At 48.2% G+C, this 273,337-nt stretch overlaps 18 protein-coding genes, 1 non-coding gene and 1 pseudogene across 32 annotated transcripts; 8 read left to right on the forward strand and 12 right to left on the reverse strand.

Moving 5' to 3' along the window:
* Positions 1 to 3,103: 3,103 nt before the first annotated feature.
* On the reverse strand, positions 3,104 to 10,795 carry MMP9 (matrix metallopeptidase 9). Its single transcript, XM_061207936.1, has 13 exons — positions 10,575 to 10,795; positions 9,836 to 10,068; positions 9,323 to 9,471; positions 8,898 to 9,026; positions 8,636 to 8,809; positions 8,258 to 8,431; positions 7,302 to 7,478; positions 7,025 to 7,180; positions 5,770 to 6,055; positions 5,510 to 5,649; positions 4,983 to 5,133; positions 4,788 to 4,891; positions 3,104 to 3,379 (listed from the first exon to the last, which is right to left on the reverse strand). The coding sequence occupies exons 1-13, from the start codon at positions 10,710 to 10,712 to the stop codon at positions 3,261 to 3,263; spliced, it is 2,130 nt and encodes a 709-aa protein (XP_061063919.1). The 5' UTR covers positions 10,713 to 10,795; the 3' UTR covers positions 3,104 to 3,260.
* A 25,475-nt stretch (positions 10,796 to 36,270) lies between these two features.
* Positions 36,271 to 54,910, forward strand: ZNF335 (zinc finger protein 335). Of its 3 annotated transcripts, none has more exons than XM_061209604.1 (28): positions 36,271 to 36,357; positions 37,028 to 37,278; positions 38,620 to 38,860; positions 39,570 to 39,647; positions 39,896 to 40,201; positions 40,289 to 40,423; positions 41,304 to 41,450; positions 42,776 to 43,028; positions 43,121 to 43,298; positions 43,939 to 44,051; positions 44,966 to 44,984; positions 45,119 to 45,235; positions 45,314 to 45,390; positions 45,473 to 45,633; positions 46,368 to 46,600; positions 47,505 to 47,598; positions 47,724 to 47,818; positions 50,306 to 50,565; positions 51,513 to 51,624; positions 51,771 to 52,145; positions 52,935 to 53,077; positions 53,158 to 53,312; positions 53,451 to 53,554; positions 53,648 to 53,725; positions 53,945 to 54,028; positions 54,117 to 54,182; positions 54,265 to 54,346; positions 54,439 to 54,910. In XM_061209604.1, exons 2-28 carry the CDS (start codon positions 37,078 to 37,080, stop codon positions 54,564 to 54,566), a joined length of 4,035 nt encoding a protein of 1,344 aa, XP_061065587.1. In that variant the 5' UTR covers positions 36,271 to 36,357; positions 37,028 to 37,077; the 3' UTR covers positions 54,567 to 54,910. The 3 variants fall into 3 exon arrangements, with proteins under 3 accessions (XP_061065587.1, XP_061065589.1, XP_061065588.1); XM_061209606.1 differs by having other exon boundaries at positions 40,292 to 40,423; XM_061209605.1 differs by lacking the exon at positions 36,271 to 36,357 and having other exon boundaries at positions 36,638 to 37,278.
* Positions 54,911 to 55,602: 692 nt separating this feature from the next.
* Positions 55,603 to 67,262, reverse strand: PCIF1 (phosphorylated CTD interacting factor 1). Of its 4 annotated transcripts, none has more exons than XM_061209607.1 (18): positions 66,835 to 67,261; positions 64,845 to 65,111; positions 63,690 to 63,918; positions 63,441 to 63,583; positions 63,226 to 63,350; positions 61,818 to 61,955; positions 61,510 to 61,640; positions 61,241 to 61,395; positions 60,420 to 60,567; positions 60,242 to 60,325; positions 59,885 to 59,984; positions 58,643 to 58,805; positions 57,787 to 57,959; positions 57,557 to 57,643; positions 57,284 to 57,468; positions 56,517 to 56,610; positions 56,249 to 56,424; positions 55,603 to 56,147 (listed from the first exon to the last, which is right to left on the reverse strand). In XM_061209607.1, the coding sequence occupies exons 3-18, from the start codon at positions 63,695 to 63,697 to the stop codon at positions 55,916 to 55,918; spliced, it is 2,142 nt and encodes a 713-aa protein (XP_061065590.1). In that variant the 5' UTR covers positions 63,698 to 63,918; positions 64,845 to 65,111; positions 66,835 to 67,261; the 3' UTR covers positions 55,603 to 55,915. The 4 variants fall into 4 exon arrangements, with proteins under 4 accessions (XP_061065590.1, XP_061065592.1, XP_061065591.1 ...); XM_061209610.1 differs by having other exon boundaries at positions 55,954 to 56,095; positions 66,835 to 67,262; XM_061209609.1 differs by lacking the exon at positions 63,690 to 63,918 and having other exon boundaries at positions 64,944 to 65,111.
* Positions 67,263 to 82,112: 14,850 nt separating this feature from the next.
* On the forward strand, positions 82,113 to 92,266 carry PLTP (phospholipid transfer protein). Its single transcript, XM_061210059.1, has 16 exons — positions 82,113 to 82,245; positions 82,865 to 82,975; positions 83,063 to 83,162; positions 83,840 to 83,968; positions 84,541 to 84,696; positions 85,694 to 85,757; positions 85,858 to 85,921; positions 86,815 to 86,906; positions 88,037 to 88,213; positions 88,295 to 88,354; positions 89,664 to 89,828; positions 89,925 to 89,992; positions 91,138 to 91,180; positions 91,286 to 91,349; positions 91,435 to 91,511; positions 91,949 to 92,266. The coding sequence occupies exons 2-16, from the start codon at positions 82,876 to 82,878 to the stop codon at positions 92,078 to 92,080; spliced, it is 1,491 nt and encodes a 496-aa protein (XP_061066042.1). The 5' UTR covers positions 82,113 to 82,245; positions 82,865 to 82,875; the 3' UTR covers positions 92,081 to 92,266.
* On the reverse strand, positions 89,282 to 89,354 carry TRNAE-UUC (transfer RNA glutamic acid (anticodon UUC)). The gene has a single exon. It is a non-coding gene; the product is annotated as a tRNA-Glu (tRNA).
* CTSA (cathepsin A) lies at positions 92,197 to 99,114 on the reverse strand. Of its 2 annotated transcripts, XM_061210061.1 has the most exons (15): positions 99,036 to 99,114; positions 98,636 to 98,820; positions 97,958 to 98,069; positions 97,642 to 97,692; positions 97,465 to 97,551; positions 97,080 to 97,235; positions 96,651 to 96,742; positions 96,196 to 96,280; positions 95,531 to 95,622; positions 95,371 to 95,449; positions 95,144 to 95,283; positions 93,968 to 94,043; positions 93,176 to 93,265; positions 92,911 to 93,015; positions 92,197 to 92,653 (listed from the first exon to the last, which is right to left on the reverse strand). In XM_061210061.1, the coding sequence occupies exons 2-15, from the start codon at positions 98,818 to 98,820 to the stop codon at positions 92,570 to 92,572; spliced, it is 1,434 nt and encodes a 477-aa protein (XP_061066044.1). In that variant the 5' UTR covers positions 99,036 to 99,114; the 3' UTR covers positions 92,197 to 92,569. The 2 variants fall into 2 exon arrangements, with proteins under 2 accessions (XP_061066044.1, XP_061066043.1); XM_061210060.1 differs by lacking the exon at positions 99,036 to 99,114 and having other exon boundaries at positions 98,636 to 98,842.
* A 54-nt stretch (positions 99,115 to 99,168) lies between these two features.
* On the forward strand, positions 99,169 to 101,258 carry NEURL2 (neuralized E3 ubiquitin protein ligase 2). The gene is made up of 2 exons (XM_061208915.1): positions 99,169 to 100,214; positions 101,019 to 101,258. The coding sequence occupies exons 1-2, from the start codon at positions 99,473 to 99,475 to the stop codon at positions 101,132 to 101,134; spliced, it is 858 nt and encodes a 285-aa protein (XP_061064898.1). The 5' UTR covers positions 99,169 to 99,472; the 3' UTR covers positions 101,135 to 101,258.
* Positions 101,259 to 102,152: 894 nt separating this feature from the next.
* Positions 102,153 to 103,334, forward strand: SPATA25 (spermatogenesis associated 25). The gene is made up of 2 exons (XM_061209594.1): positions 102,153 to 102,263; positions 102,654 to 103,334. Exons 1-2 carry the CDS (start codon positions 102,209 to 102,211, stop codon positions 103,181 to 103,183), a joined length of 585 nt encoding a protein of 194 aa, XP_061065577.1. The 5' UTR covers positions 102,153 to 102,208; the 3' UTR covers positions 103,184 to 103,334.
* An 833-nt stretch (positions 103,335 to 104,167) lies between these two features.
* On the reverse strand, positions 104,168 to 106,997 carry ZSWIM1 (zinc finger SWIM-type containing 1). Its single transcript, XM_061208731.1, has 2 exons — positions 106,959 to 106,997; positions 104,168 to 105,981 (listed from the first exon to the last, which is right to left on the reverse strand). Exon 2 carries the CDS (start codon positions 105,832 to 105,834, stop codon positions 104,464 to 104,466), a length of 1,371 nt encoding a protein of 456 aa, XP_061064714.1. The 5' UTR covers positions 105,835 to 105,981; positions 106,959 to 106,997; the 3' UTR covers positions 104,168 to 104,463.
* Positions 106,998 to 107,948: 951 nt separating this feature from the next.
* On the reverse strand, positions 107,949 to 123,981 carry ZSWIM3 (zinc finger SWIM-type containing 3). Of its 2 annotated transcripts, none has more exons than XM_061208781.1 (2): positions 123,690 to 123,981; positions 107,949 to 110,467 (listed from the first exon to the last, which is right to left on the reverse strand). In XM_061208781.1, the coding sequence occupies exons 1-2, from the start codon at positions 123,761 to 123,763 to the stop codon at positions 108,544 to 108,546; spliced, it is 1,998 nt and encodes a 665-aa protein (XP_061064764.1). In that variant the 5' UTR covers positions 123,764 to 123,981; the 3' UTR covers positions 107,949 to 108,543. The 2 variants fall into 2 exon arrangements, with proteins under 2 accessions (XP_061064764.1, XP_061064763.1); XM_061208780.1 differs by having other exon boundaries at positions 123,609 to 123,981.
* Positions 123,982 to 124,179: 198 nt separating this feature from the next.
* On the forward strand, positions 124,180 to 137,498 carry ACOT8 (acyl-CoA thioesterase 8). Of its 2 annotated transcripts, XR_009703538.1 has the most exons (7): positions 124,180 to 124,385; positions 125,658 to 125,794; positions 131,235 to 131,460; positions 134,328 to 134,485; positions 135,011 to 135,205; positions 136,083 to 136,181; positions 137,257 to 137,333. XR_009703538.1 is itself a non-coding variant. In XM_061210050.1 (6 exons), the coding sequence occupies exons 1-6, from the start codon at positions 124,267 to 124,269 to the stop codon at positions 137,373 to 137,375; spliced, it is 954 nt and encodes a 317-aa protein (XP_061066033.1). In that variant the 5' UTR covers positions 124,180 to 124,266; the 3' UTR covers positions 137,376 to 137,498. The 2 variants fall into 2 exon arrangements, 1 of the variants encoding a protein (XP_061066033.1); XM_061210050.1 differs by lacking the exon at positions 136,083 to 136,181 and having other exon boundaries at positions 137,257 to 137,498.
* On the forward strand, positions 135,563 to 135,958 carry LOC133104351 (cytochrome c oxidase subunit 7C, mitochondrial). The gene has a single exon (XM_061210051.1). It carries the CDS (start codon positions 135,661 to 135,663, stop codon positions 135,850 to 135,852), a length of 192 nt encoding a protein of 63 aa, XP_061066034.1. The 5' UTR covers positions 135,563 to 135,660; the 3' UTR covers positions 135,853 to 135,958.
* Positions 135,931 to 142,807, reverse strand: SNX21 (sorting nexin family member 21). Its single transcript, XM_061210049.1, has 3 exons — positions 142,245 to 142,807; positions 141,626 to 141,804; positions 135,931 to 138,583 (listed from the first exon to the last, which is right to left on the reverse strand). The coding sequence occupies exons 1-3, from the start codon at positions 142,504 to 142,506 to the stop codon at positions 137,909 to 137,911; spliced, it is 1,116 nt and encodes a 371-aa protein (XP_061066032.1). The 5' UTR covers positions 142,507 to 142,807; the 3' UTR covers positions 135,931 to 137,908.
* Positions 142,808 to 146,740: 3,933 nt separating this feature from the next.
* Positions 146,741 to 149,374, forward strand: TNNC2 (troponin C2, fast skeletal type). The gene is made up of 6 exons (XM_061209798.1): positions 146,741 to 146,746; positions 148,125 to 148,176; positions 148,317 to 148,460; positions 148,548 to 148,662; positions 148,825 to 148,961; positions 149,213 to 149,374. Exons 1-6 carry the CDS (start codon positions 146,741 to 146,743, stop codon positions 149,242 to 149,244), a joined length of 486 nt encoding a protein of 161 aa, XP_061065781.1. The 3' UTR covers positions 149,245 to 149,374.
* A 4,995-nt stretch (positions 149,375 to 154,369) lies between these two features.
* Positions 154,370 to 157,477, reverse strand: UBE2C (ubiquitin conjugating enzyme E2 C). Of its 2 annotated transcripts, none has more exons than XM_061208946.1 (6): positions 157,329 to 157,477; positions 156,737 to 156,764; positions 155,881 to 155,967; positions 155,229 to 155,433; positions 155,062 to 155,121; positions 154,370 to 154,609 (listed from the first exon to the last, which is right to left on the reverse strand). In XM_061208946.1, the coding sequence occupies exons 1-6, from the start codon at positions 157,427 to 157,429 to the stop codon at positions 154,551 to 154,553; spliced, it is 540 nt and encodes a 179-aa protein (XP_061064929.1). In that variant the 5' UTR covers positions 157,430 to 157,477; the 3' UTR covers positions 154,370 to 154,550. The 2 variants fall into 2 exon arrangements, with proteins under 2 accessions (XP_061064929.1, XP_061064930.1); XM_061208947.1 differs by having other exon boundaries at positions 157,314 to 157,361.
* A 939-nt stretch (positions 157,478 to 158,416) lies between these two features.
* Positions 158,417 to 186,835, reverse strand: DNTTIP1 (deoxynucleotidyltransferase terminal interacting protein 1). Of its 2 annotated transcripts, XM_061208558.1 has the most exons (13): positions 186,686 to 186,835; positions 186,045 to 186,115; positions 185,294 to 185,390; positions 179,454 to 179,552; positions 173,031 to 173,099; positions 172,722 to 172,778; positions 172,414 to 172,472; positions 171,314 to 171,359; positions 169,271 to 169,329; positions 169,110 to 169,170; positions 160,806 to 160,877; positions 158,873 to 158,928; positions 158,417 to 158,787 (listed from the first exon to the last, which is right to left on the reverse strand). In XM_061208558.1, the coding sequence occupies exons 1-13, from the start codon at positions 186,788 to 186,790 to the stop codon at positions 158,649 to 158,651; spliced, it is 990 nt and encodes a 329-aa protein (XP_061064541.1). In that variant the 5' UTR covers positions 186,791 to 186,835; the 3' UTR covers positions 158,417 to 158,648. The 2 variants fall into 2 exon arrangements, with proteins under 2 accessions (XP_061064541.1, XP_061064542.1); XM_061208559.1 differs by lacking the exon at positions 173,031 to 173,099.
* A 45-nt stretch (positions 186,836 to 186,880) lies between these two features.
* On the forward strand, positions 186,881 to 198,427 carry WFDC3 (WAP four-disulfide core domain 3). 4 transcript variants are annotated; one of them, XM_061208828.1, is made up of 6 exons: positions 186,881 to 186,969; positions 187,373 to 187,455; positions 188,839 to 188,927; positions 196,695 to 196,826; positions 197,386 to 197,571; positions 198,191 to 198,427. In XM_061208828.1, the coding sequence occupies exons 3-6, from the start codon at positions 188,849 to 188,851 to the stop codon at positions 198,205 to 198,207; spliced, it is 414 nt and encodes a 137-aa protein (XP_061064811.1). In that variant the 5' UTR covers positions 186,881 to 186,969; positions 187,373 to 187,455; positions 188,839 to 188,848; the 3' UTR covers positions 198,208 to 198,427. The 4 variants fall into 4 exon arrangements, with proteins under 4 accessions (XP_061064811.1, XP_061064810.1, XP_061064809.1 ...); XM_061208827.1 differs by having other exon boundaries at positions 186,909 to 187,020; positions 187,292 to 187,455; XM_061208826.1 differs by having other exon boundaries at positions 186,909 to 187,020.
* A 20,436-nt stretch (positions 198,428 to 218,863) lies between these two features.
* Positions 218,864 to 219,882, reverse strand: LOC133103329 (GTP-binding nuclear protein Ran-like; annotated as a pseudogene).
* A 9,759-nt stretch (positions 219,883 to 229,641) lies between these two features.
* Positions 229,642 to 231,308, reverse strand: SPINT4 (serine peptidase inhibitor, Kunitz type 4). The gene is made up of 2 exons (XM_061209799.1): positions 231,194 to 231,308; positions 229,642 to 229,844 (listed from the first exon to the last, which is right to left on the reverse strand). Exons 1-2 carry the CDS (start codon positions 231,306 to 231,308, stop codon positions 229,642 to 229,644), a joined length of 318 nt encoding a protein of 105 aa, XP_061065782.1.
* Positions 231,309 to 263,951: 32,643 nt separating this feature from the next.
* On the reverse strand, positions 263,952 to 266,752 carry WFDC13 (WAP four-disulfide core domain 13). The gene is made up of 2 exons (XM_061209800.1): positions 266,665 to 266,752; positions 263,952 to 264,106 (listed from the first exon to the last, which is right to left on the reverse strand). Exons 1-2 carry the CDS (start codon positions 266,750 to 266,752, stop codon positions 263,952 to 263,954), a joined length of 243 nt encoding a protein of 80 aa, XP_061065783.1.
* Positions 266,753 to 273,337: the final 6,585 nt, after the last annotated feature.

Raw genomic sequence — 273,337 nt, forward strand, 5'->3', positions numbered from 1 at the left:
GTGCTCTAGAGCCTGCGAGCCACAACTACTGAGCCCACGTGCCACTACGGCAGCCCGCGGGCCTAGAGCCTGTGCTCCGCAACAAGAGAAGCCACCGCCATGAGAAGCCCGCGCACCACAACAAGCTAGCCCCCGCTCACCGCAACTAGAGAAAGCCCGCGCGCAGCAACAAAGACCCAACACAGCCAAAAATAAATAAATAAAATAAATTAATTTTTTTAAAAAAGCCAGACACAGAAGAGTATATACTGTAAAATACTATTTAAATAAAGTAAAAAATAGTCAAAATCTATCTTTAAGCTGTTAGAAGTAATGGTGGTAACTCTTGGGATGAAGGGGTAGTGATTAAAAAGGGGCATGAGGGGGCTTTTAGGGTGCTAAGAATGTTTTGTTTCTTGATCTGGTTGCTGGTTAGACAGTCGTGTTCAGTTTGTTGAAATGTACACTTATGACGGGTCAAGCTGTATGAATGTTTGTTACATTAGAGCAATGGTTCTCAACTCGGGGCAGTTTTGCCCACCAGGGAACGTTTGGCAACGTTTTTGTTGTCTGGAGGAGGGTGGCACTGCATCTAGTTGGTAGAGGCCACCTGTGCCATCTAGTCCTACACCAAGACTGCCAGCCATGAGCCACAGATTCACCATCGCCTCCCTGCACTCTGTCTCCATGTTAGGGCCCGTGATAGAGGGAGGGAGACTGACCCTGAATGGGTCTAGCATCTGTCCATGGATCCCATTACCTCCTGGAGGAAGACATCAAACATCCTACAATGTATGGACAGTCCCCCGCAACAAAGAATAATTTGATCCAAATTGTCAATAGTGCCGAGGTTGAGAAACCCTGTGCCAGAATAAGGAGTTTAACAGATCCCTAGATTTTAGGACTGATCAGGTTTTAAGCTCGATTGAGGGCAGATGACGTCGTCTTTTATTAAGGTGGGGACAACCAATGGAGGAGTATATTTGGAAGGTGGAGCCCAAGAGCTCAGGTGGACCCGGTGTACTGAGATATCTCTTCGGCACCTAAGGATCATGCGGAGGTGGCAGTCGAACATCTGATTCTGGAGCTCAGGGGAGAGGATAAGGCTGGGGATGTAAATTTCGGAGTCTTTAGCAGAGAGATGCTGTGTAAAGCTGCGGGGCTAGACGAGATCACAGGGAATGCGCGTACACAGCGAAGACGTCCAAGGATAGAGCACAAGGGCACACCATCATTTAAAGGTTGGAAAGAGGGAGATCCAGCTAGCGAGAGGGGAGGAGAACCAGGAGGAAGGGGTGACCCAGAGACCAAGTGAAGAAAAATTTCAGGAAGAAGGGCATTATCCACTGGGTCAAAAAAGCCGAGAGATGGTATGGAATGAGCCCAGAGAAGTACCCACTGTATCGGGCTACAGGAAGATCACAGGTGGCTTTGAAGAGAGTCATTTCAGTGGAGGAGTGGAGTGGGAGCCAGGTTGCAAATGACTGAGAAGAGAATGGGAGACAGTGAGTAGAAACCGTACTTTGGGGAAGTTTTCCTGTGGATGGGGGTGGGGAGTAGAGAAATGGAACAGAACTGAGAGACAGGGGTCTAGAGGGATTTTAAACAAGCCATATTAAGGAATATTTGTACGCCAGTGGGAGTGGGTCATTCCTGAGTGAGAAATGGGTGAGTTAAGAGAGAGGGGCCCCACCCACAGGAAGCTTAGGAGGAAGTTCCCTGAACACCTCCTTACACTCCCACCTGGGCCCGGGGTGTGGAAGATGATCAAAGCTGACCAAGCCCATCACCTCCACTCACCTGCCCCGACCCTTCAGTCAAGTCCCTCTGCCATCCTGGAGGGTCAAATCCATCCTCCTCAGCCTGTCAGTTCGACCTTCTCTCATCTAGCCCACACCACCATTCCTATCTCAACCATTCCAGAATCCTCTCTGCTCAAACCACATAGTAGAGTTCTGAGCCGTTTCTAGTTCCCCCAAACACCCCGTTGCTTTTTCTCTCCTCCCAGCATTTACCCCAAGAGCTCACATTCCAATCCCAAGGTCACCACTCACCAGCTAGGAGACTGCAGGTCAGCTGTGTAATTCTGTGCCACAGTTACCTCATTTATAAAGCAGGGGGAGGGAGTGATAGCAATAGTAATAGTACCTCTAAGGTAAGAGTAGTACCTGTCTCATAGGGTTGTTTTAAGGATTGGCTGTGTTAACGCACCTAAAGCACGTGCAACGGTGCCCGGCACATAGCCAGTGCTGTGCTAGGGGTAGTTCCTATCATCACGTATATGATCCATATTTTATTTATCCACTGCCTTTCTTCTGCGCATTTAGGTTGTTGCCAGTTTCTCATTCTATGAACAATGCTGCAATTCACATCCTTCTAGGTGTTGTTTTGTGCACACGTGGGTGAGGGTTAGAGAGTGGGAACATTTTTAGGTTTAATGGTTCTTGGTAAATTATCCTCGAAGAAGATAGTCTTCCTTGTGCAAGAAGAAACTCTTGCTCACCCTTCCAGATTCAGTTCAAGTTCACATGTCATCTTGGCTGGGAAATGTTTCCTGACTTCAACCACAACATGCAGACTCACACACACAAACACACACACGCGCACGCACGTGCGCCGTTATTCTAGAAAAAGGGTCACAGGCTGCACACTCTCCAGAGGTGCGACCCCACCTCTACCAGCCACAGAATCATCACCCTTGTAACTAAGCTGGACCCTCTGGGGCTGGAGCCCGGAGCCTGCATTTTAAGCAAGTTTTGAGGGTTCTCTCATGCACCCGAAAACTTGAGGACCACTGAGAGGTCGTTGAGGATAGAAACATAGTCTAACTCATTTCTCTATCCCCAGTGCCCGGCACAGGGCCCGGCTCCGTGTAAGGGCTCAATAAATGTTTGATGAATGAATAATAGGTTGGCCATTTCCTCGGCTATAAAATAGGAGTAATTACATTATACCTTCCTAATAGGAAGGATTGAACGTTAATATTTATGAAGTGCTTAGAACATTGCCTGGCGCATAGTAAGCCCTCTGTTGGTTACATACATACATGCGTGCATGCATACAATACATACATAAATCTGCTCCTAAAGGTTAAAGAATCCACGTTTATTAAAAACATTCCAACAAAAAAAGAAGGTGGGAAGAGAGGGCCCAGCCCACCTCCCCTTCTCCTTGTCCTTCAGAACAGACCCACCAGTTTGGATCCGGCAGACTGGCTCATTCCCTATCGGGATGGTCCCTGTGGGGGCTCCCACTGCAGTGCTGAAGCAGGCTGGGGAGCCCTAGTCCTCGGGGCACTGCAGGAGGTCAAAGGTCATGTAGCCCACATAGTCCACCTGATTCACCTCATTCCGGGAACTCACGCGCCAGTAGAAGCGATCCTGGCAGAAGTAAGCTTTCTCTGCAAGGGAAAGGCAGGACCAAGAGGGGTGATTCCAACCTTCCCACATACACATACAGAAACAGGAGTGAGATCTTTACAATCATCCCTCCTGCCCTTTCGAGATCTTTCCAAGGTTTTCATAGGGCACCTGTATCCCCCCCCCGCCCCCCCACAGAGATGCTGGAGGGCACAGACCTCCTTGTCCAAAGCACTGACACAGAGCCTGGCACACAGTTGATACTCAGAACAATTCATTCAACAAATCCCATTCATTCATCCAACAATATTTATCGTGCCAAGCACTGTTAGAGGCACTGGGGATACAGCAGAGGAAAAATGCAGGCATGACATCAGTTCTTTTGGTGCTTACACCCTAGTGGGGTAAGACTGACGATTAACAAGCAAATGCATAAATAAATGAGATTGGTTTTGACAATGGAGAAAGCGATGGAGGACATATTAAAAGCGAGCGAGCAAGTGAATAGATAATGAGGGTCAGAGAAGGCCTCTCCAAAGAGGTGGCCTTAGTGCTGAGACCTAAAGGATGAGAGGGAGGCAGCCCAGTGACAATCTGGGGAGAAAACCTTCCAGACAGAGGGAACAACTGGCACAAAGGCCCTAAGCTGGGAATGACCTTGATGTGTTCAGAGAACAGCCAGAGGCTGGTGTGAGTGGAGCAGAGCAAAGGGAATGACAGGAGTAGTGGGAGGGGATGAGGAGGGGGGAGAGGGTCAGATCAGGTCATGTTAATTTGTTTGACCTTGGAATGGGCCTAGAGTCACCCACAAAACCATTGCCCTCCACTCCTAGCCCCTCCCTACTCTCACGGAATATATTAAAGGTATTGGACAACCAGTATGGCTTGGACTAGGGTGTTTGCAGAGGAGCTTGTGAATATTTTGGCGGCTGAGTCAACAGAACTTGTCAGCTGATTGGAGGTGAGCAGTGAGAAAGAGAAAGCAAGTGTAACTCCAGCTACCACCCCCATTTTACAGATGGGGAAACTGAGGCTCTGTGAGTAGCAGTGACTTGCCCAAAGACACACAGCTATGAACTGTCTTATTTATCACTGTATCCCCAGTGGCAGCACAGTGCCTGGCACATTATAGGCACTTGATAAATGTTGTCTAATAAAGGAATGAGCCTCCATGCAAACCAGGTGTCCTGTACTTGTAGGGGAAAGGGCTTTCAGCTGGGGAGACAGGAAATCTGGGTCCTAGTTCTGGTTGTGCCCCTGTGTCCCTGAATGATCTGGTAAGATCCCTGCCTCTATAGGGAACTCACCTGTGCTGGGGCATTTGCCTCAGTCTCCACGGGCTTTTTCTTTCTCTCTCTCAGAATTTGACCAATCACTAAGGCAGGGGAACCTACCGTGGGAGGTGTCTCAGGGAGGGATCCTCCCCCGACCCTCGTCCTCATCCCTCACCTTGGTACTGAAAGATGTCGTGAGTACTCATGGGCACCCCGGGGAACATCTGGTCCACTGGGGTGGCGCTCCGGGGATCCACCTTCTGTGTCTTCACGTCGAACCTGCAGGACGGCAGCGAGGAGACAGTTGCTGAGCCGGCGGGCAGTCGGATGGCGCCTGGGCTCCCCCTGCCGGCGGTCCCGGGACTCTCACCTCCAGAAGCTCTGCCTGCTGAACAGCAGCACCTTACCGCCGGCGCGCGGCAGGGCCCCCGTGACTTGGGCCACTTCCGGGCCCAGGCCCAGCTTGTCCAGACGCCTTGGGCCTAGCACCGACGCGCCTGTGTACACCCACACTTGGCGCCCTGCAGGAGAGAAGGGTCACATCGGTCTGGGGGCGGGGCACATACTCTCCTTGAATATCAAGAGGGAGAACGCAGCGAGGCCTTTCCGCGCCCGGCGTGCCCGCAGTCTGTGTGCCCAAGGAGCAGAGCCTCTCGGTACGATTGTGCAAGGGTGCGGTGAGGAGGGCTGAAATTCAGCCCCTGCTAAATTTGCTAAATTGTATCCGCCAGAAGGGGGCGTCTTTTTCTAATGCACACAAGACGTTTTATGAATTGTCCTCGGTCTCTTGGTCCTTCTAGGTTGGTGTGTGTGTGTGTGTGTGTGTGTGTGTGTGTGTGTGTGTGTGTGTGTGTTTTGGGGGGGGCGGATAGGGAAGGAAGAAAGGAGGAAACTAACCAGAGAAGAAGAAAATCTTCTTCGTGAGCGGATCCTCAAAAGCGGAGTCCAGCTTGCGGGGCAGCGCAGGCCACGTGTTCTTGATAAGGAAGGGACCCTGCAACCGGCGTCCCCCGCTCTCAGAGCGTCGCCAGTACCTCCTGGACGAGAAAAGGGAACGGCTGGCACTGAACCTTGAACACAAGGTCAGTGGGCGGGGAGACACAGGCAGGTCCCGCCTCCAAGCCCCTTCCCGAAACCTCACAGCCCCTGCCCCTCACCCATCCTTGAAGAGATACAGGCGATTCCCGATCTCCGCGATGGCGTCGAAGATGTTCACGTTGCAGACATCGTCCGCTGGATCCAGGGACCTTGTAGGGATCGCAGAAGGGCCAGCAGTGGGAGGACCCGTGGGGCCAGCTGCAGGGGGGCCTGTGGAGCCAGCAGTGGGGCGTTCTGAGGTGGGGGCAATGGGAGGCCCCGTGGCGCAGACCGTGGGAGGGGCGGTGGGCTGCGGTTCAGCTGTGGCAGTGGTTGGAGGCCGTGGTTCAGGTTCGGGGCGAGGACCTAAAAAGAGACACCGCATGAAACAGCCCCTGTTCCTACGGAGCGCTGTGCCCATGGACTGTCTGCTCCCCCAAAGCCTACCAGTGAGGCCCCTGGCGCTCACTCTCCGCACTCTAGACGCTGGACCCTGCCTTCCCCCAACCCTGGGCAGGCCGCTTCCTTTCACATACTCACCCCCATCCCCAGGCTGCTGAGAGAGAAGTGTTTTTTGAGCTCTCAACCTGAGTGCCAAACTTAGTGCTAGGAGCTTTATAAACTCACATTAGGGACTTCCCTGGTGGCGCAGTGGTAAGAATTCGCCTGCCAGTGCAAGGGACACGGGTTTGAGCCCTGGTCCGGGAAGATCCCACATACCGCGGAGCAACTAAGCACGTGTGACACAACTACTGAGCCCACGTGCTACAACTACTGAAGCCCGCGCACGGCAACAAAGACCCAACGCAGTCAAAAATAAATAAATTTATATTTTTAAAAATTCACATTAGCTTGTTTGATCTTCAGAAAAAAAAACTATGAAGTAGATTCTTTAATATCCCCATTTTTTAATGAGGAAATATACTAATGATAGTAAGTGGTGATAATAATAAAAATGTCAAACACTTATATGGTGCTTACTATATGCCAGGCATTATTCTAGCTCACTTAAGCCTCCTAACAACCCCATGAGGCAGGTGTTAGCCTCACTTTACAGATGAGGAAGTTGAGGGGTGAAGTAACATATCCAAAGTCATCTAGCCAGGACGTGGCTGGACTGGCTTTTGAACCTATGTCTGTCTCACTCTAGAGTCTGGGCTCTTTATCACCATCTCCAAGCACTGACCTGGCAACAATTGTACCCATTGGCCAGGGTCTCCAGAAGATAGATGTTGGGGGTCCTAACTCTCCTCTCCTCCGCATTCTCGGGGTACTCGTGGCCGGCAGAGCCCAGCCTTTCCCTCTCCTCCCTCCATCCCTGCCCCACACCCTCACCATACAGATGCTGGATGCCCTGCACATCGTCCTTATGCAGGGGGTGCTTCTCAGTGAAGCTGTACATGGGGTACATGAGCGCCTCTGGCACGGACGAGTGATCTAAGCCCAGCGCGTGGCCAAACTCGTGCGCCGCCACAAGGAACAGGCTGTATCCTGGACGAAAGAGGGAGCCTGAGACGTGAGCCCTGAGCCGAGTTCCCAGCCCCGGCCATCCCTCCCGGACACCACTGCCCTGGCTGAGGTCCCAGCCTGGGAATCTCAGAACCATGCCCACCTTGATCCGGGCAGAAGCCCCACTTCTTGTCTCTGTCGAAGTTGGAGGTGGTGGCGCACCAGAGCTGCCCATCACGGCGGCCCTCTCTGGTGCAGGCCGAGTACTCCTCGCCCAGGAAGATGAAGGGGAAGACGCACAGCTCCCCCGCCGAGTTGCCCTCGGTCACCGTCGCGTCAACTGGAGAGACCCAGGGCCTCCGGTGAGCCAAGTGGGTGGGTCCAATAAAGACCCAGGGGCGAGCCAATCATGGAGCGAGAGACACTTGGAGGCCTATTTTAAAAGCTTGTGGGGGGGGGGGGGGGGGGGGGGGCTTCCCTGGTGGCACAGTGGTTAAGAATCCGCCTGCCAAGGCAGGGGACACGGGTTCGAGTCCTGGTCCGGGAAGATCCCACATGCCGCGGAGCAACTAAGCCCGTGCGCCACAACTACGGAGCCTGCGCTCTAGAGCCGCGAGCCACAACTACTGAGCCCGCGTACTGCAACTACTGAAGCCCCCGGCACCTAGAGCCGGTGCTCCGCAACAAGAGAAGCCACCGCAATGAGAAACCCGCGCACCACAAGGAAGAGTAGCCCCCGCTCGCCGCAAATAGAGAAAAGCCCGCGCACAGCAACAAAGACCCAACGTAGCCAAAAATAAAATAAATTAAAAAAAAAAAAAAAAGCTTAGGGGGCGTGGTGCCGCACACAGCCGAGACCAGGCTAGACTGGTGGGCGGGGCCTGAGGATCAGAGGCCCAGGGAGAGGCTGCAAGCAGGGCTAAAAGGCGAGGCCTCCGCGAATGCGGCGGCAGCAATAGGAAGGCAGGGGGAGGAGCCGTGGTGATGGCGGCCAGAGTCACGGCTGTCCTGAGGACCGACTAGGAGTAGAAGGACAAACTGATGGGTGGAAGAGCCACGCTCGGGGACCGACGCGGAATTAGGGGGCGAGGCTGAATCAGGTAGGTGGGGCAGAGGTACCTCGGGTCGGGCAGAAGCCATAGAGCTTGTCCTGGTCATAGCTGGCGGTGGTGGCGCACCAGCGGTAGCCGTCCGAGCGACCGTCGGTGGTACAGGCGGAGTAGGAGCGGCCCTCAAAGGTGAACGGAAAAACGCAGGGCTTGCCGTCCGCATTGCCGTCCTGGGTGTAGAGTCCTGGGAGGCCCACGCGATTACCCGAAGGCGCCACTAGTTTATTGACCCACAAGCCACCTGTGTCCTCCACCCCTCCTCGCCTCGTTTCACAACGGGGAAACGGACCCAGAGAACAGGACAGTGATTTGCAGGCCACACAGCACTAGCGGCAAGGCTGGGATAAAAACCCAGCGTTCTGGACCCTCGAGGAGGGTGGGTACTCACTCTCGCTGGGGCAGAAGCCGAACTGGCGGTCGGTGTCGTAGTCGGCCGTGGTGCTGCACCAGAGCATGTCGTCGGAGCGGCCGTCCGTGGTGCAGGCGGAGTAGGAGCGGCCCTCGAAGGTGAAGGGGAAGTGGCAGGTGGCGCCCTTTGCGTTTCCGAAGTAGGTCGGAACCACTGCAGGAAAGGGAGACGGGGTCAGGGCGGCTGGTGATGCGCGTGAGAGGAGAAGGGAATGGGGACCGGGGCGGTTCGGGAATCTCACCGACGCCTTTGCCCAGAGACCACAACTCTTCATCGTCGAAGTGGGCGTCTCCCTGAATGCCTGGGCCAGGAGGAAAGGCGTGTGCCAGGAGCCCGTTCTTTCCATCGAAGGGATACCCATCTCCGTGCTCTGAAGAAGCAGGTGGAGAAGAGAGTTAGCCGCGTACGGTTGCGCAGGTTGTGCACTGCACAAGGGCGCTGGACTGAGTGCGGGCTGAAATCCAGCCTAGGAGCTGCTGTCCAAGATTTGCGTCCCCGCACTGTGAGGTGTCGGTCAGCAGGGGGCGCCATAAGGGCGAGCGGCAGCCAGGGCTGCGGGGACAGGCAAGAGAAATCCGGGTCCAGGGCCCCCTCTACTCTCTCCGAGGTCCTCCCTCCTCTGTCCCCTCTCAGATTCTCCTGGCTTTCCCCTTCTCGCGTTCTCACCCCTAACACCAAACTGGATGACTATGTCGGCTTCACGGCCATACACGCGAGTGAAGGTGAGCGGCGTCACCGCGCTCCAGAGCGCGAAGGCGCGGGCAAAGGCGTCGTCGATCACGGAGCGCGGCAAGTCTTCCGAGTAGTTTTGGATCCTGCAGGGGAAAGGCAGGAGGCTAGAGGTCGGAAGTGAGAGGCGGGATCCGGAGCAGCAGCGACACCCCGTGTCTCAGCAACTTCAGATACACAACGCTGTCTGCGCTCCACGCTTTCAGCTATAAAGCACTTTCAGACGCATTTTTCTCTTTGGACACTCACAACGGCCCTGACAGGAGGACTCAGACTGCGAGGTCGTTTCCCATGGGGAAACGAAGGCTCAGAGGTGGAGCCGCTTGCCCTGGGCTCACTAAATCCCTGGTTTAGTGAAACCCAGGGATGGGCCTAAGACGGGACGTGTTGACCACCGGGTGGCCTCTCCCCATCACACCCCACTCGCCCCCGGGGGGCCCAGCCTCGCACCAGTAGGTGATGTTGTGATGGTGCCACTTGAGGTCGCCCTCAAAGGTCTTGAATCTGCCCAGGTCTGGGACGCCACAGCGCGGGGCACGCATGGCATTCAGGGTGGTGCTGTCCAGCTCGCCAGTCTCCGGCAGGGCCAGGCGCTGCTGGAGACGCTGCAGAGGCCGACGCAGGGACTGATCATCCTTGTTCATCTCTGCCACATGAGTGTAGCCATAGCGGTACAGATATTCCTGTGGAAGGAGGGGCAGAGACATCCCAGAACCCTGACTTCCTTTCTCTGACCTGCTGGGTGAGGATTCCATCCCTCCAGGCTCTCAGGGACTAGCAACAAGGTGTTGTATCCAGGACTGGGTACCCTGCATACCAGTGCCTGTGCCCACCCAAGAATCTCCCCTCCCTGTAGACATCCTCAGCTCCTTTCCACCCCTGGATGCCCCTGGCCCATGCCTACCTCAGGGCCTCCTAGGGTTTACCCCTGTTCATCCCCAGCCCATCCCCACTCCAGAACCCTCCAATGCCCCTTCACCACTTCCCATTGCCCATCTAGGAAACCCTCATTAGCCCATTCCTGGCAATCACTGTCCAGAGCATCCCAGTGCCCAAGCCTGGACACCTCTGTTCTCCAGAGGTGCCCATCACCCCCCAACATGCCCCTAAGTATCTCCTCTGAGAGCCCATGTCCTTCCTGGGACTCCTAGCCAGCCCTTCCCAACTCTAGGCTGGAGTGTGTGCCTACCTCTGCCAGCTGCCTGTCGGTGAGATTGCTTCGTAGTTCTCCCGGGAAGACCACAAAGGTGGGCTGGCGTGGTCTGGGGGCAGCAGAGCAGCAGCCCAGCACCAGGAGCGCCAGGACCAAGGGCTGCCAGGGGTTCATGGTGAGGGTAGCAGTGTCTGGCTGCAGCTGCCCTTGTGGGGGCTTTAAAGAGGCGCTGTCAAATGAATCAGTGACCCCGCCCCTCCCCGACAGGCCGGGGCGAGGGCTGACTCAGGGAATGGGGTGTGTGTGTGTGTGTGTGTGTGTTGGGCAGTCCCAGCATGAGAAGGCAAAGAAAGGGCTTACACCACCTCCCCCTCTCCCTCCTGCCCACAGTCCCCATTGCCGAGTCAGGCAGGACCCCAGACCCACAGGAAACCACAGGCCCATAGGGGAAGGATTGGGTTTTGCAAACTGCAGAGCTTGTGAGAACTGTGTGAGAGCGAGGGAGGGAGGCACAGCTGGAGCACTCCCTGAGCCCTCCATCTGAAGGCCCCAAGTGGTCAGCCTAAGAGAAAAGGATGGAAAACTCCCTGAGGCTTCTTTCTGAACCTAATGATCCCCCTTCCCGGTCAGACCCCCTCGTGGGCCCCTCCTACACTCCCAGGCTCTGTCCTCTTCTTCCTGGAAGCCTTCTTTGATTCAGCTTCCTCCTCTGCTCCACCTGAGAGCAGAAGGCATGGGCTCTGCTTGGCAGGAATCGGGGGATTCCACGGGGACAACCCCCTGTCTTCGACAGGCTGGATAGTTCAGGGTAGTAAAAGGGGGAGTTTGTGGCATCTGGAAGCCAGCAGACATGGCTTCATTCCTTCGGTGCCTTGGGCAAATGTCTTCACCACTGTGAGTTTGTTTCCTCAGCTGTAAAAAAAGCCCTTCTGAGCTTTACCCCTTTCCCGTGGCCGGCTGGGTCCAGCCATCCAGGGCCAGCAGCCCCCTAAGCGGTCTGCTATGTCCCAGGCCCTGGGATATTTACTGTAGCTAAAGGCAATGAGGTTGGGGTGGGAGAGGAGGGTCTGGAGAGGTGGGGGTGTGGTGGACCAGGGCGCATCCTGTGGCAGGGGTCCTATAATTATGTGCAAATATCTGGACAGCGGGCTGCTATCTGCGTTCTCTGTCCACTGGGTGTGCGTTGATTTAGACTTCCCTACTTGGGGAAACTGTGAAATTGTCTTCCGGTTTGTGTGGAAGAAAAGAAAAACCTGTCTCCCCCCACTCCCCACTGGTGTCAATTGAATAAATGTACGTGAACTCCAAAAAATAAATAACTAAACAATAAAAATAAATTTAAAAGGGCCCTTTGTCCCTAAATTGATGTGAGGGTAAAATGAGATCCAACACATAAAATACTTAGGACAGTGTATGTTGCAAGTATTCAAGAGATGGCTGTGATCGCTTTAATTATCTGAGCCAAGACCATGATTCTGACCTGGAATCAGGAGACGGGGTCTTGGACTCTAATCTGCTGTGTGAACTAGAGTAAATGCCTTCCCCTCTCTGGGCTTTGGACTCTTCGGCTGCAAAATAGCAGGAGCGGGGTGGGGATGATCTCCGGAAGCCCTTTCACGTCTCCAGAACTGCTCAACCCAGCACAAGCACCAGCCCCAATTATCACCCCTTATGCCAATAACAAGCATCTTCCCTCCCTCCCTTCTTCCCAACCAGCCAGTGTGAGGCAGGATCTATATTTGCCTTCTTCAAAGCATTATTTGGGAAGGACTACAGCAACAATTTGACAAGCTGTATTTAAAGGGCTTACTATGTGCCAGGCACTTTATATGCTTATCTAATAAATCAGTCTATGAGATGGAGACAGTTAACTTCCTTTTTGGGAAAATTGAAGCCCTAGAGTTCACGAATTAATGAACATCTGTTTTGGAGTCGCACAGTTCTGGTTTTCATTCCCAGCTCTGCCATCTCCTGGCTGTGTGACCCTGGGCAAGTCACTTCACCTCTGAACCATAATAATAATGCATTCTTTGAGATTTACTGTGTTGAGTACTGTGTTAAGTTCCCTATAAGCAACTCATTTCATCCCCACCACTCTGTGAGGTAGGTTTAAGTACCCTTCCCATTTTTAGAAGAGGAAACGGAGATTCAGAGTGGTTAAGGCGCTTGGCTATGATCACACAGTGAGTTAATACAACAGAATCAGGACTCAAGCCTAGGGCTATCTCGTTCTGAAGCTTTTCACCTTTAGTACCGTTTACAGGAAATGAGATGACCAGGGGTTGGCGGGGGCGGGGGGGGGGAGACTTAAAACTGGAACCCTTCTCTCCTAATCCTCTGCACCAACTTCAGATCAGAGAGGAGGCTCCGGTCTTTGGGGAATCAGAGGTTAGGACAGGGGACTTGGGAACTGTATTCCAGACTTGAGAGTATGGGATCATAGAGCAATATGATTTTAGAGATGGAAACAAAGAGACCCTCCAATCGAGGGGATCTTCATCTGGTAGCAGACATGGGCTCTAGGAGAATCCATGAACCACCCCCAATTTGCCATAAATTGTACAAAATGCCATATCTATGTACATATGTCACATTTCTCAAATTTAATGGTATTGATGTTTGGGGCCAGATAGTTCTTTGTTTTGAGAGGCTATCCTATCATTGTGGGATGTTGGGTAGAATCCCCAGCCTCTACCCCACACCGGTAGCACCTCCCCCTGCCAGTTATGACAACCAGAAATGTTGCCAAACATTACCAAATGTCCCCTGGGTGGGTGGGAGGGTCACTATCACCCCCAGCTGAGAACCACTGATATATGTTGATTTTTCTATGTAAAGGGTCCAAAACTTTTATCATATACTCAAGCCATTGATAATGATCCTCAAACCCTTAAAGGCCATTTACTCAAGAAATATTTATTGAGTTTTTATGGGCCAGGCATTGTGCTAAGAATTGGGAATATAGTAGTGGCCAAAATAGGCTTTGTCCCCAAGCTCATGGAGCTGAAAGTCCAGTAGGGGAGAAATAGAATGAGTAATTAGTAATGGAGAGACAAACATCACAAGAAGGAGGTGAACTTATCTACTCCAATTACCACCACCATGCAGATGAGGAAACTGAGGCCCGGAGTGGAGAAGTTACCTCTCTTAGGTCACAGAGCAAGCCAGAGACAGAGTGAGGGGGGCAGAAAGGAGTGGTAGCTAAGAGCCTGTGCTCTGGAAATCAGCTGAGAAGTTCAAGTCTCCACCCTGGTACCGACTTACTGTGTGATCGGAGTCATTGACATAACCTGTCAGTGCCCCAGTTTTCCCATCTGTAAAATGGGGCAATAATAGTGCTTACCTTATGGGGCTGTGAGAATCAAATGAGTTCACAGATATAGAGTGCCTGGCACATGATAATAAGTGCTTGCTGCTACCCTAATTGTGATTGCCTCTGGGCCAGCTGGCTGTTTTTACCAACTGTGGAGCAGGGAGAGGGCACCCCGCCAGGAACCCCAGAGCTTGATTCCTGGAGTCAATTCACCCCTCCTTTCCTCACCACCTCCCAACTTCCTCCTTTACCTCTGGGCTCCCCAACCCCCCATGAAGGGGAACTTGGGGGAGCTTGGCTTTCAACACAGCAATGGCAGGAAGTGGTTCTGTCACCACATCCCTTCCCCACTTCCCCCAGCCCCTCCTTCCAACACCACAAGAGAGTTTAGCCAAGGCACTGGGAAAGCAGGGTATACCCCCAGGTGCGCACCCCCTAAACCTGTCTAGAGTCAGAACTTGGACTCTAAGCCCCTCATCCAGGTGGAGACCCCATCAGGATGGGGAGGGGGCTGATCCTGGAGCCCTGAGTCACCAGCTGGATGACACAGCTCTGCAGGCTGCTATTAGTAACTCCAGGCCCCCAGACAGAGGTCAGCCTCATGGGATGAGGATTCTCTCCCCCTCTCTAGACTGGGGGAACTCCAGCCTGTTTCTCCCAAACTTGCTCAAGAGGGGAGGTGCAGCCGGGCCTGAGAGGCCCCGGCAGGATGTGAGGAAGACACTGGTGTCTGGGACAAAGCAGGATGGCGGCGTGTGCGCTGCAAGACACTGCCGGAGGGGAGAGTATAATCAAGCTCCCTCCCCGCCACCCACAAACACACCTACTATCCTAGCCCCAGGGTGTTGGCAATTCCCATGCTGACTCGGAAGAAGCCCTAATAATAATAATACCATCATGCCTGCCACTATCTGTGTTGAGCTCCTTCTATAGGAAGTCATAGAATTATAGACTTTGGAATCAGACCTCCTGGGTTCAAGTTCCAGCTCCTACTCCTTCTGGCTGTGTGACCTTAAGCAAGTTACTTTGCCTCTCTCTGCCTCCATTTCCTCATCTGTAAAATGGGAAAGAGAACAGTCCTTACTTCATAGGGCTGTGGAGGGATTCAATGAGATTAGACACTGCAAGTTTTTAGCACATAGTAGGTACAGGGGTGGGGATGGGGCAGAATGTTAGCTATTATGATTCTGTTACTCTAGTGCTTTCACCCGTACAAAGTAGAAATCATGATCTCACTTAACTTTACAAATTAGGATTCATGAGCCCGTTTTACAGGTGAGGAATCTGTGAGGCTCAGGGAGTTGCCCACAGTTAGCAAGGAGGAGACCTGGGATTGCGCATGTGCCCCCAGCCATCTCAGTCAGTGATCATTCTAATAGTCAATGCCGGGGTCGGGGTTGGGGGGGCACTTGACAGCTTATCCAGCGCTGTCATGTACCTCATCACCTCTGATTTGTACCTAATGGCGGATCTTCTTAATATCCTATTGGAATCTGAGCTTTCAGAATCCCTTGGCATTCATGGGAGGCAGAGATTGGAAGCCATTTTCAAGGTGACGGACCCGAGGCCCAGAGAAGTGCTTCAAGTTGCTCACTGTCACACAGCTGATGAGTGACAGAACTCCTGCCTAGGCCTTCTGACACCACATCTCGTGCTAAGATCAGGTCACTGGATCTGGCAAGAAGGAAGTCGATGGGGGAAGCAGCCTCGGGGGTGGAGGATGCCCAGAAGTCAGGCTAGAGGGGGTTAAAGCCCAGGAACCAACAGAGAGAACAGGTGTGGGGTATTTGACGGGGCTCCATAGGAAAAAAAAAATGGAGGGGGGTGAATAAAAGAGGGAAAAGGAACGATCAAGGTAGCTAGAAGAGGCAGAGGAACAGTCAAGTGGAGTTTCCTTTAAGGAAAGAGGTGATGATGCTGTGGAGGGAGAGGTGTGCAAATTGAGAGGGTAAGAGGATGCACCTGGGACCAGTTCCTCTGGCATCGGATTGCCCACTGGCAGGTAAGGCTATGCTTGGGGTCCCAGCAAAGCAGGTGTAGCCCCCAAATACACATTTAAAAGTTTGTATGTCTGTATTTTTTAAATTAAGGCTTTATTTTTTTTAGAGCAGTATGAAGTTCACAGGAAAATTGAAGGGGAAGCACAGAGATTTCCCATCTACCCCTACCCCGACCTGTGCATAGCCTCCCCCATTATCAACATAACCACCAGAGTGGTACCTTTGTTACAACTGATGAAACTTCACTGACCCATCACCATCACCCAAAGTCCATAGTTTCCAGCTCACTCGTGGTGGTACCTATTCCATGGGTTTGGTCAAATGTGTAATGACATGCATCCATCATTATGCTATCATACAGAGTAGTTTCACTACCCTAAAAATCCTCTGTGCTCCACTTATTCATCCCTTCCTGCCACAAAGATTGTTTTTGATATTTGAAAAAAAAATATCCTTAAAGTAGCCAGCATGGGAAAAGTCAGATCTTTGGTGAACTTCCTTATATAGTCATTTTGGGGTTTAGTGTTGTTTTACTTTGGGTGACATAAGGGGAGGGGAGCCATATTCTCAGTGCTTGCAGCCTCTAAAGGTCTAAACCTGGTGCTGTTCACAATGTGGGGTGGGGGGGGGGATGGGGGGAGGCCCTAGCCCTCAGGAAATCCCACGTTAAACATTCAGTGGTCACTTGGAGTGGTCACTCCAGATACATGGAGAAAGAACCCTGGGGAACAGAGCAGGAGAGAAGAATCCACACAGCACACAGGGCAACTGGCAGCTTCTTTGCCCCTTTTACACACCCGAGTTGCACCCCTGCTCTTGGCCGGGCACACTTTCTCATGCATTTTCTAGTTCTGCGGTTCTCCGAGTGTGGTCCCAGGACCAGCAGCAGCAAGCACCTGGGAACTGGTTAGAAATGCAGACCCTCAGCTGCCCACACCCCCGGCCCAGAACTATCGAATCAGCACCTCTGGGTGGGGCGCAGCAACCTCTGTTTTAACAAGTCTGCCAGGTGATTCCGCGGCTTCAAGTTTGAGACCTCTGCTTCAGAGGGAGAGTTTTTGACCCCGTTTACAGATGAGGAAACTGAAGCTCAGAGAGATGAGGCCACTTGCCCAAGGTCACACAGCTAGTACCAAAATTAGGTGGGAATCTAGGCCTTTTGACTGTAAAGCTGATAATATAATCCTAACCCCAGTATTATAACAAGGATTGATGTTCAAATATTTAACAACTAGGCCCCCCCTCTCCACCGGTCAGAAGTGATTCTATCCAAAGAACTCCAGGAGGTCCCTTGGGGAGTGGGGTGGGGTGGGGTGTATGAGACCATTATTAACCATTTCATTCCTGGATCTGCAGTCCTAGGGGTCTGGAGGAAGGGACTAGGGCTCTGGGGCACTTAAAAGTTTCAAAGCAGCATCTGTTTCCAATGGGTAGGGAACTATTTCAATATATTTTTTTTTTAAATAATTCTGTATTTTATTTATTTATTTTTGGCTGTGTTGGGTCTTCGTTTCTGTGCGAGGGCTTTCTCCAGTTGCAGCGAGCGGGGGCCACTCTTCATCGCGGTGCGTGGGCCTCTCACTATCGTGGCCTCTCTTGTTGCGAAGCACAGGCTCCAGACGCGCAGGCTCAGTAGCTGTGGCTCACGGGCCTAGTTGCTCCGTGGCATGTGGGATCTTCCCAGACCAGGGCTCGAACCCGTGTCCCCTGCATTGGCAGGCAGATTCTCAACCACTGCGCCACCAGGGAAGCCCTATTTCAATATTTTAACTACTGATGCTTACCAGCTGAACCTCAGCCCTGACTACAGTCCCCTTCCTAGAAGGAGATGCTCCTTCTTGTACCACCGGTGGAGGTCCTGGAGCTAAATTTAGCCCCAAAAGAGCACAGGTATAACAAATGTCTTATGAGAATACCGTTCAGCAGCGCTTCTCAAATTTGGCTGCACACTGGAGTCTCTTGGGATTTTCTTTTGAATAGCGATGCTTGGGTTTCACCCCCAGAGATTCTGACTTAATTGGTCTGGGGTATGGCCTGAGCATTGGGTTTATTTTTTAAAGCCCCCATGATTCTCATATGCAGCTGGGGATGAGAGCAATGCTCTACAGAGCCCGTGAAACCTGTGAGAGACTCCAGATTAAGAGCTCCTCGTTTGCAACAGTATTTCCCAAGGCTGGGGACTTAAAAAAAAAAAAAAAAAAATATATATATATATATACAGGTTCTCAAGAGACTCTGATTCAGTAATCAGTGGGGCCCGGAATTGGATGTTAGCAAGCTCCCCTGGTTTCTAAATCGGTGACCCCCGCAGGCTGTGGTAACTGAGAGAGGCTCAGAGATTCCACCCCCCTCTTCCCCAAACCACCCCCAACATAGTTGAAGCAATTGAGAACATTTTGCCAGGAAGTATCCAGAACCAATTTCCGCAGTTCTTCCTTCCCCTGTGCTGCGGAGACATTGCTTCAAAGAACATGCTCTGAAACCCAGCCCAAGACACCCTCCCAGGAGAGCCGTTTTCTGGATGCTCCACTGCAGAGCCCCAGGCCTACGGATTGCCTTCTCTCCCCATTAATCCTGGGACACCCTCATTTAGATGTGATCTGCATACATTTGCATATTGAGCTCCAGCGACCCCCCTCCTTCCCCCGCCCCACAGCCCCGTGGCATGTTAGAGGAAAATAAAATTAATGTATTCAAAAAGCCCGCTGAGATGTGTTCGAACCTCACGCAGCGCTGGGACTTTGATACACTTGAAGCCAGGGCGATGGGATAAAGGGAAGATGGCACAGGCTTGCCGTGGATGCAGCAGGATGGCCGGCGGAGAGGACGCAAGTTAGAAGCCTCCTGAGGTCTGGAACCACAGCCTAGCCCCTGATGACAGGCAATGCGGGATTTCTCCAGCGGGAAAAGACAGGGAGCACCAGTAGACAGGGTGAAGGAGCTCCCCCTTTCAGAGGGGTGGGTGAGATTCCTTCCCAGCCTAGAAGGGGCCTGGCTTGGGGACCACCACAAAGGCCCATCTATATCCAACCACAGCCTCCATGAAGAGCCTGCCATGTGACAGCTGGTGCCGTGGAAGGGGCCGGAATCTGACAGTCCTGGATTTGAACTGGGGTAAATGACTTTCCCTCCCTGAGCCTCAGTTTCCTCATCTTTAGAATGGGAGTAATAAGCTCATTACATGGTGATGGGAGTCATGTCTTTATTTGGTTACCCGGTGATGGACTAAAGGGACTAGGTCCCTTCTGAGGCCGGTAAGGAATCTGTTAGTGTGTGCAAGTGGCATTGCCAGCCCAGCAGCCCTGAGAATTCTCTAAGGCTGTCCCTGCTCACAGCTGACCAGCTCCCCTACCTCCAGCTCACTTTCCTAGTCTGACCTCACATTACTGCTGGGAGGCTCCAGAAACCTTTTCTATACCTTCCTTTTTGCTTAAGTTAGCCTGAACCAGTTTTGGTTGCTTGCAGCTAAGGGCCCCCATTGACACAAAGACCATTCTCTTCCTTCTCTTCAATCTCCTGAGTGTCTTTGATTGTAAGCACCACTAGCCTCATTTCCAAAAGCCTCTTCCAGTGCAACATGGCCCAAATCCACTTCTCTCCAGCCCCGCTCCTCCCTTTTGGCTCCCCCCTCCTGCTTCTATTCACGGCAGTCTCTCCTCTCCAAGCCTCCCAATTTCCAAACCATCTGCATGTAATCCTATAGCGCTGCCCTCCCACTCTCATGTCATCCAGAGAGTTGACAATCTAGATAATTCTCTTAGATCCATCCCCTCTGTATCAGTCTGCTAGGGCTGCCATAACAAAGTACCACAGACTAAGGGGGCTTAAACAACAGAAATTTATTTTCTTATAGCCCTGGAGGCTGGAAGTTCAAGATCAGGAGTCGACAGGGTTGGTTTCTTTTGAGGCCTCTCTCCTTGGCTTGTAGATGGCTGTCTTCTCCCTGTGTCTTCACATGGTCTTCCCTCTGTGCATCTGTATGTCCTAATTTCTTCTTCTTATAAGGATACCAGTTATACTGGATTGGTATCCTCCCTAATGACCTTGTTTTAACGTAATCACCTCTTTAAAGACCCTCTCTCCAAACACAGTCACAATCTGAGGTGCTGTGGGTTAGAACTTCAACATATGAATGGGCGGGGGCACAGTTCAGCCCATGACAATCTCCATCCTCTGTATCCTCACTGCCACTGCTCCATTTGCAGCCCTGCCACTTCTCACCTGGTAGTACAATAGCTCAGCCCCTCTTGTACCCAAGCACCGACACTCCAGATTCATCTCATTGATCAGCTGTCCCTGACCATGCTCAGAAATCTTCCATAGCTTCCTAACGTCTCCAGAATAAAGACTGAACTCCTCAGCCTGGCATCCAAGGCCCTTCAGAACCAGGCTCCAACCCGCTCTTACAATCATCATTGCAATTAAGGCCAGGAAAAATGGCAACGTCGTCTAGCGCTTTGCTATTCAAAGTATAATTCATGGACCTACAGCATCAGCATCACCTGGGAGCTTGTCAGAAATGCAGAATCTCAGGCCAGGCCAGGCCCCAAACCTACTGAATCAGAATCTGTATCACCTGCACAGACCCCAGGCCATCTGTATTCACACTGAGCTTGATAGCTTACAGACACCAAAGGCATCCAGACAGGGACTCATAGGAGTGGGACCTGTGGTCACCTTGTTGGGTCAGAAACTTGACTTTGTCCCGTCAAAACCATCCAACTCACAGGAGTCTGGGATGCACAGCAGATGACAATTCTGAACACACAAATGAACTTGACTCTGCAAGGCTATTAACAATGCCTAACTCACAAGTATAAACAAAGGAAAAGGTTGCCGGAGATTGCTTCCTGATGGGAAAGGCAAGTTTCTCATCTCTCATTTCCATTTGGCAAACATTTATTGAGGCCCTGCTGAGTGCCAGGCTGGGCGTTGGTTGGGCAGATGGAATGAAAGGGGACTTGAGCTTTGTTCTGTAGGGGCTCACAAACCAGGAGGGAGACAGACCACAAAGACCTGCATTCAATAACCAGTGTACATGCCAAGGGCGTCCACCCACACACTCTATTCCCCTATTCCTCCAACCTCATGCTCTGGCCTCTGGGCCTTTGCACTCTCCATTCTTCCCCCCCGCCCCTGCTCCATCTCAAGCCCTTCCCACATCTCCCCTCTCTGCCCTCCCCCCCATGCTGGCTAAATCTTATTCATCCTTTAGATTTCAGCTGAGATGTCATTTCTTCCAGAAAAATGCTGCTGACCCCCCCCACCCCAGGCTGGGAAGGGGGGCTCTTCCGTACTCTCATGATTCCCCTCAACCCACCACTTCCCTTATTGTGGCATTTTTCATAATTCAGAGTGAATTTCCTGTTTATTCATCTATCTCTCCCCACAGGTTGAGATCATTATGAGGGCAGGACCCTTATCTGTTGTGTTCACTGTATTCGCAGGTATTTCGTAAACATAGAAAAAAATAATAGTAATAGTGGTCAGCTTTTTTTTGAGCTCAGGCACTGTCCTAAATACTTCTATGTATTAATTCATTTAATCCTATGACTACACAGTTCAGTGGGTGCTGTTATTTTTCCCATTTTACAGATGAAGAAATAGAGACACAGAGAAGTTAAGTAAGGTACCTTACTTAAGGTAAGGTAAGGTAAGGTTATGTAGGTTCTTAAGATACCTTGCCTAAGGTATCACAGCTATTAAGTGGAAGAGTAGGGATTCAAAGCCAGGCAGTCTGGCTCCAGAGTGTGTATATTGGAAAAGAGGGTGATTAACTCTATGGGAGAGAGGTCAGAGGTCAGGGAAGGCTTCAGCAGGAACAACACCCCAGCTGGGTTTTGAGGAGTGAATAGGAGTTTGCCATGTGGAAAAGGAGCAGGGCTTTGCAGCTTCAACAACCTCCAATCTGGGCTCCACCTGTCAGTGCAGCAGCATTTTCCTGAAGGGCAAGTGGAAGGCAATTAACTCTCTAGATACTGTCCAAGGAGGCTTAGACAGAGTGAGTGCCTTGGACAGCATCCAGTTTCAGCCTGAGTCACCCACGGGTGGGCAAGGCAAGTTATACAAACACTGGGGCTCCAGTCCTTCAGTCCCTGGGTGGGTGAGAAGTACACTCCCCTCCCCTCTTGCCCGCAGATTTGAGGCTCATTTCCCAAACCACATCCCCATTCCTTGCAGGGATTGGACCATCATCTCAGAGGGAAGTTCCCGGCAAGCACACCTTCGGGCAGGTGCAGGCCCAGAGCAGACCTGGAGAGCCAGGGAGTTTCCCCAAAACCCCATTCAGACTGTCCTGAGTGTGACCTTACAAACTCTGGGAGCCTCTTCTGGCTCAGGAGTCCCCCAACTTTTAAAACCCCTGAACCCTTTTAAGGAACCGGATCTCAAGGGAATCACAGCATATAAGATAGTTTAAGAGGAAGTGCTGTGCGGCTCCCCGTCTCTACTGACCCCAACCCTGAGAGGAGCCCTGAGCCCTGATGTTAGCCCAGCCACCTCTTTTTACTGCTGGAAAAACTGAGACCTGGAGGAGGGAAGAGATTTGCCAAGAATACAGAGCAAATCAGGGCCAGCATCTGGATAGGAAGTCCCGTCTCCTGAGCTGAACCAGCCTCTTCTCCTGTCCTTCCTGTCCTGGCCTCTTGAATGCAATCTGGAAGATTCTACCCCCCACCTTCATTCATCCCATTCATTCATTCAGCAAACCGTTACTAGGCACCCAGCCGGGCCCCTGACCTCAGGGGGTAGCAAACGGGTGTGTAAGACAGACACATTCACAGACATTTACAATCCCTTCTGACAAAGCCACATCAGAGATCGTTCATCCCTTATTCTCAGGGCCTAGGACTTAGTAGGTGCTCAATAAATACGTGTGGAGCACTGAGGAAGAAGTGACATGGGGATGATGGGCTGGCAAGGTGGAAGGGCCACCTTAGACCTCAGAGCCCCTCCCTCTCCCTTCTCCCATCACTCAGCACCGTCGTGGGGATGGACAAGAGAACTCAGACCCAGGCTCTGCCTGAGCTTTGTGCTCTGGTTGGTCTACACCCTGGGCTGTCTGAACTGATAGCCATGGGGCCCAAGTGGCTGTTTTAATTAAAATTAAATAAAATTTGAAAATCCATTCCCCGGTTTCATTAGCCACATTTCTAGTGCACAAAAGCCACACGTGGCTGGTGGCGACCATGCTGAACAGCACATGTTACAGAGCATCGGCATCACCACAAAAGTTCTTTGGACTGTGCTGCTGGTCTAGAGCAGGGACTCCAGGACCAGTACATTTTCCAAGGTACTTGGGAACTGATGTAAGGTTGTCAACTCTTCATTTTGCCAGAAAATTTTAAAAGCAGTAACAATAATTTTTTTAAAAAGAACATGGACACTAAGAGGGATATGAAATTCTTGATCGGGTTCTCAGTTTTAAAAACCCACATTAAGGGGCTTCCCTGGTGGCGCAGTGGTTGAGAATCTGCCTGCCAATGCAGGGGACACGGGTTCGAGCCCTGATCTGGGAAGATCCCACATGCCACGGAGCAACTAGGCCCGTAAGCCACAACTACTGAGCCTGCGCGTCTGGAGCCTGTGCTCTGCAACAAGAGAGGCTGCGACAGTGAGAGGCCTGCACACCGCGATGAAGAGTGGCCCCTGCTCGCCACAACTAGAGAAAGCCCTCGCACAGAAACGAAGACCCAACACAGCCAAAAATAAATAAATAATAAATAAATTTAAAAAAAAAAAAGAAAAAAAAACCCACATTAAGGGATATTCATGGGACAGCTGGAAAATTTTGAATATAGATTGCATATTGGATAATTGTATGTGGTTATGTAGGAGACTACCCTTGTTCTTTGGAGATTAGGGGTGGAGTTTTAGGGGTGAAATATGAGGATGTCTGCAACCAACTTCCTTGTGGTTCAGAAAAAGAGGTATTATATATATGTGTGTGTGTGTGTGTGTGTGTATATATATATATATAGAGAGAGAGAGAGAGAGAGAGAGAGAGAGAGACAAAGGGAAAGCAAGTGCGTCGATGTGTTAACAACTGAATGTCTGAATCTAGCTGAAGCTTAGAGGATTGTTCATTGTACTATTCCTGTAACTTTTCTGAAAGTTTGAGAATTTTTCAAAATAAAAGTTGAGAGAAAAAGAAGATAATGGTTACCCCACTGCCAGGCAGAGTATGATGGGTATTGGAGGGCTGTGCTGATGCTCTAGTTCTTGATACAGGATGTTGGTTACATGATGGTATAGTGGGTTGAATTGTTCCTCACCCCTCTCCGCCCCCCCCCAAAAGATATATCCACCTGGAATCTGTAAATGTAACCTTATTTGGAAAAAGGGTCTTTGCAGATTAATTAAGTGAGGGATTTTGAGATGAGATCATTCTGGATTAGAGCAGGCCCTAAATCCAATGACTACTGTTCTTGTAAGAGAAAGGCAGAGGGAAATTTGGGACCCAGAGACACAGGGAAGAAGCCCACGTGAAGATGGAGGCAGAGAGATTGGAGTGATGCTGCCACAAGCCAAGGAACTCCTGGAACCACCATAGGCTGGAAGAGGCAAGGAAGGATTCTCCCTTAGAGCCTTCAGAGCTAAGTGCATCCCTGCCAACACCTTGATTTCAGACTGAGAAACTCCAAAACTAAGAGAATACATTTCTGTTGTTTTAAGCCACTAGGTTTGTGGTTATCTGTTACAGCAGCCCTAGGGCACGAACACCGGTGTGTTCACTTAAAGAAAATTCATCAAGCTGTACACTTAAGATCTGCGCATGTTTCTCTACATAGAGACATGTACTTAAAAATAAATCAGAATGACTCTCTACTATCGGCATTCATTTATTTTAAAAATTTTAAAGAGGAAGTTTCGTAAAGACATAATCTCAAAATAAAAGATGGGCCCTGGGGCTTCCCTGGTGGCACAGTGGTTGAGAATCTGCCTGCCAATGCAGGGGACACGGGTTCAAGCCCTGGTCTGGGAAGATCCCACATGCCACGGAGCGACTAGGCCCATGAGCCACAATTGCTGAGCCTGCGCGTCTGGAGCCTGTGCTCTGCAACAAGAGAGGCCACGATAGTGAGAGGCCCACGCACCGTGATGAAGAGTGGCCCCCACTTGCTGCGACTAGAGAAAGCCCTCGCACAGAAACGAAGACCCAACACAGCCATAAATAAATAAATAAATAAATAAATAAAAAAGATGGGCCCATCAGATGACATTTATTTAACTTTATGACAATTTTTTCCTTCATTTTACTAAGCATCTGAAAACATATCTCATGGTAGATAAGCACCAGCTGCAGATGGGCTGTACCAGAACCACCTGGGGAGCTTTAAAAGATACAGAATCCCAGACAGAGAGGTCACCGGGACAGATGAGAGTCCAGAAATAGAGCTGAAGACATGTGGGAATGTACTATCTGCTAAAGGTGGCATTTCACATTAGTGGAGGAAGACAGATTATTCAATATGGTGTTGGTCCAACTGGCTAGCCACTCAGAAAAAAATAAAGCTGTATCTCTACATCCAATCACCAAAATAAATTCCAGATGGATAAAAAATTTAATTAAGAAAAAAAAAAAAAACACCCTGAAAGGACTACAAGAGAATGTGAGACATTTTTTTTTCATAATCTTGAGGTAGGAATTGCCTTCAACAAACATTCACTGAATATTTATTCTCTAACTTTGTGCTTGGTGCTAGAGATGGGGGCCAGTGGAGAGCCTTGTTCTCTGGGAACTCACACTAATGAGGGTTGTCTAGAACAGTGGTTCCCAGGTTCTAAGATTTCACTAACCATTCATAATAATTTTTAAATTATTTGCTTTTTAATAATCTTCGAGTGGGGAAAGCATTTCTATGCAAGATACAAAATTGCAAAGCTATTATGAAAAAGATTAATAAATTTTGGGAATTCCCTGGAGGTCCATTGGTTAGGACTCCATGCTTCCACTACAGGGGGCACGGGTTCGACCCCTGTTTGGGGAACTAAGATCCCACAAGCAGTGCAGTGCGGCCAAAAAAAGAAAAAAGAAAAAAAGATTAATAAATTTTAATACAGAAAAATAAATGGCCAAACCCAAAATGGCCCTAAGTGGAGGGGAGGATGGAGCTAGATTGCTTAATGAATATGAGGTTTTCTTTTGAGGTGATAAAAAAATGTTTTGAAACTTGATAGAGGTGGTGGTTGCACAATATTATGAATGTATGAAACACTATTGAATTGTAAACTTTAAAATGATTCATTTTATGTGAATTTTACTTCAATAAAGATAAATAAAAAAGAATACAATTTTTTTTAAAGTTAACTAAAAAAAAACACACCCAAATGCTCCAATGGGAAAAAAAAATTGCAACACAAAGGGGAGACAAAGAATTCATATACAAAGAGTGCTTACAAATCAATAAGGGCATGGAGCAACAGACAACCTCATATATCATTGCTAAGAATGTAAATAGGTGCGAACTTTTGAGAATGTAATTTGGAAATAATTTAAATGGACATACCTTTTGACACAGCAATTTCACTGCTAAGATTTTTTTTCTTACAAGTATACTTACATACACTTTAATTGTACTATTCTTGCAACTCAAGCAAATATAGGTTCAAAGATGTTTATTGCCACACTGTTTATGATAGCAAACAATGAACCTAAGTGCCCACTAGTAGGGAACGGATTATATATGGTACATCAAGAAAGTGGAATCCTACCCAGTCATTAAAAAGAATGAGAAATAGGGCTTCCCTGGTGGTGCAGTGGTTAAGAATCCACCTGCCAATGCAGGGGACATGGGTTCGAGCCGTGGTCCGGGAAGATCCCACATGCCGCGGAGCAACTAAGCCCGCGAGCCACAACTACTGAGCCTGCGAGCCACAACTACTGAAGCCCGCGTGCCTAGAGTCCGTGCTCCACAACAAGAGAAGCCACCGCAACGTGAAGACCACGCACCGCAACGAAGAGTGGCGCCTGCTCGCTGCAACTAGAGGAAGCCCGAGAGCAGCAATGAAGACCCAATGCAGCCAAAAATAAATAAAATAAATAAATTTTAAAAAGAAAAGAATGAGAAATATCTCTACGTGCTTATGGAAAACTATCCAAGACAAGAACTATTGTGTGTGTTGGGGTGGGGTTGGGGGGTAATGTCTGCAACAGTGAGTATTATATATCCAGTGTGTGCAGATTCTTAAACATTTCTGGATGGTACACAAGGACCCGACAACAGTGGTTACCTCTAGGAAGTCACTGAGATTGGCGGACAGGGAGAGAGATTTTTGCCTGAACTTCATACCTTTTGTACTTCTCAAATTTTTTTTAACCATGAACATAGACTAGTTTTTGGATATATTACTTTTTTTCAAGCAGGTTTTTTCAAAATTAATTTTATTTATTTTTGGTTGCATTGGGTCTTCGCTGCTGCGTGCAGGCTTTCTCTAGTTACAGCAAGCGGGGGCTGCTCTTCATGGTGGTGCACGGGCTTCTCATTGCGGTGGCTTCTCTTGTTGTGGAACACGGGCTCTAGGCACGCAGGCTTCAGTAGTTGCGGCACGTGGGCTCAGTAGTTGCAGCGTGCTGGCCCTAGGGCGCGCGGGCTTCAATAGTTGCGGCACGTGGGCTCAGTAGTTGTGGCTCGCGGGCTCTAGGCATGCGGGCTCAGTAGTTGTGGCACACGGGGTCAGTAGTTGTGGCTCGCGGGCTCTAGGCACGCGGGCTCAGTAGTTGTGGCGCATGGGCTTAGTTGCTCCGTGGCATGTGGGATCTTCCCAGACCAGGGATCGAACCTGTGTCCCCTGCACTGGCAGGCTGATTCCTAACCACTGAGTCACCAGGGAAGTCCCTGGATATATTACTTTTTAAGGTTAATTTTAAAATTATGAAATAGTTGAGGCATAGGCAAAGTATAGATAATAATGAAACAAACTGAGGTTCCCAGCGCCCAGATTAAGTAATTTAACGTGACATACAATTTGAAGACTCCTGCGCACTTTTCTATGATCCCACTCCCCTCCTCCCTCCCTAGAGGTAACATTGTTCTAAATTTGATAATATCAGACATACATGTTTTTATTCCCATGTATATAAAAAATCTTTTATAACTTCCATATCTATCAATAAACAATATATTGTTTTGCATGTTTTTCCTTTATACAAATAGTGTTAATTTATGTAGTATGGTTCTTAGACCCAGGCAAATCTGGCCTTGGTCCTCAAGTTTTAGAGGGGTCTCCTTTTTTTTTTTTAATTTTTATTTATTTATTTATTTTTGGCTGTGTTGGGTCTTCGTTTCTGTGCGAGGGCTTTCTCTAGTTGCGGCGAGCGGGGGCCACTCTTCATCGCGGTGCGCGGGCCTCTCACTATCGCGGCCTCTCTTGTTGCGGAGCACAGGCTCCAGATGCGCAGGCTCAGTAGTTGTGGCTCACGGGCCCAGTTGCTCCATAGCATGTGGGATCTTCCCAGACCAGGGCTCGAACCCGTGTCCCCTGCATTGGCAGGCAGATTCTCAACCACTGCGCCAGCAGGGAAGCCCTGAGGGGTCTCCTTCTGGCCCTTCTCTGTCTGTGCCCCACTCCATGGGGCAAGGCGTTCAAGGGAATGTGCACACCTGGGGCCTGTGAGCCTCTTCGAGACCACACTCAGGGTACCCAGGACCCCAGGACTTCAAGCCCAAATGGCACCAAGCCTGCCTCCAGCTTCTGCGCAGGACTCTTTCCAGGGTCCAGCCTCCTGAGGTGGGCCATCTACCTAAGTGTGCACCCCTAGGCCAGAGGGCTGGCCAAGAACCGACTGCTGGGGAGGGGGGGGAGTAAATGGGGTGAACCTGGGCTAGTGTGCCCTCACACGAAAGCAGGGGTGGGATGCAGATGGGGGCTTGGCCTTGGTTGGTATTCTTGCCTTGGACACCCCCCACATTAAATTTCTGTGCCTTTGGATGCACAGAAACATTACATTTTTTGAGCACTATCTACATTAATAGCTATAGCTCCTTTATTGATTTTCACTCCCACACAGTATTTCTTTAAAGTTTTAAAAGTTTCGGATCCCTGGCCCCTCACGCAGAAGATTCTGATGGAGGTGAAGGGCTCCATGGGCTAAAGCATCTGCCCCTTTTGGAAGCTCTGCGTGCTGCATCTAGGCGGCCCGGTTTGGGGACCAAGGGGAGGTAAGTCCCTCCTGTTGTGTCCATGGCTTTGCACAGGCTAACACTGTCACTTGCTGCTGCCCCTCCTTGCGGTCCCCAAGGTTTGCCTGGACTGGCCGCTGCACAGGCCACCAGCCCAGCTGCCTGGTTCCGGTCTGGGAGACGTGATGGAGGCAGCGGGCGCCCCCTGCTGGAGACAAACGCAAGCTGAACGGATGGGTTCCCCGATCCCTCCACCCCCCCCCTACGCCCCACCCCACCCCCGACCGCGCCCCCATCCCCTACCTTTCCCTCCAACCTCTAGCGCTCATTTAAGGCCAACTCCGCTGGGATGCAAATAACTGCCATCTCTTCTGCTTTCAAAAACCTTCACACATAAAATAGACATTCTAATAGCTCCCTTTCATGGAGCCTTTATTAGGGATAAAGGAGTGCCTTTGAGAATCTACGGGGCTCAAGTCCCGATCAATCTTCTGATCGCTGTGTGACCTCTGGCAAGTCATTGGACCTCTGAATAACTCTGAGGTTCCTCAAGAATAAAACAGGACAGTAATGTCACCTACCTCATAGGACTGCTTTGAGGATTAAAGTGGTGCCTGGCATGCAGCAAGGACTCATTACTATTAGATGCCAGACCCAGGGCTAATGCTTTCTCACCGAGACAGAGAGATTACTTGTGCCAGCTGCTGCTCTGTTCTTTCTGTTGATTATATCATTTAACCATCACAACTTCATGTGGTGAGTGCACTTATATTCACCCCCACCTTACAGAGGAGGAAACTGAGGCACAGAGAGATCAAGCAACTTGCCCAAAGGCTCACAGCTTGTCGGTGGTGGAGTATTATTTGAACCCAGGCAATTGTACTCCAGAGCCCATATCTTATTGCTACATCCTCATGGCAATCTGGGGAGGCATGTACTATGCCCATTATACAGCTGGGGACACTGAGGCTCAGAGAGGTGAAGCGACTTGCCTCAGATCACACAACTAATTAGTACTGGAGCCCTGGCCTGGACTTGCCCCAGTTCTGTCTCTCTGCATTGTCTTGTGTAGTTCCATGACAACCCAGCAGGCATGGTGACCCTGTGTGACAAACGAGGATGCTGAACTAAGATGGCTGAGTGACTTGCTCAAGGTCACAGAGTCAGTTAGTAGGGAGCTTTTTCTGTTGGGGGTGGGACCAAGGACATTCTATTCAGGGGCCCAGCACCTCTGCAGCGCCCTGCTGCAGCCCCTGGACATCTCTTGTCTTTATAATCACAGCTCCTGTTCCCAGGCACCCAAGTTTAGCACTACTTGCTTCCAGGCCAGCCTCAGCACAGCTGTCAAAGTTGTGCTCTTAAGCTGTCAGCCTGAGCCTGGCCTCAGCATTGGCTCCTGGGGCTTCCTGTAGGGCTGCAGGCTCAGATTCCATCCCCCTGCCCTCTGGGAGGCAGATGGTACCATGGAAGGAACAGGAGTTTGGTGCCAGGTAGTCCAGAGTTCTAATCCAGCCGCGCCCCTTCATTTCTGCATGACCTTGGGTGAGTTTCATCACCTCCCTGCACTCCTATTTCATCACCTCTGAGATGGGGGTAATGATCAGTGCTTTGCAGGCTCCTGTGAGGATGAAATACAATAAAGTGTGTACAGCATCTGGTACACAGTAGGTGCTCAATAAATGTTAGATTCCTTTGCTCCAGACCTATGTCCCCTGCTATTTATGTCCTTTCCTCACAGGCCCAGAAGTCCTAACCTTCCCTTCCAAGATAGTCCCGCAACCTGTATAAGATGTCTCCGAGCCAGGCTTGGGCTGGTGTAGAAGCCACATCCCTTGTGTTTCCTGGGGCAGAGGGGACCGGCATACAGGCACTGGCTCACAGGCAGAATAACATTACCGTATGTAACTCAGCCATTGTTCAGTGGCCCATCAGAGACTGATTGAGCACCTACTATGTGCCAGGAACTGTTCTTGGTAATGGGGCAACAGTGGTAAACAAGACAAGATCCCTGTTTGATGTATATCATTGAGAACTTACCTATTCAATGTTCAGCCCTGGGGCTAAGCACCATCCGTGATGCTACTAGGCCCACTTCCTGAGCACTCACACTGTTTCCCATTCATGGTTTCATAAATTCCTCACAGATTCCATCTGAAGTATTAATATCATCTCTAATTTATAGGTGAGGAAACAGACGTGGAGAGTTAAGTAACACAAAGAGGGGCTGGGGGCTGACTGCAGACAGTCTGATCCCAGAGGCTGAGCTTCACTGCACTGCCATAGAGTCTCCCTCTTACCCTCAAAGTTTCTATTGTTCCCATTTTACAGATGAGGGAACTGAGACTCAGAGGGAATGAAGGCTGTCCAAGGTCACACAACATATAAATGTAGGTGCTGGGATATTTGGAGCCAAGATTTGGCCTGACTCCAGACCCCACGTCACCCCTACCAAGAGCTGACTCATTCTACAACCATTTTCTTCCCGGCAGAGAAACAAATCAGACTCAGGTCTGGCCTTGAGAGGCTCAATCTATTGAGGAAGCCAGTGGGTAACTGGCAGCCTCGCACTGTGGTATATGTTATGACAGTGACACATACAGTATACTAGGGGAACTCACACTAGGGAGATAGTAACCACTGGGAAGGAGTCCTGGAAGGCTTCCTGGAGGAGGTGATGCTTAAGGTGGACGTGGAAAGGCGAAGAGCCTAGAAGAATCATATGGAGTTGTGGAGAGGGGGGTTGCCTGACAACACATACATGACGTGGCCTCTTCCTAGGTATGGGACTATTTAGGCCAATTTTTCTGTTTAATCTCAAATCCATTCTCTGCCCTTCTCCTCCACTTCATATGGCAAACCATGTTTCCTGGGCTCCCTTGCCAACTAACTTCTGGCTCCGTTCAGCCAGTGGGAAGCTTTGGTGAGAGATCAGAGAGTAAGAAGAAGGGAAAAGCTGAGGTATTTCTCCCCAACTCTCTCAGTCTTGGGGAGGGCAGGGGGAGAGAGCTGTGGTTTCAGTAGCTACAGTGTCTCCTCCGTGGTTTCAGATCCTGCTAGAAAGGCCCATTGTGGTTCCTGCTGTTCTCTGGGTGGCCCCAGTTCCTGGTCTAGGTAGTACCATCTCCCCTCTTTATAGTGCTAGCCCTCCGGGAGGGCATGCCTTTCCTGAGTTGCTAATCTCAGGTTTGCTTGCCTCAATTTCCCTTAGTCACTCTTTCAGCCCTTCCAACAACTTTGTTTCTAATTCTCTAAATTAGATTTCCTCTTTAGAATCATCTGGCCCTCCTCTTGTTTTCCCGGCCAGACCGCTGATATTGTGTCTCTGTTTCCTTGTCTATAAACTGGAGGTTCAGGACTTCCCTGGTGGTCCAGTGGCTAAGATTCCGTGCTCCCAATGCAGGGGGCCTGGGTTTGATCCCTGGTCTGGGAACTAGATCCCACATGCCGCAACTAAGAGCCTACATGCTGCAACTAAGACCTGGCACAGCCAAAAAACTAAATAAATAAATATTTTTTTTAAAAAAGGAGATTCATCCAGTCATTCAACAAATAGGTATCTAGTAGGTTCCTTGTGACTGCAAAACTGTGCTAAGTAGGCTCCTTGTGACTGCAAAACTGTGCTAAGTGTTGGGAATATCACAGGAAATAAGGCAGATTAAAAGACATGAAAATCCAGGCGCTGCCTACCCCTCATGTCTCTGTAATGATCAGATGAGATGTTTGCATAAATGTCACCTGCTGCCTGGGTCTCAGGAATTGCCAGCGTTAGGCAAACACTATTTGAACTAGAGCCTGTTTTCTGAATCTAAGTGTTCTGGTCCTAGGGCCTTTACCCACTTCCCCTTTCTCCCTCCAATCCTGACAGAGAAAGATTTAGGACGAATAAAACGAAGACTTAATTTACACCATGGGGAGTCAACTTAAGGCACTCATTATCCCGAGTGGTGGTACAGTGTTAAGCTATAAATAGGTCTTTTAAGAACAGGTTTAGCTAAACCCATAGATGGCAGTGACACGGAAAGAGAAGGTAGAGATGCGCCCCAGAGCACCCACCTGCTGACTGCCTGCTCTGAGCTCTGCTGCCCTCCTGGGGCACCTAGCACAGTGGAAGGAGCACTGGACTGGGCCGGGAGTCAGGAAACGAGGGTTTCAATCCCAGCTCTACTGACCATCAAGCGCATGACCTTGGACTAGTCATTTCACTGCTCCTGAGCCTCCGTTTCCTCATCTGTAACCTGGGACTATTGAGAGTACCTAGGATCTCTGGTTGTTGTGATGAATACAGTTTAAAAATGCATATGAAGCACCTGGTACTTGGTAAGTGCTCAGTAAGCATTTGCTAGTATGATTATTCTTTGCTGCAGGAGATCTGGCCTAGAATCCCAGCCCTTTCCATTAGAACCAGGAAACTTGCTGTGTGCTTTTGAGCAAGTAATTTTTTCTCTCTGGGCTTCAGTTTCTTCATCTGTAAAACGGGAAAAAATAGTAACCAAACTGCCTGGCTCAGGAAAAGAGAGTTAAAGGATCAACTAAGAACCAGGTAGGGAATTCCCTGGCGGTCCAGTGGTTAGGACTCCACGCTTCCACGGCAGGGGGCATGGGTTCAATCCCTGGTCGGGGATCTAAGATCTTGCAAGCTATGTGGTGAGGCCAAAAAAACCCAAAAAACCAAAAAAACACAAAAAGCCCCAAATATATATATATACATGAACCAGGTAGTATTATTATAACTACATGAGAAATACTACAGAAATAGTACAGCAATCAAAAAGTGTGGAGGTTATGGGAATTCCCTGGTGGTCCAGTAGATAGGACTCAGCACTTTCACTCCTGGGCCCCAGGTTGGATCCCCTAACTGGGGAACTGAGATCCCAAAAGCTGCTCGGTGCTGCAAAAAAAAAAAAAGTGCAGAGGTTAGAGCCAGATTGCCTGATTTTCAATCCCAGCTCCACCCTTACTTAGATTCGTTTACTATCCTATGCCTGTTTTCTCATATTTAAAATGGAAATAATAATGGCAACTACCTCATAGAGTAGTTGTGAGGATAAAACAATGTAGGTAAAGTGCCTAGTACAGTCACAGGCACAGAATATCCTTTTTTTTTTTGAATTTTTGAATTTTACTTATTTTTTATACAGCAGGTTCTTATTAGTTATCCATTTTATACATATTAGTGTATACATGTCAATCCCAATCTCCCAATTCATCCCACCACCACCCCCACCACCACCCTCCCCGCCACTTTCCCCCCTTGGTGTCCATACGTTTGTTCTCTACATCTGTATCTCTATTTCTGGCACAGAATATCTTAAGTATTATTATTACTATGCATACTTCACATGGTACCTAAATTGCTTGAGGCTTTAGAATCAGAGACCTGCCTCCATATGCCAGCTCTATTCTTTAGGCTGTGTGACCTTGGACAAGTCACTTCCCCTCTCTGAGTTTCAGCTTCCTCCTCTCTACATTGGAAGACTATAACAACCCCTGATTCCTTAAGCAACCCCTTTGCTTTCCCTGATGCAGCAAAGCACATGTGCAGTGCCTGGCACGTGGTACATGTGGTAGGTGCTCATGGAAAATGCCTTCCCTCTTCTTTTCCTCTTGGCTCCTCTCCTCAGCATTTCTCTCAATGGTCTACTTGAACGTCCTTCTGACCCAGAGCCCCTTCACTGCTTCTAGAAATCTCCCCATCAAAGCTGAGGCCAGAACTACACACGGCATGTTCTGGTGGGAAGAACCCTTGATTGGCAGTCAGAAAACCAGGTTGGCTTCCTTCTCTTTGTAATGGAAGAATTCTGATATATTGTTTCAAGGAGTCATGACCTTGGGCCATGAGCTTTCCCTCTCTGGTCTTGAGCTCCATGACGAGGCTATTACCTTCTGTATCATGATATTTTGCAATCTTGTGCAAAGGTGGTGGCAAAGGCCAAGGTTAGGATTAAGCCTTAGTTGGGCTGGGGATGGGATTGGGTGGTGTGCAGCTACTCCTGAGTACCCTGACATCCTTGAGGGAGGTGACTTGTTTGGAGGCAGGATACATCCTACTCCCATGGAATGGGGGTTGAAGGTGGCTCTGTAGGGCTGAAGAATCAAGTTCACGTTGGAAAACTGCCTGGTGGGTACAAAACCAACCTGCTGTCATGCCCTTGTTCACCCAGCTTTCCAGGGCTGCTCGGCGGCCTGGTCCTGCTGAATGGGGGTGAGGGGGAACGAGGGGGCATAGCCAATCCAGAGACCTCATGCTCTATTCCCCCTAACAAAACCTGCTCCTAGGAAAGGAGCAGGGAAACCGCCTCATACTCAGGTACAACAAATCATAACAGCTCAAAGCACCCTATCTTTTAAAATAGGTTTTCTTTGCAGGATTTTTTTTAGATTCTCCCCGCCCTCCCCACCCCACCCCCCGCCAAATTTGTATTTTTCAATCGACGAAAACAACTTATGCAACGCAGAGACTTCAGGACAAACCGGGGCGCCAGGTTCCTGCGCAAAATGCTAAAAAGGCTTAAGCAGAGGGTGTTGCCAAAAGTGGCATTTCGGGCATCAGAAGGACGGTCATACCTTTCTGAAAGGCTGCAGACCTTTAAATACATCTACACTGAGCAGAGGAAGGCTATGGAGAATGCCTTGACTTTCCAGCTCTATTATGTAACAAATACGTGTACAGAGCTCAGTAAGGGCCCTGCACTGACTCTTCTCCATTTCCCCAACTCCAGCCATCGGGGCTTGCATTCCAAGTCCCTTTACTAGATGTGACGTTGGACCAGCCACTTCCCATCTCGGGGGCTCAGTTTCCCCACCGGTAAAACAAGGATTATATGCTCCCCTCCTCCCAGGACACGTCAAACCTAATCGGGAAGGATGTGATTGGGTTCGATGAGAGCGTAAAATAATCGGCTGAAAGCCAGGCGAAAAGACCGATAACATTTACTCCTCTCCCACCAAGCCAAAACATCCCAGTCTCACGCTTTTCTGAGCTATTCCGGGAAGGGCGTGGTCAGGCCACTGGGAGCCACGCCCCCGGACGTGGGGCCAGGCTGAGCCGCGCCCAGCCCTGCGGCCCAGGGAAGGGACCCAACAGTGACGTCACGTAGCCACTCCTATGTATTCCTCCGCCGGAGAGAAAGTAGCTCCCAACCAATAGAGGACTCCGTCACCCATACTAGGAGACATGTAAAATCCTATATTCTCTGAGAACTCTAGTATGGTTTTGAGACCTCGGGTCCACCTTCCGGCACACTGGAAGCCTGTCTTTCTCCGGCCCAGCGTAGGAAGTAGTCCCGGCCTACGGAAGGCCGATGGGTCCCTCCGCAGCGGGGGAAAGAGGATGGCGACTTCGTCGATGCCGGAGTCGGAGAGGAACGCGGCTACGAAAGCGTCAGGTGAGCGTCGGGTGGAGTCAGGTCGCCCCACTGCACCCTGCCGTGAAGTGGGGCCACACTGCGGGGATACCCGGCGGCGAGGTCCCGGGCCGGCGGGGCTGTCCGAACAGGGCCCCGGGGTCCCAGGCCCTTTAGTCGCTCTCGCACTTGCCTGAGCGGAAACCCGGAGCCGCCACAAGATGGCGTCGGGCCTGGAGCTCAGGCAGCGCCGGGGACAGCCCCGAGTCTCCAGGCCCCGGGACCGTCGCTGTCAGCCCCCTCCGCACGGGAACCAGGGGAGGGGGGAGCGAGCCGCTGACCCAGGGGGCTTGCGGGCTGTACCACAGCCTCTGCACCCGGGGGGACTCGGGGGACCGAAGGGCTGAACCACTGAGCCCGGACGGGGCCCGTAGAGTGAACCACTCTGCGGGAATCATGGAGGGGAGGAGCAAAGGGTCAAGATTACCCGCCACTGACCACCCTCCGGGGATGGGGGAAGGACCCGAGACTGGGAGGCAAGGCTTCCTGGTCCTGTTTTCCCGAAGCTCCCCTCGCAATACACTAGAAAGCCCCGCCCCGTTGGCGACTCAGTGTTTGCATCTGCGAAATGGGCATATGGGTGCAGCTGGGTGCGCCGCGGAGACCCGGGATGAAGCCCACCTGTTCCAGCCCCCGTCACCTCTTCTCGCAGAGTAAAGGCCCCGGACCCTGGGCCCCCCTGTCAGGCCGCCCCCCGAGCCGATGGAGGAGAACGAGGTGGAGAGCAGTAGCGACGCGGCCCCTGGTCCTGGCCGGCCCGAGGAGCCCTCTGAGAGCGGCTTGGGTGTGGGCACCTCGGAAGCCGTGTCGGCCGACAGCAGCGACGCCGCGGCCGCTCCGGGGCCAGCCGAGGCCGACGACTCTGGCGTGGGGCAGAGTTCGGACCGCGGCACCAGCTCTCTGGTATGGACATTGCTGGCCGGCGTGGGTGGTGGCAGGGACCGCAGGCAGCAGTGCCTGGCGGCCAAGGGGAAGAAGCCAGCAAGGCTTGCTTATAGCTAATATTTGTTTATGGTTTACTGTGAGCCGGGCACCATGCCAGGCCCTTAGCGTGGATTTTCTCATTTAAGTCTCATACCTTGTAAGGCACATACCACTGTTTTCCACGTCTTACAGAGGAGCAAACTGAGACACAGCGCCAGGATTCAAATCTAGGCTGTGGGCTGACCCACTGCACTACCCACTGTCCTCACTCTTTGGGATGCAGGTGACCTGGTTCAAGTCTTGGCTGTACCACTGATTCACTGGGACACCTCTTTGAACCTCGGTCTTCCATCTTTAAAGCGGAGCAGAAATACCTACTCCTGAGGGTGCTCTGTTGTGAGCAACCACCAGACATTTTCTTGGAAACGCTTTGTAAAATAGTCTCCTGGCTCTGCCACCTCCTGGCTCTGTGATCTTACATAAGCTACCCAAACTTTTAGCTGTCAGTTTTCTCATCTGTAGAGTGGGAATAATAAATATACTTGCCTCAATAGGTTTTTTTTTTTTTTGAGAACTAAATGAATTAATATATGCAAAGCAATTAACACAGGGCTCAGCACATGGTAAGCAGCCAATAAGTATCAGCCATTACCGTTGTCATTGTCTGCAAGATAGTGATCATTTTCAGGACATCACATTATAGAGGTGCACAACAGTAGCCCCCACTTTGGGGTCCAGGGGTTTTATTAATTCCGCAGAGATGGACTTAGCATGTGCCCAGCTTGTGCTGGACCCAGGGGATACAGCAGGAGACAAGAGAGATGTGGTCCTGGCCCTTATGGAGTCTGATCTGGCAGACGTAACATTGCAGAGTGAACCATAATGTGATGGCAGGACACAGGCGACTGTAACACTGAGGATGGAGAGGTCCTAACTTGGCTTTGGGGGTCAGGGTCAGCTTCCCAGGAGAGGTACCAGCTGAATGGCAGTGAGAAGGCTGAGTAGGAGTTAGCCACGGTGTGATGCTAGGAAGCGTTTCAGGCAGAGGGAACAGCTTATTTGAAAGCCTGACGAGAATAACCTCACCTGGCTGTTGTGTGAGGTGTGGGAAATGTGGGGCCTTGTACCTGGCCGGAGCCAGGGACCCTGGCGCTTGTTCTTGGGGTGTCTGTGACTAGAGGGTTTCTCTCACTGGTCCTCAATGAGGGTGAGGGCGTGGGTGGCTCCACCCACCACGTCCTTGGGCCAGGGTGGGGGGCAGCCTGCCCTGCCCCATTACTGGCTCCTAAACTCCCCCTTTGCCTGTTTCCTATCCCCCAGGAGGAGGTATCCGAGAGCAGCTCCAGCACAGACCCCCTGCCCCATGGCTACCTCCCTGATTCATCTTCTGTTTCCCACGGGCCAGTGGCAGGGGTGACAGGTGGCCCCCCAGCCCTGGTGCACTCCAGCGCACTCCCAGACCCCAACATGCTGGTGTCCGACTGCACGGCTTCTTCCTCAGACCTGGGCTCGGCCATTGACAAGATCATCGAGTCCACCATCGGGCCCGACCTCATCCAGAGTGAGTCAGGCCACAGGGGGCAAGAGTTGCCCCATAAGGGTTTCCCTGCAGAACCAGCTGTGCAGACTCAGGCAGATAACCTTACCACTCTGAGTTTGTAACATGGAAACAGTAACCCCGTCTCATAGTGGTAAACGATGTGGGGATTTAATGAGATAGTACGGTATAGTTCCTGGCATATGAAAGCACTCAATAAATATAGAAACAGTGATACCTAACTTTGTACCGGAGTCTCCTCTAAATACTTTACCTGCAGTAGTTCATTAATTCTCTTGGTAACTCCAAAAGGTAGATGCTGTTATTGTTCTCACAGTCTGGATGAGAAAGCCAAGGCACAGAGGATATAAACTAACGTACCCGCTGTCATCAGCAAGTGTTGGGGCATGAGCTCAGACAGTGACTCCAGAGCGGGTGCTCATGATTTACCAAACTACTTTCTATTATTAATGATCCGTGTAAGGGTTGTAGCACCTGGAAAAGCCCTGGGATGGCCTGAAAAGCCAGTCCTCCTTTAATGGTTAAAGGTGGGCAGCTGTGGACTGGCTACTGGGCTAGCATGTCACACACAGCAGACCTCTCAACAGCCCTGCCCTGGACGGGAAGTGGGCAATGGGGCAGCGGACTTAGTCGCACGGGTGAGTCAGAATGAGTGTGGGCAGTGACAGTTGTCCTTATCAGCTGTGCATCCCCTCCTCACATCTCTGCCCAGGCTGCATCACCGTGACCAGTGCTGAGGGGAGTGGGTCCGAGACCACACGGTACCTGATCCTGCAGGGACCAGACGATGGTAAGAATCCAGGCGCCAGACCCAGGGAACCCTGCCGTGGGCGGGGGAGTAGGACAGGGAGGCTCTGCCATAGACTCACTGTGTGATCTTGGCAGCTTCTCCACTGCCTTGGGCCTCTCAGTTCCTCCACTGTTACTCTGGTGGGGAGTGGGGTTCTAGGATCCCTGGGCCTGCCTGGGAAGGGCAGCTGTAGCTCGTGGCCGGCCTCCCCCTCCACTTCCTTCCCTCTGATTCCCTCACCTTCCCAGGGGCCCCCATGGTATCACCGATGTCCAGTTCCACCCTGGCCCACAGCCTGGCAGCCATCGAGGCTCTAGCCGATGGCCCCACGTCCACATCCACGTGCCTGGAGCCACCTGAGGAGGTGCAGGGTGGGCCCAGCTCCCCAGCGCAGCCACGCCTGGGTTCTGGCGCCGAGGAGCCAGACCTGCAGAGCCTGGAGGCCATGATGGAGGTGGTGGTGGTGCAGCAGTTCAAGTGCAAGATGTGCCAGTACCGGAGCAGCGCCAAGGCCACACTGTTGCGCCACATGCGGGAGCGGCACTTCTGCCCAGGTGCGTTGACGGTGGCCTGCCTGGCCGCCTGCACAGGTGGGGCTGGGGTGCCAAGAGTCAGACGCGGCAAGCTTGTTGTACCACCAGCAGCCGCCGCCGCCGCCGGAAAAAAGGGACGTCTGCGGAAGTGGGGCGCCTCCGCCAGGACCCAGGAGGAAGAGGGCCCAGAGGAGGAAGACGATGATGACATCATAGACGCCGGCGCCATCGATGACCTGGAAGGTAGGCTACCGTGGCTCTCGGGCCTGTCACCCACACCCACCTCTGCAAATACCGAGCTCCCTGTGGCCTGTAGGGAGGGCCAGGGAAGAGGAACTGGCGCACACGCAGCCACGAGTGCCTCCAGCATAAGATAGAGGAGTTGGAGCTCTGGGACCAGGAGCTTTGTGTGCAGCTGTACGGGCCATGCGCTGAAAAATAGTACTGTGTCTAAGAGGGTCACGTTCACATTTGTCTAGCAGAAATAGAATGGAAACCACGTGTGTTTTTTGTTGTCATATTAAAAGTAAAAAGAAAAACATGAATTTAAGTTCAGTCATATATTTTATTTACACATTATGTCTAAAATATTATCATTTCAATATGCAATGATTATGAAAAGTTATTAGTAAGTTTTACGTTCTTTTTTTCATACTAATTGTTGGAAATCTGATGTGTATTTTTTACTTAATTATGGCTCCATTTAGACTAGGCGTATTTCAACTGCTTAGTAGCCACATATGGCTAGTCAGGGAGCTAGTGGCTCCCTCAATGGATAGCATAGTCCTACTTTGTATACTGGAGTGACTAGACAACTGTTTTCTAACAATGGCTGTAAAGTGTATTGAGGAAGGAGTGTTTTTTTCTGATTCACATAAACGTGCCATCTGAGCTAGTGGTAAGTGTTAGGGAAGGTACAGAGAAAGTACTGCAGGGACCAGAGAGTGGCGCTCACAGTTAGCCAGGGGGACATCAGGAGGGCTTCCCGGAGGAGGCATCACTGGTGGGTTTGAAGGGAGGAGCAGGCAGGGAAAGGGAAGTGGGCCTCTTTCCAGGGAAGCTGGCAAGGGGTCAGGGCTGAAAGGTCAAGGCTGATGCCCCTCTTCTCTTGTTGTCTCCACAGAGGACAGCGACTATAACCCTGCTGAGGATGAGCCCCGGGGGCGGCAGCTACGGCCCCAGCGCCCCACTCCCAGTACACCGAGACCCCGCAGGAGACCTGGCCGGCCCCGGAAGCTGCCTCGCCTGGAGACCTCGGATCTCCTGGACGGTGAGACTTACTTGTGGGAGGGGCTGTGCAGTGGGGCCCAGGGGTGGCCTTGTTCCCCGCTTGCTTCCATGGAGCCCTTGCAGACGTGCTTGCAGAGCAGCACGTCTCAGACCCACCGGGGTGACCTGCAGGCCTCCTCGCAAAGGGGAAAGCTCTCCCATACCAAGCTTGAGAGTTAGGAGATAGCAGCTTTCTGAAAAGGCTTTTCGGTGGTAAGTTGTCACAGCACGGAAGTTTGAGTATTTATAACTGAACTAATAAGATAAGTTTTAAGAATTATTACTAAAATGAGAATAAGTCTGAGGTCTGAGACTATGTTGGAGGAACACGGACTTGGAGCGTTACAAGCCGGGGACAGGAAAGACCCGCCGTGGGCATGAATGCCAGCTCTGCCACCTACCAGCTGTGTGCCCTGGAGCATGTTACTTTGCCTCTTGAATCTCCCATTCCCTTATTATGAATGGAGGTGATAGCACCCGCCTCTTAGGATTGTTTTTTAAGGCTTAAATAGACACGGAAAAAATACACGGTAGCTGTTTTTGTACATGCGGTTGTGGGTGTTGTATTTTTTAGTCTTCTTTTTCAAATAACTTTTTACTGAGGTGTATGTGTGGAAAAGCACATGCATGCTAAGTGAATCAGCTTAGTGAATTCACAGCTCAGTGAATTTTCACAAGGTGAACACACCTGAATAACCTGGCACCCCATTAAGAAACAAAATGTTACCCGCGTTGCTTGTAGCATATAATTTTGAATTTTTTAAGCATTACATTGAAATGCTGTTAGTGTTTTTGAATAGGTAACGCATTCGGATGTTCAGACATCAGAGGCTTTGCGAGTGTGTGCGGTGATGTCTCTTCCCTTCCTCCCGTCTGCCCTCCAACTACCCAGCCTCCGTTGGGAAAACCAGTGTTTAAGTGTTGCTGTTGCTCCCCAGACCTTAGAACGTTCCCATGAGGTCACTAGAGCAACAATTATATCCATTTGACAGATGGGGAAAATGAGACTCAGAGAGGGGAGTGGCTTTGCCTGAGAACACACAGCAAGTCGATGACAGAGCTTAGCCTACCCGCAGGTCTCCTGGCTGCGAGGTCCCAGCTCTCCCAGTGCTGCTCCAGACTGTCCCATTTAAGTCATGCTGTGCTAACAGCCCGTCAGCTGCAGGAGAGGGCGTATGTCCACGCTGCCCTCTAACCACGGGCTGCCTGCGTCTGTCCCGTGACCTGACGGGCCCATCAGTGGTCTGTGACAGTGTGTGGGGGGGAGGATATTTTGGCTGGCCTCTGGCACAGCTGTCCACATCTGTCCTGGTGTGTCCATGGCAGGTGTGGAAGGAGAGCCTCTGGTCAGCTCCCAGACTGGACAGAGCCCTGCGGAGGCACAAGACCCCGAGGCACCCAGCTCCTCAGGCCCGGGACGCCTGGTGGCCCTGGGCAAGGCCAACCGGCCCCCCGTGGAACCCAGCGTGAGCCAGTCAGATGTGGAGAACGCAGCACCGTCCTGCCAGGACGAGCCCGACGCCCCGCCCCGCCGCCGTGGGCGACCCTCTAGGCGCTTCCTCGGCAAGAAATACCGCAAGTACGGCGGCGAGCAGAGATGAGGGCTGGGGGCAGGGGGAAGTGGCCAGGTCCCTGGCCCAGCCAGACCTCTCCCCAACGCCCTCCTGGCAGGTACTATTACAAGTCGCCCAAACCCCTCCTGCGGCCCTTCTTGTGCCGCATCTGCGGTTCCCGCTTCCTGTCCCACGAGGACCTGCGCTTCCACGTCAACTCCCACGAGGCTGGCAACCCCCAGCTCTTCAAGTGCCTGCAGTGCAGCTACCGCTCCCGCCGCTGGTCCTCGCTCAAGGTGCGACCGAGGGAAGCGGAGGCGCGGGAGGGCAGGGGGAGAAGGGACGCTGGATGGGAGAAGGCCCCGAGGGGGAGTGGAGGTCACGGGCACCCGCGGTCACCCTCCTGCCCCGTGTCAGGGTGCGCGTCTGGGCCGAGGGCGCACTTTGGTAGGCCTCACGCTGCATAGTGGCATCACATCGGCTTAGACTTGCTTCACTACCACCGCACCTGGCAGATGGCAGTGCAACTGCTTTAATCGAATTCAGTGTGTTAGAAAGTCTCCCAGCAGGTGGCGGTAATGTGTCTCAAGAAAGGGGTTCCCTTTTATGATCTCACGTAGCCCGATAAGGTCATAGGTGTTGAGAGCCCCATTTTACTGACGCAGGAAACTGCAGCTTGGCTTGGCCAGCGTGAGGCAGAGCTGGCCTCGGGTGGAGGTCGGGGGTGGCCAGAGCCCCTGTGCTTTCTGCGCGCAGCGCTTCCTCCCTCAGACCCGGACCTAGAAGTTGTCCTCTGGACTCCTGCAGTAGGGGTGGGGAGCGGGGGTTGTTCCGGGGTGCAGTGGGGAGGGGGCAACTCTACGGCTGTAGGCACAGGGCGGGTGGGCAGGAAGGGAGGCTGTACCCCAGCCCCCTGTCCTTCTGCCTCTCTCCCAGGAGCACATGTTCAACCACATGGGCAGTAAGCCCTACAAGTGTGACGAATGCAGCTACACCAGTGTTTACCGGAAGGACGTCATCCGGCACGCAGCCGTGCATAGCCGGGACCGGTCAGTGGGGGTGGGGAAGTGGAGGCCCAGGGTGACCACGGATTCCCCCTTACTGAGCCCCTGCTCGGGGCCAGCCCGCTTCGCAGCACAGTACAGATGTGGGAAAGGCAGGGCGATTCATCCCAGATCACTTGGCTCAGAACAGGGCAGTGTCAGGGTCTAGAGGTCCCTTATTCAGTCTCTCCTGCTTCGAGCTTTGTAAATTGGGGACAGTCATTATTGAGGTGATTAAAGGAAATTGTGTACCTAAAGGGTCTCAGAAAATGATTTGAAGGTCTTCCAGGCTCCACGTCCATACTCCATCTCTCACGGCACTGATAGGGCAGATGTAGGACAAGTGGGTGGAAAAACAAAAATCCTCAAGGGCCTAGTGATTGTTCACTGAATTATCACTGTGTGGCTTGCAGGATCTTACTTCCCTGACCAGAGATTGAACCCCGGGCCCCGGCAGTGGAAGCGCTGAGTCCTAACCACTGGACAGCCAGGGAATTCCCGCTTTTAGGTGTTTCTTTAAAAAAAATAAAAAGGGAGGGGGAGTTCTATGTCCACGTAAGATTAGGGACACCAGGTCGAAAACCTGGTTCAACAGCTCTCTTCCCTGCAGGACTTCTCAGAGCCTTTAAAATGCAAATGCACTTTGTGACAGAGAGAGAGAGAGAGAGAGAGAGAGAGAGAGAGAGAGAGAGAGAGAGAATGCACTGTTCCTAAAGTTAGTTGACTTTGAAACTTTATTTACAGCACACCTCTTGGCATTTTCCCCAGCGAACTCCAGTTGGGGGAATACTGTTCTAAGGGAAAGGGGCTTGGGTCGGGGCTGAGGACAGTCAGGGCTGAGGCTGGGTCTGGTCAGTGGGAGAGGGTCTGGGGTGGGCTTGGGGACAAGATGGTCTGACTCCTGTGCCTTTCTCCCCCAGGAAGAAGAGGCCAGACCCGGTGAGTCTGGGGCCCCAGGCAGGGAAGGGAGCCTGCTTGAGGGTGGCTGGGCCATTGTGGGGTGGGGGGGAGGCACGGTCTCACCCTCTCTCCTCCCCTTTTCTCTCCGCCCGGCCCCTTCTGTCCCTTCCCAGACCCCGAAGCTGAGCTCCTTCCCTTGCCCTGTGTGTGGCCGTGTCTACCCCATGCAGAAGAGACTCACGCAACACATGAAGACGCACAGCACCGAGAAGCCCCACATGTGTGACAAGGTGGGTGGGGCTGGGGGCTGGGGGCAGGGGGCCCGCCTGGAGGCTCCCTCGTCTGACCCGCCTCGCCACCCCCCACAGTGTGGAAAGTCCTTTAAGAAGCGCTACACCTTCAAGATGCACCTGCTCACGCACATCCAGGCCGTCGCCAACCGCAGGTACATCCCCGAGGAGGCCCCTGGGGCTGCGGTGCCCCACCGCGCCCTGTCGCTGAGCTCTCCCCGCTCCGACCACCTCCAGGTTCAAGTGCGAGTTCTGCGAGTTCGTTTGTGAGGACAAGAAGGCGCTGCTGAACCACCAGCTTTCCCATGTCAGCGACAAGCCCTTCAAGTGCAGCTTTTGCCCCTACCGCACCTTCCGAGAGGACTTCCTGCTGTCCCACGTGGCCGTCAAGCACACAGGTCAGGCCAGCCACCCCCCAACACACCGTGGCCCCCTGTCGGAGGCTCAGCTCTGTCCTCTTCATCCCCCTCGGCAGCCCCAGCCCTCCTACTGCAGGGAATGCCCCCTGGGACTGTCACTCTAACCTCAGCTGAGGTTCCAACTCAGCCAGCTCTTCTCTGTGTGGCCCAGGGCCAGTTGCTGGCTCTCTCTGAGCTTTTCTTAGTTGTGAAAGGAGAGAATCAGAAGTACCAACCATGGGGTTGTTATAAAAGTGAGTTCCATTTGTTCCCTGAGCCCTGTCTGTTCCGGGCGCTGGGGCTTGAGAGAGGTCTTACATAGGCCCTGCCCTCGACAGAGGAAGCCGCTAAAGCAGCATCACATCTTGGCCCACAGAAGATGGACAACAAAAGTTGGTTCTTTCTCCTCCTCGGTGCCTAGCCCTCTGGCAGACACACTAAGGAAGAAGAGAGAAAGAGAGTGGGGGTTGGGGGGGGGAACACTTCGGGAGATGAGTCATAAGAGAAGTATGTGGTCACCTGACCTTGAAAATAGGCACTCGGAGGAAGGCTGTTAGCGCAGAGGGAGACCTGGCTCGTTCCTGTCCTGGCACACCAACATGCACAGAGCGTGGGTTTCCCTGAGCTTGGGAACACAGCGCAGGGAGTGAATCAGTTGGAGACGTTCTTGGGGTCACAGAAGGCTTCCTAGAGGGGGTGGGCAAGCCCAAGCATCCCTACACATGTACCTGCAGGGGCCAAGCCCTTTGCCTGTGAGTACTGCCACTTCAGCACGCGACACAAGAAGAACCTCCGCCTGCACGTACGGTGCCGACATGCAAGCAGCTTTGAGGAGTGGGGGCGGCGCCACCCTGAGGAGCCCCCTTCCCGCCGTCGCCCCTTCTTCTCTCTGCAGCAGATTGAGGAGCTGAAGCAGCAGCATGGCGCAGCCCCCGGACCTCCGCCCCGCTCCCCAGGACCTCCTGAGGTGAGCTCAGGCAGCAGACGGGGGGGTAGGAGCGTTGGCTGCAATGCCAGTGTGATGCTGCCTCTCCCAGCCCTAGCATCCTCACTTGCACGCTGAGTACAGCGAAATGACCCCTGCCTCTCTGGATTGTGGTGCAGAGCAGCTGAGGTCACAGATACGTCACCCCTAAGCTCAGAGTAGGGGTGGCTTTCCAGTGCTAGTAATAGAGCGTGGAAATATCAGTATCTTGACTGTGGTGATACTTTATTATTCTCTTCATGTAAAAGAAGTCCAAAGGTCAGCAACCCAGGGCTGATGTGGCAACTCCTTGATCAGTCATCAGGAACCAAGCTTTCTCAATACTTTTTCCCAGCCGTCCTAGGCATATGACTCCCATCTTTGTGATTGACTTATGGTCCCATATAGCTGCAGGAGCTCCAGCCTTCCTAGCCACATCCCAGGCAAGAAGCAGGAGGAAGGGATGGGGGAAGAGCAAAAATGATGCCCGCCATCTATCCATCTTACCTTCCTCGTGAACTTTACCAGAAGCTCCTGCTTAGCCACATGGCCACACTTTACCCAGCCGCGAGGGAGGCTGAGAAATATAGTCTTGTAGCTGAGTATGTTGCCTGCCCCCTCCCCTCCCCAAAAGATGGACCACCACAATGTGCTGGTAGAACACAGAGGCTCTGGAGTCAGATAGTCTTGTGTTCAAGTCCCAGTTCTACTTACTAGCTGTGGGATCCTTAACCTTAGTCAGTTCATCTGTTGCATGGAGCTGGTAAATATCTTGAAAATATCTTGAAGAGTGTGAAGATGAAACAAGCCAATAGCTGTAAAGTGTCTGGCACATAGGAGGTGCTTGGTGAATGCACTTGAATCTGAGCTGCCCCCTGTCACATTTGGCCATATTCCCACCCCGCAGATCCCCCCAGAGGCAGCACCTCTCCAGTCACCCGAGACCCCCCCGCTGCTCTGTTCTGACACCCTGGGTGGTGCCACCATCATCTACCAGCAAGGTGAGTTCTGAGGGACGGTGGGAGCAGGGGTAGGGCTCGTGCTGGTGGGGGCCGGAAGCTGGGGAGGAGGGCGTTGGGTGCCAGTTTTCCAGCCATTTCTAAGGCTCAGGTCCCACCCGACCCAGGAGCTGAGGAGTCGACGGCCATGGCCACACAGACAGCCTTGGACCTGCTGCTGAACGTGAGCACTCAGCGGGAGCTGGGCAGCGCAGCCCTGCAGGTGAGCTCCTCCCCGGCCCGGCTTTACCCTTGGTGCCAGGTCTGCGCTGGACACTGAGAGCGGAGGCTAGTGATGGAGCAGACGTGCCCTGCCTTCAGGGAGCTCCCAGTCAGTGGGAGACAGATCCACTGAAACCCAGTGGGCAGACGCAGAGGAGGGGGACCGCTGTGCCAGGGAGGCCCCGGGAGGGCAGAGGCTCTCCCACTCCGCTCTGTGGAGTCACCAGCGGTCTCCGCCATGCTGAGCAGTAAGCACCGCCCGTGCCCATGAGTCTGAACTAGCTTCCCATCTAGCCTAGCACCCTCATTCCATGCCACCTCGCACAGCCCAGAGGCTCCCAAGGCTTTCTTGAGCTCCGACCTCTCACATGTTCCTTGCACCTTAAGCCTAGCACATCTTCCCCCAGGTTCATCATCTTTACTTCTCCCTCCCCCTCCCCCGCACCTCTCCAGGCTTCTCTAAGGCGGAGAGAGGTTTGTTAGCACCTCCTGTCTCCCAGCCTCTTGAAAAGATGGAGACTGTGTGTTTGAGATGATGAATTCCAACAACTTGGAACAGTAACATGCTGCTGGGGGACAGAGCTCTGTGGAGGGGAGCCTGCTGTTGGACCTAGAATCTTCAGAGGGTTTAGTTTGTGGCATTTGGGGGTGTGTAGAAGTTTTACATTTTTAGGTAGTTCAGCGTATCAGGCTTTTATAGTTTTTGCCTGTGGTATCATCCTTAGAAAGGCCTCTTCACCTCAAGATTATATAAACATTCGTTTGTATTTTCTTCTTAGAGTTTCATTTTTTACACTTAAATTTTTGCTCCACCTGGAATTCACTTTTGGTGTGTGCAGAAAGGTAGGGGACTAAGTTTATTTTTTTCCCAAAAGTTGTCCAGTGCAATAAATCGAATCCTCTCGTTTTCCCCAGTGGTTCAAAACATCCCCTTTGTCGTGCACCGGATTCCCCCGGGTACAGGAGTCTGTTTCTAGACAAGTTCTGTTCTATTGCCCTGTCTGCCGTTCTCGTGCCAGTATCATCCATTTTGGTTGGCTGGTTTTTCTGATTACAAAAACATATGCTTGTGAAACCCAAAATGAGCGTTAAGAATTGTTCTCTTCAGAAGGTGAAAGTGCTTAAGGTTCCTCCCCTCCCCCCCGAGTCCACTGTTAACAGGTTAATGAGCGTTTCTGCAGTTCTGTCCACGCGCTCACTAACACAGAGACCTCTTGATCCTTAAAAAATGGGATCACGCCATCCGCGCTCACGGGCAGCCTAGCTTTTCTTCCCTCTGCAGCGTATGAGGCATGGCCTGGCCACACACACGCGTCCACTCCTTCCTGACGTCTCCACGTCATTCCGTCCTAGGGATGTCCTGAAGCTTATTTCGTCAGTCTTTTACGCGTGGGTGGGTTCCTTGTCATTAACTCAAGGCAGTGCTTCAGTGCACATACATTTTCGGGTGCTCATAAACATGTTTTTTAGTTGGGGGAAAAAAAACCCTCCTAGAAGTAAATAGAATCAGTGGGTCCCAAGGCGTGATGCCTCATAAAAAGCTATGTCAGTTACACGACCACCACTAGAGTGTGCTTCCTCACAGCCTCGCCAGCGCTGGGCATCAGTCTTTATAAATCTCTTCCATGTGATGGAAGTATATGTCAGGGTCTTAATTTGTAATTTTGTGATCACAAAAGGGATCGAGTTTCTTTCTGTATGTTCATAGACCATTTTATTTCTTCTCTGACGTATGTTTGTGTCCTGTATCTATTTTTCCATTAAATTATTACTCTCTTTCTTATAACTTTGCAAGGGCTGTTTGTATGTGTGGGAACTCCACTTTTTATCTCTTACGTGAATTACTAAATACCATCTCCCCCCACACCCCCAGCTTCTTTGTTTTCTGATCTCATTTTATGGTTTGTTTTTTTGTAGGTTTTAACATACTCTGTCATGATTAGGAAAATCTTCCCACCCCAAGGATTATAGGAATATCCATATTTTCTTTTAATATATCTCGAGTTTTATTTGTTACATTTCAATCTTTAAAACATTTGAAGCAGGCTTTGGAGTAGGATGTGAGGTAGAGCTCTGACTATTGCATTTTTTTCTTAAATGGTCTGCCACTTGTTCCTCTACCTCAGGATTTCTTACCCTTGGCACTTTGGGCCGGATAATTCCTTGCTGAGGGGGCTGTCCTGCTCGTCTGGGATGTTTGGCAGCATCTCTGGCTTCTGCCCCCTAGGTGCCAACCAATTGTGGCAACCAAAAATGTCTCCAGACGTTGCCCAGTGCCCTTGGGGGGGCGGTAACGCTCTAGCCTGTTCTTGTTAACTCTCTTTCCAGTTGCCAGGAACACACAATTGGGCTCGTGTGAATGCGTGGTGGTGGCACTGGGTCCCGCCAGACCGTGGGTGAGCTTTGAGGCCCTGAGATAGAAAAGGGCCTTGAACGCCAGCTCCTTTGCCACAGACCCCGCTCGTAATGCCCGCTGGTGCCGTTGCAGGTGGCCGTGGTGAAGTCAGAGGGCGTGGAAGCAGGGTTCGCATCCTCTGGTGGGCAGCCCTCCCCAGCAGGTGCCACTCCCCAAGTGGTAGCCCTCCACATGGCAGAGCCAGGGGGCAGCGCGGCCGCCGAGAGCCAGCTAGGTGCCCCGGACCTACATCAGATCACCCTGGCACCTGGGCCGTTTGGCGGGGCTGGCTACAGTGTCATCACGGCACCCACCATGGAGGAGGGCACATCGGCTCCTGGCACACCTTACAGGTGAGACCTGCTGCCTGCGAGAGGCCCCCCCCAGCCATTTATAGGTGTGCTGGGGGGAGTCAAATGAGGACCCCACCCACCCAAGCCTAGCTGGCAGGAGGTAAAACTCCTAATACACGTAAAACAATTGGGCTATAGGGGTGTCGTGTCCCTTCAGGAGGTCAAGAGCCACTTAAGATGTGCCAGGAACTTGACATTCGTGAACTCACCTAAACCATTCCCATGAGATGCATGTTTCCCTCTCTTTACAAATGAGGAGGGAGGTGAAGTAACTCGCCTAAGGTCGGACAGGCTGTAGATCTGACCCTGGTCTCTGTGGTTCCAAAGCCCACGTCCTCCTTGTACGGGATGGTCCCTGAGGTAGTTTCCAGTTCTGACCTTAGGAACGAGCTCAGGCTCCTTAGCGACATTGGAGGCCCTGCAGCTGCACTTGGCTTTCTCTACATTGAGCGCGTTTGGGGCAGAAATGTTTATGTTTCGCATGTTCGTTGAACCCCTGGGCAGTCTGAGGAGGCCCTGAATTCAAGTACCGGATTGTTCAGCTGGGATGGGAGTCAGGATCCCTGGGCCGGCGCCTGGGCAGCCCAGTCTCTCAGCATCTGCCCTTTACCCTTGGCCCGTGGGTCCTTGCAGTCCTGCCTCCCCACTCGCCCTCTCCTCCTGCCCCACCTGGTCAGACTTGGGCTTGACCCCTGGAGCCCTTCACCTCGCCACCCCCCAGCATGCCCATCGAGGGGGCAGGGATGACCACTTCTGAGAAGGACGATCTCTGGACACTTGGTCGCCATTTACGCAAGAGGCAGCGGAGGTTCGGCTGGTAAAGGGAGGAGCCAGGGGTCAACCTGCGGTGGCAGTCACTCAGTTGATGCCTTTCTTGGGGAAGGGACTCCTGTGGCCCTCCATCCTCTCCTGGAATGCTGCCTCACCCCCCCCTCCTCTGCCCACAGCGAGGAGCCCCCCGGGGAGGCAGCCCAGGCCGTGGTTGTGAGTGACACCTTGAAAGAAGCTGGCACCCACTTCATCATGGCCGCCGACGGGACCCAGCTGCACCACATCGAGGTGAGGCTGGGGGTAGCCACCTCTACTCTTCCCATTTCTTCCTCCCTCCCTCCCTCCCTCCCTCCCTCCTTCCCTCCCTCCCTCCCTCCTTCCCTCCTTCCCTCCTTCCCTCCCTCCGCGCCTCACGCTCCCCTGCCTGTCCACAGCTGACTGCAGATGGCTCCATCTCCTTCCCAAGTCCAGATGCCCTGGCCTCTGGAGCCAAGTGGCCCTTGCTGCAGTGTGGGGGGCTGCCCAGAGACGGCCCTGAGCCCCCGTCTCCAGCCAGGACCCGCCGAGTGGGGGACCCCCAGGGCTCTGCCTCCCCACCTCCTGCTGCCAGCAAAGCCCTGGGCCTGGTAGTGCCCCCCTCGCCACCATCTGCAGCCACTGCGTCGTCAAAGAAGTTTTCCTGCAAGATCTGCGCCGAGGCTTTCCCCGGCCGAGCTGAGATGGAAAGTCACAAACGGGCCCACGCTGGGCCTAGTGCCTTCAAGTGCCCCGACTGCCCCTTCAGTGCTCGCCAGTGGCCCGAGGTCCGGGTAGGTGCCCCCGTCCCTCTGCTGGCACCCGTTTGTGTAACAAGCCTGGACTGAGCACCCCCCCAGGCCAGGCCAGGCCCTCTGCTCCCCGCTGGGGTCAGAGATGACTCAGCAAGGCCCCAGCGCTCTGCGGGCTCAGTCTGGCGGGGAGGCACACCAGGCGGTGACTAACGCCCGACAGTGTCCCCGGTGTGAACTAAGTGTGCACGGCAGAGCACAGATGGGGAACGAGTCACGTGGACTTGGGGTGCTGGGGGGACGTCCTAGAGGTGATGGCTGAGCTGGGCCTGCAGGAGCAGAGGGGCGGTGGCGTGAGGCAGCTGGGGAAATTCGAGTTGTCCAGAACACTGAGGGCACAGGGTCCCAGGGAGGTGTGGGGGTCGGTGTGGAGCAGGCCAGGTTCCGGGGACTCCGTCTGTTCACCCGAAAATCATCGGTTCTCAGATCCGAGCACGTGCTGAATCCTCACAGCGGCTCAGTGAGGGGAGTGGGGCCCAGAACCCAGAGTGTCAGAGCTGGGGGTGACCTTCAGAGGCCCCTCTTTGAGCCTGTACATTTCACAGGGGTGAAATGAGTGTCAACAGGGACAGGGCTTTCGGAGCGGCCTCACGACGGAGCCCGTGGCTCTTCCCTTCAACACCCAGCAGTGCCAGACCTTGGTCTGGCTCGTACTTCTCACCCAGCTCCTCCCAGATCCACCGCGCCTGAGGTCGGGGTCCCTGGCTCCCCTGTCCGTGGGGAGCCACCTGTCCTGACCCAGCCGGTGCCCTGACTCCGCCCCATCTGCAGGCCCACATGGCGCAGCACTCAAGCCTGCGGCCCCACCAGTGCAACCAGTGCAGCTTCGCTTCCAAGAACAAGAAGGATCTGCGGCGCCACATGCTGACCCACACCAACGAGAAGCCCTTCGAGTGCCACCTCTGCGGGCAGCGGTGAGGCCGGGCGCAGGCGGGCAGGCGCTGCCGGGCACGCGTGGTGGGGCCGCCCCTGAGCCGCCTTCCTTCGCCCTCAGCTTCAACCGGAACGGGCACCTCAAGTTCCACATCCAGCGGCTGCACAGTCCCGATGGGAGGAAGGCGGCGACCCCGACCGCGCGGGCCCCGGCCCAGACCCCCACCCAGACCATCATCCTGAACAGTGACGACGAGACGCTGGCCACGCTGCACAGTGAGTGGCGCCTGGGGCCCCCGGGTGGACAAAGGACCTGAGCCGCTGCCCCAGAGGGCACCCTTGGGCCAGGGCGGGGCCGGGGCGTCTCAGGTTCCCCTGGAGCCCCTGAGCGAGCGTCCACCCCTCTCTGCCCAGCTGCGCTCCAGTCCAGTCACGGGGTCCTGGGTCCAGAGCGGCTACAGCAGGCACTGGGCCAGGAACACATCATTGTGGCCCAGGAACAGACAGTGACCAATCAGGTGAGAGTCTGGGCTGGGGGCCCTGCTGGCAGGTCATGGGCAGGGGTGAGGGCACACAGAAATCTGAAGCTAGAGCTGGCCTGGCCCTGACAGGAGGAAGCCACCTACATCCAAGAGATCACTACAGCAGATGGCCAGATGGTCCAGCACCTGGTGACATCTGATAACCAGGTGAGCTGCTGTCGCCACCTCAGCCCTGAGTGCCCGCCCTCCTCCCCCCCCCACCCCCAGGCCCCATTCCCAGGAGGGGGTTGGGGGAACAGTACTTTCCAAACAACTCCTCCAGCTGCCATTGCTGATGGGGTGTCCCTGACCCCCCTACTCTGCCTTCCTCGCTGAGCTCCCGGGGAGCGGGGCCCCAGCACCTGCCTCTTCTCCCCCCTTCCTCAGGTACAGTACATCATCTCCCAGGACGGAGTCCAGCATCTGCTCCCCCAGGAATACGTCGTGGTCCCAGAGGGCCATCACATCCAGGTAGGCCAGGCCTGGGACGCGGGTGAGGAGTGAGAAGAGGGGTGTACATCCTTCTTTGAGAATAACTGGATTGGCTTCCTCTCTCCAGGTACAGGAGGGCCAGATCACACACATCCAGTATGAACAAGGGGCACCGTTCCTTCAGGAGTCCCAGGTAGGGCCCTTGGGGACCAGGTGGAGCAGGGCCATGGGCAGGGGTCCTGTTAAGGCTACATCTCATTGCCTCTCTCCTCCAGATCCAGTATGTGCCGGTGTCCCCAGGCCAGCAGCTTGTCACACAGGCCCAGCTTGAGGCTGCAGCACACTCAGCTGTCACAGGTATGGGGCTGGACCCTGAGGGTCTTGGGGGCCTGGGGCCCAGGCCTAGTTCCTGGGCCTCAGGCTCACCATCCTTTCCCCTCCCCTGGCAGCGGTGGCCGATGCTGCCATGGCCCAGGCCCAAGGCCTATTCGGCACGGAGGAGGCAGTGCCTGAACACATCCAACAGCTGCAACATCAGGGCATCGAGTACGACGTCATCACCCTGACCGATGACTGAGCCCCAGGGGCCCCACGAAGACCATGGATATTGGGGCCAGCCCTGCTCGGGGTGGGGGGCCCACTGGGACTCCCTCGCTGCTCCACCTAGGATCTCCAGATACTGAGCAGCCAGCATCCTGTCACTCCTGGGGAGCCAGACCTGTGCTGCTGGGGTTAGGGGACAGCCGTGGGCCCCAGCCAGGACATGCTGGGGGCCCCAGCCTGCAGGCAGGCTTTGGGAGAGAAATTTATTTTTGTTTGGATGGACCCACTGGGCCCTCAGTCTCAATAAAGGGACCAGAGTCCAGCCTTGGTCAGCTCACTTTGTCCATGTGCTGCTACAGCCAGAACCAGGCAAGGATTTAGGAAGGAGGAGGAGCCCACTACAGCCCACAGGGTGGAAATGAGGTGGAAGCTGCCCAGCCCCGCAGTGCATCTTGGCCTGCCTCTGTAAGTACAGTGGCCCAGTAGGGCAGACCCTCGGGGCAAAGGCCTGATACTGGGAGAGATGGCTAAGCTGGTGAAAGCCCCACTGAGCACCTTCAGACCCTGCTTCCTCCCCGGCCTCAGGGGAGCACTGGCTCCTTGCCTAGAGGTCCTCAGAGCACAGCCAGGTGCCTGCACAGAGGCCACACCCCCAGACCAGGTGCCTCTGACCTGCTCTTCCTCCTGACCCTTGACTGTAAAACATACCTGGCTGCCCACTCACTGTGGTGGCTCCAGGGCCAGTAGGCATCTAGGTTTCTGCCTGGACACAGCTACCTGCCCTCTGCTCCCCGGAGGGATCAGTGAAGCTGATACCAGCTGTGGGAGTTTGGGGCTTGCAGATTATTGATGCAGGGCTCTGGACCCTTCAGACCTCCTGGGCGTAGGCAGAGGCCACCAGGGACCCAGTTGTGGGGACGACAGGATGAGAAGTTAGTTAAGATACCGGAGCCCTGCGTTGGGTGTGAAGGCCCAGAGCTCGTGAGGAGGTGAGCCTGGGTGTAGCTGGCTGTGGTCCCAGAAGTTGCTCCAGGTTCCTCGGCCTTCTCTGCCCTCAAGACCCTCACACATTCTTGAGGGGGGAGGTGGTTCTGTATTTCCTTTTACAAATGAAACAAGGTGGCAACACGATGGGGGCGGGGGAAGGAAGGGAAGGCATGGGGCCTATTTACAGGGGACTTGGAGTGAGTTTGAGGTGGGAGGTTGGGGGGATGCGGGCAGGGAGGGGAAGCCCTGGCAGAGCTGTAATCTTCCTATGTCATTGGCAGTCTGGGTCCTGCTGCCACCCCAGAAGGAGGGTCCTGGGATCCACTCAGCCCCAAGAGGCCTGAGCGCCAGCAGTCCAGACCAGCACCCTGGGGCTCCTCCTCCCCGCAGGATGTGTTAAGTGGAGTGAGGCTCCCGGCTGGGGCCCTGCTCGCGGCCTGAGTCCCGGTCCTTGGCCTCCGAGGAGGACGACGAGGAGCCGACAGAGCCATGGCTGCGGCCCGACTGCCGGTAGGCGGCGCTCAACTCCTGCAGCCGCTCGGGCGTTGGCCCCCACTTGGCAAATCCAGGGTCGTTCTGTAGGAAGAGCACGGCCGTGCTGTGGACGGCCTTGTAGTGCATTTCCTCCCTGCGGGCAGAGGCAGCGGCTCAGGGAGGGGCCCGGCCCGGCCTGGTCAGCCCTGCCCAGCAGCCCAGCCCTCCTGCCCTGCCCGCCCGCCCAGCACCCACTTCTTGCAGACGTGCTGGGAGCCGCTGCGGTACTCGTGCTCGAAGGCGGGCAGGACCAGCTGGTGGCGCTTGAAGCGGCTCTGCTCCATGCGGGTGAGCGCTGGGGTCGGGGGTTCCCGCCACTCGGGGATGAACACGATGAAGGACAGGGGCTCTGGCGAGCTCTCGAGCAGTTTCTGTGGGAGGCGCCCACGGTGGCCATCAGGGCCTTGCCCTCCAGCGGCAGGCCATCTTGCTCGCCGCCCCCCACCCGTGGCGACACACGCACCTCGAAGTGAGAGACCATGGCGTCCATGAGCTCCTCGCAGAACGGAGGGTTGGCCTCGAAGGAACCACTCAGCGGGGAGAAGTCCAGGCAGGGCCTGGGGACAGAGGTGAGCATTTCAGGTCCCACCAGGACCCAGTCCCTCCACCAAGAACAGGCGCTGCCCCCATGTGTAGGCAGCCAAGTTGGAGAGATGGCTCTGGTCAGGCCAGAGGCCAAGAGTCACCCTTAATTTGTTCTGGGACAAGGTGTGGCCATCTCTGTTGAATGGATGAGGACACAGAGGCTCAGGCTTGGTGGCCCAAGTCCACTGAACTGGTTAGTGGAGGAGCTGGAGCCCCAGTCCAGTTCTGACCGCAGTGCCACCACAGCACGAGCCACGCCCAGGAATCCCCTGCTGCTGAGCTTGCCCTCTTGCCGGCCTGGTCGCAGCTCCCCCTCCCGTCCGCGCCCCCAGGCCCCCGCCACGCCTCTCACTCCTCTCAGTGCCCGGAACCAGGCGCGCTACTCCACACCTGGGCTAATTCTCTTGAGAGCCACAGGCTAGGTGCGGGGGTACCACGAGCTGGGTGAGGGCGTGGCACAGGCTCCCAGACATTGAGCCACATGTCCAAGGTCACACAGCTGGTGGGGGGCGGGGCAGGGATTCCACCCAAGACTGCCCAGCTCCAAAGCCCTCAAGCCTCGGGAAGCAGCTGACCAAGGTGGGCTCTGTGCTCTGGAGGATGGCTGCCTGGGCAAGAGGGAACCCACCGGCCCCAGACTCTCACCCGCGGGAGCCAAAGTAGCCGTCAGTGTCGGGGAAGGCGGAGCAGTACTGGCGAAAGTAGCAGTTGAGGGGTGAGGCGAAGCACTCGAAGCTGACGCCGAAAAGTCGGTGGAGGGCCTCGAAGACGTGCACGGGCAGCGACCCCTGCAGGCCTGTCCCCTCGTAGAGGCCCACGCCGAACATCATCTGCAGAGCAGCCGCGCTCAGCCTCTGGGGCACAGCCTCCTCCCCCTCCAGAGGAGCCCCCCCTCCAGCTGCTGCCCCAGGCCCGTACCTGGTACCGGCGGAGAAGACACCAGACTCGGGGCAGGAACCTCTCAAAGGCAGAATCGTCGATGCAGCTGTAGCGGTAAAGGAGCCACTGTAGGACAGAAAGCAGGGGGCTTCAGCAGCAGCCCTTCCCTCCCTCGTCACTGCCTCCTGCAGAGGATTCCAGGTCCAGAAAGATCAGCCCTCACATCCCCCTCCTGGGGGCACCTGCCTCCCCCACCCCCCAGCTCTTACCAGCTTGCTGAAGTAGTTGCGGCTGACCTTGACCATCTCGCCCTTATACCGGATGCAGACCACGTTATTCTCCACGTGCATTTCCACGCTGGGCATGGGAGGTGCAGACACGGCCAGCCGTACCGGGTAGCAGTACACCAGGCGGGGCTCCACCTCGGGCGCCTCCACCTCCTCTGTGGGCAGGAGAATAGTGAGGGGCCGCCAACTCTCACCCTGGACAGCCTCAGTGCCTACTGAGGGCCAGGCGCTTCACACGCGCATCCCAGTAACCAAGGGCGGTAAGCCTCACCCTGGGGAGGAGTAAACTGCAGCTCAGATAGTTCGGTAACTAAGGAAACAGCTAGGCAACTGGCAGGAGCAAGAACCGGTGGCCCACGTCAACACGCTCCGTACTGACTCGGGCCCCCGGGCCACCATGCCTTGGGGCCTGGTAGGCAAGCTGTGGGTTTGCTGCCATGCAGAAGTATGAGACCTGCACTGCCTTCATCGTAATAGTCACAATACCTTATTTAGGGATCTTTTGGGGCCCAGCACTTTAGTTCCCACGGAATCCTCACATGCTCCTGTGGCCAGGTGTCACACCTCAGTGAGGCTTGCAGAGAACGGATGTGAAAGCAGGTCCACCTAACTACTTACCCCTGGCCTGTCTCGCTCTCCCTCCTCCGGCTCTCCCTTTCTCATCCCTTCTCCTGTTTCCTAGAGGAGTGCTGAAACCCCAGAGCCGAAGGCCACAGCAGCTCTCGCCCCAAGCACTGCCGGGAGAAACAGGCTTCCCCAAACCAGTCGGCGGCCTTGAGGCTCAGCCTCACTTGTCCCTTCAGTCAGGGCCCGGGATACTGAGTTGATGGCGCCCTACCTGGGATGTTGTTTTCCTTGAGAATGGCAAGGTGCTTCTCTCGGATCCGTTTGACGTACTCCAGAGAGATGTGGTAGATCTTACTGCAGATACCCTCCACGGAGTCCTTGGCTGCGGCCGAGACGTGGGGGCCACACTGCCTCCGTAGGTGCTCCAGGCGATCCTGGAGGAGACACTCCTGATCAGGGCTCTAGTGGGCTGGCTGGGGAGGGCTGTTAGATTCCAACAGTCCTCGTTCTGAAACAGGCTCTGCTACTTGCTAGCTGTGTCACTTGGACAAATCCCTCAGCATCTGTGAATCTTATTCCTCAACTGCTAAGGGAACACAAAATACTTACCTAACAGGGCAGTTTGAATATTAAATGCGATCATTCCCATTAAGGGCTTGCCAAGCCCCCGGCATACAGTAAGTGTCTAATAAATGCCAGCACTTATTGTTGGGGTTACACTGGGCCAAATCCCTTGATACTTACTGGGGAAACAGACAAACCAGGCACAATCCTTGCTTATAAGGCATTTGCAGTCTATGGGGAGAAAGACTATTGTAAAACAGGGGCTCTTTGGTCACTGCAGATTTGCAATTTGAGCTTTTAGCAATTTGTAAGGTTAACTGTAGGCATTTGTAATTATGCTGAATTGCACGTGTCAAAGTGATGGGTGAAAATGAGTCACTCTGGCTAGTGAGTACACCTACCTTTGTCACTCTCTACGTGTCAAGTACACAGTTACTATCGTGAAGTGCGAAACCTTGTCTCTTGTGAAAAATGGTCCTGAAAAGAAAGCCCATTGCTAGTGCTGGTGGAGAGTTAAAGAAGTGATGGGTTTGGGCCAGAAAACAGAATTGTTTTGGACACATTAAAGTGGGCGATTGAATCTGGTGGTAGCTCTTAACTGAAATAGGGCCACACACACCCAAGAAAAGGCAGTTTGTCGATCTGTTTCCAAAAATCTAGAGGGAGGTGTTGAACATTCATTAAGTTGAAAAGGCAGCTACTTATGGTGTGTGGCCGAGCACAGGATTCTATTAAGAACGCGGATGGAAATGTTCTTTGGGAGAAAGCCAGGAGCCTAGAGGAACATCTTCACAGACGTGAGTTTGGGGACTGATGACTGTCACAGGCCCACTGTACTGCACAGGAGGCTGCCGTGGGGCCCGCCCAGCCTCGGCAGGCAGAGTGGGCTTCTCGGAGACAGTGGCCACAGAGCCTTTCCACCACTGGCCTTCCGGCTGGGGCCACTCACCATATAGTCCTCCTTGGAGGCGGAGTGGTCCTTCCGCAGCCAGCTGAAGGTATCCTCCACGTTCCACTTGACCACCTTCCTGCTGTCGGGAGATGCACTCCTGCCAGTGGAGGGTACATAAAGGGGCCGGCTGTTAAGCGTCTGCTCCACCCTCCCTCCTCCTCCCATCCTACTTGCACTGGCATTTGGGCATCAACACCCAGGTGGACATCATGACCCTTGTTCTGCCTTTGGGAGCTGGCCCCACTCCTGCCACCAAGAGCAACGACAGGGCCCTGAGAGTGGGCCAAATGGCCTGTGCCCTCCCCCACTCTGGTCAGAGCCCCCTTGTGCCAGGGTCACGAGACAGAACCAAACCTGGACTCGATGAGCCGCCTGGCAGCCTCTGCGTATTTGAAGAGCAGACGCTTGGCTTCCTCCCGGAACTTGATTCGGGATAACCTGGGTTAGAGAGTAGGCAGAGTTAGAGCCCTTCTATACCAGCCTGGGCACACAAACCAAGTTGCTGGGGTCGGCCCCAGCTGCGGGGCTGTACCTGATGGGAATGTCATTCATGATTTCGCGAAACATGGAAGGTGACACGACCGGTTCGCAGTTGCTCGGCAACAGGGGATCAGAGCCTTTGTCCACGACCTTGCGCTCCAACATCCAGCGGTTGAAGGATTCCCGGGGGGGCTCGATGCCTATGGAACAGGAGAGCTGATGAAGGTCTGGATTCAGTCAGCAGGCTCCACGCCAGCCGGCACAGGAGGCATGGCGTGGGCACTGGAGGTGCAACAGTAAACAAGACAGCCCCTGTTATGTCAGGAGCTTAGTCCTAGGCAACATTTCCCAGAGTATTCTGAGAATTGCTAGTTTTATAAAGGGTGTTACAAAGAGTAACAAAGAGGGGAGGGATGGATTCTATATTTCAGCCAAGTTAAGCAGGCTTATCTACTAATTAATAAAAGCTACAGTTTATTACGCGTTTACTCCTTGTAGTAATCCTGTGAGGTATAGGTGCTCGGGTTTTTATGCCCTTTTACAGATACATAAAAAGGCTTCGAACAGTGCCTGGCAGACAGCACTGGAAGTGTTAATGATTGTTTCTGTTGTTTTGGCGTTACTGATCCCAGCCACCCTTTGTGTAGGCACTGTTACTGTCGCTATCTTACAGATGAGGAAACTCAAGGGCAGAGAAGTTAATCGATAAACCCGAGGTCACAGAGCCAGTGGTTAGTGGAGCTGGGACCCCTCCACAGCACACGCTCAACCACTGGGCTCCACTGTGCCATCCCCTGAGCCCCACTGGCCAAGCCCCAGCTCTTGCTGACGGTGGACGGAAACAAAGGAGGCTGGGGTCCGGGCGGCAGTTACCCTCTCGCTGCTGGCACAGCTCCCGGTAGTGCTGCCGAAGCTTCAGGATGAGCTGGGAGCGGAGCAGCTCCACCTCGGGATGCGGAGGCAGCACCTCTGATGGCCCCCGGTGCTTGATGACAGCGTTGGTCTGAATGTCGAGATCCCAGTACACCCTTGGGGCACAGACAGGAGCAATGAGGAAAGGGATGCCCTGCCTGCCACCCCACAGTCCCAGGCAGGCTGACCATCAGTGATCGGCGCCCCCAAGCCAATCAGCAGGGACTCACTCAGTGGGTCGGAGGAGAGCTGCCTGCTGTTTATCTTCAGGGGATGTCCCCCAAATCTTCAGGGTTGGGGTTCCTGGGACGCTGGGGGAGCTGGGCACTGATGGGCCAGTGGGTGTCATGGGGATTTCAATCTGGAGCAAGAGTCAAAGGCATCAGGTCAGGAGAGCTGGCCCACGCTCCGACGCTGTGTGCACCTGGTGAGCTGCGCCCCGGGCCCCCTCCTGACCAGTCTGCTGATGCCCAGCGCTCACAGGGGACCTGACTGGGCTGCCGCGGCCCAGCCAGCTCCTGAGTCCACAAACACTCACCTTGGGCTTCTTCACGCCATTGCCGCTGGGCTGCTCTTCCGAGAGCTGCCGCTTTCGGGGCTTGTTCTCAGCCGGGGGGGTTTCCACCAAGCTCGAGTCTTGGGGCAGGGGGGTCGCATTCAGCCCCAAAGGGTCCGACTGGTGGAGGGAGACCAGCAGAGTTGCAACCAGGGCCAGCGGCTTAGGAGTCCCAGTACTGCGGAGGCCTGACGCCTCCCGCCCCCCTGCTCCTACTCCTTGGAGAAGAGCAGAGGGGGCTGGGATGCAGGAGGAACACTGGGCCCCACTCCTGCCTGCTCCTTGCAACTGTGTGCCCCGGGGGAGTGCCTTCCCTTCCTAATTCCCTCACCTTCAAGACAGCCAAGCTGAGCCCGACCTCGCCACTGAAAAGGTGATTAAAGGACCAGTTTAACATGACGTCTGGCATGAGATCAGTGCCCAGTACATGTTAGCTTCTTTTCCTTAAGAACCAGAATGGGGGACTCCCCTGGCAGTTCGGTGGTTAGGACTCCGAGCTTTCACTGCTGAGGGCGCAGGTTCAGTCCCTGGTGGGGGAACCAAAGATCCCGCAAGCCGCTCAGAGCGGCCAGAAAAAAAAAAAAAAAAGAACTAGAATGAAAATTAAGAATAAAGGGAAAACTCAAGAGACTCTGGGAAGTCTTTTGGTGACACCGAGAGCATGTGTGTGATGGTGGGCAGCAGGGCATAGCCCTGAAATCCCTCAGGTGCGGGTCCTGCTCTGCCTCTTACTGGCTTGAGGTCTTGGGCCAGTCGCTTCCCCTCTCTGAGCCTGTGTCTTCATCTGCAAAATGGGGGTGGATCGTGCCAAGAAAGTCTGCCCCAACTGACGGCGATCCAAAAGCCCACATTCGCGCCAGACAGCCCGTGCCCACACTTCCCCGTCACATCGACATGCCAGTTCCCAGACAGTGCTCCTCACCGCTTCCTGCTTTCACTCAGCCTACCTTCTCACCGTAAGCGCTGGTTCACAGAGAAGCGTTCCCTGTCCCCTTCCCCTCCCCAGACCCGCTAAGAATCCCGCTGTACTCTGACACAGTTCTTCACGCAGGTGCTACACTGTACTCCTCCTGGCCCCTCCAGTAGATTGTGTGTCCCCTGAGCGTGCAGGGGCAGGAGCAGGTCTATCTTGTTAACACCACATCATAGGCACAGCGCCCAACATGCAGTACAAGTTCAGCATCGTACACTATAATCATCTTTCTAGGTGTCAGACAGTTTCTCCTACTGGAGTGTAGGTTCCACGAGGGCAGGACTGTGTCTGTCTTGCTTGTCATTGTGTCCCCAGGTCCTGACACAGGGCTAGGTACATAATAGCTGCTCAGGGTACATTTGGGGAAGGCCCAGATGCCAGAAGCTGCTGAGACCCCTGCCCGAGGCTGGCACTCACAATCACATCGTGCTGGCCCAGCACGGGCATCTCCCACAGGGACTGGTTGGTGAACCGGTTGAAGTAGTAGGGACGGTTCTCCCTTCTGCTCCAGCACTTCTCCCAACCGGCGTGCACCAGCTCCTCTGCAAACAAGCACGGAACCCAGCCAGGGTCAAGACTGCTCCTGGGCACCCTTCCTACCCCACCGCCCAACCACTGCCCCTCGCCAGTACCTGGGAGGTCCTGCACCAGGCGGATGGGCTTTGGAGAACAGGGCTGGCTCTGATTGGAGGTGCCTGGGGAGTGACTCAACAAGGATGCTTCCTCCCGGGGGCTGCCGTGATTCTCATTGGCCATCTCAGCACCCACACCGGACCTGCCACACAGAGGACCGAAGGGTGTCAGGGCCAGCAGGGCATGGAGGTCAGTTCCACCCCCCGCACTGCACCCCAATTACAATCCACAAGGGCCCCAGTGACCACCTGCACATGTGGAGAAACCAATCCAGTCCCTTCCTGGATGGCCAGCCTTGTGCCACAGGAGCCCTCAGGTCTAAGTTGCGGTTCCCTCAATTGTAAAATGGGTGCACTCCTGGTGCTCTTTTGGCCTGGAATACTCTTTCCCCGCTTCTCTGCCTGGCTTGCCACTAGGTCCACATCCTCCAGGAACCATTCCTTGACTCTCCCTTCCCCAGGCTAGGTGATCAGAGTCCTAGGATTGAAGGATTGTAGCACTCAAATAGTCTGGTCCATTAATTTGGTTTGTCTCCCCATTAGACTGTCAGAACTCCCAGGCCTCAGTACTGGGTACAGTTCAGCTCTCTCCAGCGCTCAGCATGGTACCTGGACCCAGCAGGAGCTGTATTCATTCTGCCAATGTTTACAAAGCACCAACAGTGGCAGACAAGACAGAACAGAGTCTGCCCTTGAGAAGCTGTTCCCATAAGAAGAAACAGTAACTGCTCCTCTTTCCTTTTCCTATCCAGTAAAATCTAACTGGAACACAGCACAGCCCAGGAAGGGGCATGGCATCTAATTAGATGCCTTGTTCTACACTACAGAGCAGGAAGAACCAGTAGGGCTGAGAAGGAATACCGAGTTCAGTCCTTCATAATCCCCAGGTGAAAATATACTTTAAACACCAGGAAGAAGGTCAGCGCCTTCTGATTTGTATTCCTAACTACCCCACCCAAAGCACACCCAGCACAAGCCTCAACGGCCACAGTGGTTCCCAACCGGGCTGTCAGACTCCTAGGGGGCCAACTAAGATCAGCCTGGTGCTCCTAAAGTTGTTTTCCGTGTCACAACACCCAAAAGAAATCAAACATTTACCCACAAAAAGACCACAAAGGCACATTTAAACACTGGTTATCTTTGCTGCTGAAATTTTATCAACTGACTGTGGTCACATTGATTATCTCATGACAATCAGAAGCTCTGACGGTTGTTGGCGACATTGTAGCGATCACTGGCTTGTTGATTTTATTGTACACCCAGTCACAGACATCTTTGTTAATTTGGAAAGGGGAAAATGAACGGTTACTCCGTCTGTACAGTATGGCAGATAAAAATGCAGGGAACAAGAGAACACACATACAACAAAAGGGGGCCAGGATAAAAAGGTTTGGAACCACTGACCAAGGGGAGCTGCCTTGGTCCTCTGGGGAAGAGGAATTCCCGGTGCCTCGGGGTGGACCCACAGGTCTCAAGGCTGAGCAAGGTCCCTCTTTCTCTCACCCTCTGGGGTCTGCAACGCTAGCATGAGAGGGCTTTCTTCTCCGGCCAGATGGACCCCCTGGTCCCACAGAGGCAGTCGGGAGGCCTGCAGGAAAGCGTGCAGTGCAGGCGTGTGGGCTGGTCAGCAGTGGAGTGGACGGGAGCCCAGGGGATTCCTTGCATCAGCAACTGCAGAGCAAAGAGAAGAAAAGAGAGTCACAGACCTGTGAAACGCTGCAGAACAGGGACAACAACAAGAGGGGCAATGACACAGAGCACGTCGGGAGCCCCCAGGACAGGGTGGGACACTCTGTGGGAGATCTGGAGATTCAGGGGATGAAAACGGTACTTCTCAAGCCTCCCAACCAACAGGTTCACCCTCACAGACTTGCAGCCTGCACCGTCCCACGGGACCCTGAGTTGAAAAGGGCCCTGAGACTGGTTTAATGCTCTGCTGTCACGGTCTTCACATCTTTAATAAACTTTTAACAAGGAGCCTGTGTTTTCATTTGTACATTTGATGTCACAAATTATGTAGCTCGTCTGGCCAACCACAGTACCCCTAAGACGAAAGTGAACAAACATACGTATCACAGATTGGGGGTGGGCACGGTCCCAAGCCACCCACAGTGAGGGAAAAACACATTTCTTTGAATCAGGTCTTTAATTTTAAAAATAGTAATAATCCATGCCAACGCATTATATAGCACAGCGTGTTCACCTTCACTGAAATATTTTCCCCAAGAAATACTGTGTGATACTGATGCACCAGGTAGATGAACTATGCAGAGGAGGGATAAGCAGCACAGCTTAGTGAGGCCAAATGGGGACTTGGCAGTGCTTCCAAAACCAGCTGTGCATCAGAACCACCAGGGAACTTGTTTAAAAAACCCTCAGATTCCTGTCCCTCACTCCACATCGTAGAGATGGGGAGGGGAGATACACAAGAATCTGTATTTTTTAAACACAGCGCAAGAGTGGGATTGGGAGACTGGGTGACTAATCTTCTCACTTTTCACCACTTCAAATCTTTACCAACTTTTTTATGATTAAAAAGTTTTTTAATTTCCCAGTTGATCTGGATGCAGCAGGTCGGTGGCCAAAATACCAACCCTGGGTTTGGAAAGACCCCGGTTCCAGAAGCTTCTGCCACTTTCCGACTTAGAACCAGAATCACTCAACCTCTACGGTCTCGATGCGTAGAGCTTAGCACACTGTACACTCTCAGTAAGAGATAACTGCTATTGCTAAGGAAAAGTTTTTATTTATCCTGTGGCTTCCCGGCCCCCACGCATACCACAGCTCGACAAGGGCCCAACAGCTTAAGGATAAACAAGTGTATCTGCGGAACCAGATGAACCCACCAGAAGGAAAAGAGAGTCCGACTCCAGGATTGGAGGAAGATGGGGCGGGATCATTTCAGTAACGCACCAATCAGAATACTCTGGCACAGTAGGGAGCAGTCAAAGGGCTTCCAAAGTGCGCAGGCGCGGGGGGCGCGCGATGGAGGGGAGGGCCCAACCCCCGCCGCGCGCGCACCTTCCCCCTACCCGCCAGCGGGGGCGGGCTGTTTGGCGCGCGCGCACCAGCCCATCTCCCGGACTCCGCCCCCCGCCCCACTGCGCGCTCCCGCCCCCGGGCTGAGGCGACTCGGAGTCGGAGACCGACACAAAGGCGGTGGCGGCGGCAGCGGCGGAGGGGCTCTAAAGACCGGTCCGGCCGCGCTCCCCGGACCCAACTCCCTCATCCAGGCCACCGGCCGGGCCGCCCACCAGTGGGCCTAAGATGGCGGCAGAGACGGGGCAAGCGGTAGCCTCGAGCGGAAAGCGCCGGAGGGGCCACCGCCACCTGGCTTCGGACCCCGGACCCTGGCGCGGCTCGCGGCGGGACTATGGCTTCCTGGGGCTCTTACCTGCCCGCAGCGGACTCGAGGGGACGCGGCTACACGTTCTGCTCGACCGCCCGTTTTGCCGCCTCCGCCTCGCCCTCCCCAACGCCGCTGCCGCCATCTTGTGTCCCGGGCCGGGACTCCGCGCTGCGCATGCGCTGGTACCGCCTCTGAGGGACCTCGCCGTTGCCGCGCCGCCATGTTGAGTGTGGCAGGACAGGCCGACTCTTTAGACCCCGCTTGCTGTGGGCCCCCTCCCCTTCCTGCCGTCCTTCCCTGCTGTTCCATGCGGGTCTAAGAATCGGGAGGCAGCTTTGCGGGCCCTGGGGTGTGGACTGAGGCAGGAGTGAACCCACAAGCACGCTGCCTGCCTCAGTTTCCCCCGCGAGCACACCCGCTGGGGCCCCAGGACCTGGGTGGGCGGTGCGCTGGCAGTCGGGCGGAGTGTGCGCACCAGGGGGCGAGGGGCGGGTTTGAAACTTGCGGGGGCTAGGCTCAGACGCCCACCTGGGGGCGGAGTCCTGGTGACGTAATCTCTGGACGTACAGAGGACCTGGGTCTTGGCTGCGGCGCGCCTCCGCCACTTCCGGGCAGTAGCTTGTCGTCTTTGGACCGTTGTCCAGAATGTTTTCCAGCCATTTCTTATACACAGGCTGCATGCACATCGAACTTTCTCCCCTAATGAGGCTGCACAAGTTCTAAGAGCCCCTGAGTAGAAGAAACTCAAAATAGCCCTGAGAGACATATAATAAAGATGGATTTTGGCAAAGTTGGGAAATGATAAACTAAATGCATCAGAGGGCTTGCCAACACTGATATCAGTGGTTGCTAGTTGCAGTGCAAAACCTCACTGAGACCTCAGGCCGGCCACAAAAGTTAACCCAGCAGGAGAATAGCAGTCGCCAGGTCCCTCATGCCCGGCTGCCTGCAGGATTCTTTGGTAGGGGCGAGCAGGCGACTCACTAGCTCCACCTCCCTCTGGCCTCCCCAGTAAGCCGACTTCCCAGTGATAGCTTAGGAAGACAGGCTTGCCACCTGCTGTTCGACTTGCGCTTCCCACGTAGAGCCTGAGGCTGCAGATACCCCAGCTGGGCCGCCGCTCCTGTCCGTGGTGCCTGGTCCCAGCAGCTTGGTGGGGTTGGGGGAGTGCCGGCAAACCCGAGGCAGTAGTGTGAACGGTAATTAAGAACTAGGGTTCCCATCAGTCTGACTGGGTTCAAACTCCTCCTCCACCCTAGATGTAGATGTGTGGCCCTGAAGGAGTTGCTTAACCTCTTTAAGCTTTAGTTTCCTCTAATGGAGGATAAGGCTGCCTACCTCATCAAGGTTTAGTGAGAATTAACTGGGATGGTGCCTGTGGAAGTACTCAGCACAGCAATTGACACTAACAGATGTTAACTCTTATCATCACCTCACGGGGTTTGAGGCTTGCTCCACGTAGACCTGAGACCTCTGGAAATAAACCAGCTCCTTGTAGGCACAGCAGGTGCAGCGATCCTGCCCTCACAGTTCACCTGAGAGGCTTGACAGGCAATCAGATGCAGGGTCCCCACCTCAGACAGACAGGGGAACCACATGTCCTGCTTTGCCTGGGACAGTCTTGATTTATGTCTGTTGTCCTGGCATAATTATTAAAATGGCTGTTGTCCTGGCATAATTATTACAATGGCTTCCTTTCTCAAAAGGGCCCTGGTTTGGACAATAAATTATATGGTCACTCTAGACTTACAGAATGCCCAGTTTTACAAGCTCACCAGCTAGTTCTTATTAACACTGGAGTGTAAAAATCATATAGTGATGGTTACCTGTCCGTGCCTTCATGTTTTCAACGTAGTTTTTCATTCCTTGTTCAGAGTCTCTTAATTATCAAAGCATCAAACTTCCCAAGTGCCTATCCTGTTTTACCATGTAGTCCTCTGCAAGAACCCTGAGAGTAGAAAAGATTAAATCAAATCTACACATGAGGAAACTGAAGCTGGGGGAGGGGGCAGGGGTGAAGTGATTGTCCAGGTTCACAGCCATGAAGTAAGAGAACTGGGATTTTAAGCTCAGGGTTCTTAACACCAAAACCTGAGGCTGATTCCTTAAAACCACACTGCTTCTCTCTCTTGTGGAGAAGGGAATCTGGACTCGGGGCAAGTGACTTGTCTGAGCTCACATAGTGGTCCTGGACATTTCCACTTCAACATCTTGTAGGTTTCTCTACCTCAGAGTGTTAAACACTGCTCTTTACTTTCTTTGCCTCCTCAAACTTCTTCTTCCCATTATATCCTCATCCCTTCTCTCTATCATTTCTACTACGTAGAGCAAGCCCCATTATTTTTAAAATCTTTTTCTTGTGAAGAATAGTACACATAGGGACTTCTCTGGTGGTCCAGTCGTTAAGACTCTGTGCTTCTCTCAATGCAGGGGGCCCGGGGTTCAATCCCTGGTCAGGGAACTAGATCCCTCATGCCGCAACTAAGACTTGGTATAGCCAAATAAATAAATAAATATTTTTTAAAAAATAGTACACATGCAGGAAGGCACACAAAACAGAAAGGTAGATGATTTGTCACAGAATGAATGTGGTAAATATCACTCAGGTCAAGATACTGCGAAGCACAGGGTAATCACTGTTCCCACTACTTTTGCGATAATCACGTCCATGCTTTTATAGTTTTACCACCTAAGCACGCATCCCTAAAGACTATCCCTTCATTTCACCTGTTCCTCAAACTTTATATAAATGGAATTATATGTGTTTGCCTTCTTTTGCTCAACATTGCACTTGTAAGACCCATCTAAGTTGTTGCATGTAGCTATAGTTAATTTTCATTGCTGTATCCTGTCTTCCAATGTATATTTCTCTACTCCACTGTTGGGGGATATTGGAAGCCCCCACCCTGTATCTCTTTTCTGAATTACTACTGGTTTGGAGATCAGTCCCCAAACTGGTCTTCTGATCCTCCAGCCTTGCTTCTCTCGTGGTCCATAATCCACCATGCAGTCACGGGGATCTCTTTAAGTCTGGTCATACTGCAAATCTGACCAAGTCACCCTGGCCTTAAAACCCCTGAATGTCTCCCCACTGACTGCACAATAAAGTCCCAAACCCTTACCTTGGCTTCCAAGACTATAGTTATGAGAGCTACTATGGCAGGGCGTTTGCTAGGGGCTGCACCAAGCACTTTACATACATTCATGTTATTCACAGTCCGGACCTTCAAACCATCTCTCCTTCATCTGGTCCCAGTGATCCTTATAATTTCCCTAAATGTGCCGAGTTCTCACTTGACCCTGGGCTTTTGCACATGCTGTTTGCTCTCACTTTTCCTCCCCCTTTGCCTAATTCAGCCTTCATCTTAACTGAGATGTTGCCTCCACTAGGCAACCTTCCCTGAACTTGCCTGCACCCAGGCTAGGCTAGGTCAGGTCTCCTCTTCTGTATTCCCCTAATGGCCTGTGCTCAGTGTTTGTCCATTTTCTCTGTCCACGAGGCTGTGGACTGCTTAAGGGCGGGGACAGGGCTTGTCACCCCTGCAGTCCCAAGACACAGCGCTGTGCCCAAGCCTCTGTAAATATTTGTTGACCACAGACAGACCACACTGGGTTGAAGTCTTAGTGACTTTTTCAGGTATCCCCATCTCTATTCCAGGCTCTGGTTTCTGTGGTGGGAACACCAAGGCAGCACCCTTTGGGACACCAAGAAAAACATGAGTTGCACAATGTGGCAGAGTCCCTGCCAGCAGCCTGGGATCCTGTACTCCCAAGATGGTTTGAGCAGGTCAACCAAACATCCTGGGGCTTTCAAGCACTCCATCAACTTTTCTGTAGAAGCCTCACTAGGCAGCAGATCTGGGTTGGGAGAGATGGTAAGCAGAGCTCCTCCAGACATAGCCAGTCCTGGCCGTGAAACCGAGCAGGACGCTGTGGGGCTCCTGAGCATAGAAGCTTTTCAAACAGTTGCTAATCAGGAAAGAGAGGGGATACAGAGGCAAGGGAGGAGCAGTCAAGAAACAATAGTGATCAGGCTTCCCTGGTGGCACAGTGGTTAAGAATCCGCCTGCCAATGCAGGGGACACAGGTTCGAGCCCTGGTCCGGGAAGATCCCACATGCCGTGGAGCAACTAAGCCCGTGCGCCACAACTACTGAGCCTGCGCTCTAGAGCCCATGAGCCACAGCTACTGAGCCCGTGTGCCACAACTACTGAAGCCCACGCGCCTAGAGCCCATGCTCCGCAACAAGAGAAGCCACCGCAATGAGAAGCCCGCGCACCACAACGAAGAGTAGCCCCCGCTCACCGCAACTAGAGAAAGCCCGCGTGCAGCAACGAAGACCCAACGCAGCCAAAAATAAATTAAATAAATAAATTTAAAAAAATAAAAGATTTGACATGTTTAAAAAAAAAAAAAAGAGAGAGCTTCCCTGGTGGCGCAGTGGTTGAGAATCTGCCTGCCAATGCAGGGGACGCGGGTTCGAGCCCTGGTCTGGGAAGATCCCACATGCCGCGGAGCAACTAGGCCCGTGAGCCACAATTACTGAGCCTGCGCGTCTGGAGCCTGTGCTCCGCAACAAGAGAGGCCGCGATGGTGAGAGGCCCGCGCACCGTGATGAGGAGTGGCCCCCGCTTGCCACAACTGGAGAAAGCCCTCACACAGAAACGAAGACCCAACACAGCCATAAATAAATAAATAAATATTTTTTTTTAAAAGCCTTTTCAGTGCTAAATTATAAGCAATTTTCATAAATAGCAAAATAAATCATGAATTCATAAGTGCTTTTTCAAGGTAAAATTAAAAAAAAAAAAAAAAGAAAGAAAGAAACAATAGTGCAGCCTTGGGGCAGGGTCCTTGTTCCACCTCAAGGGATACACATAATATTTTTGAGGTCTTTACAGAACTAAAACCCCCAACAAATGGAAGATGTTAGCATTCTTCATTCCAGTTTAAAGGAACCAGAGAAGTTCATTAGGAGGAGACCACCTGAGGCCAGATTAAAGGAGTGCAGGCCCTGCAAACACCCTAACCCTTATCAGCAACCTCGCCCTTGAACCATTGCTATAAAAAACTCCTCACCAAATCCTCCCAGGTTGGGACACACAGTTTTGAGGGGCATGAGCCCGCTGTTTCCCCCTTTGCCTGGCAAAGCAATAAAGCTATTCTTCTCTACTTCACCCAAAACTCTGTCTCCGAGATTCAGCTGGGCACTGGTGCACAGAGGCCGAGTTTTTGGCATCAGCGGGAGCCTGTTATCAGGGCCTCTGAGGACCCTGGCCTCAAATCAGGACAAAGCCATCTCCCTGTTAAAGCGGAAACATAAACATACAGGCTCGGGGTGCCACACACCTTCACCTCCCTGTTCTTTCCCACTACGGCAAGAAGCTGCTGAGAGAGAACCATACATTTTAAGCCCTGAGGTCCTGGCAGTTGGGGAAGGGAGGCTCCAACATGACCGTGTTCCAGGTTGCTTTCCTCCCCACCAAGGCCAAGCCTGAGCTGCCCCGAGACCCTGTTCTGCAGTTGAAGTATCACTAAGGCAGTTTCCCAGGCGAGTGGGCCTGGCCCTAAGACAGCTTTGGAAGCAGGCTGCCACCCAAGCTGTGGTTTCCACAGGGAGTGGCTCTCTGGCCATTCTGGGACCAGATGAGAGAAGCCAGTTAGGCCAAGAATAGATGAGGGCAACGGGGCGCCTCCTCTGGTCTCCATGGCCCAGCGAGTGTCTGATGTGGCGTGAGGCCCCCTTCCATTTCTTCACTGCCCGATATGTGTTGAGGCTGCCCCAGAACCTTGAGACAGGCTCTCCATCTTCAGGGATCCCACGGAGGAGTGGGGAGGCAGACACATAAATACACCCTCTGCTACAGGGAGATAAGGGCTCTACTGGGACGACCAGGGGAGTAGGTGTGCAAAGGAGAAAGCTTCAGAAGAGATAACAGTGAGGTGAATTTTGCTGGAAGAGTAGGATTTTCCAGGTGGGCAAGGAAGGGGGAAGGGTATGGCCAAGGCCTGGAGGTGTGAAAACGTGTGTTATGTTTGCAGAACTAGTCAGTCTGAGCGCTGCCTGGGAATGGGCCTTGGAACCCAAATCCAGTCCCTGTTCTGGGTTAGGGCCCAGCATCCCCAGGTGGTGTTTCAGTCATCTCAGGATGGGGTCGGGGGCACCTGTGGTGGTCTCCTCCACCCTCCCACCCACTCCCTCCGATGCCCATTTTTCTACTTCGGGCAGCCTGGCCGAGAGCCAGGATGTTTACAACCATACGAGCTGAGTCTGCAGAATTAAATCCCAGACTTCTCCAAAAAAGAAGCCAGGGTGTCAGCTGGCAACTTCCTGAAAGTCTGAGATCAGAGGAAACAGTGACCTAGAGAGGGGAGGAGGAGGACACCAACGGATCCAGGGCCCCAGCTGAGGAGTTTCTAGAACACTTGGCTTCTAACCCAGAGATCTCAACCCCTTATTTGGGTATAATTTAAATACCATGAGATTTATTTGTTTCAAATAGCAATTCGGTGGTTTTTGGTAAATTTACACAGTTGTACAACCATCACAACTCAGAACATCTCCTGCCAAAAGATCTCTTGTTCCTGTTTGCAGTCAACCCCTCTTTCCATGCCCCAGTCCCAGGTAACCACTAATCTGCTTTCTGCCTCCATAGATTTGACTTTTCTGGACCTTTCATATAAATGGAATCATACAGGGACTTCCCTGGTGGTCCAGTGGTTGGGACTCCACGCTTCCACTGCAGGCGACCCAGGTTCCCTGGTCAGGTAACTAAGATCCTGCATCCCGCATAGCTGTGCGGCACGGCAACAACAAAAAAATCAAACAAACTGTAGCCTTTATGTCTTGGTTCTTTCACTTTGCAAAATATTTTTGAGATTCATCCAGGTTTTAGCATTTATCAGTAGCTCATTCTTTTTTATTTCTGAACAGTATTCCCTTGTACAGATAGACCACATTTTGTTTATCTGTTCACCAGCTGATGGACATTTGGATTGTTTCCACTTTTTGGCTATTACGAATTGTGCTTCTGTGAACATTCATGTACAGGTGTTGTGTGAACATATGTTTTTCTTTTTGTTGAGTGAACGCCTAGAAGTGGAATTGTTGTATATATAGTACATTTATGTTTAACTTTCTAAGAAACTGCCAAATGTTTTCCAAAGCAGCTGCACCATTTTATATCCCTAGCAGCGAAGTATGAGGGTTCTGATTTCTCCATGTCCTCGCCAATACTTATTATTGTCAGCCTTTTATATTATATCATGCTGAGGAACTATTTTTAAAAATTTATTATTACTATTATTTTTTCTTTTGGCCACACCACGCGGCTTGCGGGATCTTAGTTCCCCGACCAGGGATCGAACCCGTGTCCCCTGCAGTGGAAGTGAGGAGTCCTAACCACTGACCGCCAGGGAAGTCCTTGCTGAGGAACTTCTTGAAAACACCCATGGGGACTTCCCTGGTGGCGCTGTGGTTAAGAATCCGCCTGCCAATGTAGGGGACACGGGTTCGAGCCCTGCTCCGGGAAGATCCCACATGCCATGGAGCAACTAAGCCCGTGCGTCACAACTACTGAGCCCGCATGCCACAACTACTGAAGCCCGCACGCCTAGAGCCCGTGCTATGCAACAAGAGAAGCCACTGCAGCGAGAAGCCCGCGCACCGCAATGAAGGGTAGCCCCCGCTAGCCGCAACTAGAGAAAGCCCACGCAGCAACGAAAACCCAATGCAGCCATAAATAAATAAACTAATTTAAAACAAAATCCACCTCTTTAATAAAAAACAAAAACAAAAACAAAAAAACACCCATGGATGCCCTGGCTCCATCCCAGACCAGTTAAATCAGAATCTTGTGGGTTGGGGCCCAGGCATATGTATTCAAAACATAACAAAACGAAGCAGAAACCTCCCTACTTGAAAAGCTACTAATGTGCAGATGGGTTGAGAACCAGTGATCTAACTTTCGGCCTGAAGTTCTGTCCGACTTCACCGAGAGGGAGCTCAAGCTGGCCAGCGTCCTCTCCCACATCAAGAAATATAGGGGCTTGGGGGTGAGAAACAAGAAGACTCTCAAGAAGGCACATGCAGTCCCAGAGCAGATGGGTTGTTGGAATGTGAGGTGAAGGGGCCTGGGAGTGGGTTGGGTCCAGGGGTCCTGATTTCTGCGCAGCCAGATGAGATCCTAATGGGTCACCTCCCATGACTTTAGGGATTGTTCAGGCCTCTCAAGAGATTAGGAAAGTATGACATTCCTGGCTGCAGAGCAGCTCCAGATAACCCCGGGGAAACACAAGGAGGTTGGTGGTGCTAGCAGGAAGCACAGGGAGCTTAGAGGCTCAGGGGGGAATTAGGCCAGGGCCACACAGTCCGTGATAAAATCTCCTCCTTTTGGAGGGTCTGCAGATGATAATAACCGCCCACTTTCCAGGTACCAGACCCTGGGCACTAGGGATACAGCTATGAATAAGTGTCAGGCTCCTACCCCCATGGAGCTGACAGTCTCCTGGAAGAAACAGACAGTAAAGAATTAAACAGAAGGACAGGTAATGATGGGGAGGGGGCCTCTCAGTGGGGGTGGCATTTGAGTAGAGATCTGAGTCAGCGAAGGAAGCTAGTCATGCAAAGGTCTGTGTGCAAAGATGTTTCTGGTAGAGGGAAGAGTTTGTGGAAAGCTTGAGACTGAGTGGGTTTGGTGTGTTCCAAACAGTGGTAGAAGGTGGAGCTGGAGAGGAAGGTAGGCAAGAGCTAGATCACCTAGGGTTTTTTGGGGGTCATGGCCAGAGTCCGAGTTTTATTTTGCATGCGATGGGGAGCGAACGGAGGAGGGGTTTGAGCAGGGTAGTAACACGCTATGGATTTCTACTTTTTTTAAAAATAATTAATTAATTAATTAATTAATTAATTGTTTTTTGGCTGCATTGGGTCTTCGTTGCTGCGCACGGCTTTCTCTAGTTGCAGAGAGTGGGGCTACTCTTGGCTGCGGTGCATGAGCTTCTCATTGCGGTGGCTTCTCTTGTTGCGGAGCACTGGCTCTAGGCACGCGGGCTTCAGTAGTTGTGGCACACGGGCTCAGTAGTTGTGGCTCGCGGGCTCTAGAGCGCAGGCTCAGTAGCTGTGGTGCACGGGCTTAGTTGCTCTGCGGCACGTGAGATCTTCCTGGACCAGGGCTCGAACCCGTGTCCCCTGCATTGGCAGGCGGATTCTTAACTACTAAGCTACCAGGAAAGCCCCGACTTCTACTTTTTAAAGATCACTTTGGTTGGTGCAGGGAAACTAGACCTATAGGAGCAATAGTGAGGTGGGGAGATGAGGCGAGTTATCCAGAGAAAAGAGGAAAACAGCTTGGACTGGTGTTGGTGCAAATGGAGAAATGTGTGTAGATGTGGGACACCTTTTGAAGTTAGAGACACCAGCATTTGCTGACATGGGGTAGGAGGGGAAAAAAAGGAGGCAAGACAACTACTGAGCCTGCGCGTCTGGAGCCTATGCTCCGCAACAAGAGAGGCCGCGATAGTGAGAGGCCCCCGCACCGCGATGAAGAGTGGCCCCCGCTTGCCGCAACTAGAGAAAGCCCTCGCACAGAAAAGAAGACCCAACACAGCCAAAAATTAATTAATTAATTAATTAATTAATTAAAAAAAAAAAAAAAAGGAGGCAAGGATTACGCTTGGTTTTTTTTTTGTTTTTTGTTTTTGCTGTGCCCCCTGACCAGGGATAGAACCCAGGCTCCTGGCAGTGGAAGTGTGGAATCCTAACCACTGTACCGCCAGGGAATTCCCAATGCCTACATTTTTGACTTGAGCATCTTGGTGAAGGATGGTGTCATGACCTGAGATGGAGAACACTGGGAGAGGAGCAGAATTAGGGCCAGAGGTGGGGATGCTAAAATAGAGATCTAGCTCGGTGGAAGAGGAGGGAGACTGGGGGGACTGCAGTGTCCTCATGATTCAAAGCTGGGGAGTTGGCCATCCTTGTTACATCAAAGACTGTGTATGTGGGGCCCTTGAGACTGTAGTATTAGGGCATCTCGGAAAAATTCAAGGCGCTGTAATGTTCAGGATGCTTCTTGCAACCTTTAGGAAGCCCCTGCAAAAACAGAGACAAGCTTAGGCCAAAGAGGTGGCCCATCCTTATTATCAAAAGGAAAAGTCACCACATCTTTTTGTCCCCTCCCTTCAGGTACTTTGAAATTTTATTACTGGCTTATGAACTCCAAACATCTAGATAGCACTGCTGTGGATCCTCCACCCTATCCTCAAATCGCTGAGAGGGTGGGAAGCCCATGCCGAGTGACTAATGCGAGCAAGGGCAGGAGGCTTAGAGGACCATGGAGAGAGAGGCCCCCATGAGTCAGACTCAGTTCACAGGCTGCAAGAGGCATAGAAACTGGAAAGGAAGGTGCAGCATGAAGAAAACAAAGAAATCAGAGAGAATGAGTGAGCTGCCCGAGGTCAACATCAGAGCTGAGCTGGAAAGGTACTGGGGACGGGGTGCAAAGGATCCAGGAGCTGGGGAAGCAGCACCCCACAAGAAGCGTTAGAATTCTTGAGTTGCAAACCTGGAAGGGTCTTCGAGGCCCAAATGGCCGGCTCCTTCCCCCGAAAAAGGAGGCAATGGGAAAGAAAAGGAGAAACCAAAAGACCAGGTCTCCAAGTTTTAGAAGTCACAGAAAGGCAGTCAACAGCTCCACCCTGGCTGAACCCAGAAAGCCCTGGTCCATTATTTCTCTCTGTCCATTTGGTAAATGTCTGGTTTCCACAGGGGCAGTTCTGTCCAGCTGCGTTCTGGAAACAGGTGGCTTGCAGAGACGTAATCAGGGTCTCCTGATCTGACATCTGCTCCCCCCGCAATGCACCCCTCCCCTTATTCCAACTGGGCCCCCATCACATGTTCCCAGGCACACCCATGCTGGGCAGCGCGCGCACACAGGCTGCAGGGCTCGTGGGCTCAGGCAGAGTGAGAGGGAGGGGGATCATTTCCTGAGGGGTAGCTTGGGTGGGCCTTGGGGGTGGGGAAATGGTCAGAAGGGGAGATGGGCTGACGCAGCTTCTCCAAGCCATGCAAGGATCCAAAGAAAACACAGCTGGAGACAGGGAGAGGGAGCGGGGAGCTGGGCTACCCGAGTGTTTACTTCTTGGGTAGAAATCCAACTTGGTAACCTGTGGTCAGTAGAGCCTGTGTTTATTTACTGGGACCAGTTACTTCCTCCTGCTGTACCTCAGTATCTCAACCTGCAAAACAGGGGCAATACTAGCTACCTCGAGGGATGGCTGTGAGGATTAAATGGGATCATTCAAAAAGAAAGACGGGGGCTTCCCTGGTGGCACAGTGGTTGAGAATCTGCCTGCTAATGCAGGGGACACGGGTTCGAGCCCTGGTCTGGGAGGATCCCACATGCCGCGGAGCAACTGGGCCCGTGAGCCACAACTACTGAGCCTGCGCGTCTGGAGCCTGTGCTCCGCAACAAGAGAGCCCGCGATAGTGAAGAGGCCTGCGCATCGCGATGAGGAGGGGCCCCCACTTGCCACGGCTGGAGAAAGCCCTCGCACAGAAACGAAGACCCAACACAGCCGTAAATAAATAAATAAATAAATAAAAATTTAAAAAAATAAAAAAAATAAGAGAAAGGGATAGACACATTACATTTAAAAAAAAAGAAAAGAAAGAAAGACGATAGACTGAAGTGGTGAAGAGCGTGGGCTCTGGAGCCAGACTGACTTGAGCTGATTACTTCACCTCTCTGGACTTCAGTTTCCACATCTGTAAAGTGGGGATGATGATATACCTATTTTGCAGGATGTTTTGAGGTTTCAGTGAGTTCCTATTTGCAAAGCACTTTTTGTTTGTTAAACAACTGCTTGATACCAATAACCTAACCAGAGACATTTATTGAGCCCTTTGGTGTGCCAAGTACTAGATTCACACTTTATACTTTATGACATTAAAATCTCACTGCCACCCAGGGAGGGAGGCAGGTATTAGATCATCTCATTACAGATGTGGAAACTGAGGCTCATAAAGAGACTTACTTTTTAATTTATTCTAGAACAGGGATAGGCAAGCTATACTCTTCCTTATAGCATTGTTTATGGCTTCTTTCATGCTACAGTAGTGGAGTGGAGCTGTGACAGAGATTAAAGGGCCTGCAAAGCCTAAAATATGTACTATCTCGCCCTTTACAGGAAAAGCTTGCTGACCTCTGCCTTAGAAAATGGCAGAAGCAGGATTTGAACCAGGTCTGCCTGGATCCAAAGTACTTAACAGCTTTCCTATTCTGTTTTTTTGCACTATCACTGTGCTGGGTGCAAAATAAAGTTTAGAAAATCATTTCTTTCCTGTCGCTTTGAGTGCTGAGAAGGCTTCTCTTATCTTCTCATATCCAGGAGTGAAAGTGGAAAGGGATTTGGGGATTCTGATCGCTCCATCTTTCAGGCCAAGCGGTGAGGACTCACGGAAGGCTGCCAAAACTCCGCGTGGGGCTGCACGTCTGACAGCGTCACTCTGAAGTGTGAGGTCGGGGGCACAAGTTGTGGGAGAGAGGGGAAATCTGTGTGACAGAGAGGGGCAGGCTGAGTAGGCAAGTCCCTGAAATCAAGGTCAGAGACTGTACCTTCTCGTCTGCCAGCCCAGGTCAAGGCTATGTTTAGAGTCAGTCTGACTGAGACTCACAGAGGTGGGAGTTGGTAAAGAATCCCAGGGTGGTGTAGGTATCGCCTGCTCCCCGGGGATACTCAAGGGCTCCAAAACCAGTTCAGTTACTCAGCAAATATATAGTCAGTACCTAATCTGTACCAGGCACTGTTTTAGCACTGAAATAAGTGGTGAACAAGATCCCAGCTCTCACGGAGACAGACAATAAACCAATATTAAATAGGAATAAGATCTATAAAGAAAATAAACCAGGCTGATGTGATTGAGAGTTAACTCCTAGGTAGGCAGGGAAGGCCTCTCTGAAGAAGGGCCATTTAAGCCGAGACCAAAATGACAAGGAGCCAAGCCATGAGAAGATCAGAGGGAAAAGCATTCTAGGCAGAGGGAACAGCAACTACAAAGGACCTGAGCAAAGAATTTCACTTGCATGTTCAAGGAACCAAAAAGTCAGTGTGGCTGGAGCAGAAGGAAAAAGATGAGAGTGGTGGGAAAGGAGACAGGGAAAGGTCCTTTCATGTGTCTACAAATCAGGGCATGGAGGCAGTTTATTTCAAGTGTGGTGGAAAGCTGCTGAATGATGGCTAATGATGCTAATAATTGTAGTGACTTTTTGAGCCCTTAATAAATGCCAGGTGCTTACTAAGCCCTTTACATGCATTAACTCATTTAATCCTCACAAGCAACCCTAAGGAGGTACTTTGATTGTCCTCATTTTATAGATGAGGAAACAAAGGCCCAGGGAGGTTAAACCACTGGCCCAGTGTCACACTGCTACATTTAAAGTTCACTGGGGCTGCTCTGGGAACAGTGAATTACAGGGGCCAAGACCCTGTAAGAGATAACAATGATACAAAGACAGCTTGCATTCCAGTTAAGAAAACGAGAGGAAAGAAAAACTAACATTCACCAGGTTTTCTGCTTCAGCCAGACTCCGGGAAGAGTGAGGGTTACTAGAGTTCAAAGGCGTATAGGCGCTTCCTCTTCTGGATATCCTTAGCACTTTCTCTGTTCCCCTCCTACACCCTTTCTGCCTTGTTTGCTTGTGATCTGTTCCCCTAATCACAATAGCTAGCTAGCATTTATTGGTTAATGGCGTTAATGGTGTGCCGTTATCATGCCCGGCACATGCACTATGCCTGTTTAATTTATTCTTGCAATAATCTAATTGTATCCATTTTAGGATGTGGAAATTGAGGCTTACAGCTGCTAAAGTAAGGGGTCCAAGGTCATACATCCAAGATTGACAGCCTAGGATTTGAACCCTTCAAACACAGTCGAAGCACTTAACTACTGGGCTGTAAACACTCACTTCCGACCTCGCACCCTGCCATGAACAGTCTCTGGGCTCCCCAGTAGTAGCCAAGGATTGTCTTTACCTCTAGTTTCCTGCTAAAGAGGGTTCATAATAATGCCAACCTCACAGGTTGTTAAGAAGATTAAACAGGGCTTCCCTGGTGGCGCAGTGGTTAAGAATCCGCCTGCCAGTGCAGGGAACACGGGTTCGAGCCCTGGCCCGGGAAGATCCCACGCGCTGCAGAACAACTAAGCCCATGCGCCACAACTACTGAAGCCCACGCACCTAGAGCCCGTGCTCTGCCACAAGAGACGCCATGACAATGAGAAGTCCGCGCACTGCAACTAAGAGTAGCCCCCGTTCGCCACAACTAGAGAAAGCCCGCGCGCAGCAACAAAGGACCCAACACAGCCAAAAATAAATACAAACAAACAAACAAAAAATAAATAAAAGAAGATTAAACAAGTTAATCTGGATCTCGGGTGACCAACCATCCTGGTTTCCCTGGGACTGAGGGGGCTCCCTGGAAGGGAGACTTTCTGTTTCGAAATCTGGGAAAGTTCTGGGCAAATTAGGAGGAGTTGGTCATCATGCCTGGATTCGTGCTTTGTGCTAAATACATGTTCAACAGACATTAATCATCGTTTCTCCCTTCTGCTTTCATGCATTTGATAAAAAAAGTTAGCAAGCATCCACTCTGTGTCCGTCCTAGGAGCTGGGAACACCGATAGGCAGTACACGTGCAGAGAACCTAGCTCCAAAGTCTCACCAAATATCCACAGTCCCTGGGGAAATGCCAAACCTCCCTCCAGGTGATTCCAGCAGTTTGTGTGCTGTCTTCCTGGGCTGGCAGTATTTGGATGAACCCCAGTGGGAGAGGTCCCTGGGCCCTTAAGGTCCGCAGGCAGTGACACAGAGACAGTGGGTGTGGGGTGGCCGTGGGGCTTCCCATAGTGAAACCTGGCAAGGAGAGGTACTGAGATGATTCTGGGTGGAAGGGAAGGAAAAAAACGTGCCTTGGGCATTGACTCTGTGGCTTGCCCTGGGCCTAAGAGGTAGTTCCTATTGTCACACACATTTTGCTGGATGAGGAAACTGAGGCTCAGGAACCCAAGTGAAGTGACTTGTCCAGGATCATGCAGGAGGAGATGGGTAACCGGAATTTGAACCAAGGTCCCAGCAAAGCAGGGATTACTGGGGTTGGGCGGGCCGACTTCTGCACTTCCCTCCCTCCTGCCGGGCTTGGGTCCCCCACTTGTCTTGACAACGGCCAGGCTTGTCACGGGGCTCCGTACAGCCCTCTCCACCCTCCCGGCTGCCAGCGTCCCGCCCCATTCCCTCCCAACCCCCGAGGGAGGAGGGGAGAGTGGGAGAGAGGAGGGGGGTCGGGGAGGCCCGTCTGTATAAAGGCGGCTGGAACAGCGCTGCCCGCCAGACCCCGCCGCCTGGATCCCCTGCTTTGCCAGCCGCCCCACGTGACCGCGCCGACCACCAGCTCCACCTTTTAGTGAGTTGGGGCGCGTCCCCATCCACCCCCAGACCCTCGCCCGGCCGCGTGGTCTACTGAACCCGGGGTGGGGAAGAGCTCCCCTGAAGGAGGGCGCTGAAATGGGGGGCACCAGGCAGAAGCCCGACGACAGGTATTCAGGACCTGGAGGAGCCGGGAGACCCGGGAGCCGGAGGTCGGGCCGGCAGCTTTCTCCCTTTGCTCCTCCGGCTCGGGGCCTAGGAGACCGCAAGCCACCCCGCAGGAATGCGCGTGCAGCCGTTCCCATGGTAACGTGCAAGCCGCGCCCGCCCGCCGCAGAGGAAGAGGGAGGTTGTTGTGGGGGGGGGAGGGTGGCTTGGTCCCCGGGAGGTCCAAACTCGTCATGCGGTGGTTGCAAAAGCGAGCCGAGGAGGTCCCCTTCCTCTCCCCCGTGCCCCAAATCCTCTGGGAGCCAGAGCGCACGTCGCATGAGCCTCAGTTTCCGCGTCTGTCAAATGGAGGCAATATTATTGGTTCCAAGTTCCCCGAAGAAATATCTCAAGCTTAACGATCACGGCCAGCCCGCTCTTTTGGTTGGCCATCCGAGGAGTGGGTTTTAGAGGCCTGGATGACTCCCGCGATCCCACCCCACCCCCAGGCCCGCTCGCCATGGCCCTCTTCGGGGCCCTGTTTCTAGCGCTGCTGGCAGGCGCTCAGGCCGAGCTCCCCGGCTGCAAGATCCGCATCACCTCCAAGGCGCTTGAGCTAGGTAAGACGTGGGGGCGGGCCGGGGCGGCTGTGGGTGGAGTCGCACCGGCAGCGGGTGCAGGAGCTAAGGGTCTCACTGCTGCTTCAGTGAAGCAGGAGGGTTTGCGCTTTCTGGAGCAAGAGCTGGAGACCATCACCATTCCGGACCTGCGGGGCCGAGAGGGCCACTTCTACTACAATATCTCTGAGTAAGTGGGGGCCGAGGGGGCGGGGTCTTGGTAGGGGGCGAGGAAATACCCACGGAGTCTCGAAGACAGGAGGGCTGAGTGTAACATGGGCGTGGCCAAATCGAGGAGGCTGGACTTAAGACACTGAATGAGGCCCGAAAAGATAAAGGCCTAGCCTGCCTACAGAAGCGGGACCAAGCAGGTGGGCGTGGCCTAAAAATGTAGTAGGGACCAAGAAAAGTGAAGCCTAACCTGTGGAACTGAGGCTGGCCAAAGAGCTCCAGAGAGGCGGAGTCAAGAAAATTGCCAGTGGATGAGAGTGGGATGTAGGGCACCCGGGTGGAGCTAATGGGAGAGGTAAGAGGAACCGGAGATAAAGGCCTGTGGTTTAGGATAGTGGGGACAGGGTCTAGCAATCCCAGGGTGGGGGAGGGAAGGAAGTGCAACAGGACTTCTAAGAGAGGGGGTGAAGCTCACTTTTAACACCTGGGTCATGAGAAGTTAGTCTCTGAGCCACCCAAGTCCAAGTTTTCGCCACCCAAGCACAGGTTGGGTACGTGAGGGGCAATGGAAGAATTCATTCTACCCACCCCAGCTTCCCCAGGCCTGGACTGGAAGAGGAGGGAATGAATTTGCTGTGGTTGGGTGGGGTCCCCTTTTCTTGGTCCTGAATCTGACCCTGAGGTCTCCTCCCACAGGGTGAAGGTCATGGAGCTGCAGCTGACATCCTCTGAGCTCCATTTCCAGCCAGAGCAGGAGCTGATGCTACAGATCAACAATGGCTCCTTGGGGCTGCGCTTCCGGAGACAGCTCCTCTACTGGTTCTTGTGAGGACCTGGCACCCTCAGGGCAGTGGAGGGCGGATCAGGAAGACTGGGGGTGCTGTGGAGCTGTGGACAATCGCTGAGCCTTTTTTTTTTTTTTTTTCTGGCTGCCTTGGGTCTTCGTTGCTGCTTGCGGGCTTTCTCTAGTTGCGGCGAGCGGGGGTGACTCTTTGTTGCGGTGCGCGGGCTTTTCATTGCGGTGGCTTCTCTTGTTGTGGAGCACGGGCTCTAGAGCGCAGGCTCAGTAGTTGTGGCGCACGGGCTTAGCTGCTCCGCAGCATGTGGGACCTTCCCAGACCAGGGATCAAACCCGTGTCCCCTGCATTGGCAGGCGGATTCTTGACCACTGCGCCACCAGGTAAGTCCCCCTTAGCCTTTCTGAGCCTCAGTTTCCTCATCTGTACAATAGGGACAATCTTACCCAATTCATAGAATGTCTGGTATACTGTGCAGAAGTAAGTAAAGTCTTATTAAGAGCAGTCATGATGTAGGGGGGCGAGGAGGAGGGCAGTGAAGACTTGGTTAAGCTCTAAGCCGGAGTGAACATTAACCCCCCACCCCCGCCCCCACCGCAGCTACGATGGGGGATATATCAACGCCTCCGCCGAGGGTGTGTCCATCCACACCGCTCTGCAGCTCTCCCGGGATCCCACTGGCCGGATCAAAGTGTCCAACGTCTCCTGCCAGGCCTCTGTCTCCAGAATGCATGCAGCCTTTGGCGGAACCTTCAAGTAAGCCCCGTCCCCAACCCCAGTGCACGCCATTTGAGACCCACAGCCCATCTGCCTAGTGCAACGCACAATGTGCAGGCTTGGGAGTCAGACTAACTGGGTCCAAATCTCAGCGCCACCACTTCCTGGCTGTGTGACCTTGGGCAAGTCGCTGAAGCTCTGTAAGATGGGGATGGTAATAGGACCTATTTTATGAGATGTGAGGACTGTTTATCTTAATCTATACAAAAATATTTAGAACAGTACCTGACATATAGTATGGGCTAGCCACTTAGATAAGAACCATTGTGAGGACCAGTGTACACAGTGGGTGTGTACTTGGTTCTCAATAATTGGTAGCTCTTACTACTAATAACAAAAATAATAACATAGTTCCAAGTTTGGGGCTGAGAAGGGGAATTTGTGCTGGTTCTGGAAGAGGATGGGGGAGAGAAAATGGTGGATTTATTATCTGGTGTTGGTCAATTTGGTCAATTTTTTATTTATTCAACAAAGTGTATGCCAGGCCCTGAGGATTTAGAAAGGAGCACAGAGCCTGACTGGAGGGACAAAACATTTGTCATTGGGGCCTTGAGAGAGGGACCAAGAAAGTACTCTGGGGAAGGGGGGGGTTCAGAGGAGGGTAATCCGGGAGGACTGCCTGGAAGAGGAAGCACCTGCACCCAGACGGGGAAATACAGGACAGGAGCATTGAGGGTGTAAGGGAGGACATGAGTAAGCATATGGAGCTGAGGATGCTCAGAGGAGATTTGAGGAACTCTGGGTAGATTCATTTGGCTGGTGGGGGACAGGGTGGGAGAGGAGGTCTTGAGAATCAGCCCGGAGAAGGGGATTTGAGCCCAAGTCATGGAAAACCTCCATCAAAGAGGTGGTAACTTAAGTCAAAGTAGGGGTATTCCCCCCATCCCCCACCATCTCTGGTCGCTGTGATTTCTCCCAGACCTGGGTTGGGGGTGGGGCAGGGTCTGGATTCACCTGGCCTCTCCTCTCCTCACAGGAAGGTGTATGAATTTCTCTCCATGTTCATCACCTCGGGGATGCACTTCCTCCTCAACCAGCAGGTGTGGGCAGTGGCGAGTGGGGGGCAGGCGGTGTTGGGGGACAGCGGGGGTGGGCGTGCCCTCTCTTTCGAAGACCTTGACTCTGGCCCCCACCTCCCAGATCTGCCCCGTGCTCTACCATGCAGGGACCGTGCTTCTCAACTCCCTGCTGGACACTGTGCCTGGTGAGTTGGTGCGGGTGGGACCGAGAGCTCTGGGCCCAGCCTTGGAGCTGGAGTGGGGCTGGGGAGGCTGGGTGCGCAGCTATCAGGTAGCACCTGAGTAGGCCCCTTCCAAGCCCTGTGATGGAACAGGCCTGGGTTCAAAAGTGGCCTCTGCCTTCCTGTGTGACCCAGGGTAAGTACTCACTTTTCTCACTTGGTTTCCTTGCCTGGTTGAGGACCACTCCCCTGGGTTGCTGAGGGTTGACTGAGGGCATGGCTGTCAAGATCCTTAATATGTGCTTGCTGTTGGGGCCTCATTTGTGTTCATCACCGGGCACTTAATAGGAGCTCAATTAACGTGAATTCTCTTTTCCTAAGCTATGAGATCATCATGCCACATACAAGGGGCACGGGACAGGAAGGAGAAGGCAGGGGAAACCAATGACAGAAGGGAATCCCTTGCCATCTTGTTTAGTGACTTGATGAAACCTATGTACTGATAGTAGTAGTAGTAGTAATAACAACAACAACAACAACAATAATAATAGGGAGTTCCCTGGCAGTCGAGTGGTTAGGACTCAGCGCTTTCACTGCTGTGGCCCCGAGTTTAATCCCTGGTCGGGGAACTAAGATCCCGAAAGTCGCCCAGTGTGGCCAAAAAAAAAAAAAAAAAAAAACCAAAAAACAAAACCACCACAAAATCCCCACAATAATAATAATAGCTAACATTGTTGAGCACTTCCTGCACACCAGGCACTAAATGCTTTCCACGTAAAACTAATTTGATCCTCATAACAACCCTATGAGGGAAGTATTATAATCACCATTCTATGAATGAGCAACTGAGGCCCAGAGAGCTTAAGCACCCTGCCCAGCATCACACAGCTTTGCGTGACTCAAGCCCCTCCCCGCAGTGCGCAGCGCTGTGGACGAGCTCGTTGGCATTGACTACTCCCTCCTGAAGGATCCCGTGGCCTCCGCCAGCAGTCTGGACATGGAATTCCGGGTGAGCTGTCCGGCTGGTGTGTGTAACCAGACCCCCTCCTTCTGCCCTACGTTGCTGGTTTTAGTTCCCTAAAGCACAGCTATGATGCGGCCCCTCCATTGCTGGGGATGCGGTGGCTTCCCACTGGCTACAGAATCAGGTTCAACTCCTGCGTCTGGCACTCAGCCTTGTTCATCTTGTCTGGCCCCAACTTTCTAACTTCATCCTGTTCCTCTGCAGCTACTAGTTCCAAAAAATGCCCTTCGCTTCCTACCTCAGGGCCTTTGCTCATGCCCTGTCTTCCCCCACCTTCCCTGAAGGAATTGAACATTCAGTTCTAACGCACACAATCTCATTTCATCCTCTCACAACCCTGTAAATCAGGTAGTGACGTTATACTCATTTTAGGGATGTGGAGACTTGCTCAGGGAGGCGATGGCACCTGTCCAAGGCCACCCAACTAGTATGTGGCCATTACCATTGCTCCTCCCAGTGGACTGTAGCAGAGTTTCAGAGCACAGACTCTGGAGCTAGAATGCCTGAAGGTCAGCTCCCAGCTCTGCCACTTACTAGCTGTGTAATCTTAAGCCAGTGGCTTAACCTTTCTGTGCCTGTTTCCTAATACGTAAATGGAAATAATACAGTAAGAAAAGATAATCTCGGGACGTCCCTGGCGGTCCAGTGGTTAAGACTCCATGCTTCCACTGCAGGGGGCAGAGGTTCGATCCCTGGTCAGGGTATTAAGATCCCACATGCCGCGTGGCAAGGCCAAACAATTAAGAAGAAAAAAGAAAAGATAATCTCATGGGATGTTATGTGGATTAAAGGAGTTGGTCTAGGTAAGGAGCACAGAAGAATTACTGTGTATGTGTAGGCAGCAGCTGCCATCATTACTACCATCTAGTCTCAAGGCCCACTCGAGTGCTACCTCCTCCTTGAACCCTTTGCTTAGCCTCTCTTCTCCAGTCTGATGGGATTGCTCCCTTGAAGCACTCCTGCTACCTTCCTTTCCATGCTTTTTGAGAAAAGTACCTGTTGAGTCCCCCAAGGACAGCAACCGGGTCCAACCCCCCACCATCCCCACAGAGCCTGGAGACATCTGGGTGCTGGGCTAGTCTGCCTTGGCCCTGACCCTGAGCCTCCAACCCCAGGGGGCCTTCTTTCCCCTGGCCGACGGCAACTGGAGCCTGCGCAATCAGGCGGTGGAGCCCCAGCTGCCCGAGGAGGAGCGGATGGTATACGTGGCCTTCTCTGAGTTCTTCTTCGACTCTGCCATGGAGAGCTACTTCCGGGCAGGGGCCCTGAAGCTGTCGCTGGTGGGGGCCAAGGTATGCCAGGGTCTGTTTGTGGGATGGGCAAGAGGGGGCCTGTGATGGAGCTTCTGCCTTATCCCCAATTCCCCGGTCCAGGTGCCCCATGATCTGGACATGCTGCTGAGGACCACCTACTTTGGGAACATCGTCCTGCTGGTGAGTGTCAGCGGGAGGTAGGAACCTGGCCAGGGGGGTGGGCACGCCATCCGCACACCCGTGATGGGACCGGTGAGGCAAGTAGAGCCCCCAGTGGCAGCTGTGGAGTAGACAGAAGGCCTGGCCTCCTGCCTGTGGCCACATCCCCTCACCTGGCCAAGCCTGTTTCCAGGTCTGTGAAGGGGCCTTGCTGCTCCCGCTCCGTCTCCTTCACGAAGCCATGAGGAGGGTGGGCTGAGAACCCAAGCTCGGCCACTGTAGGGGCTTTCACAGCGACTGATGTATTATCCTTTTTGCTTATCTTCCCTTGTTTAATGGGGAGTTAAAATTTTTAAAGAAATAGTTCAGTGATCATTAAAGGACCTGTCCTTGGTTCTACCTTGTAAATGATGGAGCTGAGATTTGAACCCAGATAGGAATCTGTGTGATTCCAAGTCACCCTGCCTCTCTCCTATATACTATGCAACCTCCCAGAGTTGTCATGAGGATTAAATGCATTAATACATTTGGAGCAATTACAACAACAGAGGAAGTACTCAGTCAACACCAGCTGCTATGAATGCTATCCTTGTCATCATCATGATCGTGGCCAAGTGTTGTTAAGAGCATAGGCTCTATTGCCAGACTGCCTGGGTCTGAGTCCCAGTTCTGCAACTAAATAACACAACTTGGACAAGTTGCTTAACCTCTCTGTGCCTCAATTTCCCCATCTCAAAAATGGGTGTAATTTAATACCTGCTTCACACAGTTATTGTGAGGTTTAAATGAGCTAACACATGTGAAGTGTTTGGTGAAAAGTAAGCACTTGGTCACTACACTACCTGTGGAAGAAATAGCTCAGCAGTTTCAAGAAAAGAGGTATGGCAGGGAGCTTGAGATTTTTTTTTTTTTTTTTTTGGCCATGCTGCGCGGCTTGCAGGATCCTAGTTCCCTGACCAGGGATTGAACCTGGGGCCACGGCAGTGAAAGCGCCGAGTCCTAACCACTGGACTACCAGGGAATTCCCCGGGATATTTAACGCAAAGAGACTGTCCCGGAGGAGTCTGGATTGGAGATGGGTCCTGAATCCTGAGAACTCAGGAAAGCAGAAAGAGAAGGAAGGAGGCATTCCTAGAATGAGACATTCCCTTGTCTGAGCAAAGGCAGAGGCTGGACACAGTTCTGGAGGGTTCCGGAAGCCAGACCAGTCTTCCCATTTGTGTCTCTGGGCTCCCAGATGGTAGAGCCACCCCCTCCTCCCCGTGGACTCACCAGGGAGGAGGACTTGACCCGTCTGGAACTTGACCTGTCCTCCCTGCTCTGTCCCCAGAGCCCGGCAGAGATCGACTCTCCGCTGAAGCTGGAGCTGCGGGTCACGGCGCCACCACGCTGCACCATCAAGCCCTCGGGCACCACCATCTCTGTCACTGCCAGTGTCACCATCGCCCTGGTCCCACCCAACCAGCCTGAGGTCAAGCTGTCCAGCATGACCATGGTACGGAGACCAGGGTCGGGGCTGCGAGGGATCGGGGAGGAGGACCGCGGACACCCTTTGGGGCCGTAACACCACCCTCCCTACCTTCTTACACAGGATGTCCGTCTCAGCGCCAAGATGGCACTCCGGGGGAAGGTGCTGCGCACACAGCTGGACCTGCGCAGGTGGGCGAGCCTGTAACCTCTCTGAGCCTCAGTGTCTTCAGGATAATCACACCTGCCCAAAAATACTGGGGAGCTAAAATCCAGTCATACCTATAAGCCACTGGAGAGCCGGGGTCTTGTTAACGCATAAAAAGTGTTTCATTTTAGTGTAGTTTCTCTGCATTCTCACCACCCAGAGGCAGCCAGAGCAGGTATTATGAGAGATGACCAAGCTGGCCCAGCAAGGTTAAATGACACACCTACAGTCACACGGCAAAGTGCATGAGAACATGGATTTTGCACATCTTAGCTTTGTGATCTTAAAACAAGTCACTTTATCTTTCTGAGCTTCATTTTCTTCATGCATTAAATATAGAAAATAGTAGCACCTACTTTCCAAGGACGTGCCGTCCACTGTGGCAGACACTAGCCACATGTGGCTATTTACATTTAATTACAATTAAATAGTTCCTCAGTTGCTCATTTCTATAATCACATGTAGCTAATGGTTACTGTGTGGACAGTGCAGATATAGAACATTTTACAGAAAGTTCTATTGGACAGCATTGTTCTGGGGAGTTAAATGAGATAATGCAGGGTAGAGGTTAAGAGTCTAGATTCTGGAGGCAGGTTCTGCAGTTTGCCAGCTATGTGACCTCGTGCAAATTACTTAATCTCTCTGGGCCTCATCTGCCTCCTCTATAAAGTGCAAATTGTAATAGTGCCAATTTCTTAGGGTTGTTATGAGGTGGCATTTTAAAATAGTTTAATAATATTTAACTTTTTAACATGCATAGTATCTGGCAGGGAGTAAGCACTGAAAGTTTTGCTAAATAAATGTAAACAACACGTGTAAAGCCATCAGCAGAAGTCTAGCTTATAGGAGGTACTCCACAAATAAAAAGTAGCAGCCTTGAAATTAAACAAACAAACAAAAAAAACTGGAAGAAAAAAGTAGCAGACTTGGAGAAAAGGCGACTCAAAGAGGGAGAAATGACTCACCCAAGGATACACACCTGCAAATTGGTAGAACCCCCTGGAAAGGTTTGTAGGTGTAACATCTAAGACTGAAACTCAGGGGCTTTGGGTGGGTAGGCCTGAGTGGCCTGGAGAAGGTGGAGCTTCCAAGGGCTTGTGCCCACTGGACCCTTCTTTTTTTCCCACAGGTTCCGAATCTACTCAAACCAGTCTGCATTAGAGTCGCTGGCAGTGAGCTGGGAATGGGGGGGTGGGCCAGGGCTGGGGTTGAGGTGGGCAGCGAAGGCGAGCCCACCCTCTACGGGATGCCCTGACTTCCTCCCTCCTCCCTCCCAGCTGATCCCACTGCAGGCCCCTCTGAAGACCATGCTGCAGATCGGGGTGATGCCCATGCTCAATGGTAGGGTTGGGGGAAGTGAGGAGGGAGGGGGAAAGGACAGGGGAGCCAGGTGGGCCCAGACTGAGCTGGCTGTTCCCACCCACAGAGCGGACCTGGCGTGGGGTGCAGATCCCACTCCCTGAGGGTATTGACTTTGTGCGCGAGGTGGTGACAAACCACGTGGTGAGTAGGGGTGCGATGGGGAAGGAGGGCAGAGCCTTTCTTCCCCTCCCTCTACAGCTCTCGTGTGCCCTCCGTGACCTGATCCTAGCTTCTCCCTTATCAACTGCCTCTTCTCATTTTAATCTTACATCAGATTCCTCCAGCCCTTTGCACTGGCTGTGTCCTCACCTTGGAACACTCTTCCCTGATTCTACCCCCAGTGCCTACTAATCTTTCGGGTCTTAGCTAAGAGCTCATCTCCTCCAGGAAGCCCTCCTTGACCTCCACAGGCTGTGCCCCTGCAGCCTCTGTTTCAGCACCCTTCACAGGGAGTTATAAGAACCGCTCTGCTGCTCCACCTCTCCCACTAGATTGAGGCCAGGGACTCTTGTCTCCGTCTCTAAACCCTGCTCTCGGTAATGGAATGAAGAGACTCCCTTCTCTGCCTCCCTGCACAGGGTTTCCTCACCATCGGGGCTGACCTCCACTTTGCCAAAGGGCTGCGAGAGGTGATTGAGAAGAACCGGCCTGCCAACACCAGGGACCCCCGAGCACCCAGTGCCCCGCCACCCTCCATGGCAGCTGTCTGAGTCCTCAACCCCGACCCTGGCAGCTGCATTCAGGACTCCACCGTCTCTCATCCCCTCCCTCACCCCGTCACAGCCTCTAGTGTCCTCTAACCCCCAGTGCCACAGAGAAGATGGGGTTTTAAGCTGTACCCAATTTAATTCCATAATCACAGTCAATCCATCAATTACAGTCCGTCCACCCCTCCCCGTGGGCTGTCCTGAGCTCTGTTGTGTTCCTGGGATGCGATCAGTGCATTGAGGGCATTCTTTAAGCAGGGAGGGGGCCAGGCCTCACCCCAGTGAGTTATAAAGTGCCAACTCTCCCCAGACTGTATATGTGAGGCGCTGGGGCCAGGTCTGGGATGCACAGGGCTGTGGAGGGGGGTGGGGGCAGTTCTGGAGGCAGGGATCTGCCTCACAGGGGCATTTTGCATAAAGGAGGACCTCCCTTCTGGCAGGAGAGGCTGGGAAGGGCTGGATCAGGCAGTGGGGGGCTGCTCCCCGTGGTCATCAGTATGGCTGCTTATTCAGGAAGCGGGAGAACATGGTGAGGGCAGCCTGGGGCTTGTCAGTGGGGACCATGTGTCCGGCACCCTGAAGGGCAGAGCTTTGTGAGATTCCTTCCCTGTACAACCCCTGCCCTTGGGTGCTTCTATCATCCTACTGGACCCCTCTAGCCAGTGACCTTCCTGCTCCCCCAATCCATCTGTTTTTCCCATCTTCCCCCCGAAAACTTGCCCTTCCACGGGCCAGATGGTAACCCAGCATAAAAGGAGGTCAGAAGGAAAGGACAGGCGGGTCCTGGCCCCTCCCCTCCAGCCCCGCTAGTCCTCACCAGGCCCAGGCCCTACCTTGATGGTAAGAAAGGCGATGTGGGAGAACTCCTTCACGAAGCCAGCGATCTGCTCCCCGCCGTCCCCGTAGTCCACCAACCAGGGCCGGCGCTGTACCTCCATCTGCCCCACCAGGAAAGACTTAGCAGCCTGTAGCTGCCCCATCATCTCTGCTCACAGCCACCAGCAAGACCTCAGGGACCGGGAGCTCCTCCAGGTTTGCCCCCTCTGTCTGCCAGAGCCACGCTGCACTACCCCTGCACCGGCCCGACCCCGGCCTCACCTTCTGGTTGAGGGAATCCACAAACCACTCATCTCCCATGAAATTGCAGGCCATGTCCACGTCTCCGTTGTACAGCAGGATCCGGTATTTCTGAAGCAGGGCAGGGGAAAAATGGGGGGTTTGGAATAAGCCCAAACCCCAGCCCTTCCCCGGGTCAAGCCCTACCCCTCAGGGAATTCAAGAGGCCCAGCTAAATAGCATAAACCAGGAAACGCTTGTGTTTTCTGACCACTTCCTACCTGCCCAGTGCTCTGCTAAATGATTTCCCTATGAAGGTAGTAGATACCATCAGTAACCCCATTTTATGGATGGGGAAATCAAGTCTCAAGATATATGAGAAACTTGCCCAGAGTCACCTGGCCAGTAGGCTAGTAAAGGGACTTGTACTCAGGCAGTCTGACCCCAGAGCCCATGCTCGAACCCCTGTGCTGTACAGAACCTGGTCCTACCCCGGCTCTGCCAGTATCTCCTAGGTGACCTTGGACAAGGCCCTCTCCCACCTCAGACCCCAGTCTGCCTCTCTGTAACACGATGTGACTAGCTCTTCTCACCCTAACGGCTCCTTGGCTGACGCAGACCTCTCTGCCCCCTCCAGCAGAGCAGCATAAGGTGGGGACAGAGCCAGGTTCAAATCCTGACCCTGCTGACCACAGGACCTAGGGCAAGTGACTTCACTTCTTGGAGTTTCAGCTTCCCCTGTCCCGAGTGGCGCCCTGAAGGAGCCCCCGCCTCGCCACACTGCTCCAGGGTCCTGAGGCTGCTGGTGGACCCAGCTGTGCTGCCCCCACTCACCTGTGCGGCCAGCAGCTTCAGGTACTGGGAACACATGGTTTGGTAGAGACGGCGGTACTGGATATTCACCAGGAAGCTGCAGGAGCACGCGGGCAGGAAGACCAGGTCCAGGTTGGGGGAGAAAAAGGGACAATAGATCAGACGCCCTCCCCTACCCCCTGCTATTCCCAAGCTCCAGCCTAAGAGGCAGATAGCTGGGATTCAGTCCCTCCTTGGGCATGTAACCTCTCTAGGACTTATCTAGATGGCGGGGGGGGGGTGGGGGGGGGTGGGGGAGGGCTGGAATTCAGAGGTCCCCAACTCTCCTCCATTTAGAAATATACAGGGACACTTTGTTACAATGGCTGGGGTGCAACTGGCATTAGTGCATAAGGGCTCGTGCTGACCAATCAGAATGGACCTGAGTGGCCCCTGCTGTGCCAGGCGTCACCCTCTTACTTGTAGTGGTCATAGGAGATGTGGGCAGCTAGGGTGGTACTGGAGTCAGGGAGGGGCTGGGGATGGGAGTGTCTTTTTACTAAATACCATTTAAGTAATTGATATTTTAACAACCAATGTGGCTACTTAAGAACGAAGTGGCTGGGACTTCCCTGGTGGTCCAGTGGTAAAGAATCCGCCTTCCAATGCAGGGGACGTGGGTCCCGGTCGGGGAACTAAGATCCCACATGCCTCGGGGCAACTAAGCCCGTGCCACAACTACTGAGCTCGCACGCCTCAACGAGAGAGCCTGCGTGCTGCAAACTACAGAGCCCACGCACTGCAACTAGAGAGAAGCCCATGCGCTACAACTAGAGAGAAGCCCATGCACCGCAACGAAGACCCGACACAGCCAAGGATTACAAAAAAAAAAAAAAAAAAGAATGAAGTGGCTGGGGGGATTCCCTGGAGGTCCAGTGGTTAGGACTCCTGCGTTTTCACTGCCAAGGGCTCGGGTTCAATCCCTGGTTGGGAACTCAAAAAAAAAAAAAAAAAAAAAAGAATGAGGTGGCTGAATATCTATCAACTTTGGGGTCAGGGACCTTGAACATCCTATTGTACAATTCATTGTCACACCCCGAACGCCCTCTGTGTCCCCATTGAGAAACCCTAGCCAAAGGATCCCTGGGAACCTTTCTGATGCCCACGAGTCCCAACAGCCCGCTACCCCCCAGGCCACGAGCGGTCACAGAAACCCACTTGCACACGTCCCAGCGGGGCAGCTGCTTGGGGATGTGGAGGGCCTTCCGCACGAGAGGGTAGTTGAGGTAGGTGGAGGCGGCTGTGGTGTTGGTGCAGGGGGGGTCCAGGCGCACCTTTCCCGCAGAATGCAGCAGTGCCTGGGGGCGCACAGAGGGTCAGGATCTTCGCTTCCCTGCCCTGTCCCTCCCCACCCTGCTGGGAGGTAAGCGTGGGCCCTTGCACACCTGATGCCACATCCGCTTGGGTGGCAGGCGAGTGAAGATGTTGCCCAGATCCTGGACCACGAGAGTGTCCTTCTCGTACCTGCAAGCGAGGTCGGGGGATGAGTGCCTCAGCCTCCAGATGGGACTGGGGTTGGCCCAAGGGACACACGGCAGGGCCCACCTTGGATGACTGGGCACCCCCCCAGCACATGGAGCGTAGAGGTTGTAGACGTTGAGGCCAGAGCTGCCCACGATGTGGGACACTTCCTGAAGCTGCAATGACACCCCAAAAGCCACCATGCTTTACAGAATCCTGGCCTCCCCATGACCTCCCCAACAGCGCCCCAAGATATATTGCTCTCCTACTTCGCTTGGTCACTACCCTTCCCCCCCTTTCTTCACAGGCAGGGAAACTGAGGTTCAGTGGAAGGAATCTGCTAGTCCCGGGTCCAAATCCTAATGCCTCTACCTCCTAGCACTGTGACTTCAGGCAAGTGACTTCAACATGCTTGGCCTCAGTTTCCTTATCTGGAAAATGTGCCTAATACCATCTCCCTTGAAGGAGACTCTTGAAGATGGAACAATCCACACTGTCATAGTTGAGCAAAGTCCTGGCACATCGCAGACGATGGATGAGTGAGAAGCCCTTTCCCCTCACAGGGAAGTCACAGGAAGTGGTGTGGAAACACATCCATACTCATGTGTCCCAGAGAACGTCGAATTGCTGAAGGGTGCAGGATAGGAAACAACAGGGGGATGCGGGGGGAGGAGTCCCCAAAGGGGATGTGGTCCCCTTCTCAGGATGGGGGCTGTCAGGGGTGACGGAGGGCAGGGGCAGAACCTCACATTGGTCACGCATTCTGGGTCTTTGTTGTTGTAGAAGTTACACTTGTTTTGAGAGCAGCAGTGGGTCTGGAGGGAAGACCAGAGCCTGTAGGAGATGAGTGAGATTTGCTGAGGCCCATGGTGGGCAGAGAAGGCGAAAACCCCATCTTCTCAACCTCCCATCACAGCCTGGACCCAAGGAACCTAATCCCAGGGAACAAGGACATTTATCACAGGGCGTGGTATGTAGCTCCCAAACCTGGCTGCCCTGGGCCATGCTGCAGCCCTCCTTCGTCCCTTTACACTCTGATGTCTGTGCTTTGGCCTTTCAGCACCAAAACCTTTCTAATAAAGCCAGCCCCCACCTTCTGCTCATCAACCAGGGTAGGACCCGGGATATCATGTGCCTGGAGGACAGACCTGAGGTCCCATGACGTGCCGCGCCCCAGAGATTGCCCAACGGTCCCCTCCCATACCTGTTTCCCAGAAGGCCATGGTAGTAGGCGAAATAGACCAGGGAGTTGTCATTCTGCTCATAGCAGGAGAGTCCATTGCCCACAGCCAGCCCCTGTGAAACACCCATGGCGTCAGCTCATCTGGACGGTGAGGAAGAAGAGCCTCCCTTGACCCACACCCAGACCTTCAGCAGTCTGGAAACTGAAACCCAGGCTGGTTTGTGGGAGTGGGTGGGTGGGGGAGGCCACTCAACGTAAAGAATGGAGCTGGCAGCTTGATGAGTAGGCTCTCTGTTGTGGAAGGCACACAGTCCGGGGAGAGGCCAGCTAGTGGCAGGGATGTTATGAAGGAAGACTGGGTTGCAATGGAGGCGCTGACCTGTTTGACCTTGCTAACCACAAGGCTATGACCCCAGGATGCCTCCCTTCCCTCCTGCAGCCTCCCTGCACCTGAAGGTTCATGCTGGGGTCCTGCATGACCAACACTGCCAGGGTGGGGATGTAGACGCCAGCATAGCTCTCTCCCGTCAGGAAAAGCTCGTTGTCCTTGTATTCCGGGAAGAGGCCGAAGAAATCTTTAAGGGCTTCAAAATTGCTCTGGGCCACCTGGGGATGGCAGGATGGAGGGAATCGGGAAGTGCTGGGGTTTGAGCTAGACAGAATCTCAGAGATAATGACACCAACGCACCCTGTTTGTGCAACAGGATGTGACTTGTCCAAACCACACCACCTAGCACGCAACAGAGCCACGGATGGACTCCAAGAGCATGCTCTTTCTCTCCCCGCATCATGCCACCCAGCAAGGCTGGGGCATGTGGGCAGGCAGCGGACTCACCTCGGTGTCATTGGTTGCATAAGACTTGTCATCGGAGTAGGAAAAGCCCACCCCAGCTGGGGACTCGAGGTATAACACATTGGCAATCTACAGGGGAAGTGGAAACGGGCTTAGGAAGGCTCCCCACCCCATCCCAGTGCCCAGACACCCCCACAGGACCCACAGCGGCAGCGATACCAGGTTCCAGGAATAGGGGTTGTACTCCAGAGTGGCCCCGTCTGGCTGGATCTGCGGAGGAAAGAGATGGCTAAGTCCCGAGAACCAGCTGGGGGTAGGGAAAGGGCCACCGTGCTGAGTACTGTACAATCGGGCAAAATCCCTGAAAGGTACTAATAGTCAAGCCAATGGTACAGATGAAGAAACTGAGGCTCAGGAAAGGGACACATTTTCAGAAGATCACAAAGTCCTTTTCTCCCTCTTCCCCGCTTTTTTCCTTTGGGAACTGTCCCCTCCCTGCCCCTTACCAGGGGTTACTGAGCTGCTTTCCACTCACCAGGAAGGGGCCGTGCTCGGTGAGGAGGCCGTCTAGGGAGCTACAGCCCGGCCCTCCATTGAGCCACAGCACCACAGGGCTGCTCTTGGGATCCTTCTGGGACTCCACAAACCTGGGAGGGAGTCAGGCTAGGATGGGTGCAGGTGGGGGGAGGGCTCCTTACAGCCCTCCCTGCTCCCAGGCTCCTTCAGGGTCTTAAGAACCACCCCCCCACCCCACCCCCACCCCCGCCCAGGCTTCCCTGGTGGCGCAGTGGTTGAGAATCCGTCTGCCGGTGCAGGGGACAAGGGTTCGATCCCTGGTCCGGGAAGATCCCACATGCCGCGGAGCAACTAAGCCCGTGAGGCACAACCACAGAGCCTGTGCTCTAGAGCCAGCGAGCCACAAGTACTGAGCCCGCGTGCCACAACTACTGAAGCCCGCGCGCCTAGAGCCTGTGCTCCACAACGAGAGAAGCCACCGCAATGAGAAGCCCGTGCACCGCAACGAAGAGTAGCCCCCGCTCGCCGCAACTAGAGCAAGCCTGCACGCAGCAACGAAGACCCAACACAGCCAAAATAAGTAAATAAATAAAATAAATTTATATTTAAAAAAAAGAACACCCCCCTCCCTATCATCTCCCCCGGTGGGCATCGCAGTGTCCCTCCCAACCCCGCCCTGGGAGGCAGGGCTGCAGACCAGTAGTGGAGGTGCTTGGAGCCGGAGCCTCTGAGATAGCCAGAGTACTGGCGGAAAGACGGCTGCTTGGCCAGCCCTGGCAGGTACTGGATCTCGTCCTGGTCGGGGGCTGCCTCGCTTCGGGGCGCCCAGGAGAGCAGCAGCAGCGGCAGGAGGAATGGCGGCGACAGCGCGGCTCGGACCATCTGCGCCAGGAAGCGGTGCCGGCTGTTTACTCGCTCGCTCGCTGCTCAGCCGCCCCTTGGGAAGAGCTGGCGGCTCATCAGCGAGGGAAGCCCCGGCCCAGTCCCAGCTCCCACCCGCTGAGCTTCCTCCGCCGCGCCGCGCCCCGCCCCGCCCCGGGGGCTCCCGGATCCCTTCCAGCCTCCGGGATCCCTTCCAGCCTCCGGATTCCCCTCACCTCTGCTCCCTCGCGTCCTTGCTCTCCCGGAGGTGGCCCGCGACGGGAAGTCACGTGTACTGCGAGTCACGTGTGCTCCAGCGTCATGTGACAGTTTTCCTCCTGCCCATCCCGCCCCCCCCCGTTCCTGAGCACCCGGAAGACGGAGGGGGCGGCGGCGGCGGCGGTCAAGCCAGGTGAAGGTCAGTGGGCCTCGCAGGTCGTATCCCGGGCGCCGGCGGTCAGATGACCCAGGTGTGGATGGCCAGGATCCCCCAGCCTCCCGGGGACTCCGTTCTAAGCGGGATGGCTGAGCAAGCGGCGCTAGGACCCCTGGACAGAGCCTCGGGGAAGGGAGTCAGGGGGGCAGTACCTTACATGGTGCCCCCGCGGTCACCATCTGAGCCCGCTGCCCAAAATAGCCCCCGGCGCCCGCTGGCCTGCCTCATGGCTGGGAGATGGCTGCTGCCTCCGACCCCGTGGAACTGGGTGCGCCCTGGGGACCCGCGCGCCCCGAGCCCCCTCCCACCCGCTTCCACCCGGTACACGGTGCCAACATCCGCGTTGACCCCTCCGGGACGCGGGCCACACGCGTGGAGAGCTTCGCCCACGGCGTGTGCTTCAGTCGCGAGCCGCTGGCCCCCGGCCAGGTGTTCCTGGTGGAGATCGAGGAGAAAGAGCTGGGCTGGTGCGGGCACCTGCGCCTCGGCTTGACTGCGCTGGACCCCGCCAGTCTGGACGCCGTGCCCGAGTTTTCGCTGCCCGACCTGGTCAGCCTCGGCCACACCTGGGTCTTCGCCATCACGCGCCATCACAACCGCGTGCCCCGGGAGGGCCGACCGGAGGCGGAGGCGCTGGCCCCCAGCTGCCCCCCACCCCTCCTGGTGGAACCGCATCTGTGCATTGAGCAGTTTCGCATTCCCCGCGACCGCCTGGTGGGCCGCAGCCGGCCCGGGCTGTACAGCCACCTCTTGGACCAGCTCTATGAGCTAAACATGCTGCCTCCGACCGCGCGCCGGAGCCGCCTGGGCGTTCTCTTCTGCCCGCGCCCCGACGGCACGGCTGACATGCATATCGTCATCAACGGCGAGGACATGGGCCCCAGCGCCCGGGGGCTGCCAGCCGCCCAGCCCCTCTACGCAGTGGTGGACGTCTTCGCCTCCACCAAGAGCGTGCGCCTGGTCCAGGTCGAGTATGGCTGTAGGTATCCCACACCCTGGGCAGCGACCCCTCCTGGCCCAGTGTCGGGACAGGAACCTGCTAGGACTCCTGAACCAGGTAGCAAGGCCTTGGTTTGTCCAGCATTATTTTAGAAGTTGGGGAATCTGACTTCAGATTCTGCCTCTACTTGTGATCTTGGACAAGTCACTTTCCCTGGCTCTGGGCCTCAATTTACCCATCTTGGCTGTGATTGATTAGGATGCCCTCTAACTCCCTTTCTGGCTTTGCCAATATTTTGTGCATTAACCTAGGGCACGAATTCTACACCGATTTTAGATTTTGGTCCTCTTTGAGAATTATGTGCTCTTTTATTAGACAAATGCTCATCGATTTGGGCATACCAGTTTAAAGGCATCACTTTTAAACCCCATGTGAGAGCTTCTTAATCCTGAGGTCTGGTTCACGATAGCCCTGTTAAGCCTTTTATTTATACATCTGATGACATTTTACGAATACAGTGAACGAGAACCCTGTGTCGGGCCTGTGCTGGAGGCTGGGGGTTGCACAGGTTAATCAGACACCACTCCTGCCCCCAGAAGCTGCTAAGCGAGGGGGAAGGGAGCAGGATGGGTGCTATAATGGAAATAGGGCTGCAGAACTGGGAAAGTGTTGTGAAAGAGGTGCTTATCTCAATCATGTGAATAGCCCCATGCCAGGCTGGGCCTGGAGAGTGAAGGGACTTGCCCAAGTTAACGACAAAGAGGGGACCAAGACCTAGATCCAGGTCTCAGCCTCGACCCCACCCTCGCCTTCCTTTTGCCTTTGACAACCTTCTTTCCACAGTGCCGTCCCTGCAGACTCTGTGCCGCCTAGTGATCCAGAGGAGTGTGGTGCACCGGTTGGCCATTGATGGGCTCCACCTGCCCAAAGGACTTAAGGATTTCTGCAAGTATGAGTGAAGGCCTGCAGCCACCCTGGAGCAGGGCCACGTGAATGCATCCTGGCCCCAGAGGTGTGGCTGCCCTGAAGCTGGCCATACTGATACCAGCCAGGATGGAAATAAACACAGTCGTTGCTGATGCAGATCCTTGGAGGGTCTCCTTGCCCCTGAAGCCTGTGAGGGGCACTTCTTTTAGAATCACTGGGGGTCAGCAGGGCAGGTGAGAGAATGAGAGAGCATTTTGACATCACCTAGACCAGTGGTTCCTAGCCTGGCTACTCATTATCTGGGATACTTAGATTGCTGGTGCCCCAGACCCCATCTCTGGAGATTCTCATTTGATTTGTCAAAGGATGAGGGCTAGACATTGTTTTTGTAAAAGCTCCCCTAGAGATTCTAAGGTACAGCCAGGATTGAGAAGCATTTCCCTAGAACAGAGGTCTCAAGTTTGGCACATGTTATAACCACTCGAGGAACTTTGAAAAAATACTGCTAACTGGGATTATGATTTAATTGACCCTGGGATAAGTCTGGGCATCAGGATTTCTAAAAGCTTCCAAGAGCATCTAATGTGCAGCTTGGGGTGAGAACCAGTGCCCTAGACCAAGTACTTCATTTCACAGATGGGAACCTGAAGCCCAGAGATGGGAATGTATTTGTCCAAGGTCACACAGCAAATGAATGAATGCAGAGTATTCCTTCTCTCACCCTACAGAGCACAAAGCACCAGACTCCTTTAATTGTATCGCTGATCATTTGCTTCCATACAAGTGATCTTATTTGACCCTCATAACTTCTGGTGAGGTAGTGGGCAGTCATTACCCCCATCTTACAGCTGAGGATGTCAAGGAACAAAACTGTCCGGTGACTTGCCCAAGGTAAAGGCAAGAACCTAGAATGCCCAGTTCCTGGTCCAGTGCTCTTTTAACACAATCCATTGTCACGTACACGTTCTAGAATGAACAGGTCAATGCCGTGAGCTGGGTTCCAGGTGTAAAAGGGAGGGACTATGAGGTGACATTCTAGAAGGGCGGAGAGCGTAGGACAGGAGGCAGACGACTGTTCCCTCACAAACAGGGGCTTTAGAGCAGCCATGTCCTACTTCATGTCTCCACAAACTCATCCAGGTCTTCCGCCTTCCGGCCAAGGTGAGAGGGGGCTCCTGGAACTGGAGGGTGTACTACAACTTCCCCTGAGAACCTGTTTCCTGGCTCTGGGGAGGTGGAGGTTCTGCTGGGCATTTTTGGGCTGGACCTGGAGTCAGTTCTCTTGGAAGAAAGCTATTCCAGAAGTCCTTGCCAGTAGCTACCCACTTGCTCATTCATTCATTCAGCAAACACTTCTCCATCACCTGTCTGCGTTAGGGACTGACTGGGGCTGTGGCTATGAGTAAAACCTAATTCCCAACCACTGGACAGCCCTCTTGGGCTGGTCCTAATTGCCCCCAATCCCAGTGCTCTGCTCCTATGCCCTGCCCCTCAGGGCCTCCTCCCCAAAGAGACCAAGAATAACATTCCATCCCGTTCCTGTCTCTGCAGGTGGGGCTGCTTCTCTGGGCTCATCCCTTGGCCTCTATAGTCCTGTAGAGCCAGTGGTGGTGGCCTCTGGTGGACAAGGCCCACTGAGCCAGAAAGCTGAGCAGGCGACACCCGTTGCCCAGGCCTGGGGCCCGGCCCTGGCAGTGCCAGAAGCCAGGGGCTGCCCTGGGGGGGCTAGCTGGGAGCCACTGCGGCGGAAGGAGTACAGCCGGTACTGCCACAAATTCCCCCACGCGAGGCAGCCGGAGAGCCTGGGCTGGGAGGATGGCTGCTCCAGAAGCAGAGCTCCCTACCTGGGTGGCCCCAGCAGGCCTGGGCCCCTGCTGTGTGGGCTGCCCTCTGAGGCAGGAGGGAAGGAGGCCGGCTCCCAGCCCGACATCTGCATTCTTACCTTGGCCATGATGATCGCTGGCATCCCCACCGTGCCTGTCCCAGGCCTACGGGAAGAGGACCTGATCCGGGCAGCTCAAGCTTTCATGATGGCCCATCCGGAGCCAGCTGGGGCTGTGGAGGGGGCACGGTGGCCCTAGTGAGATCCCGGAGGGGCCAACCTCCTGGCTCCTGCTTGCAGCGGGATGAAATAGCACCAGACACGTAGGGTGGCTTCTCCGTATGGTTTTTGGGCAGGCAGGGTTGGTGGTGTCTATGGCAGGGATGCGGATAGGGTGGTGGTTTGAGCCACTCTGACAAACACCAGCCCATCAGGGCCCAGACCCCAGGAAGTTTCCAGAAACCGTTAAGCCAGGCCATAGGTCTTGTCAGATTGGTTACAATGAAAATTACCAAGGTAGGAGGCCCTGCTTGGGGAGTGGAGGCTTCTTTTTGTACCGTTTTGGTACTCGATCAAAAGTTCTCGTACAAAGCCCTAGGCAATGTGACTTTTCCTCTTGCCTTTTGTTTCTCACCCTGCTGAGGGCAGGTGACAGGACCACAGGCAAGGAAGGAAAATTAACTCTTATTTGAGCACCTACTGGGCATCAGGCCCATTACATGCCCACACACCTTTAATCTTACCAGTGCTCTGGGGATCTCCATTTTTACAGATGAACAAATTGAGGCTTAGAGAGGTGACGTGACTTAAGTCGCATAGCTAGTAAAAGGCAGCACCAGGCCTCAAAAATCAGACAGGGAAGATACCAGGATTTGCATGTAATGTCAGGCTCCAAAGTCTATTCTTTCCATAGTATTTCCTAAACTGCTTTCTACAAGACAAAATACTAGACAAACGCTAAAACAGACAACATTCAACTTTAATGACCTCAGGATGGGGCAGGGTGAGGCGTGGTGAGGCTGGGAGCCTGGCTGAGCCGCTGCCTCTGGGGGCCTTTTCCTCTGTGGGTGAGGTGTCATCTCATGACTGGGGAAGCTGTTACCAAGTCCCGACCCTTGATCTCCACTCAGTGTCTTATCGCTTATCTTAGAGCAGGGGTTACCTGTTTTTATAAAGCCCTTGAGCTAAGAACGGTTTTTACCTTTTGAAAAGGTTGTTAAAAAGGAAAAACAACAAAAACACACCAAAAACCCCTCACACAACAAAAACAAAGAACCAGGAATATACAACAGAGGCTCTACGTGGCCAGCAAGTCTAGAATATTTACTAGCGGGCCCTTTATGGGAAAGGTTTGCCGCCTCCTGTCTTAGGGAACTAGACACATTGTAGGTAGCAGGCTGCAGTGGAAGAGAAAACCTTGTCCTTCTTCCCTGGAAGGAGGGCCCGTGGAAGTACGACCGTGTGAACGTGTGTGTGGGTGTGTGGAGGGGGGTGTGAGCAGATACTTTGCGGATGAGCACCTCTGGGCGTCGAGGGTGATCAGAGTTGGACCTGCTCATAAGGGCCGATCCAGCTGTCGGCCAGCTCGCGCAGGGTGCCGTACCGCCGTTCAAACTCCTCCTGACTGCAGTGCTGCAGGCGCTGACCCACCTCCTCTGTGAGGAGCGCCACGGCCAAGTGCTTATCCAGGGTCTCACTCCACTTGCTGCCCACGATGTCACCGAGGCTGGCAGCACAGCCTGCCGTCCACCCAGCTGGCAGCATGTCTGGCTGGAGCACCTGGCGGCGGGCACTGAGCATGGTGAGGATGTGGCGGCAGGGCAGACGGAAGGCCTGGTTAAAGTAGCAGCTGCAGCTGGTCGGGGTCTGGGGCTGCACCCTATGGGTGTCCTCCAGGATCTGTATGTTCACCTTTTCGGAACCAGAGCCGATGAGGTGCATGGATTTCTGGACCACGGCAAGCTCGCCCAGGCAGAGCTGGGCGGCCGGCCCCGTGCAGATGGCATTAAGGGAGTGCTGGATGCGGGCTTCTACCAACTGCTCCACTTTAGGGCTTTCGGGGCTGCCATCCAAAGGGGGATGATTGTTCGGGGGACTCAGGCCCAGGCTGAAACTCGCCTTGTCTCCTGAGTTCTGCTGCAGGTATTGGAGCAGGGCGGTCATGCCTTTTTCCACAGATGGGGTGGTGCCAAAGAACTGGCTGAGGACGTGGGCGGTGACCTCCAGGCCCTGGAAGTAGTGGCTGCTCTCGGCTCGGCTTCTCCAGCGGTGGGCCAGCCAGATGCGGTCGTTGAGCAGCCAGTGTGAGTGGAGCTCCGGCAGCTGGGCCGGCGGGATGCAGGTGCTCAGGAGTGTATACAACTTCCTCAGGTTTCCAGCTGTGGCCGAGCACATCGTGCTCTGCAGGGAGGTCAGAAGGACCCTCTCCACAGGCTGTTCGAGGGACAGTTGATAGAACTTGCCCTGGAGGAACTTACAGATGTGGAAGGCTGAGAGCAGGACCTCAGCTGTGGGGAACTCCATAGCGAGAGTGGGCAGCAGGAGGAAGTGGGGATCCACCAGGATGGTACAGACTCTCTCCCATGCTGGGTTAAACTTCTTGAATACCTGGAACATCTGGGCCAAGCCTTCAGCATCCTCCTCGGCAGGAATGGCGAAGTAGACTGCCCGGGCAAGGTGACCCTCCAGCTGCACCCGAGGTCCATCCACCAGGAAGGTATATAACACCTTGCCCCTTGGGTTATAGGTCCGGTGGATAAATAAGATTTCAGGAAAATGGGCAAAGACCCCCTGCATAAAGCAGCTTTGATAGTTGAGGGCGTCTAACTGGGCAGTCTTGCTAAGCTGATAGAACAGCAGAGGTGGGCTTGGGTCCTCAATCAGGAACTCATTCAGCATTGTCAGGGCCATGGGGGAGATGGGAGATGTCTAGATGCCAAGGTCAAAATATCTGCTCTGCGAGGCTGCTGTATGGAAGGCTCTCACTCTCTCTCAAGCTCCAACTAAGTTGAGGCTTGAGGCCGACTGTAGTTCCCAGATCTTCCTCCAAAGATGGGCCTATGGAGAGGAACAGAGGTTTAAGGAGACAGTAGGGGCTTGGCTCTTCAATTATGCATCCAGACAACATTTTATTGCTGATACTATGTATCACCACTGTTCTGGGGGATATGCAATAAACATGTAAACAAACAAGGATATATCAGATAGTGAAGTTTACAAAGACCACAAAACAGGGTAATAGTAAGCTGGAGGAGGGAAGGATACTTTAGCCAAAGTAACCAGTGAAGTCCTCTCTCGGGGGTGGTTGGAGGATGACTTGGAGCTGAGAGCTAATTGATAAGAAGCCAGCATGGAAAGATTTGGTTCCATGAGATTTAAATGAGTGTGAAGGCCAGAGCTGCCTTTTTTTTTTTTTTTCTTTCCTTAAAGAGCATTTTAAATATTTGTATTGCACTTTATATTTACAAATTACTTCTTGGCCTCCATTCTTTCATTGGTCCTGGTATATACAAGAGAACTGCAATTGCCCCAAACTTGCTGGGTGATCTTGGGCAAGTCAGTGACCTCTCTGAGCCTCAATCCCTTCAACCATAAAACGGGGTTAACAGATGTTCATAGTCTCTTCTCCCTCTACGTAAATCCCTCTATTAACTGCAATACTATGTTCACATGTTTCCTCTATTTAGCCCCCAAACCGGGTTACTGTCTCCATTTTACAGATGAGAAACTGAGGCTCAAAGAGGTTAAGTGACGTGCCCACCATTACTCTATAAGCAGCTGGAAGCTGAGTCTTTGGCTCGGGATTCTGGCTGCTTTCCACGGTACCTGAGGTTCACAAACCAGAGACAGAGAGAGGATGTGGCCTCTGACCTCTCACCTCTAACCCGGGTGGGAGGATGTGGATGTCTGACGTTCCCATTCAGAGTCTGGCCGGAGCCAGAAGAGAAGTCAACCTCCCACCCCTTTGGGAGCTGTGTCATGGTGACTGCGGTCATCAGCTGCCTCACACCTCCACCCCTTCAGAAATTACTCACCCACAGCTTGGCTCCGTCGCCATTTCTCCCTAGTTGACCCTGCCTCTGACTCTGACTGACCTCTGAGCTCACCAACCGCGGCGCCAGCTTCGCCGTGACTCTGGCCAATGGCCTGAGGAATTCGCTTTCGGTCTTTGGCGCACCGACCAACCGTAGCCCGACGACTCGTGGGCGGGTGCCGTTACCAGAGTTACGAGGGGCCCGGCTGGCGGCAACCAATGAGAGCCTGAAGACACTAGCATCCTGGCGAGTCTGAGCGCTGAGGCTGAAACTTTGGAGCCTCACGTGTGGGAAGAGCACAGGAAGGGTGTGTTACTATGGAAACTCCCTCCGAAGCCAAAAAAAGAAAAAATAAATAGCAGTGTTTCACGGATTTTTTTCTTTTCTGGTCAAATTACAAAACCCCAGGAGGGTAGGAAGGGGTGCCTATGTAATGGTACAGTGTCTTCTGCCTTATGGGGAGACTGAGGGCCAGGTCTCAAATTCTGCCTCTCCAACAGGGGTCAAGGGGCCCAACTCTTGGAATTAAAGAGACCCAGACCTTGAGAGAGCTGAACTCCGGTGTTGCCCAGCCCAACCCCCTCCGGTATTTTGCAGGCGAGCTCCAGCACAGCGCTGGGACTGTTAAGGTCATCTTTTGACCTCGGTTCCCATGAAGATGGCTCTTGGAAAGCTGGGTGGCTACCAGGCTTTAGGTGATTAACACTGCAAACTACCAACAACAAAAGTCTGTGTTGGTGCTTAAAACTGCATTGAATCTAGAGGGGAAATTGGAATTAGAACAGGCCAACACACTAATTTTTACAGATGAGGAAACTGGGGTCAAAGAAATTAGGGACTTGCCCACAGTCTCCCAGCAAGTTGACGGCAGTCAATTCTCAGGCCCAGGTTTCTTCCCTCCCAATCTATCTGGCTTCTTCCTGCTAGAATATGAGGCAGCCTGAAATCAATGTTGAAGGCTTGGTTGCAGGAAGAGGGTGAAGTAAGGGGCGGATTGCTACTCATTGAATCTGAGGCGTCAGGCTCCATTTGGTTCCACAACCCCCATCAGATTCCTTCCCTGTTCAGGCAGAACGCATTTCCCCTGCTTCTTTGATTTTATTTAAAAAACAAAAACAAAACAAAAACTTTAATATGAATAAAAATAGGTACAAATAACAAATTCTTTGTAAAGAGCAGCAACAGCCAAGGATCACCCTCCTTTCTTTTGTCCCTGAAACCAGGCTCTTTCATCAGGTCCGTTTTATCTCACCCTAACCTGGGGCAGGGTTTCATCTCTATATAGTGAATAAGATCTAAATTCAGGGGTTGAGGGAGAACAAGGGACGACCCTGCAGCATGGAGATAACTTTGGCCTTGAACAATGAATGAGGCTCCCGAGGAAAATCAAAGGTAGGGCAGAAAAGGGGTAGATTCAAAGGACTGTCACATAGTGGGGTCCTTCTTCTTCCTGTTGGAACAATTTTCCTCACCCTACCTAGGAAGACATTGGTTAAAACGCTGACCCCTAGCATGTCCTGCCCGCTTTGAGCTCTCAGACTTCCAGGGAGAGTGGCCTGTGGCCCATTGCGCCAGTGCAAGTGCTTCAATCGTGAATTGTGGCTCCAGGAGGAGCGAGTCCCTCCCCTTCCTCCTGCTTTCCCCAGAGGAAAGGGAGGCGGCCCACATCCTTGAAGTCCCCCGGCCGCTGACTGGGCTCAGGAGGCTGGCAGGGGGCCGCCCAGATGTCCACAATCTTGCGCAAGGTGGAACAGCGCTCCTCCAGCTCTGGTCCCTCACTCTGCATCAGCAGGTTCGCGAGCTCCCTGCTTAGGTCCTGAATCATGTCGTTCCGGCCTTTCTCCCCTGGCTGGCCTGCGTTCGGCATCAGGACAGGGTCCCGGAGCTCCCCGCTGGGCCCGAGGAGGTGCTGGTACCTCTTCTGCCACCGGCGGCACACCATGGCTTCGCCCACGGGCCTCTGGCTGGTGTGCAGCAGGGCCAAAATGTGCCGGCACGGCAGGTGGTACCGCTGTTGAAAGGAGCAGCTGCAGCTGCAGCCGTCTTTGCTCGCCTGGTGGGAGTCCTCTAGCAGCTGCACGTCCACGGAGCAGCCAGCCACGTCCACCAGGTGCGTGGAGTTCTGCACCACCGCCCACTCATTGTGGCATAGCTTGTAGGCCAGATCGGAGCCACTCTGGAGTAAGGAGTCTAGCATGCCGCCCTGGGAGGGCTGCCCCTGGGGCTGCTGCTGCGGCTCCTGCACCTGCTGCGGCTCTGGCTGTGCCTCTTGCACGGGCAGCCTGCTGAGGCTCCCTCCGCAGATTCCAGAAGCCTTCTTGGACTTTGGTGCCATGCTTGCTGCCCGGGCTCTCTTTAACCTGGGGGGAGCAGTGGGCAAGTTCTTCAAGCCTTTGGTGTTAAAGAAGTCTATGTAATCCACAAAGCGAAGGATGCAGTCCAGCAGGGACTGCTGTTCCCGGAAGAGGCTCGACACCTTGCTGGTGACGACGTCCAGGCTGTCCATGTAGGTGTTACAGGCGTGCAGGCCCTTCCTGACGTGCATGTACCACAGCAGTTCACAGGAGAACCAGTGGGCCTGAAGGAAGCTGAAGAGCCGCTCATCGAGCAGGGCTTGGGACATCTGGCAGAGATTTTGCAGGCTGGCCTCGGAAGTGACAAACACGGCCTCCCGCAGGGCTTCCTTCATGAGCCTTTTAAAGGATGGATCTGCTGAACTACGATGCAACTTCTTCTCCAAGAGTCGGGTCGTGTGATAGATGGAGAGGAGGATGCGGGCAGCAGGGAAGATCTCCTGCAGGATGGCTCGATGAGGGAAGGACGGGTCCACAAAGACCACCTTGACCTTGGGCCAATCTGAGTTGAACTCTGTAAAGATACTCAGCATCTTGGCCACGGAGGTGGCTGTCTCGGCCTTGAGCACCGCAAAGTGTACCACTCGCCCCTCTCGTTCTTTGCTCTCCACGAAGAAAGCGTAGAGGATGTGGCCCTGGGCATTCTCCACCCGGTGCAGCAAGAGATTCTCAGGGAAGCGGATGAAGAGGTCGCTCATCTTGCTGCTCTGGAAGCTGAGCCTGTCCAGGTCTTGGCTGCTGCCCACACTGAAGGAGGCCATGGAACCCACATCCACCTTAAGAAAGTTCTTCATCACTTTGGCTATCTTGGCCAGGTCAGAAGGAGTGATGCCCTCCTGCTCTGGCTTTGAGGGTGTTTGGACCTTATCTAAGCAAAATGATGGCTCAACCAGGGACTTCTCAGCTGTGCCAAGGTCTTTGTTGATCGTGGGCTGTGCAGGCTGGAGTTTCTTCTGAGATTTGCCAGTGGCGTCTCCTCTAGGACCCGTGGTTTTGGAGTCAACGTGTATATGCTGTGTGTTGAGTTCACTGATAAATAGTCTATCCAGTTTCTCATTGTACCGCAGGAGCAAGTATGCTGGGCACATAGCCGCCGCTGCTGTTCTCTTCCTGTTTGACTGGGTCCGAATACAGACAAATTTCACCTGCACATATCTAGGGAAGGCAGAGGTAAAAATGAAAAAGGTGCTGACCACCCCCTTTCTCTTACAAGTCAACGCCCTGCAGGGACTTACAGCAGCTGATACATTTCTGGGAGACCACAGTGCAATACAGGATGTAGGAAAGGTTTACGTTTTCTCTCCAGTCCCAAAGTATTCAGGTCTTTCTTCAAGACCCCATCCAACTAAAACACCCTTCATGTTCATCTACAGAAGTTCTAAGCCCCAACTCCTTTTATTTACTCTCATTTTCCCATCTGTAGTTGTCAACAATTCGATCTGAGGCAAAGATACAAGGGAAAATAGGTAAGAGGCAGCAGCAGAGCTGGTTACTCACTGTTTAAAGTGGCCCCTTCATTCCTGCCTTTAGGGAGCCATTGCCTCCTCTGCCTTCTCCTCTAGGCAGCAAAAATAAAAGAGGCCTCAGGGGTTAGGGTGTATGTGGGATCTGGGTTCACCATTGACTTAAAGAAAAATGTCCACATCCTAAGAGAGTGAGAACCCCTGGGCTAGATGATCTTTAGGATCCTGCTAGCTTTGCCATTCTAGGCTGCAAGTGCTGATTCAAAGGAGAACAGTGATTAAATTGAGTATCTGCTCTTTTCCCCTTCCTATCCTCATTCAACCCATGCTTCAAGGCCCAAATCAGGCCCCACCTTCCCCAGGAAACCTTTATGGAGGCCCTCAAGCCACAGTAATTGCTCCTTACTTCAGATTCATAGCATTTATTTAAAGGAAAAGGCTTAGCAGATTTTCTGGGTAGCGGTAGTGTGGTTAAACAGTGGATATGCTGGAAGCTGACGCTCTGGATTTGAATCCAGGCTCTACCACTCAGAAGCTGTTTGACCTTGGCCAAGTTACTTCACCTCTCTGTGTGCAGAGTAACTGCACAACTCCTCATCATAAAATGAAACTAATTAGGGTTGTTATGAGAATTAAATAAGCCACAGACATAAGATTTAGCCCAGCGCCTGGTTCAGCCTTTCATATATTCTAAATAAAAGTCATCTACTGTTACTACAGCTCCTAAGCCTTGTGACCTTTTCTTGGGCATTTATGCAGTGTCTTTCCAATTGGATGGAGTTGTTTTCAAGTGGCAAGAGCAAGTCAGTCCTCAGTGTATTCCAAGCACCTAACACCACTGCTGTTCCTTCAGCAGATGCTTGTCAAAGACGTGCTCGATGAATGACTCAGGGACCACAGGTGGGTGGGACGGGTCACACCCCTGCCTCCTCAGAGAGTGTCCTAACCCAAAGATCGGGGAAGGGGGGGAAAAAATCTCAGCCCCTGGCATGGCATGACACAGACTGGGCATCTCACCAACCCCCTTCCAAACACTCTGGCCCAGCTGGTCCTGTTTGCTCATCCTGTGGGGCAAGCTTAGAAAAATAGGATGTCATGCCTGAAATAACAGGGCGGAGGGGCCTGAGGCTGAAAATGCCTGCACTTGTGGTGTGCGCAGTGCCAGGGCGGCAACACCATCCCTAGCTCAGGGAGCAGCCCAGTAGTACGGCAAGGCCAGCGAGGGGTGACCGCGGTGCAGCCTCTGCCTAACTCTTCCGCCTGTTTTCCACTGCCCCAACTGTCTTGTTTTATTGTACCCTAGAAAGACAAACTGTCTACTACTTCCCATGTTCACTACACTGTGTCTCACCTCTATGCCTTTGCTCGGGTTGTCTTTCTGTCTGGAATGCCCTACCCATCTGTCTTCATCTCAGAGCTAACTCATCCTTCAGGACTACGTGCAACTACCATCTTTCCTAGAATGCCTCTCCCAAGCCCTCAGATTGGGCCCTACCCTTCTGCTGGCTCAACATCTTAGCACAGATCTTAGCTCATCACTTTATATTGACTTTATGTGCTCATAGTATATGCTTGTTAACCTATCTTTTTTTCCAAAAAAAAGATACTGGTGAGTGCCAACCATAAAGCTCTTTCCACCTTTCCTGGTTCTATTAATGATTGCACCTCCCAGGGTGGAGACATTGGCATTCTTTTTAATTCCTCCTTCTCCACGTCTATATCCAGTGTGGTAAGTCTTTTAAATTCTTTCTTCCCACTATTACATATATTAAGAATTATTATATGCCAGGCTACATGTAAGCCCCTTACATGCATCCTTTTACACTAAGAAAAGGGTTCTATCATCCACATTTTACAGATGGGGCAACAGGCTTAAAGAGGTTCTCAAGGATAAGAATCTGGGATTTAATCCTCCAGCTAAAACTGGACGACCTGGGATTTGAACTAAGCCTGCTTGGCTACAGTCTATGTAGTTAACCATTATGCTGCCTGTCTTCTTTCAAAATACTTCTCCCTCTCTGAATTCTCATTTTTACCCTCCTCAGCTTGACCCTCAACGCTTTGATTGTTCAGGTTCAATAACTTCCTTAAAGATCTCTAAACATACTGTCCTTGTTGGGTGCGTGACGTGCACCATGCACGTCAAACTTAAAGGGTACTAGGTTAAAGCCTCTGTTATTTTTTCCTGCTTCCCTTAATCTTTTTTTTAATTTTAATTTTTAAATTTTTTGGCTGCGCCATGCGGCTTGCAGGATCTTAGTTCCCTGACCAGGGATTGAACCCGGGCCCTCAGCACTGAAAGTGCCAAGTCCTAACCACCGGACCGCCAGGGAATTCCCCTGCTTCCCTTAATCTCTGGTATTGAGTATAATTTACACACAGTGAAATACACAAATCTTCTGTAAGAATTCTTTGAGCACTGTAGTGATTTTAATCTGTATTTATTTCTATCTCCCAGGTGAAAGCATAGACTCTCTTCAAGACAGGGATGGGGTTTTACACTTTTCTGAATCTCCCTTAGTGCTTACATCCAAGTGTGCTCAGCCAGGATCTGGAAGAAGGGAGTCAGCCAGTCTTGCTTCCTTTCAATGCACTCTGTACATGTTTATTTCCTCTACCTGGACTGTGCCCCCAGTGTACTCCCAGTGCCTGGCACTGCACCTGGCACAGACTAGGTGCTCTGAACACACATCCTGAATGAACATTAAATGAGTGATTGCATGACACAGAAAATTCTCCTTATAACATGAGTAGCACATTAGGAAGATCACTGGGAGAGTTCTGTCAGGTGACTTGGCTTCTATCCCAGCACTATTACTAACTATAACTTTGGACAAGTCCTTTATTTAATTTCAAACATTTACTAAGTCCTACTATGTACCAAACACTATACAAGTTGCTCAGAAGGCTACAGAGACAAATTAGATAGTCTCTACTCTCAAAGTCTAGTGAGCAGAGAGATTATTACATAGATGGCCAGTAAAGCCAAAACTAAGTGAATGGTTAAATAGAGGTACAAGCAATATACCTATAATTGAATAAAGAGTGATTTACCCTGACTATAGGGATTGGAACAGATCTAAAGCTTTTGATTAATTTCACATAAGATTTGTGTCCTTGTTGCATGTAAATTGCACCTTGAGCAATGAACAGAATTTTTACAGGTGGAGTCAAGCCATTTTAGACAACATAACCTGAGTTAGGAACAAGACTCTGGAGCCAGAAGATCTGAGTTTAAATTCCAGCTTTACCACTTAGCTATGTGAACTTGGACAAGTCACTTCACTTCCTCTCAGCCTCCAATTCTTATCTATAAATATAGAAATAACAAGAGTACTGATCTATGAATAATCAGTACCTGATCCAAGAATAATCAGTACCACTAAAAGTGAATTCATTTAAAAGGCTGTGGCAGACAGAGAAAGATAACTACTGTATGATATAACTTATATGTGGAATCTAAAAAATACAACAAACTAGTGAATATAACAAAAAAAGAAATAGACTCACAGACATAGGGAACAGACTAGTAGTTAACAGTGGGGAGAGGGAAGCGGGGAGGGAAAATATAGGGGGTAGGGGATTAAGTGGTACAAACTATTATGTATAAATAAGCTACAAGGATATATTGTACAACATGGGGAATATAGCCAATATTTTATAATAAGTATAAAAGGAGTAAAACCTTTGAAAATTGTAAATCACTATATTATACACCTGTAACATATAATATTGTACATCAACTATTCTTCAATTAAAAAAAAAAAAAAAGGCTGTAGCAGGATCAGTTGGTGGCCAACCCAACATCCCTTAGCCCCTCCTTCCTTCCTTCCTAACTGAAGGCCAATTATATTCGGGTTGCCATTCCTCTCCCACATAGCTAAGTGCTTCGGGGCTACTCTAAGCTAATTAAGGTAATCTCATTAGGAATGGCCATGGATACTGGCCCAATTCTGCACAAAGAAACATGATAGGAAATCTGCAGGAAACCAAGGCAGGCTTTTTCTTCTGGATGTGACTCCTACATTTGTGCCATGTGGCGAGCAATCCTGAGGGCAAAGCTGAGACCTGAGGATGGCAGAGTGGAAAGAAGGGAAAAGCCTGGGCCGCTGAAACAATCACCTTCTCTGGGCTAAGAAATAAAGCATTTTAAGTCAGGGTTTTCGGTTAATTACAGCCAAAAAAACTTCACCAGAAACCACATTTCACAGGAAATTAGTGGGAAAAAAAGATTTGAGCAATCTTTAAAAAAATGAGATGAAAATTATGAAAATATTATATTTAATGAAATTTAAGTTATAGTGGCAGCTATCTGCCAATTCTTAGAATAATCAAAGAACCACTTAAAGCATCAACTTTTTTTTTCTTGGTATATCTCCCCCAAACACTCTGATACTTTATTTCCTGTCTTACTTTTGCAATATGTAAGGGTCAACTTTACCAAAATATTCCTGGGCTTTATCACTTTTCCCAAGGGCCTAATTTAATTTTTTGCTATGCAAATCCTTTGCTTTTCACATCTGTACATATCATTGTCCTGCTGATTTCCCTTCTCCATTTGTCAACTGGCATAAGGCTGCAGGTGATGTAAGGATTTCTCTATCATTACTTTCAGGGACTTCACCAAGTCCTACAGCTCTTGGAAGACGTGCAGTTTCAGTTTGCAATCAGTTTTATTTGCATTGTATAATCCTTGTGTTTACCACATCTATTCATTTGCCAGAAACTCACTACCATAGATGTTGATGGAACCGGTAGGATAAGCAGGAAGGAATGACTAAGTAGTGACTAATTTTAAAAGTGGCTAGTTTGTTAGCAAGATTTGTGCTTTCCTACAGAGCCTTGTGATTAGTGATACATGGAAAAATGAAAACTCAGATAACAAGGGCTTAGTTCAAAGGGTGTGATGAGGATTAAACAAAACAATGTCAAGTTCTCAGCAGAGTGTCTGGAACATGTTCCAAAAAAGTATTCAAAAAAGGTAGCTATTAAACTGAACAGCAATGGAGAGAGACATTGGAATACTTCACGGTTTGAAGACTATCAATCCCCCAAAGACATAACAAAAAGAAAAACACAACAGCCATATGTAAAAATATGGGAAGGAAAACTGGGCATAAAATCACAGAATCTCCCAGTCGATTGGGACTTTGGGTCATTTAGTAGTACCTCCCACAACACATTTTTCTGACTCTTAAAAATACCGGGGCTTGAACTTCCCTGGTGGCGCAGAGGTTAAGAATCCGTCTGCCAGGGACTTCCCTGGTAGCGCAGTGGTTAAGAATCCGCCTGCCAATGCAGGGGACTCGGGTTCAATCGCTGGTCCGGGAAGATCCCACATACCACGGAGCACCTAAGCCTGTGCGCCACAACTACTGAGGCTGCACTCTAGAGCCCGCGAGCCACAACTACTGAAGCCCATGCGCCTAGAGCCCGTGCTCCGCAACAAGAGAAGCCACCGCAATGAGAAGCCCATGCACCGCAAGGAAGAGTAGCCCCCGCTCACCGCAACTAGAGAAAGCACGCAGGCAGCAACAAAGACCCAACGCAGCCAAAAATAATAAATAAATAAAATAAAATAAAATTTATTTAAAAAAAAAAGAATCTGCCTGCCAATGCAGGGGACACGGGTTCGAACCCTGCTCCGGGAAGATCCCACATGCTGCAGAGCAACTAAGCCCGTGCGCCACAACTACTGAGCCTGTGAGCCACAACTACTGAAGCCCACGTGGCTAGAGCCCATGCTCCGCAACAAGAGAAGCCAACGCAATGAGAAGCCCGCGCACCGCAACGAAGAGTAGCCCCCGCTCACCACAACTAGAGAAAGCCCGCGCGCAGCAATGAAGACCCAACGCAGCCAAATAAATAAATAAATAAATTAATTAATTAAATTTAAAAAAATTACCGGGGGTTCCCTGGTGGTCCAGTGGGTAAGACTGCGAGCCCCATGCAGGGGTCCCGGGTTCCATCCCTGGTCGGGGAACTAGATCCTGCATGCCGCAAATAAGAAGCCCGCATACTGCAACGAAGATCCTGCATGCCGCAACTAAGACGCAGGGCAGCCTAAATAAATAAATATTTACTTATTTAAGGGGAAAAAAAAACCTACTCCTTTCCATCATGTACTACAGTTATGACTTTGGCAAATATTTACTGAGCACTATGCTTCAGCAACTACATGTATTTTATTTAATCTTCACCACATCCTCCTCATTTTACAGAGGATGAAACTGTGTCACGGAGATTAAAAGTCTTGCCCAAGGTCAGGGTTAAAGCCTGTCTTTCTTTTTTTTGTTTATATATATATATATATATATATATAATTATTATTATTATTTTTTAAATTTTTGGCTGTGTTGGGTCTTTGTTGTTGTGCATGGGCTTTCTCTAGTTGCCGTGAGCGGGGGGGCTACTCTTTGTTGCGGTGCGTGGGCTTCTCATTGCGGAGGCTTCTCTTGTTGTGGAGCACGGGCTTTAGGCGCGTGGGTTTCAGTAGTTGTGGCTCACGGGCTCAGTAGTTGTGGCTCACAGGCTCTAGAGCGCAGGCTCAGTAGTTGTAGCACACGGGCTTAGTTGCTCCGCGGCATGTGGGATCTTCCTGGACCAGGGCTCGAACTCGTGTTCCCTGCATTGGCAGGCAGATTCTTAACCACTATGCCACCAGGGAAGCCTGTCTTTCTGACTTCAGAGCTCTCACTTTTTAAACTGATATGCCAGCTTCTCCTGAACTTCAAGGAATCGCAAACCCCCTTTACATCTCCCATAGCCACTCCTGTAACCTCTGCATTAGTATTTTCAAATGGTTTATTTTATTTTTTTGGCCGCACTGCGCGGCATGTGGGATCTTAGTTCTCCGACCAGGGAAGTGCGGAGTCTTAACCACTGGACCTCCAGGGAAGTCCCCTCAAATGGTTTTCTTTAAATCAGCTCACTTTACTTAATAAGGATCTTTATGTTTAGATATGAACATAAATACTTAATATTAAAATCATCTCACCTGACCACCAGTAGTTGCGGGAAACACTGTGCTCTGCTAAATTACCCCCTGAAGACTTTTCCCCCACCTCCCCTCCAGTCCCACAAGAGAAGCGCTCATTCCACACATCCGTACATCACTCAAAAAGCCCAAGTCAGCGTGCTCTGCACAGAGCCAGTATCCCACACATGATCCAAGAAGATCCTTTACAACGTCCCACCAAGCAGTCACCCCTCTGTGCTAAAGGCCTGAGCTGTGGCACATTATCATCCTCAAGGGTAGAGCCCAGACTTTACTCATCTTTTTACCCCAGCTCAACGCCTGGGGGTAAACCTGTTTACCTCTTACTAGAAGTTTGTTGAATGAATCAATACTGGAACGCTGTTACAACCCAGTGGTTAAGGAGGGGACTTAAGAGCTCTGGCAATTAACAGGCTCGGTCTGACCTTCGGTTCTAACACCTTGAAGCTTTCTTATAGTTTCTTGAAATCTTACCCCACTCCCTGCTTCTACTTGCCCACTCCTTTCTGCCCATTCTCATTTTTCTTGGCTGTAACTGTATGAAAAATTCGGACTTCCCTGGCTCCCACCAGGTGATTTTGGGCGGGAGGGTGCTTTTTCTGTTACAGGTTCTCTTATTAATTTCCTCTTCCAAGTCTTGATTACCTCAGGCCCTGCCCCTGGCCTTGCCTTTACTGTATCCAGCCTCTCTCCTCCCTTTTGCTCAAGAATGTGGAACTAGGAGGTAACAGCCTTCAAAGAGTTACATAATGAAACTCTGAGCCTTAACATAAAGCAGAAAGGCAGAACTTTCAGTTCTCTTAACATTCAACTTCTCCTGGCTGTTTCCCCATCTGCACAATAATATTATTATAATGGCAATACTATTTATGGAATATTTTCTATGTACTAGGCCCTGCGGTACACATTTTACATGTATTAACTCATTTAATGGAAATAAAACCTACTTCTGACAAGGAGATTCAGAGGACCAAGTGAGATAACGAGGTGAACATGCTTTGTAAACTATGGCTGTTTTCTCCTCATCAAGAGCCTACACTGGTATTGTCAGCCAACACCCCGACTCTACCCACCAGATTACAGGTCCCTGTCATTCCCCACTTGGCACCCTAGACTTTTCCTTCGGCACTCTTACTACTATTTTATTTTATTTATTTTTATTTTTTGGTTGCATTGCACAGCTTTCAGGATCTTAGTTCCCTGACCAGAAATTAAACCCGGGCCTTTGGCAGTGAAAGCGTGGAGTTCTAACCACTGGACCGCCAGGAATTCCCTTTTACTACTATTTTAAAGAAATCATTATTTCTGTGATTAGAGTTTAATATTTGTCTCCCTGACTGGAGGGGAAGCTCCATGAGGGCAGGGACTCAATTTATCTTTTCAACACTGTGTCTCAGACACTAGCATGGAGAAAGTTTTCAGTTAACGATTGGTAAAATCAATGAATTAAAGGGCTCATACAATGGAATAAGTGATGTGGAGTAATCTCCAAAATACGCTGACAAGTGAGAAAAGCAAAGGTGCAGAATGATGTGTATAAATAGTATGCAGCCACCTGTGTTAAAAAAAAAAAAGGATGTATATGTACACACAAGATGTTTGTCCAGCTCATGCAGCTCAATATTAAAAAAGCAAACAACCCAATCAAAAAACGGGCAGAAGACTTAAATAGACATTTCTCCAAAGAAGACATACAGATAGCCAAGAAGCACATGAAAAGCTGCTCAACATCACTAATTATTAGAGAAATGCAAATCAAAACTACAATGAGGTATCACCTCACACCAGTTAGAATGGGCATCACCAGAAAATCTACAAACAACAAATGCTGGAGAGGGTGTGGAGAAAAGGGAATCCTCTTGCACTGTTGGTGGGACTGTAAATTGATACAGCCACTAGGGAGAACAGTATGGAAGTTCCTTAAAAAACTAAAAATAGAATTACCATATGACCCAGCAATCCCACTACTGGGCATACTACTCTGAGAAAACCATAATTCAAAAAGACACAGGCACCCCAATTTTCATTGCAGCACTATTTACAATAGCCAGGTCATGGAAGCAACCTAAATGCCCATCGACAGACGAATGGATAAAGAAGATGTGGTACATATATACAATGCAATATTACTCAGCCATAAAAAGGAACGAAATTGGGTCATTTGTAGAGACGTGGAGGGATCTAGAGACTGTCATACAGAGTGAAGTAAGTCAGAAAAAGAAAAACAAATATCGTATATTAACGCATATATGTGGAACCTAGAAAAATGGTACAGATGAACCAGTTTGCAGGGCAGAAATTGAGACACAGATGTAGAGAACAAATGTATGGACACCAAGGGGGGAAAGTGGCAGGGGGTGGTGGTGGTGGTGGGATGAATTGGGAGATTGGGATTGACATATATACACTAATATGTATAAAATGGATAACTAATAAGAACCTGCTGTATAAAAAAATAAATTAAATTAAATTAAAAGAAAAGATATGTTTGTTCAGGCTCACGGCTATCTCAGGAAGATAATAGCGGTTGTCTCTAGATAACACAGTGGAAGGGACACTGACTTTTAGACCCTTTGATGTAATTTGAAATTTTAAAAAAATTAAATGACTATATTGACCACTCAAAAACAAATTCATTTTTTAAATTGTTCAGCCTGCAAAAACAAAAATAAAACCAATCCGAACCTCTAATCTGTTAGCTGAGTCCCTTCCATTCTCTTTCGCACTGCTCCAGCATAAATCTTCCTTCCAGCCAAGCAGGTCTCCTCACTGCCTTCCAAGTACAGCATGTTAATATCTGCACTAGCTCACACACCATTTCTCCCTCCAGGATGTTAACCTTCCTGTGATAGACAGAATGGTCCCCCAAAGACGTCCACTTCCTAATCTCTAAAACCTGTGAATATGTTAGGTTACATAGCAAAGGGGAATTAAGATTGCAGATGGAATCAAGGTTGCTAATTAGCTGATTTTTTTAAAGGTAAATTATCCTAGATTATCTGCACAGGGTCCTAAAAAAATGGAAGAGGGAGGCAGAAGGGGAGCCAGAGAGGGAGATGGGACGAAGCAGGGTCAGAGTGATGTGATGTGAGGACTCCACCAACCACTGTTGGCTTTGAAGATGGAGGAAGGGGACCATGAGTCAAGGAGTGTGGGCAGCTTCTAGAAGCTGGAAAAGACTCGGAAACAGATTCTCCTCTAGGGACTACAGAAAGAAATGCAGCTCTGCTGACACCTTGGTTTTAGCCCAGTCAGATCTGTGCCTGACTTCTAACCTACAGAACAGTAAGATACTAAATTTGTGTTGTTCAAACCACTATGTTTGTGATAATTTGTTAGAGCAGCAAATACACCTCCTGACACCTCCCCATCTATGGAGCCCAGCTCAAGCCTCCCTTTCTCACTTGCTTCCCGAGCCCACTGTGATTTTTCTCTGAGTCCCTGCAGCACCAGTTTCGCTGAATTACACATTTAACACTTGATGACTCATTCATTCAACAGTTACTTAAGGCCTGCTATGGGACAAGTCCTGTGCTAGACCCTGGAGACGATCCACCTGAAGGGTGTTCAGGTGTGATTATGAGGTGTTTGGACTAGATTCTATGCAAGCAGCATGGTGTTAATCAGTGAGAATGCAAAAAATAGTAAACCAGAGTCCCTCCCTGGAAGAGCTCAGCAAATCAGGGAAACCTCTGTAAGCTGTGTTCCTTAATGATGTGCAAATAACTGTAACAGGCGCTGTCAGAACATAAAGCAGGAGCATCTAACCTAATCTTCAGGGAGTTAAGAAAGGCTTCCTGGAAATTATGCTAATAACTGAAGGAAAAGTAACAATTAGCTAAGACAGAGTTTTCCACAAGTAGCCCAAAATGACCTCAGACAAGAATATTTAATAGTTATTTAGAAATATATACTATCTTTTTGCCACTATACTGTTACTTCTTATATATTATTGCTTAGATTGGTTCTAAAGTTTCTTTGAATATTAGAAGAATTTCAAGAAAAATGTTAAGTAAATTGTAGTTCAGGATATGTAGTACAGAGAGGATAGTATAAAAAAGCAACTAATGTCTGAGGAAAAGGGAGCTAAGATAAGTGGATGGGCAAGGTTATTCTCACCAGCAGACGTGGTAAGTGCAAGGACCAGGAAGCTGCGGGCTTGGGACAGGAGCTGAATGCGGAGTAAGACCTGGTGTAGATGGAGCACATGGTGCAAGATGGGGAGGTCAGAAGGGTCAGATGGTCTGGCGAGCCAGCTTAGTAACCGTCCTGGACTTAATCATGAGGGCAACGGGAGGCTACTGCACTTTATCTGGACTGCAAGCAGTTTGAAAGCAGGGCATTTTTTGGTATTCTCTGGCTGCTTAGAAGGATGCTACCGGCAGAGATCAAAGTCCGAACACCTCACAATGGTACTTACAGAACTTTCACATAAACTGCAACTGACACAGCCTCCTGTCAAGCATGGCATCCCACACTGTTTCTCCAACATGCCACCTTCTTTGACGGATCTGTGCCCTCGCTCCACAGCTCCTTCTGGTCAAACCCTTCTGTGATACTTGATATTAACCATTGAACTTCTACACTAGCCCTGTGCCTTCATTCACAACCCAGCAGAAACCATTACTTCCAGTGCGAAGCCTTTCCCGTCTTCCCAGGCATCTGTCACTTCTTCTGCACATCTCTTTTAAAGCATTTATCACATACTAGTTGGTTTACCTACGTCCAACTCTATGCCACCTCAAGCTCTTTGAGGGCAGGTTTAGTTACTTATTCATCTTTATGTTAGCTGTACCCAGCACAGCACCGGACTTCAGAGTAGGGGAAAAAAACACAGCCTGCCTGCTTAGAGAGTGAGCTTTGGCCAAACGCCTCAACCCAGAGGTCTCAAACTCAGATATACTTTGACTCTCTGAGCTGGCCTATAGAGTGTGTGTTTACATTTGAATTGATTTTCAATTTTTAAAAAGTGGACACATTCGCATAAAGCCTGGATTGCTGACTCCACTTGTCCCAAATCTGGGAACACTGGATCTTCATTTTCACATGGCAGCCATCAGCTGGAGTTAATTGGCCTGCTCGCCATTTTGCCCAGTTCACACTTCTGTTCTCCCTAGCACAAACACCTGGTTATTTCATCATTCCTTTTTGTATAGTTAAATTAAAAGTTAAATTTTCTTACACTGGGCTGTTTCACCTGAGTCCTTAAGGCAATTGAGTTTTCAACCCTTAGCTTAGCCTCCAAGCTTTTTTTCTCATCTGCCAAATGGAAAAAATAACACTTGCCTATAATTTTCAATACAGCCCTGTGGGATAAAGCGTACACAGAATAGAGAACGCTGCCTGGGACATGGGAAGTGTTTGAAAAACGGCTGTATATCTCAGGAGCTCAAGAACCATTTACAGAACGAACAAACGAATGAATGAATGAACAAACTACCCAATAAATGACCGTTACTGCTTTGTAAAGAGAAGACTGATGAAGAAAATTCTCGCCAAGGCGTTTTTATCTATTTGTGAAGCCCATACTTTGTGTCTGGGATACGGTAGGTGCTCAAAACATGGGACAAACTGCAGCTATTATGAATTCCATAAAAGCTGTGAATGAAGGCGTGAGTGATCGAAGGTGAAGCGGGTGGTCAAAAAGCGATGCCTATGGAGCTTTTGCGCTTTTCACCAGGCGCACAGCAGGTGCTCAATAAGTGCCTGTGGAATCCTCAAAGAGACAGGGGCCCAGCTGTACTCCCTCCTCCTCCAGGCCGCCCTCCTGGGGACCATCCGGCCTCCTCCCCACCCTCCTGCCCCGCTCCCGCCCCCGCCCCCGCCCCCCCCTTACAGGATGTCCTCGCGGATGGAGGTGCCATGGTTGAGGTTGTGGAAGCGGACGGAGACGCAGTCCCTGAGAATGAAGGAGCACCTGTTCTCCTTTTTGTAGGCGCTGAAGCACTCCTTGAAGTCCTCGTAGGTCTTGAAGCAGCTGCCTAGCTCCATGGCGGCCCCCTCTGCCCACACCAGGGGCTGCACCAAGATAAACACCAGGGGTCAAAGGTAGACCCCTGAGGGTCTACCAGCTGGCGTGGGCCCAGGATGCCTTAAGGGTGGGCCCCTATTGGGTGGCCTGTTAACGGAGCTCAGGAGAAGCCCTCGGCCTGACACGGTTACCGTGGGTTGGGGGGCGTCTTTGCTCTCTGACAGAGGGGAAATGACACTCAGCCCTTATTAACCAGTCCCGGGGCTCCGCCCCCTCACTTTCACATCCAATCACGCACGGGTTCCCCGGACTGGCACTCATTTTCTCCAATCGCTAGAGAGCAGGTGGGCACACTCACCCGAAGACTGACAGGAGCACCGACCAATCATAACCTGCATCCCACTTTCTCAGGGCTTGCGGGGGACTTCCGGTTACTTAGCTCCTGCTGGAGGCTGCGCGTTCTGTCTGGGTCTCCGCGTGTGCCCCCGAGCGCAGGGTCCCGGGCCGGCAGCAAGTGGGCTACATGTCGTCCCCGCAGGCCCTAGAGGACGAACAGGGCGACGGCGATCCACCCAGGGACCTCCGCAGCGTCCTGGTCACCAGCGTGCTCAACCTCGAGCTGCTGGACGAGGATCTCTTCAGGTAGCCGGCTGCATCGGGCCCGCACCCACGCATTGGGTCAGAGGCTCCTGATCTTGCCTGCTGCCACCCCATTGCCCCTGCTCGTATCCCCCTGGACGAGGATGGGCTCTGCGCGAGATGCCTGTGCCGCGATTGGGAGGGAACCTGTGCCTGACAAAGCTGCCCCGGCTTCCTCCTCGGCGCGGGGGTCTGTGCAGTCCCACCCCTGGGAGGTCCTGGCAATCTAGGCAAAAAGTGGTGACCCAAGGTATCCTTCTCAGCAGCCTCCCCTGAGGAATCATGTCCCAGGGAGAGCCAGTCCAGAAAGGGCAGTGATTTGTCCAAGGGCACAAACTTATCCGCAGCTCCTGCATATTCACTATAATTTCCTCTTACATTCCCCATCCCCACCACCACTAGGTGGGGTCTAGTAGCTCTTTATTCATTCTGAGGCCTGAGCGAGTTTCCTTCCTGATGCAGATTAAATTCTTGACTGTAACTGGGGATTTAATAGTTTGGGCTTCCAAGGCTCCTCCTGGCTTATTGGAAGCTATCTTAGGTATTAACTTAGCCCCACTTAAACCAATTACAAATAACTCCCTGGAGGGCTATTTGCAATACATTACATGAAAAATGCTGGGCTGGGCAGTGGGAAGCTGGAGACCTAAATTCTTAATCCTCCACTGGGCTCATGCAATGGGCAAGACTTTTCACCTCTGGGGCCTCAGTTTCCTCATCTGGGCACTGAAGGGGTTAGACTTGAAGTCTGAGGGCCCTTCAAGCTCTAAATCTAGTTCTTTTAAGAACTGAGCTGTCAAGTTGAGGGGTGTAAGTGGCAGACCTTAATGCAGTCCCCCCAGCAGCTTGTGGGGTTCATCTTGGTCTACTCAAGGGCTTGAGAGGCTTATGCCTTACCCTAGTATGGGCAATGGAAGAAACACTGGACTTGGGCTCAAAAGACCCGGATACTGCTCAGGATGGCAATGGTTGAGCTGTGTGTGTGTGACCTTGCTCAAGTCACTTTCCCTCTCTGATCCCTGTTCTCATGGTATAAAATATGGGGATCCATTCATTATCCTTAACTGAAGTCCACAGAAGTTTGGGGCATCCTTAAGGCCTTGAAGTTGTAGGTAGAGTGGTGTTAGGATATTTGCCTGGGGAAAGGCTTTCACCAGATTCTCAAAGGATCCCAAACCCCAATCAGGTTAAGAGATCCTGCACTAGAGGCTCATTGAAGATTGTGGGATATGGCCCAGCACCCAAGTCTTTCCTGTTTTTCCCCTCTCCCCACAGAGGAAGGCATTACTGGGTACCCTCAACCCAGCGGCTGTTTGGGGGTCAGATCGTGGGCCAGGCTTTGGTGGCTGCAGCCAAGTCTGTGAGTGAAGATGTCCACGTGCATTCCCTGCACTGTTACTTTGTTCGGAAAGGTAAACCAACCCCTCCCTAACCCACCCCAGCACTGGTGGCCCAGCAGCCACTTCTTTCTGGCCTTGGGGAGCAGACTGAGGAGAAAGAGGAAGAGAGGTAGGGGAGGAAGGGGAGAGGAGGGGGGTGGTGAGGGAGAGGGTTAATTGATCGCCCTTAGGGAAGCCTAGAGAGGAAGAAGGCCTGGGGCCAGGAAGAGCCTTAGACCCCATACCTGCTGAGATACCGGGTACTTGTTTTCCGGCCCACAGTGGCACAAGACTTTGGTGCTTAACTGTTCCCAGTGGGTCTTTTGTTCCTTATTCTTCATACACCTTCTGGTGCCAGTCTTGTGCTGGATCCTCAGAGGGGTGCTGAAACCTCTGCTGGGAGTTTGAGGCAGGCAGCTTAACTTGGAGAAGAGACCAGGCTGGGAAACAAGAGACCTTGGGTCTAGTCGGAGCTTTGCCATTGATTCACCAGGCGACCTTGAGTGAGATATAACCACCCTCCCCCACCCCTCCTTCATCCCACCTGAAAAATGCAGAAGGGGCGGGGCCAAGCAAGATCTCTGTAGCTGCTTACAGCTCTGGGATCAAATGAAGGAGGAGAGAGTAATCTTTTAAAACCCATGCTCCCTTTTGAGAAACATAAAAATCTCACTCCTAGGCAGATGCTCCCAATTTTAAGAGTCTCTGTCTTCTGCATGGTCCCATCAGCTAAGAAGAATTTATGAAACTTTATGATATGTGATCTGTATTAAAAAAGACAATGGGTTTCCACCTTCATTTTACAAGTATAATATAGTTAATAGTAAATACACCTTTTCATACTACGTTCCCATGCCCCTCGCTCCCCATCCTTTTACTTCCTTTACTTCCATGACAGTCATTGCTATAAAGCATTTGAATACTTACCTTGGGGCGAGCCCCGTTCTCAACTTCGATGCTAGCTGGGAGCAGATGCACCCTTTGTTCCCTCAGTTTGGTTGTAAACTCCAAAAGTGCTGGCCTTTTGATATTGTAATCCTTCTAGCCCAGTGAGACAGTTTTGTTTCGTTTTGGGGGGGTGGGGGCATTACCTGATCCCGCTGAATCAGTTTCATCATCTGGTTTCTGAAAAGAATTCTTAGTCTTTGCAGGTAAAGTATCTAGTGCAGGGCCTGGCATGATGTGGGTTTTCCATAAATGGTAATTATCATTACTTTTTGATGATGAACTTATGGGAATAATTAAAATTTGCATGTTACAGTGCGCAGCTATGTACATTATCTTGTTTAATCCTCTTAAGTAAACAGCATTCCTGCCACTATTCTATGTATAAGGAACGTTGGATCCAAAGAGGTTATGTAAGAAGCTCCCATAATGCTCAGGTAGGCAAAGCCAGGATTTGAACCTGAGTTGCTTTGTGTGGCTCCAAGCTCTACACTTTGTTCTCCTTCTGCGATTTTCTCTTTCCTTCTTGGGAATTAATTCCAAACCATGGGAGAGCCCATCTCAGGTTCTGGGGGAAACATCCACATCCTTGGAAATTCTCCATCCAGGAGCAGCATGAAATGAACCGTGCCAACACTGCTATTTCAAAATAATCACCAATTATTTGTGTCCCTATCTGCTTCTTGAAAGGCTGCAAGACAGCTTAAAATAATTGGCAGCTATTATAGAACTATTAAAATAAAAGTCAGAATTCCCTGGCGGTCCAGTGGTTAGGACTCCACGCTTTCACTGCTGAGGGTCTGGGTTCGATCCCTGGTCGGGGAACTAAGATCCTGCAAGCCGTGTGGTGTGGCCCAAAATAAATCAATTAGTTAATTTTTAAAATAAAATAAAAGTCAAGGCAGATTAGGAGTATGGGATTAACAGATACAAACTACTATACATAAAATAGATAAGCAACAAGGATTTACTGTGTAGCACAGAAAATTATATTCAATATCTTGTAATAACCTATAATGGAATATAGTCTACAAAAAAATTAAGTATGGGAAAAAATAAAACATTTGGGGCAAAAAAATTTTTTTTAAGAAGGATATTAAGTTTTGAATTTTTTTATTTTTTGGTCGGGCCACACAGCTTGTGGGATCTTAGTTCCCAGACCAGGGATTGAACTTGTGCCCTCAGCAGTGAAAGCGTGGAGTCCTAACCACTGGACCGCCAGGAAATTCCCTGGGACAAAATTTTCAAAAGTAATAATAAATAAAAGTCAAGGGCCAGGAGGCTAGTAGTAACGGGATTTGGGGGAAATAATTGTGTCAAAATACTAGGCTAAGGCATATCATTGCAGTTTTATACAAAAGTTAGTTCCGAGCTTCCTGGCAGCAAGGCAAAAAGGGAAGCTCTCTTATTAGTTTGTGATGTGACCCTCTACCAGGTACATCAAGATTTATAAATAATGATGGTGCTCCAATGATATATAGATAGATTTTTAAATTTTTTTATTGGAGTATAGTTGCTTTACAATGTTGCTAATGATATTTTTAATTAAAAGATACTGGGAGGTGGAGGTGTTGGTCCTTGGCCATTTATCATATCAATTCTCTTTCTAAAAGCCCAGTATAGAATGTTAGTCAGTTTGGGTGTTTTGTTTGTTTGTTTTTTGATTAAAAAAAGTATTTCTCAGGGCTTCCCTGGTGGCGCAGTGGTTGAGAATCCGCCTGCCAATTCAGGGGACATGGGTTCCAGCCCTGGTCTGGGAAGATCCCACATGCCGCGGAGCAACTAAGCCCGTGTGCCACAACTACTGAGCCTGCACTCTAGAGCCCGCGAGCCACAACTACTGAAGCCCACGCGCCTAGAGCCCGTGCTCCACAACAAGAGAAGCCACTGCAATGAGAAGCCTGCGCACCACAATGAAGAGTAGCCTCCGCTCACCACAACTAGAGAAAAGCCCACGCGCAGCAACGAAGACCCAACGCAGCCAAAAATAAAATTAAAAAAAAAAGTATTTCTCTAGCTAGGTAGAAGAATGTAATACAGGTGTTATCTGACTTGGTATAGGTTTAAAGCATGGAGAATCTTGAGCAGGAGTCAAAAAACATTATTCTATAAAGGCAGAGTAAATATTTTAGGTTTTGTGGGCAAAAGCAATAGCAGATCATATGTAAACAAATGGGCTTGGCTATATTACAAAAAATGTTATTTACGGCATTAGTTTCCCTATCTATACAATGGTGATAAGACCCACTTTGCATAGTTAATGTGAGACCAATGTGAGAAAAGATACCTTAGCAACAATAAAAAAATTCATAAACAGAAACCTCCATTAAGTAGAGTTGGGAGACCAGAGCTGGGAGCGCTCATGCCCTGTAACAATAGCAGAGCCCGACAGGAAAAAACTCCTTCTTTCTGGCAAGGACTCAGCCAATGAAAAACCATGGGCTCTTTGTTTACTAGGGCCCTCCCAATTGCACTATACTATCGCCCTCCCTTTTCCCCTCTGTAAAAGCGTTCTCCTCTTGCTGGACGGGGACTTGCATGTGGCTCACCGTGGTTGCAGACCCCGAATTGCAATTCTCTGCTGATCCTGAAGAAACCCATCTTTGCTGGAGAAGTATCTGCCTGTCTGTTGCAGGTCCACATAACTAATGCACTCACTCCATAACTGTTATCTCGCTTCCTTCAATATACTGCAGAGCCTACCAGCTCTGTTCCAATACAAATTTTAAAGAACAGGTCTGGAACTCATTCACACTGAAAGGTAAATCACTAGTAACTGAAAATACTGAGTTTTAGCTGCAGCCCAAGGATTGGATGACAGCTTTTTTTTTTTTTTATAGTTCGTTGATAGGGAAGGGAGGCCTCCTTCCCAGCCCCTGAAATCAGACTGCTTATGTAGCTGTCTCGTTTCTGGACTCTTGGGAAGCCCTTCTCAAAGGCCTTTGGCCTTGAGGAGCCCCCTTTCTGATTAAAAATGCCCCTTTGGCATTGCCGGCTAACAGACCTGAGCAAACCTGCTGGGCTTCAGGGCTTCATAGGCGTGTTTATTGCTGTTGAATGAGCCCCCAGTGCCTGGCGGGCTACCCATTTGGATGGGGTGGAGGAAGCATTGCTTCTCTAGACCTGCTTCTTTCATCTCAAAGTTGAAAATCATCCCCAAGACATCTTACCACCTAGATGTCAGGGTTCTCCAAGGTTGGTCTGACTCAGACTAAAGGACTTCAGGGACACCAGGAAGACTCTCTCTAAAAACCCTCCCCGACCTGTTCATTGAGGGTTAATAGTCCTCACGCTGGGGCCAGTGTCTCCCATCCTGCCTTGTGAGCACAGATAGCGAAGGAGAAGGGTCAGGTGACTTCCATTTGCATTAAGGATGAAGGGACTGACAGCAGGCTTTTCCTGGGAGAATGAATATCAGACAATGGCCAAACCATATATAAAAATAGAACTCTGAGCCACAACTGGTAGCAACTAGCACAGGAAGCCAACCTACTATCTACAAGTCAGGCTTGGAGGAAGTCAGACCACCATTTCTAGCAGCCAGTCCAGGAAGCCAAACCATAGTCCCTGTAATGATCAGCCCCTAATGGCCAGGACTTGATGAATAACTGAGAGCTTCCCTAATTTTTGCCCCTGCTTCCAACTTAGGACTAACTGGGGAAAGCCAAACATGCACCCCTCACCAGTTACATAGGCTGCCCTGCTTCTAGCTAGGCTGCCCTGCTTCTAGCTAGCCTGCCTATCACCATGCCAGCAGCCTCCAAGCAGGGCATACCTGAAATCTTTTTTTTCACTATAAAGCTTTCCCGCTCCTCCGTCTGCCTTTGAGTCTCTGCCAAGCGGAAGTGATTGTGGCTGACTCCCTTGATGCACTAAACTCTGAATAAATAACCTTTGCTTGTTCTCAAAAAAAAAAAAAAAAAAAAGAAAGAAAGAAAGAAAAGAAAAACAAAAACAAAACAGGCAGCAGGCCAGATTTGCTGACCCCTGATCTAGAAGAATGGTACGGGGTTCATGACAAGATCCCAGTCACAGAGGGAACAAGACAAAAGCTGAGAGTATTTTATTGAACAAACACAGAGCACTTACTACGTGCCAGATATTATTCTGAATACTTTACAACTCCGAACTAATTTAATCCTCATTAAAATCCTGAGAGGTATGAACACTATGATGATCCCCATTTCACAGATGGTTTAACTGCTCAAAGAGGTTAAGTGACTTTCCCAAGGTCACACAGCTGGTGAGTGTCAGAGCCGGGCTTTGAATGCAGGGAATCTGGCAGTGTCCCTTCTGTCCTGTGCTATTGACGGAGAGGATCTCCACCTGCACCGGGGGCATCCCAATGACAGGGTCTAGGGTTCTCTCCCCAGTACCTGGGCTTCATCAGGCCTCAGTCAGTAGCTACCAAGCAGAAAAGGAATGGAGAACAAGCAACAGAGGGGCCTGTCCAGCCATGGTGATGGTGAGCGGGCCTATGGGGCTCACTTGGGCTCACCGTGTGCTGTGTGCCCTTTGCCTGCTGCAGGGGACCCGAAGGTGCCGGTGCTGTACCAGGTGGAACGTACGCGAACAGGGGTGAGCTTCTCCGTGCGCTCCGTGAAGGCTGTGCAACACGGCAGGCCCATCTTCATCTGCCAGGTCTCCTTCCAGAAGGCCCAGCCCAGCCCTGTGCAGCACCAGTTCTCCATGCCTACCGTGCCCCCGCCGGAAGAGCTGCTTGACCATGAGGCCCTCATTAACCAGTATTTAAGGTGAGAGACCTCAAGGTCCCAGGACAGTGTTCAAACTGCAGTCACCACCTGTTAGCAGGCCACGGAGTCCTTTAGTTGATCTCGGCCAGCATTTTAAAAAGCTGGACTAGGGAATTCCCTGGCAGTCCAGTGGTTAGGGCTCTGTGCTTCTACTGCAGGGGGCACGGGTTCGACCCCTGGTTGGGGAACTAAGATCCCACAGGCCATGAGGCACGGCCGGGGCGCGGGGAAGCTAGAATAGAAAAGAAGATACTAGAGTGTATTGCCTGTAGTAAGGGTAGGCATCCTTTTGTGAAACATTAGTTTCAGTTGTGTGTGAGAGCATGTGTGCCCATGGGTGGGTGTTGGATCATGGTGTGAAATGCAGGGCTTCCTATTCAGCCAGTTCAGGTACTGTTACAGCTTTCCTACCGTTTAAATACTGAAATACTTCTATAATTGTTGGTAAATACCTCCCCAGTCCCTGAGTGGTCCCCCTTCTCCTCCAGGGTCACCCATGATCCAGCAGCCTAGGAGTTAATGCCTGCCGGGGTGAGGGTCCCTGCTGCAGAGCTGTGGCCCTGCTGCCTTTGCCTTAGTGCATGTTAAATATTTTGAATGTCACCTGGTAAAATAGGTTTCTTACTTGAATCACAGCTAATAAAGTTGGAAAAATGCTGGGGCAGTGGAAAGAGCTCTGGGTCCTGACACAGGACAAGTCACGTGGATTTGTTATCGCAAGTCCATGTCCCCGACTTGCACAGTGAGGCCAAACCAGCACAGTGAGGCCAAACCAACCAAAACATCGGAGTTTGGAGCAGAGAAAGGTTTATTCCAAGGCCATACAAGGAGATGCGTGGCTCGCTCAATAGTTGTGGCGCCCGGGCCTAGTTGCTCCGCAGCATGTGGGATCTTCCTGGATCAGGGATCGAACCCATGTCCCCTGCATTGGCAGATGGATTCTTAACCATTGTGCCACCAGGGAAGTCCCTCCTGAAGGGTTTTGGCAAAGCATTTTTAAAAGCCAGGTAAAGGAGGAGGGTCGCAGGGTACATGATCAGCTCATGCACAATTCTCTGATTGGCTGATGGTGAGGTAAGAGGGCAGCGTCACAGGGGTTAACATTGTTAGTCCTTAGGCTCCAGGAGGCCTGGGGCTGTGTGCTCGTGGTCATCAAGTAGTTAACATCTTTCATTTGGCTGGGGGTGTGTGGTTAGCATCTGTAAAACAACTCGGGAAATGTGCATCATATACTGTTATCTAGGTACTTCAGAGAGTAAAGCAGAGGATATGGGGGAAGGGCCTGTCCCAGGAAGGCCCCATACGGTCCTGCTCGGTTACAGTTCCCCTCCTCAATCTTGAGGAGAACAGGTTTTGAACAATAAAAGGAATAAAGGTTCAGATAAGGAGGTTAATCGTAAACTTGACAGAGGTACCCACAGGGTCCAGCTTGGTTATAGATTTGGGCCAGGGCTCCATCTCTATTAGTGCCCACCTGCTGTGTAGCTTTGCTCAACTCCGCAGCCTCTCAGAGCCCTGCTTCTTCATCTAAAAAATGGGAATGGCTGTTTCTGCCCTGCAGACTTCACAGCTCTGTCGTAAGGAGAGCCCCGCTGCCTTGTGCCGCAGTCGGGGCTGTCAGCCCGGTGTGATGGAACAGATGTGCATCTGCACCTAGGAAAAGCCTGGGTTCAAATCTAGACTCTGTCCCTGCCAGCTGTGTGAGTTTGGCAAGTTGCTTTTCCACTCTGAGCCTGTGTCCTCAGTTGTAAAATGGTGCCAATCAGAATTTCTACCTTATAAGGCTGCTGTGAGGCTTACACAAGATAACAAGGCCCTCAGTGCGTGCTCAGTAAATTGTAGTTACATCACTCTTGACAGAGAGGAATAAGCATGGAGCCTGGTATGCGGTCAGAGCTCCAAAATGTTTGAGAAATGAAAGGAGGACATTGTTCTTAAAGGTCCCTGAATCTAGAGCTGCGTGTCCCATAAGGAGGCCGCTAACCACAGGTGGCTGTATTAAGTTAATTAACGTTAAATAGAATTAATTCAGTTCTGGTCCTGGGTCGCACTGGCCACATTTCAAGCCCTCAGCAGCTACATGTGGCTCGTGGCTGCCACAGCGGTCAGTGCAGCTACAGACCATACCATCATCACAGAAGGTTCTGTCAGGGCTCGAAAGGATAGGGATGGAAATGGAAATACCGGGGAAGAGCCTAGGGGCACAAGGGGTGGTCCTTACTGTGGCAAAGGGGCTTCCCTGGAAATGGGCTCCTCCCCCTGGAACACAGTGTCCCCAGTTGCTCACGGTTAGGTCAGTCAGTCCAAGTAGGGCAGCCTGTTTCCTGCGTGTTAGAATAGAGAAGTGGTTAAGAGTGTGAACCGAGGAGCCAGACGGGCTGGGTCCGAATCCCGCGCCCCTCCACTTCCTGAGCAGGCTACCTGCACCCTCTGTGCTTACTTCACTTATCAGATGGCGGTGGTAACAGCATGGATCTCACAGAGGTGTTGACGGGTGAGTTCATGTGTGTGAAATGCCTGGAACGGGGCCTGTCACAGGGTACACCGCGTGACTAGATGATGTGTTGGCTTCTATGCTTTATCTTGTCTCCTCCACAGTATTTACTATGAGGTAGGTGACTGTCATTATCCACATTTTGCAGATGGGAAAAAAGGCTGAGCGATGACTAACTTGTACCAGGCCACAGGGCTCGTAAGTGGCAAAGAAAGGATGCAAATCTATCCTATCTTGCCTGCCAGAGGGGAGGGGAGCTTTGGGGATAAGTCAGGAGTCCCTGTGAAGGAATGAGGGGGGTCAGAAGAGGCGGCTCAGAGGACAGGCTCCCCATCTCCCTGGGTCTCCCCATCCCTCTCCCCTTTACTTTCAGGGACCCTAACCTCCAAGAGAAGTACCGAGTGGGGCTGAACCGAATTGCTGCCCAGGAGGTGCCCATTGAGATCAAGCTGGTAAACGTACCCACTCTGAGCCAGCTGCAGAGCATGGAGCCCAAACAGATGTTCTGGGTGCGAGCCCGGGGCTACATTGGTAAGAAGACCCCATGGCCTGAAAGGAAACGCTCTCCGGGGGCCTAGACCTGTACCTCATTTGCCCTTTGTGGCCTTGGGCATGTTACTTCCCCACTCTGGGCCTGTTTACTTATCTGCATGATGGGGAGGTTGGCTCAGCCCTTTGCATGGGGAGAACGGACAGGTGACTATAATCCTAATGTTGGCCCTTTCTGGGGAAGGCAAGGCACCTTGCCAAGATTCTTCCCCAGGTCTCCTGCTAAGCATCAGGTGCCTTTGTGCAAATTGGAAGAAGACACTTTGGGGGTCCAGGGTGGGAGACTTGGGGACTGAAGACTGGATTTCAATCCTCACTTGCACCTGCCCCCCTCCCATCCCTGTCTCCCTTATCCCCCATCACACACACACACCTTGGGCCAGGTGCCCTTGGGCAGTGAACAGTCTGCACACCTATGCACGGCAGCCCCTTTCTCCCTACCTCCCTGCAGGTCCTGAGCTGTAAAGCCCAGGAGCCCAGGGCTGATGGGGCCGGAATCTGTTGCAGGGGAGGGCGACATGAAGATGCACTGCTGCGTGGCAGCCTATATCTCGGACTATGCCTTCCTGGGCACAGCACTGCTGCCCCACCAGTGGCAGCACAAGGTGCACTTCATGGTCTCCTTGGATCACTCCATGTGGTTCCACGCCCCTTTCCGAGCTGACCACTGGATGCTCTATGAGTGTGAGAGCCCCTGGGCCGGTGAGTGTGGGACCCTGGGGGATGAGGGTGCTGACCCTGGGAGGGCAGGGAGCCTGCTTTCTTGGGTGATGCTGTCCCCCACCCACTTTCTATGGAGCACCACACAGATCACTCACTTCCTCTTCTGCTTCCCTAGGCTGTGGCATCCTTGTCTTCAAAATGACAGGGTGAGGCCTGAGGATGGGACACCTGCTCAGCTCTTAATTTCTGTAACATGCTGGGAATATGATTCAGTTTATCTCAGAGACTCAGTTCTAGTCCCAGAACCACTTCAGATTCCCTGTGTGATCTTGGGCAAGTCCCATCTCCTCTCTGAGCCTCTTTCCCCATCTAAACAAATAGGGTTGCATTAAAACAGAAGTATCCAAGGTCGTGAAGAAAGGAGTGCTGGGTGTGCTGCCGCCATTTCTTCCGCCTTCAGTTTCTGCGCCTTTCGCAGGGCTTCCAACAGCGCTATGTTGGGACAAAGCATCCGGAGGTTCACAACCTCTGTGGTCCGTAGGAGCCACTATGAGGAGGGTCCAGGGAAGAATTTACCATTTTCAGTGGAAAACAAGTGGCGGTTACTAGCTATGATGACTTTGTACTTTGGGTCTGGATTTGCTGCACCTTTCTATATAGTAAGACACCAACTGCTTAAAAAATAATCCATGAGACAGATACGAAGAGGTGCATTTTAAGATGTGCAATCTCTTTGAAAAAAGGATCAAACTCTTGAACTCAGCATCCTAGATATGTTTGTAAATAAACTTATAGCATAAAAAAAAAAAAAAAAAAAAAACAGAAGTATCCAAAGCTGGTGGCCCATCAGACCACCACTTGGGGGAGCTTTTTCAGAACATTCTCAGATTCCATCCCCAAGATTCTGACTCTGCAGGTCTTGGACGAGATCCAGGAAACTACTTTTAAGAAGCTCCTGGGACTTCCCTGGCGGTCCAGTGGTTAAGACTCCGTGCTTTCACTGCAGGGGGCACAGGTTTGATCCCTGGTCGGGGAACTAAGATCCCGCATGCTGCACGGCACGGCCAAAAAATTAAAAAAAAAAAAAAAGCTCCCTAAGTGATTCTGACAATTAACCTGGTTGAGGGTCAGGGCACTCAGCATTCTCTAAGGGCCCCACCGCTTGGATACTCCTTATAGTGTTAAGAGAGAAACCCAGACTCGTTCATCAGTGCCTAGTCTCAGAGCCCTGGGTTCCTTTCCAAGGAAGTGCATTTCAAACAAAGAAAAGCCTTGCTTTGTGAAACAGGGACAAAACTTGAGGGACTTTTTATACTCAGGGAAGGGGGGCTCTCCAGCACCAACAGCATCACAATAAAGGAGCCACCACCTTGAAGTTAGGACTCTCGGGTTCATGTTTGGCCTGATCCTTAAGGCCCAGTTCCTCAGCCTCTCTGGACTTGAGTGGCATCATCTGGAACAGGGGACAAGGCCTGCTTCACTTGGTCACCGTGAGGCCTAAGTGAGCTGTTCTGCATATAAGAGAAACCAGCAGTTCCCTTCCTAAATATCAGACTAAGGCCCTGGGCTAGCAAGGGAGAATCTCCACGTGGGGAGGGGGTGGCCAGGCCTCACGGCTCTGCGTCCTGTCCCGTCCTGTCCTCCGAGCCCCTTTGTCCCTGAGGGGATGGAGGTGGGGTTTTTGTTGGTTGGTTTGTTTGAATGAATTACCAGCCCGGAGGGCCTGGTTTGATTTATTATAAAGGGAACTGATGGGTTTCCTCACGCAGGTGGCCAGAAGTGGGGCAGATCTGGTTCGCTGAGCTACTGAACGAGACTGTTCTCAGAACGTCTCCCCTTGGGATTTTTTTGAGGAAGCCAGCAGATAATTGAAAGTGCTTTTAAACCATCAAGTGGGATTCCCATGGGAGGAGTTACCCCCGATGACCAACCATAATAGGCTCCTAAAAGGGTGCTTGGAGATTGGGAGTGACCACAACGCTGAGCGTACCCTGGCATGGGGTGGCCCAACCTGAGCTGTACGTTTTTCAAGGAGGGCATTTGGCTGGGTGGAAGGAAACAGAAGGCCGTTCTCTCCCTTATCTTCGCAGGTGGCTCCCGGGGCCTAGTTCACGGGCGGCTGTGGCGTCGGGACGGGGTCCTGGCTATGTCCTGTGCCCAGGAGGGCGTGATCCGAGTGAAGCCCCGGGACTCAAAGAGCAAGCTGTAGCCAGAGGTACCAGCTTGGTCTGGGGCTTCAAGGATCTCCCTTCTCCCCCCTGCTCCTGAGGCAGGAGTTACCATCCAGGGCTGGGCCTTTGGTCCTGAACATGGAATAAAGAGACTTATACCAGTGGAGCTGCTGGCCTTTTAATCCCCCTGGGCCAGAACTGCAGCCTTCCCTCCAGCCATCAACGCCAGGACTCCTGGGCCAGAGTCCCTGGCCCTTAGCCAGGCTGGCTTGGAGGCCCAAGGAAAAAAGACCATTGACCCTGACCTGGGGCACAGCCCCCAGATATTCATAAGCTGGAGAGGCTGCACCAGACTTTCTCCCTGCACCATCCTAGCCAAAGCTTGTCCTGAGCCCAGCTCAACAGAAGAAGCACATTTCTTCAGTCTGCTACAAATCCTTTGTGGAACTTCTAGGGGTTCCCAGCACCCCTGGTCGCCTCCTAACTGCTGTCCGTGTCCTCATCCGCCCCTACCCCACTTCCCATCCTGGGGCAGTGCTTCTCCCCACAGTGGCCTTAAGTCTAGGTGTGGTTAGTCCAGTACCTCCTTGATGAGTAGTTCTTTGAGACTGGGGGGTGGCGTGGGCGTCAGGCCTGCCTCTTGCAGGGCCTGGAGCCGGGCCTCTGATTGGTGTTTGTCTAGGCCCAGGTGCCAGGAGAGCCGCACGTGGGCCTCCAGAAAGGGGGCCAGGAAAGGGTGAGGGCTCTTGTCCCCCAGCAGCTGTAGGGCCTTCTCACAGCATGCCCGGGCCTCCCCAGGGTCCTCCAGCTCCTGGTGGCACACAGCCAGCCCCGCCAGGGTCAGCAGAGGGCGGTCTGGGCCTGAGGGGACACCCAGCTGGGCCTGCAGCTGCCAGGCGTTGGCCCAGAGCGCCAGGGCCTCGCGGTAGAGGCCAGTGCAGGTGAGGCTCTGCGCCCGCCGCAGCTCCGGCAGCACAAAGAAGTCCTGCAGGTCCGGGGCCTGGCGCAGCTCAGGCACTGCCTGGAGGTGGCCCAAAAACTGCTCAAAGGCCCGGCTGCGGCGGGCGATGGTCTCTGTGGTAAAGTTCCGGCGCAGGCGCTTGCGGGGGAAGGAGATGGCAGCCATGGGGCCCCGGAACTGCCGCTGCAGGTTTCGGTGCAACCGCTCAAAGTCCGAGTATCGGCGGGAGATCTGGGCTGGCTGGCGACCCGGTGGCCCCGGGCCCATCACGGTGAGGGTGTAGAGCTGCGGGGGAGGGTGGGGGTCAGGGCAGGTGCAAGGTGTCCCCGGGACCCTTCCCTCTCACTTCCAGCTCTCTTCCCCCACCTCTTCCCTTCACCCCCGAGGCTGCTGGGGAGCCCAGTCTCATCTTACCTGAGGCTCATCTGAAATGACCCAGGCCCAAGGCAGCATGGGGAGAAAAAGACAGAGATGAGCTTCAGTGCCTGGTCCAGCCGCCCCCTCTGCCCCTCCTAGGGAGTACTCCCTTCCCATAGGGCAGTGAGCTCTTCTGACAGCCCCTCTGGAAAACCAGCCGAGGGCCGAAACCCAGGCCCATCTCTTGGGCCTCTAGAGCCAACCTTTAGGATCAGCTTGGAGCTTTGTTCCACTCTGGATACACAGCCCCACATCCCTGGCCAGGTTATTCCAATCCAGACCCAGAACACAGGTCTTCAGACAGCCCCAGTAGCGACCAGTGTGAAAAGTGCACTGGGACCCAAGTTCTAACCTCAGGTCAGGTGCTCCCTCACTATGTGATGTCAGGCAGGGCAGTCCCCTTCGTGGGTCCGCTTCCGACTCTAGTGAATGGAGCGCTGGCCCAGCTCACTGTTTACTTAAGTGTGGGACGTGTGCAAACGTTGGTACCTGGGTGGTTTAGGGGGTATGTACTGGAGTAAATAACACTGAATCAGAGGCAGGAGGTGATGCCCCCACTAATTCTCTGTCAACCTTTCTGACTGCACATTGAGAAGCTCTCAGTTTGGTTTAAAAAAGCCCTTTTCATCTCCATTTTTAGAAAAGAGCCAGAAAGAGACTCTCAGGTCAGGGCCTTCTTCAGGCAGCAGCATCCAGTCAGGGCTTAATGACACTTTCACTGCTTTTATTTTTATGGTTATCTTCTCTTTATGGCAAGTGAGCCTTTCCATATACAGCTGTGCTATAAAGTTGTCTTTTAAACTTATTTTAAAAAAATAGGTTTATTTGAAGAGAAACGTGAAGCACAGAACGGTACAAGTAGCATTTAGATAGGACAAAAATTGTGAGGGTGCTGGAGGTCTGGGAAGCACTGAACGAGATGACCACTAAGCTTCCCCCCAGGTCCGAGAACGCAAATATGGATTAATCTGTAATCATGCTGAGCTAACAGGTCTAAAGGGGGGATTAGCAAGCGTTCGATGTTGAAAGCATACTAACACCAAACCGAGATTTTTCTCTCAAATTTGTTCTGTGAAACTGCCAATATCCTAGCCACCCCTGGTCAGTTAGGTTTGCCTGCTCTATCCTTCCTTTGAAGATTCACAGTGTACATTAATATTCAGGATTTAAAAGTTTAACAATAAAGAAACTTCTTTTACTCTTGTTCAACTCTGCATTCCCAAAACATATTGCATATTGACTGTAAAAACTTTTTTTTTTTTTAAAGAACAGTTATTGATATTCCAGGGAACCAGTTTTCTGCTGAACACATTTCAGGGAGCCCTGGTCTATAGTGACCCCTTACGCTCATCTAGCTTTTATTTTCATTTGTAATTTCTGGACAAAAACCCATTTTAGATCCATTATCTGATCCTTATACTGTCCCACTGAGATAGGTAATGAGAGTCACTCCATTAACTGAGCACCTACCCTGCACCCCGTGCTGTGCCTAGCACTTCACATCTACTATTTTATCATCACAACAGCACTGCCAGGAAGCCATCCTTACCTCCATTTGACTGCTCAGGAAGCAGGCCCCAAGAGCGGGCAAAGGGCTCAAAGACCTCCCTTAAGTCACACAGCTGATAAATGGCCCAGCTGGGACTCAAACCCAGGCCGACCTAATTCCAAAGCCTGTGCTCTTAACCCCCAGGAGATGTTAAAGCAGGATTTAGGGTGCCCATTGAACAAAGAGAAGATTCGTTTCCCCGGACCTGGGCCGGGCCAAACTTGGCTCTATCTTGTCATTCTCTTCCCAGAGTTGCCCGCATACTTCCTTGTCTCCCAGCTGCTCCTAGATAACTGATCCTTGGCGCCCCCTTCCTGTGCATGACCCCCAGCCAGGACTTTTGCCACTTAAGATCTGATCATCGGAGTCAATCCCTGCTCAAATGGGAGCAGTCACCCCATGGGCGTGGCCCTTTTTTCACTAAGAGCTGCAGAGAGGGGTGGAGAAGCCCAGATGTGGGACAGGGCTCCAGGCCCCCTTCCTGCTGAGTCAGAAATGGAGGAGGGTGGTGAAGAGGAGGGAAGTGAGAGGCAGGGAGCTGCTGCCGCCATGACCAGCCAGGTCAGGCTGGGTTTCAGGACCGGGACCACCGAATTCACCATGTGTTTCTCCTTTCCACAGCCAGGAAATCAGGGCCTCCCCCCCGCACTGATCTTCACCCCAACCCTACCCATCCCATAAATCCAGTCCTTAGGACAAGCTTATTCTGTACAGGTGTGGGTGCTGGAGAACTGACTTTCCTGGGTTGTAAAGAGGCTACAACAGGCCCTAGAGGCCAGACATTTTCAACGCAAAGTTAAGTAATAATAATAGAACTACCATTTTATCGAGCACTTCATGATGCCAGGCGCAACGCTAAGGGCTTTCTATGCACTGTCTCATTTGATTTCTGCGACAATCCTGGGCATTATCCCCTTGTTCAGATGAGGAAACAGGGTCGTCGAAGTTTCACAATTCACCCAAAGTCAAACGACTGGTAGTAACTGGGATCCAAAACCCATTTTTCTAACCACTAACCAATGCAACTTGGATCTCAAGTCTGACTCAGATAATATTCTTCCTTGTGTATCTTGCATCTTGCGACGACTTGCAAAACCCAGGGAGCAGGGGACACGCACACTAGTTCTTAGTCTCAGAACCAGGACTGGATAGGTCCATAGTCCCTCAAAAAAGTTTTAAGTCATTTGCCTGAGGATTTGCTCAAGTTACATCCCCTTTCTGGCTTCAGTTTCCCCATCTGTAAAATGGGGCAGCCATTTATAACTACACAGCCAGATCCCCCAGGAAGCTGGCGTTTTCCCTACTTTCTCTTAGCCAGACTTCTAGACTCTCAGCCCAGGGATTCCTGGACCCTCACTCACCACGTACTTGGAGGGCGGGTCCTTGACCACGTTGGCGCTGGTCACCTCAAAGAGCAGCCGCTGGGGTACCAGGGTGTTCCGGGACTTCTTCCAGAAATCTTGCAACTGCCGTGTCAGGAGCTGACTGCCCCGCTGCCCATCAGGTGGGGGACTCCGTTCTGCATGAGCACAGGATGGGCCTGGGGCCAGGTTCCACATAAATTACGTGTCCTGACCTCATTCATCCTCCCAACAAATGACAAAGGATTTATCCCCATTTGACATAAATGGAAACGGAGGGCCAGAGAGGGGGCCTGGTGCCAAACACCTGCCCGGCAGACAGTAGATGTTAAATAAATATCTCCACCCCCAAAACATTGCTAGCACATTACTACCATTTGTATCCCAGACCCTGTACATATCATGCCCTAAACGACCCGGGATGGGAGTGATTTCCCCTATTTGACACAAGGGAACTTGGCTGAGAGAGGTGTTGTGACTCTCTCAAGGTCACACAGCCAAGAGGTGGCTGGGGCACTTAAAGAAGTGTCTGCGTTTCGGCTGGATCAGCTCGGGAACGCGGCTGGGGTGGAGGCCTAATCGAGCCCCAGGGTTCCCGCCTCCATCCTCCCGCACTCGCCTGCGTCTTCTCCCGCCTCCCGGTCCCCATCGGGCAGCGGGTCGGGGTCAGCCTCCTCGTCGTCCTCGTCGTCCTGGTCCTCGTCGTCCTCGGCACTGGTGAAGCTCAGGGTGCCGCTGAGGCGGGACGACAGGCCCTCGGCGTCGTCGTCCTCCAGTTCCGAGCTCTCCGGGAACTGCTCGGCCTCGGGGCCGGCCGCTGCCTCCCCGGGGCCGTCGCCGGTCAGGGCGTGCCGCAGCCGGTGCAGGAGCCGCGAGGCCATGGCACCCCGGGGGGAGCTCGCGACGCTGGGTCCCGGGCTGGGGAGGGAGGCGGACCCCAGCCCAGTGCGGGGCGGGGCCGGGATTGGGGGTGGGAGGGGCGCCGCGGAGGCCCCGCCCTTGCCTGTGGAGGGTCCCGCGACTCTCCCAGCGCCTCTTTCGCACCCTAGTGCGGGTCGGCCTCCTGCGCCCCGAGGTGCACTCTGGGGCGCCCCGCTCCCCGGGGTTCTCGTGCAGCCCGCGGTGCCTGGCCGAGGGCAACCGGGCTCCGCCCGGTTCCGCCGGGCCCAGGCCGCTCCGGCCCCTTCCTGCCGCCGCCCCGCCTCCGGCCCCGCCTGCTCCCTGAGCCGCCCGGGAGTCCCGGGCCCTTCGCTCCAGGAGGGATTTGGGAATCCCGGGTAGGCCTGGGCAAGCCCCCGGCCCCCTAAGGGATCGTCCCCAATCCGGAGGGGCCTACACCCTCCTTGAATCCTCCCAACCCTCCGGAGACCCAGGCTGGCCCCAATCTATCCCCTAATTTATACCCAGCACTCTAACTTTCCAAAGTCATTACGCGGCAGTAGGGAGCCCATCTCTCCTGTGAGGGAACCGAGGCCAAGAGAAGCCGAGTGATCTGGGATGAAATCTGACCTCTGACCTCGAGTAGCCTAGGTTTTCTCATATGTAAAACAGGAACAATTAATACGAATTTAAGTACGAATTTTGCACAGAGGAGGGACTAAGAGGATAATAAGTTACACAATGATTATTGTTTCTACAGTGTTCACAAGCTTTTACAATCTCATTTGAGCCTGCCTCACACATAGGACCTAGGCAAACGGGGGAAACTGAGACCCAGAGAGGCTGAGTTACTTTCCCCAAGTCATACAGCTTGCCAGAGGTTTCTGAGTGTAGGTCCCTGGTCTGAGCCCAGGTCTCCTGAGTTCCACATCCTGTTCTTTTCTCACGCTGCAGGCCTGGTAATCTCAGCAACTCCCCTAGTGAGCTGTGTTTTTATTTTTTATCCAGAGGGCAGCAGTAGGTCAAGAATTTAATTGTCCCTTCCTGTCAAAAGGCCTAGCTATCAGTCCCTAGCAGGGCAGATATTGCTAGTTATACAATCAAACAAGTAAAATCTCTCTGATGGTAGCTCCTCCCCTTTTTAAATGGCACAGGAGAGAGGGGTGTGGGAATAGCTTTGAATGGAACACACACTCCCTGCCCTCCCTCTGTGCAGAAGGGGCAGGGCTCTCATTTCTTGAAGTTCCACTGTATCCTCCATCCTGTTCTAGGCACTTTACAAGGGGTCACATCTCACCCTCACAACATCCTGGGGAGGAGGCTGTGAGTGGACAAGAATGGTCCATTTTCAAGATGAAGAAACTGAGGCAAATAGACTTTCCCAAAATCCACAGCTAGGAAATAGGGGAGCTGGGATTTAAGGCCAAGTCTGTGTAATCTCAAAGCTTTAATGACTCTTCATTCAGCTTCCCAGCAGGGTGTTGGGGCAACAAAGACACACCTCATTTGTTCATTCATTCAGCACTCACCCATTCACCAAACATTGGCTGAATCTTAACCTGTACTTTGGCAAATGCCTCACAAGTCTGGGTACATAGCAGGTGTTCACAAAACCATGGGTTGTCAGAGCCATGAGGGTCTGGAGGAGGGTTGCTCCGAAATCTGGTCTAGCACCTCCATTTTACAGATGGGTAGTCTGAAGCTCAGTGAAGGAAAGTTACCCTGGGCCATACACACAGGGCCAGAACTAGGAGATCTTTTGAGGTCTTGTATTCTCCACTACTCTTAGGCTCTGTATGGATCTCTCCCCACAGCCTCCCTGAGAGATGGTCATCAAACTCCTGTTTGCATACATTCAGTAACAGGAGGCTCATTACCTTCTGAGGCTGCCCGGTCCCATTATTATTCAACCAGCACTGTTAGAAAGGTCCTCCTTATATTGAACCAGATGTCATTCCGTTCACTTATTCTTCCAAAGATCATATTATTTTTTGAACACTTGCTAAGTGCCAAGTGCTGGGTGCTGGGGAATGCACTGGCAGGCAGGTAACAGTCTCTGGTCCGTGGAACTTAGAACAGGTCGTGATCCCATGGCATGTTCAGTGCTATGACTGAGGAAAATACTGGAGACCACCTTGGACTCCTTTGGCCTGGGTACAGGGGAGGAAGGATCCTGGAGGAAGTATTGTTAAAGCCGAGACAGAGGACAGGGAAGTAGGCAGGTGAACAAGGGGAAGATGGGAGTTTCTGGCAGAAAAAACCCAGCATGTGCAAGGGCCTGGGAACTTTAAAGGGTGGTGGTTGGAGCTTTATTTTAGTCTGAAGAAAGCAGAGCGGCATGCAAGGTGGGAGAGGAAAGGGGATGAGAACAGAAGGGTGAGTGGGACCTTGTTTGGCCACACTGAGTTTGGACCTTATCTATTTCCCTGAATAAATGAAAGAACAAATTAATGAACAAAGGATTGCTGCAAGTTCCACACTCTCTGTTCCAAAGGGATCGAGTGGTTGCAATGTTTGTATCCAAATTGGCATCCCCTGGGGAGCATGGCCCCTTGGCCCTGTGCCTGGCTGGGGGAGGCCTTATTTAGCCTGGCCTGGCTCCACTGAGATTTCCTTGGGAATATCTATGTATAGGGCAAGAGGGCAGCCCAGCTGCCACTGTCCATCTGACTTCCTTGGTGTCCAGCCCCCTTTCACTAGCCCCAGACCCCGTGTTTAGTCATCTCCGTGCTTTTTTGTTGACTTAGCTACCGTCCATAAATGTTGTCTATCCCCCGCAACACCCCGTGTGGACCCTGTACGTTCTCAGGGTGGGCTCGCCTCGGACTTGACTTGATCTGCCCACTCCTTCACTCTCCAGATGGCCAGCTGAGCTCCTCCAGACTTCTTCCTCAAGCTCTAGCAAGGGGCCAGCTGCCCCTTCACCTACTTAGAGAAACTTCCCCCGGTCCCCCTTCCCCCCAAAAAAGTGAATCCCCCAAACCCTTTCCCTGGAGAAGATAAGCTTGAGAGAAGAATCTTCTTTCAATGTTTCTTTCTCCTCCAAGTGCACACCCTGTTTCCTGGACCCCTCTATACATTTCTCCTTCTAGACGGGTCCCCCGAGGACAGTCTGCCCCAACTTCCCCTCAGTCAGTATGAATAAGAATCCCCAACATGACTATAGACCTTTATGATTTACAAAGCTCCCCGGTGAAAAGGGAATAATCATAGTTGCTACCTCACAGGATGAGTACTGGATGAGATCTTGTGGTTAAAATGCTTAGCACAGTGTGTGGCCAGTCACAGAGGTTTAATAACTGTGGCTGTCACTTTCCCCTCCTCCTATCCGCCGCCCCTTACCCTGATTCAAAGACAAAACATTCCACTTGCCAAGCACTGACCCTATGTAGTTGGCACAAGCTTGGTGACATATACCTGGGCTCCCGTTTACCATGGTTTCTCTGTGAGGGAGGTTATGACTCTCCCCATCTCACAGATAAGGAAACTGAAGCTCAGAGTGGCATCGCCACCTGCCCAAGTGTGCACAGCTTGTAGAGACAGGAATTGGATCTTGGGCTTTGGACGGCAAGGCTTGTGCTCTTGCATTCCGCCATGCTGCCTCATTTTTCTCTATCCTAATCATCCTCACCCATCTTGGAGCAAGTATGCTTCCTGAGGGGGCGCTCACTAAGGCGGTGGAGCAGGGCGGGTTCTCCTCACAAGAATCTAGGACGTCAAGGCCTGCCACCTGCTTGGAGGCTTAAATTTCTCTGCAAGGGCCCTTGGCTAAATTAGGTAATGGGCTAGGACTCTGGGAGGGGGGTGCTCACTGACCCCAGGATCTGATTGGCCAGGGCATCCGGTCCTGGGGAGCAGGGAAGTGGGAGGAGAGGATGCCCTTACAAATCCTAGGGGCTACAGAGGGCCAGGGCATCTTTGGGTGGTGGAGTACAGAGGAGGTGACCTGCAGCAGAGGAGTCCTGGTGACACGCAACCATGGTAAGGATGAGAAGGGACTTCATCCTTTTACTTGCAGGAGCACTTCTGGGCATCTTTCAGGCCAGATCTGGGTGCTCTGTGGGGCAGTAACTTGGATGTTTGAAGATGGAATATGAAAGTTCCTGGAACCCTGGTGTCTGGGAGGAAGGTTGGGAAGAAGGCCTCGGACTTGTCTTGGAAGGGGAGAGTTGGGACGTTCCAGGGGTTGAGCCTCCAGGCTTGCCGGTTCCCTGAGACCTTCTGAGGCTTCTAGCCATGTCGGTCAGAGAACTGTGAGTGGGTCTTAGCTTGTCACCCTGATGGTGGAGAGGGGGACCCTCGTGGTGGAGAGGGAGTCACCCAGCAAGCCAGTGAGCAGTGGAGGTGGGCTGGAAGCCTTGCCAAACCCTCTTCCTGCCAGTGAGAGAAGGAAACCTCCTCTGGAAGATGGGAAGCGTGCAGGGCCTCAGACCAGTTCAGGGGCAGGACCCCAAGAGCTCCAAGGGGATGAGAAGGGGCCGAAGATGACAGAGCAGAGTTAGAGAGATGTCAGCCTCCCAGAGAGGGGTTATGATTTGAGGCCGTCCTTTTCCTCTGAGATCTGAGGTCGCCCTCCCCACTTCACTTCAAGGAGTAACTAGACCCTGGACGACAGCTGCTGTTGCCCGTTCCTGACTAAAAATAACCTGCCCTTTTGGTACAGGCAAGGAGGAGGGGAGGGGGGAGGGGAGGAGGAGGGAGACAAGGAGGACAGCCAGCAGCCAGCCAGCTGAAGAGCTCCTTGGACTCCTCAGCCCTTCTTCGTTGCCAGCCTCAGTCCAAAGTCCCCTAGCTAGCTGGCTGGGCTTGGACGTGGTGGAAACTCCTTAGAGCCATCTTACCATCACCTGCACAAGGCCCACATCATACTCCGCCCAGCAGGAGTGGCATTTACTCCAATGACTGAATCATCGCCAGGAAGTTTACAATCTCTGTCTCTGCAAGTTCTTGGAGGGAGGGATGATGTGTCTGACTTCTTGGGGGTCCCAGTGCCCGGTCTATGGCCTGACACTTGGTCGGTGCTCAGTAACTTTGCCTTGCATTATCATTTATTTGACAGCAAACATTTACTGAGCACCTGTTAAAGTACCAGACATTGCGAGGAGGCAGGGAAAACTGGAAAATGATGTTGGAATCGTTCTGGCACTTTACAAAGCCTTCTCACACCCCTGATTTCAGCTCATCCCTGAAAAACTGCTAAGAAGAGATGAGGGGATGAGGGGACATTTAGTGACTTGCCCAAGATTACTGGGGGGTTCCTGAATTGACCTCTGATTGACAAGCAAGAAGGGCATAATCCCTAGTTCTTTCTTTCTTTTTCTTTGACTGAGCTGCGCAGTTTGTGGGATCTTAGTTCCCCAACCAGGGATTGAACCCAGGCCTTCGGCAGTGAGAGCACAGAGTCCTAACCACTAGACCACCAGGGAATTCCCCTCCCTAGTTCTTCAAAAGTGGGGTTGGGTGCTGTGGGAGCACGCAGTGGGGGGGGGCAAGTTTGGAGCTGTTTCTCCGGAGGACTAAGGGGCACTTACAGAAATGGGGGTGCAGAAGAATGGGGTTAAGTCACGAATGCACTCCAGGGCTGCCCCTTCTGATCTTTGATGGTCTGTGTTTCCTGCAGACGGACCAGCAGGCTGAGGCCAGGTCCTACCTCAGCGAGGAGATGATCGCTGGTGAGTGGGGGTGGGCGGGCTGGCCGCTGGGTGGCTGTGTGCTGGGCAATGTTTGGTGTCTAGGCAGGCAGGGAGGGTGGACGTGAGGCTGACGGTCCAGCCAGGCTCACCTTAGCCCTCGGCTCTCCTTGCCCTGGCAGAGTTCAAGGCCGCCTTCGACATGTTTGATGCTGATGGTGGCGGGGACATCAGCGTCAAGGAGTTGGGCACGGTGATGAGGATGCTGGGCCAGACACCCACCAAAGAGGAGCTGGACACCATCATCGAGGAGGTGGATGAGGACGGTGAGCGGGTGGCCCTCCGCGGGATGGGATGGTGGTGGAGGAGCTGGCAGCTGGGGCTCAGCCTCACTCACCATCTGCCTCCCTCAGGCAGCGGCACCATCGACTTCGAGGAGTTCTTGGTCATGATGGTGCGCCAGATGAAAGAGGACGCCAAGGGGAAGACTGAGGAGGAGCTGGCTGAGTGTTTCCGCATCTTTGACAGGTGCATTGGGGGCCTGGGAGCCGAGCGAGGCGCAGAGCCGACTGAGTCTGGCCAGCAGGGCACGAAGGTTCTCGGGGTGGGGATGTAGGCGGGGGCGTTCGGCGTGGCCCGGGCAGGTCGCCCCTGCCCGTCCTGAGCTCCGCCCTGGCCCTCCGCCTGAAGGAACGCAGACGGCTACATCGATGCTGAGGAACTGGCTGAGATTTTCCGGGCCTCCGGGGAGCACGTGACGGACGAGGAGCTCGAATCCCTGATGAAGGACGGTGACAAGAACAACGACGGCCGCATTGACTTCGACGGTGAGGGTCTGGGGAGCGCGAGGAGCGGAAGACCGAACCAGGCTCGAGAGTCCGGGGTCGTGGCGCCCACGCGGGAGTCCCTAGCCTTGAAGGCGGGGCGGGGCGGGGCGGGCGGGTAGGGGGGACCTCTGGGCGGTTTTGTGCAATTTATCTACTAATGACAAGGCACCCCCTCTGCGAGGCCGGCGCCTGGCCAGACCTCGCTCGCCCCTAGGGGACTCCTGACCGCCTCTCCGTCTCCTTCCCCGCAGAGTTCCTGAAGATGATGGAGGGCGTGCAGTAAGAAGTCGGCCCTCCCCTCCGCGGAGACCGAGCGTCCTTAGGGCGTGGGGACGTCATCGCCGCCCGGTCCCACTCCCGGCCCCGGGAGGGAGGAGCGGCCCCTTCTGGGAATGTGTCTAGAAGGAATAAAAGGAAACATTGCAAAGCGCGTGGCCTGAGTAAGGGGAGGACCGGGATGGATCGGGTGTCGGGGGCCGCCTGGTTGGGCCGCTGTCCAGGGCGCCACCCCGGTTGGAGCCACCCTAGCGTCCTCGGGTCCGAACGCAGCGGGACGCGGAAGGCCGCCGGGTCGCGGGAGCCCGCTGTGGGGTGGCGCTCGTTGCCCTCGGAAGTTTAGCGACGGTCTATCTGCAGCCGGCGCTAGGCGTGGCAACTTGGCCGAGGGGCTGGGTGGCTCCTGGCGCTTCCAGGGTCCCCATTGCTTCTAGAATCAAACCCAAATTCCTTCCCCTCCTTCCCACAGTTACCCCTTCCCTCGAGAGGTTCCAGTCTCACTGGGCAATCGATCCTTCTTGCTATGGAAGTGGGGTGCACTTTTAAGCCCTCCAACCTTTGCACATGCTGTTCTCTCTCCTTGGAATGCCCTTCTTCCTCTTAAAGTCTTGGCAAATCCTTCAACACAGCTCAAATGCCATCTCCAAGATACCAAGACGCAGCTCAGATACCATCTTGTCCTCCCTTGATCCCTGCCCTGACTGGCTGCACTCTGGCGCCCACAGCTCTTTTGTAAACAACTCAATTATAGCCGGCGTTGGGTCAAAGCTAATTTAGGGCAGTGGTAGTTTGGCTTTCCTCACGCTCAGTTTGAATCCTCACTGCTGGTGACAAACCACTCTCTGCTTCCTTTCCTAATCTGTAAAATGGGGACAGTGATAGTACTTACCTCACAGGGTTGTGAGAATAAATTAATGTGTGCAAAGTGCTTAGAACAGAGCCTGGCACGGAGTCAGCATGTAATAAATGCTATTAGTAATATCATTATCATCTTGAAACATTGAACTCTTATTCATTGTTGCAGCCCTCCCTCTCCAACTCCCTGTTCTCTTCTCCCCTTTCTGGCTCATTCATGTTTCCTGGATTGTATTTCCAGCCAGGAGCAGTGCTCGTGTTTAGTAATCATCCCTATGAGTGCCTACTGTGTGCTGTGCAGGTGTTGTCTCATTTATCCACACAACCCCAGGGGCAGATGCCCTTATTTCCATTTTATGGGTGAGGAAACTCAGGCAGAGTGGCGTGAATTACCCAGACAAGTAGATAACAACCTAGGTGATATGGCTGTGTGGTGGAAACAGGAGCAAGACCATCTACCTGTTGACAATTCTACCCGGGCGTCCTGAGTGCTTCAAACTGGCCCTGCCTTAAACTGGTAAATCTCCCTCCTCCATCTCATTCTCCTGTGTTGCCCACCTCAGGGTTGAGACCCAAGTCACAAATTCTGAAGCTCATTTTCCACCTCTAATTTACTTACTATGCCCTGCTACTTTGTCTCCTTACCACATCATCCCTCCTCTCCAAGCCCACTCAGCATCATAACTCAGGCCATTATCTTTGCCATTCACTCTCTAGACAGATGGCAGCCAGAAGGATCTTTCCAAAACCAAATCTGACCACGTCACTGCCCTGCTCAAGACTTCATTAACTGCTGGTTACCTCCCTCGCAGCCCAATCTCCTTCTCCAGAGAGAGCCCTTCTTGACACTCCTCATCTTCATTAGGTGCCCCACCTCTGAGCTTTCATAGCAACATGTGAGCCTAGCACCCAGCTGCCCCCCACCCAACCCCGTGCCACGCAGCTTGCGGGATCTCAGTTCCCCGACCAGGAATTGAACCCGGGCCATGGGCAGTGAAGGCCAAGAATCCTAACCACTAGACTGCCAGGGAACTCCCACACCCAGCTTTTATTGAGTGCTTACTATGTGCCAGACACTGTTCTACGGTTCTTCATCTATCCTATGAGGTAGATACTAATATTTCCATTTTACAGAGAGGTTAAATATAAGTGCCCAAGTGTATACGAGTAACATAGGGGTGGATCAGGAATTCTAACACAGGTCTTCTACCTTAACCACCACTTATTCTACACCATTGACATGCCTATCTACTCCCTAAACTTCACCCTCCCTGAGGACAGGACTGTGTCCTCTTCCTGCCTCATCCCCAGCCCCCAACATAGGGCCTTTATCTTGTGGGCACTCAACCACTGTACTGAATGAATGGGAATAGTGATCATCACACCTTCTAATACTGACTGCACTAGCGTTAGAAACCTAAGTCAAAATGACTTACACCAAAAAGGGATTTGTTGGTTCATGACACCGGGATGTCAACACATGAACTGGAGGCCAGAGTTTCAATGTCATCTCTCAGCTATTTGTCTCTGCTTGGCTTTCTTTCATCTGCAGCCGTCTCCACCAGCAGCCCAGACTGACTCCCTCCTCTTTTAGCAATCCTAGTAGTAAAATAATTTTACTTTCTCACAGGGATTAATTCCAGGAAACACCCTGATTGGTTCCGAACGACAGTGTAGAGAGTTGGGTCTCTGTGACTGACACAGGTAGGTCATGTGACCATCTGGGGGAATCAGACACCATGGTCCAGGAAACCACATAGAGAGGCTTCCTAAGGAAGGCAAAGATACATCCACTTTGGCCAGCATTTATTAAGAACCAAGTGTCAGGTTCTGAGCTCTGCTCATCTCAGACATCCTCCAGCCTGGTGTTTGTCTTCTTTTTTTTTTTGGCTGTGTGGCACGGCATGGGGGATCTTAGTTCCCCGACCAGGAATCGAACACTGACCCCTTGCAGTGGAAGTGAGGAGTCTTAACCACTGGACTGCCAGGGAAGTCCCAGCCTCTTGACTTTCAATTTGAGAGAGCATCAGAATCACCTGGAGAGCTTATTGGGGCCAAGAATTTACATTTCTAACCAGTTCCAGGTGATGAGTGGAAGGACCACACCTCAAGAACACTGCTCTATACCTTTAACTAGAGCACAGCAATGACACCACCCGGGAGCTGATTAGAAATGCAGAGCCTCAGGCCCCACCCAGACCAACTGAATCAAAATTTGTATTTGAATAAGATCCCAGGCAGATTTATTTTTTTATTTTTATTTATTTTTTATTTTTTTATTTTTTTATTTTTATTTTTTTAAAAATTTATTTATTTATTTATTTTTTGGGTGTGTTGGGTCTTCGTTTCTGTGCGAGGGCTTTCTCCAGTTCCGGAGAGCTGGGGCCACTCTTCATCGCGGTGCGCGGGCCTCTCACTGTCACGGCCCCTCTTGTTGCGGAGCACGGGCTCCAGACGCGCAGGCTCAGTAGTCGTGGCTCACGGGCCTAGCCGCTCTGCGGCATGTGGGATCTTCCCAGACCAGGGCTCGAACCCGTGTCCCCTGCATTGGCAGGCAGATTCTTAACCACTGAGCCACCAGGGAAGCCCCTATTTTTTTATTTTTTTAATTTATGTTTGGCTGCCTTGGGTCTTCTTTGCTGCGTGCGGGCTTTCTCTAGTTGCGGCGAGCGGGGGCTACTTTGTTGCAGTGCGAGTGCTTCTCATTGTGGTGGCTTCTCCTGATGTGGAGCACGGGCTCTAGGCACATGGGCTTCAGTAGTTGTGGTACACGGGCTCAGTAGTTGTGGCTCTCAGGCTCTAGAGCGCAGACTCAGTAGTTGTGGCGCACGGGCTTAGTTGCTCCGCGCCATGTGGGATCTTCCCGGACCAGGGATCCAACCCGTGTCCCCTGCATTGGCAGGCGGATTCTTAACCACTGCGTCACCCGGGAAGTCCGCCCCAGGCAGATTTACATGCACAGTAGATTGAGCAACACTGGTCCAAGCCCCAAGGAGGGAGCCAACAGCACAATCTGAGATGAAGGAACTGATTAGAGGACATCCAAGTTCTAATCCCAGACCTGACAACTCCAATCCAGTTCCACATGTGGCTGCTTGCTGGGAGCACAGGGGTCCGGGCTAGCTGGAGTAGGAGGAAAGTGTGGGTGAGAACCTTCCTGATGACCTCCTTGCTGTCTTCTCCCCCTCCCCCCAGGCCTGCACAACCAGCTGCAGGCAGAGCTGACCAGGTTGGGTGAGTAGCCAACACTCAGGCCTTGTTGGAGCGCACCTGGGTGTGTCACCTAGATCTTCCTGCAGGACCTGGGCTGGGCCCAGCACCTCAGCCTACCTGGACCCAGCTGGTCGGCACAGGGGTTTCCTCCCAGGAGCCCCAAAGGCCTGTGGCAGGCCAGTGGAAAGATGGCCCAAGGGGCCGGATGGGCCAGTGGTGCAGCAGACAGAGCAACTGCTGGTGGAGATGGAGCAGGAGGTGAACGTGCCCCTGTGGAGCATGGAGCCATCTATGGATGACCTGGGGCAAGGGGCGAGTTGTGACCTCAGTCCAGAAAGCTTCCCCTGGCTGTCTCTGCAGACCCTGGGCCTGCTGTAGGGTCACCTGAATGTCCTCTTGCTCCTTTTCAGGGTCAAAACATCTACAGTCAGAAAGTAGGTGGCTGATCCCCCCCCACCCCCCTCCAACACACACACACACACACACACACACACACACACACACACACACTCTCTACAGCTCTAGCTGTTTCAGCCTAATGTCTGGTTCAGCCTCATCTGCAACACACCTGGGACAACTCCTATATTTGCTAACATTCTTGGTGCATGTCATCACACCACAGAAATTGGCATTTTGTTATTGTTTTTTATTTTTTAAATTAATTTTCATCTATCTATCTATCTATCTATCTATCTATCTATCTATATTTTTGCCTGCACTGCACGGCTTATGGGATCTCAGTTCCCCGACCAGGGATTGAACCTGGGCCATGGAAGTGAAAGCGCTGAATCCTACCCACTAGACCGCCAGGGAACGCCCAGAAATCGGCATTTTGTGACACCCATTTTATAGATGAGGAAACAGATGCAGAGCCATAAAATAACTAAGGCTGCAATGGAACAAATCCTGTCACCCTACTGCGCAGCCCTACAGCCTATCAGCTGCTCCGACTCCCTGGGTAGAGGAGCAGGGCAAGAACCCAGATCCTACACCTGACCTCTGCCGATCCTGAGCACTTTCAACCCTAGGGTAACAAGACAGCAACTTGTTAAAAAACCCCAAAATGTATTTATTTAATATATTCATCACAAGGGCTTAACCAGACACTTAATTTAAAAAACAGAAACAAAACAAAAATGACACCACAGATAAGATACAGGGTCCTGTACAGAAATCGAGGAAAGGACAGACCATCTAAGGGAAAAAAAATAAAAAGACAACAGAAGGAGAGCTGCACATCCTGGGTCAGGGCTCTTGGCTGGAGACCTGCTTTGAGTACGTTTCTTGCAGGTACTTCTTAAAGGCTGGAAGAGAACAGGCAAGTCTCAGCGAGTGATGATGACAGGGGTTAAGATGGATAAGAGGGCAGCAAGGATATAAACGTGGGAGGAGTTTGGGGAGGGGCTTCCCAGCACAACAGATTGACCCTCTGCTGCCCACCCAGCCAGGACTCCTGGACAGGCTGTTTCCAGGGAGGCTGGGGAGGGGACTAGGGGCCCTTAGCGAGCAAGTCATTTGCACAAAGCTTTGCCTTCTACTTAAAAAGCCTCCCCAACCTACATTAATGTGGAAAGGGTTGGTTCTTCCTGAGTTTATAGCAAACAGGCAAACCAGAAACACCAAGGCAGAGGTGGAACTGGGTTACCTGCCCCCCAAGGACATATTCCCAAGTCACTGGAATCCTTTTGTTGTTTGAGGGAGGCTTTGAAGGTTGGGGAGGGATGGCCTGGTGCCCTGAGAAGGACAAAGGACTCACCTGTGGGGTTTTTCCAGAGCTCAGCGGCATGTGTGTTCAAAGGGCTATCGATGTTGGGTTCTGCAGGTGGAGAGAAAGAGGACAGTCAGGTGCGGGTAGAAGAGGCCGCCTGGGGGAGTTCTCACAGGTTCCCAGGTTGCAGGGGAGGGGCCGGTCTCGGCAGTCACCTCCGAGTAGGCTCTGGATGGAGAGCAGGATGGTCCTGACGTCGTACAGGGCGGACCACTTGTCTTTCAGGATGTCCAGGCAGATGTTACCCTGGGTGTCCACGTTGGGGTGGTAGCAGGGAGTGAGGAACTTCACCGTGGGTGCATTGTAAGGGTAGCCACTGGGGAACTCCAGGGACAGTTTATACCTCAGGTCTTCATATACCTGGAGAAAGAGATTCGGGGAGTAACCCTGAGCCTCAGTTCCCAGCCCAAGCCCCACATAAGGGACTTGCCAGGACCCCTGAGTTTGTCTGGGACTTGACAGAAGAGAAAGCATTAAACTGGTCTGGTACTTTCTCTCATATCTGGTCACTGGGGTCATCAGTGATCCTTTGGTCTAAGGCCCACTGGCCTAAGTCTTCAGTTGTCCTTCATTCTTTTCCTTGCTGTCTGGCCCCCTGTCAGCATCTAAGATGGAGAGCCCTGCCTTAAACACAGCCTCTTACTATAGAGAGGGAGATCAGGGCCACAGGCTCAGGGCACGAGAGCAGGCACAGGGGAGTGTCCCGCCAGCCAAAAGACTTGAAGCAGACCCGGCACTTGGATTTCACCTCCCACCTCTCCCCAGTCTCAGCTAAGTCACACTCACCTACCCCAACCCTATACTTACTGTGCCAGCTGCTCCATGGATGGTCCCCACCCATTTGAAAAGGTTGTCTGATTCAGGGAAGGCAGAAATTCCTTTATCGCCAGACATCTGGGGAGGAAACACAACACATGCTGGGCTGAAGCGTACGCTCCTGGGGGGCCAGTGGGTGAACCCTTTCCCCCTAACCTCATCACATTTTGATCCAAAATAAAGCAACCAGGCCAAATTGATAGGCTTTCCTGAGGAAATGGCTATATCCTCGGGGCTCAGCATTCCTCTCCGGGGAGTATTGGGATGATGGAGGTTCATCGCCAGGCTAAGAAGGGAGGGGTTGTGCAGGGAAGCAGAAGGCAGCTCTGTAACCACAATGCTGGCTGCTGGGAAGTCAACTCAACATGCTACTGAGTGCTGGTTACACACGAAGCCCAGAGACTATTCACGGACTGGGAACACAAACAATATGGTCATTGAAGGATTTGACTTGAATATCCAGGGTTAACGTAGAAGAGATCGTCCAGGAAGCAAGCATTCTGAGGTGCGACAGGATTAGAAATATTAAGAAGAATGGAGAGTTGGGTGTGGATAAACCTTAGGCCAGGGAAGTAGGACCAGGCAGGGCAGGGGGAGGGCCTTGTATGAGAGCCGTATTTCAGGGATAACTTTATTGTGGGAGGATGGGACTGGGAGTAGAAACTGTCTGGAGAAAAGGTATGTAGGTGAGGTGGATTAGCTTCTTCCCAGAAGAGAACAGGCTGGACTCATCTTTTTACCCCCATGTCTATCAAAGAGCCTGATGTAGGAGAGGAGGCTACTGATAAGTGACTGGGAGGTGGGAGGGTGGACCAACTGGTTGGGGCTCCGGGCATCAGTCACTCACCATGAGCGTCATCAGCTCCTGCTGTAGCCTGCAAAAAGAGCACTCGGGGTCACCTGGGAGTCTGGATGGATCAGGGCTCCAGGTGGTGCATCTCCTCCCACCCCAATCTCTCTGGAGCAGCTGTCACGGAGGCCTCCCTCTACCCTGAAGTCGGACTCAGCTGGGGGCACAGTCACCCCCAGTTCCACAAGAGGGTCGTAGTGAGTCCTCCTCACCCTCCCTAATTCCAGGCTCCCACAGGACGGCTCTGGCTTATTCTTAACCTCGTCTGCTTCTCCGGCGTCTTTCTCCGTGCCGGATCTCAATTTCTCCCCTCCTTCCTTCCCCCTCCCCCGCCGTCCTCCAGCCAAGACACCGAAGGTCCCCGAAGCATCTTCATCTTGGTTCACCGACGGAGGATCCTGGCAGCGGCCATACCCCTTCCGTCCTCCTTCGGGAGGGTCTCTAAGAGCAGTCGAGCTCCTGGCGTGTCCCTCTACCTCCCATATCTCACCCGTTCCAGGAGGAGGTGGGGGTCCCGGAAGTCTTCGCTCTCGGCCCCAAAGGCCCAGGCTGTGCCAGGCCCGGCGATTGTTACCTCCGCACCACTCACCTCTTGCCCACGGGGCCCCGGGCGGCGCCCCCGCTGGGCTCGGCTCCTTTACGGGCGGCGGCAACGCTGGCGGCAGCTGGGTCGCGGTTCTGGGAAGCCATCCGGGTGGCGCTGAGAAGGGAGACAAGAACTCGGACTACACGGAGATCGCGGCTGCAACTGCGGGTTCCCAGGCCCTTCCGCCCGCGTTTGAATTGTAACCCTCCGGCAGCGCTGGCCTATCAGCAGCTCGCTTGGGTTTGATCCAGCCAATGGGGCGCGCCAGAGCACTCTGTCACCGGGCAACTGCTAGAACCACCCACCAGCGTACCACTATTGGGCGGAGGGATCCTGCTTCTGATGGGCGATTGGCAGGAGAGGCTGTCATTAATTAACGAAGCTGTAGCGGACTGGCCGCCTTTGGAAAACGCCGACCATTAAAGGGCCTAGAAAAAGTCCACGTGGGATGAATCCTTTTAGGTCAAACGCCTGGCTACTGTCGTGAACACCCGGCACGACCGGCCAGGATCCCTTACTCCCAGGGGAAGGGAGGGTCTCCAGTCTTGGGGCCCTGGTAATTTTCCCTCAAACCGGAAACCCCAGCTCCTCCACCTGTTATTAATGTCCTGGGCACTTTGGTTGGGGCTTTAAGAGCCTGAACATTCAGGCGAGGGGGGAAAAACTAGAGGCTGATAGCCAGGGCCAGGGACTCCTCATTGGAAAACAGGTTCATCGGCTGCCTCTGCAACGGTTTGCTGTGTTACCTTGGGCACATAATTTAGTGTTTTAACCTGTAAAATGGGGGTAATAAAAGCCACCTTGTATTTTTCTTCTGGTTTGTCATCAACCTCCCATGGTGCCAGCCATCACCACATTCTGCTACTTCCATACCTTAGTTGGGTGACGAAACAGAAATAAAGGGACAGGGAAGACTGGCAAGGTACATGGTGTCCCCAGCTTCGTCTCACAAAGCAGATACGCGTGGGGCACTGGGCTTCCTGGGGATAACGTGGGGTGGGGGAAGGGTGCCTGGTCCTTTTTTCCTACACCCACTTCCTCTAGAGCCCTTGATGTTTTGTCAGCATGCACAGGCAGAGCTCACAGCAGGCTCACCATCTGTGTTTATTACAAACTGTTTAATTGCTTCTTATCCCAATAACTTTACAAATATAGAACCACATGCCAGTCTGGGGGCGTTCTGCAGTGAGTCACTACAAACTAGCCCAGGCATAGCTTTAATGCCTCTGAGATCCATCTAGGAGTAGTCCCAGCAGTGGCCTCAGCCATGTGGGTAAGAGGGCCTTGGAGGAGGGCTGCCAGCTGTAGCCAGGCGACCTGGCTTCAGGTCTGCAGAGGTGCTTCGACAGCACGATGCTCATTCTCTGTCCGGAGTGTCTCCATGTACTTCCGCATCTTCTCAACCATCCAGGAGGGCAGGACAAAGGATTTCAGCTCCTCTAGCTTCAGGTCCAGGCATCCTCTGGAAGAGACATTGAGGAGGAGAGTTGGAGCAAGGGAGAATGTAGGTCCAGGCTCATCCCAGGGGAGGGTAGGGCAGGTTTTACCTGTAGTCATCGCTGGCAGCGAGGTCCCGGATATCCTCCTCAATGAGGAGGTAGGCCTGGGGCAGGAGCAAAGGAGAGTCGTCATTGCCTCTGAGTCATTTCAGTCCAACTCGATTAATACTTTATTAAATGTCTCCTTAATGTAAGAGCTGGAAGGTGGGGGCGTGTAGTCATAGTTTATAATTTAGCAAGGGAGAGTAAGTAGGGAGAGGCTGTCTGGGGAATAGTTTGAGACAATCTTTCACTCAAGTAGAAAATTTATGGGTGGGAGAGCGGGGAATGATGATTAATTTACTTATAGCCATCGTCCCTTTTACAAAGGGACCCTGAGGTGGCTTAAAAAGAAAGGGCCAGAGGTAGCAAAATACACATGGAAATAGGAAATTAGGAGGAAGCCACATGTGAACTCTGGAACTAAGATAATTTGGTTTTGAACTTCGTGGCAAAAGGGAAAACATGATAAACCGCACTGCTGTCCGTTAACTGGGCTGTGTTGTCCGGGGGCCTGCAGAACTGCTGTAGCACAACGCCATGGTCTGCAGCAGGAGAGCCCTCTTGTGAGCCTACCATGTGGCGATGCTGTCCATCACGAAACAGTCTTCTATGGGAGATATTTCTTTCCAGTCTTAGGGTCAGGAGTAACTGTGTGTCCCTTGAGTCATACGACTATCTTCATCTTAGGGGCACTGTTAACTATGTGACAGATCAGGTGTCCTTGAGTGGGGCCTGCAGCTGAAAACCTATAGACTTGCACTGGTCTCCTGGGCTGGCAATTTAAAAAATCCCTTTTTTAAAATTAGTCTTTCTTGTGGCTTAATTTTATATCCTGCCTTGCCTTTTTATCCTATTTCTTATTTATGTATGTGTCAATGGTAAGTTTCCTGAAATCTTTTTTGAGAGTGTAGCATAAATATAGTAGAAAATAAAATAAAAGATAGCTTTCATTGCCAGAAAGGAGATGGCATACTGGTTTGCGAGGCCGTCGAATTCTTTTTTAAAAAATACATTTAATTATTTATTTATTTTTGGCTGCGTTGGATCTTCACTGCTGCTCACTGGCTCTCTCTAGTTGTGGAGAGCGGGGGCTACTCTTCATTGTGGTATGTGGGCTTCTCATTGCGATGGCTTCTCTTGTTGTGGAGCACAGGCTCTAGGTGCGCAGGCTCAGGAGTTGAGGCTCACGGGCTTAGCTGCTCCGTGGCATGAGGGATCTTCCCAGACCAGAGCTGGAAGTTGTGTCCCCTGCATTGGCAGGTGGATTCTTAACCACTAGCCACCAGGGAAGTCCCGAGGCCATTGAATTCTAATAGGAGCAGTCCCAGCGGTGGGACTAAGAGAGTCTTCAGGTGGGGGAGAGGGCATGTGATGGACAAATCCCTCCATGATAGTTTTAGAACACATGCAACGATGATTTTCCTAAGGTTGTTGCTTGATTTGAGCTAAGGACTCTTTAAGTAGAAGTGATTCTGGAAGGGGCTGCCAGGTGTGGCAAACAAGTTTCACTGCATGTGCTAATTCCTTCTGACAAGGGGTGCGGCCTGGAGCACAGTGTTGAGAAGAGATTCCATAGCTGCGTCTGGTGGAAGAGTTGTGATGGAGGAGTGAAATCTGTCAATGGGCAGCACATGATGGGAAAGCAGTGTTCAGGGAGTCTTGTACCTGCCATTCTTACATACAGCTAATATGATCTACATATGAGTGTGCTGTGGAAGGGGAGGGGGAGGTGTGTGGGAGACCTGGGGTCAGTTGAGGGAAGCCAGGGATCACATTCTGGTCTTCAGCATGAAGGAATGGGCCCTCTCTACTCTTACAAGTCTCCTTTCTCACATTTGTTGGGCATGGAGTCTCTCAGATTTGGGGGTAAGCTGCCACCAATAGCCCTGGTCCCTGGGCAGGGTGGGTCTCTGGCAGTGGCACGTGTGGCAATACTTACCATCTTCCCCCCTGTTGCCCGCATGTGATGCTGCTCGGCCAGCCAGTGCTTGTCCTGGGGGTCAGCTGCGTACTGTGAGGGATGAAGTCACAGGGGGAGATGTTAGCCTGGTGTGATGGGCGTTTCTCATTTGGTCCAGAGCATACTCTTGGCCCTTGAGCAGTTCTTAGCAGCAAGACCTCGTCCTAGCCTGGTGGATGGAGAGGGTTCACCAACCTCTTCAGAGCAAGCAGGGCTGAGCCCAGGAGGAGGCCAGGGTAGGGGACCCAATTCCCCGAGGTTTAGTACACTTCTCATTCCTGCCCCTTTCCTTTTTTCAAAATTTAAACTTTTTTTTTTGACTGTGCCACGTGAGATGGAGGATCTTAGTTCCCTGACTGGGGGTTGAACCCGCACCCTCTGATTGGAAGTGCGTAGTCTTAACCACTAGACTGCCACGGAAATCCGAAAAAAATTTAAAATTTTAAAATTTTGGCCATGCCACGCAGCTTGCGGGATCTCAGTTCCCCGACCAGGGATTGAACCCAGGCCATTGCAGTGAAAGTGCTGAGTCCTAACCACCAGAAAAGCAAGGAACTCCCCCCTTTCCTTTCTCAAAACACAGCACTTCCGGCAACTGGTCAGACTGTGACTATTATTTCAGAGCTGTACTCCTCTTTGAAGAAATGATCTGAGGTGGCTTACAACACATGTGACTATTATGGTGACCAAATTTTCTAAAACAAAAATCAGGACACTTCATGCCCTGGAGGAGGCAGAATAGCATCGTGGTTAAGAACTTAGCTGTGGGGTTCAGAGCTCAGCCCACAGGGAATGAGAGTGGTAGGGAAGGTTGGAGGTGAGCATGTGAGGGTGGCCAATCTGGCCTGGTGGGCTTTTAGGGGGCGGCAGTTTAAAAAAAAAGAAAGAAAGAAAAAGAAGAATTTGGTTCAGAAATTCTGGTTTCTGCTACTTATCAGGTGGTGTAAATGTAGGCGATGATTTCCTTGAGACTCAGTTTCTTTTTTTTTTAAGTTTTCTTTTTTTTAACATCTTTATTGGAGTATAATTGCTTTACAATGGTGTGTTTCTGCTTTATAACAAAGTGAATCAGTTTTACATATACATATGTTCCCATATCTCTTCCCTCTTGCGTCTCCCTCCCTCCCACCCTCCCTGTCCCACCCCTCTAGGTGGTCACAAACCACCGAGCTGATCTCCCTGTGCTATGCGGCTGCTTCCCACTAGCTATCTATTTTACATTTGGTAGTGTATATATGTCCATGCCACTCTCTCACTTTGTCACAGTTTACCCTTCCCCCTTCCTATATCCTCAAGTCCATTCTCTAGTAGGTCTGTGTCTTTATTCCCGTCTTACCCCTAGGTTCTTCATGACCTTTTTTTCCCCCTTAGATTCCATATATATGTGTTAGCATACGGTATTTGTTTTTCTCTTTCTGACTTACTTCACTCTGTATGACAGACTCTAGTCCATCCACCTCACTACAAATAACTCAATTTCGTTTCTTTCTATGGCTGAGTAATATTCTATTGTATATATGTGCCACATCTTCTCTATCCATTCATCTGTTGATGGACACTTAGGTTGCTTCCATGTCCTGGCTATTGTAAATAGAGCTGCAATGAACATTTTGGTACATGACTCTTTTTTTTTTTTAAATTTTTAAAAATTAATTAATTAATTAATTAATTAATTAATGGCTGTGTTCGGTCTTCGTTTCTGTGCAAGGGCTTTCTCTAGTTGCGGCAAGTGGGGGCCACTCTTCATCGCGGTGCGGGCCTCTCACTATCGCGGCCTCTCTTGTTGCAGAGCACAGGCTCCAGACGCGCAGGCTCAGCAATTGTGGCTCACGGGCCTAGCCGCTCCGCGGCATGTGGGATCTTCCCAGACCAGGGCTCGAACCCATGTCCCCTGCATTGGCAGGCAGATTCTCAACCACTGTGCCACCAGGGAAGCCCCATGACTCTTTTTGAATTATGGTTTTCTCAGGGTATATGCCCAGTAGTGGGATTGCTGGGTCGTATGGTAATTCTATTTTTAGTTTCTTAAGGAACCTCCATACTGTTCTCCACAGTGGCTGTATCAATTTGCATTCCCACCAATAGTGCAAGAGTGTTCCCTTTTCTCCACACCCTCTCCAGCATTTATTGTTTCTAGATTTTTTGATGATGGCCATTCTGACTGGTGTGAGATGATATCTCATTGTAGTTTTGATGTGCATTTCTCTAATGATTAATGATGTTGAGCATTCTTTCATGTGTCTGTTGGCAATCTGTATATCTTCTTTGGAAAAATGGCTATTTAGGTCTTCTGCCCATTTTTGGATTGGGTTGTTTTTTTGTTATTGAGCTGCATGAGCTGCTTGTAAATTTTGGAGATTAATCCTTTGTCAGTTGCTTCATTTGCAAATATTTTCTCCCATTCTGAGGGTTGTCTTTTGGTCTTGTTTATGGTTTCCTTTGCTGTGTAAAAGCTTTTAAGTTTCATTAGGTCCCATTTGTTTTTGTTTTTATTTCCGTTTCTCTAGGAGGTGGGTCAAAAAGGATCTTACTGTGATTTATGTCAAAGAGTGTTCTGCCTAGGTTTTCCTCTAAGAGTTTGATAGTGTCTGGCCTTACATTTAGGTCTTTAATCCATTTTGAGTTTATTTTTGTGTATGGTGTTAGGCAGTGTTCTAATTTCATACTTTTACATGTACCTGACCAGTTTTCCCAGCACCACTTATTGAAGAGGCTGTCTTTTCTCCACTGTATATTCTTGCCTCCTTTATCAAAGATAAGGTGTCCATATGTGTGTGGGTTTATCTCTGGGCTTTCTATCCTGTTCCATTGATCTATATGTCTGTTTTTGTGCCAGTACCATACTGTCTTGATTACTGTAGCTTTGTAGTATAGTCTGAAGTCAGGGAGCCTGATTCCTCCAGCTCCAATTTTCGTTCTCAAGATTGCTTTGGCTATTCGGGGTCTTTTGTGTTTCCATACAAATTGTGAACTTTTTTGTCCTAGTTCTGTGAAAAATGCCCGAGGTAGTTTGATACGGATTGCATTGAATCTGTAGATTGCTTTGGGTAGTAGAGTCATTTTCACAATGTTGATTCTTCCAATCCAAGAACATGGTATATCTCTCCATCTATTTGTATCATCTTTAATTTCTTTCATCAGTGTCTTATAATTTTCTGCATACAGGTCTTTTGTCTCCTGAGGTAGATTTATTCCTAGATATTTTATTCTTTTTGTTGCAATGGTAAATGGTAAATGGTAAATGGGAGTGTTTTCTTAATTTCACTTTCAGATTTTTCATCATTAGTGTATAGGAATGCCAGAGATTTCTGTGCATTAATTTTGTATCCTGCTACTTTACCAAATTCATTGATTAGCTCTAGTAGTTTTCTGGTAGCATCTTTTGGATTCTCTATGTATAGTATCATATCTGCAGACAGTGACAGCTTTACTTCTTCTTTTCCGATTTGGATTTCTTTTATTTCATTTTCTTCTCTGATTGCTGTGGCTAACACTTCCAAAACTATGTTGATAACAGTGGTGAGAGTGGGCAACCTTGTCTTGTTCCTGATCTTAGTGGAAATGGTTTCAGTTCTTCACCATTGAGAACGATGTTGGCTGTGGGTTTGTCATATATGGCCTTTATTATGTTGAGGAAAGTTCCCTCTGTGCCTACTTTCTGCAGGGTGTTTATCATAAATGGGTGTTGAATTTTGTCAAAAGCTTTCTCTGCATCTATTAAGATGATCATATGGTTTTTATTCTTCAATTTGTTAATATGGTGTATCACGTTGATTGATTTGCATATATTGAAGAATCCTTGCGTTCCTGGGATAAACCCCACTTGATCATGGTGTATGATCCTTTTAATGTGCTGTTGGATTCTGTTTGCTAGTATTTTGTTGAGGATTTTTGCATCTATGTTCATCAGTGATAATGGCCTGTAGTTTTCTTTGTGACATCTTTGTCTGGTTTTGGTATCAGGGTGATGGTGGCCTCGTAGAATGAGTTTGGGAGTGTTTCTCCCTCTGCTATATTTTGGAAGAGTTTGAGAAGGACAGGTGTTAGCTCTTCTCTAAGTGTTTGATAGAATTCGCCTGTGAAGCCATCTGGTCCTGGGCTTTTGTTTGTTGGAAGATTTTTAATCACAGTTTCAATTTCAGTGCTTGTGATTGGTCTGTTTATATTTTCCATTTCTTCCTGGTTCAGTCTCGGAAAGTTGTGCATTTCTAAGAATTTGTCCATTTCTTCCAGGTTGTCCATTTTATTGGCATAGAGTTGCTTGTAGTAATCTCTCATGATCCTTTGTACTTCTGCAGTGTCAGTTGTTACTTCTCCTTTTTCATTTCTAATTCTGTTGATTTGAGTTGTCTCCCTTTTTTTCTTGATGAGTCTGGCTAATGGTTTATCAATTTTGTTTATCTTCTCAAAGAACCAGCTTTTAGTTTTACTGATCTTTGCTATCGTTTCCTTCATTTCTTTTTCATTTATTTCTGATCTGATCTTTATGATTTCTTTCCTTCTGCTAACTTTGGGGTTTTTTTGTTCTTCTTTCTCTAATTGCTTTAGGTGCAAGGTTAGGTTGTTTATTTGAGATGTTTCCTGTTTCTTAAGGTAGGATTGTATTGCTATATACTTCCCTCTTAGAACTGCTTTTGCTGCATCCCATAGGTTTTGGGTCGTCGTGTTTTCATTGTCATTTGTTTCTAGGTATTTTTTGATTTCCTCTTTGATTTCTTCAGTGATCTCTTGGTTATTCAGTAGCATATTGTTTAGCCTCTGTGTGTTTTTATTTTTTACAGTTTTTTTCCCTGTAATTGATATCTAGTCTCATAGCGTTGTGGTTGGAAAAGATACTTGATACGATTTCAATTTTTAAAAAAAAAAATCAATTAATTAATTAATTAATTTTTGTCTGTGTTGTGTCTTTTTTGCTGCACACGGGCTTTCTCTAGTTGTGGCAAGCGGGGGCTACTCTTCGTTGTGGTGTGTGGGCTTCTCATTGCCGTGGCTTCTCGTTGTGGAGCACAGGCTCTAGGAGCACGGGCTTCAGTAGTTGTGGTACATGGGCTCAGTAGTTGTGGTGCATGGGCTTAGTTGCTCCGCGGCATGTGGGATCTTCCCAGGCCAGGGCTCAAACCCGTGTCTCCCGCATTGGCAGGTGGATTCTTAATCACTGCGCCACCAGGGAATCCCCAAGACTCAGTTTCTTCATTTGTAAAACAGAGAGTATTAACACTTACAGGGTTGTTGTTAAGAATAAAGAAGATAGTGCATAAAAGGTGGTAAATATAGTATATGACACATAAGTGCCCAATAAAGGTAGGTTGTATAAAATAGGCAGATCATTTGAAATGGAGACCAAGCTGGGAAATCTGTATGGTTACTACAGATTTAATTATTTTAAACTGTAGTTTAATTAGTTCACTTCCCAAGTAATATAAATATTAATCAAAAATTTGAATGTGTACTTCCTGACCCAGCAATCCCATTTCCAGGGATTTATCCTTCACAATCACCCACACATGTATGCAGGGATGTTTGGTGCAGCACTGTTTACAACAGCAAAACTGTCGGAAAACACTTCAACATCTGTAAGTAAGGGAGCAATGAAATAAATGATAGAAAATCTATTCTATGAATTCTACACAGCTGTTAGAAGTAAAATGAGGGAGACTTAATAACATGGACAAATCGCTAAGATATTATTCCCTAGATCTGTAGTGGCCAGCACACTTTTTCTGTAAATATTGGGTTGGCCAGGGACTTTCCTGGTGGTCCAGCGGTTAAGAATCTGCCTTCCAATGCAGGGGTCGCGGGTTTGATCCCTGGTCGGGGAACTGAGATCCCATATGCTGTGGGGCAACTAAGCCCGCGTGCCACAACTACAGAGCCCATGCACTCTGGACCCCGCATGCCACAACTAGAGAGAAGCCTGCGTGCCGCAACTAAGACCCGACTCAGCCAAAAATAAATAAATAAATATTAAAAAAAAAAAAAATTGGGTTGGCCAAAAAGTTCGTTTGGGTTTTTCTGTAAGATGTTACAGAAAAACCCAAACGAACTTTTTGGCCAACCCAATATTTTAGGCTTTGGTGGCCACATACATCTTTGTCACATAATCTTCATTTTCTTTTCTTTTTTTTTTTTTTTTAAAATCACCCTTCAAAAATGTCACCACTCTGCGTTGGACAAGAACAGGCTACAGGTTGGATCTGGCCCAGAGACCATAGCTTGCCCTGCGTTAGAATGTAAGCTCTATGAGGGCGAGGCGTTGTCTGTGTCTGTTTTGTCCACTGCTGTATCTCTGGCAGTTTGAGAATGCTCAGCACTCAATATTTTTTCAGTGAATGAATGAACTTTGGGGTGAAAAAAAATCAGAATATATATAGTATGAGCCCAATAACATAAACAAAATATCACTAAAGGACAAGGACACATCCACACACTCACACACATATAGACAGGAGACTGAAGGATGCTACCATGTTGCTGGGGGTGACCTCTAGGGGAGGAGAGTCAGATTCAAGAGTTAAGAGGAGCTTTGTGTTTTGCTCCCTATTAGCTTCAGTGTATTGTTTGAATCTTTTTACAACAAGAATGGGTTTACATATTATTTCTATAATTTAACAAAAGTTAAAAAGGAAAAGAAAATTTGAATAATGCCTTTAGAAGGACAGAAAAATGGGCAAAAGATATAACAGGCAGTTTACAGAAGAAGCATAAATAGACTCTAAATGGATGAAAAGATGCTTATTATCACTAATAAAGAATTAAAAGTAAAACAGCAGAAATATTTTCCCTCCACTTATTAGCCTGGAAAGATTAAAATGAGAGACAGCATCCACTGGCAATGACAGTGTGGGTTGGGAGATTATTAAAAATGATGGGTCTAAGAATTGGGAATGTATGCTGGTAATGATGACCATTTATTGAGCCCTTTCTAGGCCAGGCACTGTCTGGGAGCTTTACTGTGCTTTCTCTCTTTCACTCTCTCTTTATTTTTTACAGAGGAAGTCAGTTGTTTTTTTCTTGAAGTACAGTTGATTTACAGTATTATATTAGTTTCAAGTGTACAACATGATTCAATATTTTTATAGCTTATACTCCATCATTTAAAGTTATTACCAAAAACGGCTATATTCTACTGCATTCTCTCTTAATTCTACCAACCCTAAACGGCTGGTTTGCATCATTCTGGTTTTATAGATGACAAAACGGTCTCACTTGCCCAAGGTCACACAGCTAGTAAGTAACGGAACCAGGACTGAAATGATACTCTTAACCATTGTGCAACAGGAATTGGAAGTAGGTCCAAGAGCATAGCCATTTGGCAGATGATGCAAGCAAGGGTCTTGGAAGACGCAGATCTTACAGAACACTCAGGCAGAGAAAAGGGTAGGGGAGGAAGGCCATCAAAGGGAACAGCAGGAGTGAAGACACTAAGAGAGGAAAATGAAGTAGCAGCAAGCACACCAAATTGTCCAGGTGTTGGGAATCCCACAACATAAGACTGAAAAAATAGAGGAAGTAGGTCTGTCCCTTGAAGAACCTGAACTTGCACAGAATGTAGTAGGCAGAGCCCATGATTCTGGGACCCCAACGAGCTGTGTAGTTCTGACAAGGGGTACTAAGCCTTGCACACAGGCGCAAAAAAAAATATAACTTGAACACATGTGCATTACTTTTTTTCTAATATATTTGGATGCTTTTGTGACTGATAAAATACAAATTCATTTAAGAGGGTGAATTCATGCCCCCCCCACCCCCAAGATTTTCTCAAACAGTGGACACCAAAGCATAGCTCAGGAGAGGAGTCCTGTCTTTGAAAAAGGTTAGAACTGCTGCCTTGCTCCAATGTCTTTATCTTATAGACAACTGAATACAGCAGTGGTTAAGATCTCAGGCTTTGCAGAAGACAGAATCCTAACTCACCACTTACTAGCTGAGTAATTTTGGGCAAGTCACTTAGCCTTCTTCAATCTTTCTTTTTGTTTTATTTTAATTTGTAAAATAAGGATAACAATACCTATCTTAAAGGACAATTCCAAGAGGTAATGTAAGTGTAGCACTTAAAACCGTGTTTGGTACACGATAAACATACGAGGAAAGTCACTATTATCACTGAGGCACAGAGGTGCTGAGTAAATTACCAAAGGTAAAGGTTAAGGGCAGAGGGGCACAAGAACCCAGATGTCCTGACTCCCTGATCAGTGTTTACTCCAAGCTCCTCTGTGCCACCGAGACTTCCCAGTGCCACCTACTCCACTGCACTGGTCTGCCTGACTCCCAGCACTCACCTACCTTAAAGAGATGTGGGTGCTTGATGTAGATTCTGCCTCTGGTGCCCCCCATCCCTAGGGCTCTGCAAAGTAACAGATGAGTGGTAAGGATCCCAGCAGTTGCGGTCCTAGTGGTGGGCCCCCGAGGTCCCCTCCCTCAGCACCAAAATTCTTTAGACTTACTTGTTGGCTCGAGATCCCAACACAAAGGTGGTAGATTCATTCAGCCGAGCTGGGTCCCACTGTGCAAAAAATAGAGAGGCTGGTGAGGCTGAGGTTTATCTGGTGGGCGGGACAGAAACACTCCTCCCTGGCCCTCTCCTACCACCACCCTTGTCCACTGTTCCTCAAACAGCTGATTCAAGAAATCGAGTACTTTTAATATGCTAGGTCCTCTGCTCCATACGGGGGCAGGGGTGGGGTGGAGGGTAAAGGAATGAATTGGAGATAGTCTCTGTTCTCCAGGGGGCCAGAGACGTAGGTACAGATAATGATACCATCATGAGATGGGCAGTGACACAGATGAGTGCAAGGCATGATGGGAGCCAAAGGGAGGGTTACAGGACGGCTTCCTTGAAGGGGTGATTCCGAAGTTGGTTCTGACAGGGAGAGCACAAGCTGGACAGAGTAGAGGGGAGGAAGGAGGGGCAGCATGAACAAAGGCAGGTGAGAGTTGCGTTGGCTTGTTGGAGAAACCACAGCAATTGTGTTGCTAAAAGACAGAGAGCAAATTAGGGAGTGGCAGTTGATGAGGCTGGAGAGGAAAGCAGAGAGGGGCTGGGGGCCCTTGTACACTATGTGGACGGCTTTTCATTTCGTTCATTCTGTCGGTGATGGGGAGTCACTGAAGGCCTCTAGACAGGGAGAGCCGGATTTGTGCTCAAGATAGCTCGCTCTTCTGCAATGTGGTTAACGGGTGTGAAGTGGCGAGACTACAGGCTGGGCGGGCAGTCTAGAGGCAGTTGTAATTAGAGCAGTTTTGAAAGATGAAGGCCGGAGCTAGGATGGCAGTAGGATGAAAAAGAGGGAATAGGAACTGTGAGAAACGTATTTAGGAAGTAGAATCATCCGGGACTTGACTGGATGTCTGGAGAAAAAGGAAACAAAGAGGCAAAGATGACTCAAGTAGAAAAGGTCGAAGCAGGTCTGGGGAAAGGTTGATTTCAATTTTGGATATGCTGAGTTTGAAATTCTATGGAGATTCCAGGCCGAGAGCTCTAGCAGACAGTAGGACATACAAGCTTCAAACTCGAGAGAGAGGCGTGGGACAAACAAAGAGGTAAGGCAACTTCAGCACGTACTAGTCCGAAACCATACAAGTGGATGCTTTAGATCCAGAGAGAAACTTTAGGTGGAGAAGTGGGCAGTGGAGAGAATTCTGGGGAATGCCCACTTGTGTGGGTCACTGCTGAGGAAGGACTCACCAGAGAGTTTGGAGTGGAAAAGAAAGGTCTAGGAGACTCTAAGGGAGCAGAGTTGAAGAAGAAAGGTGTGGTCACTGGTGGAAGCAGAGGGCCAGTACAATAAGGGGTGGACCATTTCTACTGGACACAGCTGCAACCCGGACAGTGGAGCTTTCACCTACCTTACTGGGCTTCCATGTATGATTTTAGTTGAAGAAAGGATTCTACTCTTAAAAAAGCTTGCAAACAACTGTTCTGGAGGCAACAGAGTTAAGAGCACAGACTGGTGTCCACAGACCTTGGTTGGGTTTGACACTTGGCTCTGCCACTTATGCAGTACGTGACTTTGGGCAACTCTGTGGTCCTTAGTGTCTTCAGGTGTATCAAGTGTATAAGATAACCAGATAAAATAATATAATTTCTGCCCAGGAGGTAGGAAAGAAAGCTCCTGAACCATAGAAGGGTAACACAATCTATCTCATGAGGTTGTTATAAAGATTAAATGAGGGAATCCATACAAAAGATTTAGGGCAGTGTCTATGACATAGTAAGTACTGGATAAATATTAGTGACAACTAGCTTTTACAGGGAGAAGGCTTCAGCAAAGACCAAGCCCTCTCTCTGTTTTGCCCCTAATTTCAGTCCTTACTTGGGATGCTTCTGGAAGGCCAGAGTTGGGAGGTGGGGTGGGAGGTGAAAATGGCTCTGGAATGGCATGCACATGTCCTTCACCACCCCCAGCCCCTTCCCCTCAAGGTGGAGCCCAGAGCCTGGATTGGGTCTCCTTGGGACAGCAGTCACTGCCATGCTCACATAATCATACCTTAGGGCCTTCCCGACGAATTGGTTCACAGGATTTTGGTTTCCATCTGATTGGAGGGAAAGAAGAAAGGTGAATTCTCCAAGATCAGGCCTAGGACTGGAAGACGGTTTGCTGCTGCTGGTGGGAGCTCCTCACACACTCTCACTCCAGCCCTGGGTGGACTGCTTCCTGGTGCTCGTTAGAGGAGGTGCAAAGGGAAAAAAGCACGGGGACTAGGAGCCATTCGAGGACCCGCTCTGCTATCACCTAGCCGTGTGGGCAAGTCCAGGAACCTCTCTGGGCTGTAGTTTTCTCATCTGTCAGGAGGAGGTAACAGCAGCAACTCCCTATCTTGTGTTAGTGAGGAATGAACTTGCTTCGGGCAGGGGACAAATCTAAGGTATGAGGATTACGCTAGTCCGTCTCCTAAGTTGGTGCTTTCCAACTATCTCCATCTCTCTTAGGCAGACCAATGTGGCTTCCCGGCCTCCCCACCGCGCCGTGTGGGCTTGCGGGATCTCAGTTCCCCGACTAGGGATTGAACCCAGGCCATGGTAGTGAAAGCCCAGAATCCTAACCACTAGGCCACCAGGGAATTCCCAGACCAGGGTGGCTTTATCTGTTTTACGTATTAGGCTCCCACGTAAAGCTCTGTTTGAAAAAAAGATTCTGTTGCTTCAAAAATCTTTGAAAATGACCATCCTGGAGGCAATGTAGTACAGTTTTGCCCTTTATTAGCTGTCTGACTTTGGGCAAGTAATTCTGTTTCCTTATCTGCAAAATTAATTGTACCTTCCTTAGAGCGTGGTTGTAAGGATTAAAAGATAAAGTATATATAAGGTATTTAGACCAGTTATGGCACATTACAAGCATTCAATACACACTACCAATAAAAAAACCTCTGGTGTTTAATGAAGCTGCGCTGAACTGTTCTGGGGTAGAAACAGGATACGACATCCGCCTCACTGCCTTCTTTCCCCACCCCTCAGACTAGAGAGTGCTCCTCCACGGGGACCTGGCACAGACGGATCTGCTTTTGCCAGGCAGAGAACTCTGGCCTCTTTTTCTCCCGGCCCACTCCCTCCCAGCTCCTCCCTTTGGCTCTGTTGGCCCCTACTCACACCATGCCTGCGGCTGAACGGTCATTTGACAGGATGTGTCCCGGAGGCCGTCCCTTCCTCTGCCATAAAGAACAGTTGTCAGTGGCCTGACCCTGTGGAAGCCCCCACCCCACTGGCAGGTCCAGGGTCACCTGAAGGAGATGGTTTCCCAGCGAGACCAAATGACGCCTGAGAGTGAATAGGGAGGGTGACTGTTCCCAGGGCGCCTGCCTCTCAGGCTAGAAAGGCCCAAAGGTGTGCTGAGGAAGCCCACCCCCTGCTGGAGCTGCAGGCCCTCTCCCCAGCCAGAAAACCAGGAGATGGTTTACCTTTTTGGGAATGGGGCTTCCTCGGTGGGCACACTCATCTTCTGCCTGCCGGCCACGCTGCAGGAGAAGGGAGAGGAGTCAGTGGGAGGCCAGTGGCCGGGAACTGCGGGTCCCCTGGGGCTGCAGAAGACAGAGCCCCTGGACCACACCCTCCAGCCCCTCCCTGAGCTGGGACTCCCAGCATGATGCTATTTAGACCTGGTCCCACAAATGGGTGGTCCATGGAGCCTCCCCTAGGCCACAGAGTTCACCTGCCTCCCAGTCTGATCGGTCTCCCCCTCCAAGACCCGAGGACACAGGGACTCTGACCTTTATCCCTGGAAGCTCATGGGTCAATCTGGGTATTACTTTTTCTCCATCTGAAAACAGTAGTTTAGCCTGAAGGGACAAGACCAAGCATTAACACTCACTATTTTGGTGGGTAAGCCTCTCTGCCCCCATTTTTATAGACACAACTTCAAACTGGGTTAAAACTCTTTCATGGTCAGTACAAAGGGACCCTGAGATATGCATACAAATAGGTATCTTTTTAAAAAAACTTGAATAATTCATGACCATTGTTGAAAAATTAGAAAAATGTAAATAAGCAAAATTAAAAAAAATCCAATCTGAAACCTCAGTACCCACAGAATACTATTAACATTTCAATGTAAATTCTTCCTCACTTTTTTCCATGTAAACATATGCTCTATATTTTTTCTAACTAAATGCACTGATACTAAACATATTCCTCAGTAAGCTGCTGTTTTTCGCTTAATAAATATCGAGTGCCTAGTACGTAAGTGCTGGAGACACAGCAGTAAATAGGACAAGCAAGGGCCTTACTCTGTGGAGCTCATATTCTGTGGGTGATTTGGATGATAAGCAAATAAACAAACATATAAACAAGGTGATTTCGAATCACGAATTTTTCTCTGAGAAGGAAAAACCCTAGCTAGGCAGATGTGACGGAGGATCACCAGAGGGGAGGGCTACTTTTGAGTAGGTGGTCAGGGAAGGCCTTGCTGAGAAGGGAGCCTCTGAGCTGAGCTGTGAAGAAGGAGCCACGTGTAGAAAAGGCTGAGGAGAAGTGTGTTTCCACCGCGGGAAGGAGTGCAAAAGCCCTAAAGTGGGAACAGACATGGCTCACTTGAAGAAGAAGAGGATGGCCTCTAAGTAATGGGAGAAGGAGAGAGTGGTGAGCGAGGAGCGTGGGGAGGCTGGCAGGGCCTTGCAGGCCTGTGCAGAGTCAGGATCACGTGACCTCTCGGAGCAGCATTTGACAGCCCTGAAAGCTCTCTCCTTCCGGAAACAGTCTTCTACTGGCTCCTGTGGCCACACACCCTGGTTTTCCTCCTACTTCTCTGGCCACCCTTTTTTTTTTTTTTTTTTTAAATTATATATTTATTTATTTTATTTATTTTCATTTTTGGCTGTGTTGGGTCTCCGTTGCTTCACGCAGGCTTTCTCTAGTTGCGGTGAGCGGGGGCTACTCTTCCTTGCGGTGCGTGAGCTTCTCATTGCGGTGGCTTCTCTTGTTGCCGAGCACGGGCTCTAGGTGCGTGGGCTTCAGAAGATGTGGCATGCAGGCTCAGTAGTTGTGGCTCACGGGCTCTAGAGCACAGGCTCAGTAGCTGTGGCATGGGCTTAGTTGCTCTGCGGCATGTGGGATCTTCCCGGACCAGGGATCGAACCCGTGTCCCCTGCATTGGCAGGTGGATTCTTAACCACTGCACCACCAGGGAAGCCCTCTGGCCACTCCTTCTTAGCCTTCTTTGCTGGCTCATCCTCCTCAATCTGGTTCTTTTCATTAGATATTCTGTCTGCTCTCCTTTATGCTCATGGCTTCAGTTAACAACTATCAACTGATGTCTCCCTAATTTTCTATCTTCAGTGGTAGCCTCTCCTTTGAGTTCCAGATTTATGTAACGGTCTGCCCCATGTCTATGTGTAGATGTCTCAAATTTGCGAAGTCAAAAACTGAACTCATGATCTCCTCCTCCAAGCTTTGTCCCTTTTCAGTGAAGAGTGCACATATCTCAGTGTGTAATTTTGCACACATCTGTGCAGTAATTTAATTCAGACCTGTCTGCCTAACTAGGCTGTAGGTTCTATGAGAGCAGGAACCCTGCTTGTTCATTTGCCACGTTCATTCATTCACTCAATCATTCAATAAACAATGTACACATATTAAGAGTCATATTCTAGGTCTGGGACTACAGTGGTGAATGAGATCAGGCCTTAACTGCTTTAAAGCTCAAGATTTTAGCAGAGGTTGGGGATGGGAGGGAGGTAGAAAATAAACATGTGTACTATTAATAATTTCAGATTGAAATAAATGGCGGAATAAACAAGTAAGGTGATAGAGATTAAATGGAGATGGGAAGGGAGTAAGATGGCGGCGGGGTGGGGGGCACTACTTTAGATGGTGTGGCCAAGGAAGGCCTCTCTGATGAGGTGATATTTAAGCTAAATCTAAAGAAAAGAAGGAACCAGCTTTGCAAAGAGTTAAGGGTATGCCAGGCAGTGAGAACAGCATGCCTCGCAGTGAGAACAGCAAGTGCAAAGGCCCTGAGCTCAGTGTGCTGGAGAAGCAGAAAGGATTCCTATACAGCTAGAATGTAGTCAGTGAGGGGGAGGTGGGATGAGATAAGTTAAAGAAGTACGCAGGAGAGGTCTAGGTAGGGCTCTGTGGGTCATGGTAAGGCATTAGGGTTTATTCTGTCAGCAATGGGAAGTCACTGGAGGGTTTTAAAGAGGAGAGTGACACAATCTGATTCATCTTTAAAAAGATGGGTCTGGCTGCTGTGAGGATGGAGTGGAGGAAGGCAAGAGGGGAAGTAGCTCAGGGCTGAGATATACATTTGGAAATCATCAACAGTTAAATTGGCTTCAAAGCCACAGGACTAGATGAAATCACCTAGAACGAGAGGCAGCCACAGAAGAGATGGGATTTGTGAACAAAGCAAAACAAAGAGCGCTGTTCACCACTCAGCACTACAAGAGTTAAGTCATAACCCACTGCAAGTAGACAGTGCACCCCAGAGAAATCGGGATGAAAAACAGGATGAGGGACTCTGTGCTTCAGGGAGAATCTCAATGAGCCCAGATTCTTGCATCTTCCCATACATAGAAAAGCAGCAAAATCATTCACTTGAGATGCCTGTTCTTTGTGATCAGCAGTTATCTTTCACCAAGACGTGTGCTTGACTGCAGCCCCGCCCAAATCGTATCTAAACTACCTCTTCAGAGCAGTTCCCTCAGAGCCACTGAGAGGTTGTCTCTAGGTATAGTCCTCAGTAAGTCCCTGAATAAAACTTAACTTGCAACTCTTATGTTGTGTGTTTTTCTTTAAGTCGACAGGTCCGAGGACTGAACTTGGGAACGCGTCACGTTAGCAGTAGAGAAGAAGAGCTGGCTGAGGAAAGTGAGGAGGGGTGACCGATGAGGCTGGGGCAAAGTCAAGGCACTGGAGCCAAGAGAGGAGCGTTCCAAGAAACATGAAATGATCCCCTGCGACAAATGCCACCAAGAAGTTGAGTAAGCTGAGCAACATGGAGGTTACTGGTGACCCTGATATAAGAGGGGTTTCCGTGAATTGGTGGGGACTGAAGCCAAAACAAAGTGAGTGAAAGAATGAATGGAACAAACAAAAGAAAAACAAAAGAAAAAAAACATCAAAGGAAAAGAAACAAACCAAATCCCCCCAAAACAGGGAATTCCCCGGCGGTCCAGTGGTTAGGACCCCACCCTCTCACTGCCAAGGGCCCTGGTTCAATCAGCTGTGCCGCGCGGCTTAGGTGGGGGAGGGGGGGGGAAATGACAAAAAAAAAACAAATGAAAGAACTAATGGAATGAATGGGAGGTGACAAAGTAGAGTCAGGGATAGCAACCTTTTCAAAAGTCTGGCTATAAAAGGGAACAGAGAAATAGAGTGGCCTCTGAAGGGGACTGTGGGTTCAAGGGTGGTCTGTTTCGTTCTCCATTGTATTCTCAGTGTCCCAGTGAATGAACACACATGTGTATAAACATACGTAGGGGAAAAAATGGTAAACACATCAAAATGTTAACAGAAGTTATTGTTGGCAGTAAGATTATGAGAAATTTTAATTTTCTTCTTTGTAATTTATATTTTCTAATTTTAATATAACACCAGCAGCAAGTAACATTTATTGAGTCTTTGCTACTTATCTAAATGCTTTACGAGTATTGCCACATTTAATTCTCACAACAGTCCTATGAGGTAGAGCCTCTATCTCCACTTTGCAGATGAGAAATCTGACGTTTAGTGAGGTGAGGCAACTTGCCTAAGGTCACACAGCCAGTCAGTGCTGAAGCCAGGACTCAAATCTGTGCAGTCAGAATCAAGAGAAAACTTGCATTCTTAGCTACTATGCCACATTTTTCTTAGTGAATGTGTACTACTTGCATAAATAAAACGAAGAAATAACAACAACTACCTTGCAAAACAAAATCAATCAAAAACCCCAAGGCCACGTGCCATAGATAAGATCAGCCATTTCTCCCTAAGAAACAGCTGTAAAGAGGTAGTGAAGGAGATTAGGAAATGCCACTGAGATGGGCAAGATGGGGTTTCAAAAGTGAAAACAAGCCAATCAAGTCTTAATCCCACTAAAACCAAGAAATAGTCTAGTCTGATTCTATCATGTCCAGTCTGAAGACTCTTTTACTGTAACAAGAAGTTCTGCATGCAGTTTAGACACGGAGCTTCTACGTATCCTGGCCCCCTGAAAGTGAGGCTCTGTTGTGAGGCAGCAATATGTACCACACTGTGAATGTCACTGCCACGTATTTAGTATCTAGTATGCTCTGTACGTAGCCATTCGGTGTTGGTGGTTTATGTGTATCATCGCATTTAATCCTCACAGCAAAACAGTGGTCTTAGTCCAAAATCTAGAAATGAGGCAATTGAGGGTCAGAAAGGTTAAAAGACTTCTTCAAAATTTCTTTCTTTTTTTTTTTGGCCGTGCCTCGTGGCTTTTGGGACCTTAGTTCCCCGACCAGGGACTGAACCCAGGCCCTTGGCAGTGAAAGCGTGGAGTCCTAACCACTGGACTGTCAGGGAATTCCCCCAAATTTCTTGATTTGTCTGTTTTTAAGTTAGACTTTGGGCTTTCTACCTTCCTATGCTCTGATTCCATGTGTTCTGACCAGATAATCTTCTGTTCCACACTCTGGCTTCCCAGTTACATCAGTACTGGAAGGGGGTAACTCTGGAAGGTGGATGTGGGGACTCAGAAGCCTGGAAAGGTATGAACATTCAGCGAGTGGAGGTTATGCCCAATTCACTTTAACTCCATCTTCACCTTTCACTGGGACTCCTGAACGGTCTCATAAGTTTCCCTTTCAATCCCCATGGCAGATTCCCAAGCCAATCTCCTCATGGCAGCCAGAGTGATCTTGAAAATACAAATTTCATTAGGTAGCTCTTCTGCTTAAAATTCCACACCTATAACTTGGTTTGCAGTGCTCTGCCGTCCTCTCCGATCTCTGAAAACCAACGACACTGGCTTCTTTCTTTCTCCACTCTGCCCTGCCCCTGGGCTCGGCACCCTCTAGTGTACTCTCTCATCGCCTCCTATGCTTGTAGCACTTATAACAGTTTCTGATTATAGACCTATTGTATGATCACTGGCGTAATGTCAAGGGCTCTGGGGGCAACGACTGTGTTCATATTGCACAGCACTGCTGGGGCCTGGCAAATAGTAGGCCCTCAACACATACTAGGTGAAGAGAAAAATAAATTCAAGAAAGCATTTCAGGATGCAAATGAGAGTGAAGGTTTTATCAATTTAATATTGATTCAGCTCAAACTTATAAGATTAGTGTTAGCAAACTGCCATGTTTTATTATCAGCACATGTCACAACTGATTATAACATATTATAGTCCCAGAGTGAGTTAATGAAGTGGCCTCTTATGAATTTGGTTAGCTTAAATTTAATAGTCTATGAGAACCAGATCAGCTTTCACTGCCCTCACAGGATGGAGTTCTGCTTTTTCAAAGCTGAGGTCTAGGCCCTGGTCTTGCTCATTTCTGAGGCTGTGCCTGAGTAGCTAGTCAGCCAACCTCCCGGAAGATGTTACTCTCTCATCTCACGATAATTACCCTCATGGGACTGAACTCAAGCCTGCCCTTGTGGCTATGGTTATGAAGAAATTTCCATCTCTGACAGCTAATGGTTTCACAGTCAAGCACAGAATCTGGGTGATGCTGACAATTCCTATTAATAACGGCAGCTGACACATGCAAACTGGTTCACTACTATCTTGAGAACACAGCCATTTCTAGACCTGATGTCATCACTCCTGACCTCCTTGAGAGGCAGGGAGGCAGAAAGGGTGACAGTTCTCATGATACCAAAAGGGGCTGCAATTACTTGAAGGATCAAATCACCAAGCACTTGCAGAGGAGAGCCAGACCTTAGCTATTCTATCTCTCGCTTGTTCCAAGCCACAATTTCTTCATCTGTAAACTAGGGATGGAAACATGCCTTCTGTACAGGTTTCTTCTGAGATGTAAATGAACTAACGCAGGTGAAAGCATCTACCACAGTAGCTGGCATCTAGTAGCTACCTCCCTTCCTTTCTGTCAGCAAAGCTCTAAGCCCTTTCTAAATGTAAGTAGCTCGCCGGGTATCCCTCCAAATACCACTGATGATGGGACCACATTTCTTTGCTGAGCCCTGAGGGCTAAACCTTGTGCCTGCATCTCTTTCCTCTTTGATCTCACCTGCTCCAGGCAGCTCCGACAGGCCTCCTGGATCAGCTGCTCTGCATCCACTTCTTCCCCGACGTTGTCTCGTACGTTCAGTGCGGCCTTCTGGAAGAACTAGGGAGAAGTACAATAGAAGACAAGGTCAGAAGTCCTGCTAATCTGCATCAATTTGAAGGGAACAGAATATAAAACAGAAGCTTTCCTCCTACCTTCAGAAAGAAAGGAAAGGTGATTATGAACATGGCTTTGCGATCAGCCAGACTTAGATTCATATCCCAGGCTCTGCTTCCCCACTCTATATGCTCTTAAGGAGGAGAACCATCATGGAGGTGCTGTAAAACTCCTCTGGCAAAGCAATAAAGCTATTTTTTTTTTTTTTTTTGGCTGTGCCACACGGCTTGAGGGATCTTAGTTCCCCGATCAGGGATTGAACCTATGCCCTCGGCAGTGAAAGTGCAGAGTTTTAACCACTGGACCGCCAGGGAATTCCCTAGGAGAATATATTTTTGACACGAAAAGGTATTCATGATATTTTGTCAAGTGAAGGAAGCAAGTTATAAAATAGTCTGGGATAGTGTGAGCCTATTTATGTAAAACAGCAAAAAAGCAAACTGTAGAACTGTAAGAATATATTAGAGTAAAAGCTGTGATATGATTTTTTTTCTTTTTTTTGCTTATCTATCTTCTCAATTTCTATAATGTACATGTCTTACTTCCACAGAAGAAAAAAAACCACACCAGTGCCTGAGATGAACAGGTCAGGGAGGCCAGAAAAGACCCAGAGAGTGGAAAAGCCTAATTGAATTCTGACTTCGCCCAGTCTGAAAGAAACATCTGTAGACTGGGAGGGGTGAGACTTGGCCAGGGCCCCAGGATGTCAGCAGTCCCAGCTGGCTGGGGAAAGGAAAGGCAGAAGGTTCCTCCGTTGGGTAAGAGGGACAGCTTGAGCCTGAAAACACCAAGGGATAAGGTGACATGAGGCCCCAAACCAAGACACCCTGAGCACATTTGTAACAATAGTCCATGTCTCTAGAAGAAAGTGTTGGTTCTCTCTGGTGAATAGAAAAATTCTGGAACCTATAACGCATGCTCCTCCTGTGGGAGACAACTGTGGGGAAGTACTATCATTTTATGTTCAGAATTTTATATATATGCCTTTGTTGTTAACATCAAACCAAGGAGAAGAGTGTGAAAGCATTGGATTAGAGACCTCAAGAGTTTAGGAGGAAAATTCTACAGGCAAAATTAAATGAAATGATCAGATGAGTTTGACTTCAAAACAAAAAACGAGATTAATACTGGTGGTTCAATACCGACTACTGACTATGTGAAAGCTAGTTAAAATAATCTGGATACTTTAGAACCAGCCTGTGAGGTGGGCAGGGCAACAAATATGTAGGGGTGAGTGTAAGCTACCTCTGGACGTGAGAATGAAATTCAGTCATGAACAAGGAACTCTCAAACACTACTGGTAGAAATGCAAAATGGCACAAACTTTCTGGAGAGAGGGACTTCCCTGGCGGTCCAGTGGTTAAGACTCGTGCCTCCACTGCAGGGGGCACGGGTTTGATCCCTGGTTGGGGAACTAAGATCCCGCTGTGTGGTGTGTGGCCAAAAAAACAAAAACGAAAACAAACAAAAACAACACAACAAGAACAACCAAATTTGCTGGAGAGAAATTTTCTTGAGGGAAAAATACGTTTCCCCTTTTACCCACCAATGCCATCTTTAGAAATTTATCCCCCAGAAATACTCTCACAGGTTAACAAAGATATACATTCAAAGTGCTCAATGTAGCATTGTTTGTAAGAGAGAAAAACTATAAGTAATCCGAATGTTCTAGGGACTAGCTCATTAAATTGTGGTACATCCATACAATAGATTACTGTGCAGCTATTACAAAAGAATCAGGGTGAGCTATTATGTACTGACCTAGAAACATGACGAAAATATATTGTTAAATGAAAAAACTGAATTGCAGAACAGTGTGTGTAAAATGATCCTACGTATTTTTTTTTTTTTTTTTGGCCGCGCTGTGTGGCTTGTGGGATCTTAGCTCCCCAACCAGGGACTGAACCTGGGCCACAACAGTGAAAGTGCCGAGTCCTAACCACTGGACCGCCAGGAAATTCCCTGATCCTACGTATTTTTTAAACATGAGTGAGTGCGTACGCACACACACGCACACACACAAATAAATATAGGAGACTATGTCATTGTTAACAGTTTGGTATTCTGGGAGGTGAGTTTTAGTGACTTTGGTTTTTACTTTTATTCAATCAATGAATACTAATACGTACCACCTAGTCCACAATTTTGCTATATTTGCTATCATGTGTCCATTTACCCATCCCATTTATCCACCCATAAATCCATTTCCTAAGCTATATTATTAGAATATTCTTTTTAAAGGGGCATGCATTTAGTAATAACAGGAATAAATCAATAAAATTCACGTCTTGGATAAAATCAGCCATTTCTAGAAGTTATTTTTCTAAACATTTTTAAGAAAATGGGTAGCTGAGATTTGGAACATCATTAAACAAAGTGATCAGATGAGGTCGATCAAGAGCCTGGACTTATCTGAAGCTGTGATGTAATCAAGTCATTTGTACCCTGTCTAAATACAAGTGTGGGGCTTCCCTGGTGGTGCAGTGGTTGGGAGTCCGCCTGCCAATGCAGGGGACACGGGTTCGATCCCTGGTCCGGGAAGATCCCACATGCCGCGGAGTGGCTAGGCCTGTGCGCCACAACTGCTGGGCCCGTGTGCCACAACTACTGGAGCCCGCGCACTGCAACAGAAGAGGCCACTGCAGTGAGAAGCCTGCACACCGCACAGAGGAGTGGCCCCCGCTTGCCGCAACTGGAGAAAGCCTGCACGCAGCAATGAAGACCCAACGCAGCCAAAAATAAAATTAAAAAAATAAAATAAAAAAATAAAAACAAGTGTGGCAAGGACTTATCTTTGCAGACTATGTGAAGCCACAAATTGTGTTTATCCAGCATTTGTTCAGGAGAGAAAGTTCCTGAATCATGGCATCCACTACTGGAACAAGCAACAAGGAAAGTGCTTTGGAGGTAGACAATCCTGGATTGAATGCTGGTCTAGCCTTTTCCTAGGGGCTTAACCTCTTTATTTTTGCACATGTAAAGGTGCAGAGGTATGAGAATATTTGGTGCATTCTGGGATGTGCAGAAGTCAGGGGCAGGAATAACTAGGTATATAGGGGAGTGTGGCTGATCACAGGGGACCATATGTGCCATGTTAAGGAATTTGGATTTCACCCAGAAAAAAATGGAAGGTCGTGGAGGGATTTTAAATAGGGGAGTGACACCATTGGGTTTACATTTGAGAGATCACTGGCAGCTGTATGGAGGGTGGATTGAAAGAGGGAAAGAACAGAGGCGGTTAGGGACTACAGTGGGAGCCTGAATGAGAAATTATGAAGGTCTGAACCAAGGCAGAGGCAAGGAATAAGGGTATGCAGGTCAGATTGTGGGGAGGAAGGTACAGGACCCCGCTACTGGATATGGAAGATGGAGCAGAGGGCAGAGCCACTGGACTCTGGTTTCTAAGTGAATGATGGTCCCATTCAAACTTATCCAAAACTGAGCTCCTGATTTCCCCTGCTTGTCCCCATCTTCCTCATATCAAGTCAATGGCAATCCTCTCTTTACAGTTGCCCCTGGCAAATAACTCGGGAGTTGTTTACTTCTTTTTCTTTTACCCAGCACATCTGAATCATTAGCAAATCCTGTTGCTACCTTGAAAACACATACAGAATCTGATTCTTTCCCAACACCTTTATTGCTAACACCCAAGCCACTATCATCTCAAGCCTCCTAACTGGTCCTCCTGAAGTCTATTCTCTTTACAACTGTCAGAGCGACTTTTTAAAAGTGTTCAGATCATGAACTCTGCTCAAAACTCTCCAAAAGCCTCTATTTTACTTGTAATAAAACCCAAAGTCCTGTCGACTGGAAAAAAAATGCACAACCTGAAAGTTGAGAGTTATGTTTTATTCAGCGGACAAAACTGAGGATGTAAGCCTGGGACACAGCATCTCAGAGAGCTCTGAGGGACTGCTCCAAAGAGGCAAGTGGGGGGAGCCAGGAGATATAGGAGTTTTTGCAACAAAGACCAGGTAGTCGGAAGATCAAAAGATTACTCTTAAATAAAGAAAACCAGACATCTCAAATTAAGGAATTTAGCACTTTTCTATGCATGGGAAGATGCAAGAGTCCGGGCTCACTGAAATTATTCCTTTGATATGCACCTCAGCTATCTGGGACCAGTATCCTGTGCTTTCTCATCCTGAGTCTCCTCAAGGTGCACGGTCAAGGGTGGCTGCAGCAGTTGACCGCTAGATGGCGGGCATCCTATTTCTATCCTGAGTTCCCTCATGGCTCAACATCGGGGTGGCTGTAATGTGATGGCTCGATGGCTGCAACATCCTTTGTTTCCTGATGTGGCAAGCAATAAATTTCATTCACAGTCCTCACCATGGCTTTAAAGTTCTGCCTGCGCTGAGTGTGTTACCTGTCTGGTCACCTCTCCTTCTCCTCTCCTTCTGGCTCTGCTGGCTCCAGCCACTCTGTTGCTTTGAATGTGCCAAGCATGCTTCTGCCTCAGGTCCTTTGCCCTTGTTCCCTCTGCCTGGGTTGCTTTCCCTCCAGGTATCTGCACGACTTGTTCTGTCCTCACTTTATTTGGGTCTCTGCTCAAATGTCCTCTTATCAGAGGGCTTTCCTAGCCACAGGCTATGAAATAGCATCCCTGTTCCCTACAGGTCACTCTCTTCCTGTTCTCTCTGGCATTCCCTGACAAAGTACACATTTATTTAAAGAGGGTAAGGACACTGTCCATTTTGTTCACTGCTACATCCCTAAGCGCCTAGCATAGTGCTTGCATTATGGTAGGTGCTCAGTAAATACTTTTTGAATGAATGAATAAACATAAGAGGAGGAGGTTTAGGAAGAAAAACAAAAGAGTTCAGTCCTGAATATGCTGGGATTGAAGCACCCATGGGACATCCTGGTAGAGCCATGTAGAAGTTTATTAATAGATCTTGAAAAGAACTGTAAATAGTAATAATGGTGATATTATTAAACAAGTAATAAAAACACCTGCATTCCAAGCACAGTGCTGAGCACATTACACTTACGTCACTTCATCCTCACAGTAGCTTGGCCAAATGTAATGGAGCAGGACCCTATGGGGCCTTCCCAGGGGCAGACCCCTCCCTCACATCCTCTGCTTTAGCTCCTCCCTGAAATACCTAGATAAAAGTATCTGATGCACATTTCCTGAATTGTATTATACATGCTAAATCCACCACCAAAGGGAAGAAATGAACTACCTGATGAATATGAGCACATAGCCCCCAGAGCCTAAGGATTAATGATGTTAACCCCTGTGACACCACCCTGTTACCTCACCATCAACCAATCAGAGAATTGTGCACGAGCTGATCACATACCCTGGGATGCCCCTCCCTCACTCTGCCTTTAAAAATGCTTTGCTGAAACCCATCGGGGACTTGGGGTGTTTTGAGCACTAGCTGTCCTGGACTCCTTGCTTGGTGCCCTGCAATAAACGCTGCACTTTCCTTCACCATAACCCAGTGACAGTAGATTGGCTTCACTGCACGTGGGCAAGCAGTAAGACCCGAGTTTGGTTTGGTAACAAGAAGATGAATTCAAATTACCCCCAAAGAGGAAAAACATTCCTGGGGGGTTCAGAATTGGAAAACTTTCGATTATCTGTGTGTACCAGAAAGAGAGACTGTGATGCAGGAAAGGACTGCCCATGAGTCTTTATTCCTGTTAATTTTTTATCTTTGTGTCCTTCTCACCTTCATGTACTTGTTGAAGACAGTCTGGATCTCCTCATTGATGCTAGGCTGCAGGACAGCTCGGAGGAGATCCATGGAGATGGCAGGATCTGTGAAACTGCATTCAGGAAGGAGACACAGTCAGGAGGCATGTCCCAAGCATATCCTTTCCTACTCTGCCCAGCCAATTATTGAGATAGGACCCTTTAATGACAATAACATGTGGCTTTTACAGAAAACTAGCTATGTGCCCAGGTGCTCTGCAAACCACATAGATGCAGGACTTTATTTCATACTCATAACTCTATGGAATGGCATTATTTTTAAAGTGTTTTAGAAGTATAATACTTAACACAGAAAAAATCTATACACTTTAACAAACAGTTTCAGTGAACATCATTTTAATCACTACTCAGGTCAAGAAACATATATAACCAGCATCCCAAAGACCCATCTTGTGCTCTCTCCCTTCCCTGAGATGGATACTATTAGCCCCACATTTTTCTTAACTTCCATGCTATTCTGCCTCTTTGGAGCCTTCAAACACAGAGCCTGTGAATGTTAGGGACCTTGGGCATTGTTGAATCAACATGCCCCCTCTTCTGAGTTCAGAAGGGAAATGACTTGCTCAAGGTCACACAGAGTTACGGAACCTGAATCTCCTCTTTCAATTGGCTGATGATCTGTTTCTCAGCTCTGTGCAGTGGGGACCCAAAAGCTGCCTCCCAAGCCAGTGCCTGGGAGGGGAAGTCCCACCCAAGGCCAGCCTTACCTTGTTGTCATCTGTGACCGGCGGCCCCTCCGCTGTACCTGCCGGTGCTTTATCATTATGTTCCAAGGGTTCTGTGGAGACCAAGGGAGCAGATGTCACCGAGGTCCGTGACGCTGGGGTGGAGGTGGAGGGTGGGTATTAAGTTATACCTAGACATCCCTGCTTCTCAGGTGCTTTCACCGTCTCTCCCCGCTTGGGGTAGGGGGGAGGGCAGTGGAAGGCCCTGCCAGGGAACAGGAACCGAGTAAAAGCTTCCTGCCTCCAAGTCCCAACCCCACTTTTTCAAGAAGGGGTGGAGGAAGGGAATCAGTGTCTACCGAGGGCCTACTCTGTGCCAGATGATGCGCTGGGCGCTTTACCCGCATTTATATCCTTTCCCACAACTTTACGAGGCAGCGACTAGTATCTCCATTTTCGAGAAGAGAAAACTGGAGCTCAGGGGCTTGACAGGGCCGGCCCACGTCACCTAGCTAGGAGGGCGGCACCAGAATATGAAGCCAGGTCGTCGCACTGCGACAACGCCAACCCCTGGCAACACCAGCCGCCTCGTTCTCCCGCCCGCGGGCCAGGGTCCCGGGAGCCCGAGGCCCTGTAGGGCCCGAGCCCAGGCCTGGCCGGGGCTTCCCCGTGGACGCCCTCACCGTGAGAACCAGCTGCCCCGCTGCGCCCGCGTCTCCCAGCTCGGGGCCGCCCCGCTCTGCCCCGCCGGGTCCCCGCGGCTGCTCGGCGTCGCCAGTGGCCCCCATGGCGCCCCCGGCCCCCACAACTTCAGCCCGACTCTGCCACCGGCCGGAAAGTCTCCCTGTGACGTCATTGGAGCGCGCCGCCCGCAGGCTCCGGAAGCGCGACGCAGCGAGCGGCAGGGTTACCAGGGGAACCGAGCCGCCGCGTCTCGCCGGGTCCCAGAAGCTTAGAGGCCCTGTGTGTAGGTTGGCCAGGCACCCTCTCGGGAGCGGCCGCGCCTCGGGTGTAAACTGTGGGTGTTCAGTCAAGGATCTTTCTCTGGCCGGGCCAAGGCCCGTGGGGAAGTGCGGGGCAGGAGGAGGGGAGCAGGTTTTCTCGGGCCGGTGTTGGGGAGCGGAGGGGAGCGTTTGGTACCGAGGCGTCTGCAGTTGTCTCTGGAAAACTAGATTTTAATATGCCTGGCACTCAGCCCCCGGAATTGGATGGGCCTAATGTGAGGACCCCGAAACCCAACAAGAGGGGGTCTGGCCCATGCCATCCCACTCACCCAGCGGTCTCTCCAGGCCTTGACCCCAGGGATTGCCTCTTGGCGTCTGAAGGCATCTGAAGGCATCTGAATGAAGATTCTGGGCTTCTCTCCCCAGATGCGTGATACTGGGATGGGCTGGGGATGCAGGGATTTAACAGCTGTGGAGTTCCCCAGAGCCCCTTTAGCTCTGCATTAGAGGTAAGACGTCCCTGAATAGAATTGGATCTACTTATGGGTGGTAGATAAAGTTACTTTTATCAGGTCATAATACGGGGTAGTAGAAAGTGCATGAGTTTTGCAGTTAGAAAGATCTGAGTTCAAGTCCATTATGATATGGTGATAACATTGACTATGGGATTGGACTGCTTACCTTTGTTCTACTACTTATTAGCTGTGACCCACATTTCTTTCTGTGCCTCAGTTTCCCCATCTGTAGAATGGGGATAATAGTACCTAACACATAGGGTTGCAATGAGGATTAATTGAGTTAATTCATGTAAAGTACTTAGAATCTTGGCAGTAGTAAACCCTCAAACAATGTTTTCTGTCATTACTATTATTAAATTCCAGCAGCCACCACTTACTAGCTTAATGACCTTGGCTAATTTTCCCTCTGTACTAGTTTTCTTACTTCTGCAAGATTATTGTGAGGCATAAAATAAATAATGTGTACAAAACACATGTTAGGTCATCAATAAATGTTAATTATCTCCACGCTCCAATATCAACCTTAAAACAATAAGGCAACTTTCTGGCACCAAATTCTTTGTCCCTATTAAGGAGGTTTTTACCCTTTAACCTTATTAGGCTAAGCAATGCCAGTGGACACTGTTAGGTATCATGGTTGACCGAAGGAATAGATAAAGAAAAATAAAAAGAAATATAGGAAGAAGAGATAAAGAAAGGGAGTATATATGACCTAAGTTACTACTTGAGTCATAGCAACTGTTTTTTCGGGTTTTGTCGACTAACCTTCATATAGTCCAAGAATGCCCTGTATGGGCTAGAGGGACCAAGATGTAGGTTTTTGGTGCATTTATATTAGTTCTGAACAAATCTAAACACTGCTTTTCTGTAGTTTTTGGATAGTTTCTAAGCAGTCTGTTCCATTCTCTGTTTTCTAGGTTGCTAGGATGGACAGGAGCCACAGTGCATTTTATTAGCTTTGGTTCTTTTCTTTAGTTGTGTCTCTAGTCCTTTCCTCTCTCATTACAGCTGTAGCTGTGTCCTTCCAAAACCCTCTAGGGCTCTCTTTGATCCTTTATCCAATGGCCATCCCTCCATTTTCTCAGCTGCCCATTAGATTCCTCATCATTGTCCAGGGATGTTGTGTATATTGCAGAGTTTGATCATTCCCATCACGTGTGTCTTTTGGTAGTGCCAGGAATTTTCCCACACACCAGCAACCAGTCACTTTTCTTCTTGTCAGGAGAAGACATCCTTGGGGATTATTGTGAATGGGAAAACTTTGTGGCTGGCTTTAGACCAGTCCCCTAGTCTTGCCCTTCCCTTGGTTGATGTATTGATACAAGGCAAGGTGTACACGTCTGGCCTGAACTGAGTTCTCATCTCTACCCTCAGCATCATCATCATGTCGAGCTGCCTCTTCCTCCTGAAGGCACTTCTTGCTCTTGGGTCCGTGGCATCCTGGGTGACTGCAGGAGAGCATGGTGAGCTATCATTTGGGATCCCTGGCTAACAGCAATAGAAAACGACTAGAGGAGAAGTCATCCCCTGCCTCCTCCCAGAGTGAGGGTCCTCACTTGGGGAGATGGTCTTCTCTGTAGAACAGAACTGGACGCATAGATTCTTGGGACAGCCAGGATAGGTCTTCCTGGCTTTCTCTGTCCTCTCTGGACAAGGAGATAGCACTTCCAGTCTGGCTTACTAGAGGTTCTAGCTTTTCCCGAGGGCTCTCACCCTAGGGTGAGAATAGGATCGCCCCAAGCTTTCTGTCTCTCTCTCTGCAGAGTGGCTGGTCCATGTGTGGTGCTGGGTGCATGTTAGCGGCTGTGTGGGAGAAGGGGAAAGTGGTTGCAGAAATATTTTGTTTTAAATTTATTTATTTAATTTATTTATTTTTGGCTGCGTTGGATCTTCGTTGCTGCGCGTAGGCTTTCTCTAGTTGCGGCGAGCAGGGTCTACTCTTCGTTGCGGTGCGCGGGCTTCTCATTGCAGTGTCTCCTCTTGTTGCGGAGCACGGGCTCTAGGCTCGCGGGCTCAGTAGTTGTGGCTCGCGGGCTCTAGAGCGCAGGCTCAGTAGTTGTGGCGCATGGGCTTAGTTGCTCTGCAGCATGTGGGATCTTCCTGGACCAGGGCTCGAACCCGTGTCCCCTGCATTGGCAGGTGGATTCTTAACCACTGTGCCACCAGGGAAGCCCCAGAAGTATTTTTGACAGGAATTTTGGAGAGACTAAAAGTCCCCGAAGTACATTTGGCTTCCATTCCCTGTTTCTTGAGGCCTCGCCAGTTACCCCAATCTCAACTGATAACTTTTGCAGTGAAAGAAGGAAAATGCCCTCGCAATAAGAACCCATGCAAAGAGCCATACCAGGGGGATGAATCCTGTCTGGCTAGGCAGAAGCACTGCGGTGCAGGCTGTGGTCGGCTCTGTCGAGGAGGCATCCCTAAGGGTATGTTGGCTTGAGAGGCGATAATCCAAGTCTCCTTTCCGATCTTGCCTCTGGGCTAGATAGACCCAGAGAGCTTCCTATCTCCTAGGTTGGCTTTTGAAATTTAGCTCACCTCTTTTTTCCCCATTTGGTGGGTCTCTTCTCCTTTAATCACTCGTGTCCCCAGTTCTTTGCCTTCTGTCAGGAGAGAACAGGCCATTGATTATCTGCATCTTTTACTTTGAACTCAGGGTTCCTGTGAAGGCTGGCCTCCTTCCAGCCAAACCTCCCCAGGTAGCAGGCCCCTTCCCTGTACCCAGTGGCGTTGTCTGCGCCTGGCTTCAGCAGCTCCCTTGGGCAGCCTGCCCGTAAGGGAGAATAGAGTGTTGTACTCTTTGCCAGGACTCTGGAGGGCCAGCTCTGGAACCAGAGCCTGGGAATCTGTCTCATGCGGGTCACTCATTGTCAACTTGTCAGGCCTGGTACAATCTTTGCAGTGTTTGAAGGTGATGGCTGAATTGCAGGGGCTGAGGGTGAGGCTGGCAGCCAGGCAAGGCAGCTTGGTGAGCTGCCCTGGGCCCTGGCCAGCCGAGATGGGGCTTCCTCTTTCCTTGGAGCTTGGCAGGTTAGAGTAGTGATCTCTCTGCACCTCTCCCAGAGCCCACTGGCTGAGTGGGGTTCCTCGTCTGGTGGGAAGTAATATTTCTGCTGGGATATTAGCTAACTACTTTTCTACAGTTCTAGTCCTGGAGGAGGGCTGGCCCACTCACCCAGCGGGACTCGCTACAGCCCACTGCACAGGGAACTCCCCTTCCTGGGCTGTGAATAATCTCTGCTTTCATTAAGCTCTGATTTGCCAGAAGCTTACCATAGCCTGTCCTGTCTGTTTGGTAACGTGGAGGAATGTCAGGGTGCCTGAGGGCACAGGGCAGACCCTGGGACCTGCTCCCCTGAGGCAGTTCGGGTCTGAGCGTGGGTCTGAACCGGGCTCCTCTGCTTGCTGGCTCTGTGGCCTTGGACAAGTCCTTTCATCTCTTTGAACCTCATTTTTATCATTCTTAAAATGGAGATAAGGGTATTTATCTCATAGAGTGATAATGCAGTGTCCATTTGGGCTGCTATAACAGAATACCATAGACTGGGTGGCTTATAAACAACAGAAATTTATTTCTTACAATTCTGGAGGCGGGGAAATCCAAGATCAAGGTCTAGCAGGTTCAGTGTCTGGGAGGGCCTGCTTCCTGGTTTGTCGACTGCCGTCTTTTTGCTGTGACCTCACGTGGCAGAAGGGCAGTAAGGGCCACTTGTATTCATGAGGGCTCCAGTCTCCTGACTTAATCACCTCCCAAAGACCCCACTTCCAAATACCCTCACTTTGGAGATTAGGTTTCAACATATGAATTTTCGGAGAATACAAATATTCAGTCTACAGCATGCAGTTGAGAAGAAATGTACATAAGAAACTTGTACAAAACCTGCCAAATAATGCCTGACAGCTCATATAGTTATGCCCAGCACCTCGCTGTTCAGGTTCTCTCCCAACTATCTGAGGTCTGGCCTGTCTATTCACTTGCTCACTTATAAATGGATTCAATACATATTGAGTGTCTACCCTACCTGGCATTTGGGCATCCTGGGGTGAGCATGGTAGCCACGGCCCTTGCTCTCATGGAGCTCACCCTCTGACGTGAGACACAGTAAATAATCATAAACGAGCAAGAATAACCACCAGTCGTGATGAGTGCAATGAAGGGAAAGAAAAGAGAGGGAAAGAGGAGGTATCATTTTAAGTTGGAGAACGAGAAGGAGCTGGCCATTGGGTGGAGTGCTATGAAGAGGGAACTGCAGGGGCAAAAGCAGTAGAGTAGGGCAGGGCTTACTATTTTAAGGAGGTGAAAGGTCAGTGTGGCTGGAGAAAAGAGATGGAGAAGGAAGGTGGTTCCAGTTGAGGCAGAGTCCAGGCTTTGGGGGAGTCTCCGGGGCCTCTGTCTAAGGCTTTATTGTAAGTGCAATGGGAGGCCTTTAAAGGGGGCTATAAAAGCAGGAGAGGCCTGATCCAGTTTTCATTTTAAAAAGGCTACTCTGCTGGTGTCTGAATAATGGATGGGGCGAATGTAGAAGATGGCAGGCCAGTTAAGAGGCCAGTATGCCAGGCTGGATGGGGGATGATCATGGCTCAGACCAGGGTGGTGACAGTGCAGACCTGGAAGAGTGGCAGACTTGAAGTACTTTTGAGGGTGAAGCTGACAGGCCCGGGGAAAGAAGTTAGCAGATGTGGGTGTTGAGGAAAAGGAAATGTCAAAAAGGGTGGTGAGTGTCTGGCTGGAGCTGTTGGGTGATGGTGGTGGTCTTTACTGAGAAGGGGACGACTTTGGGAGGAGGAGGAGGAGATTTTGGAGTGAAGATTCAGATTATGGCCTAAGAGTTGTCCCCTCTGGCTCCCTCATGGCGCCCCTCCCACTGCATGAAAGTTGAACCCTCCTGATCCCCCGTGACCCTCTGTTTTGCTTATTACGACATATGCATTATTATTATTTTTAAAAAACATTTATTTATTTATTTATTTATTTATTTGTGTTGGGTCTTAGTTGTGGCAGGCGGGCTCCTTAGTTGTGGCTTGCCAGATCCTTAGTTGTGGCATGCAAACTCTTAGTTGCGGCATGCATGTGGGATCTAGTTCCCAGACCAGGGATCGAACCAGGGACCCCTGCACTGGGATTGTGGAGTCTTTTTAAATAAATTTATTTATTATTTATTTATTTATTTTTGGCTGCATTGGGTCTTCGTTGCTGCGTGCGGGCTTTCTCTAGTTGCGGCGAGCAGGGGCTACTCTAACTTGAGGTGCGCGGGCTTCTCATTGCAGTGGCTTCTCTTGTTGCGGAGCACAGGCTCTAGGTACACGGGCTTCAGTAGTTGTGGCATGTGGGCTCAGTAGTTGTGGCTTGCGGGCTCTAGAATGCAGGCTCAGTAGTTGTGGCGCATGGGCTTAGTTGCTCCGTGGCATGTGGGATCTTCCTGGACCAGGGCTCAAACTCGCGTCCCCTTCATTGGCAGGCAGATTCTTAAGCACTGAGCTACCAGGGAAGCCCTGGAGCGCAGAGTCATAACCACTGCGCCACCAGGGAAGTCCCACGACATGTACATGGTATCCTTCGTATGCATTGATGGCATGGGCTCCCTGTGTGTTTGGGTCCCCTTTTTCTGAAACCTCACTGCTGGTTGTACAGCTAAGAGTTGACACAGCAGGCCCAAGACTGATATTCTCAGAAAGGCGTGCTCACAAGATTGGCCTTGGTGGGCTTCTGGGAATTTGGATTTTGAGACGGTTCCTGCCACCGTAACTAATAAGAGTGGTATGAGCTAGGCAGAGAGCGCCCATGTGACCAGCCCCCAGGAAGAACCCTAAGTCTCCAGTGAGCTTCCCTGGTAGATACCACTTCACATGTATTGTCACAATTCCATACTGGAGGAATGAAGTCATCCTGTGTGACTCCCCTGGGAGAGGACTCTTGGAAGCTTGCGCCTGGCTTCCTCTGGACTTCACCTCGTGCACCTCTTCCCTTTGATGATTTTGCTTTGTATTTTTGTGCTGTCGTAAATCATGGCCATGGGTACAACTGTATGCCGAGTCCTGTGAGTTCTAGAGAATCACCAAAACTAGGAGTGGTCTTGGGGGTTCCAGGCACACTAGTTTATTTATAAGTTTTCCTAACCCCTAAAACTGTCTACCACTGGGTCTTTTGGCAGAACTGAGCTGAGTCCCAGTGCTTGTTGATTCGGTTTTGGGTGATCGTTGCGGAGTGCAGGGGATCACCATGATGTGGGTTAAAGGGCACTGGACCTAGTGTCAGAGCTGGGGGTTTGGGATCCAATTCTGTGACCATTGACCTCAGGCCAATCCTTCCCCCTTCTGGGTGTCTGTCTGTTTACAAGAGAAGAGGAGTAGGTTTGAAGGCTCAGAGGGCCCTTCTTGGCTTAAGAAGTTTTGGAATTTCACTTTTCTGCCAGCAGCTGGTGTTCTTCCCTAGTGGAAGGTTGGAGCTGGGGCAACGGTAAAGACTAAGTGTGAGTATGTCCTAGGCTTCAGCTTTTTATTCTACTTTTCTGGTGATAGCTTGGGATCTTGGGATAGGGGCATATCTGGAGGCTAGGGATGACCATCCCCGTTCTGGCTATCATTCCTATTTCTCATCCTGATTCCTGCTAAGATACCTGTGAGGTGACCGGAAACCATGTGTTATGAGGAACTGAGCTTACCTAGCCTGGCAAAGCTAAGACAGTGAAAGGCAGAGGATGGCTAAAGAGATGGCATGAGCCATGTTTTTGCCAGGTCTCTGGGAATAGGAAAAGGACCAATGAATAGAAACAGATTTCGGTTGATTATAAAGAAGGACTTTCTTATACCTAAGGCTGTCTAGCTTGAGTATAAGGATGGCATAGTCTGGCTTGGAGGTATTGAAGCCCCCTTAATTCCAGCTGTTCAAGCTGAGAGGAGGGGATTGTTTGGCAGGGATTCAAGCATCAGATATGGTATTAGACTGGGTGGCTCTGCTGGGCACTGGTCCGAGAGGATGTGCTGTGACCCTCAGGGCTTCAGCCTATCTTCCCAGGGTCCCTTCATTGCTTCTACTATTTGACAAAACCCCAGGGACCTCAAGGAAGCCCGGCCTGGGAGAGGGTAGGGCTTTGGTCTCTACGCCTGGTCCTGAGGATGAGGGCAGAGGTAGCAGGGTGCTTCTGGCATTGGTTACTTCAGAGTGGGGCCCGGAAAAATGGTGACATCTGGGAAGTGTGGTATTCTAGGCCTCCACTCTAGGGCACATGGTATGACTTGGTGAGAAGTTTATTTTGCTGTGTTTCTCGCTACCAGGGAGATTTTTTTTTATGCCCAGCCTTCTCAACCGTGGGGTAAAAGGCTTTGTTCCTTGTTAAATGGATTTTAGTGTTTGTCAGACAGGTGGGGAGGTGTGGAGAGATACATCTGGTGGTTACAGTGACCATATTTTCTGAATAAAAAAATATCAAGACACATAGTCGTGACACAAGCGGGCAATGGCAAAAAATATTTGAAATAGGGGCTATTCCGAAAAATCCTAGGATGCCAGTTTACTATATCTTGATTGTTTAGCTGCATGTTTTCTCTTGGAGTCCAACACTTGCTTTTTCCATCATGTCAGACTTCCCGGAGCCAGCTGTGTCCAATCGTATGTACATGTTCTTTCTCAGAGGCACTGGGCCAATCCTGTCTACAGGATTTCTACAAAGCTTGAATTGCCTGTCATTTTCCCCTCCATTTAAAAAACTTGAAATAAACACTGAGAGGAATGAGTCATGGTGAGTGGGTTTGGTTTGGATGTGACTTCTTGGGTGTGCCTGACCCCGTGGACCTGGCCTGTTGCCCACATGTCTTAAGGATGGTGTAGTAGAAAGAGTGCTTCACTGCAAACCAAGAAGCTGAGTTCTGTCCTGCTTTGCCGCTGACTCGCTGCAGTTCTGGGCCAACCCCTTCTCTTCTCTGAGTTTCATTATCTTCTTAGGGGCTGTGAAAGGGCACATCAAGAGTGTGTTTGGCTACATGAAGCAGAAAATGAAACCAACAGGGATTTTTCTTTCTCACATAACAAGAAGTCCTGAAGTCAGCGCCAGGGCTGGTGTGGTGGCTCCACGATGAAGCAATTTCTCTCTCTCGTTTGCAGTTCTTGACTTTGTCTTCATACTGGTTGCCTCCTGGTTGCAAGAAGGCTGCTCTGATTCCTTGTCTGTCTTTGGACTGGAAGAAGCAAGAAACGAGGGGGCAGTTTGACAGTTGTATTCCCTGAACCAACAATGCAAAAGTTTTCCCAGCTTATATCTTAGTTTGTGGTCACCCCTAGTTACAAGGGAATATGGGGGAAGCAAATCATTTTAGCTGACTGGCCTCACTGCCTCTCAGAACAAGCCTGGGTTTCTATTCACAAGTGCTTCAGTTATTTATTGCCACCTAACAAACCATCCCCAAACTTAGCGACTTAACACAGTACATTCTTTTTTTTTTTTTTCCCCCAAAGCCACAATCCTGAAGTCATCAACATTAACACAGTGCATTCTTTCTCACAGTTGTGTGGGTTTGTGGGTTGGCTGGGCTTGGCTGGGCTTAGCCGGGCAGTTCTTATACCCAGTGGCTCAGCTGAGGTCCTTCATGCAGCCTGGAGCTCCCTGGCAAGTTCCACTGTGGCTGGAATGTCCAGGATGGCCTCTCCTCCTCCAGGTTCTCTCTCCGGAGGTGTCTCATTATCCCGCAGCCTAGCCCAAGCTGCTTTACAGCATGGTGGCTGGTTTCCAAGAGGGAGTGTTCAAGCCCCAGTATGCAAGTGTTGCTCAAGCCTTTGCTTGCATCATACTTGGCTGGTGTCCTGTTGGTCAAAGCAAGTCACCCAGTCAAGCCCAGAGACAGTATGGGAGGGGGCTACCCAAGAGCATGTATTCCAGCAGCCAGCAGTGTTGATGTTGACCACAGTAAGAAAGGAGGGAGGATGAATATGGAGGTGGCAGCTAGTGCGTTTGCCACAATGTGTTAGACCTCAACAGTGCTTTTCAGTCTGTGAGTCTGGATATCTATTTAGTATTTTGCGGTTGGCATTAAAAAAAAAAAAAGAAATAGAATATAAAGTGTCAGCATTGCATATATATGTATGCACATAAATATGTACATTTTACACATAAATAGGTATAAAATACACACGGGACTCAATGGAAAATGTGTTTTGTACTCAGAGTCCCAGTAAAAATAACTGGAAACACGGGGCTTGAACACCTCTGGGCCCCAATGCTCTGATTTTATGGCAGAGTTTGGCGGTGAATGTCCTGCCGACCCCCTCCCGTGTGAAGAGCTGTGTGATGGGGACGCATCCTGTCCTCAGGGACATAAGTGCTGCAGCACCGGCTGTGGCCGTGCCTGCCATGGAGACATTAAGGGAGGTATGTCGGCTCTTTGGGGAAGACTTGAGTGCTCCTGGGGTCCCAGGGTTGGCTTGGGAGGGAGCCATCTGTGGCCTCCTTCTCTTTCTCTTCGTGGGAGGAGTCAGGGTTCTCATCTGTCCACTCCTCCTAGCCCCTCAACCCAAAGCAACCCTCTTCCAAGGACCAAGGGGCCCATGTTGGCATTGAAAGAACTAGAGGAAGGCAGTGGGTGTTAGTAGGAAGCCCAAGCATAGGGGGAGAGGGTGGTGCTCTGGGAGCCTTGCTCCTTCTACATCCCACCCAGCCCCAGCCCCAAACCCACAGGGGTATCAAGTCCCAAGGTACCTCTAGGGAACTCCCTGTGGGACACCATTTGGAAATCATTAGTCCAGATGCTCTCTTGGGGCCCTGCAGGGGCTCGGATCCTTGAACTTCAAGGTTTCCCAGCCAGATCTTTGGTTAAGATCTAGTTAGACTCAGGGATGAATTCATCTGGAGACTCTAAGTCCCAGATGGGAACTTGGAGTCATTGGAGCCAACCCTCCTGTCTCTATACCTATGCCTGTTTATCCCACAGGGCGGGGTGGTGACTGTCCAAAAATTTTGGCGGGCCTGTGCATTGTCAGCTGCATGGCGGATGAGCACTGCCAAGCTGGGGAAAAGTGCTGCAAGTCAGGCTGTGGCCGTTTCTGTGTCCCGCCAGTCCTGCCACCCCAGCTGGCCCTGAACCCCAACCGGACCATCAGGTCTAATTTTGAATTAGGTGAGTACAGCCCATTGTTATCAATAACAACGGCCTTAACTGCTATGTACAGAGCACTGGCTTAGGTGCTGGGTGGGGACTCCAGAAGGGCAAGACAGTTTTTGCCCTGGAGAGTCTAGTTGGAGAGAAAGATTCTATGTCACAGATCAGAACCCTTGTATAGGCAGTATGCGTGTATAGGTGATGAGAGTGAGTGTGGCTCCTTGGGAAGGTCCTTCTCCTAGAAGTAGGATTTGATCTGGGCCCTAAAGCCTAGGCAGGATGTGACCAAGGGAGGAGAGCACAGAGAACATGCTACATGGGTGGTCTCGTGACGGTCAGCAAAGGCACAGAAGGGGTAATGTATGTGACGTGTTTGGGGAGCTGGGATGGGGGTGGTGAGAGAGTGGGTAAGGGAACAGACAGGCTGTTTTTTGAACAGGAAATATAAGGTTGGTCAATGAATGATAAGAGTCTTCAAGGCCAGTTTGGACTGGATTGTCTGGGAAGCAGGGAGCCATTTAAGGCCTTTGAGAGCAATCTTTGCCAAACTTCTCCAGGGTGGAAGGGAAAAAAAAACATGTTGGGGAACTGAAGCCAGGAGGGCACAGTTGTGACCTGATGTTTCTTCTACTTGCAGAGATCCTGGTGCCCTAGCTGTCCTGATGTGTCCTGAGTTTCTTTGGTGACTCCAGGGGGCTTGTCCTGGTAGCCAGGAGAGGATGATGTCCTGGGGCTTGTGACACCCCCAGGGACTTTCATTGCCCTCTCTGCTCTGTTTCTATTCTTGCTGCTGCCCTGAGCGTAGGAAACCCAGCCCTGGGCTTGGGCAGTGAGTGTGTGGTGCTTCTTTTCCCCAATAAAGGCTGATGCTGACCCTCTTGTCTGTGCTCTTTGAGGGCTAAGATGAGGAAAGAGAGCAAGGGGGTCTGAACGTGGCTGTGGGATTATGGGACTGACTTATTTAGGAAGGATAGGGGATCCCTTCTTTCTGAGAACACTGGAAATGGATGCTGGTTGGGAGTGGCCAGGGGGGAGAAGGGTGGAAGCCAAACCCGGGGTGACTTGCCATAGACTTGTCCAGGAGTGGGACAGTCAGGCCTCTTTTTGGACTTGCTGACCTTTCTTTTGTTGGAGAATATGAGTTGGGGAATGGAACTGGGGTGAGTGGCTAGTTTTTTGAGTCGCTGGGATGGTCCCACCTTGGCTCACCTTCTTTGGGGGCCAGGCCTTGGCTCCAAGACAGGTGTTTTGTCCCCTCCAAGTAGCTTTGCTGTAGGGAGGGATGTCTTTAGTTTCTTGGGACCAAGATAATTTTTTAAAAAAATATTTTTTATGTAGACAAAAAATATATTCTATATCTTGGAGATCTTTTATTCTATATCTTGGAGATCCTTTATGCCATCACATACATTCTTTTACTAGAGCTCCATGAAAATAACTAACCAGTTACCTCTTGTTGGACATTAATATTTTTGCACATATAAAAATCATGGCCTACTTTTGCAGATAAATCTGGGTAAATTCTTAGCAGTAGAATTCTAGTTTCTTAAATAGAGCCTGGCAAAAAACAAGCTCTCAGTAAATATTTGTTGAATGAATGAAAGAATGAATGTAATTCCCAAGTCTATCTCATTAGGAGTTTGTTGGGCTGAAATTAATAGAAAACCCAACTAATAGTGGCTTAGCCAATAAAGACATTTAATTTTCTCACGTCAGAGTCTGGAGAGAGGCAGTGAGGCTGGTTCAGCAGCTGGACCGAAACACTGATGGCCAGAGTCACTTCTTCCGTCTCCACCATCCTCAGTGTGTTGGCTTTTGTTCTTGTGCCCGTCACCTCATGGGTATGGGATGGTTGCTGCAGCTCTAGATGTCACAACAGGAAGCTCTGTGTAGAGGGCAGTGGTGAAAAGACCTGTACAGCAAACCATGCTCTCCTTTTCTTGATGGAGAGTGGCTTCCCCAGAAGCCACGGCCTTCCCAGGCTTCCCTTGTCACCTCATTGGCTGGAGCTGCAAGGAAGGCCTGGAAAGCAAATGTCTGCAAACACTAATGGGAAAGTGACCTAAGATCTTAAATTAATCCTGCTTCATCCCTGAGGCTGAGGCAGGTGACCACGTGGCTATAAAAATCGAGGTTCTAGAATGGATAAACAACAAGGTCCTACTGTATAGCACAGGGAACTATATTCAATATCCTGTGATAAACCATAATGGAAAAGAATATGAAAAAAGAATATATATATATATATATAAATGAATCACTTTGCTGTACAGCAGAAATTAACACAACCTTGTAAATCAACTATACTTCCAAAAAAAAAAAAAATTTGATGGGACTTCCCTGGTGGCGCAGTGGTTAAGAATCCGCCTGTCAATGTAGGGGACGCGGGTTCGATCCCTGGTCCGGGAAGATCCCACATGCCGCGGAGTAACTAAGCCCGTGTGCCACAACTACTGAGCCTGTGCTCTAGAGCCCGCGAGCCACAACAACTGGGCCCATGTGCCCCAATTACTGAAGCCCGCGTGCTCTAGGGCCCGCATGCTGCAACTACTGAGCCTGTGTGCTGAAGCTACTGAAGCCCGAGCGCCTAGCGCCCGTGCTCCGCAACAAGAGAAGCCACTGCAATGAGAGGCCTGTGCACTGCAACGAAGAGTAGCCCCTGCTCACCACAACTAGAGAAAGCCCACGTGCAGCAACGAGGACCCAATGCAGCCAAAAAAAATAAAATACACAACTTAAAAAAAAAGCGCTGAGAATTAAAAAAAAAAAAATTGAGGTTCTATTAGCAAGAAGGAAGGAGGGAATGCTTTTGGGATGGGTAGGTAATGAACTGTGTGTACCATACTGGGTCAAAGGACATACGCATTTAAAATTCGGACAGAAATTTCTAAGTAGGCAGGGCTTTTGTAACAAGAAAAAAAAAAGGTATCACTGCTCATGTTGAATATTGCAGAAATGCTTTTGTAATTCCCAACTTTAATGGAAAAAGGTGAAGTATAAATTTTTAAAAAACTTCTCACCACTGCTGGGTTTTTGTGCCCCCTTTTCCTCCTCTGTCTTCATACTGGCATGTGGTATTCTGGTTTCTGCTGGTTTAGAACATTCCTCTCTTGGAGTAGAGGAGACATATGACAGCATTGCCTGATCTGAAAAAGAGTGGCTGGCGTGAGCCTCGGGGTGGTCATCCTAGGGACACCCGTGGCTCCAGGCTCACATTGCAGGGAGCTGGGAAGGACCGGGGTCTGTGATGGGCTGATGAACATTTTAGCCAATCCCTCTTCCATTGTTTTGCTTATCATTATTTATTTGATAAGCAATGTTTATTTGTTAATTATTGTTTATTAAAACAATCAAAATAATATTATACATGCATCTAGTTGGAAAAATCAATATGGAAGAGTTTTCAATGAAAGATAATCTGGGGATCTTAAAATACTGTAGGATGATTTTCTGCCGGGTGGGGAGCAGGACTGGAGAGGGAGGTGTGAGCTCCAGGTGCAGCTCAGGCTGAGCACTGGGAGAGGGGTCCCTTCCAGATCTTTCCTTCTCATCTGGGGCAGCCCATCCTGTCTGCATGGGAGCTGCTGACCTGCCTATAGGTAGCAAGTTCCTGAGAGAGAGAGGAAGATAGAAAGGGGAGGGAGGGAGGGAGAGAGAGAGAGAGAGAGAGAGAGAGAGGAGGAAACGGCTGAAGGGCTGAATTTGAACTTGGAACTGGAGGTCAAGGGCTGAGAGGAGGCCAAATTCCACGTCTGGCACCCTACAACACCCCACCCCTCCCCCCTGCGTGCCTCCAAGACCTTTCTAGGCAGCTTTTCCTACTGTTGTACCTTAAACCAAAGAAGCCATCAGAACCTTTCCTTCCTGCGAGTGTAAGGCCTCTGTGGACCCTGGTCCTACTCCCTAACCTTACACCCTGAAATTAGCTTCTGACCTGGTAGAAAAGCCACACACCTCCCCCTCCCTAATTCTCAGCTTCCTGCTGGTTCACCTTGTGAACTTCCTGGGTGAAATTTGAAACCAGCCCCTTACTCTGGAGGGCACACAGAGGGCAGAGAGAGAAGAAAGAGGCAGACCACTCGGATTGGTAGGTGGCAGTTTTAACCAGCAAGGGAACTTACTTGTTTGTTTGGGGGCGGGCTCAAGGCCAGCCAATCTCTGTACCCGCCTCCAGAAGCTTAAAGGTTTACCGGGAGGCCTTAGCCTGGTTCAGCCGCGTGCACCGTGCAGATGGTCTCAACAGCATCCCTCTCTTAAGGCTGCATCCTTGGAACACCTCCCACTGTGGGAACAGTGGGCAGAAGGTACATTCCAAGCACGGGGGAGGGGTTGAGGAGCCTCCGATTGCCCGCGTCCCATGCACGGGTCAACCAGCGGTCGCGTCCTCTCGATGACCTCCTCTAATAAATCCTCACCCTGGGCAGGATTTTCTGAGGTTCTGACACTTGCCAGTCCTCAAGTATGGGTTGACCAAGACCTGTTCTTTGACCAGAGCCAGTGAGTCTTGCAAGTCTTCCCTTCTCCATCCCTTTCCTGACCATCTGGTGGTAGAAGTCCCTAGCTCCACAGGTGCGCTGAGCCCTGACAGCACCATGAACCCCTGCATCCTCTCCCTGTCCTCCTTCTGGATCTCACTGCTGTCTGGTGGGGCACAATGTAATTGGGGAGTGGTGCACGTGGGATGAGAGAGGCAGGAGGCTCAACCCATGCCCCAGGCAAGGGGCCCTCTTGTCAAAGAGGTCAGTGCAGAGAAGGGCAGCCTCATTTAGATTCACAAGCATCAGTAAAGAATGAAGAAACCCCCCCATAGGAGTTCACAGGGAACACTTTTTGAGCACTATGTCCCAGGCGCCAAGCTAAGAACTTTCCATGCACAATCTCATTTAATCCTCATAGTGGCCTTGAGAAGTCCCATGTTTTTTAGATGAAGAAACTGAGTCAGAAGTTTATTTTTTACTTAAAAAATTTTTATTTTATTGAAGTATAGTTGATTTACAATGTTGTGTTAATTTCTACTGTACAGCAAAGTGATTCAGGTATACATATACACACATTCTTTTTCTTATTCTTTTCCATTATGGTTTATCACAGGATATTGAATATAGTTCCCTGTGCTATACAGTAGGACCTTGTTGCTTATCCATTCTCTATATAATCGCTTACATCTGCTAACCCCAAACTCCCAATCCATCCCTCCCTCACCCTCCTCCCCCTTGGCAACCACAAGCCTGTTCTCTATGTCTGTGAGTCTATTTCTGTTTTGTAGATATGTTCATTTGTGTCGTATTTTAGATTCCACATATAAGTGATATCATATGGTATTTGTCTTTCTCTTTCTGCAGAGTCAGAAAGTTTAAATAACTTGCCCGAAGTCCCAGAGAAATTCAGAGGGCTAGTTTGAACCTTGGTCTGTTTGACCTCAAAATTCTTCTAAATTATTTTTTTTTATATTTACTTATTTATTTATTTTGACTGCACAGGGTCTTAGTTGCGGCATGCGGTATCTTCGTTGCAGCATGTGGGTTTCTTAGTTGCAGCATGTGGACTCTTAGTTGCGGCATGCATGCGGGATCTAGTTCCCCGACCAGGGATCGAACCCGGGCCCCCTGCTTTGGGAGCATGCAGTCTTACCCATTGGACCACCAGGGAAGTCCCTCTTCTAATTTTAATATTCTACTTTCTCTAACTATAAAGTAGTGGTAGGCTAGTGGTTTGGGATCCACTGCGATAGTCTGAGAAGTAAGAAAAAGAGGGACAGGCAAGGATAACTCTGCATCATATTCTCCCTTTCATACGTCCTCATTTATACTCTGTTATCATGTCCTTATATACTGACTGTCAGACCATCAGGTAACAGCTCTTAAATTGTTTTCTTCCAATGACAACCTGGACCCCAGCTCCAGTCTGGACCAGGACACCAACGCACTCAGGACGGGGAAATTGTTACCGAGTCCAAGCTCGCTCTGCTAGCTGCACGACAGGCCAATAAAGTGGAGACGAGGTGTTGAGGGAAGGAATACAAAGCCGGCAGACCAAGGAGATGGCAGAATAGTGTCTCCGATAAATCATTTTATCAGGGTTTGGATGCCAGTTTCTTTTATAGCCCAGAGAAGGGGAGGAGATGAGGAAGTAAAGTAAAAAGGCCATAAATTTTGCAAGTATCCCTTGGAATGGCCAGCCTTGGTGAGGGGATGTGTTAATTTCTTCTTTCTTGCAGCCATCCACAGGTGGGCAGGGTTCCCTGAGGCAGGCCATTATGTCTGATTATAGTAACAAAACGCAAAGCAAAGGTTAAAGTCAAAGAAACAGATCCAACGTGGAGTCCGATTTAGCTCTTCCTGTTAAAAAATGAAATGGAGTTTGTGAGGGTGTCTCATCCAGACACTGAAGATGAGGCGTAGGGTGCTCAGTGAGGGATCAAGACCTATTTGGAGTGGTAGTGGGGCTCAGATGCTTCTCCTCTGGGACCCCAGGCTTAGCTGCGCTTTGGAGGCTGGGAGTTTTGAGTGGAAGGAATTCCTTGTTGGTGCTTTTATGCTCAGAGCCACCAGAGGGCAGCAGAGGTCGTCATAGACCATTTCTAGGCAGGAGAAACGTTATTCTGAGTTCGTCCCAGCTTTTTCAATCCACTTTGAGGAAAAGTTACATAGGTGGGTCTATACTCCAGATCCCTACTGAATTACATGTAATAAAGTAAGACCTAACATTATGGCCTTCCTTTTCATATGATGTGGAATGCTTCTGCACTTTTGGTAACATTTATCTTGGGGACATTATCCATTATGTTGTATCAATGTTTCTTGTACCAAAGTCACAGGGCAAATTCCTTGTGGAGCTCAAGATCAGGAGTTTCCCTCTCATGATAAGCTGTTATGAGAATGGGAAATAATTTATTGGACATCTCTTATGTTGCTATCGAGAGATGATGTTTCATTTTGGCTACCAGGAAGCCAAGAGCTTGTTGTTGTTTTTTTTTTTTAATTGGAGTAGAGTTGCTTTACAATGTTGTATTAGTTTCTACTGTACAGCAAAGTGAATCAGCTATACGTATACATATATCCCCTCTTTTTTGGATTTCCTTCCCATGTAGGTCACCACAGAGCACTGAGTAGAGTTCCCTGTGCTAGGCAGTAGGTTCTCATTAGTTATCTATTTTATACATAGTATCAATAGTGTATATACGTCAATCCCCATCTCCCAATTCATCCTACCCAAGAGCCTGGGTTTTGGAGCCAGGGCTGGGTTTGAATTTAGACTCTTTGTTGCTTATTATCTCTATGCAAAATGAATGAGGATAATAACATTACCACTTTGCCCACCTCACAAGATTTCTGGGAAGAGTCAATATATAAAGTAAGCACTTAGCACAGAGCCTGACACAAAATGAACACCCAATGAATGTTAGCTATTGTTACTCAGTTTCTCTACCCTCTTTTACTGTCTCTGACTTTTTTTTTTTTTACTCTGGGTTCAATGATTTTTCAGTTTTATGGAATCTGTTTTATAGTATTAAGTTCCTCAAATCCTGTTTGGAGGAAGGTGGTATATACATGTATGAGAGGTTAGTACCAGTTAGAATTCTTAGGCAGAAAGAAATATCTAGAGCAGCACTCTCCAATAGAAATATATTGCAAGCCACATTTGCATTTCAAATTTTCTAGTAGCCACATTAAAAAAGGAAAAAGTTTGGTGTTTACTCAAAAAGTGAAATATAGAATTACCCTATGACCCAGCAATTCCATTCTCAGGCATATACCTAAAGGAATTGAAAACAGGTGTTTAAACAAAAACTTGCACATGAATGCTCATTGATACGCTATTTACAATTGCCAAAAGCTGGAAGCAACCCAAATGTCCATCAGTGGATAAATGGATAAACAAAATAGAGCATATCCATCCAATGGAATATCATTTGGCCTTAAAAGGAATGAAGTACTGACATATGCTACAGCCTGGATGAACCTGGAAAACATAGTAAGTGAAAGAAGCCAGACACAAAAGGCCACATTCAAACGAAATATCTAGAATAGGCAAGTCCATGGAGACAGAAAGCCAGTTAGTGGTTGTCAGGTCTGGTTTTAGAACAGAATTACAGTTTACCCTTGAACAACATGGTTTTGAACTGTGTGGGTCCACTTAAGTGTGGATATTTTCCAATAGTAAACACTGCAGTGCTGGTTGGTTGAATCAGAGGATGCGGGACTGTGGATCCAGAGGAGCTTCGCATAGGGAGGGCTGCCTATAAGTTATACTCAAATTTTCTACTGTGTGGAGGGTCAGTTCCCCTAACCCTGGCCTGGTTCAATGGTCATCGGTACTCAAGTGGGCTTTTTAATGTACAGATTTCCAAATCCCATCCCATATATATATATATATATATATAAATTTATTTATTTATGGCTGTGTTGGGTTTTCTGTGCGTTGCTGTGCGCGGTCTTCTCATTGCGGTGGCTTTTCTTGTCGTGGAGCACTGGCTCTAGGGGGCTTTAGCAGTTGTGGCACCTGGGCTCAGTAGTTGTGGTTCGCGGGCTTAGTTGCTCCGTGGCATGTGGGATCTTCCCAGACCAGGGCTTGAACCCGTGTCCCCTGCATTGGCAGGCGGATTCTTACCCAGTGCGCCACCAGGGAGGTCCCCCATCCCAGATATTTTGATTCAGTAGGTCAAAACTAGGGCAGGCCAAAGAAGCTGCTTGTTTATTTATTAGTAGTTATTTTAAAAGTGCTCCTCAGGGGATTCTAGTAGATGATCTGGTTTGGGGATCTCTGAATTAGAAGTTTGTGAAAATGAAACCGAGCAGGACCCTGTGGGGCTTCTGGGCACGGAAGCCTTTCTGTGTCCCCCCATTTCTTGGTAATAGGCTTCAGCCTCCATGACCGTCCCTGAGTCCCAAAGGGCAGATTCAAACAGTTGCTAATCAGGGAAGGGAGGGGATGCAGAGACAAGGAAGGAGCAGCCAAGAAACAGTAGTGCAGCCTTGGGGCAGGTTCCCAGTTCTGCCTCAAGGGATACACATAACAATATCTTTGAGCTCTTCTGCAGAACTAAAACGCCCAACAAATGGAAGATAAACTACTTGATGAGGAATTCTTCATTCCAGAGAGAAGGTCATAGTTTGATAACATCGAGAACCATAAAAGCTCATCAGGAGACCGCCTGAGGCCAGATGAAACAGGCCCTGCACACACCCTGATCCTTATCAGCGGCCCACTCCTCACCAAATTCCCCTCCCCGCCTTTGCCTGGCAAAACAATAAAGCTATTCTTTTCTACTTCACCCAAAACTCTGTTTCCGAGATTCCATTTGGCATCAGTGCGCAGAGGCCAAGTGTTAAGCATCAAAAGCCCCTCTCAGCTACAAGGATCTGTGAGCCCAATTCAATAACCTTTTTTTTTTTTGGCCGTGCAGTGCGGCAAGCCAGATTTTAGTTCCCTGACCAGGGATCAAACTCCTGCCCCCCTGCAGTGGAAGCATGGAGTCTTAACCACTGGACTGCCAGGGAAGTCCCATCCTAATTCAGTAATCTGAAATGTTCATCCAGCCTTTACCATTCTCTTGTTTTTCTTCTTCAGCTTTCCCATATGTTCAGAGCTGTTTATATGCTTGGGGTCATGAGTCTTTTTTGTTATTCCTTTTCTCCTCCCCCTCCCCCTCCCCCTTCCTTCATCTCTTCCTTTTCCAGTTTATTATCTTTTGAAAAAACTGCATAATCATTGTTGAGATATCCAAACAATACAGAAAAGTTCAAAGAGGAAGATCTCCTGGCCCATAGATAACCCTCACAAGTGTTGATATGGGTAGCAATCAGGGGAAGTGCCCGTGGTTCTGTAATATAGGCGTTTGTCATTCAACAGTATGTCATAGAGAGACGTGATGTTTAATTGTTAAAGTATTCTGTTTCCTTAACTATTTATTAATTTTTTAATATTTAACAAGGCTTTTGCTGTTTCCCATGATCTTTGCCAAATGGTTTCAAAGGCTTTTATTTTCAATTTTATTTCAATGAAGCCAATAAGTGTTTTAGGTGACAAAGCCTCTATCTTTTTGCAACACTTCTTGGGTTTGCAGATAAGATTGCTATTGATTTTTCTTGATATAGAGTGTTCTTGGTTTCAGTGTTAAGGTTCTTCTGTTCTGCATTGATCCATTTGATATGGAGCTTATATCTTTCCATTTTTAGAGTTCTCCCAGTTAAAATTATTTTCCTTTATTTATTTATTGTTATTATTTTTGGCCATACCTCGCGGCTTGTGGGATCTTAGTTCCCTGACCAGGGATCGCACCCGGGCCCTGAGCAGTGAAATCACCGAGTCCTAACCACTGGACTGCCAGGGAATTCCCTTTTTTTTCCCCTTTAAATACAGGCTTTTCTTTCGAGCATTCTCTCACCCAAGGCCACATAAAATGAACAACTTGCTCCCTTCTCTTCCCCTTGTTTTCTTCTGCCTTCTTCGCGCTGAAACTCAAAACCAAAGCAAACGTGCCTCAGTCTCCATCAAATAGCCCAGACCATCAGGATCCCTAAGAATGAACAGTTTAAGGTACTCAATGCAAAACTTACACTTATACTGAAATGAAAATAGTATCTTTCTAGTTTTCCTGATTACAAATTCTGGTTAAGTTCATTAAGGCTGAACTGTTTAAATTAGTTTGCTCGTGCTTTAAATGCATGTTTAGCCTAGCAACTGAGTGAGCCTGACTTGCCCTGGAATGAAGCCCTCATCCAACTGGGTAGTTGTGTGTTAAGGTTCTTGGTCACCAGCAACAGAAAGATACTGGCTAACTCATGCAAATGGGAGTGTGCTGGAACAATATCGGAGCTCACATGATTCATGGGAAGCTGGGCCTCCATGGTTGGAACTGATGCACCCTGGAGGGTCAAGAGGGAGAAAGCATCATCTAGGCAGGAAGGTCATCTAGGTTGGGTCCCAGTGGCACTACTGTAGGCAGTTTGGTAGGCATGGCTGGCCCTGCTCTGGTTGGTTGCCAGGCCCTTCCTTGTGTAGAGGCTGCCAGCCCACTTGTAGGTGGGGCTGGGTCCTGGGGCAGCTGGCTTCCTGGTCCAGGGGGTCCCAGGGCTAGTGCCTGCCTGCTGGTGGGTGGAGGGGCCCCTGCAGAGAAGAAGGAGTTCAAACTGGTGTTTGCCAGCACCAGTGTCCTCGTGGTAGACTGAGCTCCAAAAAATGGCTGCTGCCAGTGTCTATGTCCTACCTTCTCTCCAGGAGGCTTTCCAAGATCAGCAAGTGGGTCTGACCTCGGCTTCTTTCAAATTACTGCCTCTGCACTGGGATTCTGAGAGTATGAGATTTTGTGCCCTTTACGAGTGGAGTCTGTGTTTCCTTCAGCCCTCTGGCTTTCCTGTATACAAGTCTTACTGGCCTTCAAAGCCAGACAGTTCTGGGGGTTCATCTTCCCGATGCAGGACCCCCAGGCTGGGGAGATTGATTTGGGGCTCAGATGCTTTGCTCCTTGGGGGGAACCTCTGTAATTGTGATTATCCTCCTGTTTGTGGGTTGCCTACCTGGCAGTGTGGGTCTTGACTATACCGTGACTCCGCCCCTCCTACCCATCTCATTGTGGTTCCTCCTTTCATCGTGGAAAATCTTTTCTGCTAATCTTTAGGCCATTCTCAGAGATAGTCGCTCAGTAAATAGTTGTGATTTTGGTGTGCCAGTGGGAGGAGATGAGCTCATGGTCTTCCTATTCTGCCACCTTGGCCACACCCTCCCCAAGCATTCACTCTCATTTGTGACGACCAAATATCCCCAGATATTGACATGTGTCCTCTGGGGGAAAAATGGCCCCTGGTTGAGAACTTAGATCCTAACTGATGTGCTGCCTCTTCGTGGTGAGATGTGTAAAGAAAAGATCTGTTTCCTAGACTTCTGATTTGTGTTGTGGTTAGCATGCACCTGGAACCTCATAAGACACTAGAATGGAGGAAGAGAATTCCCTGGAAGGAAATAGGCTGCTACTAGGAAAGAGAAAGGGATACTAAACAGCTTGCTTGAAGTCCTTAGGGCCATAAAGATCCCTGTTAAGAGCCTTTCACATTTTATGGGTCCAAGTCATAGATGGCTGATGCAGGAGAAACTTTCATTCTAAGAAGTAATGTCAGGGAATTCCCTGGTGGTCCAGTGGGTAAGACTCTGCGCTCCCAATGCAGGGGGCCCGGGTTTGATCCCTGGTCGGGAAACTAGATCCTGCATGCATGCTGCAACTAAAAGTCCGCGTGACACAATGAAGATCCCGTGTGCTGCAACTAAGACCCGGTGCAGCCAAAATAAATAAGTAAATAATAAATAAATAAACATTAAAAAAAAAAGGAAGTTATGTCAGGGACTTCCTTGAGGGTCCAGTGGTGAAGACTCCACGCTTCCACTGCAGGGGGCATGGGTTCGATCCCTGGTTGGGGAAACTAAGATCCCACATAACACGTGGCCAGAAGAAAAAAACAAAGAAAGAAAAGAAGTTATGTCAGCTAGATCTCCTTTCCTGACAGCTTCCTGATTTTTCACAGGTTAGTACTTGTGAAATGAGAATATACATGGCCAAGTGGTCTTTTTTTTTTTTTTTTTTTTTTTGTGGGAATTCCCCCAAGGGGTCTTGTTAACATGCAAATTCCACTGTTCTCAGCTGGGGCCCAGGGTCTGCATTTCTAACAAGCTCCCAGGGAGTGCTGGTGCTGCTGGCTTTTTTTTTTAAATTGTCCTTCTTATATTCTTTTTTTGCCCCACCCATTTAATTAAAAAAATTCACAAAAGTCATTCTTTGGAATACCAGAATATAGTTCTGAGAGACTTTCAAGGAAATGATACTTGAGTCTTTATATAACACTGTGTTTCACAATAGTCAGAGGGAGGAAAGTCTTCAGAATCCATGAATGGGCACCAGGTAGGTTATAACCATGATGTCAGGCCTGGAACAATATTTATTTATTTATTTATTTATTTATTTATTTATTTATTTATGTATGTATGTATGTATGTATGAATGACTGTGTTGGGTCTTCGTTTCTGTGCGAGGGCTTTCTCTAGTTGTGGCAAGTGGGGGCCACTCTTCATCGCGGTGCACGGGCCTCTCACTATCGCGGCCTCTCTTGTTGCGGAGCACAGGCTCCAGACGCGCAGGCTCAGTAATTGTGGCTCACGGGCCCAGCTGCTCCGCGGCATGTGGGATCTTCCCAGACCAGGGCTCGAACCCGTGTCCCCTGCATTGGCAGGCAGATTCTCAACCACTGCGCCACCAGGGAAACCCTGGAACAATATTTTATATGGACTCAGAACTGTTGGGATGCTAGACTCTGACTCAACACCCAGAGGCTACTTTTTTGTTTCATTTGTTCTTTTCTGCACAGGATTAATTCCTGGGTGAGAGGCTATGGTGACATCTCTAACCTATGCTTTCTTCCAACTGCTGAGGTTTCTCCAATGCTGTTCCCATAGTCCAGAGGCAGGGGTTCAGCACATTCACATGTGGCTTTACCCTAAGCTATAGTTCCCCCTACTGTTTATGGCCCGTAGCATATTGACCTACTCTACTCATATCTCTGAACTCATTTGTGAGGCTGGGTCCTTGATGAGACTATGAATAAGGCAGTTAGGGCAAAGGGGAATGATCCTCTATACTCTGACTGTAGAGGTTCAGCTTGGTTTAAGACTTGTACTTCCCAGCTGTAAAGTCACAATTTCTGTATTGCTGGCCCTTGGGGCACCAGAGATATTTCCCTAGCATATGAGCATTGTTGGGGGTTGGATGCTCATTGATTGGGGGCAGAGGAAATAATTTAATGATGATTGTTTTTGTGCCACTTACATGGAAATCCACTGGGGTCAGTGACAAAATACAGAAGCAAACTCAGTTTTGGAAGGTCATGCCAAGGAGATAGCAACAATGATTGCCTTTATACAGACTGACTCATTACATGGCTAGGTTGGTACCTCGGAGAGGTCACTTGTTTATGTTGGAGAAATCTAGGATGGGAGAGATGAGTGAATTTAGATCAGGGCTGACATACAGGAATTTTTCATTTAAAATTTTATATATCTAATCAACATGAAAGACAAAGCTGGGCAAGGAAATTAGTAACAATTCTGAATTCAAAAACCTTCAAGCAATATAGTCCAATTTATTTACTCAGAATAATTTGGGCATAATTCTTCATGAAGAATATTTCTTTTTCCTTGTTTCTTCCTTCTGTCGTATTAAGCTAATTTTCCTTAACTTCTGTCACTGTTAACAAATAAACAAATTTAGTGATTCATACAGTCATTGGAAGAATCAATAGGTCCTTTACACGTTAGCAGAACTTCATAGCTGTTTTTAATACTAATAATCTCTCCTGATCCATACATCTATCCTTAAAATATTAGTGAGCAAATCTAGTGCTAGACCCTGAGGAGAGACAAGTTAATACAGTGATGTTTCTGCTCTTGAGCATGTCTATAGTTTAGCCATTCACTATAGATATCGAACCGTGGTATTTGTCTTCGCCTACTCTCCACACTCCCATAACTTCTCTTTTAACTGTGCAACCATATGGTGTTGGACAGGATCTCCAAGACCTGAGGCCATCATGGTAGTAGTGACATGCTGGGGGAAGAACTCAGAGGGTCTGGATCTATGTCATTTTTCTAAGTGAGCTTAGCAAGTCATGAACTTCTCTGGGCCTCAATTTTGACAATTTCAAAAGAGTTTCGTTGGACTAAATGACTTGAGACATTGAAATTTGTGCCTATGACTGACTGTCCCCAACCCAAGTATAATGTCTTGTCACCTTGCTCCATTTCTCCTGACCTCTCACTCGATTTTTCTGGAAAAACCATAGTTCCAGGACTTCCCTGGTGGCACAGTGGTTAAGACTGTGTGCTCCCAGTGCAGGGGGGAGTTTGATCCCTGATCAGGGAACTAGATCCCACACGCATGACGCAACTAAGAGTTCGTATGCCACAACTAAGGGGCTGGCGAGCTGCAACTAAGGAGCCTGCCTGCTGCAATTAAGATGCAGCTCAACCAAATAAATAAATAAATAAATAAATAAGTAAATAAAATAAATATATATATAAAAAAAAGATGTGTGAGTGGTCCAAAAATGGTGTATACTGTTAGTAAGGAGACTGATGAGTATACACCAAGCTTTAACATGCAGGCTGGTAAATGCCAAAACACAGTTACCCAGCAAGAAGTGCCTTCCAACTTCCTTCCTGATCCAAAAATCTGAGGTCTCGGGACTTCCCTGGTGGTCCAGTGGGTAAGACTCTGCGCTCCCAATGCAGGGGGCCCGGGTTTGATCCCTGGTCAAGGAACTAGATCCCACATGCATGCTGCAACTAAGAGTTCACATGCCACAACTAAGGAGCCAGTGAGCCGCAACTAAGGAGCCCTCCAGCTGCAACTGAGACCCAGCAGAACCAAATAAATAAATTAATTTAAAAAACCCCCCACAAACCATGGTTCCTAGTATTTGGTGTCGTTGGAATTGAAGGAGGGGGTGGCTGAGAGATCTACCTTTCAGGAAGACAAAATTTTTCACAGAGATATTTTTGTTTAAAGTTGTTTCTGTTGCCTCCGCAGCCAGTGAACACGAAGGGCTCGCACATGTATGTCAAGGTGTTGTAGTAGTATCTGGTCAAAGTTAACTTACAGGTGCCGGCCATTGGAGGGTAGTTGCAGACATCTGCGCAGGGGAATGCCAGAGTCAGGTTATCTTTTCTATGGCCAAGTTGGCATTCTTCTCCTCACGGACTCAGCCTACTAATGCTCATCAACCCACAGGAATCTGCCTGATCCTTGAACACTGGGAGATTTCCTTGAGCATAAATTTCACTGTGTATGTGATATGGGGCAATGATTCTAGTTGGAGCCTGGGTCTGTGACTCAGATACACAGCTGGAGAAGGACAGTAAGGTAGCTCTACTACCTTAGAGATGAAAGCAGGAAAGACCTGAGGCTTTCTCCATTTATCACAGTACTCCTTCTGGATTTTAAATCTGTCTCACTTCCTGATTCTCCACATGCTTTCCCATGTCACCAGAGGTGAACATCTCATCTGCTCCCCCAGGGACAGAGGTCAGAGCCCTGACTTTCATCTCCATAGTGTCTCTGCAAACATGCAAGCTAAAAAGGCCTTTGACCCTCTCCATCTACTCCAGAAGGGTAGGCTTAAAATGCCCAGTCTGGCAGAAGATGTTCCTCTCCTCCACCAGAGTCTGTGCCCTCCTCCATCCAGCCTCCCTTTTGGCCTACCCATTCACACTCACCTTGTCTCACTGAGACCATGGAGATCAGTGGTTAGAGCAGGAGCAATGATGACCATATTGGAGACAAAGAAGGAGTTAATATCAGTTTTCTGGAAGTTCAACTACAGCCCTTATCCACAATGAGGAATTTGCTCTGTTTACCCTGAGTATTTCATGCATGTCCATCAGAATGTGAATCGAGCAAATTAATTTAAACAAGTAGAATGTGAGTGCCCTAAGTCTGTGAATGATAGCTTCTGCTTCCCTGTATCTGTGGAATATAACACAGTGGTCCTGTACGTATGTGTTAAATAGAATTGAAACTCACCTAGTACACACACATACACACACACACACTCTCACTCTCACACACATATATCCCACCAATAAAGGAATTTCCTGGACACTCCAGATATCGACCCAATTTTCATAATCTCCACTCCTCTTACACTGAAATCTCTTGGAAAAAACTTAAGTCGATTGTATTTTCTGTCTTCCTCCTTCTCCCGTCCTCAGGCAGAACTCAGTGTAACTCCCAAAATCAGATGCTCTAGAGCCATACGGTTTGAGATAGAAGGAGGACTTGATTCCTGCTTATTGGCAGCAACAACCTCTGGGCTGCCTAGACCCCCTTCTCCTTCACAGTGTCCTCCTGGGTGTCCCCTCCTATTTTGCCTTACTTCCAAGATGTCCACTTTCACACAATTGTCTTCTGAGAGCTGGAGGAAAGATGAAACCTGAAGGTGTATGGAGGGCCATGGAAAAGATGAGGCACAGAGAAAAGTGAATCCATTCAGACTTCATGGTGTTGCCGATAGTAGATAGGAGAGTCCTGGACTGGGCTGATATTATATACTGCGGGCAGAGCTCCTTCTCTTGAGAGGAGTTGAACCCATCTCTCTGATTCCATCTCCTCGGGGCCCATGCCTGGGCAGGGTTTTGGTGCATCCAGAATTAGCCTAGTGGGCAGGACAGTAAGTGCTTGGGTACCCAGCCATGTAGCTTGCAAGGTCACGGTTTGTCAAAGCTCTGTGGTGAACCTCAGCCTCCCCATCTCACCTCCACATCAAGGGATCATGATGACTCATGGCTCAGGACGTCAGCATCACATCAATATCTCAATAATGAACAGTTGTAAATGAATTATTTTCCGTGCTTTAATATATAAATATAAACATTGGAAAATCAGTTAATGTAGCCTTGAACTTAAACTGGAAGGAAAATAGCAAAATAAATATAAAATAAGATATTGATGAGGATAGTAATTGAAATAAATGAATTAGAGAAAAAGAAACACTACAACTGCCAAAAAAAGAGAAAAGTTTGTACTTTAAACGCACCATCAAAATGACAAAACTTTGACAAGCATGGTTAAGAAAAACAGAGAAGAAATAAACATCTTCAATAAAAAGAATGTGAAAAGGATAGAACTCAAACATGGAGGAGATGAAAAATTTACTAGGAAATATTTTGTGTGTGTTTTTATGGTTAAAAGTATAAAAATCTCCATAAAATGAAATTACTCAAATGGACTCAATACATAGCAAAATGCCTAACTTCATTTGTAAACATGCATGCAGTTTAAATAAATGCCGATTTTACTGGTGAGATGAATGATTATACTGGTAAGTTTGATCAAACATTTGTTAATCATTTTCTGTATCTTTTAAACCCCTTACTAGAAAAATATTTTAAAATTACAGAAAAATAAAAAGGTATCTATCCCTCTCAATTTCTTTTTTAAATAAATGTCTTTATTTTTATTTATTTTATTTAAAAAATTTTTAATATTTGAAATCTATAGATGGTTTATTTTATTTTATTTTTTGGCCATGCCAGGCAGCATGCGGGATCTTAGTTCCCAGACCAGGGATCGAACCCGTGCCCCCTGCATTAGGAGCGTGGAGTCTTAACCACTGGACCGCCAGCCCCTCCCTATCAACTTCTTTATTGACTTGGAGAAAGTAAGGAAAGTCACTTCTCTCAATCCCTCCCTTCAATCTCCAACTTTTCCCCATATGCTTAGAAACCTATTTCTAGGTTTCAGTGTTCTTCGCTCCTCCAAAAGCTAGAATCACCATTTTGAGGGTAAATTATGTTTTAGTCGTCTACTACCCATGCCTCCCAAGGTGGGAACAAATCAGTCAGTATATATTATACAGGAAATGGAATGCCAATTAATTCATTAAGTGGGTTTCATTAAGAGAGCTTCTATCTTAGTTTAAAAAAACCAAAGACATAATCGAAATCATGCTATGCAGATGCATCTGGGACTTTTTTTTTTTTTTAATTTATTTATTTTTGGCTGCGTTGGGTCTTCATTGCGCTGCGCGGGCTTTTCATTGCGGTGGCTTCTCCTGTTGCGGAGCCCGGGCTCTAAGCCTGCGGGCTTCAGTAGTTGTGGCTCGCGGGTTCTAGAGTGCAGGCTCACTAATTGTGGCGCATGGGATTAGTTGCCCCACGGCATGTGGGATCTTCCCAGACCAGGGCTCGAACCCGTGTCCCCTGCATTGGCAGGCAGATTCTTAACCACTACGCCACCAGGGAAGCCCTGGGACTTACTTTTATCCCTTAACATTATATTGCTGAGCTTTTAAAATAGCTACATGGATTACATCAATGTATCATAATTTGATTTTTTGGTATTAATGGCCAATTAGATAGTTTTTTAAGATTTTATCGAAATATAGTTGATTTATAACGTGGTGTTAATTTCTGCTGTACAGCAAAGTGATTCAGTTATATATATATATATGTATATATATGTGTGTGTATATATAAATATTCTTTTTCATATTCTTCTTTTTTCTTTTTGGCTGTGTGGCACGGCACGTGGGATCTTAGTTCCCTGACCAGGGATCGAACCCACGCCCCCTGTATTGGAAGGCGGATTCTTAACCACTGGACCACCAGGGAATTCCCTCATATTCTTTTCCATTATGGTTTATCACGGGATATTGAATGTAGTTCCCTCTGCTATACAGTAGGACCTTGTTGTTTACCCATCCTATATATAAGTTTACATCTGCTAATCCCAAATTCCCAGTCCTTCCCCCCCCCGCCCCCCACACCCCTTGGCAACCACAGGTCTGTTCTCTATGCCTGTGAGTCTGTTTCTATTTTGTAGATATGTTCATTTGTCTTGTTTTATTAATAGATTCCACATATAAGTGATATCATATGTTATTTGTCTGTCTCTCTCTCTTTTTTTTTTGACCGTGCCATGCAGCATGCAGGATCTTCCCCTGACCAGGGATTGAACTCATGCCCCCTGCATTGGGAGTGTAGAGTCTTAACTACTGGACCACCAGGGAAGTCCTGTCTTTCTCTTTCGGACTTACTTCACTTAGTATGACAATCTCTAGGTCCATCCATGTTGCTGCAAATGGCATTATTTCATTCTTTTTTATGGCTGAGTAATATTCCATTGTATATATGTACCACACCTTCTTTATCCATTCATCTGTCAATGGACATTTAGGTTGTTTCCATGTCTTGGCTATGTAAATAGTGCTGCTATGAACATAGTAGATTTTTTCTGATAAATAATTACAAATAATGCTGTAGTGAATATTCTCGAACATGGATCTTTATGTACAATTATTTCTATGACATAAATTTTTAGAGGTGAGCTTTGGGGTCAAAAGCATGTATTATACATTATAAAATTCAGCAGATATTACCCAGTTCATCACAGCCTTGCCAACGCTCATTTATCTGTAAATTTAAAGGGTGAAAAATGGCAGACCTAACTTATATTTCCCTGACTACTAGTGGGGATGAGATTATTTTAGCATGGTTATTGACATTTTGAATTTGTGAATTGCCTTGCCTCTTCTTACACTTTGGTTATTTTTATCTTGGGATATCTTTTTTCTTACTGATTTATGAGAGTACTTTATAAATTATGAGTCTTAATTTGCTGTAAGTGTTTTCTCCCAGGGTATTATTTGCCCTCTCATCCTGTTGTGGTTTCTTCAGTTGTGTACTTTTAATGTTTATATAATTATATACATATAGTTATATGATGAAATCTGTCATTCATAAATACATGAACACACAAACAAACATAGGGGCTTCTGAGTTTTCTGTCTTAGAAAGTCCTCTATCACTCCAAATTTAGAAAAATGTTTTCATATATTTTCTTTTATTAGTTTATCATTTTATTTTTTTTACATTTACAACCTGAATATATTTGATATTTATTTTTGTATAAATGTGTGGAGTAGGGATCTAATTTGACTACCGTATCAAATGAACAGCAAATTGTCTGATCATTTATTGTAGGATATATAAAATTTCCCTTGATTTGAAATGCTACTTCATCATTTTCTCAATTATACTTGGATCACTTTCTGGATTTTCTATCTCATTTATCTATGAATGTTTTTATTCCTGTACAACTACCACACTGCTTTTAAAAAATTGCGATATAATTTACATACTCACAAATTTAAGAGTTTTTAGCACAGTCACAAATTGTGCAACCGTCACCACTATTTAATTCCAGAACATTTTCACCACCCCAGAAAGAAAACTCATACACCATTCTCCCATTGCCCTAGCCCCTGGCAACCACTAATCTACTTTCTGTCACTATAAATTTGCCTTGTCTGTATATTTCACATAAATGGAATCGTACAATTTAGGGACTTTTGTGTCTGGATCCTTTCACTTAATCTTTCCTTTCCCGTTCTCTCTCTCTTTCTTTTTTAAAAAAGATATTTGAAATAAAACTTTATTCTGATTCTAAACGAAAGGGAGGAATGAGAGTAACAAGATTTCACCACTGAATATTGTGATGTGATAGTAGCAATCTTCTATTCGACACTAAAGGAATAAACAGCTGCATTCTAAAACAGCTAAATATGCAGGTCCAAAAAAAAAAGAAGGTATTTTTAAAACTGCCACATTCACTCTGAAGCCTGTCCTTCTCCTTCAGCACCCCAAAGGTTAAGCACATATCCTGCTCAACTTATATAATAATAAAGTGGCAAACATGCTGCACCACTGACATCATAGGACAGTTGCCTGTAAAACTAGACTTCTGACATTGTTCTCCAGACTCATTTTCTCACAGGTCGTCATCCTCATTTGGGTGAACAGTTGTCTGAGCAACCTCTCAGTCATGCTCATGTTACACAGCCAAAGCCAGGTGCATGACAGTCTGGTAGGGCAAGAGTAGGCATGCAACAAACTCCAAGTTAGGGTCTCTAATTAATTTTCTAGCCAGCCAGAGGAAGGGCTTTTCAAAGTTGAATTTACTTAGGACAGAAATTTCACAGTACTGAAATTTCTTTTTTTTAAAAAATATTTATTTATTTATTTGGCTGCATTGGGTCTTCGCTGCTGCGCACAGGCTTTCTCTAGTTGCAGTGAGCAGGGGGCTACTCTTTGTTGCGGTGCGTGGGCTTCTCATTGCGGTGGCTTCTCTTGCTGCGGAGCACGGGCTCTAAGTGCGTGGGCTTCAGTAGTTGCGGCACGTGGGCTCAGTAGTTGTGGCTGGCGGACTCTAGAGCGCATGCTCAGTAGTTGTGGCGCACGGGCTTAGTTGCTCTGCGGCCTGTGGGATCTTCCTGGACCAGGGCTCGAACCCGTGTCCCCTGCATTGGCAGGCAGATTCTTAACCACTGCACTGCCAGGGAAGTCCCTGAAGATTCTTTTTTAGTGGAAGACAATTTTGTCTTACCTTTCCTGTCCTTAATATCCACTTTGTTGCCATACAGCACAGTGGGGGTGTTTTACATACTCCTACGAGATCTCCATGCCAGTTAAGCACATTCTTGTAAGTAACTCTTGATGTTACATCCAACATTATAATGCACACTGGGCTTAGATATAATAGCCATCTCTCAGTCCACCAAATTTCTTCTGACCAACTGACCATACATTGAACTTAATAGATCCTCTGCTGGTATGGAACACAAGGGGATGGACGCCAACACCCGAAGTAGCTACATACTTCTTCTCAAATTCACCAGTCAAATGATGTTTCATGAAAATAGTTTTTCCAGTAACACCATCACCAACAAGTATAAGTTTGAACTGAACTTGGGGTTCTCCTTGGGTAGTCATTGTGATATTTCTTCCAGAAGCATCTTTGTGCCCCATCTTAACATAATATTTTTAAGGTTCATCCATGTTGTAGCATGTATCAGTACTTCATTCCTTTTTATTGCTAAATAATATTCCATTGTATGAATATAGCACATTTTGTTTACCCATTCATCAACTGATGGACATCTGGTTTATTTCCATTTTTTGGCAATTATGAATAAAACTTTTTTTTTTTTTTTGGCTGACTGCAGGGCTTGCGGGATCTTAGTTCCCCAACCAGGCATCAAACCCGTGCCCCCTGCAGTGGAAGCTTGGAATCATAACCACTGGACCTCTAGGGAATTCCCTCCACTTTCTTGATAGTGCCCTTTAAAGCACAATTTTTAAAAATTTGATGAAGACCAATGTATCTATTTTTTCTTTTGTCACTTGTACTTTTAGTGTCATTCTAACAAACCATTGCCTAACCCAAGGTGACAAAGATTTGCCTCTGCATTTTATTCTAAGAGTTTTACAGTTTTGGCTCTTACAGTTAGGTCTTTGATCCATTTTGTGTTAGTTATTGTATATGATGTGAGGTAGAGGTCCAATTTTACTCTTTGGCATGTGTATATCCTATCATCCCAGCACCATGTGTTGAAAAAACTACTGAGTTCCCCATTGAATTATCTTGGCCCCTTTGTTGGAAATCAATTGATCAAAAATGTAAGAATTTATTTCTGGATCCTCAATTTTATTCAGTTGACCATATCAGGAGAAAATAGGGTTAATGTATCACAATAGGGTAAGTGAAGCAAACACCAAATTGCATAATACCATTGTATTAAGCAGTAAAGTTTAATAGAAGATAAAAAGCTTGAAATGTAGAAACATGAGGTGACTAGTCAGGCCTACCCCCCCGCCAGCTTTATTGAAGTGCAGTTGATAAATAAAAATTATATTTAAGGTGTGGAACATGATGTTTTGATATACGTATACACTGTGAAGTGATAGCAAATTAACATATCCATCACCTCATATAATTACCATTTGTGTGTGTGTGTGTGTGTGTGTGTGTGTGTGTGTGTTGTGAGAATATTTAAGATCTTCCTAGTAGAAGCTAAACTCTTGATGTCTATTCCTCACTGTTGGGCCAGGAGTCTGGAGGTGCCTTGCTCCATGGTTCCAACGGTGTCAACATTTTTGTTTAACTTACTAACTAGCCCAGCTCCCAATAAGGAGAAGGAAAACTGAATGGGAGAGGGTCTAGGCTATAATGAATTGAATAAATATCCCCCAGGATGCTGGAAACCTTGGTGTTTTGCATGAAGTATCTCTGTTATCATGTGCAGTGAAAGTCCTGCACTGCATGCCTCTGGGGGAAGAAAGTGAGATGTTCCATTTCAGTGGAAAGCATACAGCACAAAATTTTAGATGAAAGAGGTGTGCGGCAGAAAACAATGAGGGTCATTAAATTTCCTTTATTTTTTTTTCCATTGCATTTTCTGTTCTGTCTAGTGGAAAACTAACAATTGAAAGTTCTTGAGAAATGCTTGAGACACTCATGTACCCAGTAGCATTCCATTAGAGGGAAGGACTTTGTATCGGACCAGGCAATTTCATTGCAGTTATATTTCACTTACGGCTAAGCCTCTTTTTTCTGTGGTGTCACAGCTTCCTTAACCCACATTTATGGGCTCAATTGGAATTCTCTTTCACCTGGTAAAGCAGGAAAAGAAGGATTATATTTTTATCTAAAGTGAATGAGCCTATCAAGGGGGATATGATTAATGCTTCACCGAAGGGACTCTGAAGCCCTAGAGCATGTTTTGTACATCATCTGGGGTGGTAAAGGTTCATGGAAGTTAGAAAGCATGAAAGCCTGAAAGATGGAAAGATTAAAAACTACCCAGGAAGTCCCACCATGAGCTCATATTTCTTCTGTTTAGAATGTTACTTTGGGTTACCCAATGTGTTAAGAGCCCAGTTAAACAGAGGTTCTGGCCAAAGGTGGGGCAATATGGAATGTACAATATTTGGAGGAGGAATGTTTTTAAAACAAGTTACAGCCTTATAAGATACAGCACAAATATGCTACGTATTTTTCCTTGCTTGTATTATAGAATTAAATGAAATTCCCTCTTCTCCATTTTACTTACTGTTTTATTTAAGATATGTTGGTTGATGTTGAAACTTGCCATTTGATACACTGGTTGCAGAATTTCCTGGCAGGATTCAGGTAGTGCTAAAAGAGAAGGGGCTTTACCTGTACAACCCTAACTCTGAAGGTAGTTGAGGTAGTGAACGGGACTTCCGATGGTCTCTTTTTGGGTTGTGTTAAATGCTTTTGGCTATTTTAATCATAAGCCTTAAAAAGTTTATGAATGGAAAACAGTGCATATGAGTTAAAGAGTCAAGGGGTGGAATGTAGTGAGTACTTTTGGTTTTGTCCACTATCCTCCATCTGGTAATAGCACCCCAATTTTTCTTTGCAGAACTTTCCCTCCACATATTGGACTCTCAGTCATGGTGTCCTTTCTTTCCTATAAGTGTGGGCAGGAACAACTCATGAATGGGAGAATGGGGAGCTGTGAGTATTTGGATAAGAGTCAGAGAATCTAGGCTTTTAATGTTCAGGGATTTTGGTTCATATTGGGCAAATTTTTTTTTTTTTAATTCTTTGGCCTTGCCACGCAGCACGTGGGATCTTAGTTCCCTGATCAGGGATCGAACCCGTGCCCGCTGCATTGGAAGCGTGGAGTCTTAACCACTGGACCGCCAGGGAAGTCCCGGGCAAATCTTAATTCTGTTATCTTATTGGTGCCAGGATATTTTCTTTTTGCTAAGGGGATAAATTATTATTTTGTACTTGGACATTATGAGTGAGAAAGGATTAAAACATTTTAGCTTGTAATGTATAGACTATATCAATTCTGTTATATATATTATGACTCCACATCTCCATGTGATTGATAATATATACTCTATGTGACAACAAATATAAGCAACCTTGATATGGATCTAGGTGGAACATTATTTTTGAAAAATGTTAAACTTATGTTTTAAAATTTCTGATAACCTTTAAATGTTTTTGCATACTTGAGTTCTAGAGTGTCATTATGATCCAGTCCTGTGGTGATAACATAATCAATATACAATTAGTTTCTCTGCTATGCTAGGTCATATATTGTTAGAGGAAGCCAAACGAGGCATAATTCCTTTTTTTTTTTTTTTAAGGCTTTCATAATTAAACTGTATAAAAGACTTGGAATCTGATTTAATAGTCAGTGGGTAGAGGCTAAGTATCTTGTGTTGGCTGAAGTACATTCTCCACAGCATGGAGGAAGATCAGGGCCAAAGGCTGGAGTAAAAGGTATCTGAAGGTTCTGGTTCCATGGTTCCAGCAAGGTCAACATCTTTGCTTCTCCTGATCACCAGCTCCATTGTCCTTATTAGGACAAGGCTGAATAGTGGCAGGGCTGGGTGGGAGAGGCCCTAGGCTATGATGAAGGAATAAATATATTCCAGAGTGCTGAATGCCTTGTATTTTTCCCCTATGTGTTCAGAAGAAGGGCTACCTGATGGCACCATTATTTAAATATTGGGTTCCCGAAGTTCCTGTATGGTCATGTGCAAGCATGGGAGTGAATGTTCAGAACTGCAAGTCCTCAGGGAGAGAAGATGAAATGTTCCATTTCAGTGTGTGAGGTCTAAGACACTGGGTGAAAATGTTATGGGGTGGAAAACAGTGAGGGTCATTAACTCCCTGCTTTGTCTGGATAAAATTTTTAAAATAAGGATGCTTGAGAAAAGCTTTGAGTACCTAGTAAACCCATTAGAAGTCTATTTAAATAAGGAAGGAGTCTACATTAGACCAGTTATGACATGGCCCAAAGGCCCAAGTAAATTTTATGAGAAAGCAAATTACACTCTCAGCCCATGAAATATACTCTTCTTGTTGTGTTGTGTTGTGTTGTGTTGTTATAGTATTTGAAATCCAAACTTATGGTTTCTTCAGGAATTTTCAAAGACCAGATGACTAATGGTGAAAAAGGGTCTGATTTGCATAGTCCTTCTGTGTATGTGTGTTAGGACCGATTGAAAACAACTGCTTCAACATTTATAGCTCCATTACCCTGAAGGACAGCGAGGAATGAAAATTTTCCAAGTGGCAAGAGCTTGAGGAAATATCTGTCCTTGTCCACTTTACCTGGAAGCAAAGACAACCTAATTCATGGATTTATGGGAAGTTGTAATGGTCTGCCTGTATTACAAGGATAGTGGAATCAGTAAGATTAAAAATTGGTGAGAACAGGGACTTCCCTGGTGGTGCAGTGGTTAAGAATCTGCCTGCCAATGCAGGAGACATGGGTTCAAGCCCTAGTCCGGGAAGATCCCGCATGTTCCAGAGCAACTAAGCCCGTGCACCACAACTACTGAGCCTGTGCTCTAGACCCTGCAAGCCACAACTACTGAGTCTGCGTGCCACAACTCCTGAAGCCCGCGTGATCTAGGGCCCGTGCTCCGTAACAGGAGAAGCCACCGCAATGAGAAGCACCGCAACGAAGAGTAGCCCCTGCTCGCCTGGAATGAGAGAAAGCCCGCGTGCAGCAACAAAGACCCAATGCAGCCAAAAAATTAATTAATTAATTAATTTAAAAAAATTTGGTCAGAGAGAAAAAAAATGTATATTTATCTACAAGAGATATGTATCTTGTTCATCTTGCAGTTATTTTACTTCTTGGATATTTATATTCATATCTTTCACCAAATTTGGGAAGTTTTCAGTCATATTTTGTCAAATATTCTTTCCTTCTTTTCTGTCTCACTTCTCCTTCTGGGACTCCCACAACGAGTACGTTGATATATTTTGATGATGTCCTACAGGTGTTTTTTCTTTCTGTTCTTGAGACTTGATAATTTCCATTGTCTTATGTTCAAGTTCACTGCTTTTTTCTTTTGCCTGCTTAAATCTGCCTTTGAATCCCTCTAATGAATTTTTCATTTCAGTTATTGTACTTTTCAGCTCCAGAATTTCTTTTCTGTTTGTTTTTAGTTAAAAAAATCTCTTTATTGATATTTCCATTTTATTCATACATTTTCTTTACTTTCTTCATGTTAGTTCTTGAGCCTCTTTAAGACAGTTGTTTTAAAATCTTTATCTAGTAGATCTTCTCTCAGATCTTCTTCAGGAACAGTTTTGGTTGATTTATTTTTTAAAATTTGAATGGTCCATACTTTCATATTTCTTTGTATGCCTTGTGATTTTTTTTTTTTTTTTTGGTGAAAAATGGACATTTGAATCTAATAATGTGGTAACTGTGGAAATCAGATTCTCCCCCTTCCCCAGAGAGTGGTTTTATTTTGTTACTGTTTTTGTGCTTTTTCTTTTTTTTTTTTTTGATTGCCTTAGGTTGTCCCTGTGATCAGCCTGAAATGTAAACTTAAGATATTCTCACATCTTTTTTGAGCCCTTTCCTGGACATGCATGCTCACTTTCTAATTTTTCCTATATATGTAGTTATTTTTTAAATGTCCTAATCTTTAACATCTGGCTCCCAAAAAGAAAAAAATGAAGGGTAGGGAAAGGGCACTGGCCCTTCAAATCCCTGGAAGTCACTTTGGCCTGAAGGGGAGGGGCTTGTAACAATAAGAGGAGGTGCTTCTTTATATGATCAGAAGTAGAAATCAGCAGTCAGAGCATAGATCCCTGATATCTAGAGAACAGTATTCTTTTTGCCCAAGTTGGCTGCCACAGCTATACGTTAAGCTGCTCCAGGAACATGTGCACAGCTGTCAGCCATGTGGCTGGGGGTGGAGAATATGTAACTGCTGCTCTGCTAAGACCTGAAGTTGACTGAAATTAATTGCAACTATTATCCAACTCCTCCCCTGGAAGTTGCAAGCCTTCAATAGACTCCAGAGTTTCAAAATAATTACCTCAGAAGATTCTGCCAGTGCCACTGTTGTCTAGGTGGGCAGACAGATTTCTGGTGCTTCTTACTATGCCATCTTCCCCTACCTTAATTTTTATATTTTAAAGTTCTGGGAATTCCCTGGCGGTCCAGTGGTTAGGACTTGGTGCTTTCGCTGCCATGGCTGGGGTTCAGTCCCTGGTCGGGGAACTGAGACCCCGCAAGCCGAGTGGCTTGGCCAACTACAACAGCAGCAACAACAAAACTTCTTTATTCTTCTCTGATATTTGTGAGGGCTCCTCGACCTAATCTTCTACCATCACTAATTCATACTTTGGCTGTATGCTTTTGATTTATCTCAGCCATTGTGTCATTTACGTTACCTATTAAATTTTCCAAACCCTGTATTTTTTGTTGGCTTTTCTTTGTTAATATATGTTCCTGCTTAACATATCAATATGCACTCTTATCTAGTTGAGAACATTAATTATGTCTATTTCATTTATCTCTTCAATTAATTCAGGGTTATTTCCTATTGGTTATTTAGCTTGTTGTTTCTCTTTGTTGACATGTTTGTGGTAAAATTTGTTTGTGATCATTTGTCCATCGGAATATGAACAGTTTTTGCTTTTATTGTGTGTGTATGTGGTGGATGGGTTGGGGTGAGCGGGACGAGGCAGTGTTGGGAAGAAGGGCCAAAGCCCAAATCTCTTACCTGGCACTTCTTTTGGTTGATTTAAAGTGGATGGTGGAAAATTCCAGCCAGAGACTCACAATTATACAATCTGGGCTTATTTACACCCATTTGCTACTTCCTGAATAACAGGATTCCCCCGCATGCTCAGGGAACATATCTTCTGCCCTTGATGTGTTTTCTATGGAAATTTTTTTTTCTCTTAGGTTCAGTTATCTATCCCTCAGTGTGTATAGGAAGAAGGGAAAACAATAAACTCTGTGTCTGGCTAGTCCAATTGCACCTGTTTTTATACACCCCTTACTCTAGCTGGGCTCTGAGACCACCACTATGTCATCTCAATTGCCCTTGCGGTATCTTGGGGCTGTTACTGCTTTGGTAAGGGAGCAGACACTGACAGACTCAGATTTTTGTGTTGGGGAGAATAACACAACTCAAAAGCTGTCACGCAACTCATTCTCCCACCTTTGGTGCCCAGCTCTCTGTCTTAGGCATCAAAATATCCTTTTCTCTCCAAGATACAACTGCCCTCTTTCTTCAAAGGATTCTTAGTCTTGACTTTAGTTATTAATATTTATATACCTTCTTTTTACTTCTCTGGCTTTTCCAGGAGTTGACTGAAAGAGGGAGCAAACAGACCGTGGGTATATGTTATTTTGTCTCCAACAAAGTTTCCGCTTCTGGGACACCCAGCTTCATGACTCATGATAGGAAAATCTCAGAACTTCCATTTATGTGGACCAGTCAGATTAACCTAGTCCCTATATTTCAGGGTCCACAGCATGTCTCCTGCAGCTGTTGGGGCTCAAGAGTGACTTGTAATTCTAGAGTCTTCACCAAAGTTCGAATGTACACATGTTCAGAGTAAACCCTGTTTGGATGAGGGTCTGATTTTGAAGTAATCAGAATTTTTGCAAAAAATTGTCTCTGCTTAAGGGACTGGTTTTCTTATTCTTGAGATTGAGCAGACACCAGACTTACGTGTCTAGCTACAGGATCTCACTGGTTCACAGTGCCTCTGACATTGGCCCTAGCTAGCTACAGGATCTCACTGGTTCACAGTGCCTCTGACATTGGCCCTAGCTAGCTACAGGATCTCACTGGTTCACAGTGCCTCTGACATTGGCCCTAGCTAGCTACAGGATCTCACTGGTTCACAGTGCCTCTGACATTGGCCCTAGCCACCAGTGGTCCAGGATGTGATTCACAGGTGAGGGATTGGATTTTGTCAATAAGATGGACAGGGAAGGTGTGCAGGGAAGGGATGCCTGAAGAAATTCAGAGATGAGATGGCCAAGCTGAGTATCCCACAGCTGGGAGGATCATGGTCATGCCGAACCTTGCAGCATTATATTCAGAAGACTTGCAAAACAGTGTTAGGATGACCATTCTCTTGGGAGCTAAAACACAGTCACTGAATTGAAGCTGAGGGTTCTTTTCCCAGAAGGACGGAGAAGAGCCAAGTCAAATGTCCATGATGAAGGTACTAAAAAATGTCCAAATAACTATGATAAATAGAGATTATGTCAGCAAGTTAGTTTAACTCATCGGGACTCCTGGTTTGGTGAACATGAATCAGAAAACAACACAGAGAAAAATTTGTTATGAGTGCAAGAACATTTCACTTGAGTGTCAGGTTCACTGCTTGGTTTGATTTTCAGGACAAAGAGTAGCACAGATTTGGTATTTTGGTTCTACTAATTACACAACCTGAGAGGCAAAGTGATACAAACCTAACCATATTTGGCTCATCACACCTGTAACAGTGTAAGCATTGAGTACATGAGGAATGGCTCAGTGGGGAGAGGGGAGTAATGGCTAGGACCAGCTCACATTCCAGCTCCAGATAAGGTGGTAGGGGTCTGGGGGAGGATATTCAGAGAGGAGGAAGGGCTGACACATAAAGTTCTTTCATTTTAATGATCATACAACTAGTTCTCAGGAAACACAACACTGCAGTCAGGAAAATAGCAAATGGATGCAACTTTCAAGGATTATGGAACTTACAAAGATCTTAAAATTGGTCTGATTTTTCCTACATCTGTGTTTCAGACGGTGTATCAAGAAGCTCCAGAATTTTTAAACTTGTAATCCACTATGACCTGTTTAAGCAAAACAAAAAAACAAACAAAAAAACAGACCTGTGTTATAGGTTTTGGAAAGTCTCCCTCTACTAATCTAAGTCATTTTTATCTCAGGGGAAGCCCAGAGAATGCCATCTCTTTCAATATCCTTCCTCTTCCATTGATTAAGCTCTCATTCTTCCATTAATCTCTCATTCTTTCATTCCCTCAAAACTTAGTCATTGTCTTCTATGTGCCAGGAACTGCAAAGAGTCACTAGGAGGGACTTCCCTGGTGGTCCAGTGGTTAAGACTTCACCATCCAATGCAGGGGGTGCAGGTTTGATCCCTGGTCGGGGAGCTAAGATCCCACATGCCTCGGGCCAAAAAACCAAAACATAAAACAGAAGCAATATTGTAACAAATTCAATGAAGACTTTAAAAATAGTCCACATCAAAAAAATCTAAAAAAAAGAGTCACTGGGGATATTAAATAAATACAACAAAATTTCTGCTTTTGAGTTACTCCCAAGGCCATGCTCCATCTCAGTTTCATGGAAATCAGCCATGCCATAGTGCTGTTACCTCCGTGGACCTCTTTCTAGTTCCTATGACTTGGAAATGGTGCAGTGTGGGCTGGGAGCTTAGCTGTATAAAACAGTATGTTGCTATGGGATGTTCACAGGTCTGGGAGTTCAAGTTTGGGTCTGGGTGATCACGTAAGATGATCACGTAAGATGATCCAGCCCTGGATTATCAGATTTGTTTAGAAATCTTGCCATGTCATTTAATAATGTGATCTTGGGCCAGTTAGTTACCTCTACTGGACGTGGTTTCCTCATCTGCCATATAAAAATAATGTTACACATCTATCTTAGGGTGTTTTTAGTTTTAAATTCTATCAATATATGTAAATTACTTAATGTAGTACCCAGCACATGGTAATTGTCCAATAAATGATGGCTATTATTTTCTCTCTGGACTTTTGATTTCCTAACTGCAAACTGACAAGTGATTCTGAGATCCAACCCAACTATTACAACTTTTGATTATGACAATCCTCCCTCTTCCCATCCCAAACCAGGATCTCAGAGCCTCTCCTTTTCCTCTCCCCAAGGACCAAGGACAAGATTGAATTCCTTACTTCACCGCTGCTTTGTACTCTTCAGCGCTGCTTTGTACTCTTCATCGCAGGCTACTTGACATTCTATTTTAAGCTTGTAGTTGTTAAGATTGCCATCACAGCCAGAGTAGACAAAACTTTCACATCTTTTGGAAGTTTTGTTGTAGAAATATCTAAGGTGAATTTCAAAGCAGCTGCCAAATTGGTAGTCCATTATGCAGGGATCTGCATGAGAGGTTCCCACTGAGTTAGGGGGAAATAGAGAGTTGTCTTCACGGGCCCTTAAAAATTTCTCACATTAGTCTGGAGATATTCCCTATTCAAGGTCACTGAAAGGCATTTGGTTTTCTCTTGGTATTAGGATCACTTGGCAAGGTTGCCCTTGGGCATGGAAATTGATTAAAACTCTAGGTTCTGGTCCTGGGCAGTGACTTGGAGACATAGTAAACAGTGAAAAAGGAAGTTCTATCAGGTATCTTGTGCAAAGTAATGAGGTTTACCTGTCACATCTTACATTTTATTAAAGCACAATCTCCTGCTTCTCCATACTTTCATCTTTCTCTCCTCTTAACTGCCTGCATAGGACATACAATGCTTACCCTCCAGTTTTCATAGACTCATTATACTAACCATGCCCCCAGTTTGAGGTAACTGTGCCTGCTACTCGACACAGGATACATACCAAGATGCATAACCCTGGAGGTGATGCTCTTTCACCCTCATACCCTGTCATCTCTCCCGCTGTCCCCTTGCCAGAGGCAAATCTTCTGTTTTTATTCAACATGGTTGTATTGGCAACCCAGAGATCGTTATTCATCCTATTCAAGCAGCCAGACTGGAATATATTCCTTGGTAAAAGTAACTATTTAAATACAGTTACATACATAATCTTATTTTATACAAACACACTCTGACACAGGCATTTTTCTGATCTATGTTTAACACAAGGGAAACTGAAGCTAAGGGGTGGTAAGGGATTGAGTGACTTGAACAAGTGTACATATTTGCTAAGCGGCAGGGCCGAAATTTGGGGTGTCTGACTCACAGTGTAGACTGTGCTATCTCCCCATGTTACAGAAGCACTCGAGCCTGTACACATTATCTGTGGAAGAAAACATCATTGCCTTTCACATCTGCATGTTGAGCTCCTCTGAACAGCGACCATGTGTTCAAGCATTCTCTACTCCCCCAGAGCCTAGATATTGAAAATGCCTCAGTCTGTCCAGTTTTCCTTTTTTTTTTTTTTTTTTTCCCCTCTCATCTCAGTACATACTCTTGAATGGCCTGAGATCTTTGAAATTTGCCGTGAAACCCCTAATTCAGAATACTTCTAGTCCTTTGCACCTCCTACAAAAGAGAGTCCCATCGGGAAAGGACTTACTGGTGTCATAGTTTGGTTTTTTTCTCATCAGATGCCTAGAGTAGATAATGCCCCAAGTCAAGGTAGTAAGAGTTTATGGGTATTGACACAAAAGGAGGACCTTCCTGGACCACCTGGATATCAAGTTTTTTCTAACTCTTTCTTCCTCCTTCATAATTAGTCTTTGGATTTATTTTCTGTTTCAGTTTCATACCTTTGAGTTTTCCACATATTTTCTCAGAAATCCTAGTAACACCACCCATTAATGGGGTAGTCAGCAAGAAGAAGGCGAAGAACCCCAAAAGAAATCCCAGCTCAGTAGACTTCATGGTGCAGCTAGCAGCAAGTAGGAGAGTCTTGGTATCAACTGGTGTTATATTTTGGACCTGATACTTGAGAGGGCTGAGCCCACTTACCCCAAGGGCCAGGACTGGGCATTTCCAGGTATTGAGTTGGACGGTGAGTACTTGGGTATCCAGCCATGAAGCTGAAAGTCCCAGGCTGATTAGACCCCTGATAGTGAATCTCATGTTTATCTAGAATGCAGAGCTTCTGGGTACGTTTAACCATGGAGGGTAGAACCATTGGAGCATTGAATTAAAAAGGGATTGCTTCCTTTCCTCACCTTACCCTTCTACAGCAAGGAAGAGACTGATCCTGGTACAACAGAAAGAATGTAATAAACACAGTAGTAATGATAGTAGCTGTATGGTCAGGTCATTCAAGATGGCTGTTCTCTTGCTCTCTGTACATCCCCTGCTTGACCAGTGCCTGCTTCACCTACACCCTACTCACGGGACTGACCTTCCTACATACTTGCCCCAAGCCCCAGCTAATGATTGTTCTTATCAAAGGGGTGGTGAAGGGCATGCCCCTTTGCTATTTTACCTGGTAACTGATAAGCCAACCTGACAGTCAATTCCCTCTTTAACTGCTAACCCCCCAACCCCCTGCTGGCCCCCAGAGTGAAGACTGCTTCCATGTCCTGCCCACTGTCTGCCGCACACGATGGGGTGTCGCTCCAGGACCTTGCTTCAGCTGTGTAAATCCCCCTCTCCATTAAACAGATGTCTCTGTTGCTGACTCTGTGCTCTTTCTTCAGTCTTGAATCTGGGCAAGTACAGGCCTTGCAGGCCTGCGAGGTGCAGCCCAAGGGTAGCTAACGCCTATAGTAATTCCTTCATGCAAAACACTATTTAAAGCCTTATATCTATATCTATATCTATATCTATATCTATATCTATATCTATATCTACTTTTATCTCACTAAATTATCACATGCACCCCATGAGTTAGGTGCAATTACGATCATCACTTACAGATGAAGAAACTGAGGCTGAGGTTAAGTTATATGTACAAGGTCACACATCTATTATGTAGTGGACACAAGATGTGAACTCATGACACTCTATTACCTAGGAATGTGGGACACCTTTGTTCTGTCTTCTTGTAAGACTTTTGAAATTTTGACGTTCACATTTGAACCTTTAAGCCACCTGAAGTTGATTATTTTTGGTAAGGTATAAAATAAAGATATGATTTCATTTTTTCAATGCTTCCAGACCCATTTAATGATGAGTGCCTCTTTTATTCAGTTTCTGAACTCTTTATTTCACTACACTGTATATTCCTGCTCCAAAACCATTCTTAATTGCTTGAATTTTGCATTATTTTAGGATTTTGCATTTTCATATACATTTTATTTTTATTTTATTTTTTTTGGATCAGAGAAAAGTTTATTGTGGGGCAAAGCAAGGAGAATGGGTGGCTCGTGCTCAAAAACCCTGAACTCCCCAATGGTTCTGGGGGAAAAGTTTTTATAGGCAAAATTTGGGGTGAAGGCTGCAGGGTGTGAGGCTTTCTTCTGATTGGTTGGTGGTTAGGTAACTGGGTGGTCCTCCAGGAATCTTGTGCTCAGCCTGAAGTTACCATCCTCCACCTAGGTGGGGGCCTTAGTTCCTGAAGAAGAACTCAAAGATATTGTTATATATATTCCTTAAGGAGGAACCAGGACCCAGCCCCAAGGCTGCACTATTGTTTCTTGACTGCTCCTCCCTTGTTTCTGCGTCCCCTCACTTCCCTGATTAGTACTTGTTTGAATCTGCTCATATACATTTTAGAGACAGTTTGTTAAGTACTTCAGAAGACCCATCTTGGTTATTGATTTGAATTGCATTGGATTTACAGATCACTTTGAGGAGAATGATGTCTTTACAATATTGTCTTTGGTATACAGTTCTTCTATACTGGTTTTCATTAATATCTGCCAAGAAAGGTTTATGGTATTTACCATACAGGTCTTGCAATCTTTTTTTTTTTTTTTAACTTTATTTATTTATTTATTTATTTATGGCCGTGTTGTGTCTTCGTTTCTGTGCGAGGGCTTTCTCTAGTTGCGGCAAGTGGGGGCCACTCTTCATCGTGGTGCGCAGGCCTCTCACTATCGCGACCTCTCTTGTTGCAGAGCACAGGCTCCAGATGCGCAGGCTCAGTAATGGTGGCACACGGGCCTAGTCGCTCCGTGGCATGTGGGATCTTCCCAGACCAGGGCTCGAACCTGTGTCCCCTGCATTGGCAGGCAGATTCTCAACCACTGCGCCACCAGGGAAGCCGCTTGCAATCTTATTTATATTTTTGATATTATTGTAAAAGTTATCTTCAAACATTACATTTCTGTTTGTTTCTGATGTGTAAAATGTTATTCATATTATATATTAATCTTATGTCCAGCATAAGCATTTCCTTAATGAGTAGTGATGTTTATGACCCTTTCATATACTTGTTCATTTGTATGTCTTCTTGGACAAATGTCTAGTCAGGACCTTGTCCTTTTTAAAATCAGATGTTTTGGGTTTTTCCCCCTAATGAGTTGTGTGATTTCCTTATATATTTTGGATATTAACCCTTTACGAGATATATAGTTTGCAAATATTTCCTCTCATTCCGTAGGTTGCCTTTTCATTTTGTTGATTGTTTCCTTTGTTGTGTAGAGCTTTTTAATTTGATGTAGTCCCACTTGTTTATTTTTGCTTTTGTTGCTTGTGCTTTTGTTGCAGGAAGGGGGACCCTTCCAGGGCCCTAGAGTGGGCTCTTGTCTGACACTCGAAAATGAATTGTCTGAGGAGACACAGGTGCTGACAAAGCAAGAGACTTTATTGGGAAGGGGCACCCGGGTGGAGAGCAGGAGGGTCAGGGGCCCCAGGAGGACTGCTCTGCCACGTGGCTTGCAGTCTCGGGTTTTATGGTAATAGGGTTAGTTTCCGGGTTATCTCTGGCCAATCATTCTGACTCAGGGTCCTCCCTGGTGGCCCATGCATCACTCAGCCAAGATCGATTCCAGCGGGGAGGATTCTGGGAGGTTGGTAGGACATATGGACTGGTGTCTCCTCTCTCCTTTTAACCTTTCCCGAATTCTTCCGGTTGGTGGTGGCTTGTTAGTTCCGTGTTCCTTGCCAGGACCTCCTGTTGCAAGATAACTCATGCAAATGGTTACTGTGGTGCCTGGCCAGGGTGGGTGGTTTCAGTCAGTGGTTCCCCTAACACTTTTGTTGTTATATCCAAGGAGATTTCTCCTTATGTTTTCTTCTAGGAGTTTTGCAGTTTCAAGTTTTATGTTAAAGTCCTTATCACTTTCGAGTTAATTTTTGAGAGTGGTGTAAGATAGGGGTCCTATTTCATTGTTTTGCATATGAATATGTAGTTTCCCTAACATCATTTATTGAAAAGACTATCCTTTTCTGAGTGTGTATTCTTGGTTCCTATGTCAAGTTGATCCTTTATGGGTTTATTTCTGGGCTCTTGATCCTGTTCCATTGGTCTATGTGTCTGTATTTATGCAAGTATAATAATGTTTTGATTACAATAGCTTTGTAGTATTGTTTGAAATCAGGAAGTGTGATGCCACCAGATCTGTTTTTCTTTTTCTTTTCTTTTCTTTTTTTAAAAATAAATTTCTTTGTTTATTTTTTGGCTGCATTGGGTTTTCATTGCTGGGTGTGGGCTTTCTCTAGTTGTGGTGAACGGGGGCTACTCTTCGTTGCAGTGCGTGGGCTTCTCATTGCATTGGCTTCTCTTGTTGCGGAGCATGGGCTCTAGGCACACGGGTTTCAGTAGTTGTGGCACATGGGCTCAGTAGTTGTGGCTCGCGGGCTCTAGAGCGCAGGCTCAGTAGTTGTCACGCATGGGCTTAGTTGCTCCGTGACATGTGGGATCTTCCCGGACCAGGGCTCGAACCCGTGTCCCCTGCATTGGCAGGCGGATTCTTAACCACTGCACCACCAAGGAAGTCTCCAGATCTGTTTTTCTTATTCAAGGTTGTTTTGGCTCTTTGGGATCTTTTGTGGTCCATATAAATTTTAGGATTTTTTTTTCTATTTCTGTGAAAAATGACATTGGAATTTTGATAAGGATTGCATGGAAACTATAAATCACTTTGGGTAGTAAAAGGGAAAAACACACTCCTCCTTTGTGTTCTTTTTTTTTTTTTTTAAATTTCCACCACCACCTCCCCTTCCTAGCTCTTTTTTAAAAAAATTTATTTATTTATTTATTTTTGGCTGTGTTGGGTCTTCGTTTCTGTGGGAGGGCTTTCTCCAGTTGTGGCAAGCGGGGGGCCACTCTTCATCGCGGTGCGCGGGCCTCTCACTGTCGCAGCCTCTCTTGTTGCGGAGCACAGGCTCCAGACGCACAGGCTCAGCAGTTGTGGCTCACGGGCCCAGTTGCTCCACGGCATGTGGGATCCTCCCAGACCAGGGCTCAAACCCGCATCCCCTGCACTGGCAGGCAGACTCCCAACCACTGCGCCACCAGGGAAGCCCCTCCTGTGTGTTCTTTACTCTCTCCACTCTACAATAACACTGCTTCACTTCTGAGACCAGGGTGTGTGTGTGTGTGTGTGTGTGTGTGTGTGTGTGTGTGTGTGTGTGTGTATTTCAACACATCAAGCAGTTCTGTAACACCAGCAGGGTGTCCTACAGTTTAACTAATTCTGACATTATCTACCTGGAAATATCATCAGATCACACAGGTTAAGGGCTCAGTCTCACAAGACCGCACCCCCTCTCCCCATGTCAGATACCAATGGCAAGTCAAGGTTGTTAGCCGTGCTTTTGACCAACTGGCTAATAAATTGGAAATTCCCATGACCCTCTCCTTGGTTTCAATTAATATGCTAGAGTGGCTCACAGAACTCATGAAAACAGTTTACTTACTATAATACTGGTTTATTTTAAAGGGTATAGCTAAGGAACAACTGGATGGAAGAGAAGCATAGGGCAATGTGTGTAGGAAGGGATGTGGAGCTTCCATGCTCTTTCCCAGCACACTGCTCTCCCAGCACCTCCACATGTTCACCAGCCCAGATGCACTCAGAACCCTGCAGTTCAGCGATTTTTATGGAGGCTTCATTACATAGGCATGATTGATTAAATTTTGGCTATTAGTAATTGAACTCAATCTCCAGCCCCTTTTCCTTCCCTGGAGGTCAGAGGGTGGGGCAGAAGTTTCAACCCTCTAATCACTTGGTTGGTTCCCCTGGCAATCAGCTTCCATTCTTGTGTTACCTAAGGACATCCAAAATCACTTAACGTAAACTCAACTACAGTGGAAAGGAGGTTATTGTAAATAATAAGACACTTATTCACCTTTGTGGATCTGGAGTGATTTCAGGAACTGAGGACAAAAGATCAAATATTACAACAAGAGATGCTCCCATTGCTCTTTTCACTTAAGAAATTCTAAGTATTTTGGGAGATGTGAGCCAGGAACTGTGGATCAAGATGAGAACATATATTTATTATAAATCAAAATATCACAGGTAGTATGGACATTTTAACAGTATTAATTCTTCTGATCCATAAGCATGAGCTATCTTTCCATTAATTTGTGTCTTCTTCAGTTTCTTTCATTGATGTTTTATGGCTTTCAATGTACATATACTTCACCTCCTTGGTTAAATTTATTCTTAAGTTTTAAAAAATTCTATTTATGTTATTGTAATTGGGATTGCTTTCTTTATTTCTTTTTCAGATATTTCATTGTAAGTGTTTAGAAATGCAACTGATTTTTGTATGTTGATTTTGTATCCTGAAACTTTACTGAATTCTAACAGTTTTTTTTGTGGAGTCTTTAGGGTTTTCTCTAAATAACATCATATCATCTGCAAACAGACAATTTAACTTCTTCCTTCCAATCTGGATGAATTTTATTTCTTTTTCTTGCCTAATTGCTCTAGCTAGGACTTCCAGTACTATGTTGGATATGAGTGGTGAAAGTGGGCACCCTTGTCTTGTTCCTGATCTTAGAGGAAAAGCTTCTAGCTTTTCACTGTTGAGTATGATATTATTTATGGGCTTGTCATATATGATCTTTATTTCATTAAGGTGCATTTCTTCTATATTCAATTTGTAGAGCATTTTTAAAATGAAAGGATGTTCAATTTTGTCAAATACTTTTTCTACGTCTTTTGAGATGATCATGTGATTTTTATCCTTCATTCTCTTAATGTGGTATATCACATTTATTGATTTGCAGATGTTGAACCATCATGCATCCCAGGGACAAATTCCACTTGATCATGCTCTATGATCTTTTTAATGTGTTCTTGAATTTGGTTTGTTGGTATATTGTTGAGGATTTTTGCATCTATGCTTATTAGGAATATTGGCCTGTAATTTTCTTTTCTTGTTGTGTTCTTAACTGGTTTTGGAGTGAAGGTAATGCTGGCCTTGTAAAATGAGTTTGGAAGTGTTCCCTCTTCTTCTTAAATTTTGAAGAGTTTGAGAAGGATTAATATTAATTCTTCTTTAAATGTTTTGTAGAATTCACCTGTGAAGCCATCTGGTCTTGGGCTTTTCTTTATTGGAAATTTTTTGGTTTGCTGATTCAATCTCCTTTCTCATTATTGTTCTGCTCATATTTTCTATTTCTTCATGATTTGGTCTCAGTAGGTTGCGTATTTCTAGGAATTATCCATTTCTTCTAGGTTGTCTGGGTTTTTGATATGTAAGTGTTTATAGTAGTCTCTTATGATCCTTTGTATTTGTGTGGTATCAGTTGCAGTGTCTCCTCTTTCATTTGTTTTATTTATTTGAGTCTTCTATTTTTTTTCTTGGATAGTCTAGCTAAAACTTCATCAATCTTGTTTGTCATCTCATAAAAAGTAACTCTTAGTTTTGTTGCACTTTTCTCTTGTCTAGTTCACTTATTTCTGCTCTAATCTTTATTGTTTCCTTCCTTCTGCTAAGTTTGGGCATAGTTTGTTCTTCTTTTTCTAGTTCCTTGAAGTGTGAAGTTAGGTTGTTTATTTAAGATCTTTCTTTTTGCTTAATGTACACATTTATTACTATAAATACTTCCCTCTTAGAACTGCTTTTGCTGCATCCTGTAAGTTTTGGTATTTTGTGGTTCTATTTTCATTTGTTTTGAGATACTTTCTAATTTCTCTTTTGATTTCTTCTTTGACCTATTGATTGTTCAGTAATGTGTTATTTAATTTCTACATACTTGTGGATTTTCCAATTTTCCTCCTATTATTAATTTCTAATTTCATATCATTTTGGTCAGAATATATATTTATTACTCAATCTTCTTGCTTTTTTTAAAAAAAAAAAACTTGTTTTGTGGTCCAACATATGATCTATCCTAAAGAGTGTTCTGTGTACACTTGAGAAGAATGAATATTCTGTGGCTGTTGGGTTGAATGTATTGTATATTTCTGTTAGGTCCATTTGCTCTACTGTATAGTTCAAATTCAGTGTTTCCTTATTGATTATCTTATCAGTGTATCCATTGTTGGATCATATATCCATTGTTGAAAGTGGGAAATTGAATTTGTCTACTATTATTGTATTATTGTTTATTTCTCCCATCAGATATGTTAATATTTGCTTTGTATTTTTAGGTGCTCTAATATTGTGTGCATATCTATTTACTATTGTTATATCCTCTTGATAAATTGACCCCCTTATCATTATATAGTGACATTCTTTGTCTCTCATGACAGATTTTGACAAAAGTGTATTTTATCTGATATAAATATGCCAGTCATGCTGTCTTTTGATTACATTTGCATTGAATATCTTTTTTTCACTTTCAGCCTATACGTGTCTATAAAGCCTCATTTTTTAAAAAATTGAAGTATAATTGAAGTACAGTATTATATAAATTACAGGTTACAATATAGTGATTCACAATTTTTAAAGGTTATACTCCATTTATAGTTAGTATAAAATATTGACTATATTCCTTGTGTTGTACAATATATCCTTGTAGCTTATTTTATACGTAATAAATATACCTCAAGCCTCATGTATTTTGATGTTCTATTGTTATGTGCATACACATTAAGGATTGTTATATCTTCTTGAAGTATTGACTCCTTTATAATTATGTAATGCCTCTCTTTACCCCAGATAGCTTTCCTTGCTGTGAAGTCTACTTTGTCTGCAATTATTATAGCTACTCCTGCTTGCTTGCTTGCTTGCTTGCTTTCTTCTTTTAGATTTTTTTTTTTTTTTTTTTGATGTGGACCATTTTTAAAGTCTTTATTGAATTTATTACAATATTGCTTCTGTTTTACGTTTTAGTTTTTTGACTGCGAAGCATGTGGGATCTTAGCTTCCCAACCAGGGATCGAGCCCACAGCCCCTGCATTGGAAGGCGAAGTCTTAACCACTGGACTGCCAGGGAAGTCCCTCTTTCTTTCTTTTTGAAATTGAGATATAATTGAAAGGTAACATTGTGTAAGTTTAATATACAATGTGTTAATTTGGTATACTTCTATATTCAATATGATCATCACCATTAGCATTAGCTAACACTTCCAACACGTCACATAATTATCATTTCTTTTTTGTTGTGAGAACATTTAAGATCTAGTCTCCTGCTTTCTTTTGATTAGTGTTAGTATGATAAATCTTTCTCCATGTATTTACTTTTAATCTATATGTATCTTTATATTTAAAGTGGTTTCTTGCAGACAACAAGTTGGGTCTTGTTTTCAATCTACTCTGACCATCTCTGGCTTTTAACTAGTGCATTTAATCCATTTACATTCAGAGTGATTACCAATATATTGGATTAATATCTATTATATATTCACTGTTTTCTACTTGTTTCCCTTGTTCTTGTTCCTATTTTTTCTTCTACCTCTTTTTTGTTTGTTTGTTTTAACTGAGCATTTCATATAATTCCATTTTCTCTCCTTTCTTAGCATACCAGTTGTATTTTTTTAAAACTTTTTTTAGTGGTTGCCCTAGAGTTTGCAATACACATTTATAATAGTCCAAGTTCACTTTCAAATAACACTATAGCAGTTCATAGGTAGTGTGAGTACCTTATAATAGCAAAATAATCCTAAATCCTCCCTCTTGTCTCTGGTATCATTGCTTTCACTTATACATAATCATAAATTGAATACATGTATAAATTGAATACATTGTTGCTATTACTATTTTGAACAAAGTGTTGTCTGTTAGATGATTCGAAGGTAAGAAAAAGTTTTTATCTTAGTTCTTCTCTGATGCTCTTCTTTTCTTTATGTAAAGCCAAGTTTCTGACCTATATAATTTTCCTTCTCTCTAGAGAATTTATTTTACCATTCTTGCAAGGCAGAAAAAATTCCCTCAATTTTTTGTTAATCTGAGAAAGTCTTTATTTCTTCTTCATTTTTGAAGGATAATTTCATAAGGTACAGAATTCTAGGTTGGTGGGTTTTTCCTCTGAATACTTTAAATGTTTCACTTCACTCTCTTTTTGCTTACATGGTTTCTGAGGAGAAGTCAAATATAATTTTAATCTTTGCTCCCCTCTAGGTAAGCTGTTTCTTCCTCTGGCTTCTTTCAGAACTTTTTCTTCATCTTTGTTTTCATAGTTTGCAGATTATATACCTTGTTGTAGTTTTTCTGGCACTTATCCTGCTTGGTGTCCTCTGAGATTTCTGGAGCTGTGGGTTGGTGTCTGACTTAAGTTGGGGGAAATTCTCAGTGAGTATAGTTTCAAATATTTCTTCTGTTCCTTTCTTCTCCTTCTGGTGGTATTCCCATTACACATATGTTACACATTTTGTAGTTGTCTCATAGTTCTTGGATATTCTGTGTTTTGTTTTGTTTTGTTTTTTTCTGCTTGCTTTTCAGCTTTGGAGGCTTCTATTGAGAGATCCTCAAGCTCAGAGAGTCTTACCTCAGCCATAGCCAGTCTACTAATGAGCCCATCAAACGCATCCTTCATTTCTGTTATAGTGTTTTTTAAAAAAATTAATTAATTAATTTTTGGCTGTGTTGGGTCTTTGTTGCTGCACGTGGGCTTTCTCTAGTTGTGGTGAGCAGGCTACTATTCGTTGCGGTGCACGGGCCTCCCACTGCAGTGGCCTCTCCTAATGCGGAGCACGGGCTCCAGGTGTGCGGGCTTCAGTAGTTGTGGCTCTGGGCCTCAGTAGTTGTGGCACGCGGGCTCCAGAGTGCAGGCTCAGCAGTTGTGGTGCACGGGCCCAGTTGCTCCGTGGCATGTGGATCTTCCTGGACCAGGGCTCAAACCCATGTCCCCTGCATTGGCAGGTGGATTCCCAACCACTGCGCCATCAGGGAAGTCCCTGTTATAGTGTTTTTGATCTCTATCAATTCTTTCCTAGAATTTCTGTCTCTCTGCTTACATTGTCCACCTGTTCTTGCATGTTGTCTATGTTATCCATGAAAGCCTTTAGCATATTAGTTACAGTTGTTTTAAATTCCCAGTCTGATAATTCCAACATCACTGCCATATCTGAGTCTGGTTTTGATGCTTGCTCTGTCTCTCCAAATTGTGTGGGTTTTTTTTTTTTTTGCCTTTTAATATGCTATTAATTATTTCTTTATAGCCAGACATGATGTACTGGGTCAAAGGAACTGCTGTAAATGTGATGTGTGGTAAGGTGTGGGGAGTGGGGAAGCGTTCTATACTCCTATGATTATGTTTCAGTCTTTAGTGAGCCTGTACCTCTGGAGTGTGAACTTCACACATACTTCTTGGCTTCCCTCCTTTCCTCCCTGTAGGTGGGACAGGATGGCTAGAGGGGGCTGCAGTTGGGTGTTTCCCTTCCTCCACGTGGAAAGATAGAGCTAGTTGGAGTTAGTATTTCCCTTCTCTCACGGCAGTTAGGCTCTGATACAATCCCATCAGGTTAGGCTCTGGTTAAATAGTTTCTCCTGAGAGCAGACCTTGTTAAGAAGAACAGAATACTCTGGTGTATTTCAAAATATATTTACCCCCTCCTGCTTCTGGAAGCACAAGGAGATTTTTCTCTGACATTCATTGTGAGGACCTGGTAGAGCTGCTGGAGATAAATATAAGTCCCTCTGTATGTCTGGGTTTCCTTGGAGGTTTTTTTTTTTTTTCCTCTCTAAGTTGTCTATGCTGAGCTTCCAGCAAGTTGTCAGTTACAGTTTGGGTTTCCCTACTCTGGAACTGGTTTCTGCAGTGGTTGCTGCTCGTGGATTTCTGCTCTGGTAAATTGTGATTCTGTGTATTTTTCTATTGGTCTCTCCAATTTTGGGGACAGTGGTTTTCCATGACACCGTACTTCTCTTATAGATCTAAGGAGAGTTCTAAAATTTTTAAGTCTGTTCAGCTTTTTATTGTTGTTAGGATGGAGTGATGACTTCTAAGCTTCTTACGTGCTGGACTGGAAACCAGAAGTCTCTCTTTTACATTTTTATTGCTCTTCACTTCTGGCCTCCATTGATTTTGTTGAGAAAGCAGCTGAGATTCTTATTGTTGATCCTTTAAGGTACACTGAACTCTTCTCCTCTGGCTGCATAATTGTTTTTTTCTCTGTCTTTGGCTTCCTATAGTCTTACTCTGATGAGCCTAGATGTGGTTTCCTTTGTGTCCACCTTGCTTAGGATTTATATTGATTTTTTTGATGGCTTAATAACTTTCAACAGTGTTGGAAAATTCTTATCCATTATCTTTTGAAAATATGTTTCCTGCTGTATTTTCTTTCTTTTTTAAAAATTTTAACATTGTTTTAATCAAGTAACATAGCTGTTTGAAATAGGAAATTTTAAGACAGTTGAATAGAGCAAAGTGAAAGATTACTCTATTAGGATAGCTGCTATGAATAAATTTCTTACTATGTGGATTTGAATTCCATTGTAAGTTTGGCACTAGACTGAACACTGGTGTAAGCCAAAATTTTCTCTTTTAGTGTTTAGAAGCCCTAAAGGTTTTCCTTCAGATTTTAAAAAAGAAAAAATAAAAATAAAAAAGAAAGAAAAGAAAAAGAGAAAAAAACCCTCATTAGTTTGATAATGGGTATGCTGAATGCAACTTGGAACCCCTATAGAATTTCAGATAATGGCAAAAAAGTTAAAACCTAGGTGAGATGTGAATTTGGAAAAACCTCTTCTCTTTGATGTGACAAAGCACATTCCCTCCAGGTAGGTATATGGCTCTCCTTCAGTCTCATCAAAATCTATCAAAAAAGGCAGCTGGAGACCAATTTGTACCTCTCCTGTAAGACTGCTAGGGTTTAATTTCTTAAAATATCAAGCGAACAAGCTTTCATTATACCAAATGTTTGTATAATTTCAATGTGAAAAAAACTTACATACATTTGTTAAGGTCTCATTGTAATCTGTGAGATGGATCACCAAGAAAGAGATGAGTGATATAAGCCAGTGCTCCAAACAAAATTCACTCCATACATTTTTGATCTCCACAGTGTACTTTTTGTGTAAGTGTTTACCTTGAAGATGATTTCTCAGATGTAGTTGTAAACCCTTCTATCAAGTGAGTTTAGATCAGCAAATTGGGCAAGGAATTCACAAGGAAGTTATTTCTAAATCTAAAGCCCAGGATGGGCTGGGTCAGGCCCTAGTCACCTGCTTTTAGTTGCCATCATCACAGACTTATTGGGTATCTCACAATATTCAATGTGAAATAAAAAACACCCCAATAACCATAAAAAAGAATGAAATAATGCCATTTGCAGTGACATGGATGGACCTAGCAATTGTCATACTGAGTGAAGTAAGACAGAGAAGGACAAATATCATATGATAATGCTTATATGTGGAATCTAAAAAAATGGTACAAATAAACTTATTTACAAAACAGAAATAGAGTCACAGATGTAGAAAACAAACTTATGGTTACGGGGGGGAAAGGGGGGAGGGATAAATTGGGAGACTGGGATTGACATATGCACACTACTATATATAAAATAGATAACTAATAACCTAATGTATAGCACAGGGAACTCTACTCAGTACTCTATAATGACCTATATGGGAAAAGAATCTGAAAAAGAGTGGATATATGTATCTGTATAACTGATTCACTTTGCTGTACAGTAGAAACTAACACAACATTGTAAATCAACTATACTCCAATAAAAATTAACTTTAAAAATCCTCAAAAAACCCCCAAACAAACCCCAAAAAACCACCCCAAGTCTTACACCAAAATATAGACTCTGACTTAGAAGTATGTTTTCAGCTTTAAAAAAAAATAAGACATTTTGGGAGGGCAGAGTTTGAGACATAGTTAACACTTATTTTGGCAAGATAGCAAAGAAAGCCTAAAAAGCATAAGCTATGTGTCCAAATGCAAAAGGCATCAAAGAACCATAGTATCGGGAAAAATCCACACTGGACAAAAGATACACTATGTCTAAATATTTTGAAATTGTAATTTGAATCAAGAGTAAATGTTGAAAAATTATGCTCAGTTTTTACTAGAGATTAAGTGTACCTTCTCCTGCTTCCCCCAAATAAAATCGTAGAGATCACTATTTAATCACTCCCCAGAGTTTCAGTTTTCTCTCAGTATAAAGCAACAGCTACATACACATAATAAAATGCTTATATGTTAATGTAATAACTCCCCTGGCTTATCCAACGTGCAATGCACATGACTTCAAAGACTACAACTTGGGACAAGTACAGAAGAACTGAAAAAAAACACAATTCAAGTTTCAAAACCTGCTCTTAAAATTATTTATAGGACACTCAGTTCATTTGAACTTCTTAGTAAGATAAAGGTGTTGCATTGTCATTTGATTAACAATCCACCTTGGCATGTGAATGATGTACATTACCAGATGCCAACTAGAGGGACTAGAGATAAGACTAAAAAGTACTGTATTTCTTAATGACTGAGTAAGGTATTTATAAGTAAGTTTATGTTCACGTTCTGCTGAAGGCTTTATAGTCTCAGCACCTAACAATATCTAACAGGCTCCGATAATCCTATCAGGTTAAATGATGGTGCAACATTTTTTAAGGAGCCAATTATTTCAGCTTACTTAAGTCATTCAGTCTGCTCTATTTTTTTTTTTCTTTTTTTTTTTTTTGTCCGCACCGCGCAGCTTGTGGGATCTTAGTTTCCTAGCGAGGGATCGAACTCATGCCCCCTGCAATGGAAGGGTGGAGTCTTAACCACTGGACCACCAGGGAAGTCCTTAGTCTGCTCTATTTTCTTACTATTCTTTTTGTGAGTCTCCAGTTACACCTACATTAACAATTTCACTCAATTTTTCTTATATCTTATGCACTTTCTTGATTTTCCATTTTTTCTTGGTCTGTGCCTTGTTCTGAAATTTTATTGTGACCTACCTTACAGTTCACCAATTTCCCTCTCAATTTATGTAATCTGCTTTTAGACACTCCCAGTTAGCATTGAATTTTATAACAGTACTTATCAGTTCTAGAATTTCAATTTTGGGGGAGTAAATCTCTGCTGGAAATTTCTATCTTCTTTCATTTTCTTAACATATTAAGCACAGTTATGTTAAGTCTGTATCCGAAAACTCCATTATCAGATCCCTTTTGGGCCTGCTTCCATTGCCTATTCTTAATTTTGTTTTTGGTCATATGTTCTTGTCCCTTTGTATGCGTGGTCATTAAAAATTTCACGCTGGTCATGTTTTATGAAAAATTACAGAGGTAGTTTGGGGAACTTGATTTATATTGCTTCTGGCAGGCAATAGGCTATAGTAGCATCTCTCAACCTTGGCCCTATTGGCATTTTTGGGCTGGATAAATTTTTGTTGGGGGTTTATCTATGCTTTGTGGGATGTTTAGTTGCGTCCCTTCCCTCTATTCACTACATTTCAGTAGAAACCGACTCCTCCACAGTTTTGCTAATCTCAAATTTCTCTACACATTGCCAAATGTTCCTTTTGGACAAAATTGCCTCTGGTTGAGTGCCTTGGTCAGAGGCACTGAATTCCAGATCACCTTAATCCAATGAGTCATTGTGATGGTTCAAACTTAGGTTTATATTCCCTGTAAAAGATTGTCTATTTCTATTTCACCCTTTACTTTTGGGGTAAAGGTATTTGGATGTTCATTCCAAAAACTTTGATGTTCACTAGAGCCTCCCCTCCCCTGTCAATAGCAAGCAGGTATTGACAAATATGACCAGCAGGTCAAATCTGCCATGTCATTTATGACTGTAAATGAGGTTTTATTGGAACACAGCCCCACTCATTCATTTATGTATTGTCTATGGCTGCTTTTGTGCTAAACAGCAGGTTTGAGTAGTTCTGACAGAGATCACATAGCCTGAACAGACTAAAATATTTACTGTCTGGTCCTTTCCAGAAAAAGTTTGCCAACCCTTGAGGTAAAACTTTAGCATCTATTTAATTATACTTATTTTATATATTGTAATCCTTGGAGAGGACATGACAGAGTAACAAGGGTGTTCTCCAAGGGATCATAGTCTTTGTATATTCATATTCAGCCTCCTCCCAGGTGAAAGAAAGTACAAAAAAAAAGACTCTTCTTTCATTCTGTCCCCCAAGTATCATTATTGCCTTGATATAGCCCCCTCCTGAGAACTGAGGGTCTGTTGATCTTTCACTATCTCTGCTGGGGTGGACTGGGAAGAGAACTCCCAGCAGTCATCGACAATATATTCATAAGCATCATTGTCTTTCTTGGCCCATTTTATTCTGACCATTATTGTAGCCAAACCCTTGTCCCCCAGCTTCTCAACTTTTATCCCTTGCCCTGGGAAGAGCTGGACCCACTTATTAGAGCACCTTCTCCCAGATTCCCCATTCTTGTCGCTTTTTCTTTAATACATTAAATAAACTCAGCTTGGGTGAAACATCCCTTCAAGAGATTCCATCCTGGAATATTACTCAGCCATCAAAAAGAATGAAATAATTCCATTTGCAGCAACATGGATGGACCTAAAGATTATCATACCAAGTGACGTAAGTCAGAAAGAGAAGGACAAATACCATATGATGTTGTTTATATGTGGAATCTAAAATATGACACTAATGAACAGAAACAGACTCACAGACATAGAGAACTGACTTGTGGTTGCCAAAGGGGAGAGGGGGTAGGGGAGGGAAGGACTGGGAATTTGGGATTAGCAGAGGCAAACTATTATATATAGGATGGATAAACAACAAGGTCCTACTGTCTAGCACAGGGAACTATATTCAATCCCCTGTGATAAACCATAATGGAAAAGAATATGGGGAGTGGTGGTGGTGGGATGAATTGGGAGATTGGGATTGACATATATACACTAATATGTATAAATAGATAACTAATAAGAACCTACTGTATAAAAAATAAATAAATAAAATTAAATTAAAAAAAGAATATGAAAAAGAATATATATATATATATATATATATATATATATATATATACACACACACACACATATATATATCTGAGTCACTTTGTTGTACAGAAGAAATTAACACAACCTTGTAAATCAACTATACTTCAATAAAATTAAAAAAACAAAACAAAAGAAATTCCATCTTGGAATGTCAGTCCCTTTTGTGTGGTATATGCGCCAGGTACTTTCTAGTCCAGTCTCATCTCCCTCTAAGCAAGTCATGGTGCTTAGATTGTATTAGTTAAGGAAGGGGGTGATAATCCTTTTCTCTTCTTCCTTAATACCATTATTTTTTTTCAATATCAATTTTTTAAATTGAAGTATAGTTGATTTACAATGCTATGTTAATTTCTGCTGTACAGCCAAATGATTCAGTTACATATATATATATATATTATTTTTTAAATATTCTTTTCCATTATGGTTTCTGATAGGATATTGAATATAGTTCTCTGTGCTACACAGTCGGACCTTGTTGTCTTAATGCCATTCTTTATATCCCACCCTTTTCAGTAAATTCTCAAAATTTTAATACTGATGATAATCATAACTACTCATATTTCTTTCATAGTCAGGAGCATACAATGTATTTTTATGCTCATTAGTTCATTTGATCTTTCTCTTTGCTTAATCCTGTGGAAGAGGAGGAACAGAACTGCTTATGCCATTTTCCTAAAGACAACACAAGGCTCAAAGGGACAGAGTTGGAAGTGATGGAGCCAAGCAGAGAAAGGAACCCTATTTTAGAAAAACAATGCAAAACTACAAACCTACAAAATTAGGTAAGTGAATATTTATTTGGAATGAGAAAAGAAGTAACAAATCACAAACGTATAAAAGCTTACAAATAAAATAGGTAAATCATTAGCCAGACTCATCAAGAAAAAAAGGGAGAAGATTCAAATCAACAGAATTAGAAATGAAAAAGGTGAAGCAACAACTGACACTGCAGAAATACAAAGGATCATGAGAGATTACTACAAGCAACTCTATGCCAATAAAATGGACAACCTGGAAGAAATGGACAAATACTTAGAAAAGCACAACCTTCCGAGACTGAACCAGGAAGAAATGGAAAATGTAAACAGACCAATCACAAGCACTGAAATTGAAACTGTGATTAAAAATCTTCCAACAAACAAAAGCCCAGGACCAGATGGCTTCACAATTGAATTCTATCAAACATTTAGAGAAGAGCTAACACCTATCCTTCTCAAACTCTTCCAAAATATAACAGAGGGAGGAACACTCCCAAACACATTCTGTGAGGCCACCATCACCCTAATACCAAAACCAGACAAAGATGTCACAAAAAAAGAAAACTACAGGCCAATATCACTGATGAACATAGATGCAAAAATCCTCGACAAAATATTAGCAAACAGAATCCAACAGCACATTAAAAGGACCATACACCATGATCAAGTGGGGTTTATCCCAGGAATGCAAGGATTCTTCAATATACGCAAATCAATCAATGTGATAAACCGTATTAACAAATTGAAGAATAAAAACCATATGATCATCTCAATAGATGCAGAAAAACTTTTGACAAAATTCAGCACCCATCTATTCAGTAGATATAGAGGGAACCTACCTCAATATAATAAAGGCCATATATGACAAACCCACAGCCAACATCATTCTCAATGGTGAAAAACTGAAACCATTTCCCTTAAGATCAGGAACAAGACAAGGTTGCCCACTCTCACCACTATTATTCAACATAGTTTTGGAAGTTTTAGCCACAGCAATCAGAGAAGAAAAAGAAATAAAAGGGAATCCAAATCAGAAAAGAAGTAAAACTGTCACTGTTTGCAGATGACTTGATACTATACATAGAGAATCCTAAAGATGCCACCAGAAAACTACTAGAGCTAATCAATGCATTTGGTAAAGTAGCAGGATACAAAATTAATGTACAGAAATCTCTTGCATTCCTATACACTAATGATGAAAAATCTGAAAGAGAAATTAAGGAAACACTCCCATTTACCACTGCAACAAAAAGAATAAAATACCTGGGAATAAACCTACCTAAGGAGACAAAAGACCTGTATGCAGAAAACTATAAGACACTGCTGAAAGAAATTAAAGATGTTACAAACAGATGGAGAGATATACCATGTTCTTGGATTGGAAGAATCAACATTGTGAAAATGACTACACTACCCAAAGCAATCTACAGATTCAGTGCAATCCCTATCAGACTACCACTGGCATTTTTCACAGAACTAGAACAAAAAATTTCACAATTTGTATGGAAACACAAAAGACCCCAAATAGTCAAAGCAATCTTTTTTTTTTTTTTTAAATTATTTATTTATTTATGGCTGTGTTGGGTCTTCGTTTCTGTGCGAGGGCTTTCTCTAGTTGCGGCAAGTGGGGGCCACTCTTCATCGCGGTGCGCGGGCCTCTCACTATCGCAGCCCCTCTTGTTGCGGAGCACAGGCTCCAGACGCGCAGGCTCAGTAATTGTGGCTCATGGGCCCAGGTGCTCTGCGGCATGTGGGATCTTCCCAGACCAGGGCTCGAACCCGTGTCCCCTGCATTGGCAGGCAGACTCCCAACCACTGCGCCACCAGGGAAGCCCCAGTCAAAGCAATCTTGAGAAAGAAAAATAGAGCTGGAGGAATTAGGGTCCCTGACTTCAGACTATACTACGAAGCTACAGTAATCAAGACAGTATGGTACTGGCACAAAAACAGAAATATAGATCAATGGAACAGGATAGAAAGCCCAGAGATAAACCCATGCACGTATGGTCACCTTATCTTTGATAGAGGAGGCAAGATTATATAATGGAGAAAAGACAGCCTCTTCAATAAGTGGTGCTGGGAAAACTGGGCAGCTACATGTAAAGGAATGAAATTAGAACACTTCCTAACACCATACACAAAAATAAACTCAAAATGGATTAAAGACCTAAATGTAAGGCCAGACACTATAAAACTCTTAGAGGAAAACATAGGCAGAACACTCTATGACATAAATCACAGCAAGATCCTTTTTGATCCACCTCCTACAAAAATGGAAATAAAAACAAAAATAAACAAATGGGACCTAATGAAACTTAAAAGATTTTGCACAGCAAAGGAAACCATAAACAAGATGAAAAGACAACACTCAGAATGGGAGAAATTATTTGCAAATGAAGCAACTGACAAAGGACTGATCTCCAAAATATACAAGCAGCTCATGCAGCTCAATATCAAAAAACCAAAAACGGGCAAAGACCTAAATAGACATTTCTCCAAAGAAGATATACAGATTGCCAAAAAACACATGAAAGGATGCTCAACATCATTAATCATTAGAGAAATGCAAATCAAAACTACAATAAGGTATCACCTCACACCGGTCAGAATGGCCATTATCAAAAATCTACAAACAATAAATGCTGGAGAGGGTGTGGAGAAAAGGGAGCCCTTTTGCACTGTTGGTGGGAATGTAAATTGATACAGCCACTATGGAGAACAGTATGGAGGTGCCTTAAAAAACTAAAAATAGAACTACCATACGACCCAGCAATCCCACTACTGGGCATATACCCTGAGAAAACCATAATTCAAAAAGAGTCATGTACCAAAATGTTCATTGCAGCTCTATTTACAATAGCCAGGACATGGAAGCAACCTAAGTGTCCATCAACAGATGAATGGATAGAGAAGATGTGGCACATATATACAATAGAATATTACTCAGCCATAAAAAGAAACGAAATGGAGTTATTTGTAGTGAGGTGGATGGACCTAGAGTCTGTCATACAGAGTGAAGTAAGTCAGAAAGAGAAAAACAAATACCGTATGCTAACACATATATATGGAATCTAAAAAAAAAATGGTTCTGATGAACCTAGGGGCAGGACAGGAATAAAGATGAAGACGTAGAGAATGGATTTGAGGACGTGGGGAAGGGGAAGGGTAAGCTGGGACAAAGTGAGAGAGTGGCATGGACATATACACACTACCAAATGTAAAATAGATAGCTAGTGGGAAACAGCTGCATAGCACAGGGAGATCAGCTTGGTGCTTTGTGACCACCTAGAGGAGTGGGATAGGGAGGGTGAGAGGGAGATGCAAGAGGGAGGGGATATGGGGATATATGTATGCATATAGCTGGTTCACTTTGTTATACAGCAGAAACTAACACAACATTGTAAAGCAATTATACTCCAATAAAGATGTTAAAAAAAAAAAGCTTACAAATACATCAAATATCACGAATCTCAAAAAAATAAAATACTTCATCATTATTATTTAAAACATATATATAATACCTCCTTCCTATATATTGTGACTGATTATTCTTTGATTGCCTCTTCTTATGACAGTGATTTTTATACTTTTTTTTTCTATAGATAGAATGGAAAGGTAATTCAGTCTTTGCTCTAGCATAGTTGATCAAAATTTTAAAGTTATAGTGCTGGAGATCTAATGCACAGTAGAGTGATTATAGTCAATAATACTGTATTATACTCTTCAAGTTGCTAAGAGACCAGATCTTAATCATTCCCACCACTAAAAAAAGAATAATGATTGTGTGAGGTGACGGCGTTAGCTAACACTGTGGTGGTAATCATACTGCAGTATATTAACGTATCAAATCAACATGTGGTATACCTTAAACTTACACTATATGTCAATTATATCTCAATAAAAAAAGTAAGTCATTGATTGTTTAGGAAAGATTCTTTCTGAGCTTATAACTTCGGTAATGCCACATCTGTAACTTTCTCCCTAGTTTCTGGCTCAGGTGGCGCTACATGCCTGGGGCAAGTCCTTGGAGAATTCTAGCTCTTCGGTCTTGACCTAATAGACTCTCATTGCACCCTAACAGTCACCGATCCAGCTCTACCAAGTCCTCCTCATCCCCACTGTGCCCGTCCTTGGTTCATGATGTGGCCATGAAGCCCTGAAGGCTGGCCCCAGACAGGTTGCAGTGCAGCATCTGATTGATTTCTCCTTGAGGTCAAATATGGGATCAGTTTGCACCATGAATGCAACAGATTGTCAGTAGGGATTGTCCAGATGTGACTATATCAGTACCTTAAGGCCACCATTAGGGCATGCAGTATACACTGCGGGGTTGGGACGATGCTGCCTGCCTCCATGCTTGGATGAGGCTTGCTCCTTCTTCACCTCATCCTGGGAGTCACTGAGCCTTGAGAAGAGCAAGTGAGGGGCTTGAAGCTTAAGCTTCATGAGTTTCATGGTAAATTAGCCTTTGCAGCCAAGCTCAAACTCTATTTGCCAGTCAGATCTTGTTGGGGAGAGTGGTCTCAAATCTATTGCTTCTCGGGAATTCCTTGGTGGTCCAGTGCTTAGGACTCCACGCTTTCACTGCCAAGGGTCCAGGTTCAGTCCCTGGTCGGGGAACTAGGAATCCCGCAAGCTGCGCGGCACGGCCAAAAGAAACAAAAATTATTGCTTCCAATACCTTCCTAAAAGTGGACTAAGAAAAACAATAGTGTGGAGCCCTATGGAAGAAAACGGGGGATAATGAACCCATTTTTTTTCCTGGATTCTTTTTTTTTTTTGGTTGCACCCTGCGACTTGTGGGATCTTAGTTTCCCCAACCAGGGGTTGAACCAGTGCCCTCAGCACTGAAAGCACGGAGTCCTAACCATTGGACCACCAGGAAGTTCCCTCTTCTGGGTTCTTTAAACACATCCATAGATTACACCATGTTGGGCCTGCAGAGAACTACTGTCACAGAATTGTGTGTTGTCAGCCTATGCTTAATAATCCTTAAAGAAGTAGCCCCAGGAAATTCTTCCTGGAATCTAATGGGAGGCTGTCTTGGAGAGTGTGGTTCACATTACCACACAACTTTCCTCTTTGAGAACATGTTGAAGAGCTTGTCTCTCTCACCATTTACTACCGTAAATATACCTACTTGTCTTGAGTATCTTCTTGGGTCAAGGTCAACCTTCATGCTTACTCTAAACTTTGTAAATGATTGTGCTCCCTTATTGTGTTGCTGTTGTAAAAGCTTACAGCCAATTTAAGACATCTCATAGCCTCCTTCATGGTTCTAACATACTTTATTATCCTTTTATCTCCTTTGCTCTGTCTTATATCGGCTAAATTTATTTTTAAAAATACGTTGTGTTATGAATCTTGGTAAGTTGCCTTAAATCCTTCTGAAACCAGGTTGAGTAGCAATAAATAAATGAATAAACCCATAAGCTAGCTTGAACCCAGGTCTTCATATTAAATTACCTTTTTTCCAGGACACCATGCTGATTGGAAGGTGAGAAGGGGCTTTGGAGACTCAAGGTCCTCTTGGTTCATTAGCTTCATGGTTGGGTACCTGGCACATCCTGTTCTGCCCCAGTGGCTGAAAGGTAGTGAAGTGGGGGAAATGGGAACTAAATGCAAGTAGAGCCACCAAGAATTTACGTAAAAGAATAGTCTCATCTCAGAGAAGATATCTCTTACCTTTTCCCAATAGCGTCAGGCAGGAGGTTCATCTGAACCCTTCTTGGTGCTTTACTTGCTGCTACGGATGACTAGAAAAGATGGTAAGAGCAGTGGTGGGACCCCCAGGAGAGGCTATATTCTTGCCTTAGCCTTTACCCTGAAAGAAACTTATTATATTGTGAGGCTAGACTCTAGGTTAGGATTTCCTAATGCCCTAGGTGGTATACTCTTCCTGAAGTCAAAACCCACAATTTTGGGACTTCCTTGGTGGTCCAGTGGTTAAGAATCCGCCTTCCAATGCAGGCGACGTGGGTTCCATCCCTGGTAGGGGACCTAAGATCCCACATCCCATGGGGCAACTAAGCCTGTGCACTGCAACTACAGAGCCCATGTGCCACAATGAAGAGCCTGCAGGATGATAGATCCCGTGTGCCACGACTACGAACCTAGGCAGCCAAAAATAAAAGCAAAAAACAAAACAAAGCCACAGTTTTGTTCCCAGTCCAGGAGGGAGCACCTAAATGATGAGAAAAGATGGTGGGACCCATCTCTGACTCCACTGAGTGGACAGTTTTCTGCAAAATGGTCCAGAGGAGTAATTAGGTACTTTGTGTTTGATCAGAGCTTAATAAACTGACACCAGCTGATGGTGGGAACAGACATGCCAATAGTACAGACAAATTCACCAGAGTCAGGAAGCATGTGCCTGGAAGGGGACCACCATGAACTAACATTGTCAGAACTTCATGGAATTCCAACTGCTGTCCTGGCCATGGCTCCTCATATATTATCTTTCAGCATGAGTTCCCAGATGAGTCTTGAAAGCTGGGATACGAGAGAAGAGGGAAGATGACATTCTTAAACATGATTGTGTTGTGAGTACGTGCTACGATGGAGGAGCTCTGCCTATTAGAGTATGGATGGACACTATGTGATAAGAGGTCTGAGATCGAGGGGAGTGTACTGCATGCTTCTGTGTCAAATGCTGTGCCAGGCGCATCAAACTCATTAGAACAAAACAAGACCCAAGATAATTTACTTTGATTCTATCAAGGCCACTTTTTATCTAAGTGGCTTTGAATCCATCCTCCTTTTCTCTGGGCTTTAATTATTCTAACTGTAAAATGCAGGGGTTAGACCAGATGATTGTACAGAATCCTTCTGGGTCTAGAACTGGGTGAGGAAGGAGCATGAATTGCGTCTGTGTCCAACTATGAGTTTGAGGGTAAAAAGGGAAATAAATCTGGTATGATGTTAATAAAGGCAAAAACCGAGTAAAACAGTGGGCAGCGGGGTGGGGAGAAGTATTTCAGCTGCTTGGCACTGTTATGCTGGAGATGTGGGCTCAGACATGGTTGAGTCTAGCCATGAAAAGCTCGATGCCAATTTGTTGGTTCCATAGGGAGAGATGTGGGCACAGATTTGGCACTAGGTGGAACCATGAATTCCTTTGTAGTCAACGAGTCTGGGACCAGCCTCTAGGGTTTGGGCTATTGTGGACCTGCTTTCCTTCCCAGACCCTGGTACACATATCTCCTCTTCTTTGACAAACACTGGGGCCCATGGAGTTGACGGATAACACGTATACAGTGTCTGACCCAAAGTTAGCATTTAATAAGTCTTAGTTGTTGGGATTTTATTTGTTTTGTTGTGGGTTTTTTGGAGTCTTTTAGAGAAAGAGACCCTTTGGGTTCCAGTTACTCCCCCACCAAAGTAATACTTCCAGGCTTTTTTACTGTAGTATAATGTGCCGAACCCAAGGAAATTGGGCATTTCTCTGAACAACTATCCAGATGCTACTTTGAACTTGACATCCTCAGCTGTCAGAAGTTCATAAAGGAGCATGTGGTGGTTATAAGTACAGCTTTTTGACCAAAGAGGTATGTGAGGGCACCCGTGCATTTTCTAAGTAGGAATCTCACAATATACAGGAGTTCAGAAGCTGATTGTCTGCAGTCCCAGCTCTCAGCTGCTAGGTTATAAGAGCCATGAATGACGAAGTGAAAGGTAAGATGGATGGGGGGAGGGACTTCCATGAGTGATGCACTTGACATGAGTGACACACTCGATGCAATTGGGACATCTAGTGCCAACTGTTTGCAAAATTTTGGAAGAATCAATGATTAAAATTGCATGTCTCTCTTCATATATCTTCCTATGAAGGCTGCTTGAGTTGTGTTGGTGTCCTTGTAACTTCTGGGATATCCAAACACAGGCGTTCATCCTTATATCTTTAATTTACTGTTTACCCCGGTAATTCATCCCTTGTGGCCACCGTATATTACATGACTACGGTGAATGAGGGAATTCCAAGCAGGCACCTGTGGACCCAGGGAGTTTTTAACATTTAAGCTTCAGAAAAAGCTCCTTGATTTATTGTGAACATCTAACTCTCCTAGACATGCTCTAAGGATATTACTTTATCTCACCACTGTACTCATTACTGTATACACCTTATGTATTTCTCCCTTAGGACTGTGGCCCAAGGCTTCTGACCTTTTTCCATCAAGTCTCATTTGGAAACGTCCCAGGCTGAGTCACAAGGCTAATTGGGAAGGGATCTAATTCATAAACTCCTTACAGAATTTCCTTCCAGTCTCACTCTGACTACTTTCTGCTCCCTTGCAGATGCAAGAGATTTTATTTATTCATTTTATTTATGAGCCTAATACTACTTGCTGACTTCAGGTTAAACAGCTCTCTCCACCACTGCACCAAAAGATTCTCCGGATTTGTCTAATGAAAAGTTTCAGCAATCAACTCCTTTCTTGGGCATCCACCTTCTAGGACACGTTCCCTGACTGATTACTGCATTAAAGGTTTCTTAAGCAACTCAGCCCTACTGATACACTACTATACTTATTTCTATCTTGAATCAATACACCTTCTTCAAAATCTTCAGAGTCATTCCATACCTTTATATATAGCATCCTGTACAGTAGTCAACCTCCCGTGTAGGATCTTTGACTGAAGTAATTCTTTGTTCATCGGCAGATATTCACTTAGTTCTGGTTGAATTAAAGGGGGAATTTTGTTCCAATCAGGATGTGCTGACAGGATACAAAAGGACATAGTAAAATTCCCATTAGAAGAGTCCCAGATTCCAACCAGGGCTAAGCCTCTGACCCCTCCTTTGGCTTCACCACATTCTCTTTACTCTTTTTTTTTTTTTTTTAATTGACATATAGCTGATTTACAATGTTGCGTTAATTTCTGCTGTACAGCAAAATGATTCAGTTATACATATATATAGGTATGTACATTCTTATTTGTATTCTTTCCCATTATGGTTTATCACAGGATATTGAATATAGTTCCCTGTGCTATACAGTAGGACCTTGTTGTATATCCATTCTCTATATAATAATTTGCATCGACTAACCTGAACTTCCCACTCTGTCCCTTCCCCACCCCACATTCCCTTTACTCTTTTTTTTTTTTTTTTTTGGCTACGTTGGGTCTTTGTTGTGGCACGCGGGCTTTCTCTAGCTGTGGCGAGCGGGGACTACTCTTTGTTGTGGTGCGTGGGCTTCTCATTGCAGTGGCTTCTCTAGTTGTGGAGCACAGGCTCTAGGCATGCAAGTTTCAGTAGTTGTGGCACACGGGCTCAATAGTTGTGGCTCACGGGCTCTAAAGCTCAGGCTCAGCAGTTGTGGCACATGGGCTTAGTGGCTCTGCGGCATGTGGGATCTTCCTGCACCAGGGATTGAACCCGTGTCCCCTGCACTGGCAGGCGGATTCTTAACCACTGCACCACCAGGGAAGTCCCTGATGTGGATATTGAACCACCTTTGCATCCCTGGGATAAATCTCATCTGATTATAATACACGATTGTTTTAATGTATTGTTGAATTCTGTTTGCAAATATTTTGTTGAGGATTTTTTGCATCTATGTTCTTCAGTAATATTGGCCTGTGATTTTCTTTCTTTCTTTTTTAAAATAAGCTATAATTTTCTTTATCTTTGTCAAATTTTGGTATCAGGGTGAGGCTGGCTTCATAGAATGAGCTTGGAACATCGATGATTGTCTTTAGCTGTGAAATCTCAGCTAAAATCTATGAGACAACAGAAGAAGTCCCACTCCATAGCCTATCATAAATACATTCATTTTGCACCATTGGTCTACTATAAGTTACATAAGTAGTCTCCTCCTTTTGAGTATTAAATCTGATTCAAATATTTTATATTCATAAGTAATATTGATGAACATCTTTGACCACATCATTATTTCATCAGCACAGCTTTTAGTCATGATCTTCACCTGGTGTGATGCCTATGGGTCCTGCAGTCCAACACCCACTTAATCCTCCAAAAACATGGGTCCATTCCTGTATCATCTCCAGTTCCTTCAGTTGGAAATCCATATTGTGGGTGCCTATGAAATAGGAGAGCTCCATTTCCCAAGTCCCTTCACTACCTATTCCTGCCTCAGGCTCTTTTCATATCACACTCTTATGCCCTGAGTAAAAAGTTCAAATACATGCTTCAACAATTAGTACATATCTTCGCATTTTATTCCTTTATGAATAATTGGAACTAAATACCAATACACTAAATGTAAAAAAAACTTCTATAATATTCAACCCTTGTAAAATTCTGACATCATGATTTTTTTTTTAACATCTTTATTGGAGTATAATTGCTCCAATAATGTTAGTTTCTGCTATATAACAAAGTGAATCGGCTATACATATACATACATCCCCATATCTTCTCCCTCTTGCGTCTCCCTCCCACCCTCCCTATCCCACCCCTCTAGGTGGACACAAAGCACTGAGCTGATCTCCCTGTGCTATGCAGCTGCTTCCCACTAGCTATCTATTTTACGTTTGGTAGTGTAGATATGTCCATGCCACTCTCTCACTTTGTCCCAGCTTACACTTCCCCCTCCCTGTGTCCTCAAGTCCATTCTCTATGTCTGCGTCTTTATTCCTGTCCTGCCCCTAGGTTCTTCAGAACCATTTTTTTTTTTAGGTTCCATATATATGTGTTAGCATACGGTATTTGTTTTTCTCTTTCTGACTTACTTCACTCTGTATGACAGTCTCTAGGTTCATCCACCTGGCTACAAATAACTCACTTTCGTTTCTTTTTATGGCTGAGTAATATTCCATTGTATATATGTGCTACATCTTCTTTATCCATTCATCTGATGTCATGATTTTTAATTAGCAATTATTATTTAGACACCAGCTTTATAAAGCTCAAAGCAATGCTTTCCAATAGAACTTTTTCTGCAGTGATGGAAATGTTCTATGTCTGCATTGTTTAATATATTAGCCACAAGTCATATGAGATTATCAAACACTTGCAATGTGATTAGTGAGACTGAGGAGTTGATAGAATATTTTATTTTATTGAATTGTAATTAATATAAATTTACACTTAAATAGACTCCTGTGACCAGTGCCTGTGGTAGCAGACAGATCAAGATTAGATGATTAAGACAGTGACAGCTGTAGTTTGAATGGGCCAACCTTAATGTGAGAGGCCTGGCTCATTAGATCAACTTGAACCACATCTGGTCAACTCATGGTGATAAAGGAGGCTGCAGAGTTTTCTGAACAATGTTTCCAGCTCTGGGCCAGGGGTTATCAGGGATCAGCCAGATTAGAAGGGTGTCAGATTAGAAGAAAGGTGTGGGACATGGAATGGTGATACATTTATCTTGGGAAAACTTCATTTGGAGGGGGTGTGATTGGGGCAAAGTGGAATCATGGGAGTAGGTGACCACAAATTTCCAAGTTGGTAACATTTACATGGGACTTGCAGAGGGAAGCAACATCTTCCATAGCTGCTGGAGGTTTAGTAGAGAAATCGAGATCATTGTTAAATTAGCTGAGCTTTTATCATTTGATTTAATCACATGATCTTTCAGGGATGGAGTACTTTCCACAAATATGCCTTGTTCCATCTGAGAAGATATTTCAGAGATCAGAGACACGATACTTGTCTTCTTTGGGAGCTAATTTATATGGAACCTAGAGGAAAAGTTTAAAAACATAGAGTTTAAGGTAGAATGTACATGTTGATTCCTTTATAAAACAAGAATTTTGGATAAATGCAGTTTTGGGAAGACACAAATAATAATAGTAACATTTTCCTTAGACTCTCTGCCAGGCACTGTGGTATGTGCTTTGCCTGTGCCATCTCATTTTGTCTCATGACACACCTGGGGTAGGTATTATTCAGCTCCATTTACAGATGAAGAGGTTGGAGCCTTCAGGACTCGGAAATACTCAGCATCTCCAGGTCAGCAAGGGCAGAGCCGGACTGAGTCCCAGAGCAGCCAGGACCCCTAGCCCTAGCCCTTAGTCTATCCTAGTCCTCCCTCTGAATGGGATATTCCCACGCTTCTTTTTTGTTTGTTTTCCCTCCTATTCTATTTTCCAAATCAAATATAAATTTGCCTTTAAGAAAAATAATTTGTAAAACACTTGAGTCCAGCAGACAAAATTGAAGTAGACAGCTGGTATCTGAGAGCTTCTGGACTAGCCAGTGAAGATTTTCTTTGTGAGAAAAATTCATGAAGTGTTAGGATTAAGCTACACCTTGCCAGCCTGCTTCTCAGCCCATTTGAAAAGTCAGAATGATGTCCTCACTATATGCAAGGCATGGTTTTGGGTTTTAGGGTACCGTGGCAAAGAAGTCAGACACAGTTCCTACTTTTATGGGACTCATACTCTAGGTTGAGAAAATACTAAGTTAAACAATTAGAGTATAATGTGATAAAGTTTAAAATAGGGCCAAGATAAGGTTCTGTGAAAAGAAAAGGACAACCATTCTGTCTGGGGTGAATTGGTGAAGTTTCCATGGAGATTTTTATTTAATATGAAACTTGAAGCATGAGTGGGAATTTGTTGAAAAGTGGGAGAAAAACATTCTGGGCAGAGATAAGAGCTTGAGTTAGAGGACAGAGGGAGAGAGTGCCTGGGGCCTTGGAGAAAGACCAAGTTTAGTGAGGCAGGTTTCTAAGCGTGAAAGGGAATGAGGAGTCATGAGGCCCGAGTTGAAAGCAGGAGGAAAAGCATCAGTGAAAACATTCAGTGGAAACAGGAAGTGTGAGAATCTACTCACCAGAAGTGAACTAAGCCACCCAAGGAAACAATCCTTTGGGACTAAGGCATCCCAAGCCTTGGGTTTGTAATCCAGCTCCACCACTGACCAGTTGGCTAGAGCTGAGCATATTACTTTAATTCTATGATTCTCGGTTCCCTTGTCTGTAAACTGGGTATTATGGTTGCTGTGAGGACCCCATGAGATGAAGCCCAACTTGGCTAAGAATGTTAGTTCTCACTGACAAAGTTGGATGCCCTTGACTACTCCCACCAGAGCCCAAGTTTCCTGGAAGATTGTGATCAGATCTGCTTGAGCTATTCTGTCCTCCATGCCTGGTCGCCACAGGAAGCTCAACACTGCACTTGCTGGGTATAAGATCACTATTTTTTTCAGGCCCTCATTGGCACTGCCATCTTCTACCTCACCTGATCTTCCCAGCCAACACCAGGGTCTCCAGAGCAGGAATGGTCAGTTGAGGGGAACCATTCTGCAGAGGACAGGCTGCAGGATCGGGGAGAGCAAACACTGTGACACGTGGATCTAACAGATCTCACAGTGAATGCTGCACAGGCCCTGGATTAGGTCACAGTGCTGATGCATTGATTGCTGGCCAGTGTGTGACCTGGGCAGTTAATTATTATAAGGTGCAGAGGAAGTTAGTATGGTTGGCTCATCAGGGCCTGAGCAAGGGTGAAAGTGGTCCTCATGCACTTCAACACCTCTACTGGCCTCTGCTTGCTACTATTTTTTGAACTCCTTTGTACAGGGTTTCTAAGCTGAAATACCACGGTTCTAACTTGGAAACTCTGGTGACTTCAGAAGGACTGTTAGAAGACCCTAAGCTCCTAATTTCTCCCCAGTCTGAAACAAATTCTACCAAGATATGAAGAGTAGCTTCCTTTTGGTGGCAGAGTTACAGAAGACTCCATTTTGCTCACCTTTCTTGTAACATTGGTAAAATAATAAAGATAATCCCCCTTTTTTTAAAGAGGAAAAATCTGGAACCCAGAAAGATTGAGTTGCTGGCAACTTCTAACTTTTGCAGAATCTTTGCAGTGACCAAGTTCTTCCATTCCACGTGGCCTCATGTAATCCTCACAAAACCCGAGGTATGGATGTCCTCTTCATCTTTCCCATGAGGAAGCTGATGGTCTCAGAGATGTAGAGTGAGCTGACCAAGGCCACACAGTGTGAAGGGCTCAGCTTGACTCCTTGCCTAGGGCGCTGTCGACCCGGAGGCTGGCAGACACTGTTCCCTGGCAAAGGCTCAGATCTGAGTGTCCTGTGCTCTCCCTTGGGCCCATGACCCTGCCTCTTATGCTGTTCTGTGTTGCAGAACTCACCCTGGACCACATCCTGCCCCAGGGAGTGAGGACATAGCCCCAGGAGGGGAACTGTGCAGGAGGGAGCCATCAATGACAAAAGGCTCTTCTGACCTGGTGGGAATATCTGAGTCCCTAGAGAGGCTGGAGAAGGAAAACTGGGGAAAACTTGTCTGGGAAAGCCCAGGTCCAACCCTGATACTTACAACATGTTCTGGGAAACATGCCTCACTTGCCAGCCCTGGTGTTTCTCAAGGTCTTGGTTTTGAGTCTGTAGAAGAAAAAGATTTTCTAATGTTATGTGGTGAAGTTTTGTTCTTAGAGATATCATTTTAGAATTTTCCATTACTTCCATCATTGAAATGAGACCGTGAAGCTAAGTCCTCATGCCATAGGGAAAGCAGAACCTCAAAGAACCCAGTGACAACAGAGTCAGACTTAGGCTTGTGCCTTCCAATGTGGAGCCTTGAAAGACATGGAGTTAAGTTGCAAGGGCCAGTCTTGAGAGAGAAGTGGTTAGCTCGTCGCTAAAATTTACCGAGTAATTATGCATCAAGTGATGTTTTTAGAAATTATATGGGTTATCTATTTTAATCTCACTCTTGTTGTTCCAGTTTTTAAGATGGGGAAGCTGATGTCCAGAGAGTGGTTGACTAACTTATCACTCAGCCAAGAAATGGTGGAGCCAGGATGTGGGTCCAGGTATCTGGTTCTGGGCCCATACTTGATCCCTCTGGACCTTGTCTCAGAGACAAGGTACTATGTGGGCTACTATGCTCAAGGCAGAGTATATAGCAGAGAATAAGACAGTTTAGAAGCTCACTGGTTGAGTCTCCTGCCTTGTGGGTCTTTTGAGACCTCATTTGGACCTCCATAACAATCTTGCAAGGCTGGAAAAAAAGGGTCCCCATTTTCTGCATGAGAAAATGAAAGGCAAGAATGGGGAACTGCCTTCCTCAAGGTCATAGAAAGACATTGTTGCAAGATAGGATTAGAAACCAGACATTTCATCAGGCCTGTAATGCCTTTTCTCTGTTTTGGGAGTTCTCTCCATCCAGCAGAGTTGGGGCCAGTGCTAATGCCTGGGCAAGTAACCAAAGGGTCCCTTCGGCTGGAGGATCTTCAGAGCCCAGGAACATGGGGGGGGGGGTGGGGACAAAGAATGGTGTTTGTCAAAAGAGGGCAAGCAAAAACAGAACAAAGTTGCTTTGGGATTCTGGTGACGCAGCTCCAGGTATAGTATCCCAGACTCTGGGATAAAGGTGGATTCTGGGACAGGGCAGGGTCTGTGGATGGAGGGGTTTATTTGTGTGTTCAGAGAGGCTGATACAGAGATTGACAGATGTGGTGATAGGGAGAGAATGATTATGTAGTTCAGGAGTGGAGGAAGGCTCTTTTAATCAGGACATTTATGGAAATTATTCTTGGTAATGAGAAAGAGAATGTTAGAGAGAAAAAGAGATCCATTGTCTGGTAAGAGACTCTTCTGTCGAGCTCCCACCAGCAGCTCTAAGGTCAGGGCTGGGCAGGAGAAGCCCCTTACCTTTCATGGTTTACATTTTTGTTTAATGTACAGACTATGCCACAGAAGGCAGAACAGCACTGAAATCCTGGATGGCAATCTTCCTGCAATGTGCAGAAATGAGTACAGTTTTCAGGGTCTGATCTGCAGGGTGGAGGTTCCAAGATATACCCTGGAACACAGAACAGGAAAGAGAAGGGCCTAAACAACAGGCTGGAGTGACATTCAGAACTCCAAAAGCCCAGGGAACTGCCAGAGAACCAGCCACCCTGATCCCCTTCATGTGGCCACAGGGAGGTGGAATAAGATTTTGTCCTTAGCCGCTGTCTTCCTCTGAGTTCTCAGCGGGGAAAACCAGGGCTTGGATATTTGATCAAAGACAGAGTTTGGGAGAATCCTGCACCCACGGGTCATTCATCGTCCTTCCAGATCAGATGCCAAGTCCTCACAGACCCTGGTTAAGTCCAGTTCAAGGGAATGAACGGTGTGCGTGGTGAACAAGAGAGGGATGTGTGGTCCATTTGCACTGATTCATTGTGTAGTCTCAAGCAAACAATATAGTTTATCCTAGGGTTTCACCTAACGTGTTATTTGCATATAGGAAGAACGAGTGAAAGGGGTGATTTTTGAAAAGGATGAAGACTGCACAGCACACTCTAGTTATTGGCATCAGAATGCTAGAACCCAAATCACAAATGAGTTCTAGGGGTGACTTCTTTAATGGGGACAAGGATGGGTGTTTCAGAACGGGGTGCAAAGATCAGCTGCTCCTTCTTCCCAGGTCTCTAGTGATGAGGAGGCCAGAGCACCAGGGTCCCCCACTTTCTTTAAATAACTTTTTTTCGTGTTTTTTTTTTTTTAAATTAATTAATTTAATTTATTTTATTTTTGGCTGTGTTGCGTTTTCGTTGCTGTGCGCGGGCTTTCTCTAGTTGCGGTGAGTGGGGGCTACTCTTCGTTGTGGTGCGCGGGCTTCTCATCGCGGTGGCTTCTCTTGTTGCGGAGCACGGGCTCTAGGCGCGCAGGCTTCAGTAGTCGCAGCCCGCGGGCTTGGTAGTTGTGGCTCACGGGCTTAGTTGCTCTGCAGCATGTGGGATCTTCCCAGACCAGGGCTCGAACCCATGTCCCCTGCATTGGCAGGCGGATTCTTAACCACTGCACCACCAGGGAAGCCCAGGGTCCCCCACTTTCTACTGTTAGAAAGAATAAGCATTTCATGCTGACATCCCGTTACCCCCATCTGCCAGTAGTCAGGTCAAAGCCAAGAGCATCTCCACCAGATCCTGTCCCAAGGCTCCAACTCACAATATTCTCTTGGTTCCTGAAATCTAAGGCATTAAGGATGAACCCCATGAACCCCTTTATCCAAGCCCAGCCAGATCTAATTTTTGTACCTTCTGACTTTTCTTTGGGGCAAATGTCATAGGAGGAGCATTCTATAAGCCTTTGTTGATTTATTGCTCTGAAGATACTTGCAATTATAAGAGGGTCTGTAGGATATCATGCTGATCTGAAAGGAATAATTGATGAGTGAAGTTGGGGCTAGAATTGTAACAGCAAATGACACCAGAGATGGTGGGTAAGAAGCCGAGGCCCCAGCTGTTGACAGTTTGGCAGAGACCAGTACTCAGCCCTCACCCTGCACCTCCCTGTCATCCCTTAGCTCACTGGATCAGTGTGAGAAATTGGAACTGATCCCCACTTTGGAGAGCTTGGGGCTCAATGGAACAGGATGGAAAAGGAGTCCATGAGCCAGGAATCTCAGAGAGGTTGACCTCAAGTTTTGCCTGCTCTTCTGGGTATCTCGCTACGGTACTTACCAGTCTTTCATAAAGCCTCTTGTGTCTCTCCTCAAATTTTAGTCCTTGGTTCTCCAATTAACTCTACCCTGGATACCCCTGTTCTCTTGCAGCTTGCTTAGCCTTCCTCAGTCTTATAAACCTGCATGCTCTCTCTGAGAACCCTAAAACAGGACCTTGCCTCCCCAGACACGTAAAATACTACACATAGCCCTGTTCTGAGCCCCCAGTACTCTAAAAATACTCTCTCTATGGAAGAGTGCAGGTATGATGAATAACAGCTCATTTTCCATTTGGTTTTGGTCATCCGTGTAACTGTGGCCAGACCTTTTGTTTGGTTGGAGCTGGGCCACAGTGGCTGCGGAGATGTTCTCTACACCTTCCCGTTGATGCTAATCACTGATAATTGTGCAGGTACCTCTGAATGTTTAACGTGGGAAATGAAATGCAAGACTTTGTTTCATTTTCTCCCAAAACATCCTCCAAGGCTGAGATTATGTAGGTTCCACCAATTGAATTTTCCTCTCTGTTTTAATGCTTGAAAAGTTGGCCCAAGCATCCATGAAGGAACCAGGGGTAGCAAGAAGAAGCTGGATGATGGAGCTGGTAACATTTACAGTAGTTAATACTTACTGAGCAATTACCATGGTCCAGTAAGGGTGCTGTATGTCTGCACATATTATCTCTGTTTCTTCTCCCAACTATCCCACTATCATTGTATCCATCACAAAAATAAAATCCAAGGTCCAGACACTTTGCCCAAGATCACTCAGTAAGCATCAGAATGGGGATTCAAACCTAGATATTGCCGACAATAAAACTTGGACTCGAACACGATACTGTTGTTTTTTTACGAGACGTGCCCGGCCCTCACATCCTCTCATCTCTCCAGATGCTTCTTCCCTCCCTTGGGCCCAGACCCAGCACCTACTCGAAAAATGTTGCTTGGGACTCCCAGACACCAGCTGTGGTGCTAAGCAAGTCAACAGCAGGAGCTGGAAAAGCAGTGCAGGCTTCATGCTGCTGGTGAGATGGGTCGGTAAGTCCTGGCCAAAGCTGTGACCAGGCACAGCTTAGAGGAGAAGGCAGAGTGAAGGCAAGCTGTGACTGGCCTTACACTGTGTACTCCAATCAGGGGGCTTTGGCAGAAACCCAAGCCCCTCCCAACCACGCCCACTCCAGGGCCAGGTAGTGTTTTCAAACGCACACCCTCGTCACCCCCCTAATCCTGACCTTGTTACGTCTCTCCTCTATGTAGATCTTGTTAGAATCCTTTCATAAAAATTTAACAAATTTTCCCACGTAGTTTTGGCATGTCTGTGTTATATTTATTCCTGGAGGTTTGAATTATTAAAGTGAAATTGTAAATAGTATCCTAACTTTTTAATTATTTCTTTCTGTTTGTTGCTAATGTAGATAAATGACTTTTGTATATTGATCTGTTTACCTTGCTAAACTCTCCCATTGTTTATCATAATTTCAGGTATGTTCTTTTCAGTGTTCAATGTATTCAACATTATCTGCAAATAACGACTGTTGTATTTTTCCTCTTTGAACTTTATGCCCTTTTTAATGCCTCGTGCCGGTCAGGACTTCCAAACATGATTGTGCAGAAGGGGTGATAGTGTATGTTCTTGTCTGATTCCTGATTTAAAATGAAAGATTCTTAAGTTTCCCTTTTAGGATAGTGTCTGTTTTTTTAAAATTAATTAATTAAATAATTACTTAAAAATTTTTTGGCTGCGTTGCTGTGCACGGGCTTTCTCTGGTTGCGGCGAGCGGGGGCTACTCTTCGTTGTGGTGCACGGGCTTCTCATTGCAGCGGCTTCTCTTGTTGCGGAGCACGGGCTCTAAGCGCGCGGGCTTCAGTAGTTGTGGCACACGAGCTCTAGAGTGCAGGCTCAGTAGTTGTGGCGCACGGGCTTACTTGTTCCACGGCGTGTGGGATCTTCCCCAGCCAGGGCTTGAACCCGTGTCCCCTGCATTGGCAGGCGGATTCTTAACCACTGCGCCACCAGGGAAGTCCTTTTTTAAAATTGGAGTTGATTTCTAATTTTCCTCTGGTCCAGTGGTTGTTTAAAAGTGTGTTGCTTAATTTCCACAGCTTTGTGAATTTTCCAGTTTTACCTCTGTTATTGATTTCTAGCTTCAACCTGTTGTGGTTGGATAATATCTATCTTTTAAAATCTACTGAGACTTAATTTGTGGTTTAAAACATATGGTCTCTCATGGAAAATGTCCCAAGTGCCCTTGAGAAGAATGTATGTTGTTGTTGTTGGGTTGAGTGCTCTGTGTATGTCTGTTAGATCTAGTTGTTTTACTGTGTTGTTTAAGTCCTCTATTATTCTAACTTATCTTCTGCTTAGTTGTTCTATCTATTATTGAGGGTGGGGGTGGAAGTCTCCGATCATTATTGTAGAACCGTCTCTATCTTTCACCTCAATTCTGTCAGTTTTTGCTTCATATATATTGATGATTATCAGTAGGTGCATAGATGTTTATAATTGTTGTACCTTCTTGTGGTATTGAACCTTTTATTAATATATATTGTTCTCTTTGTTTCTTGTAACCTTTTTTGATTTAAGATCTATTTTGTCTGATATTAGTATAGCCACCCTGCTCTATTTTGGTTACTATGTGCATGGAACATCTTTTCCCATCCTTTCACCTTCAATCTGTTTGGATCAAAAGTGAGTCTCTTGTAGACAGCATATGGTTCATGTGTTTTTATCTATTCTGCCAATCTTTATGTTTTGATTGGAGAGTTTAATTTGTTTACATTTAAAGTATTTACTGATGCGGAGGGACGTCTGTCATTTTCCATTTATTTTCTATGTGCCTTATAGCTTTCTTGTCTTATATATGTATATATTGATACATATATATGGATATACACAAACGTATGTGTGTATATATAAAATATATGTGTGTCTGTGTGTATATATATATACACATACACAAAAATGTTAGCACAGGGTGACAAAATTAAAATTGTAAAATTTCTTTGTCATTTTCATAGATTTGCAAGATTTATGCACTAAGCATGGGATGTTCTTTTAATAGTGCAAAATCAACAAATGATATTCTGGAAAGAAATTATTTTTTTCTACAGAGAGAAGCAAATGGGATGAAGTGATGAGGGGCCCCATGAAGAGGTTAAGGTCAAGGATATGTTGTAGCCCCCAAGAGAACTGGGGGCTACACTGTCTGGCATACATGGCATACATGGCTCTGGACCCACTTCTTTTTAAATCCTGTACCTGGCACTTACTAGCTGTGTGGCTTTGGGCAAGTTACTTAACTCCCCTGTGCCTCAGTTTCTGCATCTGTAAAATAGGAATTATAGTAGTACTAAACTCATAGGGTCATTGAGAGTATTAGTTAATACATGTTAAATATCCGACAGGTAGTGAACTTGGTATTAAACTGGGTGATGCTTGACACTTCGTTGGTGGCTCATTTGTTTATTTAACAAACCTTACATAGCACTGTCTGTATGCCATACATTGGTTCTAAGTGCTTAACAAATAATCATTCATGTAACCCTCACAGCAACCCTATGAGGTAAGTATCGTTATTATCCACACTTCGCAAATGAAGAAACTAATGCACAGAGAGGATTAATGACTTGCCCAAAGTAACTGGGAGCTAGGATTTGAATCCAGGTTAAGTCTGTGTTCTAAATGCCCATATTAGGTGGCCTTTCCCAGCTCTCTTTGCAGAACTCTCTTTTTTCATTAGATCAAAACCCACAAGACATTGTGATAAGGTAGTGTTAGGGTGATGTAGCCGTGGAGAAATCAACATAGAGATGGACAGGACTTTACAAAAGTCATCACACAAATGTTAGAGAAAAATAGATATACAGATCCTTCCCTACCTACACAATCACCCAGACATCCAGGAAATGTGTGTGTTGGGGGGAGGGGAGGCTCCTGCAATTCTACGGTGTTCTGCTTCTACCTGTATTACCTGAAGCAAAAAGAAAAAAAGAAAGTACTCTTTGAATAGGAATTCAGTGACAATGTTCTGTACGTACCCAACTTACGGGCAGAACTCCCAGATCTGCCACAACCAGAACCATGATTACATTTTGAGTCTTTGAGCTCTGTTCTGCTCATCAGCTTCACCCTGTGCAGGGGCTTGGTGGTTCCCAGAGACCAGGAAGAAGAGCCATCAGGCAAATAAATGCTGACATTTCCAACTTGAACATCTTCAGAGGTAGGTGAAGGTCAGAGTCTTGGGGCTGGAAATGTGAGCCTGAAAATGCTTTCATCTGTGGCTTGTGTCCAGACCATGCCCCCAGATCATGCCAACACTATCCCTCTAGAAAAGAAGTAATTGTCCTTGTTCAAACGGAGAAACTGACACAGAGAAAAATGACATGGATGACACTGTGTCCCTTCACATGTGATACCCTGAGGACACTATGTATTGTCTACAGAGTATTCCTAGTGAGAATGTATAACCTGCGTCTAATCCTGAAGAAATTTCAAACAAACCCCACACGAGGAATGTTTAATTAAAAGAAAAAAAGGCCTATATTCTTCAAAAATTTCAATGTCATAAAAGACAAAGGGCATTATTGGGTGAATTTATAAAATGGGATACTGATGATAGATTTGATAAAAATATTTTGGAAATGTTAAATTTAATGAAGTTGATAGTTGTGATCACAGAAGAGAATGTCCCTATTGTTAATACTCACTGAAGTATTATTCCTAAATAAGGAACATGATATATGATACTTACCCTCAAATTGTTAAGGAAAAAACAACAACAACAACAACAACAGAGGGAGAGAGAGAAAGCAATTAGGGGTAAATTCTTTTTTTTAAATTAATTAATTAATTAATTAATTTGGTTGTACTGGGTCTTAGTTGTGGCAGGTGGGGCCCCTCAACTGCGGCTCACGGGCTCCTTAGCTGTGGCTTGCCAGCTCCTTAGCTGCAGCTCGCTGGCTCCTCAGTTGCGGCATGCATGTGGAATCTAGTTCCCTGACCAGGGATCAAACCCGGGCCCCCTGCATTGGGAATGCAGAGTCCTATCCCACTGCGCCACCAGGGAAGTCTCTAGGGGTAAATTCTTAAAATAGGTGAAACTGAGCAAATGGTATGTAGTGTTCTTTATACTACTTTTACTCTTGTAACTTGGAAATTATTTCCAAATAATAGTTTTTTAAAAGTTAAAGGCAACCCATCTAATGGTCCATGTGCCTCAAATTTTATTTTCCTATTTTATAATTTGTAACATATGCCAAGAGGAGAACTAGCTAGAGAGTTTTGCAAATTTTAAAATGTCTCTAGGTACTGCGTCTCCCTTTGAGCATCTGAGGGAATTTCAATCAATTCATATAATTTATCTTCTGCTTCGTTGAAAACTTTGACGCAAAAATAAAGACTCTGAGGGAAAATTGGTTACTTGGAGGGAAAGAGACAGTTACTCCACTGTGACTGTTTAATTCACAGTATCCAGACTTCGCCTTTGTTTTTGCTTTTTTGTCTTCCTTTCTCTTTGGCTTCAGGAGCTTGGAGCACCAGGTTGGGGGTGAGAAAGGAGTGGGGAGAGGGAATTTTTTGGAACAGTACTTAACCTTTTCTTTCAGAACCCCAAATCTCACCACCAGTGAGCTGCCTAAAATAATAGCCAGCACTTATTTTTCATATTCTGTGTTCCAGGTGCTAAACCCTCTCTTATCTTCTCTCCTGCACACTGAGAGCCATCAATTGTTATGTGTTTCTTTTATGTATCTTGTTTATTGTCTGACCCCTCTACTAGGATTAAGCTTTATGAGGGCAGGGATTTTTGCCAGTTTTGTTCATGACTGCGTCCTTGGTATTTAGAGTAGTGCCTGGCTTATAGTAGTCACTTAGTGTAAATATTTGTGGGACAATTAAATTTAAGGCAGATGAACAAAGGATAAAACTTTCCAAATAGGTTAAAGAGTTAAAAAAAAAAAAACCACAACAAAGTCAATAAAATTAAATAACTTTCACCCGTCTGGAGAAGAAAAGAGAGTCTGAGCTTAATAATAATAATAATAATAGCCAACATTTATTTTGCACATTCTGTGTGCCCGTGATTTATATAGTCAACATTTGCTATGTGGATACTCTCATCCCCATACTACAGATAGGGAAACTGAGGCTTTGAGAAGTTAGGTGGTTGGCTAATCACGTAGCTTACATTAAGCTAGACGTGTTGGGGTTGAGATTCAAGCCCAGGTCTCTCTGACTCCAGTGCCCATGTTTTGTTCTCTGTCTATACTACACTGACCGTCTTTAGTGTGGTACCAAGTGGGAGAGAATTTCCCTCCTATGGTAAGACAAGATGTGTATCCTGTTGGTAGAATAACCAATCTTTTTTGGTTTTTTAAATTTTATTTGTTTATTTATTTATTTATTTTTGGCTGCGTTGGGTCTTCGTTGCTGCACGTGGGCTTTCTCTAGCTGCGGTGAGCGGGGGCTACTCTTCCTCGCGGTGCACGGGCTTCTCTTGTTGCGGAGCACGGGCTCTAGGTGCGCAGGCTTCAGTAGTTGTGGCACGTGGGCTCAGTATTTGTAGCTCGTGGGCTCTAGAGCACAGGCTCAGTAGTTGTGGTGCACGGGCTTAGTTGCTCCGCGGCATGTGGGATCTTCCCAGACCAGGGCTCGAACCCATGTCTCCTGCATTGGCAGGTGGATTCTTAACCACTGCGCCACCAAGGAAGTCCCAGAATAAACCAATCTTAATAGAGGAAGAATTGACACCAACCATACCTAGGGTTTGAAACAGACGGTATCCTTTGACCAGGACCTCTGGATCTACAAATCTGTGCTCCGAAGTTAATAATGGATTTAACCAAATTTTAGTTGCAAGGAGGTTTCCAATGACATTTTTCCCCTAAGGAAGGGAAATCACAAATTTTCAGATGTCTTATGATCCATGGGAAAATATTAATGATATGTGTAACTAGCACGTTAGGAAAATATTCATGGGGAATGTTACTAGTAATATGTCGAAAGGCTTGTCTTTTGTCTCATTTAAATTCATCCAGAAGAGCTACTTCTTTCCCTGCTTCTATATGAGAGCTTGGCTATAGAACTAGATTTTTCTAGTCACTGCCTAAATTTAGAATATAATAATAGATTATTAACTAATATAATAATATAGTATAATATAATATAATACAATATAATGATATATTTAGAAAAAAAGTCTAAGCCCATGCAATAGTCAAAACGCTAAGCTTGAATTAAAATTGTGGCTTCCTCCACACTGAGAAACCTACAATTGGAGAAGAGAGTGGTGGGTTTCCTTGCTCTTTCCTCTCCTCCTGCAGTTGGCTAAGTGCCATTTTGGAGGTGGAAGAAGAAGAAGAGATAAAGGGGTCAGAACAGCTCTTTTTGGCAAGCAGTGTTGCACTTTTGAACTTTGTACTTTCGGGGCTTGGTATTGCTTCAAGTTGACTCCGTCGTGGCTGGTTTCATGGGTTGAGTCTTCTCCCACCCCAGCTGATGAAGTTGCTCACCTGTGGTTCTCTTGATCTGGCTGAATCCATCTCCTTTCTGGCTGGCTTATTGTGACAGCTTTCTCTGGCCACTCACTTTCTATTTCCTTCTGTT

Source organism: Eubalaena glacialis, chromosome 13 (genome assembly GCF_028564815.1).
Source record: "Eubalaena glacialis isolate mEubGla1 chromosome 13, mEubGla1.1.hap2.+ XY, whole genome shotgun sequence".
NCBI classification, from domain to species: Eukaryota; Metazoa; Chordata; class Mammalia; order Artiodactyla; family Balaenidae; genus Eubalaena; species Eubalaena glacialis.

Coding starts and splice junctions, on each gene's coding strand:
- MMP9 (XM_061207936.1), bottom strand. CDS start 10,712: ATGAACCCCTGGCAGCCCTTGGTCCTGGCGCTCCTGGTGCTGGGCTGC. Junction 7,479..8,257: donor TGGCTTCTGCCCGACCCGAG/GTACCTCTGCCC, acceptor GGGTCTCTCCAG/TTGACGCGACGGTGACCGAG. Junction 5,650..5,769: donor CTGTATCTCTTCAAGGATGG/GTGAGGGGCAGG, acceptor TTTCTCGTCCAG/GAGGTACTGGCGACGCTCTG.
- ZNF335 (XM_061209604.1), top strand. CDS start 37,078: ATGGAGGAGAACGAGGTGGAGAGCAGTAGCGACGCGGCCCCTGGTCCT. Junction 43,029..43,120: donor CTCGGCAAGAAATACCGCAA/GTACGGCGGCGA, acceptor CCCTCCTGGCAG/GTACTATTACAAGTCGCCCA. Junction 45,634..46,367: donor CGTGGCCGTCAAGCACACAG/GTCAGGCCAGCC, acceptor ATGTACCTGCAG/GGGCCAAGCCCTTTGCCTGT.
- PCIF1 (XM_061209607.1), bottom strand. Junction 61,396..61,509: donor GCTCTCCTCCGACCCACTGA/GTGAGTCCCTGC, acceptor CTGTGCCCCAAG/GGTGTACTGGGATCTCGACA. Junction 60,568..61,240: donor GCTGTGCCAGCAGCGAGAGG/GTAACTGCCGCC, acceptor CCTGTTCCATAG/GCATCGAGCCCCCCCGGGAA.
- PLTP (XM_061210059.1), top strand. CDS start 82,876: ATGGCCCTCTTCGGGGCCCTGTTTCTAGCGCTGCTGGCAGGCGCTCAG. Junction 89,993..91,137: donor ACACAGCTGGACCTGCGCAG/GTGGGCGAGCCT, acceptor TTTTTCCCACAG/GTTCCGAATCTACTCAAACC. Junction 91,181..91,285: donor CTGCATTAGAGTCGCTGGCA/GTGAGCTGGGAA, acceptor CCTCCCTCCCAG/CTGATCCCACTGCAGGCCCC.
- CTSA (XM_061210061.1), bottom strand. CDS start 98,820: ATGGTCCGAGCCGCGCTGTCGCCGCCATTCCTCCTGCCGCTGCTGCTG. Junction 97,236..97,464: donor ATGCAACCAATGACACCGAG/GTGAGTCCGCTG, acceptor TGCCATCCCCAG/GTGGCCCAGAGCAATTTTGA. Junction 95,623..96,195: donor ACCCAGAATGCGTGACCAAT/GTGAGGTTCTGC, acceptor GTGTCATTGCAG/CTTCAGGAAGTGTCCCACAT.
- NEURL2 (XM_061208915.1), top strand. CDS start 99,473: ATGGCTGCTGCCTCCGACCCCGTGGAACTGGGTGCGCCCTGGGGACCC. Junction 100,215..101,018: donor GGTCCAGGTCGAGTATGGCT/GTAGGTATCCCA, acceptor TTCTTTCCACAG/TGCCGTCCCTGCAGACTCTG.
- SPATA25 (XM_061209594.1), top strand. CDS start 102,209: ATGTCCTACTTCATGTCTCCACAAACTCATCCAGGTCTTCCGCCTTCC. Junction 102,264..102,653: donor TCTTCCGCCTTCCGGCCAAG/GTGAGAGGGGGC, acceptor CTGTCTCTGCAG/GTGGGGCTGCTTCTCTGGGC.
- ZSWIM1 (XM_061208731.1), bottom strand. CDS start 105,834: ATGGCCCTGACAATGCTGAATGAGTTCCTGATTGAGGACCCAAGCCCA.
- ZSWIM3 (XM_061208780.1), bottom strand. CDS start 123,763: ATGGAGCTAGGCAGCTGCTTCAAGACCTACGAGGACTTCAAGGAGTGC. Junction 110,468..123,608: donor TCCATCCGCGAGGACATCCT/GTAAGGGGGGGG, acceptor TGCCTTCCCTAG/ATATGTGCAGGTGAAATTTG.
- ACOT8 (XM_061210050.1), top strand. CDS start 124,267: ATGTCGTCCCCGCAGGCCCTAGAGGACGAACAGGGCGACGGCGATCCA. Junction 124,386..125,657: donor CTGGACGAGGATCTCTTCAG/GTAGCCGGCTGC, acceptor CTCTCCCCACAG/AGGAAGGCATTACTGGGTAC. Junction 135,206..137,256: donor GTGTGAGAGCCCCTGGGCCG/GTGAGTGTGGGA, acceptor TTATCTTCGCAG/GTGGCTCCCGGGGCCTAGTT.
- LOC133104351 (XM_061210051.1), top strand. CDS start 135,661: ATGTTGGGACAAAGCATCCGGAGGTTCACAACCTCTGTGGTCCGTAGG.
- SNX21 (XM_061210049.1), bottom strand. CDS start 142,506: ATGGCCTCGCGGCTCCTGCACCGGCTGCGGCACGCCCTGACCGGCGAC. Junction 141,805..142,244: donor GGAGGCGGGAGAAGACGCAG/GCGAGTGCGGGA, acceptor ACCTGGCCCCAG/GCCCATCCTGTGCTCATGCA. Junction 138,584..141,625: donor ACCCGCCCTCCAAGTACGTG/GTGAGTGAGGGT, acceptor CCTCCCCCGCAG/CTCTACACCCTCACCGTGAT.
- TNNC2 (XM_061209798.1), top strand. Junction 148,177..148,316: donor CAGCGAGGAGATGATCGCTG/GTGAGTGGGGGT, acceptor TTGCCCTGGCAG/AGTTCAAGGCCGCCTTCGAC. Junction 148,461..148,547: donor CGAGGAGGTGGATGAGGACG/GTGAGCGGGTGG, acceptor TGCCTCCCTCAG/GCAGCGGCACCATCGACTTC.
- UBE2C (XM_061208946.1), bottom strand. CDS start 157,429: ATGGCTTCCCAGAACCGCGACCCAGCTGCCGCCAGCGTTGCCGCCGCC. Junction 156,765..157,328: donor CGGGGCCCCGTGGGCAAGAG/GTGAGTGGTGCG, acceptor CTCTTTTTGCAG/GCTACAGCAGGAGCTGATGA. Junction 155,968..156,736: donor AGGAGCTGATGACGCTCATG/GTGAGTGACTGA, acceptor TTTCCTCCCCAG/ATGTCTGGCGATAAAGGAAT.
- DNTTIP1 (XM_061208558.1), bottom strand. CDS start 186,790: ATGGGGGCCACTGGCGACGCCGAGCAGCCGCGGGGACCCGGCGGGGCA. Junction 172,473..172,721: donor GAAGCCCCATTCCCAAAAAG/GTAAACCATCTC, acceptor TCTTTATGGCAG/AGGAAGGGACGGCCTCCGGG. Junction 171,360..172,413: donor CGTTCAGCCGCAGGCATGGT/GTGAGTAGGGGC, acceptor CCCTCCAATCAG/ATGGAAACCAAAATCCTGTG.
- WFDC3 (XM_061208828.1), top strand. CDS start 188,849: ATGTCGAGCTGCCTCTTCCTCCTGAAGGCACTTCTTGCTCTTGGGTCC. Junction 188,928..196,694: donor GGTGACTGCAGGAGAGCATG/GTGAGCTATCAT, acceptor ATTTTATGGCAG/AGTTTGGCGGTGAATGTCCT. Junction 196,827..197,385: donor CCATGGAGACATTAAGGGAG/GTATGTCGGCTC, acceptor TTTATCCCACAG/GGCGGGGTGGTGACTGTCCA.
- SPINT4 (XM_061209799.1), bottom strand. CDS start 231,308: ATGAAGTCTACTGAGCTGGGATTTCTTTTGGGGTTCTTCGCCTTCTTC. Junction 229,845..231,193: donor AATATGTGGAAAACTCAAAG/GTATGAAACTGA, acceptor CCTCTCATGCAG/ATCCCTGCATAATGGACTAC.
- WFDC13 (XM_061209800.1), bottom strand. CDS start 266,752: ATGAAGCCTGCACTGCTTTTCCAGCTCCTGCTGTTGACTTGCTTAGCA. Junction 264,107..266,664: donor TCCCAAGCAACATTTTTCGA/GTAGGTGCTGGG, acceptor TCTGTGTTCCAG/GGTATATCTTGGAACCTCCA.